At 43.6% G+C, this 252,576-nt stretch overlaps 1 protein-coding gene across 2 annotated transcripts; it reads right to left on the bottom strand.

The window, feature by feature from the left end:
- Window positions 1–10,790: 10,790 nt before the first annotated feature.
- SRRM4 (serine/arginine repetitive matrix 4) lies at window positions 10,791–193,048 on the bottom strand. Of its 2 annotated transcripts, none has more exons than XM_055235618.2 (13): window positions 192,491–193,048; window positions 70,619–70,765; window positions 58,680–58,766; window positions 56,046–56,117; window positions 52,774–52,800; window positions 50,937–50,987; window positions 47,599–47,697; window positions 42,662–42,818; window positions 27,836–28,140; window positions 22,568–22,771; window positions 20,138–20,248; window positions 19,395–19,535; window positions 10,791–17,301 (listed from the first exon to the last, which is right to left on the bottom strand). In XM_055235618.2, the coding sequence occupies exons 1-13, from the start codon at window positions 192,619–192,621 to the stop codon at window positions 16,998–17,000; spliced, it is 1,836 nt and encodes a 611-aa protein (XP_055091593.1). In that variant the 5' UTR covers window positions 192,622–193,048; the 3' UTR covers window positions 10,791–16,997. The 2 variants fall into 2 exon arrangements, with proteins under 2 accessions (XP_055091593.1, XP_055091594.2); XM_055235619.2 differs by lacking the exons at window positions 10,791–17,301; window positions 192,491–193,048 and adding exons at window positions 17,308–18,811; window positions 132,063–132,818.
- Window positions 193,049–252,576: the final 59,528 nt, after the last annotated feature.

Raw genomic sequence — 252,576 nt, 5'->3', positions numbered from 1 at the left:
AATTTTCATCACAGCCCCCTGGAGGTTTTATACTATTATTATTCCCTTTTTACTGATGAGGAAACTGAGGCAAAAGACATGAGGTGACCTGCCTGAGGCCACCAGCTTATGGATTCTGAACCCAGGTCTGTCTGAACTTTAAGCCCAGGCCTCTTTTCTCTGCCACACACCCCAGCAAGAATGAATAAATAAACAAAATAAAACAAACAGCCTGCATTGGGTCCCTCCCTAAATGAGCCTATGCCCTCACAATCCTGGGAAAGTAACACTTATTTATTGGATCTCTAGCTTTCTGCTATATTTTCTCCAAAATTCTTTCCAGGAATTGCCTTCCCTGACCACCTCTGCAAATAATAATGATAGCGGTAGTAATAATAATAATAATAAGTGCATATTTAACATTTAGCACCAATCGTAAGTGCTTTTGCATATATCAAATTATTTAATTCTCACCTGAATTGCTCTAAGGTAGGTATTATATTATCCCCATTCACAGATGACAACATCAAGGCACAGAATGGTTAAATAACTTGCCCAAGGTCACACAGCTACTAAGTGGCAAAGCTCGGATTCACGTCTAGGCAATCCGGCTCCAGAATCTGTTCTTAACCGCTATGTGATTCTGTGAATAACAACAACAAGATGACAGTAATGATACCCATCATTATTTGAGAACTATCACGTCCCAAGATCTGCTAAATGCCCTATATGTTGTTCCTCTTTTAATCCTCATAACAACCCTTGGAGATAGAAGTCCTGTTGTTAACCACATTTTACGGTTGAGCAATCTAAGGCACAGGATCAGATCTGGGATGAATGGCTGCAAAGCCTGTACCTTCAGCAGCCCAGGGAGCCTGTGCCACCTGACCCCTAGTGTATGCCCAGCCAGAGCACTGGCCTTCCAAACCCAGATCTACCGGCAGAACACAGCTGAACTTCAGGTCACTGGACCACCTCTTCCGCCACCTTCTTTTTTATTTTTTATTTTTTATTTTTTTTGAGACGGAGTCTTGCTCTGTCACCCAGGCTGGAGTGCAGTGGCGCGATCTCGGCTCACTGCAAGCTCCGCCTCCCGGCTTCACGCCATTTTCCTGCCCCAGCCTCTCTGAGTAGCTGGGACTACAGGTGCCCGCCACCACGCGTGGCTAATTTTCTTTTTTTTGTATTTTTAGTAGAGACTGGGTTTCACCTTGGTCTCGATCTCCTGACCTCGTGATCCGCCCACCTCGGCCTCCCAAAGTGCTGGGATTACAAGCGTGAGCCACCGCGCCCGGCCAGCAGGAGCATTTTGACTGCCGATTGCGATGAGAGGGGAAGAGAAGTTTGCATCAAATGCACGTCTCGGTTTTCAGACCTTTCAACGGGGTGAATGGTGGTGCCACTCAGTGAACACGTGAGGAGGAGCAGATGCGGGGAGTGGGAGACACAGTCTGTTCATTTACTCACGGAGTCATTCATTCCATAATTGTTACGTTCTCACTTGGAAAGCACTAGCCGAGGGGCTAGAGATGAAGCAGTAAATGAGGCAAAAGTCCCTGCTTTCATGTGTATCAATAAACGGATTGTGAAAGGAAAATAAATCTTGGGGCCCCCAAATCACTAAGCTAAAGGGAAAAGTCAAGCTGTGAACAGCTGAGGGCAAACTTGCCTTCCATTCTATTCAAAGTCACCCCTCTGCTCACTGAGATAAATGCATATCTGATTGCCTCCTTTGGAGAGGCTAATCAGAAACTGGAAAGAATGCAACCATTTGTCTCTTATCTACCTATGACCTGGAAGCCCTTGCCCCACTTCGAGTTGTCCCGCCTTCTCCTCTGGTTGTCCCACCTTTTTGGACTGAACCAGTGTACATCTTACAAATATTGATTGATGTCTGCTGTCTCCCTAAAATGTATAAAACCAAGCTGTGCCCCAACCACCTTGGGCACATGTCCACCTGAAGCTGTATCACAGGCGTGTCCTCAACCTTGGTAAAATAAACTTTCTAAATTAACTGAGACATGTCTCAGATTTTTAGGATTCACAAAATAAATAAACAATAGAAAGAATTTCAGATACTGTCAGTGGCATGTGAACCAGAGCAACTCAATGGTGAATGGGGGCTGGGGAAAATGAGGCTGAGACCTGCTGGGCTGCATTCCCAGTAAGTTAGGCATTCTGTCACAGGATGAGGTAGGAGTTTGGCACAAGGTACAGGTCACAAAGACCTTGGGTCACAAGGTCTTTGAGATGAGATGGGAGATCGGCACAAGATACAGGTCACAAAGTTCCAGGTTCCCTAAAGAAGCCGGCTAAAACCCACCAGAATCAAGATGGCAGTGAGAGTGACCTCTGGTCATCACAGCTCATTATCCACTAAGTATAATGCATTAGCATGCTAAAAGACACTCCCATGAGTGCCGTCACACTTTACAGACGCCATGGCAACGTAAGGAAGTTATATTTACACCTACATGGTCTAAAAAGGGGAGGAAACCTAGGTTCCAGAAATTGCCCTTCCCCCCGACTTCTGGGAAAACTCATGAATAATTTACCCCTTGTTTGGCATATAATTAAGAAATAACCATAAAAATGAGCAACCAGCAGCCCTCCGGGCTGCTCTGCCTATGGAGTAGCCATTCTTTTATTCCTTTTTTTTTTTTTTTTGAGGTGGAGTCTCGCTCTGTAGCCCAGGCTGGAGTGCAGTGGCGCAATCTCGGCTCACTGCAAGCTCTGCCTCCCGGGTTCACACCATTCTGCTGCCTCAGCCTCCCGAGTAGCTGGGAGTACAGGCACCTGCCACCACGCCCAGCTAATTTTTTGTATTTTTAGTAGAGATGGGGTTTCACCGTGTTAGCCAGAATGGTCTCGATCTCCTGACCTCGTGATCTGCCCACCTGGGCCTCCCAAAGTGCTGGGATTAGAGGCGTGAGCCACTATGCCCAGCACCTTTACTGTCTTAATAAACTTGTTTTTGCTTCACTGTATGGACTCTCCTGGAATTCTTTCTTGTGTGAGATCCAAGAACCCTCTCTTGGGATCTGGATCAGGACCCATTTCTGGTGACAATACTACAAAATTTTATGAAGAAAAAAGGAAGGCTCCTGGTTAACCTTCTCGTCGGATTTCCTGCTAATACTCACTCCTTGGTCATGGGCTTCAATCATAGGGTCCCCATTTCTGACCCTCAGATGGAAGAGTCAAGCATGTTCCTGCCTAAAGGTCTTCCTGCCTGCTGTTCCCACAGACTGGAACACTCTTCCCCCTCCATAAGGCAGGTCTCTTCATTCATTTGTGTCTCTAGTTAAATTTCAACTGCTCAGAGAAATCTTCTCTAATCACTTAATAAGTCACACTCTCACATTAGCTGGTTTACTTTTCTTCACAGCACTTGCCATTAACTGATAGTTACATTTTACATCTCTAGTTATTTGTTTCTCTGCTTCCTCCATTAAAAGGTAAGCTCCATGCAGGCAGAGGGCAGGGACTTGTGTCTGATTGTTCATGGCCGTATCATTGCCACCTAGAGCAGTACCTGACCCATAGGCAGGATTCAATGAAATGGGTGGTTTGAGGTTGTAACTAGTGCTGTTTGCCAAACATCTCTGGTTTCTCTTCCTCCTCCTGCTTTCTGGGCACCTGTGAGGTAGCAATGCACTTCCTGATGCCACTGTGGTTGGAAGGAGCCATATAACTAGTTGTGGCTGATGAGTTGTGAGCAGAAGTGATGTCTGTCACTGCCAGTTCAAAGCACCTTGGGAGCCCATGGGAGCCTCTTGGCTCGTGTAGGCAGGACCCTTGGGTGAGTTCTTTTTCCCTCTGCCCTATGATCATCAGCATCACAGTCGTCAACATCAGTAACAAGCAGACTGACCCTGCTGGCCCACAATGGACACAGTTGAGAAAGAAGTCTTTGCTCTTTCAAGGCATTGAAATTTTGGACTTATTTGTTATTGCAGCATAACCTGGCTTATTCTGATGGAGAGTCTCCCTAATTCTGTAATTTTGTGGTTGTTGGTATTGCTTTAAAAGAACTTGCCCAGTACTAAAATTATATTAAGGGGTAAATCATTCTGCCTCCTCTGTTTAGAGCCTGGCTGGGAAAGTGGTACATGTTCCTCTCCGTTTGGAGCATTTATGAAGTATTCCAACATGAGCCCTTTATACAGAGGGTGGCTCTGAGATCTTTGGAAAAGGGAGAGATGGAAGGTCTGTAATCTTGAGGCCCCTTTCCCAGATACCTCTGCAGTCAGAGCACAATCTGGTTTGACCAGTTGGTGACTTTGCTGCCAGACAACTGCTTTGAAAACAGCTTCTTCTAGGTCTGAGAGTGACAGATCTTAGGAGCGTTCAGCTGAGAGCATTCTCAAGCTTTGTTCTAGGAGCAGGAGGAAGACTGGTGGAGCTGGGGAGGATGTATAGAGAAGGAGAGATTAACAAGATATTCCTTCTGGGGACTGTCTTAGCTTCACCCTGAATTTGAGTTGTGAGTAGCTTTAGCTGTGAACAACAGACAGTCAAAATAACAGTGGCTGAAACAAGAGAATAAATTTATTTCTTCTTAACGTTGAAGTCCAGAGAAATTCTGTCTGAGGCTAATATGTGTCCCTGCTCCACCACGTCCTCAAGCTGGAGACCCCTTCTATCTTAGTGCTTTATCCATATGGACTCTATTCCCAAAGCCACCTCATGAACCAGGGAGTCACATGCATTCCAGCAATAATGTCCACATTCCAGCCAGCAAGAAAAAGAGAGGGATGAAGAAGGAAAAAGCACATGACAAATCTCTTTCATAAAAATTTCTGGACACTACCACCAAGAATTCTGTCTATAGCTCAGACATCTTGCAGCTATGGCCACCACTAGCTGCAAAGGAGGCTGGGAGATGCAGTCTTTATTCTGGGTGGCTATAATCCCAGTTGCAAATTGGGGATTTTTATTACTATGAATGAAGGGGGAATGGCTATTAGGAGGCAACTAGAAACGCCACCACATCTGGAGAGATTGAAGATGGGTTTTGCAGAAGCATCCTGAAGGTTTCATTGAGTTCAATCCCTTGGAAAACTAGTGGAAATATATATCTCTTCTGCACTGAAATGCTGGTATTTTAATACAGAAAACTTGGCTTGGAATTTCAAATGATTCACAGACTCTATGAAGCCCAAACGCAGGAGGGCACGGTTTTCTTTTTTTTTTTTTTTTTTTTTAGATTGAAGCAGTGATTTTTAAAACAAAGAGAGCAGAACTAGAACATCTTAAATTTTTAATCCTTTCTTTACAGGTTACCTAGACCACTTTTGATTAAGAAAACTGTAGAAAGTTAGTAACTGCCACAAGCGAATGCCAGGCGGTGGCACGTGTCAATTTCCACAGAGTCCTGCTTTGCAGGGTGTCTGAATGCACTGCACGGGGTCTCTGCTCACACTTGCTGGAACCAATCATGGCGGGCACGGTTTTCTTTAGATTAAGATACCTTGATCTAGAAATAGGTTTTGAGGTGAGAGAGACTGAAAGGAAAAAACAAATCCTGTCTCTCTCTCTCTCTCTCTCGGTGTGTGTGTGTGTGTGTGTGTGTGTGTGTGTACATCTATTCCAACCCCTTTCCATTTGGCAATATGACTCTATTTGATGTGATTTGTGTTATTTTGGTTTTCAATTTGAGAGTGTATTAAGGGACACAGTATTATACCTTCAGAAAACATTTGACAAGTTTCCATGGCAAAGGGGGAAAAAAAAGACCAAAAGAAAAATTTCCATGAGTCATCTGGCTATAGGTTGGCCATAGCCACACAATGGTGGAGTGACAGCGTTCCAAGGGAGTGGTAAACCTGTTTTGTAAACCCACTATGGGTGGAAAGGTCTGAACAGTGCCCCAGTGTCTTCCCACTGATGGATTCGTGCTACAGTAACTTGGGTGGAAGATGTTGATGAAAGATCAGGGTGGGGATCTACATAGGGAGATTGCCAAGTTCTCAGGAGGCTTTAGATCCTTCTGAGAGGAAGAGATCCTTATGGAGGGTGGCAGGTGGGAGTGCCTCTCTTGAGAATCTGGTGGTGTCGGTGATGAAAGGTAGGAAGAGATACTGTTCTATCTTTTGCCAAGGTGACCTGAAATCCTCCCAGAAATTATCATGAGCTTACATAGGCAACTGAGCACCTACCCCCAACCCCCACCCTTTTTTTTTTTTTTTTTTTGAGATGGAGTTTCGCTGTTGTTGCCCAGGCTGGAGTGCAATGGCATGATCTTGGCTCACGGCAACCTCCGCCTCCCGGGTTCAAGTGATTCTCGTGCGTCAGCCTCCCGAGTAGCTGGGATTACAGGCATGTGCCACCACGCCCGGCTAATTTTGTAATTTTAGTAGAGATGGGGTTTTTCCATATTGGTCAGGCTGGTCTCGAACTCCCGACCTCAGGTGATCCACCCGCCTCGACCTCCCAAAGTGCTGGGATTACAGGCGTGAGCCGCTGCACACCCCGCCTCCCACTTTTTAAAAATGATCAGCAACAATGGAACTAACACTCAGTCAGACACTTTGCTAAGTCGTTTCCAGGCATCACCTCTACCAATCTTCACAGCCATCTTATAAGATTGATCCTTTTACTGTTCCCATTGGAAAGATAAGGAACCTGAGGCTCAGAGAGGTTAGGTCACTACACATAGACACACAGTAAGGAAGTAGCAGAGTCAGGCTCCAATCCAGGTCTGTCTGATTCACAAGTCCTTGCTTTCAGCCACTGCCTTTTAAAAATTGTGCCATTTTCTCATCTAAGGGTATATATCCAGTGCTTCCAACAATGCTGGACAAACAGTATGTGCTCATGTCTACCCTACCATGCATGCTGCCTTCTCTCACTCCCAGGGTGGGAAGAGAGTGTGCATGAGAGATCCTTAGAGTCCCTGTGTGGGACATGCCACAGCCTTGCCGCAGTCCTCCTAGTACCATTCCCCATCCCCGACATAAGCTAAAAATTAACCAGCTCAGGAATGAATGGGTATTGGATGGGAGCGAGGCTGGCACTCCAGGCAAATTCAATCACTTGACAGCTGGCGACGTGCTGCTGGGTGTACAGAGATGAATGAGGTGGACAAGACTCCTGTCCTCATGGAGATGGGCAGTAAACAAGTAAACAAGTAAGCAAAACTGGTTATAGGTGGTAATAAGCCTCATGGAAGGAATACGCTGGGGAGGTGGGGGAGGCAAGTGGGTGTCGTTGACTCTGGCCCTGTACACACTCAATTTCGCCTGTCTGAGATGACTCCCTTCCCTCCTCTTTCTTTCTCTTTCTCTCTTTCTCTCTTTCTTTCTCTCTTCTTTCTTTCTTTCTTTTCTTTCTTTCTTCTTTCTTTTTCTCCTTCCTTCCTTCCTTTTTTTATTCTTTTTTTGGACATAGTCTTGTTCTGTCACCCAGGGTGGAGTGCAGCAGCGCTATCTCAGCTCATTGCAATCTCTTCCTTCCAGGTTCAAGCAGTTCTCCTGCCTCATCCTCTGGAGTAGCTAGGATTACAGGTATGCACCATCACGCCCAGCTAATTTTTGTATTTTTAGTAGAGATGGGGTTTCACCATGTTGGCCAGGCTAATCCTGAACTCCTGACCTCAAGTGATCCGTCTGCCTTGGCCTCCCAAAGAGGTGGCATTACAGGCGTGACCCATTGTGCCTGGCCGTTTCCCTCCTCTTTTTTAACTCTTCCTTTGCTTGACCAACACCTGCTCATCTCCCAGGATCAACCTAGAGGTCAGTTTTTTTCTGCGATGGCTTCTTCGACCCCACAAGGCTGTTTCACGTGCCTCTTTGGACTCACTTTTACCCTAGCATTCAGCTGTTACCACTTACTATCTATGTGACCTGGGGAAAACTGTCTGTGCCTCAGTTTCTGCATCTGCAAAATAGGCATCAAAAATTGTATCTATCTACCTTATAAGGATGTCGTGGCAGTGAATATATAATTTATGTTCATATATGTGAAGCACTTAGAAGCATGCCTAGCACATAGCAGGCTCTATATGTGTTGGGTGCTTTTTGTGCTGGTTTTATTGTCCCCATTATGACATCTAGTAGCACACCTAAGACACCAGAACTGGACGGCATTTCAGGTGCCATCTAATTCAGTGACTCTCAATCCTGGCTTCATATCAGAATGCTCTAGGGAGCCTTTAAGAAACTTCAGTGTCACCCTCAGAGATTCTTATTATTTGGGGTGGGGTGGAACTCCATCATATGTGGTTTTGTAAAGCTCACAGATGATTTTAATGTCTGGCCAGGGTTGTGGACCACTGGTCTAGTGCATTACCTTTTAACAGGTAGAGTAACTAGGTCCTAGAGAGGGGCTTGATTTACTTAGGGCCATGCAGCAAGTCTTGGTCCCTGCTTCTCGGGAGGATTTTTCTCATATTCCTCCCACCCCTCTGCTTATTCCTTTGCTTTCACCCCATGGAAGGGCTGTGTGTGTCCCCAGGGCTGCCCAGGTGGGGGTGTTGAATGCCTGCCACCTCCGCTCCATCGCTGGGCAGCTGTTAATCTGGCCTGAGAGAGAGACCTCTCCAGAAGGATGTCTGTCTCCTCTGCAGCCCAGACACCTGGGCTGGGAGAAGGGCCTGTTGAGAGCAATTGCTCGAGAAACAAACATGGATTCCGGTAACTGGGGGCTGGAGCAGGAGAGAGAAAGGTGAAGGCATCCTCCAGTCTTCTGGCAGCCACAATTTATGGGAAGAAGTTACAGGGGCCCTTAAGGCTGGCAAGCTCTGAGTTGATGGAGATCCCCCCTCAGGGGGTAAAGGGGTGTAGCAGAAATGGCCCTGCAGCCCACAGACCTAAGTTTAAATACCTACTAGCTATGCGGTCTTCCCTCCATAAGCCTCAATTTTGTTCTCTGTCAAATGGGGCTAAATGATGTTGTTATGAGAATGAAATAAGTTTATGTACCCCCAAAAAATTAAAAGTAAAAAAATTAGGTAACCCTCCACAAAGGAGGTAAGTCAATGCATGCAAAGGGCATGGCAGGTGATAACTGATCTATAAATGTTTATTATTATTAATTACCATTATTTATTGTTGGAACCTCAGAGGAGGACACTGGTTGTTGCTTTATCCAAGCCTATTTGGGAAGAAAGAAATCAGTGTGTTTGGGGGAACTTGGGGAGGGTGGTATATAGTCACGGATTTACTCAAAGGAGGTTATCCCATCCAATGACTCCTAAGGGAAATTTCTGCTGGGCAGGATACAAGGGAAGCAGTGGCAGTCACCTGTTTTCTTTGATCTTTCTCCCCAGTTGATAATCAACTCAATTGTGGACTGTGTGTGTGTGTGTGTGTGTGTGTGTGCGCGTAATTTTTTGGACCCAAATAGTGTTTGAAAAAACAATAAGTTATAAATATTTTAAAATCAGATTTTAAAATGGAAGAATTCAGGCTCTCTTGAAAGATGGGAAGATTTGACAACTCTGAGATGAGATTTCTATTTGGCATTGGTCTACTGAGTTCTCCAGTTCCCCACAGTTCTAACCTTGTCTGCTTCCCTCACCTGCCAGTCCCCGGGAGTGTTTTCAGCCCCTGCTCTGGAGGGAAAGAAACAATTTAATTCCACACTGAGAACATTTCCACAGGGCCTTGCAGAGCTCCTGCAGATCCAAGTTGGCTACTTTGGGCTATTAATCGTCACCACCATAGCTCAGTCCCAGTTTAGGAAATAGTCATGTTGCTCATTAACAGTCACTGACTACTTTTGGTGCCTCATTGTTTTTTAAAGCCACCATCTCATTTAGTTCTCACAGCAGCCCAGGGAGGTGGCTGTTGCTATCCCATTTTACAGATGAGCAAACAAACCAAGCACCAACAAGGTATAGAGTGCTTTCCCAATACCACCTAGCTGGTAATGGCAGGGTCTAGATTTGAATCTAGGTCTTTGGACTCCAAAATCTGTGTCCTTCCTCCCAACCATGAAGGAGATCTCAGGGAAAAAGAGTTCCACCAAAGAACTCTGGTTACTCATTACACATACTGGAGTGCTACAGAGCAAAGAAGTTGACAACCTGGGCTTTGGAGTTAGCCTGCCTGGATATTATCATCAATTCTGGATTCTGTGGTCCCTGGGCAAGTGACTTTGCTTTTCTTGTTTTCTTTTTATTTTTTTGAGATGGGTTTTCTCTCCGTGGCCCAGGCTGGAGTGCAGTGGCATGAACTCAGGTCACTGCAACCTCTGCCTCCCGGGTTTAAGTGATTCTTGTATCTCAGCCGCCCGAGTAGCTGGGACTACAGGTGCCCACCACCATGCCCAGCTAATCTTTGTATTTTTAGTAGGGGTTTAGATGGGGTTTCACCAAGTTGGCCAGGCTGGTCTCAAACTCCTGATCTCAGGTAATCTGCCCACCTCAGCCTCCCAAAGTGCTGGGACTACAGGTGTGAGCCATTGTGCCTGGGTGACTTTACTTTTCTAAGCCTCAGTTTCCTTATTTGTAAGAAGTTCCTAATACCTACTTCATAGGGTTGGTTGTTGCTGAAGACTAATACATATAAAATGCTTCCAAAAAGGTTGCCTAAGGCATTCCATAGCTGCTACTAACACACACACACACACACACACACACACACACACACATATATATAACATATATATTTGGTATATATGCTGTATATATAACCAAAAACCCAAAATACATACAGGTTTGTTTGGACGATTAAAGATGTGAGCTGAGCAGTGTGAACATGTGTGACACGCAGCAGGTGCTACTTAAGTCTTCTCTAGCTCCTTGTCTCCCTCCCCACTTTTTAATTATGAGTACCCCATATAAACAGAGAACACTGAGCCATATATGTGAACACCATACCATGGGACCTTTAATTAGAACAGAGACATGTTTCGTACAGGCTGAAAAACCAGAAACCCCGGGAAGGTTATGCTTAGCTTTGGAGACCAGAAATCAAGCAAGCCATGGCTGCTGTGTCACTGGGCAGAGGACAGGGTCCCAGGATGCTGGAGGACATAGCAGCTTCTTTCCATCTGATGTGGATGCTCCAGGCAGAGGCTGTCTGGTCAGGCTGAGCTGGGCTCATGGTGGGTCCTTGGGTTGGGAATTTTCCAGAGGAGAGTCGCAGCCTCCAATGTAGAGAAATGGCCTTGGGGTGCACCACGTCCCCTTGGCCAATGTGGTGGATTATGCTAGGTCCTTGGCCAATCATTGCTTGAGGAAATAGCTAAGAATTGAGAGAAAAAAAACACAGTGCAGAGAGAAGTTCTTATAGCACAGGACCCCGGAGAAAAAGCTACCAAGGGAACGTTGGACATTGAGTCAAGCCAATCTGAGCTCAAGGGAGCTTGGGCATGTCAACTCCCCCCCGGGCCTCAGTTTTCTCCTCTGAAAAGTGGCAATATGACCTATGTCACTGGATTATTTGAATGATTGTACAAAAATATAGCCTGACAATGAACAGTGGTTAAATCCAGAGCAGGGCAAGGTAAGCGCATCTTGGTCTCTCCCGTGATGACTTTGGACCACGGGGCTTGGAGAGAAGTTCAAACTAAATACAGAGGGCTTTAACCCAGGATACAAGAGTTATCAAGGTGACAGCAACTTGAGGTCTCCCATATATGACTGTGGGACTCAGCAACTGTGACCTCACTCTGCAAATGAAGTCCAGGCCCTACTTTTTTTGTTTCCTTCCTTGGTTGACACCCTTTAATCTACAGTCAGCAGAAGACACAAGGGACAATATATCCAACAGTATGGAGTCCATAGCATCAGGGATTGAGCCCCCATTTCCCACATCTTGCAGATAGTATATAGGACAAGCCCCATTTTACAGATGACAAGACTGAGGCTAGAGACCCATTCTGTTTCATTCAGACTGATACACAGGCCAAAGAAACACATAGGAATATCATTGCAGTCTTTTTGGCTTGGCTCATTAGAAGATGAGGCATAGCTTTCCTTGGCCAGAAAAAAAAAGAGTTTACAATTTTTCTTTCTTTCTTTTTTTTTTTCAAGGAGTTGTGACTTTTTAATAGAAGTTGGTTCGTGCGTAGGCATTTTATTCTTCAATTAATTTCCATCTAAATGAGGTTTTCCCGGAGATAACTAGTGTTTTAGTTCCATTTGAGTCTAATTTGTATGACTGAAGCCTCCATTTCTGCCAATTTCAATTTGCTTGGTGATTCTAGCACTCATTACCTGGGCGGTAATGCCCCTGCTGCAGACAGCAGCACCCAGAGCTGGGAGATGGACCAATTCTCAACAGCAATTCAGGGAAAGAGGTGGTCCTTCTCTTTTCCCAATATTACTCAATAAATAGGAAATAAATTATTAAATAAGCCATGTTCTGATGGGGGTCCCCCATCATGGTATTTACAATGCAAAACAACACCCATCAAAAGAACTAAAAAAACACACACAAAAACTTTAACTCCAAAAACAACAACCACAGATAGAGGAGAGATGACATTTGTGTCAGTATCGTTGGCTCATTGGTGCAGAAGTGAGAAGAAAGAGATTTCAATAAAGCATTGCTCAGTGACATTGAATCTAGCATAAGTTTCTCAGCTGGACTCGGTTGGTCAGTGCGGGAGGAGGCATGTTTGGAGGAATCCTGTTTTTTGACTTTGTTTTACTACGAGACAAAATTTTCTGTTCAGCTAAAGGGGAAAGCGGGGCAAGACACATGCGCACGAGACCATTCTGAACGTTTGTGGAAAAAGAAGAGGGGAAAGAAAACAGCAGAAGAAAAGATGAAAGTCGGACTGGAGAAGGAAAACAATGTGCTTTCTTTGCCTTTGAGAGCACCCTGAATTTTGGCCTCTCCAAGCAAACCCTTTTGCAAAAGAGGATGGGTTTGAGCAAATGAAGTGATGGGGTTCTCTGAGACTGAGACCTTTGTTCTAACATCTTAATTTTATTCTGCTTCTGAAATATCAGCTGTCTTTCAAAGAAGGGAAGGAATGCAGATAGGAATATGGTCAAACCTCAATGAACCAGAATGTTACTAACTGGGGGCTTTGAGTTACTTAGCCTTGCCTAATTAACTGAAGGGAGATCAAATCTTGCTTTTCGTTTTTACTTTCATGATGGAGAACCCCCTAAAAATGTTTGAGGCTCTTTTCCTTTTCCCTCTGAGTCTCAGTGAAGCTCCCTCTGTCTTTGGTGACACTCTCAGGCCTCAGGCCAACATTTTGAGTTTTTATCTCACAAATCCCTCCACTTAACAGAGGTGGGAACTTGGCCCTAGGGAAAGGGAGCAATGTATTCGGTTTCTGTCATCCAGTGCACTTCCATAGCGGGAAGGTCAAAGGCCTGGGATGCATGGTGCTTGACCTCAAGCCACATCCCCCTCCCATTTTGGATGTTGGTTTTTGAGATAAATCCTCACGATGAGCAGCATCCTGGTGATCTGTCATATTCCTTGGAAGCAGAAGGTAATGAGGGTGAAACGGGCGTAGGAACAGCAATACCAGGAATGGGAGGTTCTGGTTAATCAAGGTTACCAGTGCCTCAATAAGCACGTTGTTTTTGGATAGGAAAAAAGGAAATATAAAAGAAAGAAAGTAGAGAAATACTCAGAGAGAGAGAGAGAGAGAGGCAGAGATTTCCCTGAAGCAGGCATTTAAGCAGCCTTCTTGTAAACTTCCCCCAGGAAAGGGGCACTCCCTTGCTTTGGGTTAGGGCTGGATAGTCACATTGCCAGGGAAACAACCAGGGATGTTGCAAAAGTCTCACCAAACCCAAAGCTGGACCAGACAAGCTGGCAATTGCAAGGCAGTGGACAGTGACTTTGGAAAGGGCAAGAGCTGTCTCCGGCCAGCAGCCAGAAGACACTGCCAGCTGGTCAGATAAGCAGGACTGATGACCTTTGGATCCTGGGCCCTTCCAGGATGGGTTTGGAAATGACCTTCTTGGCGGGGTCCCATGGAACATCTGGCTGCTCCTTCCACCTTTTTTTTTTCTTTTTTCCTAATTTCAGAAATAGCTTTGTGCTTTCCCCTGACGGAACAGCAAGAGATCATAGATAAAAGCTTTTGCTTTTGGCTTGGTGGTTCTCAAGCAAGATGGCTGATGCCTCTTCCCAAGGTAGCCTTCAGATCTCAGGGGACAGATAGAAATTAGGTACTGTGGAGTGGAAGCATGTGTAACACACATGAAACCAACTAGGTGTGCTCAGAGAAGCTAGGGAGTGATCCTGCTATGTGCCTTGGAGTGAGGGTGAGATCAAGGTGCACCTTCCCTCAGTCAGCTCAATTCCTGCCTCCATTCTCATGGTGTGAGCATCTTGTCAACCCCAAGTGCAATTCCAGTACTAAACCGGACATCATTTTCATCCACCATGGCCCTCAAAATACAAGGCAACTACTTCAGTTAAGTACTCAACTGAAGCCTCATCACTCTGCTAGGAGATAGCACATCTGTCTCCAATCTCGTGCCTCCCTAAGGGACGTTCACAAGGGATTTCGACTTTGTGCAGCCTTGGCCCCATTTGCCAACTTTTGACTCCAACCCCCACCTAAGTTGCAACTCCACTGTGTCAATTCATCACCATAGCTCATAAGCCTCCAGGCTGTTTACATCTTTTTGATACCGCTGTGAGGTTCCTGGGGGACAGGAGGCTGGGGCACAGGACACTGGGTTAAGTGATGAATTTTGGGACTGATGTGCCTCCTTCTGGGCCAACTCCCGGGTGTTCCAGGCTTAGAGCCTTCAGGGAGAAGGCCAATAGCCCACTCACCTTTGGCCTCTCAAATCCCATCCATTAAAACAGCAGAAAAAAAAAGGAGATGCACAAAAATAATTTAGGAGATCCCCCCAACACACACGCACACACACACACACACACACATATGCACACACACACAAAAACCTCTGTATAAATAAATAATTCAATACTGCTAATGGTGAGAAAGAGAGACAGTCATCACATAAATAAATAAATAAACAGATAAATAAATAAAATAAATAAAAAGGTTTGCTAGGAGCCCCAGGCAAAATGGTCCCCTAGAGTTATCTTGATGAAGGCAGTCCAAACATGAGGCTCTGATGCCTCTCACAGCTGTCTTGCTAAGAAGGTTTTTGGTGGCTCTGGGAAGCCATTGTCTCCATGGAGGGAGACTGAAGTCCAGTTTGGGTTCCTGGGCGGGGATTAGGGTTATTTACAGTGGCTGTACTTGCCCTCCCTGGGGTACCTGCCCCTGTCCCAGGCACCTGCCATCTGGCCTTCTGCAGTGACAGCACTGGCAGCCATTAGTCTTTGTGGACAGGGCTTAGGTCTGGGCTAGAGGCCCGGTATGGGGAGGCCGGGTCGTCCACTGCTGCCCAGGGCCCTCGCTCCTCTCTTCTGATGGAGGAAGGGCTGTCGTGGTGGTGGTTGCATGGCAGTCTCTAGCCCCATGGGTTGATAGGATGGGAAAGATTGGGTAGGGAGACGTCACTGCTTCCAAGAAAAAGGACTATTTTCCAAATGTTTTTCCTGGGGTGGGAGGGATAAAGAATGTTTGGCCCCAGCTTCCCCATAACCCAAAATATCCAAAAGCTGGGACCGGTCCTCTCTCCCTCGCTCCTTCCGTGCCCTGTCCTGCTGCTGTTGCCACCACAAACTTGAAACTCACCCACAGGCCTCCGGAAAGCCAGTCAGCTGGTGAGGGGGATGCCCAAGAGTTTATTTTGAGGATCTTATTCCTCACCTCCCTGTTCTTAGCGCCTTCTGTGGATGAAGCAGCTGGTGGTATTTGTGTATCGGAGATCAGCTTACCCTCTCTGCCCAGCCCCAGCCGGGCGGGGGACTTGGGGTGAGGGCAAAAATAAAGGTGGGTCTTTCCCAAGCTGACAAGAAACCTCAGAAGCCAGCAGGAGCCCAAGACATGGCACATCCAAGCCCCTCTCCCCTGCACTCTGGATTCGGGTCTTTTCCCCCAAACCTGAGCCGCTGTGCCCCATCCTGGCAAAATTCCTGAGAGGCAAGGGGAGTGGCTTAAGCTGAAGGGTGGATGGGTAGGTGCCAGGCTGCACTGGGTGGCATCCAGGGCGTGGCAGCCTGGGCAGAGGGGAGGGGGCTGGCAGGCGCCAACCGGAGGGTAAGGCCAGACTGGCTGGCGCTGGGGCCTGGCAACTGGCCATGGCACTGGGGAATGTTCAGCAGATGGTCCCATGGAACTAATTTGGTGCCAGCTAGTGGGGCTGAGGCATATTTGGGAAGTGGGGCTGGAGACCAACCTGTCCTGACTCTTCCACTATCTCCTTTCTCGTGGCGTTGCAGGGCCCCTGTGAATGGCCAAGAGGTGTTTTGTGTCAGCCATGCAGTGGCCTCTCCGCAGCTGGGATCTGCTGGGCTCTGTCCCCTTACCATGCTGAGATATTGGAAGCAGCAGCTGACCCCTTCCTTTTTTCTATCTATCATCTTAACCAACTCCTATCTCCTGACACCTCCCACCAAGTCAAATGTCCATGTCTGGTATTCAAGGATATCCCTTCTTCTAGGACCCAAGTGTTTTCCAGCCTTTGCTCTGGCCTGTTTGAGGAAGTTAAAGGCCTCACCCCCTTATCTTGAACCTGAACTGCCACTGGTCTCCTCTTTCACCTCTCTCCGACATGGGGGTCCATCCACGTGCAGCCATGAAGTTGGACTAGGGGAGCATCCGGGGAGGTGGGGAGAATTACCACTGGCCTCCTGCGAGCAGAGGAGGAGAAGAACTGTCTCCACATTTTCCTGGCCAGGGCTCAATTTTTGAGTCACAGACCCATTGCTTCTCACAAAACCTTGAGGTTTTCTTTTCTTTTTTCTTTTTTTGTGCCACAAGATGATGGTTCTTTCCATATGCCCAGGCCTGAGCTGGGCCCCAGGATGGTGCTGGTAGAGGCTCCTAGCAGGTTGATCTAGAGAGTGAAGCCCCCTTACCCTCTTCTCCTCTTCCCCTAGGGAAGCAGGAAGGACAAGGTATAGGAGCCCTCACTATCTGTCACCAAGGAGAAGGCGGGGAGGGCAGGTGGTTGGGGGAGGCTGGCAGCGCGAAGGGGCCCCCACGGGCAGCTGGCTCAGGGGCACTTAGCGCCTCGTGCTGGCGTAGCTGTCTGCTGAGCTGTAGCTCCGGCTCTGGCTCCGGCTCCGGCTCCGGCTCCGGCTCCGGCTCCGGCTGCGGGAGCCCAGGCTAGGGCTGCGGGAGCTACAGCTGCTGCTCGTGCGGGTCCGGGTCCGGCTCCGGCTCCGGCTCCGGCTCCGACTCCGGCTCCGGGAGTAGCTGCGGCTCGCCGAGCGGCTACTGCTGCTGCTGTACCAGGAGGAGGTGCTGCTGAGGCTGCCGGATGAGGAGGGGCTGGGCCGATAGTAGGGGATGGGGCGTTTCCGGGCACTGTAGAGACCAGAGAGAGGAGAGATGAGGGCCGGTCTCTCTGTGCCTCCCCGCAGCGAGCCCCAGTCTTGTCCCAAGGGAAACCAATATCCTCCCTTTTCCCAGTCCCTTAGGAAAAAATACGCCCTTTCCACTTCTCTTGCAGTCTTGAGAGCACATCAAAGTAAAAGTCTCAGCTTAGTGCTAATGTATCTTGAAAAATGATTATCTCACTTTTTTCTTCCCCTCATGAAGCAAGCCTGGAGCTCAGAGCCTCCAGCTTGCAACAGAATCTACATCTAAACTTTAATCATAGTTTTGTTTTTCTGTTTTTACTTTTACTGGAACCATCTATTTATGGCAAAAGAGGCTAATTTTCCATTTACTGTACTGTATCAAGTTTCCTTTAGAAATAAATGTATGAACCTTTGAAAAGGGTCATGTCTATTTAAAGAAACTTAAGAATAGTACAGTTGATAAACAGACAAGGCATATGTGGTCAAGACACTGGTGAATGACTAAAGATTGGGAAACACTGAATGGGTTAATCAAGATGAATTATTTGAGATTGACTAAAGAAACTAGACAGCCATTTGGAAATGCCACTCTCTATCTTAGCTTTCCTCTAAGTTGACCCCAAAGATAATAATAATACCAACAACTTCTATTTTGTGCTTATTATCCTGGCCACTTAATAGCTGTGTGACGTTGGATCAAGGGAGTGAGTTTAGAAATTATGCTAGGAATTATGTTGTATTATATTATATTATATTAATTACATTTTTCAGACAGGGTCTCGCTCTGTCACCCAGGTTGGAGTGCAGTGGTGTGATCTCAGCTCACTGCAACCTCCACCCCGCTCAAATGATTCTCCCACCTCAGCCTCCTGAGTAGATGGGACCACAGGTGCACACCACCATGCCTGGCTAGTGTTTTGTATTTTTGGTAGAGACAGGGTCTTGCCATATTGCCTAGGCGGGTCTCAGACTCCTGAGATCCAGCAATCCGCCCTCCTTGGCCTCCCAAGGGTTTAGGAAATCTTTACAAGCTGAGGCAGGGTGCCTTGTGGGATATTTGAGAAGGGGACTCCATCACCCCAGTCTTGCTATCTGGGACACACATTCTTTTTCCTCCTCCAGGTCATCTCCAGGGAGAATCCCTGATTCCTCAGTCCAGTGTCTGGACTGAGTGGCAGATGCCTGGAAGGCCAGCAGGAAGATCCCAAGCCAATCTTAGGGCAGCATTCAATCATTCTCCCAGCTTTCAAGGCCTGAGAAATTTGCTTGCACTCAGACCTCTCTGCTAGAGCTTTTCTCTTCTGAGGACTTACCTGTTCCAGGAAAGGTATCCGCCTATTCTGACCATTCAGTCAACAATGGCACATTGTGTGGTCTGCATTTAAGTTTACAAAGCACGTTCACATCTTTTTGCCCCTTTTCATTTCATCCTCTACTTCTGGGAGTTATTTCTTCCAATATCTCATGAGTGAGAAAACTGAGGCTCAGGAAGGTAAGAGCCTTTCCTAGGTCACCTGCAAAGTGGCACATCCAGGATTCCAATCCACATCCAGTGCTCTCCGGCTTATCCACCGTGGCTCTCTCTAGGTCCCTTTGGGAACTAAGCAATCCTGTTTGTCCTCTCCACATGTGGTTCAAGGTATAATTACATATAGGTTTGAGTGTACAGGTCTGAGGGTAGAGGTCTGTCTCCACTGCCCGGGATCCACCACCAGGCCAAGGTCCTGCCCCATTGCTTTGGCCTCCGTTCCCTGGCCTGACGCCACTCTCTCCCCCAGCTCCGCCTCCCCGGCCCCAGCTCCACCTCCCCGGCCCCAGCTCCACCCTCACGCTTTGGCCACACCCCCAGGCCACACCCGATTCTTCAGGCTGGCCCCGCCCCGTTCTTGCAGGCCCTGCTGGTTGAGCTGGGAGACTCAGTCCCAAGGCTTTGAACAGACACGTAATTTCAATGATGTTGGGGTTGGGGGGACCATAAGCTCGCACAATCCTGAATCCCAGCCCCAAGGAGGCCTAGGGAGAGCCCGAGGCTCGAATGAGTAAGAATGGGAGTGGGAACGAGGGTGAAGGTGGGTCCCCCTTTCCCCCTGGCCTCACCTGGTTATCCTCCGGGCCTCCAGGTGGCTCGGGGAGTCTCTCCGGCGCTTTCTCATGGGCGAGTAGGACCGACGTCTCCGACGCGCTCGCTCGCGCTCCCGCTGCTGCGAGTCCTTCTCACTGTATTTGGGATCCCGCTCCCTGAAGGGGCGCGGGGGGTTACTGCGGAGCTGGGGCTGGGCTGGATTTTCTGCGTGAGCGCGTGGGAGAGGGACACTCCCTTTCTTTCCCACCCCACTGGGTCAGGGGATGGGGTCTGCACGTTGCCGCAAAGGAGACCGGAGGGAGGATGACGGGGCTGCGGGAAGAGTCTGCGAGGGTTGTTAGTACCGTAGGGGTGGGGGCTGGGCTTGTGCAGGGGTGTAGCATTTGCAGGTGGGCATCACAGCACGGCAGGTGCTGCAGGGGTGAGGACGTGAATGTTACGCAGGCCCTGGTGCGTGGGTAAGAACTGGGGGCTCTGAATATAGGGATGGTCGGTAGAGGCTGAGGGCTGGGGATGTGAATTCTGGGGTATGTCTGTGGGAGTGTTTGGGCTGGAGACATTAGGAAACAAGGGTATATTTGGTGCCTCGCTGCCACTCCTGATTGGACAAAGGGAACTGAGTCATGGTCAGACCTGACAGGAAGAAGGCCCGAGAACGGGGAGGCGGGGCCAGAGAGGAGGATCAGAGCAAAGGGGTGGGGCCTAGGACGGGCGTAGTTTGAGGGGCGGGGCCAGAGCCTCCGGGCGGGGCCGGTACCTGCTGGGGCTGTAGCGGGAGTAGCTAGGGCTGCGGCGGGACCGAGAGCTTCTGCTGGGCGGGCTCCTCTTGCCAGACTTGGAGGAATAGCTGGGAGAGCGAGAGTAGGACCTGGGGGAGAGGTAACAGCCTCTGAGGAGCCTGCTGAGTGTCCGCCTGGGTTATCCAAGACGGCTTGCGCTTTATTCAGCGGGTCTCTGGGCAGTGACCTTTTTCTTTCTGGAAGCCAGGCAGAGGAACTGGGCCCCAATCAAAGAGTGAAAGCCCCTCCCCACCCGGTGGTTAATAATAATACCAACAACTTCTATTTTGTGCCTACTATCCTGGCCACTTACTAGCTGTGTGACCTTGGCAGATGATTTCGTTTTTCTGGGCCGTTTTCTTGTCTATAAAATGCAGGTAATAATAGTCCTTACCCTAGACAATTGTACATTGAATGAGTGAATTCGGGTAAATCACATAGCAGATTGGCACCTATGCTAAGTACCAATTAGACAGGACATAGGAAATGTTAGCTATGACTATGACATATTTTATTATGTGCCAGACATTGAACCAGTGCTTTGTGTGTATTAGTTAATCCTCAACACATCTTAGGGTTAGGTACTATTATCAATTTCATTTTATAGATGGGGAAACAGAGGCACAGAGGATGATGCACTTTGCTAAACACAGCTGGTAAGAGATGTGAACCCAGGTCTGTTTGCCTCTAAGCCAAATTTAATTCACGTCTGTTTGGTTTCAAAGTGCTCTTGATTTTTGTAGACTATATTGTTGTGCATCTAAATGGCTAATCCTTATGCTCCTCCCAGTCTTCTTTGCTTTCTGTTAATGCCTCCCACTTTTAGAGAAGAGGGGCAGGAATAGCTGTTCCATTCTCAGTGGCCTCGGCAGTGTCCAGCTATGGTCCCTGGAAAAATGTCCTTTTGTCAACTTGTGCTTTGGCTATGCATTGAGAGATACAAGAAAGAGTCAAGATGAAACCTGTTTTTGGACACTTTGAAAGGATATTATCAGAATTTCCATTCACTGCACCATATAGAGTCCCTTTTCTGTGGAGCCATCTGAGTCATTTTTCATAGAATTAAAAACCTGAAATAGCTGCTCTTCTGAGCAACTGGTTCAATTCTTATCCTTTTTTTTTTGTTAATAATATAGTAAATGATGGAGTAATTTTCCTCTTTGCTTTGTCTGCCAGGGAGCTCAGACGTCATATTTGCAGCTTACCTCCATAGCAACTGTACAGAGTAGTAGGACGTGCTTTTGGGACTGTCTCCTGACTTAATTTTATATTTCTTTCCTTAATTTTTCTTTTAGCCTGATTTGCTCTTCTATTTATGTCACTCTATCATGTTGAATATTTTTGTCAGTTGCCTTGTCTCATTTTTTGGAATGGACCAGTCTTGAGATGACCAGCTAAATAAGCAACTGTTTTTTGATTGTATAGTTGCAAAAGAGGAACAGTCAGGCTCCTATTGGGAATTTCTTTTTGCAGAGGAAAGCTGGACTCCCTGAATTTATGGGTTGATTTGTTTGGATAGAATCTTCCGATTTCTGAGATTTCATGTCTCATTCTGCTACACTATTATTCTACATGAGGCAATCAAGAAATTACCAACAGCTATTGAAACTGGGTAGCAGAATGCAAAAATGGCCATAATTTTTCTTCTCCCAGTGTCCACATCCCCTGCAATTTGACTTTGCAGCTCCTTTCACTGAGAGGAATACCCTTGAATCTGTACTAGTCTTGTGACTTGCTATGGCTAATAGAATAGCAGAAGGGATGCTAATCACTTCCAAGCGTAGAAGCCTTGCAGAATACTGTGCTCTCTCTTGGAATTCTGCCATCACCATGTGAACAAACCAAGACAGGCCTGCTGGAGGAGGAAAGACCTCATGGAGTAGAGATGAGTCAGCTGGGGTCTTTCAAACTCTCCAGCCCCCAGCCAACCCACCAGTCAATCAAAGGCATATAAGTGAGCCCAGTAAGATCAAAAGAACCACCCAGCTGAACCCAGCCCAATTGCTGATCCACAGGATCAGGAACTAAGTCGCACTTGTTTTAAAGATGCTAAGTTTGGGGATAATTTTCTATGCAGAAGTTAATTGATACACATTAGCTTATTCTCATGCCAATAGCAGCAATAGTAACTGATATTCATTATGTTCCGTGTACTGTTCTAAGTGCCTTATAGTCCTCAGAACAATCCTTTCTGGTAAGAATTGCTATTTTTTCATATTGCAGATGGGAAAACTGAGGTTCAGAGAAATTAACTGACTTTCCCAAGGCCACCAGCTAGAAATGGGCAAAACGAGTATTCAAACCTAAGTCCGTCTGACTTCTTTCCCCCCTGGGTCAAAGGACATCTGCAATTAACTAATTTCCTAAGGAGAAAGGTGCTGCAAAGCAAAGGTCAAAACCACACTCACCTTTTTTCAGAAGAGGTGGATCGGCTTTGGGTGTACCTGGGGGAAGCCCTGGGATTTGGGGATCGGGATGAGTGACTGGAGGATCTGGTGCTGGCATAGGAGGAGCTGCGGGAGCACCCTTTCATGGGTGAGCTCTGGGCTGTGGATGGGACCAAACTGGACTTCTTCACTTCGGCACAGTCCAGACACGGTGACTGAAATCCCCTGCAGGTGGGAAAATGTCCATGAGCACCGACTGCCCACTACTCTGGGAGCATCTTGTGTGAATACCTCCCCACATTGGCCTAGGCTGTGGTGCTCTCATGGAACCCTCTTTGCCCCTTTTCCCATCCTATTCTCTCTGGAAAGACTTCCCAGGCCACATATGTTAGAGGAGTAGAGACAGAAGATACCTTAAAAGTAGACAATTCAGGTTAGCATTTCCTCAAGTGTGAAACACATACTGCTGGGGCCACAGTGGAGTATTTTAGGATGTCATCAGGCATGGGCATGATGGTAAGTAACATCAAATTACATGGTGAGAAATTTATTCCCTGTCTAGTCTTTTTCTGTCCTTCTGATTACATTAATGAGAAAGTCCCCACTGGGTGCTAGCTGGTTTGTAACACCAAGTGTTAGCACTTTGTAATCTCTCTAAAGAGAGGAGCACACCTCAGACTCAGCCTTGGGTAGGCAACTGCAGCTAGTAGGATTAAATCCATTGTTTTAATCATATGTATTTTTATAGGTACCTTTTATTTAGGACATGTGATTCTTTTTTTGAGACAGAGTCTCACTCTGTCACCCAGGCTGTAGTGCAGTGGCGTGATCTCAGCTGACTGCAACCTCCGCCTTCTGGGGTCAAGAAATTTTCCTGCCTCAGCCTCCCGAGTAGCTGAGATTACAGGTGCGTGCTGCCACACCTAGCCAATTTTTGTATTTTTAGTAGAGATGGGGTTTCACCATGTTGGCCAGACTGGTCTCAAACTCCTGACCTCAAATGATCCATCCCCCTTGGCCTCCCAAAGTGCTGGGATTATAGATGTGAGCCCCTGTGCCCGGCCAAGAACATTTGATTCTAATTTTCTATTTCAGATAGTACTGTAATTTTCCTTTCACTTACATATTAAAAAATGAGTTTATTAAAGTAAACAGGAATATCAGTAGTACATGGATATGGTAAAAATCAAGATGTCCTGTTGTTGGCTTAGGTTTGGGAAATTTTGATGTAACCCATTTTGCAGATGGAGGAATTGAGACCTCCCAAAAGACAGAGGCTTCAGGATTATCAGAAGGCTAGGGTGCTGTCTTCTGTACTCCCACCCTGCCTAGGGCCAGGCTGACCTCCGTTAGGTGCTCAGTGAAGGCATATTTATTTGGATTGGGCCAAGAATCAAGTTCAAATCATATTAATATGGTTTTCAAGGCTCACGATGTCCTGGCCCCTGCTCACCCCTCCGATCTCAGGTCTTGACTCTTTCCTCTTCTGACTGCAGCTATCATAGACTACTTATTCCTCCTGAAATATCCCTATTCTCTTCCTTATCTCCAGGCCTCAGAACATTCTGGCTATCTGCAAACCCTCTCCATTCCCTCTTCATCTGGCAACTCCTACTTATGATTCTGGCTTTAGCTTGACCTCACCCTTTCTGGAAAACCTTCCTTGACACCATGTGTCCCCTGTCTGGGTTGGGTGACCTCCATTGTGTTACCACAGACCTTAGTTCCTATGTTTTGCCTATCCCCATACAGCTTACTTAGTCTCATACTTGTATAAGACTGTCTCTTCTTATAGGCTGTCTCTTCTGTCCCAGATATTGAGCTCCCTGGAGACAGCTCCCTGGGGACCTTTTCAATGTTCTGAGAATTTCACAATCATTTCATTCCCAACAACCTTCTGAAGCCGACATCATTATTTATTTATTTTTTGAGACAGTCTCACTCCGTTGCCAGGCTGGAGTGCAGTGACGTGATCTTGGCTGACTACAACTTCCACCTCCCAGGTTCAAGCGATTCTCCTGCCTCAGCCTCCTGAGTGGCTGGGACTGCAGGTGCACAGCACCACACTGAGCTAGGTTTTGTATTTTTAGTAGAAATGGGGTTTCACTATGTTGGCCAGGATGGCTTTGATCTCTTGACCTCATGACCCGCCCGCCTCGGCCTCCCAAAGTGCTGGGATTGCAGGCGTGAGCCACTGCGCCCAGCTGCCAATGCTGTTATTACTGCCAAATTTACAGAGAAGTCTCAGAAGGGTTTGTTATTTGCTCAAAACCGCCCAGAGCCCCAGACCCTGATCTGTGCAGCTCCAGAGCCCCCACCCCTCCCACCTCACCAGCTCCCTACCTTATTGTCTATGGTTCCTTTGATTTAGAGCTGATGTCTCTTCCACTCAGCCCATATTTACTGAGCCCTCTCTGCTCATAAGTGGCATGACATAAATAGCCATGGGCTCAACCATCATTTATATTTCAAAGTGAAAGGCTGGGTCTAAATTACTTAATTTGGCTGTCCATGGAGATCAAGTTAAACAGGTAACTGCTAGATGTCTCTCAGGCTTTAGTTCCTGTTTGGGGAACATATTTGTATTTGAATTCTGGTGCTGCCACTTATTAACTGAGTTTCTCAACCACTCTGAGCCTCAGTTTCCCCATCAGGTAAAAAAGGGTTACAAATAGTACTATCCTATAAAGGTTTTGAGGAGCCCCAGGAAGATTATTTCTGGAAAGCATTTGGCAGCGTACCTAGCATGTGATTTGGGCTCAAAGAATATGAACTGCCGTTATTATTGTTGTTGTTATTGCTATTTCAATTTTTCCTGCATAATAGCACTACAGTATATCAGTAAACATGTGTCCTCCTCCTCCCTTCTGGGAACTTCACTGCCTGTTCTCGGAGACACTGACATTTGCTCTGGCCCAGCTCAGGTTCTCAGCCAAGCTTGGGTGTGAGCTGAGGCCAGGGATAACCTGGGGCAGGCAAACAGGAAGGCAGTTCTGCATGTGGATGTCAAGCTGTTTTTCCAGGACTGAAGTGGGGTATGTGTTAGGGACAAAGAGTGCTCTGTCTTTGAAGAAGCTGTTAGCTGCTTCAGTGCTAAGGCGTTAGTCATCTTTTGAAAATTTTGGCTACATGGAACAAAGGCAAACTCCCACCCTCAGAAGTAGAAAAACCTCACTGTTAGCATGACAGAGGGCACCAGCAAAGCTTTTCCACCCATCCTGCACCTGTGCATCTGCCTCATTAATTATAATCTGAGAAAAAGGACCGTTCCATTTTTAAATCCCCAGCGCCAGGCTGTGTGTCTGGCAGAGAGGACTTGCCTGTTAAACAAGTTGAGGAATAAACAACAGAATGAATGGTATAGACTTAGTGATCAGTAAATTTTAGTAGCTATTATGATGACAGTACCCTCAGTGATTAGCATTTTGTTGTGATTTCTTGAGTGAGAGAGTAAGCGGATGACGAAGTAGAATTACAACTGGCTCATATGCAACTGTATGGAAGAGTTTTCTGCAGGAAAACTGCATCTAGTGAGTGTGTTAAGATGGGTAAAAAAATGGAGAAGTCTCAATGTTCTCTGATATGTTGATAAATTATACTATGGTATATCTGTATCTATAATTAATAAACTTTATTTTTTAGAGCAGTTTTAGTTTCATAGCACAATTGAATGGAAAGCGCAGGGAGCTCCCACATACTTCTTCCTGCTACACAGGCACAGCCTTATTCCCCACTATCAGCATCCTCCACCAACGTGGTCCATTTGCTACAATCGATGAACCTCCGTTGACATATCATTATCACCCAGAGTCTATAGTTTACATCAGAGTACCCTCTTGGTGTTACACATTCTATGGATTTGGACAAATGTATAATGACAGTCATCCACCATTGTAGTATCACACAGAGTAATTCCATTGCCCTAAAAATCCTCTGTGCTCTGCCTATTCATCCCTCTGTCCCCTCACCCTCTGGCAACCACTTATCTTTTTACTTTCTCCATAGTTTTGCCTTTTGCAGAATGTCATACAGTTGGAGTCATGCAGTGTGTGACCTTTTCACATTGGATTCTTTCACTTAGTAATATGCATGTACGTTTCCTCCATGTCTTTTCATAGCGTGGTACTTCATATCTTCCGAGCACGGAATAGCATTCCATTGTCTGGACGTATCACGATTTATGTATTCACTCACCTACTGAAGGATATTCTGGTTGCTTCCAAGTTTTAGCAATTACAAATAAAGCTGTTGTAACATCCCAGTGCAGGTTTTTATGTAGAGATAAGTTTTCAATTCATTTGGGTAAATACTGTGATATGTTCTTAAATGACAGTGACTTACAATGAATTTAATGTTAGACTTTCTTTCATTTTTTTTTTCTTTTGAGATGGAGTTTCACTCTTGTTGCCCAGGCTGGAGTGCAATGGTACAATCTCAGCTCACTGCCACCTCTGCCTCGAGGGTTCAAGCAATTCTCCTGCCTCAGCCTCCTGAGTAGCTGGGATTACAGGCATGTGCCAACACACCCGGCTAATTCTGTATTTTTAGTAGAGACAGGATTTCTCCATGTTGGTCATGCTGGTCTCGAACTCCCGACCTCAGGTGATCCGCCTGCCTCGCCCTTCCAAAGTGCTGGGATTACAGGTGTGAGCCACCACGCCTAGCCAATGTTAGACTTCCTTCTAAGATTATTGGTAAAATTGTCATCTGTTTTTTTGCCTGCCTAGCCTCCATCTCTCCTGATACCAATAACCTGGCTTTTCCTGCAGAGGAATGTGGGAAGGTTCGACTCATTAGCCCTAGCGATGGCATGTGACACATTCTGGCCAAGAGCATAGCATCCCCTGGGACAGTGATGGGCAGATGACCTAAGCTGGGCCAAACAGAACCAATGAGCACCTGCCTTGGTGTTTCGCTGAAATGTTTGAGAAAGAAGCATTGTTCTCCTGTTGGCTGGCTAAACCGATAGAATGTTAGCTGCTTGGCATATTTGACAATGCTTTGGGAGGCTCTGCTTGAGAATAAGGCCAGTAGAACGAGGAAGCAGAATAAGAGATGTAATCAGAAAGACAGATTTCCAGCAACATATTTTTGAACCCCTGAATCCAGCTGTACCTGAAGCTAGTGCCACTAGTGTTTTTAAACAATTAAGCCAGTCTGAGTTGAGTTTTATCTCTCTTACAAATAAAATAATCTTGGGGGTGGAGTAGGGGAGGCTGGGATGAGAGCATGAGAAGGTGGAGCCAAGGTGGGAGACCCTCTACCCCTGACCCCGTGCGGTGCACTGACCTTGACTCTCTGCCCCTGCTGGTGGGGGAGAGATTCTCCAACATGGCTCCCTTGTTCTGGGGTGAGGAGGTGGTGAAGGAGTTCCCTGAATCAGAGGTGTTGCCACTGTTGAGCTCCCGGCTCTTGCTCAAGCCCCCGCTGGGGCTCCCCTTCTCCTGGCCCCGAGACCTGGCTGAGCTGGTTTGCGTGGAGGGTGGCGAGGACGTGTCATTTCCTGAGTCGTACTCCTGGGAACGTCCTCGCGAGGTGGTGAGCAGGCTGGCTGTTTTGGTAAAGAGGTCAGCAGCAGACCCCGACCCAGTGATCTGAAAGCAAAAAGACCCGTTGGACACTGCTGAGCGCTGGGCCCATGGGCTGTTTCTAAATAACCAAGAAATGTTTACCGTCATGATGCACTGTAACGAAAGGAAAGAGAGAGAGAGGAGAAGAAAGAAGAGACGCCAAAAAACAAAAGCACAAATTCCTGAAGGAATACCACAGAAAGGAGATTTTTTTTTACCCCCTGCTAGGATAACTGGAAAATTTAGGTATCATGCAGAGAAAAAGCATGCGATTCAGATTAAACAAAAGAAAAAGGAAATTATACAAAATTTAATTTCTAATGAATTAAACAGAAGAGTCAACTCAATAGAAAGGGGGTGTAAACACCCTTAACTCAACCTAAAACAATAATAAAAAATAAAGGAAGGGAAAGGGGAAAAAGAAATGGAACTATGGGCCTGAAAAAATATATCTTGGAAATTAAAAACAAAAGCAGATAAAGCCAAAATTTTAAACTTCAACCAAATCCTCAATTAATTTAACAATTTTTTTTTTGAAAAGAAAAAGTTGCCTGAATAGAACCCTAAACAAATATCACATGGGGAAAAGAAATGAAATAAAGATGAGAGTTTGTTTTTGTTTTTTTAAATATAAAGTCAAGGTCGCAAACTGACATTTTAGCAGTTTTCAACTAAAGGGGAAAAGAAAGGAGGGGACAAAAAAAAGGAAGTTAAATAGTCTGACCAAAAATAAACGAAAAAAAGGGTCTCTATAGATATTTGTGTGTGTCCTTTTCCCCTTGTAGAAGGTAGCTAAGGCTCTTGAGTGGCTTCTAATAAATTCTCTCATGTCTTTGCGGATTATATCCACTTACCAAGCAAGAACTCCTCCTTTAGTAGGTAGGTAAGGTGTAAGAGAAAGGGAAGAGCGGGCAACGTGAGTCCATCATTAGAGTCGCAATTGACAAGAAAAAACACACACCTTTCTGCACATCCTCAAACTTGGCCCTGAACTTTGAGTTTTGGTTTTTTAAGTGCCCTTGACAGGTGGGGGCATCAATTCTGTTTTGGTTTTGTCATAAAGGGGACCTAACCTAGCCAAACTAATCAATCCCTTAGGGCCCAAGTTGGAGCAGAAAACCCTTGTGGAATATGCCAGTGGCAGCTAGAGTATTGCATCTACTACCTAGGTGTGAATATCGAGGGGGCACGAGGGAGGGAGGATGTGCTTGCAGCAGAGGGCTTTGGAAGGGGCTTGGAGATTGGGCTTTGGGGTGACTGGGAATAAAGAGGGGCCCCCAGAACCCTGTCTAGGGCTGATCTAGGACCAATGAAGGAGTAAAGGAGGCGATGGAAAGCCAGCACTTGGAAAGGCGGGCACGCGTTTAGAAGCAGGATGGCGGGGGGTTTCTTTAAATATTCAGACCTGTTGTGGCTGGGATGACACAGTAAGTTTGATGCTGGCCTCTGCCAGCAGTACCATGCTTTGCTGCGGATGGGAGGGACCCCTGCCCTGGGCCTTCTCCAGAGATAATCATCCCTATGGGATGAGAAATCTGGGGGACCAAGAAGGCACCTCCTTAAGACTACTGCCTGCCTCAACCACTCTCTGGGTACCTGAGATCCCAGAATTCTCTGTTTAAATGACTCCTATGCCCCTTTCCAGGTCTCTGTAGACCTCATCCATGGATCCACTCTCCTGCAGGTAGACCATGCTTCAAGTGTCCACACTCCTAGGTCCAAGGGTAGCAATTTGGACAGAACTTGGATGTTCAGGCTGAGGGGTCTATATGCATGTGTGTAAGCCCCATCATGGTGTTGGATGTGCCAGATGCAGGGAGAGAAAGGGATGGTTCCAGGGCCAGATTCTCCCCCCACTGCCATGTCATATAGTGGCACTCTGAAATGATCCAAGATTCTAAATTCATAACTAACTTTCAGATCATTTTGAAGGTATGTTGACCAAGATAAGAGAACATATTAAGTTTGGTGACTTATTTATAAACATTTGGACATCTAATTTATGGGCCTTCTTCTATACCTTTGCTCTGACCCCATAAATGTTAGGGCAGCTTTCACCATAAAGGCCCTACTCTTTCCCCCAACTTTATCCTGTGCATCTTGGCCCTAAAGGAGGGGGGACTTCTACTTCTGGAATTTCTTAAGAACCATTTCTGCCTTCTCAGCAATTGGTCATGAGGGTGAAACACAGACACATTGGAACTGTGAGAATAGCATAACTCCAGCGCTCAGGATGTCAGCTCCTGGGGCCGGGGAGGCAGGAATTCCTTTGTAGATTCTCCCAGGAGGCTTTGCACACAGGCAAGGTGATAGTCTAGCTTTAGCAAGTTCTGTCCAGCACAGCTGCCACTTTACCTGCATGGCACCCTGGATAGCTTTGCTTTGGGAGAAGGGACCTCAAAATAAGGTTGCTCTGGTGGAGTTTTCTAGAGTGAGACTTTTAAAATAATAATGTAGAGGCCCTGTTCCCATTCAGTCCTCCTATTTATTTGTCTTCTTGTTTTGCATTTTAGATGCCACATCTTTCTCAACTCTGGAGTTCAATGGTAACACGTGTATCTCCACCACCTCTGTCAGGAAGGTATCATGCCAGGCAACTAGACCCTGAGATCTGCGATCTCTGCCTTAGGCTTGGTACAAGGTTGGGATTATGGAAACTTTGCCCCAGAGATGGTGAATGGTTGGTAGCCAGTGTATTACAAGTGAATCCAGCAAGCCCGTCTTGGAGGGAGCTAGGCTGGAAGAACTCAAGGACAGGGGCCTGTGAGTACAATAATTTTCATTATCTTGTGGTTTGCTACCTGGAGGCTGCCAGGCTGGGCCTTTCTCTCCCAAGTACTTGTTCCTAGTCTTGACTACGAATTTCATTTTTCCTGGTGCACCATGGATCCCCGTAGGCAAGGATTTCTTGAATGTGAGGCCCCTCTGGGCTAGTGGATATAGAAGGGGATCTGGCCTTGTTCATCTTCTCAACCCAACACTCTGAGCTCACAGGGATACTTTCAGAGTATCACCACCTGTCTATGACTTATCCACATGTAACTTGTGTGGTCAGAACTGAGAAATCTACAAGGCATTATGCTTTTCCATCATCACCAGAAAACAGGGATAAAGGCACTAGTGAAATGTTCTCATTGGGTTAAATTTGGTGCCTGAAAATACCAACCTCTCCCGCATGTTTAAAAGTCCCATTTCTTTGAATGGATCTAAACTCTTTGACATGGATGACAGTGTTTTTTACACCCCAGTCCTGCCTACCTCACAAATAGCATCTCTTCCACACCATCCCACCCCGGCCCCCATAACCTAAGCTGACTGATTCAGATTCGAGTTTTCTTGGTTCTGCCATCCCATCTTGTTCTAATCCCAGGCCATTTGCACATGCCATTTCCTCTGCCTAGAATACTCCTCTCTTCCCCACTTCACATGGCTAAATTTATTCATCCTCCAGGTGTCCTATCACCTCTTCTAGAAAGCCTTCTCATCCTCCAGACCAGGATAGCACAATACAATGATAGTACTTCATTCATTCACTGAATCTTGAATTCACTCACTCATTCAAAAATGAGTGTCATTTGTTTGCCACAGCCCTGTTCCCCAGTAGAGTAGTTGCTTATCTTATTGGCCGTCTCTCTGACTGGGTTTGGAGTTTGCTGAGGGCAGGGCCATGACAGGTTCAATGTTGCACCCCAGCATTCACCAATGCCTGGCACAGAGTAGGCACTCAGTAAGTTTTGCCTAATGAACAAGTTTGCTCTCTGGTCCTTTGGAAGCCTCTGTGGGCCTGCCTGACTTAATTTATTGTAGATACAACTGGGTGATCAGGCCCAGATGGGATCCAGCTGGGTGTCTGCCAGCTTTGGGAATTTGAGAAGAAACCAGCCTCCATCACACTGAGAATCGTTCTAGGAAACTTGGGGACCCCTGGCTGAAGCTTGGGGTCTCAAGACCAGCTCGGCTGGGTGTGTGAGCTCAAGAGAACCTCTAGAATCAAATATTTATTTTTATTGATATATAATAGATGTACATATTTTTGGAATATATGTGATATTTGGATATATTCACATAATGTGTAATGATCAGATCAGAGTAATAGAGATAGATATCCATCACTTTAAACATTTATCTTTTCTTTATGCTGGGACCATTCAAATTATTCTCTTCTAAGACCGAGCATGGTGGCTTATGCCTGTAATCCCAACAGTCTAGGAGGCCGAAGTGGGTGGATTACTTGAGGTCAGGAGTTCGAGACCAGGCTGGCCAACATGGCGAAACCCTGTCTCTACCAAAAACTACAAAAATTACCCGGGTGTGGTGGCATGTGCCTGTAGTCCTAGCTACTTGGGAGGCTGAGGTGGGAGAGTTGCTTGAACCTGGGAGGTGGAGGCTACAGTGAACCAGGATCACACCACTGCACTCCAGCCTAGCCAAAAAAAAATTATTCTCTTCTAGTTACTTTGAAATATACAATAGATTATTGTTTACTAGAGCCACTCTACTGTGCTGTTGAACAGAAGGTTTTAGAAGAAAGTTTGAGGTCCAGACCCCTGGCAGAGAAAGAAATCCCTCTGTTCTTTCTCTCATTCCCCCTGATACCCCTCAGACCCAGGACCCTGGGAGAAAGCACCCAGAAGCTCTGTACAGATTCTCAACAGCATAAGCTCCAGGCTTCAGGTGAGAAATTTCAGACCTGCAAAACCTTTCAGATGAAACAAGCTGTGCTGGGTCTTCTTACTTCTTATTCCACTCTCTGCTACTATGGGAGCTCAAGTTCAAAGACGGACTGAGTCCGGTCATTTGCACGCAGCAAGGCTGCCGGCCTGCATAGTGACTTTGTTCCTATTAGGAAAAGGTACTCCTATAGAGAATGGTATGATGGTTATTAGAGACTGGGAAGGGTAGTGGGAAGTGGAGTATAAAGTAGGCATGGTTACTGGTTACAAAAATGCAATTAGAGAGAATAAATGAGATCTAGTATTTGGTAGCACATCAGGACGACTGTAGTTAACAATAATTTTTTTTTTTTTTTTTTTTTTTTTTAGACAGAGTCTTGCTCTGTCACCCAGGCTGGAGTGCAATGGCGTGATCTGGGCTCACTGCAGCCTTCACCTCCTGGGTTCAAGCGATTCTCCTGCTTCAGCCTCCCAGGTAGCTGGGATTATAGGTGCCTGCCACCACGCCCAGGTAATTTTTTTTGTATTTTTAGTAGAGACGGGGTTTTGCCATGTTGGCCAGGCTGGTCTCAAACTCCTGACCTCAGGTGATCTGTTCCGCCTCAGCCTCCCAAAGTGCTGGGATTACAGGCGTGAGCCACCACACCCGGCAGAATTAGCAATAATTTATCTTATATTTTAAAATAACTAAAAGAGTGTAATTGGAATGTTTCTAACACAAAGAAATGATACATGCTTGAGTTGATGGATGCGCAATTACCCTGATTTGATCCTTACACAGTGTATGCCTGTATCGAAACATCACATATACCCTGTAAATATATACAAACATTATGTAGCCATAATAATTAAATTTTTTAAAGGAAAAAAAAAAAGGTGCTCCTTATGGGTCAAGAATTAGAAAAAGGTGCCCTTTCTGGCCAGACAGGTTAGAAAAGAGATAGTACACCTTTTTCTGGGCTGAAGCAGTCCTGCATCCATATTCAGAGCTTAGTAAATGGAGGGCAGGGGGGTTTTGATCTGCCAGTTGCTCTCCATGCTCGTCACCCTCTCAAAGGGCACAACCGGCATGACATCATGTCCCTAGCAGGTATATCTGGAGTGAGTAAGTTGTCTCACTCCATCTGGCCTACTTAGAAGATTCCTCTGGTAGAGAGGAGGTGGTAACCTGAAGACATTCATTCCTGCTTCTTTTCAGCCGAACTCTACTTGGTATTGTCTTTACAAGTCTTGATGGGCTCTGTTTATCCTTCCAGGTGGTAGGAGCATTTTCACAAAGTCATCATCAGAGATGTTCAGATCGTTTAATGGTCTCCTAAACCCCAGACTCCACCTTCTCCAGAGCTCTCCATTCACTCCACATGAAGAGGAGGAAGGAAGACACAATTGAGGGAAGCCCAAGACAGGATGGGAGAGGTCTGACCGTGAAAGTGCAGGGGAGACCTTAGAGTTGTGAGCATCTGATGGGCTGACAAAGGGACCTCCCATGGTCTTGCCTCTGCCCTTCCATCCCTGGGTATTGCCTTCCTAGTTAGCTACTCTCTCTGGCACATAAGGTGCAAACAGTCACCCCCCTCCGACATTGATACAACAGGATGGTTCTCCTTTGCTTCTCTTTGCCTTCTTATTTATACAATAGGCCTCTCATAATTCGTCTTTGAAGAGCTCCTCTTCATGCATTGGGAGTTTCTCTCTGTGCATGCAACTGCTCTTTGTCCCCAAGAAACTTGTTAGCAAGAGCCACTCCAGGTCCTCTGTCATCTGGTAATAATGCCCTCCAGGTACCCAGCACCCCCTTTTAAGAGCTAGAACCCTCACACCAGGGTTCTCTTCTTTGGTCCAATTTTACCTCTTCTTCCATCTCAGCCCTCACCCTCCATGATGTCTACATAAAAGCCTACTTTCGGGGTATGGCATGAAAATCCAGCTTCCACAAGATCTACTTAGTGACCAAGTGAAATAATGCCTGTTTAATCTGGATTCTTGGAAATCGAGATGGAAAATGAATGCTAATAATTTGAGAGGGGAAGGAACCTCTGTCGTGGAGTGTGGAAATGATGTCGAGGAGAGAGGGAGACAATAAAAGATGCATTATCAAACCAGCTATTACAGTGGGCAGCGGATGCTTAATCTCGGTGAGGACACCCTGGGAACCAGTGTAGAACATGCACCCCAGAGTTAACCTCAACCAAGGAGTGAGGGAGCTGGGATATTTATACACCAGTTCCCCATTACTCACAGGCTGGAGGCTGAACACTGGAGCATCAATTCTCTAGTATGTCCAGACTTCCAAACAGGCAGAGAAAATAGGTTTTGGCAGCAGAGACTACCATCTGGAAGCTGGAAGTCAGCCATGCGCCCCAAAGTGCAGAGGGTGAGGATCTATATGTGGACACTATCTGCTTCAATACCCCAGGTCAACACTGGAAAACCGGTGAGCCGAGTTATGCTTTGTTTCAGACATGCTTTCGTTAGCTCCCTTAGTATGTCAGGAAGTAAATTGGAATTAACTGCCAACATTGGTAGAATGGGGAGGTTTCACATAACAACCCCATTTCCAGTTTCTGTTGAAAAATAAGATCTGGCAACACTGGGCCCAAATCCCTGCCTGGCAAGAATCAGCTGAGAGCAATTACAGCTGCCCCTTTTAGATGGGGCATGAGCTCTCCTGACCCCAAACCCCACGAGATCATTGTTACTCATATCTATTAGCTGGACACCAAGACATCTAAGTTGAAGACCTTCTGTTCTAAAAGTTTGTTGCTACTCTGATCCCTCTGTAAGTAACATAAACCTGGTACATCTTCTATGTTTCATCTCTTCCTTCCAGATCTGTGAAGTGGATTGCTCCATCTCTCCCATCTCAACCTGTTCAATCCCCCTTGGACTTTTGTCAATGAAAGGAACCAGGAGACAAGATCCATTAAACCATATCCAGACCTCAGAGTTATTATAAACTCTTTCTTTCTGGGTCAGGGTAGTCAATCTCAGACTTTTTTTAATTTAATTAAAAAAATTTTAAATACAAAATGCTTTTCATGAACTCAAGGCCATTGGGGGGAAGTGAGCAACTATTTCCCTTTTTACTCCCTCAACCCCCTCCAATGTGAAGCTCCAGTATCTCTCTCTCTCTCTCTCTCTCCACTCCAAAGCTCGCCTCATCTCCTTGTTCCTTAATATACTCAGTGTTCACATTCAGGTTTTTCTAATAAGTAATTAAATCCCCCCACCACGAACTCCAGCTCCCTGGCGTTTCACTGGGAGTCTCTCTCAGCCCTCCAGGGAAGCCGGCACTGTTATTTATTGTTTTTGTTTCAAATCATTATTTAATCAAGAACAGGGAAAAAAGGCAACCTCTCACTTACACTTCAAAATTTAATTTCAGCTGAATTCTGAGATCAAGAGGCAGCACGGCCTAATCGGTTACAAAAATACAATCAAGAAGAGAATTCCAATTAAACCGAACAAGTCTATTTACTGAGCTTCAAATGGCCCCATAGAGAGAGACAGCTATAAATTTGTTTTTCTTCCCTGCCATATGGGGGACTGGAAATTCTCATGTGAGTATGGAGCTGTATGGCAGAGCTTTTAGCTAGAGGGTTCTGGTTATTCCTTAAAAAAAAAAAAAGCTTTTGTTTCACAAAGACATTAAGTTTATTTTCCTTTCTGTTGTTCATCTTCCTTAGTGCACTAATTAGGAAGACAGCAAAAGAATGGATTCATTGACCTGGTGGGAGTTCATTTGGGAGGAGGAGGAGATGGAGAAAGAGAAGAGAGATGTGCCGGGCATTGTGGGAAGATGACAAAGTCCTTTAGGGCTGGGGCTATCCCGTGGGGCTGTGCACTGCATTGAACCTTTGGTAGGCAGAGGTGGTCTGGCCTCCTTATTCTTTTCCTTAAGCAGGAGCCAGAGGAAACGACAGCTTTAGGCTCACCCTTTCTTTGAAGCCTCTCCTGAGGACCCTCTGCCCACCTGTTCTCAGAAATCCCCACCAGGACCCAGTTAGACACATTTTCACCAGCCCAAATTGAAACAAGAAAAAATAAATTCAATGTAATTAGTTTTTCATCCTGCTAAATACTTTCGATTTAAAGACTCATTTTTTCTTCCAAGGTCATGTCTTTCTTACTTCTTCTGGTGGTAAAATCTCCCTTTAGTGATAGAAAATGGTGGTTTTCTTTTTTCTGTTCTTCCTTAGCAAAAGTAAAAGTTGACAATGCTATGTCACCTCCCATTAAACAAAACAAAACAAAACAAAACAAACAAACAAAAACCAATGGCCCAGAAAATCCCCAAATCTCATTTCATCCACCTTCTATACTTTGGTTCCTCTCTTCTCTCAACTATGATGATGGTATTGAATGTTGGATGTTGAGTCTCCCAGTTGAGCAAGAGCTCAAAGGCTTTGCAGAATGTGCAAGTGCCTGGACTAGGGGTCAGAAGGCCTGAGCCATCCAGATTCTCCCTCAGCCCTATTTTCCCTATCTACAAAGTGGGAAGCATATTCCCATCTCGCCTTTCTCCTGGGGTTATTGTGAAGTTCACCTGCGATCTTGGATGGCTTCAGCTTTTTGAGGCTAGAGATACTCTGAGAACATCATCTCTGGGTTTATTTGGGATAAGTTTAGTAAAGCTGCTATGATGACAAAAAATACTATGGCAACTAGGATACATTGAGGGTTATGTCCCAAGCATTGGGATAAATTTTTTCACACAGAGCATAAGCTACATGAGGGCAGAAGAGTAGATGCTTAATGCTTATTTTTGAAATGAATGGATACCTTATCTTACTCCATCCTCATAACAATCCTAGAAGTAGGTATGATTATTATTAGCCCAAGGCACAGATAAGGATATGAGGCCCAAAGACGTGAAATGGCACAGAGGAGGTCATGTAATTAAACATGTGGACTCTGAGGTCAGACTCCCTGGATTTAAACCCTAGCTTCTCTGTTGAATAGCTGCCTTTTACTTATTTTTTCTTGGCTGGGGTTTCCTTATTATAAAGTGGAGATATTCATGGAAGCTCCATTGAAAAGCTATTATAAAAATAAATGCAATGATGATGATACAGGTAAAGAACTGGCCTAGCACCTGGTGCATAGTAGGTGCTCAGTAAACACCTGGTGCATGGCAGGTGCTCAACAGGCATTAGTTATTACTGTCACCCAGGGTCTCACAGGGAGTGATCAAGAACTCCAGGGTGCCCAGATCTACTCCAAAGCTCATGTCTTAATCATATTGCCTCTTCCAGTTTACAAATTTAATGAGATCCTCTTTTATAGACTACGAGTTCTGCTTTTATTATTATTGTTTTTGGTTTCGACATTTGTACAGGTTTTTGTTGTCAGGGATTAGCAACTATTGGCCCAGGCCAGAGGCAAGAAAAGGAAACAAGAAACCTGCCATTATCTTTGGCCCAGCTCCAGTCTTGATCAGCCTCCTTCTAGATTTCCTCTCTGGTTATGATAGACTTGATAGAGAGCCCCATATCATAGGGAAAGGGCTTGGCTAATCCTTGGAGCCATGAGCCTCTCCATCATCCAATCCACCTTCCTATCATCCAGCCCACCCTCCATGCCAGCTATCAGGGCAAGCTTTCAAGGCACAAACCACAACTCATAACAGCTCCCCTTTCTCCCAATTTGGTTACAATCCTAGATACCAACACCTCACAGGGCCTATTTTCCCATCTTCGAAATGGTGATAATAATTGCATCTACTTCAAATAACTGTTTTAGGTACCAAATGAGGCAAAAATTATGTAAAGTATGTGACAGTGCCTGACACATAGTGGTGTTTTCCCCTCCTTCTGTCCATCAACCATTGCAACCCAATGAACTCCTATGCATCCTTCAAAGCCCAGCTCAAATATTGGTAAAGCCTTCTCAGACATCAAGACAACATTGTCTGGCCCTTACTCTGTGCTTCCATAACACATTGTAGTTGCTTTCATCACTGCCAGGAGTGACATTCACAATATTTCAATAACTAGTTGTTTGTGGGTACTGCCCCACCACAAAGGAAGCTGGCTTTGACGCTGAAGGGAAGTGTCACTTTTCTGTTTCAGGATTTTGAGAAGATCCAGAAAGTGCCAAGGAAGAGAAGGGATGGCTAGGTTGACTGGGGTTGGGTGAGGTAATGACAGGGCCTATTTACCAACTGGCGTGAAAGTATTTGAATATTTTAACAACCGGAGAAGGTACTGGTGCTCTTGACTCAATCCCAGCCCTAATTACAAAATGATCACACTATATTGCAGCATTCTTCTGACTAGTAGACTGTGAGCCCCTGGAGTTCAGGAAGAGTGTTTTTTTTGTGTGTGTGTGTGTTGTTTTTTTTTTTTCAATCTCTCTGCCTCCCCGGTGCCTTGAACAGAGATGGTGGAGTGAAGATAAGGACCATGTGTGAGGTAAACTGTCTTGGGATCCTCTATTTGGATTTGGGTGCTGACCAAGCAAGAGAGCCTCAGGTTACCTTTAGCTCACCAACTAAGATTTCCATTAAGAACCAACCCCAAAATTTGCATATTCATATTTGTAAATAAGTCCCTTGATATTATGCAACTGTCCTTGAGTTTTTAAAAGAGCTGTGCATGTGAAATATCTGTAATAAAATATGGCATAGAAAATCCTTCATGCTTGGGCTCCTCTTTACCTCCAGAGCCCATATCTTGCCATGGAATTTTATCTCAACCCTCAACTCTAGTCTTTATTTTCCCCCTTCATTGGCTCACCCTTAGCTTTTCAGGTAATTGTTACCTTCTCTGCCCAACCCTAACCCTAATCCCAGTCCCCTCCCCTGTCTGCTAACCTTGTACCCCAACTAAGCATCTGAACACCAATTGTTGTGCATTGCCTTTAACTGTTTTTAACTTGTCTGTCTCCCTTCGTTAGAAGGCACAGGCTATTTCTTTCTTAGTAATTGGATCCTGAGATAAGTCAGAGCCTGACCCTTTGTAGATGCTCCATAGGTGTTTGTAGACTTAAATGAATGATCGGACAGGTGATTCAATGAAAATGACTCTGCTGTTAGCTTTAACAGAGAGAAAAACTTGGGGCCAGGACTCTTGGAAAACCTTTGATCCAATCTGGAAACTTCTTCCGTCTCTGCTTTTGTAATAGAGAAGATGAGAAAGGGCCATGCATGAGGAGCACTCAAAAAACCAGATCTGGGGCCATGTGATTCTTCCAGGAGCCAGGCAACCTTAAGTGGGGCAGAGTAGTCATGTGGGCTGCAGATACCATTTAGGATGGAAAGAAATTGGTCTGGGAAGCAGGGGCCTTGGCTCTAGTCCCAGCCTAGCCTATACCTGGAACAATACTACTATTATTACTACCACTGCTATTACCACTGCTACTACTATTGTGGCTACTACTATCACCACTACTATTACCACCACTACTATCACCACTATTATTTCTACTGCTGTTACTATCACAAGCAGTAAGCATTATGCAGCATTTACTTCTTGCCTGTTACACTCTAAAACTTTTACTTACATTTTGTCATTGAATTCTCATAACAATCTTATGAGGTAGGTCTTATTGCTATCCTTGTTTTGCAGTTTTTGAGGAAACTGAGACACAGAAACTTGCTCAAGGAGTCAAAGCTGGTAAGTGCAGAGCCAGGATCTGTAATGTTGTCATCATATTATTTGTCAAGTTTTGCACCTGTATCAAGTACTGGGCTCAACAGCTGCCTTTTGAAGAAGAGACTGTTATTATCTATATTGTTATTATTATTTTTTTTTACAGATGAGGAAACTACAGCTCAGAAACATTTAAGTAATTACTACTATCTCAGGGACGTGATGGGACCACAAATTAATAATTCCATGTTTTTAAACAACTCTGTCTTGCCATGGCCCATGTAAATCATTTCCCTTCTGTGTATCTCAGTTTCCTTTCTTAGTAATCAGAGCATTAGGCTAGCTGAGCTCTTAAGGCCTCTCTTATAGGTACAGGTGAACCCTGGCTTTTAGCTCTTCTGATAGGGCCAAGCTCATGAAGAACAGTGAGGCACTGTACCTCAAAGCCATTAAGAAACCATGTGTTTTAGGAAAGCAAACTACCAATAGTCAATCTGGTAACCTCCCCAGCTTGTGTGGGAGGACAGACCCAGCTTTTTGTAACATCTTGACAGACATGTCTTGTTGGAAAACCATCCCAGACATGTAAGAAAGTATAAGCCAGTTGCTTCTAATGGCACTTTTTAGCTAGGGTCAATTGGGACCTCCAGATGGACCACCACAAATACCATGACCAGAGCAATTAGGCATCCTTTACAAACTTAAAAACATTCCTCTACCTCTTGATGCTCATATTTCAAATTTATCGTTACCTTTGCCACAATCCTCCTGGGAGACAAGTGGGATAATCATGCCCATTTCTCAGGTGAGAAAGCTGAGGCTGAGAGGGGTAAAATGACAAGTCCAGCCAAAACAAGACTCAAACCTAGGCCTCTAGACTTTCTATCTTGCTGGGAAGACCCCTTTTTAGGATATTTGTGAGAGAGAGAGTACGCAGGTGGGCATTTGCCATCTGCAAGGACTCAGTAACCACAGACATGTCTACCAAGAAGGAGTCTGGGGACAGTTGCAGATGGTTCCAGGTAGGCAGAGGATTTGGGTAAAATTAGACCTTGGTTATGCTGGGTGCCTTGACTGGTAAAGAAGATTCCTGGAATGCACTGCAGATAATTATTGTGTCAACCAGGCCCAACTGTTGTCATTGCTTTCCCTTTCTTGACATCCCCACAAGCACCCTTGAACTTTTCCTTGCTTCCACCTCATCCTTCCTTAGGGACCATCTACCTGAAATTTTCAAGTTCACATGTAGCTAGAGAAGACAATCCCTTTCACAGCTGTCTGCTGCAATTGTAGACCCTATCAATGTTGACTCTCTTCCTGTTCATCTGTCTGTCTCTTTAGAGTCTACAAAAGGCCTTCACATACTTTATCTTATTGGATATTCCCAACAATTCCATACGGAAGTGGTATTTACTTCAAGTTTACCAATGAGAAAATGGAGATTAAGTAATTTGCCCAAAGCCACACAGCTAGGAAGTGGCCAAGCTAGGACTGAATTCAGATCCATTTCTAAGTCTCTTGCTCATGGTGTCAAACTATCTGAAGTCAAATTCCAGCTTGCCCTTGTTGACTTGGGGCAGCACTGCTTAATTCTATTCAATGCTGGGTTGCTAAATTGGATTAACTCTTGCCTTGCTCTGGGGCTTTACTCCAGCCCTTAACCTCTCTGAGCCTTGATTCTTCTTTCCCATCTGTAGAAGGGACTAGTGAGAACAGCTGTGCCCTCAACTCCCAAGACCTTGTGTGGCTACATGAGAGGATGCAGGTCAAGAGCTATGACCTCCTTGGAAGAAAATTCTCATACAAATTCAAGGTCATGTTTATAGGTGAAATGAAATCCCAGCTACCAACCAATGCTGCCAGCCAGCTGGCATAAAAGATGCAGACTTCATGTAAAAGCTGGAGTGCCCTGTTATGTCAAAGAGCCTTTCTTTTCCTTTCTCTCAAAAACAAACAAACAAACAAAAAATCCTCCTATGGTATCTTAAACACATCTTCCTGCAGATATCACTCTGGAGACAAGTATTTATTTGTCAACATTCCCCTGATAAAAAGACTGGGTATTTAGTTTTTCTCCCCCTGCCCCCCAAAATCCCCAAGCCAGTGTTGCCAAAGTCTGGTGAATGATCATTTGGTTCATCATTAATGAGGTCTGGAGCCAGTGGGATATTTTGTCAGAAATTGAATTAGAGTGTATCATACACTGCCCTGAACTTGTGCCTCCACATCCCCCAAGTGTCGTGGCCAAGGCTGGCAGAGGAGGCTGTGAAGAATACTTACTACACCCCTGGCTGACAGGTAGCCAAGCATCTGGAGGGGTTGACTGGGTGGGCGACTGGACTGGGCCTCAGGGCTGTCCTTGCAGAGGGTCTTGGAGCAGCGGCGGGAGTGCCTTCGGCGGGACTTCTGCCCTTCCTCAGGGGACCGGCCGCGGTGCCTGGGGATGGGGGAGAGAGACCTGAGGGTCTTTTGAAGGGGAGCATGGTAGGGAGATGGATGCAGGACCAACAGGATCTGAGGATGATAAAGTGTGTTTGGGGGTGTTTGTATATGTTCAGATGTGATTTTGTTCCTAGGTATGTCTGCATGTGTGTGTATGAAAGCTGGACTGTGTGTATATCCATTTATTCATTCATTCATCCATTTAACCATCCATTCATCCATTTAACCATCCATCCATCCATCCATCCATCCATCCATCCAACCATCCATCCATCCAGCCATCCAACCAACCATTTAGCCATCCCTTTGTCTAAGCAACCATCTATTCATCCATCTAACTAATCATCTCTCAATCATCCATCCATCAATCCAACCAATCATGTATCCATCCATCCCTCCATCTAACCATCCATCCATCCTTTCATTTGTCTAAGAAACCATCTATCTATCCATCTAACCATCCATCTGTCCATCCATCCGTCTGTCTAAGCAACCATCTATCCATCCATCTAACCATCCACCCAACCATCCATTCATCTATCCATCCATCCATCCATCCATCCATCCATCCATCTAAGCAACCATCTATCCATCATCCACCCATCCATCCATCTATCCATCCATCCATCCATTCATCCATCCATCCATTCATCCACTCATCCATCCATCCATCTGTCATCTATTCATCCATCCATCCAATCATCCAACCATCCATCTATCCATCCATCCATCCATCCATCCATCCATCCATCCATCCATTCATCCATCCATTTATCCATCCAACTAACCAACCAACCACTCAGCCAACCATCCATCCATCCATCCATCTGTCCTTCCTTCCATTTGTTCATCCATCCAACTAACCATCTAACCATCCATCCATCCATTTGTCCATCTAACCATTCATCCATTCATCCGTCTAACCATTCAGCCATTCATCCATCCATCTACCTAACCAACAATCTATTCATCCATTCATCCACCTTTCCGTCCGTCTATTCATTCCTTTATTTATTCATTCTCTTACTTGTTCATTTGACAAATACTACTTCATGTACCTAGAACTGCTTTGGGGTCTGAGGATGCAGCTTTAAAAACAGAAAAGGTCCCCATCCAGATTCAGTTACTCAGTTTAACGTCACTTGTGTGCCTCTCTGATTGTCTGTCATGTGACTATGTGTATGTCTGGGTGTGTCCATCTGTGTTTCCATGTGTTTGTCTATAAATGTAACTGTGTATAACTGTGTGTCTTTGTGTATGTGACTTCGCCATCTGTGAAATAAAGACATCCTGTTGACTGTCACCCAAAACCTTAGTGAAAAAAATGGCTGACAAAAATGACAGAGATGCCTTCTGCAAGTTTGTCACGTCTAGATCTGGCTGCTTGGTCTGCAGTAAAAACCAAAGGCATGTCTGACTTCTTAGAAAGGGCATGCTCAGACTCTGCTTATCTCATTAGTTCTCTGAGCCACGGAAGTAATAAAAATAGCACATTATGGATTTGCAGGTATGTATAAACCTCTCTTGAAGCACTTTCACAGTTTTCCCTACAACTTGAAGACATAGACAGGGCAAGATATTACTTTCCTGTTTTACAGATGAGGGAGCTGAAGCTCAGAGATATTAGGGATCTGCCTGAGGTCAAACAGCCTGAAAGTGGCAGAGCAAGGGCCAGGGCAGTTTTTTGCCCCTCTAGGAACTAGCGCCTGGGATTCGTGCCCTGGAGTGCCCCTGACTGCTCTGTGGCTTGGAAATCACATTTCTACTGAATGTGCAACCTGTGTGCCAGCTCTCAGTTTGCTTCCATTTCTGCTAGGAAGCTCCTCAGCTCAGTAGGCACTGGGAGCTCAGAGGCCAACACCATCAGGAGGAGATGGGACAGCAGAGGAGGCCTGGGGTAGTGTTTGTGATGTTAACCATTTATTTAACAGGTAAGTTGCTAGAGCCTTGTATGATTCTCTGGCCCAGGCCAGTAGGGCTTAGCTGCCGAGAGATAATTCAACCTGGGGTGTAGGTGAAGGGCTCAGGCCGAGTCACACCAACCTGTTGCCTATTCCAGCTCTGCCAGACATTTCCTAGCTATGTGACCTCGCTCAGATCCCTTTGCCCACCAAAAGGCAGTTGTCTCTGATGTAACAGATCAGAGATGTGGTTTAGCTCATTTGGCCAACGTCCTCCAGAAAAAGGCCACCAGGAGTCCACCTGGGGTTGAACAAACATTGTTGTCACTCCTTGATACCATAGGGAAGTTTCAGGCGTCTCTGTTAGAGGGTGTTAGAAAGAACCTATTATAGGCTTTGATCTGGTGATAGGTGGTTTGGGGAGCATTTACAGATCTGGAGCTTTGCTCTGAATTGGATGCTGCCAGGAAGTGCGGGTAATTCTGACTGGGTGTCTTCATCAATCTTATCTAGAAAGAGGGAGGACTAGACCGAGGCTAAGGCTGACTGCCGAGGAAGCAGCTGTCACTCATATTAGGCAGGGTAGAGAGATGCTTGGTCACTTTTGTGTTTTGCAGCGTTCTCATCTGGGCTCAGACTTGATTACAGAGGGAGCTTAGTTTTGTCCTGAGCAATCAGGGCTGCAGAGTGGCCTTGTTGGATGGTGATATTCTTGGAAATTATTGATGTTCAGCAGAAACACCAAGGCCTAATTGTGATAGTAGGTACCAGGGGCCTCTTCCTCAAATGCTTCCCACACATCACCTGGGGAGATTTAAAAATCTCACTGTTCTGGTCTCATCTCATCTGGATTAAATCAGAACATTTAGAGGGCGGGATCCAGGCACTGGCATCTTTTAAAACTTCCCAAGTGATTGAAAAAGGGCAGCAGAAGTAGAGAAGCACCAGCATAGCACATGGTGTTATCGGAATGATGAGAGAGAAAATGTACTGAAAATCTTAGCACAGTGTCTGACACAGAGCAGGATTTGGGTAAATATTCCTCTCCTGCCTCCTCTTTCTCCTTCTCCCCCTTCTACCTTCTTCTTCTCCCTTTTTCTTTCTTCCTTTCCTTTTCTTTTTCTTTTTTTTTTTTGAGACAGACTTTCACTTTTGTCACCCAGGCTGGAGTGCAATGGTGCAATCTCGGCTCACTGCAACCTCCGTCTCCTGGGTTCAAGTGATTCTCCTGCCTCAGCCTCCCGAGTAGCTGGGATTACAGGCGCCCATCACCATACCTGGCTAATTTTTGTATTTTTAATAGAGACGAGGTTTCACTATGTTGGCCAGGGTGATCACTAACTCCTGACCTCAGGTGATCTGCCCACCTCGGCCCCCCAAAGTGCTGGGATTACAGGCGTGAGCCATTGCACCCGGCCCCTCCTCCCTTTTCCTATAGACATTCTGCTTTATTTGGGAAAAGTGGGGCCAAGGCAATGAAATTTTAAAATCTACCCTGGTGATGTGAACAGAGAGTCAAGTGTGAGATGCATTTGAGAAAGAAAAAAGCAGCCCCTCACATCTGGAAGCTGGAGGTCTCAGTGTCCCCATTGAACATCAACAATTCCAAACACCAACAAAGCCCCAGTTCTTATTCTTGCTCTTCTCCTTCCCTTCCTCCTTCTTCTCATCAACAAGATGCCTTCTCAGGTTGGGACAACCAATGTATTAGCATAGAGAGAGTCCAGGTTAGGAGAAAACTGACTTGAAAAGGCATTAGAGTGAACTTTCTACTTTGCACTGTTTGGTTTTACATAGTTTGCTTAGCTTCTCTGTGCTTAGAGTGGTCCCTTAGTGAGAGTGTGAAGTCTAGAGCCACGTTCCCTGATTTCAATCCTAACTGTCACTTAGTTGCTAAGAGACTAGCAAATTCCTTAACCCCCCCCCCATGCCCCAGTTTTCTCATATTTAAAATGGGGATAACAATAATGCCCACTTCTTATGGTTGTAGAGAGGATCCTGCAAATGGATGTACAAAGAGCAGCTAGGGCTGGGCGCGGTGGCTCACGCCTGTAATTCTAACACTTTGGGAGGCCGAGACGGTTAGATCACTTGAGGTCAGGAGTTTGAGACTAGCCTGGCCAACATGGTGAAACCTTTTCTCTGCTACAAATACAGAAATTAGCCAGGTGTGGTGGCGGGCGCCTGTAGTCCCAGCTACTCCGGAGGCTGAGGCAGGAGAATCGCTTGAACCCAGGAGGTGGAGGTTGCAGTGAGCCAAGATCGCCCCACTGCACTCCGGACTGGGCTATAGGGTGAGACTCTGTCTCAAAAAAAAAACAACAACAAAAAAGAAAAAGCAGCTAGTATGGTGTTGTTATTCCTATAAGTGATGGCAGCAAGACCTTTTGGTCTCCAGTCCTTTCTCTTGTTTTTGTTTTTGTTTTTGTTTTGAGATGGAGTCTTGTTCTGTTGCCCAGGCTGGAGTGCAATGGCGTGATCTCGGCTCACTGCAACCACCATCTCCCCGGGTTCAAGCGATTCTCCTGCCTCAGCCTCCAGAGTAGCTGGAATTAAAGGCGTCCACCACCACGCCCAGCTAATTTTTTGTACTTTTAGTAGAGACAGGGTTTCACCATATTGGCCAGGCTGTTCTTGAACTCCTGATCTTGTAATTTGCCCACCTCGGCCTCCCAAAGTGCTAGGATTACTGGCGTGAGTCACCGCACCCGGCCTCTCCAGCCCTTTCTCTGTAGGGAAGTGGTGCCAGCTGCTGAGTGTGAGGAAGGGGGCCAAACCCTGTGCTGGAAGTGTGGAGGCGAAGCTAGTGTTAACAGTGTCTTAGCCTGGGCTCGGCTGTGGCTGACAGAGGAGGATCCTGGGGTGAGGGGTTACCTGCTCTCACAGCTTGAGGGGCGGGACTCCGAGCTCTGGGACCGCGAGGGGCAGCGGTGATGGCGGTGGCGGTGAGACTTTCGGGGCCGGCTTCGAGATCTTGGGGGGATGAGAAGGAACGAGTCAGAGGAGAGGAGAGAGAGAGTAAAAAAGGGAGAGAGATTTGATCTTGTGACACCCGTTTTTCCTTTGCACTCGTCACCATCCCTCCCAAAGTTCTCCATCTCCCTCAACTCCATGCGTTAGTTCAGCTTCCTGCCTGGGTATTGGGTGGAGTGTTCCATAACCAATGGTACTGAACACGGGTGAGCAGAAAGGGGTCCTCTGGAGGGAGTGTGGATGACTCAGGGCCCTCTCCGCTCCCCAGATGACACCCTAGGCAAAGTCACTTCCCCATGTCTCCTCTGCATCACTCAAGGCAGGCGCCTCAATGTCACAGAGCTTCAGGGGCCATTCAGGGGGCATAAATATGTGAATCAGCCAAGCACTAACACAATATCAACCGGAGGCCCGAGTTAAAACAGAAGGAGTTGCTTTGCCTGCAGAATATTTGTGTGGTGATCCTCTAATTTTTCAAGTGAGTGTGGAAATACAGATTTTTAGGTAAAATATTCTTATTTTAAATGGAAGCTCATTTTTTTTAAAGGCACCTTTTTGGGCAAATGAAACACATTTGCAGAGTAAATTAGGCCTGCGGGCTGCCAATTTACAACCTCAGACCTGGAAAATTAAGTCCAGGTTCTTAGCATGGAGTCAAAAGCCTTTCAGGATGGGCTACAAACCTCATTAAAAACAAAAATTAGAACAACACCAAATACTACCACTACCACTAACAATGGTGTTACTACAGGTTACTTCAGCAACTTCTAAGTAGTAATAATTCAGAAATAGTAGTGGCAGCGGCAGTGGTAATTGAGGATATGTAAACGATGTCAATGGTTTGGGCCAAACGAGAAAGTCAGTGGGAGTTAGAGATGATTCTGTTGGGAGGTAACTTGGTTATCTCAACAAAGGACTCAGGGATTCTTCTAATGTAATCATCAGACCATATCCCTTCCCTGCTTAAAACTTTCCCATTGCTGTCTTATCAAGTCCAAACTCTGATCCTGAACCTCAGGCAGCTTCAGGAGCTAGCCCTTGCCTAGTTCTCTGGCCTCACTGCTTGTCTTCTTCTGCCCTGGCCTGGTGGGCTAAAGCAGCTCTGAACTGTATGTATGCTGGCTCACACATTTCCCAGTTCATGATGTCTTAGGGATGATGATGATAACAATGGTGATGATGACAGGTAACCCATGTCTAACACATACTTCATGCCAGGCACTGTATTCTATGCATTTTTCTTAAAGGGATTCATCTATTCTTCATAACAACCTATGAAGCAGGTTCCCTTATTATTCCCATCTTACAGATGAAGAAACTGAAGCACAGAGAGTTTAAACCACCTGCTTAACTTGCAGCCTAGAATGGTTACTTCCCATCCTCACCTGCGGCTTAGACGCTGCCTCCAGCGGGAGACCACCAAGCCGTTTTCCCAGTGCCTGTGTTCCCACAATGCCCAGGGTTTCGTCTGCTGTGCTGTGACCAGCCCTACGTCTGGCTCCTGTGAGCTCTTCAAGGCCAGGACAGTGTCTGGCTCATCTCTGTCCATGGGCCCAGCACAAGGCCAGTCACGTATTAGGGCCTTATTAAGGGATGTTGAAAGAAAGGAGGCTAACTCACTCCAGCAGCCACTTGCCTGGAAGCAGCCCTGACCGTGGACTTGGTAAGAAGCCATCGTTTCTCTTGAATCCTCAAGATTCCTAGCCTTATTCTTCTTGCTTTTTTCTCTTTTGCCTCTTGTCTTTTGGCTTGCACAAGCTTTCTGATGCCCTGCTAGTAACTTCTGGGGCTCATCCAGCTCTTGCTACCGGGGAGGGTGGCCACCTTGCTGCCCTTACGCAGGCAGTCCTTATCTCAGTGATGGCCCTTCCTAGCACTGTTGATGTCTGGGCCTACCCCCTGACTCTGTGGCTGCCTACCCTGGGGCCCCACTGGTCAAGTGACACCGAGATTGCTGAGAACGTGTACTCTATCTGTGCTTGGTGCGAAAGCACATTCAATACATGTGGCTAATAATTGTCTCTTGACTTGAGCTGAACAAATTCGATGATAAGGAGGTTCTTCCCCCAGCTAACTCAAGGCTCTACTGTTTTCTTCTGGAGCATTCCCCAGGCCTCTGTGGTGGTGGCTGAAATGCCCTCCTTCGTCCTGACCTTGGGTGAAAAGACCGTTTGGGGCAGCAAAGCTGGGCACCCTCCCTCTGCATCCCTGCCTCCTCTTTTTCCTCCCTGGCAGTCAACTACCTTTCATCTTATTGTCTTTGATCCTCTCTTTAGAAGCTTCTTGGCAGGAGATAAAATATTAGTTGATTGGAAAACACAGGCACTAACATTTGCAGGATATGAAGTAGGTAGGTTGTAACCAAATTTACTTTTAATTTGGCTGGGAACTGAACTCCACAGGCAGCAGTGGCTGATTTGAATTTCTACTGCCAGCTATAAACTGTGAAACAGCTGGGGCCCCAAGACTGGAGCTAGGAGCTTCACTGACATCTCCACACTGTAAATCCAACAGTCAGAACATGAATTCATACACATGCTCACACACGTGCACCCATGTGATCACACCCCCATGACCACCCATGCACAGGTAAGAACCACCATACAACCCCTGTGCACAAAATATACGCAGGTACTTACACAGTGCACACACAGAGTGCATAGAATTTAGTGTGCCCTATGTATACCATTCACGTTCATGCTCACATAAGCACAGACACACAAATGCATTGGTGTAGCACAAATATAGACCACACAATGTTCCCATATTGTATACATTTGTACACACAGTGTACAAAAATGTAAAAATGTACAGACATCTACACTGTGCAGACTAGATATATACATACTACGTATAAATATACACACAATGTACACACAAGGTATACTCACAAAGGACACGCCAGGCACACACATGCACACTTTCATGCAACATAAACAAGCGTGCATACACATCCACATCACATGCACACGACCCAGTGCACTCATACATACCTAAACCTACAACGCACGCAGTTATGCCTTTCTGTCCCTCCCTCTCCCCTTCCTTCCTTCCTTCCTTCCTTCCTTCCTTCCTGCCTTCCTGCCTTCCTGCCTTCCTGCCTTCCTTCCTTCCTCTCACCCGCTCACCTTCTCCTCCCTTTCCCTCTTTATTTGGCAACTCTAAGACTCTGGCTTTTAAGAAGCCAGATGCCCCAACTCCTCAAACTGATGAGTACATTCCAGGTAGTATCTACTTACTGTTTCTTGTGCCTCTTCTCATCTCTTCTTTTGCTTTTTGGGCTAGAGGAGCTAAACAAGAAATGGTCAATTAATTGAAAGACGCAAAATTCTAGTTAAAGATAAACAAGTAGTTAAAATGCTTAACACACAGTGTGAGATCCAGGCAGTTTTGGAATGGACACCGATCATTGCCTCAGACTGGAAAATTCACTGCCAACATTTTCATGCAGCAAGTTCAGCTAGGGATACCAACGCACACACATATGTTGAGAATGGAGTGTGGAGGATGCCAAGTTCAGCTTTGCTAAGTTAATAATAATGGCAGCAGTAAAGGTAGTAATAACAATGTCTGCCATTTTTTGAGGCTTTAATTACAGGCTATGCATTCTGTTGAATACTTTCTGTCAACAACTTCATTTTATTCTCTCCACAACCTATGGGTAGAGGCACAATTTAACAAGTGCTCATTCTAAGCTGAACCTCAGATGGGCAAAGAAACTTGGTTAGGATTGCACAGGTGAGCTAGGATGTGGCCATGGATCCAAGACCGTGGATCCCCAGAGTCCATGCTCTTGACTGCTGTTCAATCAATTTATAAGAGAAGTGAATGGAATATCCAGGAAGATATTTGAACTCTCATGAAACTTAGTAGATTCTGAAATGGTCTGCCCATTCATATTCAAGTATCCGGGTTTAAATTATTTTTTGAGTCATAGGGCTGGGGTCTGAGTACAATGGATAAGAATGACTTGGGGTCTCAGTGTAATCAAATAGAGATCAGGGAGGATAAACACACTATTTGGTAGTTTAAGCTAGACTGGTTGCAGAGGGTCACCAAGAACCTGTTACTGGCCTAGGACCTGGGAAGGGGAAATTTTATTTCATCTAACTATCTTATACCTTGAAGCTAGCCACAGGATCTATCTTCATGTTGAGACTCACCCCAGGCAGTGGGAGAGCCAAGCATCTTACTGACAGATCCAAATTCAACTGGACCCAAGATCCGCCTCTGCTTCTTAGCTGCTGTGTGACATCAGGGTAGTTACCCGTCCCTCTAAAATCTGGTTTCTTCAACCGTGAAATGGGGCCATTACTCAAGCTGTAGAGCTGAGTGGAAAGATGATATTGGCAACCAATATCTATTTATTAAGTGAATAAATGACAGGGCTTTGTATTTTGCAAATTGCTCTAGATGTGGTTATTGTTATTTAAGAAGCCATCATCACTCTCCTTATCCTCTGTCTACAGATTTGGGTTTGAATTTCGGCTCTGATACCTTCTGGTTCTATCTGTGGGCATTCCTGTTACATTCTACCTTAGTCTCAGTTTCCTCATCGTAAAATGGGAACAATAAACATATCCACTGTGCAAGGTTGTGGTAGGGATTAATGAGAATTAAATACATCTACACATGGAAGAGACTTAGCTCAGGATCCAGTTTGGAGTGAGGACCCCATAAGTAAAAACTATTTGTGTTCACCCGATGTGTCCAGTATACGAGGACTTGGCCCTGTTCCTTGGCCAGATCTGGGAAGGTTTTGGGGGCATGACAGGACTGATGTTTCCCTATGTGCCCCAGTTCAAGATTCCAACCAGTGGCAGGGGTAACGAGGCATTCTGGGGTTGAGACATCGATAGGGCTGGTCCAAGAGCAACCACCTGGCCTGATGGAAGCTGGCTTGGAACGCTCAGAAAAAACAGCCCAGACCTTCATTTTGGAGGAAACTGAGACCCAGAAAGACGAAGGGGTCATGCCTAAGAGCACAGATGGAAACTGAGGGCTGACCTAGAAGCTGCTCAAAGCTGGCTGAGAAAGCAGAAAGTTGAACAGGCAGTCAGAGAACAAGAGTCTTACCTGTGTCTTCTCTTCTTGGAGAATGACCTGAAAAGAAAGAAAGAAAAAAAATGAAAAAAAGAATGAAAGAAAAAAAGGCAGAGAGAGAGAGAGGGAGAGAGAGAGATGGGGAGAGGGAGAGAAGGAGAGAAAGGAGGAAGGAAGAAAGGGAGGGAGGGAGAAGGAAGGGAGGGAGGGGAGAAAGTAAGTATAGGTGAGTTTGAAAGTTTTTTTTTTTTCCTGGTATGAAGGTATCAGTGTGTTTGTGATCACACTACAGGGGGTCAGGACACCTAACTAATCCTCTTCCTCGCTTAGATTTCAAAGACTATGAAAATTGTATGGGAGATACTGGTTTGATTCGGAATTTCCAGATCAAAGCCTACCAGTGCTTCAATGCTCCCCCAAAACTGTCAGTAAATCTGTCCTGGATGAGGCTGGATAAGGAAAATGTAAGAGAGAGTCTTCTGCCTTTCCTGCCTTTCCCCTCCTCCATTCTCCAGCTCATCTTCTGTCTCCCTTGCTGTGCATTCCCTCTCCTCCTCATCCTCATTATCGCCGCCATCATTAGGAGACAGCCAGCTTCCACATGTGGAACTCTTACTGTGTGCCAGCTTCTGTACTTAGCACCTGTCACACACAGTCTCATTCAATCTTTCCCAAGCCCTGTGGAGTACTATTAACAACCATTTTACAAAGACACTGAAGATCAGAGAAGTTGATTAAGTTGCTCAGAGTCAAACAGCATCACCCATGTAGCTTCTTCTCATTCTTCAGTGCTCCGGTTGGAGGCCATCTTCTCCTTGTAACATTTTCTGAGTCCCTCAGGCTGGTTGGGTGCCTCCCGTCTACTCCCCCAAGCTCTGGGTGAGCCTCTGAGCTTATCATCATCAGGGTACAGACTTCTCCATATTAGAATGACCCATTTTCCCCACTAGAATATGAGAAATTGGAGGGCAGGGACTGGGTTTTGGTTTCTTTTCTGGGACTCAGAATCCTCATTCATGATACATAATGGGTGTTCAATAAATAGATGTGAAAAGTAATTTTTTTAAAATTTTAGTTTTTATTCTAAATTCTGGGGTACATATGCAGGATGTGCTGGTTTGTTACATGTAAATGTGTGCCATGGTGGTTTGCTGCACCTATCAACCCATCACCTAGGTATTAAGCGCAGCATGCATTAGCTAGAAAAATGAACATTTTTTAAAAACTCAGAATCCTCTAACTGAGGAGAGACAAGAAAAAATCTCAGTGCTTTCGCCACCCCTAGGTCCCATCTCCAAGAGTGTCAGCTATCATTAACCAAACATTTCAAGAGCCCGGAGAGGCTGGACCAGGAGTAGGATGGTGCTCAGGAGGTCAGGGTTTGGGAAGGAACAGCGACAGAATTTCCCCTCCTAATCATCTCCTTCATATGAACCCCTTACTCTGTAAAGCTCTAAGACCTGGGCTGACCAGGTAGGAAAAGCCTGTTTCTGACTGTCAGTGTCTTTCTCATGAGAAGGAACCTGTGAGTGAGAAGCCACCTGGCTTCCAGAGCCCAAATATGGGAAAGTTGTTCCTCCTTCCCCCAGCGAACCCCCAAATTGGAAGGAGCTGCTCAGCAAAGGAAGGTGATAAGGTGGCCGTCTAGAATCATAAGCGTGGGCCATTGCCTCTACAAAGGACTCCATGTTGGGAAAGATTTCTGACACCAAATTAACAACGTTTCCCTAATTAGTCTGCCCATCCCTTGTAGTAACACAAACTCAGAAAACATCAGTCAGGAAGTCTGGGCAGGTGGTTGACATAACCAGTGAGAGCAAACTGAGTTTGAGGCCATTCTAGCAACCAGCACTGAGATGTGGTCATATCCCTGGATTAGGAAAAGCCACACTGGTGCAACTTTGAACTGGACTTGAGATGCAAGGGGAAACCCCAAACAATCTCTTACCTCTCATTCATTCTGTTGTTAATTGCACAAGTAATCTACAATTGATGTAGGAAAATTGGATGATACGGATAAGCAAAAATAAAATATAAATCACTCTTTTCCCATTATCCGCAGCTCACTACAGCAAATAACTTGTATAGGGAGCTTCAAACTTCCTGCCTCCAGGGGCCAAGCAGGCTTTGTAAGTGGGTAGAGCAGGCTGGACAGGTCCTAAGGCCAACTGGAGCACAAGTACCCACTCTGTCTAAATGCACGGCAACTCCTCAGCTCCAGGGGATGGCTGCTCATGGGAAAATAGGCCCAGAGAAGACAGACCTTCTGACTCTACAAAGGAACTAGAAAACTGAATTTCTGTATTGCAGAATCTTCCAATAATAAAATGTTGGTTTGGGCCATAAACCACAAACCTGAGCCCTCTGTTGTATATCCTTTGTTTGTTTGTTTCTTTGTTTGTTTTTTAGACAGAGTCTCACTCTGCCGCCAGGCTGGAGTGCGGTGGAGCGATCTCGGCTCACTGCAAACTCTGACTCCCCGGTTCAAGTGATTCTCCTGCCTCAGCCTCCCGAATAGCTGGGATTACAGGCACGTGCCACCACACCTGGCTAATTTTTGTATTTTTAGTAGAGACTGGGTTTCACCATGTTGGCCAGGATGGTCTCGACCTCCTGACCTCGTGATCTGCCCGCCTCGGTCTCCCAAAGTGCCGGGACTACAGTATCCTTTAGTCTTTTCCTTCCCCTGTAAACATACACGTGTGTGCGTGTGTGTGTGCGCACAGTGAACACCAGGAACATGGGCCCAGTTCATAATGTGCTGTAACTACCATCCCTGCATCCCCACGCACCAGCATGGGCAATCTCAGCACAGCCATGTTTTTCAACATGATGCCATTCTCTAGCATGCAATGGACTGACAAGAGGGGCCTTTCCTTGGGAATTTGGAATAAAGAACAAGACAGAGAGATTCAGTGTCTCCTTGTAACTTGGCCTGCAACATGGAGAGATGGGACAGGGTGCAGCCATGTCCCTCATGGGGACCAGGAGACGGCGGGCACTTCAGGTCCCAAGTGGGTCCTATCAGCTTTCCACTCCTTGTTCTAGCCCTTTGCTCAGGCCTGGCTGATCCCTGAGTCACTGCTGCTTCTTTATAATCAAGTCCTCCTCTGGCCTCAGTTAGCATGTGTGGACCTCTAGTCTTCGCAGCCACAGTCTCAGCTTATACAAGACACAAATACGTAAAAAGACATAATTATTTTACATAAATAACATGATATGCTTCCAGATGACCTTTTGGTGCCATCAACTGTCCTCCCCACTCCACCTGGGGAGGTCTCGTTTGCAGAGAAAAAGGACAATACCTGCGTCGCTTATGTTTCTTGGAACTTTTCTTCTTCTTTTTCTTGACAGGCGATGGGCTATAGGATGAGGACCTGCCAGGGCCGAGAAGACACACTTCAGAAGAAGGCTCTTAAAGGCCGGGGCTGGTTTCAAAAAGAACCTTCCTCAGTCCCTATGTAGGGTTTTAGCTCTTTCAGGAACACACATCAAGGATAATATCCATGCTGATATTAGCTTGCATTTGTAAGCAATTTTTAATTGCTCACAAATTTAATTTTCCTTTTTATTTGATTTGAATTTTTAACAAGTTAATGCAAACCATTACCTTGTGTTTTGTAAACATTATCTTATTCAATCCTTCCACACACTTCTTAGGTAGGTACAATTGCTACCCTCCCTTTTCAAACAAAGAAAATGAAGTTCAGAGGGGTGAAGTGACTGGCCCAAAGACACACAGCTAGGAAATAGATGAGCTGGGATCCCAGTGGTTTTTGCTCTCAATCACCATAGCACCTCATAGCTGCCTGCCCGGTCAAGCTGGAAAGGCTTCCTTCTGTCTGCTGTTCTCCCTTCAAGCTGTAACCCTCCTCTCAAAGTCTCAGGGTTTCTCCTTTGCCCCATCCTTTTTCTCCCTGGTAAGACTGAGCCCCTGAAGGATATCTTGCCAGGCTGCGGCTGCATGGATAGTGCCATCAAAGTGTTACCTGAGAAACAGAGCTACTCTAAGTCCATGGTGATGACCCAAGACTGAGACTCAGGTGACCTAAGTTCCAATCTTGGCTCTAATACCAACTCACAGAGCCACCTTGGGCATGTCAAGGCTCATCTCTCTAAGTCTCTTATTTCCCCGCTGACAAAAGACCAGGGTTGAAACAGATGAGAGGTTACAAATTCTATGCCAACAGGGCCCTCTCAGGTAACACGAATGGATGAAGCAGGCTGGGTGGAAGACAGTAGGGAGTAGTGGGGACTGTGGGGAACCAGAGAGGTTCTGGCTGGAGGGGGGGGTCTTCTTCTCAGATTAGCCAAAGATCCTGTGTAGGAATGCAGGTCTGGGCTTCTACAGCATCTGCCTTTTCTAAAGGAGCCTCCAAAACTGCATATTTTCATATGAAATCTCCTGATTTGGAAATGTTGACCACCAATTAAAAAAAAAAATCAAATCACTTTGCAGGTCAAACAAAACATGTCTGCAGAAGGGAATGGCTGAGAAACAATTCAGCCTTCAAGGAATCATAACGTTTGTCCCCAGACACATGCTCAGTGAACATTCATTGGATGAACGAGTCAATTAGTGAATCTTAATATCTGAGGTTTCCTTTTTTAGTGTATTCTCTGGCCCACCCCTCAAATTAGGAAATCCACAGCACTTGCCCCAATTTCATCTCCTATCCTACAATGGCTAGGACTCGGAGTCTTCATCTATATTTCCCCCTGGGTCCTCTTTGAGCCTGTCCTTTTAGAATGAGGCTAAGAGTTGTCTGTGAAACAAGGTTCCAGAAAACCTGGAGTTGAAGCTCAAGTCATCAGATGCTTCTCTCTGCTGCCCCCTACAGGTTTCTATAAATACTGCCTCAGAGGTTTGCTGTGATTCTCAGTTGGCAGCCCTAAGGGTTAAGCCTGCCCCTCTGGGGTTGGCACACTAGAGATGCTTTTAGTCTAGTTAGTGGCAACCTACAAGCAAATCTGGAAATCATTTTAAATGTAAAAAATTTTTAAAGGAATTGGACATAGAAAAAATGCATAGGACACCAGTCAATAGCTGGCAAACAAACAACCCCCCCCACCCCCAAAACCCACCTATTATCCTAGACATTTAACTAGGTAGGTGGGTGTAGTGGAACCAACTGAGGACCTAGGATCAAGCCCCTGTAGATCCTGTCACCGCCTCTGTAAGCCTTTATTTTCTCATCTCTAAAATGGGGATAATAATGCTTTCCTGGTAGACAATGGTCAGGGATAAAAGAGATAATGAAGATTACAGTGCCTAGCGTAGTCCTCTGCATCCAGTAAGCTCTCAAAAAATAATTCAATATTCATGCTAAAAACTATGCTTCTGGCCAGGCGCGGTGGCTCACGCCTGTAATCCCAGCACTTTGGGAGGCCGAGGCGGGCGGATCACGAGGTCAGGAGATCAAGACCACCCTGGCTAACACGGTGAAACCCCATCTCTACTAAAAATACAAAAAATTAGCCAGGCATGGTGGCGGGTGCCTGTAGTCGCAGCTACTCGGGAGGCTGAGGCAGGAGAATGGCGTGAACCTGGGAGGCGAGCTTGCAGTGAGCCGAGATCACGCCAGTGCACTCCAGCCTGGGTGTCACAGCATGACTCCATCTCAAAAAAAAAAAAAAAAAAAAGACTATGCTTCCTGTTAATTAGTCATTTACTACGTGCCAAGTACTGTGACAGCTGCTTCCACATGAATTTTTCATGTAATTTTCATGAAATCTCTAAAGGTAGATATTATCACCATTTTGGAGAAGTATAATAAAAACAGGAACAGAGAGGTAAAGTGACTTGCCCAAGGTCACACAGCTAGTTAAGCATCAGAGAGGGGATTTGAACCCAAGAGGGAGTCACTGTCTGACTTTGAAACCCATACTTTGCCCCTGCCTGCATCTTACAGGTTTTATCTCCCTCTTGGTGCTCTTACCTCCTTCTCTTCTTCCGAGTGGATTTCTTCTTTTTCTTCTTTCCCCTGGAGGAAGGTGGTGGTGTCAAGTCTTTGTCATGAGAGGCACTGTGAGGAGCAAAGAGAGGAGCATTAGAGAACTCATGGTTCCCCAACTCCCCAACCAGAGCTGGTGCAGCCAGGGAAGGACCCAGGTTCTTGGATGATCAAGGACCCATAGCCAGTGCCTCATTACCACCTCATGGCTGATTGGGTCACACTTCAGACTAAGTACCTAAATAAGGACTTAATGCCGAGTTAATGAGACAGACGTTGTACGTTACCCAAACACCGATTGATTATTAAAAACAGAGTTATAGAGGTTAACTACTCCTTAATAGATTTATTATTGAATTTGCTAATGGCTTGCCTTGGTAAATAAATCACTTTTTAAATAATTCATCAGCCGTTCAGCCCCCTCCCTCCCAAATATATCGTGTCCGTGATTCCTGCTGGAAATTCAATAGGAAGCGGAAGGTATGTTAAGTAGCAGCTGATTATTAAAAGTATATTTGCCAAGGTCTAATGTAACGAGATACGTATCTTATATTGCCTCGCAGAACCTCAAAAACCTCCGCTCTTCAAGAATAATTATTTCCTGTTCAATTAAATTCAAATGCTGAGGCTGCAGTTAAATGAAGTCAAGTTATCTTCTTTTATAATTGGGGCAGGCTCCAGGGATTTTTTTAAAAACACTATCCCATGGCAAAGGAAGATGGTTTTAGATGAAAAACTGCTTGGGAATTGGACCATGCCAACCTAGTGGAACCTCACGGGGAAAACATTATCTTACTACTAATATTATTGTCATTATTTTAGCAGTGACACAACTAGCATTTATGCGCTTGTTATGTGCCAAGTTTTTTATATATTAGGATACAAACACTGAGAATGGTATGACTTTTACTGTCTTGAGGCTCAGAAAGGTTAATTAACTTGCTGATGGCTAGACAATTAGAATGTGTCCAGGCTAGGATTTGAATCAAGGCCTGTGTGATTCCTACCCTGAGATTTTCCGCACAAAACCAGCTGCCTTCTCAAACTTGGTTGTGTGGCCAATCATCTGGAAATTACCCAACTTTTTATAGAATATCTTAAAGTACTGCTGTATTTAATTCCATTTTAAGAATCTGGATCATTATGATTAGTAGAAAGAATGATAAAATGGTTAGAATATATGTCAGGGTCTCTATCTCCAGCAAATAAGAATCATATAGCTATATTTATAATATTTCCAAGAGAGCCACTTTTTAAAAAATTATCAGATGTCATTTTGTTTAAACAGCTGGAGGACAGACTATTTATCTTATTGAGCTTTTCTACTAATTTGCTTTCCTGAATGTGGAACTTTTGATGTGCTATGTTTTTTTTTAATTTTAATTTTAATTTTGTACATTCCGGGCTACATTTGCAGGATGTGCAGTTTTATTACATAGATAAACGTGTGCCATGGTGGTTTTCTGCACCTGTCAACCCATCACCTAGGTATTAAGCCCAGCATGCATTAGCTCTTTTCCCTAATGCTCTTCCTCGGCCCCCACTCTCCCCCAACAGGCCCCAGTGTGTGATGTTCCCCTCCCTGTGTCCATGTGTTGTCAGTGTTCAGCTCCCACTTATAAGTGAGAACATGCAGTGTTTGGTTTTCTGTTCTTGCATTGGTTTGCAGAGCATAATAGCTTCCAGCTTCATCCTTGTGCCTGCAAAGGACATGATCTTGTTCATAGTATGGAGTACTGCATAGTATTCCATGGTATATATATACCACATTTTCTTTATCATTGATGGGCATTTGGGTTCATTTCCTGTCTTTGCTATTGTGAATAGTGCTGCAATGAACATATGCATGCATGTATCTTTATAACAGAATGACGTATATTCCTTTGGGTATATACCCAGTAATGGGATTGCTGGGTTAAATGGTATTTCTGGTTCTAGGTCTTTGAGGAACCACCATCTTCCACAATAGTTGAACTAATTTACATTCCCACTAATAGTGTAAAAGCATTCCTGTTTCTGTACAACCTTGCCAGCATCTGTTGTTTCTTGACTTTTTAATAATTGCCATTCTGACTGGCGTGAGATTGCATCTCATTGTGGTTTTGATTTGCATTTCTAAGAGGGTCCCTTTTAGCAGGTTAAAAATAAGTATCACAGGAATTAAGTAGCTAGCTGCTTAACTACGTTTATATGTTATAAAGCACAAGGCACAGTATGCATGTCCAGGAAGCAAACAGGATGCTTGAGTAAACAGGATGGGCTACTTCCAAATTCTTTTTTTTTTTTTTTTTGAGACAGAGTTTCACTCTCTTGCCTAGGCTGGAGTGCAGTGGCATGATCTCAGCTCACTGCAACCTCCATCTCCTGGGTTCAAGCGATTCTCATGCCTTAGCCTCCCTAGTAGCTGGGACTATAGGTGCCCGCCACCAAGCCAGGATAATTTTTGTATTTTTAAAGTAGAGACAGGATTTCACCATGTTGGCCAGGCTGGTCTCGAACTCCTGACCCCAGGTGATCCACCTGCTTTGACCTCCCGTAGTACTGGGATGAGACATGGTGCCCAGCCACCAAATTATTTCCTTAAAGAGTGCTTGTCACAGAGCAAAAGCCTAATCAATATTTGTTGAGTGACCAAAAGAGAGAATAAATGAATGAAATAATTGTGCTTCTTGTTAAATCATCTTGTTTCATAGAAACACTTCCCAGTGCAACAGCTACTGGGAATTTGAGTGGGGAAAAAATGAAAGGAGAAAAACTTGAGAGAAAAAAAAATCTTTTAGAGTGTGTCTTACAAAATGAAGAAAGAGCCTATTGTTTCAGTCAGCTATAACTTCTAGAATCCCAGGGTCCCAGGGGAGCATGATTTGAGAACATCATCCTTGATTTACATTTAAGTAATGGGGTAAAACTCAGAAAGCCCTTGAATTTGGAGACATTTGAGGTGTGTGAGATGGGGATCATCAACTCCCTCAATAAATCCCAAACGCCTTTACCCAGGTAGGTCTACATTTCTTCTACCTGCTATTTTTCCCTACACTAGCTCTACACGTACCATCATAGAGGGTCAGGAAGGGGCAGAATAGTTGTTAAGTATACCCTGGTTACGGGTGCAGGGGTTAAGTACATAATGCTTGTGTATGCTGTGGTTACATATGCATGGCTAAATACAGTGATGAAATATATAACAATTCAATAAGCATCAGTTGAGTATGCAGTGGTTACATGTGCAGCAGTTAAGTCTGTAGTGGTTAAACAAGTGGTAGTTAAGCACAGCTTGGGGAAGTAGCAGAGGTTAACTATTCAGTGGTTAAGTGCTCAGCGGTTATGTACACAGTAGTTAAACATGCATCAATTAAATATGCAGTGGTGAGGAGGTTCCAAGATGGCCGAATAGGAACAACTCCAGTTTACAGCTCCCAGCGTGAGTGACGCAGAAGACGGGTGATTTCTGCATTTCCAACTAAGGTACTGGGTTCATCTCACGGGGGCATCTCACGGGTGCAGACCACGGAGCATGAGCCGAAGCAGGGCGGGGCATCGCCTCACGTGGGAAGTGCAAGGGGTTGGGGAATTCCCTTTCCTAGCCAACGGAAGCCATGACAGAGGGTACCTGGAAAATCGGGACACTCCCACCCTAATATTGCACCTCTCCAACTGTCTTAGCAAACGGCACACCAGGAGATTATATCCCACACGTGGCTTGCCCACGGAGCCTCACTCACTGCTAGCACAGCAGTCTGAGATCGAACTGCAATGTGGCAGCGAGGCTGGGGGAGGGGCGGCCACCATTGCTGAGGCTTGAGTAGGTAAACAAAGTGGTCAGGAAGCTCAAACTAGGTGGAGCCCACTGCAGCTCAAGGAGGCCTGCCTGCCTCTGTAGACTCCACCTCTGGGGGCAGGGCATAGCTTAACAAAAAGCAGCAGAAACTTCTGCAGACTTAAACATCCCTGTCTGACAGCTTTGAAGAGAGCAGTGGCTCTCCCAGCACAGAGTTTGGGATCTGCGAACAGACAGACTGCCTCCTCAAGTGGGTCCCTGACCCCCAAGTAGCCTAACTGGGAGGCACCTCCCAGTAGGGGCTGACTGACACCTCATATGGCCAGGTGCCCCTCTGAGACGAAGCTTCCAGAGAAAGGATCAGGCAGCAACATTTGCCGTTGTGCAATATTTGCTGTTCTGCAGCCTCTGCTGGTGATACCCAGGGAAACAGGGTCTGGAGTGGACCTCCAGCAAACTCCAACAGACCTGCAGCTGAGGGTCCTGACTGTTAGAAGGAAAACTAACAAACAGAAAGGACATCCACACCAAAACCCCATCTGTACATCACCATTATCAAAGACCAAAGGTTGATAAAACCACAAAGATGGGGAGAAACCAGAGCAGAAAAGCTAAAATTCTAAAAATCAGAGTGCCTCTTCTCCTCCAAAGGAACACAGCTCCTCGCCAGCAGTAGAACAAAGCTGGACGGAGAATGACTTTGATGAGTTGAGGGAAGAAGCCTTCAGACGATCGGTAATTATAAACTTCTCTGCGCTAAAGGAGGATGTTTGAACCCATCACAAAGAAGCTAAAAACCTTGAAAAAAGATTAGATGAATGGCTAACTAGAATAAACAGTGTAGAGAAGACCTTAAATGACCTGATGGAGCTGAAAACCATGGCACGAGAACTACATGATGCACGCACAAGCTTCAGTAGCTGATTCAATCAAGTGGAATAAAGGGTATCAGTGACTGAAGATCAAATGAATGAAATGAAGTGAGAAGAGAAGTTTAGAGAAAAAAGAGTAAAAAGAAATGAACAAAGCCTCCAAGAAATATGAGACTATGTGAAAAGACCAAATCTATGTCTGATTGGTGTACCTGAAAGTGATGGGGAGAATGGAACCAAGTTGGAAAACACTTCAGGATATTATCCAGAACTTCCCCAACCTAGCAAGGCAGGCCAACCTTCAAATTCAGGAAATACAGAGAACGCCACAAAGATACTCCTTGAGAAGAGCAACTCCAAGACACATAATTGTCAGATTCACCAAAGTTGAAATGAAGGAAAAAATGTTCAGGGCAGCCAGAGAGAAAGGTCGGGTTACCCATAAAGGGAAGCCCATCAGACTAACAGCTGATCTCTCGGCAGAAACTCTACAAGCCAGAAGAGAGTGGGGGCCAATATTCAACATTCTTAAAGAAAAGAATTTTCAACCCAGAATTTCATATCCAGCCAAACTAGGCTTCATAAGTGAAGGAGAAATAAAATCCTTTACAGACAAGCAAATGCTGAGAGATTTTGTCACCACCAGGCCTGCCTTACAAGAGCTCCTGAAGGAAGCACTAAACATGGAAAGGAACAACTGGTACCAGCCACTGCAAAAACATGCCAAATTGTAAAGACCATCAATGCTAGGAAGAAACTGCATCAACTAATGAGCAAAATAACCAGCTAACATCATAATGACAGGATCAAATTCACACATAACAATATTAACCTTAAATGTAAATGGGCTAAATGCTCCAAATTAAAAGACACAGACTGGCAAATTGGATAAAGAGTCAAGATCCATCAATGTGCTGTATTCAAGAGACCCATCTCACCTGCAGAGACACACATAGGCTCAAAATAAAGGGATGGAGGAAGATCTACCAAGCAAATGGAAAACAAAAAAAAGCAGGGGTTGCAATCCTAGTCTCTGATAAAACAGACTCTAAACTAACAAAGATCAAAAGAGACAAAGAAGGCCATTACATAGTGGTAAAGGGATCAATTCAACAAGAAGAGCTAACTGTCCTAAGTATATATGCACCCAATACAGGATCACCCAGATTCAAAAAGCAAGTCCTTACAGACATACAATGAGACTTAGACTCCCACACAATAATAATGGGAGACTTTAACACCCCACTGTCAACATTAGACAGATCAATGAGACAGAAAGTTAACAAGGATATCCAGGAATTGAACTCAGCTCTGCACTAAGCAGACCTAATAGACATCTACAGAACTCTCCACCCCAAATCAAGAGAATATACATTCTTCTCAGCACCACATCGCACTTATTCCAAAATTGACCACATAGTTGGAAGTAAAGCACTCCTCAGCAAATGTAAAAGAACAGAAATCACAACAAACTGTCTCTCAGACCACAGTGCAATCAAATTAGAACTCAGGATTAAGAGACACACTCAAAACTGCACAACTACATGGAAACTGAACAACCTGCTCCTGAATGACTACTGGGTACATAACAAAATGAAGGCAGAAATAAAGATGTTCTTTGAAACCAATGAGAACAAAGACACAACATACCGGAATCTCTGGGACACATTTAAAGCAGTGTGTGAGGGAAATTTATAGCACTAAATGCCCACAATAGAAAGCAGGAAAGATCTAAAATTGACACCCTAACATCACAATTAAAAGAACTAGAGAAGCAAGAGCAAACACATTCAAAAGCTAGGAGAAGGCAAGAAATAACTAAGATCAGAGCAGAACTGAAGGAGATACACAAAAAACCCTTCAAACAATCAATGAATTCAGGAGCTGGTTTTTTGAAAAGATCAACAAAATGGGTAGACTGCTAGCAAGACTAATATAGAAGAAAAGAGAGAAGAATCAAATACACATAATAAAAAATGATAAAGGGGATATCACTACCGATCCCACAGAAATACAAACTACCGTCAGAGAATACTATAAACACTCCGCAAATAAACTAGAAAATCTAGAAGAAATGGATAAATTCCTGGACACATAGACTCTCCCAAGACTAAACCAGGAAGAAGTTGAATCCCAAAATAGACCAATAACAGGCTCTGAAATTGAGGCAATAATTAATAACCTACCAACCAAAAAAAGTCCAGGACCAGACAGATTCACAGCCGAATTCTACTAGAGGTACAAAGAGGAGTTGGTACCATTCCTTCTGAAACTATTCCAATCAATAGAAAAAGAGGGAGTCCTCCCTAACTCATTTTATGAAGCCAACATCATCCTGATACCAAAGCCTGGCAGAGACACAACAAAAAAAGAGAATTTTAGACCCAATATCCCTGATGAACATTGATGCGAAAATCCTCAATAAAATACTGGCAAACCATTATTTTAAATCCAGCAGCACATCATAAAGCTTATCCACCATGATCAAGTTGGCTTCATCCCTGGGATGCAAGGCTGGTTCAACATACGCAAATCAATAAACATAATCCATCATATAAACAGAACCAAAGACAAAAACCACATGATTATCTCAATAGATGCAGAAAAGGCCTTTGACAAAATTCAACCACACTTCATGCTAAAAACTCTCAATAAACTAGGTATGGATGGGACATGTCTCAAAATAATGAGAGCTATTTATGACAAACCCACAGCCAATATCATACTGAATGGGCAAAAACTGGAAGCATTCCCTTTGAACACTGGCACAAGACAGGGATGCCCTCTCTCACCACTCCTATTCAACATACTGTTGCAAGTTCTGGCCAGGGCAATCAGGCAGGAGAAAGAAATAAAGGGTATTCAATTAGGAAAAGAGGAAGTCAAAATGTCCCTGTTTGCAGATGACATGACTGTCTATTTAGAAAACCCCATTGTCTCAGCTCAAAATCTCCTCAAGCTGATAAGCAATTTCAGCAAAGTCTCGGGATACAAAATCAATGTGCAAAAATCACAAGCATTCCTATACACCAATAACAGACAGAGAGCCAAATCATGAGTGAACTCCCATTCACAATTGCTTCAAAGAGAATAAAATATCTAGGAATCCAACTTACAAGGGATGTGAAGGACCTCTTCAAGGAGAACTACAAACCACTGCTCAATGAAATAAGAGAGGACACAAACAAATGGAAGATCATTCCATGCTCGTGGATAGGAAGAATCAATATCATGAAAATGGCCATACTGCCGAAGGTAATTTATAGACTCAATGCCATCCCCATCAAGCTACCAATGACTTTCTTCACAGAATTGGAAAAAACTACTTTAAAGTTCATATGGAACCAAAAAAGAGCCCGCATTGCCACGACAATCCTAAGCCAAAAGAACAAAGCTGGAGGCATCACGGTACCTGACTTCAAACTATACTACAAGGCTACAGTAACCAAAACAGCATGGTACTGGTACCAAAAGAGAGATATAGACCAACGGAATAGAACAGAGCCCTCAGAAATAATACCACACATCTACAACCATCTGATCTTTGACAAACCTGACAAAAACAAGAAATGGGGAATGGATTCCCTATTTAATAAGTGGTGCTGGGAAAACTGGCTAGCCATATGTAGAAAGCTGAAACTGGATCCCTTCCTTACACCTTATACAAAAATTAATTCAAGATGGATTAAAGACTTAAATGTTAGACTTAAAACCATAAAAAACCTAGGCAGTACCATTCAGGACATAGGCATGGGCAAGGACTTCATGACTAAAACACCAAAAGCAATGGCAACAAAAGCCAAAATTGACAAATGGGATCTAATTAAACTAAAGAGCTTCTGCACGGCAAAAGAAACTACCATCAGAGTGAATAGGCAACCTACAGAATGGGAGAAAATTTTTACAGTCTACCCATCTGACAAAGGGCTGATATCGAGAATCTACAAAGAACTTAAACAAATTTACAAGAAAAAAATCAAACAACCCCATCAAAAAGCAGGCAAAGGATATGAACAGACACTTCTCAAAAGAAGACATTTATGCAGCCAACAGACACATGAAAAAATGCTCACCATCACTGGCCATCAGAGAAATGCAAATCCAAACTACAATGAGATACCATCTCACACCAGTTAGAATGGCGATCATTAAGAAGTCAGGAAACAACAGATGCTGGAGAGGATGTGGAGAAATAGGAACACTTTCACACTGTTGGTGGGACTGTAAACTAGTTCATCCATTGTGGAAGACAATGTGGTGATTCCTCAAGGATCTAAAACTAGAAATACCGTTTGACACAGCCATCCCATTACTGGGTATATAACCAAAGGATTATAAATCAGGCTGCTATAAAGACACATGCACATGTGTGTTTATTGTGGCACTATTCACAATAGCAAAGACTTGTAACCAACCCAAATTTCCATCAATGATAGACTGGATTAGGAAAATGTGGCACATATACACCATGGAATACTATGCAGCCATAAAAAGAATAAGTTCATGTCCTTTGTAAGGACATGGATGAAGCTGGAAACCATCATTCTGAACAAACTATCACAAGGACAGAAAACCAAACACCGCATGTTCTCACTCATAGGTGGGAATTGAACAATAAGAACGCTTTGACACAGGATGGGGAACATCACACACTGGGGCCTGTTGTGGGGTGTGGGGAGGGGGAAGGGATTGCATTAGGAGATATACCTAATGTAAATGATGAGTTAATGGGTGCAGCATACCAACATGGCACATGTATACATATGTAACAAACCTGCATGTTGTGCACATGTACCCTAGAACTTAAAGTATAATAAAAAAAATTTTTAAAAAAGAAGTGGTTAAGTATGCAGTGGTTCCAACACAGTGGTTACATATGCAGAGGTTACATATGCAGTAAAGTATGCAGCAGTAAGGAATGCTGGTCCAGAAGCTGACAAACCTAGATTTAAAGTCCAGCTCTCTTACTTCCAACAGGGCTCAGAGACCTCTCTGAGTCTCATCTTGACCATCAACAAGATGGGAAGAAACATAGTACCTGTGTCCTAAGTTTGCTTCCAGGAATAAAGGAGCTGACTTAGGTAATGTGCCCTGGTCTTGCATAGAGTAAGAGGACAGTATAAGGGGTTTCTGTTATTATAATTAATTATTAAATAATAAATTTATTATATAATTCTGATTACTTTTATTGTCACTGTTATTGTTATCATCATTATTGTGGTTTTGTCACATCAGAGGGTCGGTCACAGATAGAAGGGAGCGAGAGGCCCAGACGCTGTACACTAGAGCACAGCATCTCTACAATAGAGATGCTGTATGACATGGCATCATTTTTTTAGATTTGCATGACCAGAATCTTCTCTTCTGGCTTCATGAAACTCTCACTAACATATCTTAGGATTTCCTCTGCTCTAGTCTCACTGCCACAATCTGTACATGCCTGGTCTAACTTAATCTTCATCCTGACCTTGAGAATTACACCTCAACATTCCCATTTTATAGCTGTGAATGCTGAGGCCCATGGAGGAAAAGAAACTTGCCCAAGGTTGCTCGGTTCGTGAGTGACACGGTCGAGATTTGTACACTCAAATTCCATCTAGGAGACAATATTTTTTATTTTTTATTTTGAGACGGAGTCTCACTCTGTTGCCCAGGCTGGAGTGCAGTGGTGCGATCTTGGCTCACTGCAACCTCCTCCTCCTGGGTACAAGCAATTCTTCTACCTCAGCCTCCAGAGTAGCTGGGATTACAGGTGTGCACCACCACACCTGGCTAATTTTTGTGTTTTTAGCAGAGACAGGGGTTTCACCATGTTGGCCAGGCTGGTCTCCAACTCCTAACCTCAAGTGATCCTGCCACCTCAGCCTCCCAAAGTGTTGGGATTACAGACGTGAGCCAGCATGCCTGGCCCAGTGTTTTAAAAGTAGGGAAATTCCCTTCCTTCTCACTTCTCTCTTTATCTCCCTCTGCCTGTCACGGAAACAACTTTGTTCCTGTTTCCTGGGGAGAACTCTCCAGACATGAGGTTGAACTTCACTTCTCCAAGTTGATAGGGCTTAACTGTTTCTCTCTCTTTGAAATTGCAGCATAACTAAAGCCTGTAGCTGAGAGGGCAGCCTAGGTAGTGGGGGTAGACTTCATTTTTGAAAATTACTTCACTTAACTCCCACTTTACAAGAACTTATGAACACAAAGAAGTAAACAACAGACACTGGGGATCTGCTTGACAAGAGAGGGTGGATGGATGGAGAGGAGCAGAAAAGATAACTATTGGGTAATGGGCTTGATACTTGGGTGATAAAATAATATATACAACAAACCCCTATGACACGTGTTTACCTACGCAACAAACATTCACATGTAACCCCAAACCTAAAATAAAAGTTAAAAAATAATAATGAAATAAAAATTAAAAAGAAAAAAATGACTCCAGTTTCCCAAGCCACTTCTCCAAAATTCAGTAATCACATCTTCTAGAAATAGATTTTCCAGAGGCCAAAGATGGGCCAGACTTTATAAGTGTATGCTGAAAATAGCAGGCAGGGGATGATGTTTTTGTTGCTGTTGTTTTCAGTAGCATCCATAGAATAATGGAGTGGGTTTTAGTAAAGGATTTAAGATCAGAGAGTCTGGAGTTCAAAACTTCACTCTGCCACTTACTGGCTGTCATATTCTGGGGAACTCACTTTACTTCTCCCAGCCTCAGAAAAATGCTGAGCATACAGTATTTTTATGGAGTATGTGTATACAGTGCTCTCTGTATATGTGTGCTAGTACAGTGCCCATCACACAGTGGGTGCTCAAAAAGTACTGGTTAAATAACCAAGTAAAAGAAAAAATACAGAGACCTGGAACTCCTGAGACAGGTCTGGGCTGAAACTATGATTTGGGGAGTCAGTGGCTCATAGAGCCATTAAAATGGAAAGGAACTCGATCATTTAAGGTAGGGCTTGCTGAACCACAGCCAGTGGGCCAATTTAGCCTGCCTTCTGCTTTTATAAATACAATTTTATTGGAACACAGATATGCTTTTTTGTTTGCATAATGTCAATGGCTGTTTTTGCACTGCAATGGCAGAGTTGAGTAGTTGTGACAGAAACCACTGGGGTCTACAAACTTAAAACATTTATGATTTTTTCCTCTACGGTAAATATTTACTAGCCCTTGATTTAAGGGTTTGAAAGAGGAACTTGCATAAGAGGGAGGCAAGCCATGGCCAGAGAGGCAGACTTTATTTCTGTATCTTCAGCTTGGACGTCCCCATTGGATCTCACCTGTGTCCTCTGGCGGCACCCAGTTCCCGACAGGTCTTGTCTCTCTCCCAGCTGTTGGTGCCCAAGGGCTCGGTGGCCACATGCTGACCCAGCTTTTCTGAGGGTCCATCCTGAGCTGGGACAACAGGGCTATTCTGGGGCTCTGTCCTACAGAGGAAGAAATAAGGACACAAAAGTGTTAGAATGTACAGAGACACTTAATGTTCATTAAATATTCATAGAATTCCTAGTATTTTCCAGCCTCCCTTGCAGTTAGGTTGAGCCCATGAGATTATCTTTGGCCAGTGGTCTCTAAGCAGGAGGGAACACATGTAATTTCCAGTTCAAGGCAATCAAGATCCGTGCGGCTTCTCCAGCTCCCCCTTCCTCTGTCATAGTGACTTTAGAGTCCACACATTCTGAAAGGTGAAACTATTTGATGGAGGAAAGATGCCTTCACCACATCAGACTTTGCAAGAGAGAAATAAACTGAAATTAGGTTAAACCACTTCGACGTAGGTTTATTTGTCACAGCAGCATAGCTTATTCTATTTGGACTAGATCACAGAGAGATGCTGGAAACCAGCATTTCATTTCCTTTCTCAAGACATAATGGGAGGCCAAAGGATGATAGTATTAGTGTAAATCCCCCTTTGCCATTTCTATTCCATTTCTCTGCCTTATTTCTGCATGGACTACATATATGTAGATTCAAATAGTCTTAACTATTTAGTAGCTATAGTATTTGGGACCAGTCACAACATCTCTGAGTTGCAGTTTCTTCAGTTATAAAATAGTGAATAGTATCAATTCATGTATTTCTGAGCTATTTTGAAAATAAAATGAGATAAAATATACAAGCAGAAAGGCCTCAAAATCAGTTTTCTTTGGTTTTACTTCCTTGTAAACCAAATCTCCAATCTGATGTCCTTAATTGGTATGAGCCACCCACTTGGGACGGCAGTTCCCATGAAGGCCTACAGTCCAGCAGCCCCCAACTCTGCCAATGACACAGGCTGCAGAGAATACTGAGGATTCGCCTATGAGTCCCACCTCTTTATGGGAGTTCCTGAGAGGGCAAAGAACTTGCCTGGTTACTCAGCTTTTGAAGAGACTGTCACACAAGTTCCTGGCTCTTAACTAGGAAGAGTCAGAAGTTTGAGAGTCGCAGGCGTATTTGGTGACATGCAGAGAGCATCCCTCCCTGCTCACCCTGCCTTCAGACCCCATGTCAAGCATTGATCAAAGGCATTAGCATGTCTCATGCACCAGGCTCTGCATCAGTGCATCCAGACTGCTTTTATAACTCAAGATGAATGCATCTGATAAGCCCCCTGCTCTTTAGGGCTTCTAAGAGAGCAAGCCAAGCCCGGTCAATATTGAAGGAAGGGCAGCAAAACACATCCATCTCTGTCAGCCACTTATGAGTGCATCTTTAGAAGCAGAGCTGGTAGATACTGCAAGCCCTGGAGGGATGGAGATTCTAATTAGGGCTTCTCAGCCCTTCTCACTGCAAACTCTGTGCTTCCAGAACTCCCCTCCATCCTGCTCAGCCTCAGTTTTCCCTAAACCTCCCTGCTATGGGGGTTACCTTTCCATGCCTTTACTTCTCCCATTTATCTCTGAGAATGCTGCCCTGTCTGCTGTCTGACAACAAAGCTTCTATTTTCTTCCTAACACCCAGCAAGGCTTGCCTCTTCCCGTACTTGTCCTGGCCTAGGGTAACCTGCATTCATTAACTTCAATTTCCTGAGTGCCTACATTGTATCTAGGTCAGTTTCAGGTGTGGAGACATGGTGAACAAGACAGAGATGTCTCCTGTGATTACGGAATGTTTACATTCTAGATGGAGGAATAGATACATAAGCAAGTAAAAATAGGGCTTGTTGAATGGTAACACAGTTTTTTTTTGAGACAGAGTCTCACTGTGGTGTCCAGGATGGAGTGCAGTGGCACAATCAGAGCTCACTGCAGCCTTGAACTCCCTGGCTCAAGTGATCCTCTGACCTCAACCTCCCAAGTAGCTGGGACCACAGGTACACACCACCAAACCCAGATTTTTTTTTTTTTTTTTTTTGTAGAGACAGGGTCCCACTGTATTGTTCAAACTGGTCTTGAATTCCTGGGCTCAAGCAATCCTCCTGACTTGGCCTCCCAAAGTGCTGGGATTACAGGTGTGAGCCACCATTTTCAGCTGAATGGCAATACATTTTGGTGTGACTAAAGCAGCATAGAGAGCTAAGAAATGGGAAGAGTGGCTGCTACTTTGTGTATAATAATCAGAGAAGTCCTTCCTGAGAAGTAACAAGGGAGTGGAGACTTGAAGGATTCAGGACTAATCTTAAAGTTTGGGTGGTTTAGAATGTGTTCTTAGATTCTTTGACACTCTTGTCATCAAAAGATCAAAAGATGGAACTTAATTTATCTCCCTTTGAATAGCGGATGGGCTTAGTGACTCAAATTTAATGAAAAGAATGTAGTAGAAGTAATAATGTATGACCTTCAAGACTTGGTCACAAAAGGTAGCTTCTGCCTTCCTCTCTTGGGTTGATGAGTCTGGTGGAAGCCATGTTGTGAGGACACTCAAGCAGCCATATGGAGAGGCCTATGTGAAGAAGAACTGAGGCCTCCTGCCAACAGTCAGCACCAACTTGTTAGCCCTATGAGTGAGCCACCTTGGAAGTGGATTCTTCAGCTCCAGTCAAGCCTTATGATAAGCCTGCAAACCTGGTTGACATCTGACCAGAGCTTCATGAGAGATGATGAGTTAGAAGCACTCAGCCAAATTCCTGAGTCACAGAAACTATGAACCATAATAACTCTTTGTTGTTGTTTTCAGCCAAAAGATTTGGAATAATTTGTTAAACAGTTATATATAGCTTCTACACAGGTATCTGCTGGAAGTGAGAAGTGTGCCCTAGGCAGAAGGAATAGCAAGTTCAAATATTGTTAGCATATTTTAAGGAACAGCGGCCCGGCACAGTGGCTCATGCCTGTAATCCCAGCACTTTGGGAGGCCGAGGCAAGTGCATAACTTGAGGTCAGGAGTTTGAGACCAGCCTGGCCAATACGGCAGAACCCTGTCTCTACTAAAAATAAAAGAATTAGCTGGTGTGGTGGTGCACGTCTGTAATCCAAGCTACTCAGCAGGCTGAGGCGGGAGAATCGCTTGAACCCAGGAAGCAGAGGTTGCAGTGAGCTAAGATCATGCCACTGCACTCCAGCCTGGGTGACAGTATGAGACTCTGTCTATAATAATAGTAATAATAATAAGGAACAGCAAGCAAGGGCTAGAGTGGCAAGAGGTGAGATCAGGGATCAGGTCATGGGAAGACCTTTGGGGCTCCCTGTAGCTGAGATGGGAGAAGAGTCTTTGGAACAGGAGTGATAGGGTCTGGATTACATTTGAGAACGATCACTCTAGTGGTTGAGGGACACAAGGCTGAAGGGAGAAAAGGGCAGAGATGGGGAAATGGTTGCAATAGTCCAAGCTCCGATCAGTGTAGTAGCAATGGAGTGGGGGATGAGATGTGGTCTGATTCTAACAAATTTTGAAAGTAGTACTGACATGATTTACTGCTGGCTAAATGTGAGAAGTAAGAGAGTAAGACAGGAGGAGGAGTCAAGGATGACTCCAAGGTTTTGAGGCTGAGCAACTGGAAGGATGGCATCAACATTGAGGAGATGGAGAAGGTAGAGTAGGGAGCAAGCTTTTGGGAAGATCGATCCCCTTTTCTAGGATGTGGTATGCCTTTGCTCCCTTGCCAGCAACTCTTAATAATATGTTGTTGTCATTTAATTGTCTTCTATCAAATTGGACTATGAGCTCCCTGCGAGCAAGACTGTGTCTTACTGCCCTAGAGCCTGCTGCTTAGTGAACATCTGGCAATATTTTTTCAGTGAATCAATAAAAGTGGTAATGAATTGGCCAAAGAGAACGTTGTTTCAAAAAGTTAGAAAGTGCTTTTGAGATGCTTTGGACCAATTTCCTGATGTTATAGTTGGTGGGAATGGAATCTTAGAAAGGGTCAATTACTCAGCCAATGCCTCAGTCTACTCAGACTGCTCAATCCATGTCTTCTCTGTTCGACCTCATATTTCTTTTAGAAAAGATCAGTGAGCTTATTGATTTGTGTGTATTGTCCAGCAAAGCCTTGACACATAAGATAGTTCACTTCCAAGGTGGCTCGCTCATATGGCTGGCAAGCTGGTGCTGGCTGTTGGCAGAAGGCCTCAGTTCTTCACATGGGCCTCTCCATATGGCTGCTTGAGTATCCTCACAACATGGTGGCTGGCTTCCCCGACAATGATCAATCCAAGACAGCAAGGCAGAAGCTGCCCTTTGTAACCAATTCTTGCAAGTCACACATTATTACTATGTCAAGGTGGAGACACATAAGAATGTAATTCTGAACTCTCTGGGGCATTGTAGAAAATAAATCGATACCACAAGTAATCCCATGATAGGCAAAAGCTGAGAGCTGTGAGGAATTTGGCAGTGAATAAACACATGGTGAGTGTGCTGGCATTGGGTGGGAAGTCTCAGTGACTTGTCTAATGGAGAGAGTAGAGGCGTGAGTTATCTGAAGTACAGGGGACGCTGGTGGATGCTACTGCCAGAGCCCTGGGGTGTAAGGCTTTGGGTGAGGACAGTGCCTCATCCATCATTGTCAGCAACAGGGGTCAGGAATCAGATATGGGGAAATCTTGAAGATGATTTGGTGAGGAAAGACACAATGGAGTTGCAGGAATTTATGTAATTTTATACCGTCTGATGTGGTAGATTTTTCTTTTTCTCCAATAGTACTGATTTCACCTTCCTGGTGTTGGATACCCCACCTGGAATTTTGCAATAAAACCAACAGAAATAAAATGAATTCTGCCAGGCAGAGAGGAAGTGCTGAGGGGAGGAAGAAGGAAATCCTCTGTAATATACCATAACATTAAAAGTCTTTTTTCAAGGTGTTCCAACAGGCTGCTTCTCAGCTTTGTTAAAACTTAACGAGACTCAGACAGCATGTAGCTGAGGGTTTTCCATGACTGGCACAGTATCAGAGGACTTTAAGGAGCTTTTAAAAATACAGATTCCTAGGTCCCATCCTAGATGTGGTAAATCAGAGTCTCTAAGGGGTGAAATCCAGGAATCTGCATCTTAAAGACAGATCGCAGGCAATTCAGCCTCCTATTGGATCAGGAATGAAATCCAAACTGACTATCCAGACTAAAACACTTGGCACGATCTGGTCTGTGACCCTCCTTTCAATCCCTCTCCTACCCATCTCCTGCTCCGTTTTGTATCTCACTCTGTTCTAGCCAGATGACATCATTGCTTCTCCTCAAATGCTCAGGGCCTTTGCGCTTTCTGTTCCCTCCACCTGGTATGCTATTCCTCCAGCTCTTTGCATGACCATCTCCTTCTTTCCATTCAAAAGTCACCTTTTCAGAGAGGCCCTCCCTGACTCCCTTGCTCTCCGCTCCACCTGTGATGGGAATCACGGTAGCCTGTGGTGTCTTTCTACACCAAGTTTGTTACTGTTTGAAATGATCATTTTATGTGTCTATTTGCCAAATGATTGTCTTCTGGACTAGAATGTAAGCTTTATGAGAGGGAACTCCTCTCTTTCCTCACCCCTGAATCCCCAGAGATACAGTGCCTGACGTCGTGTAGCTTCCTGCTCAATGAACATTCATTGAATGAACAAATGAATAAATGGATGGGTGAACAAATGAATTGTGATTACCGATCTCATGTGGGAACCACAGATCGGATCCTAACTCTCCTTACAAATAAAGAAGCAGAGGTACAAATAAAGAGTCTGAGGTCACTCAGCGCTGCAGTGGAATCAGGCTTCAGCCACAGCCCCCAGCCCTCCACAGCCCCACCCATCTCCGTTCCTTGCCTCCAGCCTTGCATCTTTGCAGGTCCTTATGAAAAATTCTGTGTTCCATCTTTGCTGAGGAGTACTGGCAGTTGCCTCATTTTCCTTCTATATCGCATTTAAAAAATACTTAAAAGAAGCCGAAATCTTTGGGGACAGCTAAAACAGTGGAGTCAAGGGCCGGCACACTCCGCTTCACAGACGGAGGGAGGGAGCCACGAGTGCCGAATTCCTCAAGGCCTCCCGGCTCTGTTCCTGCTAATCAGAGACCTGGAGCTTAGATGCTGTCTCTGTAGTCATGGCAACCGGCAGATTCCAAGGCTCCGATAAGAGTCAGGGCTGAACTTTTCTGCAAAACTCCTCAAGAGGCCTGGCTCCCTAGCTGCTTCCCCGCTTCCCATCAAAGCTCTTGCTCACTGAGCCGATCAGCCAGCTGCTCCCAACAAAGTGCTCATTTGGCCCAGCATTGGGTGCAGATCCTCATGCCCCAAGCACTAGATTGAGTTAAACACTGTTTGGGGAATCAGAGACCAACAATGGTGGAGTGGGAAGAACCCCAGATCCAGCTCAGCCCTGTACAGAGTGGAGAAACGGAGGCCCAAGAGGCAAGGGGATTTGCCCAAGGCAAATAGTGACTCTTATCATAGCTCTGGCTAGTAGAGTTGCCACCTTTTGACTCCCAGCCCAGTGTTCTCTCCACATCACTTGATCATCACAGCAGCTGGTATTTATCAAGCACCTCCTGCATACCAGACACTGAGCTAACTAAGCACTTCTCACTCATCTTCTCATTGAAGTTTTCAAAGAAACCCATGAGCCAGCATTACTATCCTTACTGTGAAGAACAAACTGAGACCCTGAGATATTAACTGGCAAGAACATCAGCGGCTGCCCTGCCTGTTTATAAGAATCAGCTGAGAGGCCAGGTGTGGTGGCTCATGTCTGTAATCCCAGCACTTTGGGAGGCAGAGGCGGGCGGATCACAAGGTCAGGAAGATCGAGACCATCCTGGCTAACACGGTGAAACCCCGTCACTACTGAAAATACAAAAAAAAAAAAAAAAAAAAAAAAATAGCCGGGCGTGGTGGCGGGCACCTGTAGTCCCAGCTACTTGGGAGGCTGAGGCAGGAGAATGGCGTGAACCTGGGAGGCAGAGCTTGCAGTGAGCCGAGATCGTGCCACTGCACTCCAGCCTGGGCCACTGAGCAGACTCTGGAAAACATTTTCTTTTCTTTTTCTTTTTTTTTGGGACCGAGTCTCAATCTATTGCCCAGGCTGGAGTGCAGTGGCATGATCTCGGCTCACTGCAACATCCACCTCCCGGGTTCAAGTGATTCTCCTGCTTCAGCTTCCCGAGTAGCTGGGATTAGAGGCACCCGCCACCACACTTGGCTAATTTTTGTATTTTTAGTAGAAAACATTTTGAAAATATAGGAAAGGATAAGCGGAGGTACAGGGGGAGTCTTAGTAATTACATTGTAACATAGGACTGGTCTCATGTGTTTGGAGAGGCTCTGTATCTCAAAGTTTGGCCTGAATCTTATATTCCGCAAACAGAAATGGCAGTTGGCCAGGAGATTGGAGACATCTCTGATATTTATTGCCTCTATTCCACAAATAGCTCCTTCTGTGTATACAGGACTTACTAATCCAGTGTCTCAATTGATTCCTATAACCCTCTGTGGGGTGTGCAGCAGCAGCATGGTGAACCTCCTTCCCTTGCATAGCTGAAGGCACTGAAACCTGGAGAGGCAAAAGTACTTGCTTCCATCCAGGGCTCATAGCCCAGGTACTTGTTCCACCCAGACATCTAGGGCTGTGAATGGTCCATCCTTGTTCCCACATTTGCCAGACACCCACACTCTGCCTGTTTTGATAGAGAATATAAGCCTAGACTCCTGTGCTTAAATGCTCACCAGAAAGCCCAAGAGTTATCATGGGGCTGACCTAGCCCAGAGACAAGATGAAGTTGGCCAATTTGTGCCTTGGCTCCTGGGACCTCAGTCTGGGCTGTGTTAATAATGTCCTGGCCTGAGGTCTTGGCATTCCGAGTCGTTTTCAAGGTGAATCCAGTTCATTAAGCCTGGATGGGGGTAATCTTCAGGAGCTGTGACCCTTTGAGCTTTGCCATTGTGGCTGGAAAAAGCAATAGAGCTTAGAGGAAAACTGGGGATTGCACAGCACTGCTGTGGGAGACATCATTTGGATACAGGGGCAGTAATGTTCATTTTAGTAGAAATTGAATAAAAAATGAAAGGAAGTTTTATGAGGCTGTCATTTCTCTCATTATTTCATTCATTACTCAACAGTTGTTTACTGAACACCTACTTAGTATCAGATTTCAAGGACCCAAAAGTAACCAAGACGTTTCTGCCCTGCAGGACTTCTCACCCCAGAAGGGGAGACAGATCCCTAAACCGGGAATTCAGCTGGTATATAATGTGGTATATAATAATTTCTCTGATAAAGAGTGGCTTAGGGGGGCAGTGGACCCGCAGAGAGGGCACCTAACCCTGCCTGGGGAATGTGGGCAGGTGGTCATGGAATGTGTTTCTAGCAGATGAATAGAAATTGGTCAGGAAAGTGGAGCAAAAAAGAGGAAGAGCAAGTGCAAAGGTCCAGCACCAAGACACAGCAGTGGACCTTCGTGTGACTGCAGGGGATGCAGTAAGTTAGAACAGAGAGTGAATGTGGAGGGTGGGAGGCAAGACTTGAATCTAGGAAGGAAGAAAGGGGCTGGATTCTTCAGTGCCATGTAGACAGGTGCTTTTCAAGCCCTCATGTGCGTGGGTCACCTGGGGATCTTGTCAGGCTGCAGATGCTGGTTCTTCAGTAGGTCTGGGGGAGGGCCTGAGTTTCTGCATTTCTAACCAATTCCCAGGTGAGGCTGCTGCTCCAGGAACCACACTCTGAGTAGCCATGTGGTAGATTCTACCAGGAATTTGAACTTGATCCTGAGGGATGAGCAATATAGACAAGCACAGCTCCCCACCACTCCCTCTCCACAGGCAACGGATGAGAATGGCTTAGTCCAGTTCTCAGGGCTGAGAGCAAGTGTGTAAGAGTGTGGACGTGTGTGAGTGTGTGTGCTTATGAGTGTGTGGTAAACACTCTTATATATCAATAATTGCTTGGTTCTCAAGTTCAGATCAAAGGACAAAAGAACCATATGGAGAAAAATCAGCTCAGCATTTCTTGCCCAACTCAGCCAAGCAGGTCAGGCACCCAACCTGACCGGGTTTTGAACTCTCATCACAGAACACATCCATCCACTGCCCTCCAATCAACCCCACATCCACCCAGTCATTTCTCCCTCCACAGGCTGGCCTGTCGATTGCCTATTTGCTTCATGAGAGAGAAAACTGCTGAGAAGTGGATTGGATTCGATTGTTGAGACTGCCTAAAATGCAGGCTGCCTCCAACTAGGGAAGGGACTGAATTCCAAAATGTCATAGTTTTCCACTTGAGCAGGGTGTTCAAAAGGTAATTAGGTGATGCCGGGAAAGTGCATGGGACCTGGAGTCCTGCTGACCTGGGTTCAAGTCCTGATTCTGCTAAGTTGTGTCACCATGGGCAAGAATAACATCTCTTCTTCCAGCCCAGGGCCCCCTGGAGATCAGCTGGAATTGCAGAGTTAGGATTTCTCTGGGGAGGGCGAATTGCTAATTATGTTTTCTTGCCATGGGAGGGACAGGACAAGTGAGTCTCTTTTGGGGATCATCACAGCCACTATTAGAAGAAAGACTAAGCAAGCAAGAGGGAACTGGGAAGTGGAAAGAAGCCCTCAGCTTAAGAGTAAACCCCCAACCCAGGAAAGGAGGAGCCTTGGTACAAGATATAGGGGAGTGTAAACTGCTCCCAAGAGGTGCTTCCAAGGACTGTTCACTTATTCTTCATTCAACAAATATTTATTGAGCATCTATTACGTGCAGGCACTGGGAACAAGACAGAGAAAAAAAACCTTGCTTGGTGGAACTTGCATTATACTGCAGTGGGTGGTGGTAGGAAAAGAGCAGAAAATAAACATAATTAAGTGGTAACTATTAGAAGGTAATAAGTGCTAGGGGGGAGATGGAATACTACTGGGAGGGGCTTGCAATTTTAAACTGGGTAATCAGAGAAGCCCTCATTGAGAAGGTGAGATTTGAGCAAAGACTTGAAAGTGTTGAGGGAGTGAGCCTTGAGCATGCCCAGGAGAACATAACAGGCAGAGTGCAGCCAGTACAAAGGCCCTGAGGCAGGAACATACGGAATGCAGTGAAGAATTAGCAGTGTGGCTGGAGCTGAGGGAGCAAGGGGGAGATTAGTAGGAGGTAAAGTCAGAGAGGTAATGAGGGATCAGGTATAAGAATTTGGTGGGCTTTCACAGGGACTTGGCTCTTTCCTCTCGGTGAGATGAGATGCCATTGAAGGCTTCATTGGATAGATATGTTCTGACTTAGGTTTTAAAGGATCCCTCTGGCATCTTGCTGAGCATATATGGCCAGGGATCTGGAATAGATACGGAAGACCAGTGAAGAAATGACTACAATAATCCATATGAAGAAGACGGTGGCTGGGGTCAGTGTTTTTTCTCCAGTAGTGGTGAGAGGTGGTCAGATTATGGACTTTTATTGAAGGTGGAATCAACAGAGTTTTTGCATGGATTGGCTATGGAGTGTGAAAGAGAGGGGCCAAGGATGACTCCAAGGTTTTAGGTCTGAGCAACTGGGGGGATCTTGCTGCCAATCACTGAGCTGGAACAACTGCAGATGGGGAAGCATGTTTTGGAAGAGTCTTCTAAAGCTCAGTTTTTGAGATGCCAATTAGATTTTGAGATGCCAATTAGACATCTCTGTTGAGATGGCAGGTGGGCAAGTGGGTACATGAGCCTGGAATTCAGAGAAGAGATCAGAGCTAGGGAAATGCGTTTGAGAGGTGATAGCATTTGGACAGTGTTTAAAGCCAGGAGACTGGATCTTCTGGGAGTAAGATGGAACACCAGGCTAGTAACCAACTAGATGAAGGGTGAAAGTTGAGGAGGGAGGTAAGCTCCAGTGGCATTCTACCAGTGGGGTTTTAAATAACAAGATGGCTCAATAGAAGTGCCCCAGCCTGGTGGACTGGCTCTTAAAATATAAAGTGACTGACAGCTCCAAGTTATTTATTTAGACGCAGTGATTCATTTATTGTTTGTGCGTTTATTCATCCAGTCATTCCTCAGCTATTCATTCACTCACTCATCTGCTAAGCATCATTTTACTCCTGAGGAGGGTTGTTTCAAGATGATCCAAACATAAGCCTCTCCCTCAAGTGCACAGTCCAGAGGAAGGGATGCAGCAGGTACATTAGAAACTCTCATATAGGGGTATGGGGTGGAAGTGGCTGAGAAAGGAGACATCCTGACTGGGGAAAGGCATGTGTGCTCAGAGGATACAAGGCAAGCTGCACAGAGGAGACAGAGTTACTAACCCGGGAGAGTTGGGAATGCATAGTCAGTAGACCCATCGGATAGACTCTGCCTGACCACTCACCAGTTGGGTGACCTTGGGTAAGTCCCTTCACCTCCCTAGTGAAACCACAAGTTGCAATCACTTTACAAGGTTGCTGCAAGAATGAAATGAGATGATGCATGTCCAGCACTTAGACAGTATCTGGCACATGGTGGTACTTTGAATATCAGCCACATTTTCCAGGAACAGATGATACTGGTCTCCAGCCTCACTTGCAAAGCTTGCCTCTGGGGACCCACTCACTGTGACTCTGATTACCTTTCCTCAAACAGCCAAGGCAAGGGATTCTGGGAAGGAGAGGGATGGGAGGTTGAAGTGCCCTTGAGGGTCCCAGGAGATCCTCCTGCACTGAGGCTTGGCTCCCTACCACCAAGCTGAGTGGCTACTTCAGAACCTAGAAATGCTGCTGGAACCTAGACATGCTACAGGAACCCAATTCCTGCTGAGTTCAGGCTTCTCTCTCTACAGCCCAGGGATAAATTTGTCTCTCCCTCCACTGCAGGGTCACTCACAGGATCCTGTCATCAGCTAGAACTGCAGAGAGGGGGCTTCTGAGAGGATGGCTCAGTTAGGACTTTCCACTCTGCAGACACACACACACACACTCATGCCAGAGGCTAAGGCTTGGGAGAAAATTCCTAACAAGCAGAAAGTAAGCCACTGCTGAAATCTGCAGAGAGGACAGACCAGACAAGCCACAAATCTCCATGGCAGGCTGTGAGCTGCTGCGGTCTGGGATCGTTAGTTTTAAAATAACACAGTAAGAAGTGAGATAAAGGGCTTCAGTGGGAGAAGCTGTCAGACACCTTGCTTCATACTGTTGGGGCCACCAGAAGGGTCTCCTTGTCTCTCCTCCTGGGTTACAGAAACTGAGATTGCCAGCTTAGTCCATTGCATTGTTGCCAGATCAGAGTGAGAACTTGTCAGAGCTGGGCCAGCCCTTGGGGAGCATTGAGTCCAAGCCTGGAGAAACTGAGGTCCAGTAGGGGCGAGTGCTACACTCAAGGACACTTGGTGAGTTAGGGGCTGAGAAAGGACCATCAGCTCTGTTTGTCTGCAGCACAGTGGATGCTGCTGGTCAGATCCTAGATCTCTTTCCAGATAGGTGGGAATGTTGGCTGCAAATGCCTCGGGGATGCCCCTTCCAGAAGATTTTGCCCACTCCTGGTGGGATGTGGGGAGGGAGGCCCATAGCCAATGACTGGCTGACATAGGAGTATGAAAGACCTGCCCCCTTGCCTCAAGGTCAGACCAATTCTATGGTGGAATCCACATTCCAGAGCTCCCCTTAGGATCAGGCTGAGGCTTGAGTCCAGTTGAAACCACATCTTTTCTTAGCTTTCTTCCCCTGTCCTATCCCACTTCCTCACTCCCTTTCTCCTCTCTCAATAAGTCACATGCACCCAGACCCCTATCTAATGCTTTCTTTCTTGTGAATTCCATCAAGACATAGACCCAGACCATGTTTTCCTCTATCAAGCTATTAATACTAAATGCAAAATGATGGTTAAGCATTTAACCATCATTTGCAGAAGAGAGATGAAGTGACTTGCCCAAGATCACAGCTTGAAAACGGCAGAATCAGCATTTCAGCTCGAGTCTGCCTGATTCCTAAGCTTCTGGGGTCTCCTAGTTATTTGGTCCCTGCCCCTTGTCAACAGAGGAGCCAGATTGTATTGTCTGGAGTCAAATAGACTTGGGTTTGAATCTCTGCTCTGCTGCTTCCTGGCTGTGTGACCCACAGGAAGTTCTTTAATATTATCAAGACTTAGTTTTCCCATCTGAGAATGGGAAATGTTATCAGAGATGTTAATATTACCTGCTTCATAAGGCAGTTTTAAAATGCATATTTCCCAGTTGCCTAATAAATGCTCAATATATATTTGATGATGATGATGGTGATGGTGATGATGGTGATAATGTTACTGATGATGACAGTGATGGTGATAATGGTGATGATGATGATGATGATATTGAGGATGATGGCAGGATGAATAGAGAGGGTGGTCTATACCAACTCCACCAATCAGCACAAAGGTCTCAGAAGACTCCACCTCTGCAGCTCCAGCACCAATCATCAGCAAGCTCTCAAATCCACCCTTTCCATTCATCCTCCTTTAGGCTTATTCCGTAGGCTCCATCCTTTGTCATTATCATTCTTCTCTGACAAAGGTTTCTCCGTGGGAGAGAGGGAGCTCTGGAGAGAGGAGATGTCTGGCTTTATGCAAAAGTGGCCATTTCTCAATGCCAACCCAGGCATCCAGCTGTTCCCACCTGTAGGAAATGCCTCCTTCACAGTGATTCTCAATGAGGAGTTGACAGGAAATGTCTGTCCTTCCGTTGGGACTTTTATCTGCCTTTTAAAAGTCAAGCCCATTACCTCAGGATTGTGGGTTTATTACAGAGCTTTATCTTTATTAGGCAGTCAGCTTCATGATTATCTCATACCAATTGGTGGGTTCCCCGTGGCTCCAAGAGGACTTGGGGTCGTGCGGTGGGTTGCAGCAAAAACAGACTAGGTCATCTTAGCACAGCACCCTCCCGACCACATGGGCACAGGGTCTGTGCTAAGATGGGCTCTCACATGGGCTCTCTTTAAACTGCATGGCTTCTCTGTTGACGAGGGGCAGGGACTGAACAACTAGGAGACACCGGGGGCTTGGGAATCAGGCAGACTCGAGCTGAAAAGCTGATCCTGCTGCCATTTTCAAGGGGTGATCCCGGGCGAGTCACTTCATCTCTCTTCTGCAAAAACTGGGATAACGATAGTGTCCAGCTCATGGAGATGATGCACGCAAAGTGCTTAACAGCATTCCTTGTGCAGAGTAAGCACTTAATCAATGTTAGCTGTCACTGTAATTGTAATTATTCATTGTAAATAGCCTTTGGGACCTAGTCTTCCAACCTCTCTGTCTTTGTTCAAGCTGATCCCTCTGCCCAGAGTGCCTTCTCTACCCTTGTCTGTCAGAAGAAGCCTCACTCATCCTTCATATCTCAGCTCAACTATCCCAACCTCCTTTTGTGGCCCCCGACTTATTACCCACCCCTGCACCCTCCAACAGGAATCAATTCTTTACTGCACTGTGTTCCAGCATCTCTTTGTGAATCCCTCCAAGACATCACTGGTGACCTTGGGCAAAGTCCTTCATCGATTTAAGCCTGGGTTTTCTCATTTTAAAGATGGGGACGGTAATACCTTATGTATGGCAGTGGCTATGGGAAATACACATTAAACTAAGCACAATGTTTTATTGTTATAATTATCATTGCAATTATTATTGAAAGAGGCTCAGTCACTCCAATATAAGAAATAATTTCTGCTTCATGAGGAGCCCTGTGGATTATTCTTTCCCAGTCATCGTTGAGGGGGTGCATGACTTTTAATTTGCCTGGAATCCTTTGCGGAACTTGAAGTCAGGGGACTGGCCCCAGTGACCTCTGATGAAGCTGTCCAATTCCAGGACTTTTGTAAGTCAGATTCTTCTCTGGATGGAAGTCATCCCCATCATTTTATCTCCTTCTGAATCATTGTGGGGCAGCACAGTAGGGCCCAGAACCTACCAATGTGGCCCATAAGCCCCCAATTTAAGGATGAGAGCTGTCATCTCCAAACACAGCAATTATGTTCAAAGGCTGAGGCATGGGTCTACCAACTTCTCCAATTCATTGTGTCAGAGTAAAGGGACCTCACATTTATTGAGCACCTAGTATGTACTAAGCACCTCATCAGACAATTAAAACCCATTATTTCATTTAAGTCCCATAGTAAACTCTTGAGGTGGGTATTGTAAGGGTCATTTTTAGGTGAGAAAACAGGCTCAGAGCAGTGCAGTGGCTTGCCTGAGGACACACAGTGAGCAAGTAAGGGAGTCTAGGGTTCTCAAGGAATGGTGGCTGGATGTACCTGGTCTCCAGACTGAGCATGGCCCCCACTCCAGACAGACCTGTGTCTACACAGTTTTTGGTGTAATTATGTCTCTTTCCACTGCGGATCATGTCTCTGCATCCCCCATGCTGACTGCTGTTCCATCTTCTCCCTATTTCCTCTCCTACGCCCAGTTCCCTGGCTGCTGTCTGCACAGTCTATAGACTGAGACACTCAATCAATCAGCCAGCTTGCTCCGACAGCTAAAAAACACCCCGTCGACCAATATTCCCTCCAGCTCCTTTCCGGGGACCATGAAACCTCACTAATTTGGAATTTGCAATGATTTCTGACACAGAACTTTCATTTCTCATTCCGATAAAAAAAATGTCTGAATGAAATGTCATTACATGGACCTCTGGGAGCTTCTGAGCCAGGCCCTGGCAGGCAAAAGGCCCTGTTTCCACTCCTTTCCTCCTTATTCCTTCTCCTGGCTTCTTTCACCTGCATCTATCTCTATGGTTGGATTTTATGGCTGACAGCACCATTGTCAATGCTGATATTACCACTAGTTACAGTGGATATTCATGGAGCACCAGCTATGCGCTGGGTACTGTTCTAAGTGCTTTGCATATGTTTGATCTTGTCATTCTCATGACAATTATTAGAGGCTGGTATAATGATCAATCCTGTTTTACCAATGAAGAAACTGAAGTCATAGGAGATCCCATTAAAATGTGGTAGAGATGGAATTTGAACCCAGACAATCTGACTCCAGAGTCCATGGTTTTAACCCTTTCACCATAGTACACCTCTTGGGCTGGACACCATGGGAACCACGCGTAGATCCTCCAGCCCCAGCACTGCCTCCCACCTTGGGCATCTGAGAGCATCACATAATGGGGCAAGAAAGCTTCGTGTCCTTCTACAGCTGTGAGATTGGTGTTTAGAGTCGGGGTTTGGAACTCTACCTCCAGACTTCAGTCACAATGGACACTTCTGAGTGAGATTCTTCAAAAGAAACCAGTGGCAAGGACTTTGAGAAGGATCTTTTCTAGGCTCAAAACTCTGGGGGTATTGGTTGCCCTTAGGGATCAACCATCTAGCCAAAGCTCTGGCTTCTTCCTACAGCTATTTTGATCTATATGGCTGATACAGATAAGAAACACACAACCAGAAAGCTATGCACCAGCTCACTCCCCCTTTCCCATGAAGGGACCCTGCTGCATCCTTCTGCATAAGCCCAGAGTGCACTTGCCTCTGTGGATGTACACTACGGCATCCTCTTTTTCAGGGAGGGAAACATCAACCACTCTGGTTGCTTTAGAGTATATTTTGAGTAGAAAAGGCCAGAACATTCAGAAAAATTCATGGCTATGGCTTGATTCCAGCAATTACCTATTTGGCTGGTGGGGTGAAGACAGAGTCTTGTTTCCCTGTACAAATATTTCTCAGCCCCTGGTGGTGGGACCTGTGGCTGAGACAAGGGTTGGGAACAGGATGGAAGCAAAGCACTTTAGACGGATCAAACATCTCTCAGCCACAATGAAACTGCTTCTCTAGGAACTGCATATTCATAGCCATATTTTTACTTACATCCAGCTAAGAATATCCAAATAAGTATATAGGATGTATCCTTATGTGTGTGTTTATGAGGGAGGTGGAGCCTGGACCCACATGTTGTCAATACCCAGATGTGTCATACAGGCAGGTTAGCTACGTTAAGGGTGGCCATGTAATCCATTGTTCAAACTGGGGCGCTTTGGGGAACAAAAAGGGTGTCAACAGTAAGTGCCCAGGTGTTTGGCCCTCCTGGTCATCTCTTTTTCCTAAAGAGGCTTGAGTGTTCTTTCTACCTCTCCACGTGAAAGTCCCACAGGCATCTCAAACTTAATGTGACCAAACGTCAACCTGTCACCTCCCCTACAAAGTGTTCTCTAGCTCTACCCGCTTCCTACTCATCCAAGCAGCAGCCTGGCCACCACCCTCCATCCTCTTTCTCTCACTTTCTTGCCCATTCTGACTCCAAAGCATCTCAGCCTCCATCTCCATTGCCACCTCCTGGTCCAAGCCACCACCATCTCTCACCCAGACAACTGCAGCAGCCTCCAGAGCATCTTTTAGCTTTCACTCTGACCCTGGCCAGCCTGATGTCCATTCAGGAGGCAAAGCTGTCTTTCCAAAGTGCAGATAGGATCATGTTATTCTCTTGTGCAGAGCCCCCAAAAGCAGGTCCAAACTTCTCAACATGGCTCTCATGTGTCTTCAATTTCTGGCCCCAGCTATTTCTCCAGGTTTGTCATTCTCAGCTGCTTCTCACTCACCATGCTCAAACCATCTGAAGGCCTTGCAGTGCTCTGAAAAGCCCTAGCATCTTGGCTGTTTTTGTTCTTTCTGCTAGATGCAGTAGAGCATGAAACTCAAGGGCATGGCCTGCAGCCAGACTGTTGGGTTCAAACCCTGGTGTTGCCACTCTGTGACCTTGAGCAATTGACTACCTCTCTGGGCTTCAGGTCATCGTATGTAAGATGAGGGTAATAATAGTACCTACCTCACAGGGTTATTGCAAGGATTAATGGTGAAAATATGTAAAGCTGTTGGAATAGTGCCTGAAATAGTAAGTGCTCTGTGTTTGCTAATTAAAAAATGGCATTGGCCAGGCTCAGTGGCTCACGCCTGTAATCCCAGCACTTTGGGAGGCCAAGGCAGGTGGATCACCTGAGGTCAGGAGTTCGAGACCAGCCCGGCCAACATGGTGAAACCTCATCCCTACTAAAAATACAAAAATTAGCCCGGCGTGGTGGCGGGCAGCTGTAATCCCAGCTACTCGGGAGGCTGAGACAGGAGAATCGCTTGAACCCAGGAGGCAAAGGTTGCAGTGAGCCAAGATCACACCACTGCATTCCAGCCTGGGCAACAAAGGGCAAAACTCTGTCTCAAATAAATAAATAAATAAATATTTTTTAAAACTGGCATATTCACCTTGTCTCCTTCAACTTGATCATCTCCTGCCCATTTTTCAGATCTCAATTCAGATGTCACCTCTTTCAGGAAGCCTCCCCTGACTACTCAGCCGATTGTGTCCCTTCTTTGTGTGCCCAATTCCCCTCCATTGCAATTCTCTATTTTCCCCCACCGGACTACGAGAATTTTGAGGCATAGCCTGAGACTTCTGCTCCATCTTATCCTCAGCACCTAAGAAAATGATAGGCCCTCCATCCGTCTTCAGTAAACATTGGTTGAATGAGAGAACCAACTAGAGAAATAGCCCAATCAAGCCAGCAAGGGAGAGGTTAACTAAGGGGGCAGGCAGCAGATGGCAGTGTATCTCACTATCAATGTAGCTACACATAGTCCACTGGAGGCAATTCCTGAATCTCAGTGCACTGGGATCTGTAATACATATTTCTTCAAGATAGGCAGGTACTGAAGGGCAGATGGGTTTCCCCAGAGGATGCTGCACACAGAAATAGTGCATGACTCTAGTCCTCATATCCTGCTGTGATGTCCAGTTGTTTGCCTGCCTTCCCCTACCACCTTCCGGAAGAGGTAACTCCTCAGTTCCAGGGTGCAGAGGACAATAGAATCCCTCTGTTTGGTGTTCAGGAGTTCCCTTCCCCTGCTCTCTTCCCTCTCCTCTCCTCCAATATTCACCTTCTACAGCAGTCAGACTCTCTGAACTCAGAGGGCTGGGTTCAAATTCCAGCTGTGCCACAGACTTGCTATGTGACCTCAGGCAAATGAATTTCCCTCTCTTTGCCTCAGTTCCTGCACCTGTAAAATGGGAAGTGTAATAGTGCCTGCTTTGTAGGGCCGTGGTGAGGATTCAATGAGGTGATGCACTTTGTAATGTGCATGGCTTATGGCAATAGCTCAGTGATGCTTTGCAGGACATAAAAAATAATAATCCCAAATTCTATGTCTTGTCTGTGCTGTTCTGCCCACTTTGAATGCCTTCTCCCTATGTCTCTGCATGGCCAAGTCCTATTGATTGGATCTCCTCTATGTATTTAGATGCCCAGCTGCTGTTATCTCCTCTAGCACAAATCCAAGCTCACTGTAGGTACCTAGCAATGTTCTGGGCAGCTGCACTGTCCACTCAGTTCTGAGCACAATAGTTCTGAGTCCATTTTCCAAAGCACCAGCTGACCAGCAAATGTCCCTGGCCATCTTGGGAATGGGACCATTCCCTTACATGCAACATTAGACATAAGAATTCTGGGGCAAGTAATTTATTTGTGACATGATCCTAGGATGCTCTGGTAAGGACATTGGGAAGGGAAACAGGGAAGAAAGCCAGTTACCACTGCAGGTGACTGGAGCTTAATATCTCTGGGAAATCCTGGGAACCTGTGTAGGCTATAGACCTCAGAGTTGTTCCACCTAAGCACCAGGGAGCTGGGATATTTATCCACCAGCTCCCATCAGTCATTGGTTGAAGGCTGCTCCAAAGGGACATTAATTCCTGCCTTGTGTATGGCAGAAATCAGGGAAGGCTTCCTGGAAGAAGTGATGCCTATATTAAAATCTGAAAAATGGACAGGAGGTGATCAAGCTGAATGAGGCCAAATGAAAATGCTCCACGACCAGAGTACACTCAGGTAAGGAGTCCCAGGTCCCATGAGTTAGAAGTCAAGCCTGTGTGCTCAGAAATGGTGGGCGGTCGGGGGGAAATGGGCAGGTCAGTGACAACATTGGTTACTTTGGCTGTGCCTAGGAATTGAGTAGGGTCTGAAGGGCTGCAGCCCATGGCTGTGCTCCAGAAAAAAGATTAACTGCCCAACTGCCCTGGAGCTTTCACAAGGGGGTCCTAAATTCAGGGAAACACCAGACTTCACTCCCCTTATCAAATCCTCCTCTCCTTCCCCGCTTTCCTTCCTATGTTCTTTCTCTCCTTCCTCAGATCTTTCTTGAGCGTCTGCTCTGCTAAGCAGTCTTAGGGCATAAAGATCAGGCAGAATGCTAAAGTCCTCAAGTCCAAACCCTTCTCCATATAAGGCTCAGAGAAGGGACCTGACCTGCTATGGATTATATAGCCAGTGAGTGGCAAAGTAGCAAGCAGACCCCTGCTTTTCTGACATCTTGTGCTTCAGGCTACACTGGAGGACTCTTCTGGAAACTCTGTCACTGCTCACTCTGCCAGAACTGCTTCCCCTGGCTGGAGGCCCGGGGTGGGGCTGGCTCCAGGATGAGGAGGTCAAACGGGGCTGCTGGGTGTAGGGCTGGCAGCAAGTGAAGCCTTCATCCCATCACAGCGCCCGCGGGGCTGAATCACCAGCTAGGTTGGCTTGGGTCAGCATTCAAATGCATCCTTATGCGCTGCAACAGTCTGAGGAAGAAAATAGGATTTTGCCTTTTGTTGCAATTTAAAAGAAGGGGGGGAAATCACGAGCACATTCTCCTTCTCGCTAGAGAGCAGCCCATTTGAGAAGATCAATCAAATGTTTTCTGCCAAAGCCCCTACAGGTCCGCATTTTCCCAAATTACACTGGCTGAAAGGAAGATGGGAGATGCTAAGAAAGAAATGATGAGGCCAGCGTGGTGGAGGCGGGGATGGAGGGTGGCTTTACATCTAATGGAAGAGGAGGAGGGACAGAGGCTGGACAGGGTGTGGGACTTCTCTTTGTGGAGGGTCTTGGCTCATGTTCAAAGGAGCGGCTGAGCCCTTTAGAGGCCCCTGCTGGGAGTTCAGCCCACTCTCTATAACTCCTGCCGAATAATGAGGCTGATCCTGGGACTCACAAGTCCAAGCCAGGAATGCTACAAACTCGAGAAACAATCTCTCCCTGCAGATCAACCCAGTGGCTGTCAGCCACAGTGTGGCATGCTGATCCATCATGATCAACTGTAAGCTCTGTCATGGCTTTGCTACTAATGATTATTAAAGACTAAAATTTGAGAATGGTTTCCAATTAAAGTAAAGGTATAAATACATGAATCTTCATCATCTCCGTTAATGGCAGCTCCTGTTAGCTGTTCTGGTGGTAACCTTGGCGTCGTCCTTGACTTCTCTCTTTCAGACCCCAGTTCTGACCTATCAGCAAATCTAGATGCTAACTTCAAAGTACATTCAGAATCCAATCACTTCTCTCCTGTACATGGCTAGCATCCTTGTCCAAGCCCTCATCATCTTGCACCTGCATTATTGCAAAGGCCTTCTAATAGGTCTCCCTGCTTCTTGCCTTCCTGCATCCTGTTCCCCAGAAGGTGGCTGGCGGGATTCTACTAAAATTAAGCCACATCGTGTTGCTGCTCCAGTCAAAGCCCTCTGCTCACTTCCCTAAAGCCAAAGTAACTACACAGTCTGGCCCCTATTACCACTCTGACCTCACTTCCTGCTCCTTTCCCCTCGTTCTCTCCACTCTGGTCCCACAGGTCTCTTTGCTGTTCCCTGATGCACCAGTTACACTCCTGCCTCAGGAGCTTTGCACGGGCTACAACACTCTTTCTCCAAATAGCTACAACTTCCTTCCTTATTTTCTTCAAGTCTTTGCTCAAATATCACCCTCTCAGTGATATGTCTTCCCTGACAACCCTATAAAAACGTGATTTACAATGGCACTCCCTCCCCATTGTATGTTTCTCTCCTTCTGCTTTATTTCTCTCTATAGTATTTATTACCCTGTAATATAATATAATCATTTACATATTTATGTTGTTTATTGGATGAGCCCCTTACTCCCACTAGAATCTAAGTTTCATTAGGGTAGGGGTTTTTGGTCTGTTTCATTCACAGCTATTTCTTGGATCTTTGAATAGTGCCTGGTACACAGTAAAGGCTCAGTTAATATATGTTAAATGAACAAGCAAATGGATTCCAAATTCCTTCTATGATAAAGCTCCTTACCCTCAGTTATGTTCTGTTATGCTTTCTTAAACAGGAAAGAAAGGTGTGGATTGGGGCTTGTGTGCTCAGAATGTTAACATCATGTGATCTTGGGCTTATGCATGGGGCTATGTTATGTATGTAAATATCACCTGTTATACGTCTGGACTCTTGAAAAAAAAAAGATTGAGGACTAACGAATGAGTAGATTTAGGGCACTTCACAGCCTTCGTTGCTCTGTGGCTTTGAAGCTGTTGCCTGCTCTCTCTCTGAGAGATAGCTGAGGAATAATGCAATGGTAATTGCTCCCAGAATGACTTTGGTTCAGGTCCTGGCTCTGCCACCCCTAGCTGAGGATTTTGACTAAGGAACTTAACTTCAGAAACTTCTGTTTTTCCCACGTGCAACATGGGAAGAAGGAGTCACATGGTGGGAGAGATGACACACGAGTGTCAGCTTTGGAATTAACATCAGGACTTGAGTCAAGCTACTTACTATCTGTGAGTTTCTCTTTCATAACCTTAAATGTTTATAACCTAAGACCATTGTTGTGAGAATTAAATGAGTTATCACATAGTCAAGGGTGTGGAAATAATAACAGGTAATACCTTAGTACTTATATTCTAGTCGTTGTTCTAAGTGCAATATATATACGTTAATTATATAATTATATTATACATAATTTAGTGCTCACCACAATGCTATGAAGACAATATTTTTTCTCCTATTTTAAAGAAGAGGAAACTGAGGCACAGTGTGGTTAAGGAATTCACCTGAGGTCACGCAGCAAAGCCAGATTTCAAAGATGTAAAACCAACCCTTCCTCCTTCCTCCCTAAACAACTGAGGTCCCAGAGATCCCCACATCTCTCATACCAGCTAACAAAGGTTAGAGGTTAAGACTGGCTGACACCCCGCGTTTTCCAGGTATGGATGTACATCTTTAAGAATCAGAGTTCTCCTGAGCATTTGAGTGGAGGGGGCACCAGGTAGCTGAATTCGGGTTGATTAAATCAAGGAGAAAATCAATTAAATTTAAATAAAGAAAAAAGATTGGAAATCAGGCACAATGCCTTCTTAATTACAATGCCTAATCACTGGCTGAAAAAAAAATAACTTCAGAACATTTCATTTCATATACGGCCTTGTGTATCTGAAATGAGAGGCTTCTAATGAAATACACGTTACCCCACTTGACTAGTAATTGACTAGGCGATCCCAACAGTTTCATGGGTGGAAAGGATCGGGCATAATAGCCAGCACTTTTTAAGGTTGTGACAATACAGGATGCTTTGGGGGTTTACAGAGAGGTAGCTGACCCCCAAGGTCCTCTTTCCTTTGCAGTACAACTCATAACTCTCCTGACAAAGTGTGCGACCACCGGTCAAGGCTAAGTGTGCAATGCGGCAGGTGAACATGATTAAATGGCTTTTCTCTGCAGTTTAGAGTCATTGCAAACACACGAGGCTGGGGAAGATCACCGGCAATCAGAGACCAAATGCCTCAAAGAAATTGCTCTGACAAGTATCCCTACTATTCGGATCTTGGACTGTAGCCTTCTAATTGGTCTCTCTGTCTCCCATCTCTCCCCTGCCAATCTTTCTTGTCCACTGCAGCTAGGACTGTCTTTATAAAGCATACCTCATTGAGTCACTTTCATGATTAAAATCCTTTGGATTCCTCTTGAGATTAGAACAGTTCAGACTCCCGACTGTGGCTTAGGAGGCCAGACATGATCCGATCTCAGCCCATCATTTCTGAAGTTCTTGTTTCCTCCTTCTGTATCCTTGGTTCCAAGAATACCAACCTGATGGTGCCACCCCAAACCTTTCTTGCTGTCATGATTTAATGTCTTCACATATGAAGTTCCCTCCACCTGCAACACCTTTCCCTCCCATCCCTAACTCACTCACGCCTGCATCACATCCTCCTGTACCACCCCCTCACCTGGCTGGGTGTGCAGCCCCTCTCCTGTGATTTTGGTCTGTTTTGTCCACAGAATCTAACACAGCATCCAGCCCAGAGTGCATCCTTAAAGATGTGCTTTGTTTTTCACCTTTTTATTTTTTATTTTTTTGATACAAGTCTCGCTCTGTTGCCCTGGCTGGAGGGCAGTGGTGTGGTCATAACTCAATGCAGCCTCAAACTCCTGGGCTTGAGTGATCCTCCTGCCTCAGCCTCCTGAGTAGCTGGGACTACAGACACATGCCACCACACTTGGCTAATTTTTGAATTTTAAATTTTTTTGTAGAGACGGGGTCACACTACATTGCCCAGGCTTGCCTCAAACTTCTAGGCTCAAGCAATCCTCCTGCCTTGGCCTCCCAAAGTGCTTGGATTACAGGCATGAGCCATCATGCCCGGCTTAAAGGCTTTGTGGAATGAATGACTGTAGATTTGCCAGTGACACTGGATGACGTATAGCCTCCCCCTTGCAAGACGAGTCATCAGTAACACCATCTTTCTCTCAGGATGCTTTCTTGCCTTTTTGACTATGAATGAGTGTGATTAGGCTCACTGTCTCCTTATTCTTCTGGCCCTTTAAGGATATGTGCAGCAGTGACTAGGGCTCTTAGAAATGAACACCATTGATTCAGCTGTCCAGTCATTCAAACTTGCTGCCCCCATTAATTGTGCACCTATAATTGCCCAACATCAAACTGGGCACCTGAGCTTCAGGAAGCTGACTAAGGTGGTATCTCTGCCCCATGATAAGACATAGCTCAGTACACAACTAGTGGGCAAATGGATGCTTATAATACCAGGACATAAGGGATGAATAGAGTCTCTTAATGATTCCTTTTATAGAGGAGGGGGCTGAGGCTATATGCTATGGTTTTCCCAAAGTCACGAAAATGATATCCAGTAGACACGTGAATAATGTACATTCCACCTGCCACCCCTCAAGCTGCTTATGTTGTCTTTGGGTAGGGGAAGGTCTTCAGAACGACCAATAGGCAGACCCAGTGAAGAAGACCTCAGCTGGATATGCCTGGATGCATTTGAGCATGGTTGAGGCTAGGATTTGAGCTAGTGAGAGGCAAAGTGACTCCATGAAGTGAAGATTGAGAGATCAGGAACCCTACACATTGGGCATCTGGAAAGGGTCCACTTTATAGTGTTGGGGAGAGAGAAAGTTCCCCTAAAATCACTCTTATTGTCTGTAGTTTATGGAAGGTAATTGTTGGACCACTCATTCAATTCATTCCTTCATTTGTTCATTCATTGAACAAATATTTATGGGATAGCTACTGTGTGCCAGATAGGGTACTAAGAGCTTTGTAGACATTTTCTCACTTAATACATAACCCTTGAATTAAAGTTGATTTTAAGATATTATTATAATTGCTATCATGTTGCAGATGCGGAACCAGAAGTCAGAAAGGAAAATAACTTGCCCAGCGAGTTATAATTAATAATAATGATAATAGTTGACATTTGTGGGTCATTTATTACATGCCTGGCACTGTGCTAAGCTAATATGACAAATTTAATCCTCTCAGTGAAGTTAGGAGGTAGGTACCATTAATATCCCGCTTTACGGATGAGATGATTAATGTTCAAAAAGATAAAATAACTTGCCCAAGGTCAACAGCTGGTACGTGATGGAGCCAGAATCATAAGTGTGTTAATTCCAAGTCTAGTATTTCTCAGTGTGGCCCATGGATCACTTATATCAAAATCACCTAGGACAGTTTGTGAAACGAAAACTGCTGGGCCCACATCAGACCCCAGGATTTGAAGGCAAGGCACAGGAATCTGCATTTACACAATGTTCCCAGGTGATTCTTACATTTTCTGAAGTTTGAGAATTTTATTGCCATTCTGTAGGTAGGGACCCAGCAGCTTTCGACATAAAAGAAATATCCCATTTGACTTTATCACTCAGCTGATTTGGAAAAGCATACCGAAAGGAAGAAAATCAGTGAAACTCTCCCTCAGTCTCAGGAGAATTGCAAGAGATATACAACAAAGACACCAAAGGCATTTTGATGCCAGTACTCCAGCAGATGTGTTTACGCAAGTCAGTTTGATTACAGGTGCTAAAAATACCCCCTTTAAATTTAGGAGCCCAGAACATTTCCCAGTGCTTTACCAAAAAGCAGTTTTTAAAAATTCTTAATTCATTCCTAACCCCCACCTCCTACAAGTTATTAGTATTGATGCTGGAGCCCCAGAGTTTGCTATCGAGAATTATAATGGCAAATCATGGAGACATTTTCTCTGATTACAGAGATTCTGTGTATTTGGCTTCCACCTCCCTGAGAGCAGTTCCTCTGAATCAGCAAAGCGCCAGCTGTACTCTTGCACTTCCTTGGGGTAGTTGAATTTCAGATCTCGACAACTTCCCAAAATAAATTTTCTATTCAGTGTGACCAGCCCTTACTTCTTTCTCCTCAAACGCTTTTATTACATTTCTTACTTTACAACTTTGATATCATTTTAATATATGAGGAGTTCAAAGACTTAATTCGCAGATGAGGAAACTGAAGCAGAGAGAGGAGAGTAACTTGCCTGAAGTGACAAAGCCATGTGAACGGCAGGGAGGAGCCCAAGCATCCTGTGTCTGAATGCAGGGTTCTCCTGATACCACGCTTCCATCTCCTGGAATTCTATCCCCATCACCTATTAGCTTACAAGTTTAGGCAAATAACCCTCTCAAAGCCATTTTTTTTTTCATTTGTAAAGTGGGTATAACAATACTGTCCACTTCAAAGGGTGATTATGAGAATTAAGTAAGTTAATCCAGGCAAAATGCTAAGCACAGTGGCTGGTATATAGTAAACCCTCAATAAATGGCAGCTGTCATTGTCATCACTGTCATTATCATCATCATTGTCATCATCATCATCATTATTCCCATTGTCATCATCATCATTCATTGTCACTATCCTTATCACCACTGTTATTGTCACCATCATTATTATTATCACCATTGTTACCATCACCATCATCACTATCATCATCACCATCACCACCATCATCATCATCACCACCATCACCAGCATCATCAGCACCATCATCACCATCACCATCATCACCATCATTACCACCATCATCATCACCATCACCACCATCATCAACATCACCATCACCACCATCATCAACATCATCATCACCATCATCACCATTATCATCACCATCATCATCACCATCATCACTACCATCATCATCATCATTACCACCATCATCATCGCCATACCACCATCATCAACATCATCATCACCATCACCACCATCACCATCATCACCATTATCATCACCATCATCGCTACCATCATTGCCATCATCATTACCACCATCATCATCACCATCATCGCTACCATCATTGCCATCATCATTACCACCATCATCATCACCATCACCACCATCATCAACATCATCACCATCAGCACCATCATCATCATCACCATCATCACCATCATCGCTACCATCATCATCATCATTACCACCAACATCATCACCATCACCATCATCAACATCATCATCACCATCATCACCGTTATCATCAACATCATCATCACCATCATCATTACCATCATCATCACCATCACCACCAACATCATCATCACCATCATCACCATCATCATCACCATCATCATTACCATCATCATTATTATCATCACCCTCACCATCATTACCATCATAATCGTCATCATCATCATCCAGTCCAGATCCCATGCTGATGCAATAAGTAGTTATTAATATCAGAAAATTATTATTTTTTTACTTTGCTAATTTTTTTGCATGTAGAAATTATTATTATTATTATACTTTAAGTTTTAGGGCTCATATTTTTAAATAAGAAGAAACAATATCTGGTACATTGTGTCAGAATATTTGTTAGATGTTTTGTGAATGAATAAGAAAGATCCAAAATGATGAACCTCATTCAAAGTTTTGAACCAATTAACATTTATTTCAATTGGAGCTTAGGGATGGTGACCACTGGTTTTTTGACTTTCACCTGACCCATCAGACCTTACAGAAGGGACACTGGCCTCTATCACTGCTTATCCATCAGGGCTCACTCAAATCCCCGCTCCCTTGGAGTCCTCAATCCCACCTTCTGTGAGTGTCTTCCACATTGTTTGGCCTCATAGATTTTCTCTTCCATCTCATAGGAATTCATTTTTCTCACCAAGAAAGGTGAGGCACAAGAAAGTGTGTCTCTAATATATCATGAGGGCAAGGACTGCAACTTGCCTTGTAGCTAGTGTGTCATATGTATGTGATGGGATGAATTCACCAGCTTATTTGTAGGGTTGTGTAGGGCTTTTAAATAATCTCCTAAGCCCCTAGACCTGTGGCTTCTATAAGAATCACAGGGTCGGGGGTGTGGTGGTTTAAAAAATGTCATTGTGTAGGCTGTCTTTGATCGATGTCATCTCAGATTAACAAAACAGAATCTGTAGGGCAGGGGATAAGGTGCTGGTACTTTTTAAAAGCATCTCCTTTCTCCCAGCAATTTATTCCAATATAGAGCCAGAGGTGATACCTACTCTTTTACTCTTCATATGTATATGTGATTTTCAAGCCCACCTGACTGGAAGCCCATTGGGTACAGGTCATATATTTGTCTTTGCATCTGTAGCCTTACCACAAGGCTTATAGGCACTTAATAAACATTTATGAAGTTGGGCAATAATCTTTTATACTAAACACCATGACCTTCGTTGGCTCACAAAGATGGTGCTTCTGCCCTGTTTAACCTCTCAGAGTCTCAGTTGCTCTGTCTGTACACTGAAAAGAACATCTATTATTTGGAGCTATTTATGGTAAGCATTGAATGAGATAATGTGGGTAAAGGGGCCTGCATGGGGACAGGAACATCAGAAATACCCAGTAAATGTGATTTTTTTTCACTGTTTCCCTTTCCTAAGTCCATTGACAAGCATTCAGAGGAAGGGAAGATAAGAAAGAGTATTAAGCCTAAGCAGGAGATTTTCATAATATCTGAAACTGCCCTCCCCTTGCCATCACCACCACCACCACCATCGGCAACAGCATTATTAAGAATGAGCTCAAACTCAGTGCCAGGCTCTTTTAAAAACACTTTACATATATTATCTTATTTAAGTCGATGGCAACCCTATCAGGTAGGTATTATAATGCAGTTTTCAGATGAGAAGTAGAGGCTCTGGCTGGGTGCAGTGACTCTTGCCTATAATCCCAGCACTTTGGGAGGCCAAGGAAGGCAGTAGAGTTTCTTGAGCCCAAGAGTTAGAAACCAGCCTGGGCAACATAATGAGACCTATGTCTATTTATCTATTGAAAATTAAAAAAATTAGCAGGCACAGAGGGTATGCCTGTGGTCCCAGCTACTCTGGAGGCTGAGATGGGAAGGTCGCTTGAGTCCAGGAGTTCAAGGCTGCAGTAAGCTATGATGGTACCACTATACTCCAGCCTGAGCAACAGAGTGAGACTTTGTCTCAGAAAAGAGAGAGAGGCCGGGTGCCATGGCTCACTCCTGGAATCCTAGAACTTTGAGAAGCTGAGGTGGGTAGATCACTTGAAGTAAGGAGTTAGAGACCAGGCTGGCCAACATGGCTAAACCCCATCTCTACTAAAAATACAAAAATTAGCCGGGCATGGCAGGTGCCTGTAATCTCAGCTACTTGGGACGCTCAGACAGAAGAATCGCTTGAATCCAGGAGGCGGAGGTTGCAGTGAGCCATGATCTTGCCACTGCACTGCACTCCAGCCTGGGCAACAGAGTGAGACTCTGTCTCAAACAAACAAACAAACAAAAGAGGAGAGAGAGAGAGAAATAGAGACTCCGAGAAGTTATGTCACTTGTTCAAGGTCACACAGCAAGTAAGTAGTAGTGCCAAGATCAAACCCAATATTCTTAACCACTTGCCTCAAATACATCACTACAGTTCCCTCCTTTCCCCCAGACCAGGCAATTCATTTGGCAATCTAGTTCCCAGACTCAATTATTTCCTTGGAGTGTCGCATTTTTTTTCCTTTTCATGTGTTACACATGCCTCTTGTCTTGCCTGCTCACTCAGATCACCCAGTAGTGGACAACTTGGCTGTTAGCTGTTGGCCCTATCTCATTTCTCTGTTCTCTTTTGGAGGCAATGATGATTGTGAGCACTTTTGAATTCACCTGAGCTAAATTCAGATCTGAGCTTTGACAGACTGTGTGACCTTTGGACAGACATCTTAAAGTATTGAGACCCAGTTATTCCTTCTGTACAATGGGGGTAGGAATCATGGCCAACTCACAGGGCAATTGTGAGAATGCATGCATGTGAAGTGCCTGGAATCTCAGGGAGGCTCAAAAACAAGCTAGTTGGTAGTGGTAGCAACAGAAGTTGTTCCTATTTGGAGAAGATAGCCTATCTGCCCAGAGGCCAGCCACCTGCCTATAACCGGAGCAGACTGGCTGGCTGGCTAGGACCTGGTGGTGTCCGACGTCTCTGTTCAATTACCTCCATCTGCGGGTAAAACAGCCCCTGCGTAATGGACTGATTAATCTCCTTATCGCACGGAGCACACAGTGTAATTACATCAGAGAATTTAGATCCCCAAGCGCAACATCAATCAACTCAGAGAGAGCAGCTTCACCCTCCCTTCCCTAACAGCCTGGGGAAAAAAATAGATCTTCCCTCCCTGCTCCCTTTCCTCATCCTTCCCTCAAATGAGAGATCAGGACTAATTGCATGGGGAGCAGGTAGGGAAGGAAGGAGAGAGGAAGGGGCTATTTTTAGGTCAACTACCTCTGAGGTTCTATGACAGCTGCTACACCCTCTTCCCCTTATAAGTCTGGTTTCTACTAGAGTTTGGAGTGAATAAGTAGGGGGAAAGGAATCCCATTTATTAAAATAGGATGGCCGGACAGAACAGCAATTCACGGTCATCTTTCACTGAATTCTTACTATTGTGTCTGCAAGGCATTATCTCCTTTTGTCCTTATGACAACCCTATGAGGAAGGTAGTACTATTATTAGTACCTGTTATACAGATGAAGAAACTGAACCTTGGAGAAGCTGACAACTTCCCAGTTGGTAAGTGGCAGAGGCAATGATCAAATGCTGCAGAGCTTTACTCTGAAACATGAGCTCGTATTTCTCACCAAAGACTCAGCCATTCACTTATCAAATAATTCATGAGCATGGACTGTGCCAGACACTGGCTAGGTGCCAGGAAGGCAAAGTCCTAAACACATGCAGCCCACCCGCAGAGAGTTCAAAGTCTGATGGAGCGGATGTGTGCCAAGACCTTTGTTGAAAAGTAACAACAGTGACAACGGCATGCAGCATGATGAATCTCACAGCTGCCATGCTGTGCAAAAGAAGCCACACATAAGAGGTAGGATTCCATTTTTGTGAAGTTCTAAAACAGGCAACAGTCATTAGTTCTGGGGACTAGGGACTGATTAAGGAGAGGCCTGAAGGAAATTTTTTAGGTGACAAAGTGTCTTATGTCTTAATGGAGGGTAAGTTCCAGGGGCTTGCATTTGTGCAAACTCATGGTATTGGTATTGAATACTTATTTTATCGTATGTAAATTCCCCCTAAAATGTTGCAAAAAAAATTAGAAAGCAAACGGAAATTACAATGATGGCAGCTATTTATGTGTGCTTCATATGTGCTGAGTTGTTACAAGCATAGACAGATTTAATTCTCACAATCACATTATTGGGGCTCAGAGAGGGTAAGCAACTTGCCCAAGATCACACAGCTAGAAAAAGCCAAAGCTAAGATTCCAACACACATCTGTGTCTTACACGAAAATCTGTGCTCCCAACCACTGCTTATCCTGCCTCCCGTTTTTTATTGTTCTCATACTAAGATTCATTTATATTCATTTATTTATCTCTCAGGCATTCAATGTTTGGTTGTGATGGGTACTAGGGCTACATTTGGAATCATATGATTGAAACATACCCCAGACTTTGAGCTAAAGAAGCTACCAGGCTTGTGGGAGGACAAACATGTAAGTGATTGATCATATCACAGTGTAATATGGCCTGCCATGGAAAACCTGAGTCCTAGGGAGGACACACCTAAGCCCCCATGGGAGAGGTCATACCCAAGCATCCAGCTTCATCAGCTCATAGCCAGTCCTGGTACCTCCCTGCTCTGTTTAATCTCTGAGCCTCAGAGGCAGTGGAGTAAAGAGGGGGCAGATCTGGCATTTCTGAAATCAGGCCAGTGAGGACAAGTCCCAGGACCCTCACCACGAAGTCTGCTGTCAGCTGGTTTTCATTCCAGGTGTCAGGGAGGCATGGCCCAGTCAGACTCCAGGGGAATAGTGGAACGGTAGACTTTGGACCATAAAACGGGATGAACTGAATGGATATGAAAGCAGCAGTTTCTCAGTCCATTCTATCTTTTATGAAGCCAGGAAAATGGTTTCTCATGCTGGTTTGGTGACCAACCACTTGTATGTGACCTAGGACATATCATGCCACCTTCTTCGCCCTTAGTTTTCCTATTTATAAACTTGGTGGTCACCTAAAACCTCCCCATATTAGACCGATAAAAATAGAGCTCTTCTGTGTGCGGCAGGGGATGGTAATTTGGAGATCTGGGCACTCAACCTTCTCTTTGCTCCTCAAGGCAAAAGCTGAAATAGCTCCACAGAATATAGTTTGGAAACTGCAGACATGGGTGAACTCTAAGAGGCCCCTAGTCTAAAATCTGGGGATCTATAACTTAGAGGGCTGAGATCTGTGGTCTATCCTGTTCACAACTGAATCCCTCATGCTTAGAATAGTGCTTGGCCCAATAAATAGACATTGAGTGAACGTATGCTTGAAAGTCCTATTCATTTAGTGGACAGGTAGAAAGTGGTTAGATTTTTTTTTTCTCCCCTGTGTGAAGAAGCTTCTGGAAGGAAGGTGGCTGCAGACACATTTGCTTATACTGTAGAGTACTTTTCATAAACTCAAATTCATTGCCAACATTTCAAAATCAGGTACTTCATGCACAAATTTTAATTTTAAGAAGGATCAAGATTGGAAGCAAGGGACCTACATTCCTCTCCCAAGGCAATCATCAGCTGGATCTGGTTAGCAGTGTCCCCAGCCCCTAACACCTCCCCGCAATTCACAACTCACGTTAGTCCCCACCTGGCTCACTCTACCCATTTATGGTATCTATACAACCCTGGTAGGTATTTAATTTTGAGATTCCCTGGTTTAAAGGCTAGTTTCTTCTGTTATCCTCCAAAGTGCTGGAAATGCACAGAGCTAGCCATGCCTGGGTCTACGCTTGCCATCAGCCATAGCTTAAGTGATAGTGGGTAACCTGATGGTGGTTTTCTGATTCCAGGCGCCATCTAAGAAATAAGGTGGCCTCCATGAAACTGGCCCAGAAAACGGAAAAATTCATTCTTTTCTCTTACTCAGCCAAGAAGCAAGAGCTTGGATTTACATCTCATTGGCTCAGGGTGCTCCAGGAATTTCTCCCACAGGTCAGCACCCACATCCTCCAGTTGCTTGTAGGGAGGATGCACCCAGCCACCCATTTTCTCCTTTTGTACACAGGGGTCTTTTTTCCCAGGTTCAAAAATGTTGGCTCAGCTCCAGTCAGATTTAGAGTGCCATGCAGCTGACGCTGTGGCCTCCAGCTGCTAGGATTATATTTTAATCATCTAAATCCACGGCCTCCCAACGTGTGTCCACACCCCGTGCTGGTCGAGCTACTTCAGAATCACAGAAGGCACTTCCCATAAATATGAATTCCTTGGCCCCACCCTTGGGGATTCTGATCTAATCGGTCATGGTGAAGGAGGGGTGGACTCCAGCATCTGTATTTATAAAAAGGTCTCCCGGCGGTTCTCATGCCCAGCCAGGGGCAGGAACCGGCGATAACAGGCTAAACCGCTCACTTTGTTCCACCATTTGCTTTCCATTCCCTTAAATGTTGACTTTACTATTTGGGGCTCTCTCGTTTCTATTTTTGCCTTACCTTGAACTTCCTTCAAGGATATCTCCCTAAGCCTGATGGCTTTTTTCTTGATTTTCTCCCTCAGCCACCTTGAATTAGATCTGTGGGCTTAGTGCAGAATCCCAAATTACCTGTTCCCTGGAGCCACACAGGCAGGATAAAGGACACCCCAGAACAGTATCTTTGGAGAAAGGGTTTAAAATACCAATGAGATAAACCCCAAATCATCACTCGTCGCCCTCCCCTCCCCACGCCTCATGTAGGGATTCCTCCCAGACTCCAGACCTCTTGTTTCTTTCTGCTTGCCATCCCCCTTCTCTCTGTTTCTAAGCCTCACCTTCCTTTTAAGATCAATTAATGGGAACAAGTGTGGTTTTATCTCTTGGCTTTGGAAATCCATCACCTGTTTCTGACACCTTGATGGAAGGTGTTGCAAAGAATGAGTCCTGAGCAGGAGCGATAGAATCTCTGTGGCATGCCAGTGTGGATTCCCGTGCCCAGGGGTCTGTGGCATGGGAGATGAATATCTAAAACTCCCCAAGCTGTGGAAACAGCGGCTCTTCAAGGTGATTTTGCATATGCACAGAAGGAGAAGAAAGTGGAGTTTGGATGAGGCACCCCCACCCTCACTGAAGCTGCCCAGCCCTTCTCTTTGCTTGCTAAAGGGACCAAGTCAGAAAGAGAGAGAGAAGGAGAACGAAATTAGGCTGGTGGCGGAAGCAGTCTGCACAAAGACTGCCTTGGCTCCCTTTTTGTCCTGCAGCTCCCAGGCTGGGTCACAATAGTGATGATGATGGCTGTGACAGTGATGACAGCTAACAGGTGTTCAGTGACTGCCACGTGCCGGCTCCAGCTGAACATGGTTCTACGTGCTCTCCACGCATTTGAGTCTCACAACAGCTATGACACAGGCCCTAGGTTACCACTGCTATTACAGATGAGAAAAATGAGGCATAGGGAAGGTCAGAAACTTGTCCAAGCTCATAAAGCCAAGATGAGAAGGGGCCAGATAATTCTCAGTCTGAATCTGAAGCCCAGTATTTAAACACCAGGTTATGCTGCCATGGTCCTGGGCTCTGTCCCCACTTGGACATTCCTAGTGGACTTGCATTCTGTGAACATCTGCTAGGCAAGGTGTGTGCCACCAACCATTTGAAGAACTTGCAATATAGATGGGGGGGCCAGATTTAATAAAAAGAATCATTAGCCCTAACATGCCAGCCATGGTGCTAAGAGCTTTATGTGCATTATCTAATTTAATCTCTCCACCCACTGTATTACCTCCATTTTACAGATAAGGAAACTGAGATTCAGAAAGATTAAATCATATGCCCAAGGACACATAATGTGTAGGTGGAGGAGCTGAGATTCCAATCCAGGCTTGTTGACCTCTTTTTTTTTTTTTGAGACAAAATCTTGTTATGTCACCCAGGCTGGAGTGCAGTGGCATGATCTGGCCTCACTGCAACCTCCACCTCCCGGGTTCAAGTGGTTCTCCTGCCTCAGCCTCCCGAGTAGCTGGGATTACAGGCACGCACCACTGCACCTGGCTGATTTTTTGTACTTTTAGTAGAGACGGGGTTTCACCATGTTGGCCAGGCTGGTCTTGAACTCCTGACCTCAGGTAATCTGCCCGCCTTGGCCTCTCAAAGTGCTAGGATTACAGGCATGAGCCACTGCACCCTGCCAAGGCTTATTGACTTTTAGAGCCCAAGATCTGACCTGATAGACTCATGAAAAGATAACGAACCATACTGGGGTTGTTACAATAAGAAATATGATAAGAAGCAATGGGCTCCCAGGTCTTATTTTCAGAAATGCTTATTGACCACTTACTTTGTGTCAGACATGGTGCTAGGCACTGGGGATATGATGGTAAGAAAAACAAATATGGTTTCTGCCCTCGTGGAAGTTTTAATTTGATGGAGATATACAAGGTGCATGATTATACAAAAAAAAAATGAAGGAAAGTGGATAATTTGGGGTGGACACGCAAAAGCAGTGACTGAAGCAGAAAGAAGTGAGTGAGTGAGTGACAGAATTGTGAGATGAGACTAGAAGGGCAGAGCCTGGAGGCCATGCATAGGTGATTGGACTTTACCTGAGAGAAGCGGGGAGCCATTGATGGTTATTAGACAAGAGAGTGACATACTGAGGTCCACTCTGTGTGGCTTTGGTAAATGTATGGATAGAATGAATGGATGTGTGTGTGCACATAAGAATCATGTGGGGGAGGGGGAGCTAGAGCCAGTAGCAGCAAGACAGGTAGGAGGCTTTTGCAGGAATTCATCATCATGACAAGAGATGATGGTGGATTTACAAAAGAGGGAGGAACTATGTAACTCGTTCTCCAGCACAAGTTCCCTTCCTAACTCCAGGCATCTGGTAACAAGGAACATCAGGTGAAGGGCAGTAGATGATTTAGTATAAATGCATCTTTGCAACCTAACAAGCAGTAAGTTGTTATAACTTGTATAAATGCATCCTTACAACCTAAACAAGTTATAACTTGAATAAATGCAATATAAACATATATAAACAATATAAGCATATATAAGCAATATAAACAAGTTATATAATATATACTATAATTATTATATATTATAATATATATTATATTATATATAATATATATATAATAATTATAATTATAGTATATATTATATAATTATATATCTAATTATATATATAATTAGATATATAATTATATATCTAATTATATATATAATAGTATAATTATATATAATAGTATAATTATATATAATAGTTATTATATATATAATTATATATAATACTATATATTATATAGTATATAATATATAATTATAATAATATATAATATATATTATTATATATAATATATATTTATTATATATTATATATAATATAATTATATATAATATATAATAAATATATATTAATATATATTATATATAATTATATTATATATTATATAACTTGTTTATATTGCTTATATATGCTTATATTGTTATATTTATACAAGTTATATAAATATAACTTGTATAAATGCAATATAAACATGTTATGACTTGTATAAATGCATCCTTACAAACTAAACAAGCAGTAATTTGTTCCTTGTTACTGCTTCTGGTAACAAGGAATATCAGGTGAAGGGCTGTCGATGATTTAGTATAATTGCATCCTTGCAACCTAAGGAAGCAACATTTCTAGACTAGAGCAGTGGTTGTCAAACTGGAATGTGCATCAGAAACGCCTAGAGGGCTTGTTATATGGCACAGATTGCCCAGCCCCACTTCCGAAGTTTCTGATTTGGTATGTCTGGGCTGGGACCCAAGGATTCACATTTCTAACAAGCTCCCAAATGATGCTGATTCTGCTGACCTGGAGGCCAGATTTTCAGACCCAGCAGTGTAGAGTAAAACATACTCAATTTGCAACCACATTCACTGAGAGCTGAATCCAGTTTCTTTCCCTCTTTAAGCCGGGCAGAATTAGATGACCTCATTCAGGTTTTTTCTTTCCATCTATAAATGAGATTGGGAATGTCAACACTGTGAGTTTGTTGTGTATTTGCACTAAATCAAGTATAAGTTTTATTACGGTACTTGGCACATAGAAGAAGCTCAATAAATAATAGCCATTGTTATTATTACCCAAAGAAAAAGCTTAAACCAGCACTTGGCCAATGACACATTAGGACTGAGACTAAAAATGATATCTTCAATGAGCACACAAAGCCTGAAACCAGTAAAGTGACAAGTAGCTAATATTGGTGAATAATAATAAAAATTCTGTAAGACATATTGAGGGGTTACTCTTTGTCAGGTGAGACTTCAAAAGCAGACAGGAATTGGAGACTCTTTTTTTCACGGCTGCTAAATCAGCTTGTCTATTTATTTTTCTATTAAGTGGAAAATACCTTCATTAATTCACCCACTTACCATTTTTTCATCTATCCACTCACCCATCCATCCACCCATTTGTGCATCCATCCATCCACTCATCCATCTATCTATCCATCCATCCATCCATCCATGCGTCCATTCAACCACTCACCCATGGATTTTTTTATTTTATTTTATTTTGAGACAGAGTCTTGCTCTGTTGCCCAAGCTGGAGTGCAGTGGCACAATCTCGGCTCACTGCAACCTCTGCCTCCCTGCAAACTCCTCCTCCCAGGTTCAAGTGATTCTCCTGCTTCAGTCTCCTAAGTAGCTGGGACTACAGGCACATGCCACCACGTCTGGCTAATTTTTGTGTTTTTAGTAGAGACGGGGTTTCACTATGTTGGCCAGGCTGGTCTCAAATGCCTGACTTTGTGATCTTCCCGCCTCAGCCTCTCAATGTGCTGGGATTACAAGCATGAACCACCGTGCCTGGCCACCCATGGATTTTTTTAAACTCCTACTCTGGGCTGTCAACTGTGTTAGGTCCTATGTAGTTCAATGGAAACAACCCTTAGTCAAGTGGGCCTGGTATTCAAATTGGCTGATATTTCCCTGTTTCAGTTGGGGGATGTGACTCACTTGGAGCTGTCTACATTTTTGTTGGAGGGCAGGGGTCAACTCAGAACAGTGTGTTCCCAACCAATGTGAGAACCAAAGGAGACAGGAGATTTAGAATTGAGGCTCTGGAGCTGGACAGATCTGAGGTAGGTTCCTGATTGCTGGTCCTACCCCTTATTAGCTGGGTGGCCTTCGACAAGTAACCTACTTCTGTGAGCCTCAATTTTCTTCTCTAGAAAATGAGAATGTTAATAGTATCCACCTCATTGAAGTGGCTGTGAGATAATACATAATATATATAAAGAGGTTAACACGATTCCTAGTATATGTTAGTTAAATGCTAAGCAAATCATAACTAATATTGTTATCAATAAAGCAGGGGAATTAAGGATTGATAGGGGCAGTTTGCTCAGACCAACTAATTCAGTTGGTCTTCATTATCAACTGAAGCTGAACTTTGCTTGGGGTTTTTCCTGACAATACACATCCAAAAAAATGCTAGAGAAAACCTTTTATCTCCCCTTTTCACAAATTTATGCCAGGTAACTTGGTGTCTGGTTTGAGGAGCAAGGAAGAGAAGCACTTATCAATATAAGACATTTATAAAGCACTTTCTACATTCCAAAGTACGTTTATATCTTTTCTCTCAGTTTATCCTGACAAACCCCTAAGCTTTAAATAAGCAAGGTTTTTCTTAGCCTCATTTTGAAAAGAAGGAAATGAGGAGGTTAAGTGGCTTGCCTAAGGTCACGCAGCAGGTTACTAGCAGGGTTATAGCTAGTTTTCTGAAGTGTTCTTTCCACTACACCACATGCCAACCTAAGTTCAAGTTTTTGGTTTTCCTCTTTTAATAAATAGGAAACCAGAGGACTTTGGCTGACTCCTCTGGCTTTTCATACTCCCATGCCATCACTAAAAAAATTATATGTGTGCATTTTTTGGCTACTGTAAATTATTAAAGACAATCTCTTTAGTGTGTCAGTTTCATTCCTTTGTTTGAAACGTTCCTTTTGGCATTGGCAACAGCACTGAAATAAATAGTTTATTTGCCAATAACATAGCTTGTTAAATTTTAATCATATAGAGTATTGTAAGCACGTAGTTACCAGGATATACCCTTTGGGAATGAGAGAGATCACTTTAGAAATGAATTAATAATGGGGCTTTTGGAAGCCAAAATGAAATGGCCAATGAAGCCTGGATGCAGATTATTCCTATTTCAGTTGTAAATCAATGGAGTTGTTCTCACCCTGCTCCCATTAATATTTTCTTGTTAATTATTTTCAGAAGATAAGATCAACCAGATCTGGGGGTATTTTTTGCTTCTTGTTTTCTTTTTGAAAGTATGAGCTCTTCTTATGTTGTTAGTATATAGCCCAGGATCATGGTATGTTAAAGCCTGGGGCTCTTACATGGGTTTAGGAATGGAGATGAGAGGCTCCACTGATCTCAATTTCCCCATTTCTCTCTGTTTCTGTCTCTCCCATCTTCATTTGCAAGAGAATAGGATACTATATTTTGTGTTTGATGATATTCCTTACTCATTATCAGAGGATGAAACTACTGAATTGTTTCTATTAGTGGGAAGGGTTTTACTCTTACTCACAAGATTCACTCTTTCACTCTTACTCATAATATTTCCCAGAGACCAATGTCTAGCATTTGTAAAATTGTTGTGTGGTAGTTATTAAGGCTGTTAATTAATACCTTGGTTCTTCTTCCAGGCACGTAATAGGATTGCATTTACTCTTTCCCTTGAATTTAGGTACCATGGTGCCATGGCTTTCTTTGACAAGTGAAGTGTGGATGTAATTGATGTATGAAAATTCTGGCTAGAAGCTTTAAGGCAAGAGTGATTCGCCTTTTCCCCCTTTCCTCTGCCTTAGTAACTACAGACATTCTAGATGATTCATTCAGTTTTGGCTCTTGAGAGAGGAAAACATGGAGCAGGGCCTCTGGTCAGCCCATGACAAACATGTAGTATAAGCATGAAAAGGAACCTTTGTTGTTTTAAGTCCCTGACATTTGGGGGCTGGTTGTTACTATAGCACAACCAAGCCTATCCTTACTAATACATGCACGATAAAGTCTCATGCATACATGGCCATGGGAGTCATGTGCATTTATAACAATGACATTAAATCTGGAACTTATTAATTATTTGGGGAAAGAGACTGTGACACGTTCATCTTTGAACATGTATTGCCTAGCAGAGTGCCAAGTATTTAGCAGACACGAGTAATGTTTTCTAAATGAATTATTTAGAAATATGACAACCTAAACCACTGAAGTTAAATGGCTGAGACGATAATGATCATGAGGATGACAAAAACAATCTTATTCATGACACTGGCATCTATTGAAGGCTTACTATGTGCCTATCACTTTGCTAAATAAGTTGACAAACAATATCTTATTCAGTCTGCACAGTAACCCCATAAGGTAATGTTAATGTTGCCCTCATTTTGCATATGAAAAACTAAAGCCATGAATCAGGTAGGCCCAATTGCGTAGGGCCACTAATAAGTGGCAGAGCCAGGATTCAAATCCAGGTATGGCTGTGCACTGCATAACAATCTTTCGGTTAATGGCAAGCTGTACATAGATGGTGGTCCCATGCGATTATAATGTAGACGAAAAATTCTTATTGCCTAGTGATGTCTTGATATCCTGACCCTGTATAGGCTTAGGCTAAAGTTTGTGTTTGTGTCTTAGTTTTTAAGACAGTTTGAAAGTTTAAAACAGTTTAAAGTTTTAAATTGTTTAAACTGAAAGAAGTTTAAAAAGTAAAAAAAAATTTTTAATCAAAAAAAGCTAGTAGAATAAGGATATAAAGATAATTTTTTTGTACAGCTGCACAGTGTGTTTGCGTTTAAGTGCTACTGTAAAATAATCAAAAACTTAAATAAATGAAAAAGTTTATACAGTCCAAAAAGTACAAGTAAGCTAAGGTTAATCTATTATTGAAGAAAGAAACTTATGTAAAAAATAAATTGAGTGTAGCTTAAGTTTACAGTGTTTATCAAGTTTACAGTAGTGTACAATAATGTCCTAGTTCTTCACATTCACTCACCATTCTCTCCCTGGCTCACCAGGAGCAACTTCCAGCCCTGAAAGGTCCAGTAAGTGCCCTATACAGATAAACCATTTTTAAAATTTTTTATACTGTATTTTAATGTACCTTTTCTGCATTTAGATATGCTTATATACAAAAACACTTACCATTGTGTTACAGTTGCCTACAGAATTCAATATAGTAACATGCTGTGCAGGTTGGTAGCCTAAGTGCAGCAAGCTGTACCATACAGCCTAGGTGTGAAGTAGGCTGTGCCATCTAGATTGGTGTAAGTACACTCTATGATGTTTGCATAACAATGCATACTTCAGAATGTATTCCCATTTATAAGTGACGCATGACTGCACATCTATCCATAGATTTTCAATGGAGGTGGGACATTTTTTCCCTCTGGGGACATTTAAAAATGTCTGGAGACACTTTTGGTTGTCACAACTGGGGAAATACAATAAGAATCTAGTGTGAAGAGGCCGGGGAAGCTGCAAGTGTCTTATCATGCACAGAGCAGTCACCCAAATAATTATCCAGCCCCAAATGTCAATAATGCCAAGAAATTCTGGTATATCCTATCACACTTTTAACTACTAAGTTATAGGACACATCTATCTTTTCAGAAATGAGGGGGACAAAAGCTCCTAGCTTCCTGCCTCAACCCCTTGGAAGATTGGAAATAAGTAAATGTGTTTCAAGATTGATCACATTATAAAATATAGATTTACACAAAACTTTTCAATAGCACACATTCCATAAAAGTGAGAGACACCTGAAAAGTAATGTAACTAGTAGGTTCAATAGGCAAGGACGGCTGCAACAGCCAGGTAGTGCTTTCATGGTTGGATTCACTGCAGCCTGTTATTTAATCAGCGGTCGCTGTCCCTGGTGCTGAACCACCGTCAGGCTCTAGGAAACATGAATCAGCAAAGCCCCTGGATTTGAGCCTAAGTTCTGCCAACACACCCAAGTGCACACGCAGGGCTACACCTTTTTTTCTTTTCTAACCACATTTCAAGGACACTCTGCCCCCACCGTCGGAACAAGATAATTAATATGCGGGAAACATTGCTATTTTTGAGTTCATCTTGAAGAATTTTCGGTCTGGGGCTTGACAGTGTGGCGATTGTTTTCCTTCCATTATTCATTCCTTCAACCTTCAAGGACTTTTCTGCTGCTGAGTACACAGCCTTGTCACACACGCTGTTGCATGTGCACATGCGCACGCATGCACACACACACACACACATTCCACACTAAGAGGTGCACGGAGGGAGTAGGCATGCTCGGATGAGAACAGAAAGTAACACTCCAGTGTCCTACAGGAGGTGGTGGGGAAGGGACGTGGTAGCGTATAGGGCTCCATTCTTAAAGCAAACTAGCCAGTGACCAGGATTTAATTGGCAAGTAGGGATTGTGTTCCTCCTTTCATCTCACACTATGAGTTAGGTTGATAAGATGTTTGATAAGAGTGGGCATGAGCTGATCTCATCCCAGAAGCTGTCTTCAGAGGTCATTATGTCCTTTGCGAACTGGAAAACCTGGAATGTAAAATGCAGAGGATCCAGCATATGAGAGAAATTCTCCAGGGCTAAAGATAGAATGAGAAGCTGAGTGTTACACAGTTGAAGTCCTGGGCCTCATTTTGTTCTTTTGGGCCATACTTGGGAGGGGGTCTTGTGAAAGAAATTACAGATAATACACAAACTCTACTAATTCCTACAGAACACTCAGAGACCTGACTCCCATAAGGAACACTTAAGATACTGAAAGCCCTCAGTGCATTTGGGTAAATGGATGAGGGTGTAAGTGAGTGTGAACGTGTACATGCATGTGTGTTAATGTACACACAGGTAGTTATCCATGTCACATAAATGTGTGGGAATGCTCAAATGGATACATGTGAAAATGCCCATCCATGTTCAACAGTGTGAGATAGGAGTGGTATATCAATAGACATTTCCACTTTCGATCCATGGCTCTCCTGGACACTTTATTTTATTTTCTCCTATTTTGTTCATCTGTCCACCAAAGTGAGTAATTCCAAGGAGAAGAGTTTGTGCATCGTATATTAATATGCAGGTATTTTCAGGTAATTGCTTTCTCAGATATCAGTTTGCTCTTCCTGGATACCCATTAGTTCATGAAATATCAAAGCTGAAAGAGCCTCTAATCATTTCATTTTATAGATAGAGAGACTGAGATCTGGAAAAGTGGGTTAAATCTACACAAAGTCAGGGCAGTGCCTAGTCCAGACTTTCAACTTCCACCCTAGGGCTTCCATTCTACTAATCGTGGTTCCTCAGCATACAGAAGATTGGATTGACATGAAGCAGAGAACTGGCTGATGAACCAGTCAACACAAATCTTCCACTGACCCCCAACATGAAGGGACTCTGCACCCTCTCTTCTTTCCCCAGAGATTCTGGACATTTCAGTCTTGAAATCTGGTTTGCTTGAGGGATAGATAGTCCTGGGCTAACAGGATATGACTTGGTAATGGATAAAAATTTCTTGTTAGAAAGATATAGAAGAGTAGTCAAGAGCCAGGGTAGCAGTGACATGAGATGTGGAGAAGATATAACGGCCTAAAACCTTTTGTGGTTCCCACTGCCTGTAAGATAAGATCATGTCCTTTATGTTGCACAGCAAAATCCGATCCCTTTCCACCTCCCCAGCTTCCACTCTTTCAATTCTCAACTTTCACCCTACACTGTAGCCAGGGAGACATTTCCCTAGTTGGGCCAGGCCCTCTTTCACATCACTCTTGGCACATAGTGGGGACACATGCACTGCTCCTCTCTTCTTTCCTGGCCATGGCCAGTGATTGCATATGCCTTAAGTTTTATCCTAATCAGTACTTCCTCTGTAAGCTTCCTCTGGCTCCCCAAGTCCTTGATAAATGTGCCTCTTCTGTAACCCCACTACATAGAGAGAAACAAACAGGTATGTTATTAACTGGTATCTGTATCTGGTTGGCACAGCACCTGTCACACATACAAAATGAACAAATGAACAAATGAATGAATGAATGAATAAAAACAGCATTCTGAGTCTTTTCAACATAGTTGTCAAGGGGTTGAATGTAAAGTAGAAAGGGACAGGGCGGGTAGGGAAAGGGATATTTAATTGGTAGAATCAATATTTCTTAAGCCAAGACCCAAATATAAGTGGTTACAGGGCTGAGGACTGCTCTGGAGGCCCTGAATTGCTGCCCTGTTGTTCACAGACCTTCAGCTTGCTGGGCAGAGAGGAGGGCTGGGTGGAGGTGTCTCCAGCTAAGTAGCAATCTAAGGAGAGGTAATTGCAGGATTTGAAGGCAACTTTTTCTGTCTGGCTCTGCTGCGGGTGGGATGGTGATCACAGACCTCTTCACTGCAGGACTCATACACACCATTGCAAGATGGTGTGGATGGCACCAAATATAGCTGCTATCGGCAGGGGAAGCCTTAGAAGGCAAAACATGTTAAGAGAACAATGGCTCTGAAAGAAAAAGGGAGGAAAAAGAGGAAGAGAGGCAGGGGAATGGAGCTGGAGTGTGTCCTCTAGGGAGACCAGACAGTAACTGGCTTGTCTCCCCTCCAGGAAGCATCAAAAGAAGTGGGGAGGGGGGAAAGATTTCTGATAGTAGCTGACACTTCTAAGGAATGCTCGTGCCATTTTCATTAGAAATATTTTATAATATGCTAGACCCTGTACCACAGAAGGGCTATAGGAAGAGCAAGGTGACCAACAGATTGTGAACTTGCACTTTTGACTCAAAGTGCCTGAATTCCATTTCCAGCTTTGCCACCTTTGGGCTGAGTAATATGAGAAAGCTATTTAACCTCTTCAAGCCTCAGTCTACCTTTCTGTAAAATGGGGACAACTGCCATACCAGTCTCAGGGAATATCTATCTCATTGTTATAAGGCACTGAATACAGTGTCTGGGGCACAATATGGACTCAGTAAAGATTGAGTAATTGTTAATCTTTACTATTTGTTAACAACATGTTAATCCTTTTTATTTATTAATGACTTCATTAATACTTAGTATTATTAGTGTTAAATGTTATTATTTGTTTATGTATTTTAGTACATCCCAAAATGTATAATACCTAATAGATATAGAATAAATTTCATACAAATAAATGAATGAACAAATGAGTAAATCAAGAAAAGATTTCTTATACGCCCAGTGCTTACAATGAGGCAGTTACATGCTTTGCACCTACTGTTCCCTCTTCTGGGAACTCCCTTCCCCATCTTCTTTCTCATGATTTTTTAAATCTGTAGGTCAAGAATCAGCCCAAAGAGTCTATTTTCCTGGAGATGTCCTTCCTGGCATCCCTTGGGGAAGATCATGGTTTTGTGCCTTTGTTCTGAAAGCAGCTATGAGGGATAGAAAAAACCCTGGACCAATGGCAATTACTAAAAAGTCCAGAAACAACAGATGTTGACAAGGTTGCAGACAAAAAGGAACACTTTTACACTGTTGATGAGGGTGTAAATTAGTTCAGCCATTGTGGAAGACAGTATGGTGATTCCTCAAAGATCTAGAAACAGAAGTACCATTTGGGCTGGCAATCGTATTACTGGGTATATAGCCAAAGGAGTATAAATCATTCTGTTATAAAGATGCATGCACACGTATGTTCACCACAGCACTGTTCACAATAGCAAAGACATGGAACGAACCCAAATGCCCATCAATGATTGATAGACTGGATAAAGAAAATGTGGTATATATACACCCTGGAATACTATGTAGCCATAAAATGGAACAAGATAATTTCCTTTGCAGGGACACGGTTGGAGCTGGAAGCTGTTATTCTCAGCAAACTAATGCAGGAACAGAAAACCAAACACTGCGTGTTCTCACTTCTAAGTGGGAGCTGAATGATGACAACACATGGACACGGGGAGGGGAACAACACATGGTGGGGCCTGTCAGGGGGCTGAGAGAGGGAGAGCATCAGGAAGAATAGCTAGTGGATGCTGGCCACTGGGGTTAATACCTAGGTGATGAGTTGATCTTTGTAGCAAACCACCACGGCACACATTTACCTATATAACAAACCTGCGCATCCTGCACATGTATTCCAAAACTTAAAATAAAAATTGAAGAAAAAAACCCAACTATTTCTTTCTTCACCTAATAAAAAAAAGAAAGAATAAAAACCATGGACCAAGTGTCTGAGGATGTGGGTTTCATTTCTTTTATGTTCTTAGCCTTGAGGTGATCTAGGAAAATCCCTGGATATTCTGTGCCTATATCTTATCATCTGTTGAATGGGAGTGATGTTGCTTACCAAATAACATTGCTGCAAACCCATCTCTCCTTCCTTCAAAAATATTTACTGCCAGAAAGATTCCAAGATTTAGGTACTGTAGTGGGCTCTGCAGAAACTTAATGAACAAGACAGGTAGGTCTCTGCTATAATGGAGCTCACAATTTAGCATGGGAGACAGACATTAAATAAATAAGTGTTCTGGGAAAAAATATGTGTAATTATATTTGTGATTTGTGCAACAAAGGAAGAAGGGTTGAGCAACTTGGAGGGAATTGCTTGAAATCTGAATGACAAGAAAAAAATAGCCATGCATGCAAAAGAAGGCTAAGTGAGAACAAGTGAGGCCGAGAGAACAGCATGTGCAAAGGCCCTGAGGTGGAACAGATAGCTTAGTGGGTTTGAAAAACTGAAAAGAGGTGAGAAAGACTTGAGAAAAACAGGAAAGGAAAAGAGAGGCAGAAGATAAGATCAGAGAGGTGGGCAGGCACCAGGTTTTGAATGCCTTGCAGGTCATAGCAAAGAGATTCTAAGTGAGACAGAAATGTGAGCTCTCTTAATCAATGGTAAAGCTTCACCGGAATGTTACATGAGACCATCACGATGGACCTGTCACTAATCTTTTGGTTTCTCCATCAGCAAAGTGAGATAACATCATCTTTCCTGCCTCCCCAACCACCCAGGTAAAATGATGAGGTGACATCTCCTTGTAGCTGACATCAAATGACATCTCTACATGATAGCATAGCATACTTAAGCCTCATTGTGGCTGCACGAGGCACTGTGGTCCTGGAGATGCCAGAACTTAGACAAAGCTGAGCTATTATCAAAGGGGAGGGAGCATCATGCAGGCTGTTTTGGAGCCAGGATGTACATGGCTATTCTGGGCCTTGTGGGAGGGAGGCTGAGAGGGGGGCTGGCCGGAAGAGCAGAGTTATTTCAAGACATTGCAGCAGGCAATTGTAGCCAGGGTGTACAGAGCAAATCTGGAGAGACTGGAGGGGCCCAGAGACCCTGCAATTGCTGGAAGCTAAAGGACGTCCCTACATGGCCCCAGAAGAGATTTGGTTCTATCGTTAGGCAGTACAGCATGGGTTCTGGAAGCAGAAAGGGCAGGCACCTACGCCTGCTCTGTGACCTTGGGCAAATGCCCACTATATGTATTAGCTCCTTGTATCCTCCCAACAACTTTATGACATAACTTCTGTGTTGCTCCCATTTCACAGGTAAGGAAACTGAAGTTCAGAGAGGTTAAGTGACTTGCCATGGTCCTGCTGCTATTCGAGGCAGAATCAGGATTTGAACTCAGCTCTCCAGAACTAATTGTCCTGTGTTATTCTCTCTCCCTCTTATTACTCATGACAGAACAGGGTCATCTGACAACTAAATGAGGTGGCATATAAAAATATCCGGCACAGTGCTTGGCACATAGCATGCCCTCTTTGAAACTGCTATTGAGTCGATACCAAATGTGTGGCATTTCAGTCTTGCGGGGAGGAATAAAGGCAGGTCTTCAAAATCCAGCAGAGGCTGACTAAACTGAGATTTTGAGAGTGGTACTTGCCACTTGGAAAAAAACCCTGAACTAAAATATGTGTCTTATGGAAACCCTGGAGGGGAAAAAAGCCACAATGTTAATTACATTTATAAATAACATCATTGCATGTGCTTTTTAGAATAGTCTTGTGAGGCATGTGTGGAAGGAGTTACTGGCCCCATGTAGCAACTGAAGACACTGAGACCCACTAGAGTTTATTGGGTTGTCTGTCACAGAGCAAACCAGTAGGAGAGAAGTGACGAAACTCCAGTCTGTTCCCTCCTGTGTAGCCCATGAATCTTCTCAATGAAGATTAAAAATAAGATTTCACAGAGGGCATAAATTTCCCTGCTGAGCATCCATTCTCTCTTGTTATGACGAGCAGCAGATTCTTCTCTGAGGGACCAGCCCCTTCTCTACTTTCAGTCTATCTGATGCAAGCAGAGGTGGCTTCACCCCAGCTCCAGAGAGGGGACATGACCCCATCCTGGTCATTTTAAGCATCACATGCCCCTGGCCACAGTGGTTGGTTCAGAGATGAGCACCTATCAAAGCCAGGACAACCAGAGCCAGGGAGACTCAATTCTGGAACTTGTGTTGAAACCGTTAGGAAGAAACTGTCCTTTGCTAGAGGTTGCTAAAAAAGGATAAAAGTGTGGTGCTCTGGTAGCACTCTTGCCACCCCAAGGGACAGCTGCATAAGAATGGAATCAACACCATGGAGAATAGTGTCAAGAAATGAATACAGGGATGACATTGCTCAAGCTCCTGGATCTATCTGGAACTGAAGCCATTCAACTTCTCATGTATGAGAGACAATACATCCCCTTTATTATTGGATCCAGCTTTGTGTGGCTTATATCCCTTGTATACAAAGGACTCCTAACTAATACAATCACCCTCATCATCAACAACAAAGCTTTGCTGTAGGTCCACAAAACGTAGGAAAGTCTGGTTTCTGAGAATGGTTAAGTGCATGCACACTGGAATTAGGCTGACTGAATTTGAGGTCTGTCTTTCCCACTTTCTAGTTGTTTGATTTTGGTAAGTTACCCTACTTCCCTATGCCTCATCTGTGAAGTGGGATAATAATATTCCCCGCCTCACTGAATCAATGAGGATGTTAAATGAGATAATATGCATATCTAAAGATTATAACAGCATCTGGCACAGTGAGTGCTCAAAAAGTGTTACTGTTACGTGGATGGATAAATAAAATGTGGTACATACACACAAAGGAATACTATTAAGCCATAAAAAGAATGAGATCCCATCATTTGCAACAACATAAATGGAACTGGAGATCATTATGTTAAGTGAAATAAGCCAGGCACACAAAGACAAACTGCATGTTCTCACTTGTTGGTGGGATCTAAAAATAAACACAATTGAACCCATGGACATAGAGAGTAGAAGGATGGTTACCAGCAGATGGGAAAAGTAGTGGGGAGGTTGGCAGGGGGGAGGTGGGGATGGTTTATGGGTAAAAAAAATAGAAAGAATGAATAAGATCTACTATTTGACAGTGCAATGGGGTGACTATAGCCAATATTAACCTAATGGTACATTTTAAAATAAAAGAGTATAATTGGATTGTTTGTAGCACAAAGCATAAATGCTCACGGGGATGGATACTGCATTCTCCATGATGTGATAATTATGCTTTGCATGCCTGTATCAAAATATCTCATAAACATATACTCCTACTACATACCCACAAAACTAAAAAAAAAAAAAAATTACTGTTGGGATTTTGATCACAAGGAAGGTTGTTTTACCCCAAACGTGGGACCCTTAGAGATGCCACGTGTACAAATTGATATGTTAGTCACAAAATATGCACAGCGGGTGTTTCCACTTGTTGAGTCCCTACTATGTGCTTTATATAATTATTTCACATTGACTATGTGATAAGATAGGAAATTTATTATCTGCATTTAATTGACATCAAAACAGACTCAGAGAGTCACAAGCCTTTCTCAAGGCAGCGCAGTGCATGATGGAGCTGGCTCTTAATGCAGGTTTCCTTCCTCCTAAGCCACGTCTCCCACAGAATGTTTCTTAAGCCTCAGCTGCCCACACAAGACCAATAATGATTGCTGTCCATTTATGCATGTGTTTCCTATACTATTATTTGCTTATTAGTATTTTTGCAGTTGGCTTACTTTTTAACTTAATACATGTAATTAAAAAGGAAACTTCATATTACAATTGTAAATGGAAAATAAGTGTCCTGTTTATAAATAGAAGGAGGTCTTAAAATAGATACAAATGAAAACAAGAGAACATTATTAAATTCCAGCTATACACTGCTACTTGCCCCAGACTCTGAGCCTGACACTTGCTCCTTCTTTTGTTAAAAAAAAGGGAAGATTAGCAAGTGTTGAGAGGTGTTAAAAACATTGTAGCCCCAAACTGAGACAACTCTCTGACAATTGGAAGGAGAGAAAGTGAATTGAAAGCACAATCACTTTCTCACCATGAGATTCCGTGAAATTTCATTCTGTTTCTATGCAGCCACATCAAATCTCTCAGGCAAATAATAATTTGGGTACAGAAATTTGAAAAACATAGCACTCCAATCTCCAATTTATTTATTACCGAAGGACCTTCCTTTCCTGTGCCACACCACGTCCTCTCTGTCTCTCAACAGTTAAACATCTTAGGCTGGGTGTGGTGGCTCACGCCTGTAATCCCAGCACTTTGGGAGGCTGAGGCGGGTGGATCATGAGGTCAGGAGATCGAGACCATTCTGGCTAAGACGGTGAAACCCTGTCTCTACTAAAAATACAAAAAATTAGTCCAGCGTGGTGGCGGGTGCCTGTAGTCCCAGCTACTCGGGAGGCTGAGGCAGGAGAATGGTGTGAACCTTCGAGGAGGAGCTTGCCGTGAGATCGTGCTACTGCACTCCAGCCTGGGTGGCAGAGTGAGACTCTGTCTCAATAAAAAAAAATAAACAAAACAACAACAACAACAAGAACAACAACAACAAAAAAGCAGTTAAACATCCTAGGTAATCTCTATGCCAGTACTTGGTTGGAATTAAACTAAGCTATAAAAGAAAGTTTACAGTTTATACATGTCTTTCCCAGGTGAGTCTTGGAAACACCAAATTGCATGTTGACATATCCACCCACCCAGTTATCACCAGACAGACATACATGAAAACTAAGGGTCCTTAGCAGTGGAAACTCACTACCTGTCCCTCTCTTTCATATGAGCCAGCACCCATCACTGCTACATGGGAACAGTCCACATACACGAGAGCAGCCACAGTTGCCACGGTGATTATTCTAAACACAGCAGGTGATGTAATTCCCCTTGGGAGTGTGGCATCAAGCAGATGAATTGGGCGCATTGCTTCTGATTCAGCCTCTTGAGGAGAAAGACTTCACACTGATCAAATAGATTCCCGAGAGGCAGAAAGAGGAAAATGATAAATAAATGCCAGCCAAGCTCTAAAATGGTACACTCTAGCTGTGTGGCCACGGGTAAGTCATTTAGCTCAAATCCAGACACTCTAAATGTTCCTCACCAAATACCAAAACTTGCCCATGGTTACCTAGATAGTAATAGAAGTGCAGGTGGGCCCAGAAGACAGAAAGATTGTTTGTTATTACCTACCGTGTCTGACGATGCTGTAAAGCAGCATTTACCAAAAATGTGCTCTACCAAACATCGGCTCTATCATACTTTAATTGTTGCTTGCTCCTCTATAATGGAGTGGGGATGGGATTGTGTACTCAAATGAGATTAAGAAACAAGAGATTAAACAAAAGAACCAGACTTTGTTGCTGCAGGACTTATCAGTGACTTTAATATGTTCAGTGCAACACGAAGGCCAAGGAAGGGAAAGTATTGTGTAGTCTTTCTTAGAAATTTGGGGTCATGGAATTTTCTTTTGTAGTCTAATGGGTACTTTGAGAAATACAGCCCCATGGAGTAATCTTAGAGTACTTTCAACACGAGAAGATTCATTCCCTCCACTTTCAGAAACCTCTAATATTTGGAAAAATTCTTTCTTAACTAAGAAAAAAAGCAGCTTCCCTGTAACTTGCACACTTGAGTTCCATTTCAGCACCCTCTAAGACACATGTCTGAGCCTTGCTTTTTTTCCCCAGTAGAGTAGGAGTTTACTTTTCTCCCAGTGTTGGGAGGATTACATTGGATGGCTCAACTTTGTGAACTGTTGAGTGTTGTAAATATGTGAGCTGTCACCCACACAATAGCATCACAATCTTATGTAAATACAAATTGCTTCAGGTAGAAATCTTTGGGCTGTCCTGGAAGCTGATAATCTACAACATGGTTTTCCAACCATGACACTATTGGGGGTCTGTCCTCTGCACTGTAGATGTTTAGTAGCATCCCTAGCTTCTATCCAGCAGCCACCTGTAGCAATCCCTCAGTTGTGACAACCAAAAACACCTCCAACCACTACCAAATTCTCTTGGAGGAAAAAATTGCTTCTGGTTGAGAACCACTGTTCCGGCTCTGCAACCTTTCTATGATGACAGAGATGGTCTACATCTTGTATCTGTCTGTCCCATTTGGGAGCCACCAGTGGCTACTGAGCACTTGGGATGTGGCTAGGGTGACTCAGAAAATTGATTTTTAATTTTAATAATAAATTAATATTAAATAAATAATACATTTAATAATAAACATTTAATTTATAAATACCCACAGATGGCTAGTGGCTACCATATTGGACAGCACAGTTCTAGATAACACAGTTTGAGGTCCATGCATTCATTCAACAAATATTTGTCGAATGCCTATTAGGTGCCAACCAAGAGGCCACACAGTGGATATACAGTGGAAAATGGCAGACATGGCTCTTATTCTCACCGAACTGTTGGACACTAACAAGTAAGCTAGGATACAAGGCAATGTGTGCTTTGAGCTCTCATGACAAAAGATACCTACCCCTAAAGGCCTGTCACTCTGCTGCAAGTTCCACCATATACACCCCATTGAACTGCAAGGTCTCTAAAAGGCAGACGTATTACCTCAAGAGGAAAATTTATGAACACCCACTGATGCATCAGGATGAATTTGTTCACGCAATTAGCTATGCTGAGCAAAATCCTCAAGAGCCCCTTAAAAGCAGAGCCCTGTCTTCTTCATCATCATCATCACTAGAACCTGGCACATGTAGGTGATCACAACTACTTCTTGAAAGGAGATCAAACAAATCCAGAACAGATCCAGAACTCTGTTAAAGATGGTGAAGGTGCTGAAAACCATGTCATGCCAAGGACAAGTGAGCGTCCTTGCTGTCCTTTCTCAGTACCTGGCACAGAGATTACTACTTGTTTGAGGCTGAATTATGTCTCTCCAAAATTCATATAATGAAGTCCTAAGCCTCAGTACCTCAGAATGTGACTGCATTTGAAAATAGGACCTTTTAAAATGTGATTGCATTTGAAAATAGGACCTTTTAAAAGGTAATTAAGGTATCATGAAGTCCTATGGGTGGGCCCTAATCCAGTAGGAGATTAGGACACAGATATGTATAAAAAGAAGATGATGTAAAGACCCAGAGTGAGGCAGCCATCTCTAAGACAAAGAGAGAGACCTCAGAAGAAACCAAACCTGCTGCCACCTTGATCTTGAACTTCCAGCCTTCAAAACAATGAGAAAATAAATTATTACTGTTTAAGACACTCAGTCTGTGGCATTTTGTCATGGTAGTTCTAGAAAACGAATACACTACTGATCAGACTCCATATTAAGAGCTCCACATGCATTATCTCATTAAATTCATACTCTAGTTCCCTTAAAGCTACTCTCTGCCCCATAGCCAGAGCGATCCTTTCAAATGGAAGTCAGATCGTGCCAGCCCTCTTCTCAAACCAAGGCTTCCTATCTCACTCAAATTATAAAGCCAAGTCCTGCTAATAACGAAAAAATTGCTATACAAATTGGCTCCCTGTTATTTCTCTAATTTCATTTTATCACTTTCCTCTTCTCTCAAATTGCTCCAATGACACTGGCCAAGTATACACCCACCACCAGCTTTTGTATGTGCCTGGGATATGCTTCCCCCAGATGTCCCTGGATTGTTTCCACACTTCTTTTGACTCTTTGCTCAAGTGTGACTTCATCAGTCACAAGAATCTTCATCAGTGAGATTCTTAAACACCAGATGTAAAAAACAACCTGGGACCCCGCCCAATGCCAGGCTTTCCCTATCCCCCTTACCATGTGTCATTTTTCTCCTTCACACTGTGTATTTGCTTGTGTATCTGTCTATAGCCTGTCTTCTTCCACAAAAATTTAAGCTTCATAAGGGCAAAGGCTTTCCTGTATTTATTGCTACGTCTCTAGCACCTAGAACAGTGTCTGGCACACAGTAGGTATCCAATAAAGATGTCTTGAATGAATGAATCTGTCCTCACAACTTCTTGATGCAATTGCTGTTATTATTATTATTATTATTGTTATTATTGAGACAGAGTCTCACTCTGTTGCCCAGGCTGCAGCACAGTGGTGTGATCTCAGCTCACTGCAGCCTCTGCCTCCTGGATTCAAGTGATTCTCCTGCCTCAGCCTCCTGAGTACTTGCACTATAGGCAAGCGCTACCATGCCAGACTAATTTTTGCATTTTTAGTAGAGAAAAGGTTTCTCCATGTTGGCCAGGCTGGTCTCGAACTCCTGACCTCAAGTGATCAGCCCGCCTTGGCCTCCCAAAGTGCTGGGATTACAGGCCACTGTACCCAGCCTGCAATTGCTATTATTATTATCCTTATTTTACAGGTAAGGAGACCAAGGCTCAGAGAATTCAAATGTCCAGGTATAAATAATGAATGGGAGCTGGTGGCAGGATTTGAACCCGGTTTTCCCTGCCTCAGGTTCCCCATGCTCTTAAACACTAGGAGGGACTTGGAAAACTCTATCCCAGGCAAGTGATGAGAATATTTTCCAGAGCTCACAATTCATGTTTATTCTTAGTGTGTTATCTAGCTCCTTCACCTCCATCACATGGGCTCGCTAAATATGTCTTGATGATTTGATTTTAGGAAGAAGAAGAAAGGTAAAGGCCACTGGGAATTATTTCCCTTCATTTGCACTCATTGGCTCACCCCTGATTTGGGACTGGGTTAGGGAGACCCAGAGCTGGGTCTTGGCTTTACCACCCTCTCCAGCTGTGGTCTGGGGCAAGCTGCATTATCACCCTGAGATCCAGTGTCCTCACTGTAAAACAGGGGTTCTAATTCTTGTTTCACAGGGTTGCAGTGGGGGCAACATAAAAGAATATTTGAGACAGGGAAACTCTGAAAACTGCAAAGTAACATGCACACAGAATGCAGAATTATATCTCAAGATCTAGAGTTGCAACATTTGTCTCTTATAAGACCTGCTAGCATCAATTGTGTATTGTAGCAGGTTGCATTATGGTTCTCTGTTCTGCTTCCTTGTCGTGTGTCTTCCATGCCCTTTGTCATATGACTTTGCAGTTCTTCCTACTGGGGTGGGCTTATTTGTCCACCTATCAGTGTTGGCATTGATCATGTGACCTGCTCTAGCGAATGGAGTAGGGAAAGAATGACAGTGTACCAGCTCCAGGCTTAGGCCTTAAGAAAGATTGTGCTTTCCCACTTGCCTCCCTTGCACTTCTACCATCACGTTGGAACTTGTCCAGGTGACCACTGGTCCAAGGAAATGAGTGCATGTGAAACAGATCTAAACCCAAGCCCAGCTGGGCTCAGCCTAGATAAACTAACTGTACTTGCAAAGTGAGAATAAATGATTAATGTTTTAACTCATAAATGCGAGCTAAACTATGAGGACGCAAAGGCATAAGAATGATACAATGGACTTTGGGGACTTGGGGAAAAAGGGTGGGAGGACGGTGAGGGATAAAAGACTACACATTGGGTACAGTGTACACTGCTCTGGTGATGGATGCACCAAAATCTCGGAAATCACTGCTAAAGAACTTATCCATGTAACCAAACACCACCTGCTCCCCAAAAACCTATTGAAATTAAAAAAAATAAAAAGTTAATAATAAAAGAAATGATTAATCTTTTAAAACATTGAGTTTGGATGTGGTTTGTTACACAGCATTATTGTGGCATTAGCTGACAAATGTACATGCTTGTTAAATGTCACTTTATGCTTATTATCTTGTAAAATTTGTGGTAAATTTCATTATTGTTTCTATTCTAAAGATAAGGAAACTGAGCACAGTTTCAGAGATTTTCCCAAGATTATCCAGCAAGGAAATGGTGTAGCTAAGCCATAAAACATTGAACTGTGTGAAGACAGAGTCCACACATTTTTTTGTTTTGTTTTGTTTTTTGAGACAGAGTCTCGCTCTGTCACCCACGCTAGAGTGCAGTGGCGCAATCTCGGCTCACTGCAAGCTCCGCCTCCCGGGTTTATGCCATTCTCCTGTCTCAGCCTCCCAAGTAGCTGGGACTACAGGCGTCTGCCACAACGCTTGGCTAATTTTTTTGTATTTTTAGTAGAGGCAGGGTTTTACCGGAGTCCACACATTTTTATGATCCAGACTGTGCTGCTTCCTTACACCTGTGAAATAGAAGACCAAATTGTATCCAGATAATTCAGACTAAATAAGGGCCATATCATCAGTGTTCAAGATGTTTCAGAGAGATTGGATAATGGAGAGTTTACCATGGTGAAATTAAAAGCAAACATACAAACACAAAACAGCAACGCAGAGGCCTGGAAAGACCTGGGTTCTGATTCTGGTTTTGCTGCCAACTGTGTGTCCTTAGTTAAACGCTCTCCCTTCTCTGGGCATTTTTGATGATGTTGAACTGTGAATCATGTATAAAAGTTATTTACAAGATGTCTCCATTAAGCTCTAGATGTTTCTTTCACAGATTGTCTCATTTAATCCTTACAAAATCCTTCCAGGGCCCGCTAACAACCCAAAATGCAGAGATGTTAAGGTTAGATAGTTGGAATCCAAACCCAGACTGCCAGATTTATTTCAGAGCTCCAGGGTCCCTTCTAGCTCCCCGATTCTCTGGGTGAGTTTCATGTGGATAGAGGCCAAAAGATCTCTTTTTCTTGGCTGAGGTCAGACTTGGACTTTCCTCCTCCTGCTCCCAGGGCCCCATTGCAAAAGCTCTTTGATGAGGGTGAAGACAGGACCACTGCTCCCCTTCACTTTGCTCAGTCCCAGGCTGAGAAGAGATCAACAGGTTCTGAAAACCAGCCCTGGGATATAATGGTGCCCAAAGCAGGCCTCCTTTCCCCATCGGTGGGTCGCTGGGATTGTTAATAATAATAATAATAATTTTTTATTTTATTATTATTATTTTGAGATGGAGTCTCGCTCTGTCGCCAGGCTGGAGTGCAGTGGAGCAATCTCGGCTCACTGCAACCTCCGCCTTCCAGGTTCAAGCGATTCCCCTGCCTCAGCCTCCTGAGTAGCTGGGATTACAAGCGCCTGCCACCATGCCTGGCTAATTTTTTGTATTTTAATAGAGACGAGGTTTTACCATATTGGCCAGGCTGGTCTCAAACTCCTGACCTCAGGTGATCCGCCCACCTTGGCCTCCCAAAGTGCTGGGATTACAGGCTTGAGCCACCATGCCTGGCCTAATTATTTCCTTTATAAAAATAATTAGTCCCAATCAAGGCAGAAGCTCTTCAGAATTACAGCTCATTAGCTGTGCCATGCATCTTATGGTTCCATAAAAAGTCACACGGTGCTGATGAAAATTACAGGTCCCTAGAATCGGTATTAGAGACAAATCTAGCCAGGGTTCCCAACCGATTACCATCAGCCACATGGAGTTGGTTTCTGTAATCACAGATGGAGAAGCAGGGTGTGTCTGTGTGTGTGGGGTGGGGGGCAGGGGGGAAGGGGAATGTGGGGCGTAGGGGGCAGAGTTCCTAAGGAACTGGGAGTTCTTAAGTCTTGATTATAACACACTCTGCCCTTTCTCCTTATGGAAGGGAGGGGTTTTCATCAAAGATACAGTTAAAATTTAAGTCAGAAAGAACAAGGCATGTGGTGCTGGCTGTGGGGAAGGGGCGGGGGTGGGTCTTCCTCTTTGGAAAGTGTGGCAATGTGGAAAGATTTCTGAACAGGGATTCTGGAGTCTTGGGAAGTCTTGAGCCTGCAAGCAGATCTGAGTTCAAATCCCAGCTTTGCACTAACTGCATGTGACCTTGGGTGTGTCCACCTTTTGGATCTCAGTCCCCACATCCATATAGCTGAGCCCAGCGATGATACTAACAATGAGAGCTACCATGCATCTAACACCTACTATGGGTCAGACCCTGTTCTAAGTACTTGTATTAATTGATTCTCGTGAACAATCCAATGAGATAGGAATTAGCTTCATTCCCATTTCACAGTTGAAGAAACTGAGACACAGCAAGGTAATTAACTTGTTCAAGGTCTCTCAGCGGCAGAGCTGGAAACCAAACCCACGCATTCTGATGCATAGAGTTCACATTCATACCCACTATGCCCCCATTGCCCTTCTCAAATTTTAGCTGAGGAGAACCCCCCTCCAACTCTGCTGCGGGTCTCAGGTGCCTTCTTTTATTAATAGTAAAAATCATAATATATCAAGCACTTTGTATGTGCCAGGCTTTTTTTTTCTAGATATTTTCCATATATTTTTATCTCCCTGGTTCCTCCCAGCAGCCCTATGACCTAGGAATTGTCTCAATCCACATTTTGCAGAAAGTGAGGCTCAGGGGGGCTAAAGGACTTGGCCAAGTCTACACAGCTGGGTCTGTTTGGGTCTAAAGCTTGTGCCCATAACCACGGCATGGCACTGTACCAAGAACTTGCTGCAGGGGCTCTGGGAGGCAGGACATGTGGCTGAGGAAGCTCTGCCTCTGACTCCATTCTCCTCCCTGGAGTCCTGTCTCCCCATCCGTGAAAGGAAGAGGATTAGCTTTAATAAAAACTCTGGGCCTGTGCAGCTCTGAAATGCTACTGTCTGTACCTGCCCAAGCCCGCCCTCCTTATCTCCCAAGGTACCCACCAGGAGCTGCATCTAAGGGCAGGAGCTGCACCTAAGGGCCACCGCTGTCACCAGAAGGTTTGGGGAGGGACTGGCACCACTGACATAGAAAGTCTTCCTGGGTTGGAAAATAGCCTGGAGGGTGGCTGGGTCCTGGTGCTACCCTAGTGTTAGAAGTATAGGGAATAGGCCGGGCGCAGTGGCTCACACCTGTAATCCCAGCACTTCGGGAGGCCGAGGCGGGTGGATCACCTAAGGTCAGGAGTTCAAGACCAGCCTGACCAACATGGAGAAACCCCGTCGCTTCTAAAAAATAGAAAATTAGCTGGGTATGGTGGTGGGCAGCTGTAATCCAAGCTACTTGGGAGGTTGAGGCAGGAGAAGCACTTGAAAACCAGAAGGCAGAGGTTGTGGTGAGCTGAGATCGTGCCATTGCACTCCAGCCTGGGCAACAAGAGCGAAACTCCGTCTCAAAAAACAAAAAACAAAAGTCCAGGGATTGTCCAGCCAATGGGTCCTCAAGGGCATCAGGAGATGCCCAAGACTTGTGTGTGTGTGTGTGTATGTATGTGTGTATGCGTGTACATGTGCATGTGTATGTGTTTGTAACTCACTGTTCCCCTATGCCCTTTTCTTCTCTCCCCATGCCCTTTCTTTTTTCTTTGTCCTTTCTTTGTTTTTGTCTCTCATTGTCTCTCCACATCTATTGCTCTGTGCCCCGCTGACTTCCTTGGTCTCCCAGGACTTCCTAAACTTCTTTTTGTTGTATGTATGTATTTATTTATTTTTCAATTTCATTTTATTTTATTAAGTTCTGGGATACATGTGCAGGATGTGCAGGTTACATAGGTAAATGTGTGCCATGGTGGTTTGCTGCAAAGATCAACTCATCACCTAGGTATTAAGCCTCACATGCATTAGCTATTTATCCTGATGCTCTCCCTCCCCCACCCCAACAGGCCCCAGGTGTATGTTGTTCCCCTCCCTGCGTCCAGGTGTTCTAATTGTTCGGCTCCCACTTAGAAGTGAGAACATGAGGTGTTTAGTTTTCCGTTCTTGCGTGAGTTTGCTGAGGATAATGGATTCCAGCTCCATCCATGCCCCTGCAAAAGACATGATCTCATTCCTTTTTATGGCTGCATAGTGTTCTATGGTGTATATGTACCACATTTGCTTTATCCAGTCTATGATTGATGGGCATTTGGGTTCATTCCATGTCTTTGCTATTGTGAATAATGCTGCAATGAACAAACACATGCATGTATCTTTATAATAGAATGATTTACATTCCTTTGGATATATACCCAGTAATGAGATTGCTGGGTCAAATGGTATTTCTGTCTCTAGATCTTCGAGGAATCGCCACACTGTCTCCCACAATGGTGGAACTAATTTACACTCCCACCAACAGTGTAAAAGCGTTTCTATTTCTCCGCAGCCTTGCCAGCCTCTTTGCTGTATTTATACTTTCCCTCATCTCTCTTGATCTCTCCTGGCCCTTGCTTTCCCTTTCATGCCTCTCATAGTCACTCTATCACATGCCCCCATCTCTGGCTGTCTTTCTTGTTTCTCATCTTCTTTCTCTCCTCATTTCTTTCTCTTCTCTTCTCTGCCTCCATCTCCAATCTCCCCTCCACCACTCAGTTCCTTCCTCCCTCTTCCTGCCCTTCTTTCCTCTTCTCTTTTCTTTTCTCTTCCTTTCCCTCTCCTCTCCTCCCCTCATCTCTCCTCTTTTCACCTTCTCTTTCATCTTCCATTGTCTACCACCCCTTCTTCCTCTCAGATCTGCCTTTTGCTGCTGCTTGTGTAAGGCTGGCAGTGTCCTTGGTGGATGGTGGATCACACACATCAGAAGTCTGAATCAAATCAAACTGCAACTGAATTACACTAATAAACCAATTAAATACCATTCAAAAAGTAATTTCCATAGCATCTCTCCTATTTATTGCAAGTCTTGTTTCTTTGTCGCTGCCTCTCCGTTCCTTCCACATGTCTCCTCTTTCTCCTCTTTTTCTTTCTTGCCCACCCTTTGACCCCTTCTCCTTTCCTCTCCCACCAGGCCTGCTTACAGCTCTCTCTAGCCCACCCACCTCACTGTACAACCTGCTTCCTCAATCTGGGATTCAAACTGCATTATAGGGCAGTTAGTCAGATGAAAAGACCACTGACCTGGGAGTCAGGAGACTTGAGTTCTTGTTCTTAGCTCTGCCACTGACTGCGCGTTCTTGGGAAAGTCTTGGAGTCTTTCTGAGACTCTTGTCATCTGCCAAATGAAGGCATTGGACTGAGTGATTTCCAAGGTCATTCTTAGCTCGTGACATTGGTTCCATGACCACAAATGACATTAAAGTTTCCAAGAGATACAGGGTCCTGGAGAGATTTGTTACCACCCTCTCCCCACCACCTTAAAGCAAGGACCCTGGTAGGACCAAGCTATGCTGAGAAGATTGAGCTCAGATTGCAATTTGTAGACAGTAGGCATTCTCCTGCTTTCACTGAGAATGCTCATCACCCTCTGACCACTATCCAGAGCATCTAATCTCCTCTGTCCCACTGTTCCCTCTCTAAAAATAGGAGTCTCAACACTACCTGATCTCCAATCAAGAATCAAGTGGGGCACTGGTTGTTCTCCATTTGTACCCATTCCACAGCAGGTCTCTCTAAAAATACAAAGGCATTCTACAAAAGCTAAAGAAATCAGAGATCTTGGTCTGGAAACAGGCCTCACCTTATCATCTGACTCTGCTTTTCAACACAGAGTGCAACTTTGAAATGTCCATGGGATCCAGATTGTAGGGCTGTCATTTAAACCTGTAGGGTTCATCGTGTTATTCTTGAAATTGAAATGCCATTGATATTATGTAAGTTATGTAAAAAATAATTTATATGGGTAAGTTGTGAAAAGTACTTTCCTACTCACCATTTCACTGGATCTTCAGAATATCTCTGTAAGATTAATCAAGGCATATTATCCTCATTGGACAAATGAGGAAACTGAGGCATCCACAAGTTAAGCGGCCCAATCAAAATCATATTAATTTTAGAGGTGTGACTCCAACCTACCATCTAATTAGACTCACGTGGAACTGGATTTTAATCATAGCTCTGCACTTATTAGCTGGGTGTCTTAGGCAAATGGCTTGACCTCTCTGTGCCTCGATTTCCTCATTTGAAGGATGGGGTAATATAAGTACCTTTCACAGAATTATTAACGATCAAATAAACTTATATATGTAAGAAACTTAACATAATGCCTGGATATAAAGAGTAGTCAATAGTCAACCACCAGGCATGGTGACTCATGCCTGTAATCCTAGCACTTTGGGAGGCTGAGGCGAGGGGATCACTTGAGGTCAGGAGTTCAAGACCAGCCTGGTCAACATGGTGAAACCCCGCCTTTATTTAAAAAAAAAAAAAAAAAAAAATTAGCTGAGCATTGTGGCACTTGCCTGTAATCCCAGCTTCTCAGGAGGCTGAGGCAGTAGAATTGCTTGAACCCGGGGGGGAAGAAGTTGCAGTGAGCTGAGATCATGCCATGCACTCCAGCCTGGGCAACAGAGTGAGTGAGACTCCATCACCCCAAAATAAAAATAAAAATAAAGGGTAGCTCATTTGATCCAACAATCCCACAACTGGGTATCTACCCTGCGGAAAAGAAGTCATTATTTGAAAAAGATACTTGCACACGCATGTTTATAGCAGCACAATTCACAATTGCAAAATCATGGAACCAACCCAAATGCCCATCAATCAAGTCAACGAATGGATAAAGAAACTGTGGTATATATATACGATGGAATACTACTCAGCCATAAAAAGGAATGAATTAACAGCATTTGCAATGACCTGGATGAGACTGGAGACTATTATTCTAAGTGAAGTAACTCAGGAATGGAAAATCAAACATCATATGTTCTCACTGATATGTGGGAACTAAGCTATGAGGAAGCAAAGGCATAAGAATGATACAATGGACTTTGGGGACTTGGGGGGAAGAGTAGAAGGGAGACGAGGGATAACAGACAACAAATATGGTGCAGTGTATACTGCTCAGGTAATGGGTGCACCAGGATCTCACAAATCCCCACTAAAGAACTTACTCATGTAACCAAATACCACCTGAACCCCAATAAATTATGGAAAAATAAATAAAATAAAATAAAATAAAATAAAATAACGTAACATAAAAGGTAGCTGCTATTATTATTGTTGTTCTTATTGTTGTTAATGTTGGGACAGGTGCCTTTTTTTCTCCTTTCTCATATACATGTCTTGTCCCTTAGGGGAGGTGACTTCTATCCACTCTTTCTCCATATTGGGAAAATTGCATATAACTAACATTTCTGATCTTCTGCCCTCCCCATATTCACTCCCCTCTATGTGAAAGTTGGCATCCAAATGGTCAGAGAATGGAAATAATTGGGACAGGCTTTATTGGTGTGTGGGGCAATGCGTGTGCTTCACCTGCTGTTTCCTGCCCTGGTGTATGGGTGGCTGAGAAAAGCTCTCTCTCTCTCCAGCCACATCTGCAAATGTGGGTCTCAGTTTCAGGATTTAGCCCAGGTATCAAAGGCAAATATCCTCATTCAGCCTCAGAACCAGGTCACATTTTCTACTGCAGCCTTCTCAAGTTCAGCGCTGCATATTTATGATAGCACTTTGTGTTTTTTGTTTGGTTATTAATCTGCCGTGTGGTTTATATACCACCTCAGCAAGGTGCCCAACAATCTTAGTTTATCTAAGACTGAGGGGCATCCTGAGATGTGGAACTTTCAGTGCCAAAACTGGGGAAGTCCTACACCAACAGGGATCAGGTGGTCACCCTGCATATTTGTTCAAACTTTGAAGTGATGAGTGATTTACTAAACTCCTTAAACAAACAAATAATAATAGTATAGAAATAGTAATACTAGTGGAAAAATGTGAAAATAATAGGACATTTGAAATACCCAGGAATAAAATAGAGAAGAAAACAGTTGATGTCACCCATAATTCCGTCACTCAGGGACCACCCCAGCCAGGCCCTCCAGGAGAAACCCTTGTGTGTACTCAAGAGCACGCCATTTACACAGGCTATCACATACATGGTGCTTTCTTGGTGTGCTGCACAGTGTGTCCACCCTGACTGCAACATCACTGAGCTTGGCTTGTGATCTTTTCCTCTATGAAAGCAGGGGTAAGCCCTATGGCAGGATATGGAGTGTTGGTGCCCCAGTTTGGTGATGAGAGCTGATTTGATCCAACTCTTAGCATGTTCCTAAGAGCTGAGATGATGCTTGTTGTGTTTCAACCCAATCCCATCCCAGATTTTCTTTATTTCTTCAGCTCCCTGTTCAGTACCCTTGCATTTTGAGCGTTGAAATGTGGAGCTGAAGTAGACAAGATCTGCTCTTGGTAGGTGGTGTTCCACCTCAAGGGATCAGCTGGACCTCTTCAGGCCAGTTCAGCTCCTCAGTTGCACCCCTCTGGCTCCCATAATAACAGTACGTTTTTTGGAGGATGAGGGACAGTGAGGGAGGATCATAACGGCTTTCTACAAATAGCTGATAATACATCAGATCTCACTGGGCAGCAGGAATACCACCAGCAAATTCCTGAGGACAGAACCCCCTTGTAGCATCCCATGAAGACATGAAAATGGAGAGGAAACATGACAAAACGTGGAGCATGAATCCAGAACACTTGATACTGTCTGATAAGAAGGAGACAAAACAGCACACAGAAATGATAAAGCAAACTTTGCTGAGTTGAGAACAACTGTCTGCAAGTCAAACAGACGTAGCAAGTTCCAGGAACAAATAATGAGAAAAGACAAACACCTAAAAATCTTGGTAAAAGTTTTTAATTTCAAGGATAAAGAATCAAGTGTATTAGCAAAGCACAGGAGGATTACTTATCTGTTCTGCCACTGGACTGTCAACACAAAGAAGGCAGAGGCAGTGCCTACTTGATCTTTGCTGTGTCCCCAGCACCTAGCAAAGTGCATGGCCCATAGTAGTTGCTCAATAAGTGTTTGTTGAATGACTAAATAAATAGATATAATAGCATTATTAATCCCTACCCAAGTTAGTCATTCCTATAGTATTTCAGCCACTGTCATACTTCATTGACCTGCTGGCTCAGCAGAGAATATTACTATCCTCATTTTACAGTTGAGGAAACTGAAATTCAGCAAGGTGATGTTATTATTCAAATTTACGTATTCAGCAATCAATGGAATTAGAATGAGAACCCAGATATCTCAAGTCCTAGATCTGGGCTCTGGCCTTGACTGCTTAGAAGCAGCTCAAATACATTTCCATGCCTTCCTTCCCCTTCTCTTTGGTGAATGTTCAGCTTCAGTTCCACCACATGCCCAGCAACACATATATATAAGCCAGCTGTCCCCATGGTGATCACAGCATGGGAGGCCTAATAGACACCCACAGGGTACACATATAAATAAATCAGCCATTTTGACCCACAAAGAAATTCCATGTGATAACTTGGCCCTTGGCAATGAAATCTTGATTCACCCAGATCTATTTTCCTTGGTGGATAATTTTTCATCCAGACTATAATGTGATGGGGAGGCTTACAGGCATCCATAAAAAATTCAACAGAAATCCAATCCTCATTCTGAAGGGCACCCTGTCTCTCCGCCTGCCTCCCAGTCTCCCCAGCAGCTCCACCTACAAGACCCCGCAATCTGTTTGCATTCTGGACTGGAAAATCCATTTTCTGATGACGATCCTTAACTCCTGGGGCATTTTCCCCCTCACATGGTATGGTATTTTGCAGTCTGGGTGTCATTTATTCTGGTAGATCTCTCTCTCTTTCTCCCATGGACTCCCTATCCCCCAAACCCCCATCACCATCTGAGCAAAACAGACCAAACCAAGCCCCACCCACCCAAGAACTGGGGGGAACCCACGCCCAGGAAAAATGGTGGAGCTATTTATTGTTTTCACCAGCAGGGGGCGTGGACCTCTCTTGGTCTGGTGTTTGATATCGCTTCTTGTTTCCACCACAATCCATTTCTAAGACCTTTCGGGAATGGGACAGAAATTTCTTTGTGTGTCCTCTTTCCCCAGAAGGGTGAGTGGCTGCAACGAAGAGAGTGGACAAGGAGCCCTCCCGGAAGAGCACCCTTAACATCATCATATCCCTGAAGCACGAGTTGGGGTGGTGGGACTGCCCTAGAAACCCTGCACATAGCTGGCTTGAGCAGTGGGTACTTTCATAAGGCACCTATGGGCATCACAGAACACTTGGCCGTACCGTTTTCCTTTCTGTCCAGGGTCTTCTTTCTTTCCTTGTCTTTTCTGCACTCACTGCATCTTTTCCCCTTTCCTTCTCCCTTAAACCTGGACCATTATTCCCTGGGACATTATTTGAAATCTAACTGGCAAGCAAGAACTCTTCAGGGATGTCATCTATCTTCCTCCACTGGCGGTCCTCAAACTGCCACTGAGATGATGAGCGAAATAAACACATTGAGGGAAACCTGTCTTATTCCTTTATTCAACCTCAAGACACTCTGTTTCTGCTGGAAGCTGAGGAAGGGAAACTCTCACAGCCAAAGAAAGACACATTGGAAAATAGCAGCAGGATATGGGGTTGTCAGAGTGAGTGTGGAAGGAGGCCCAAGCTCAGCTGCAAGCCACCGTATGCTCAGAACGATGGGCCTGGAAGCAAATGGAAGAGACCCTGGCTGAGCCTTACAAACACCTGCCTGGAAGCCAGGGTGGGCTATCAAAGACATTGAGATCAAATTTTGGAATCCACCGGTATTGTCTTTGGAAAGCAAAGCGGAGACAACGGCCACACCAAGTGGAGACTGTGGCACTGGTTCACAGAGTACTTGAAGTGTGAAGACGTGGGACACTGCTGAGATTTTGCTGACTGAAGTCTGATACCACTTCTAGCTTCCCTACAAACAAGAAAAAGAAATTTTTCCATGCAGGCAAAACTCCTTGTCAAAGATATCGTTGGCTCCGTCTCTCTCTCTTATCTCTCCAAGCACCTGACTCTTTGAAAAGGAAAAGGAAAATGACAATAAGAATTTTCCCTTTTCCCTTCATGTGGCCTGAAATATCCAATCAGAGATCGACTAAGCCCCTCTTAGAACATATGTAGGCCTCCAATTTATTAGAATCAAGGACTTCACTCTGTAAGTCAGGGGCCAGCAGATAAAGACATTTAGCCATATGAAAAGACTCAAAGTACAGAAGAAGGGGATAAAGAAGGATATTCAACAATATAGAGTTACTACAAGCAGAAAGGTTTAGAAATGTTCCTGATAAGATGGAAACAGGGCATCACATCTCTGTAACCAGAGGGGATAATCAGAGAGGGGCACCTATGAAATCTGGAAAATGCCAAGGAAATGAAAAACAACTTGACTCAATTAAAAATAAAATTGCCATTGAAGCATTAAACAGTAGATTGAAAATGATAAAGGATCAATTTTTAAAAAATAAAGATAAGGTTAAGAAAACTTAGAAACATGGAAATGAAAAAGGAAAAATAAAAGATACAGAGCATGGATTCACAACACCCAAAATTGTAGAATGGGAAGGAGAGGCAACAGTACCAAGAAGTAGTGAAGAAAACTTTGCTTGGCTGAATAATTACTTCTATCTGCAAACTAAATGCACCTACTAAGTTCAAGGAAAAAATGGTGAGAAGCAATAAACACTTAAACACATTGGTCAAACTTTTTCAGTTTCAATAACAAAGAAGCAATTCTACCAGCAAAGCAGGGGAGAATTACTACTGCTAAGAAACAGCAAGCTAGGCAGGCCCCAAATTTCTTCTCTACAATACAAACAGTGCAGTTTTCAGGGGAAAAAAATTGTGACCCAAGAATTATACAGTTAATGAAGGTAATATTCCAATTGAAGAGGAGAAAAGCCACATTTTTTTAAATGCAAGGATTAATTTTTTAATTTATACACTCTGAAAAAAAGTATTCAAGAATATACTGTGGCCAAGTAAGAAATTAGTCAAAATAAAGGATTATATAGTTCACACAGTGAGAGACAGGGAATGAAGTAAAATTTAAAGAAGCCTGGAAATTTTGCCTCATAAAGCAAGATGTTATATTGGTTATGACTGTAATTGTAAAGGGGCTAAATTTCAGTGCTAACCACCCAAATTCTCAGTTGTGAGTAAAAAATAAAAATCCAAGTCTATTATATGATTTTTATAAGGGATGCACCTTAAAAATGACAAAAAAAATTATTAGGAATAAAAGTATGGCTAAAGATTCCTCAGACACACCAAAAGAACCAGGGACGAAAGTGTCCACAAACAAATAATTCAAGGCAAGAGAAAACAATATTCAGAGAGGGTGTTTTGCAGGGGCAGCAGATTTAAGCCATAAGGAAGATGCAATACTGTAGACATTTCTGTGTTGAATGGCACAGCTTCAAAAGGTATAAAGGAAAAACTACGAAAAATAAAAATACAAGGAGAAACAGCCAAATCATAATTTTATTAGACTACTTTAACATTCTTCTTTAAACCAAGTAGGTAAAATTAGTGAGTTTGAGTAATATGCATGCATTAGGTTTTAGATTGCTGAAGAATGAGCATGATTCTTGAACACTAAACAAACAAATCCCCAAACTTAGAAATTCTGCAACTGTGATAGCGACTGCGATGCCCCACCAAGATTCATTTTCAACAAGGAAGAGTGAATCCTCCCAGCCACTGAGGGTCCTTCCAGCAGACAGCACTCAGCTGTCGGCCCTCTCCAGAGTCTGTTCTCACTGAAGAGCCCAAAGCCATGTTCCCTTCCTGGGGCAGCCTGTTTTCAATGATTGGTGTGGGGAATAAAGCCCTGTCCTCTTGTTCTCAGCTCCAGACAACTTGAAAAGATCCTTCAGAGCTCTCTGTGGGGTGGGCTGAAGCCTCCACTGAGACCTCCTTGCAGCTCAACTTCTCCCTCTGCCCAGTCCTACTCTCTTTCCTTTCTTTCCACAAGTGTCGCTTGACCCCAAGGCCCCTTGCTCCTAAGTCCCCTGAATGCTAATTTCCGTCTCAGACCCTACTGTCCAGACAACCCAACCTGTGAAACAAACTAATGTTAGAGTTGTTTCCAAAATACTTAAGCAAAAACACCAGAAGGATATATATGAATGTATGTGTTTCTTCTGTATAGTTACTAGAACAAGACTGAAAAATTTAACTGTAGCCAACTTTGAACATACTGACATTGGGAAAATTACATATCAAGTTTATTAATATGTGCTGCTAATTCTATACTCAGTAGAAAATTCAATAGTGTTAAACACTTTTTTATTATAAAAGAAAGAATGAAAAATCAATAAACCAAGAAAAATCAATCCAGTAAGGTGGAGAAAGAAACACGAAACATGTCTAAGAAGGTGAGAAAAGTTTTTTTTTTTTTTTTTGAGATGGAGTCTCATTCTATCACCTGGCTGGAGTGCAGTGGAATATTCTCTGCTCGCTGCAACCTCCGCCTCTTGGGTTCAAGCGATTCACCTGGCTCAGTCCCCAGAGTAGCTGGGACTATAGGCGCGCACCACTACGCCCAGCTAATTTTTGTATTTTTAGTAGAGACGGGATTTCACCATGTGGGCCAGTATGGCCTTGATCTCTTGACCTCGTGATCTGCCCGCCTCAGTCTCCCTAAGTGCTGGGATTACAGGTGTGAGCCACCACACCCGGCCGAGAAAAATATTTTTTCGAGATGTACTCTGAGGTGTGTAGGGGTGACATAACATAATCTCTGGGGTTTTATTTAAAACATTTCAGCAAATAATACAAAGAAAAGAAGAAAAGATGAAGCAAATGTGGCAAAATTTCGGTATTTGTTGTATATTGCTCATGAATTTGTAAGGAAGCATACATTATATTATTTGCCCTAATTTTTAGTGTGAACATTTTCGTAAAAAAATTAAAACAAAGGAGGAAGGAATAATAAAAATAAGTGAAGATATTAATGAAGTTTTTAAAAATTGAAAGCTAATGGGATGGATATATACATATAATGGATCTTGAAAAAAATCAACAATAAAATAGGTGATTCATCATATCTAACCGAGGATAAAGCAGGAACAAAGAACACATATCATTAGGAATATAATTATAGATCAAAAGTTAGATTTAAATATTATGGGACTATTATAACTTTTAGCTGATAAATTTTAAATTCTCAACAAAATGGACAATTTGCAGGGGAAACATAAATCACCATATTAACATAAGAGACAGAAAATTGGTGAGACTATTAATGATAAAGAATCTGAAGGATTGTTTCATGGTTAACTCTGTTACAAGTCTTGGGCCTTGGCCACTCTAGAGTAAGATCTTTCCCACCTCCAAGAACCAGCAATATCATACTTCATAAATTATATCAAGACATAGAGAAAGGAGAAAGCTTCCCAAAGTATTTGAGATTAGCATAACCCTAATCTTGATAAATAAGCAATCAATCTCACTTTAAATACAAATGTCAAAATTATTAATAAACTATTACCAAATGGAAAACAGAAGTTTTTAAAGAGAGAAATGAGCCACAACCAATGAGATTTATTCCAAAAAGTCAAATAAGAAAAAATATTGGGATCATTTAAATTAATACTCTCCTCTCCAAATTCCATACTCATTACAGATATATTTGAAGTGTCTGTGCACAAAAAATAAATTTGATCAAGAATATATATTACATAGAACACCATGCTTAGTGGTGAAACACTGGGGACATTCTTGAAAAAGACACTCACTACTGTCTTTTTTATCTTACAATTTCCCTCAGAAGTTCTAATTAGTGCAGAAAACTGAAATAACAGGATTGGTATTTCCACACACCATCCTTCCCTTCCATACCAACAAGAGAGATTCTAATACCCCTTCTTGGGAGGGGACCCCTCATTCCCAGTCAGGATACACACTATGAGATATTATTATACCATCACTCATTGCTCAGGTGAGAAGAGTGAGGAAAAGATGAACTGTGGATTAAAGAGTTAAAGATAAATAATGAAACAACAAAATTACTAATTACTATCAAAAATGAACTTTAGATAGTAATCTATCTAATCTGGGGGTGATGGGCTTTTTAGGAAAAAAAGCAAAAGAAGAAATTATAAAGAAAAATATTGCTGGGTTTGACCATTAAAAAATTAAATATTTTTATAAATTTTGCAACCAAGACTTTAAAACAAATGGTAAAATCAGAAAAAATATCTAAGATATGCATTAAAGACAAATGGTTAATAAAATCTTTATTAAAATTTTGAACAGCTTTTTCTAATGGGCAAAAATTATGAATTAGCAATTTGCAAAGGAAGAAATAAATGAGCTCTCAAAGGAATGCAAGTAAAAACAGGATATCATGGTTTTCCTATCAAATTGAAAAGACTTAAAATGATGACACTTTAGGCAGCTAGGTTTTTTCATTTACTCCTAGAGGGCAGACTAACTTTTGTGGCTATCCCAGGGGTCAATTTGTCAGTAAATCTCAAAACCCTAAAAATGTTCACATCATTTTGCCTAGCAATTCCACTTCTAGAATGTAGTAGGCATACTCCAAGATGATCCCTAATAATCCCTTCTTTCTGATGTTCACATTCTTGTACAATCCCCTCCTCTTGAGTGTGGGCAAGACCTAGAGCTTCCTTCTAACCTACAGAATACGGCAAGGATGATGGGCTATCATGTCTTAGTTAAGTTACATAAGATTGCAACATTCATCTTACTATCTGACTCTTTCCATTGCTAGCTTTAATGAAGACAGCTGCCATTCTGTGAGCTGTTCTTTGAAGGAGCCCACTTGACAAGGAATTGGGGGAGGTCTCAGATTAGCAGCCAGCAAGAAACTGAATCCTGCTAACAACCACCTGAATGAACTTGAAAGCACACCTTTCCCCAGTTGAGTCTTCAGATGAGACCCAGTGCTCACCTGCACCTAGGTTGCAGCCCTAAGAGAAACCTTGAAGCAGAGGAACCAGCTTAACCTGATCCATGGAAACTGTAAAATAAAATGTGTGTTGTTTAATGTGTTGTTTAATTTAGCAGTTTCATGCTAAATTTATGGAAACTTATTACCCAGCAGTACGTATCTAGTGTATAAGGATTTACCAGAAGAAAATAATCATGGATGTGTGCAAGGATCTAAACACAAAGACGTTCACTGCAAAATTTTTAATAATTTTTAATAATTGAGAACATTTGGAAACAGTGTAAATGTCAATGAATATAAGGCTGGAGAAATCAATTATAATATAAGTGAACCATATGAAATCATTTTTGCAGGTTAAAAAAGGTCGAATAGCACTAATTTTATGTGTTTCAACCTAATGCATTCACATGATATGGACATTAAAATAGTATTTATGAAAAATACAATATGGGGGAGCATCATAAAATTTCATGATATATTGTTAAGTGAGAAAAGTGGTTTATAAAACAATGAAAATATGAATGTAATTTTGCAAGAGAGATATACAGATATGCATAGAGAAAAAGACTGCAGATATACCAATAAAAAGTGAATAATGTTTACCTTCAAATGATAGAATTTGGGGTGATTTTTATATTCTTTTTTTCTGTACTTCCCACAACAGACATTTTTTTTGTAATCAAAAATCAAGATTAATTAATACAAGTCAACAATGGAATAAATTCCTAAGCCAGAACTAAACTCTCTGTTTAGAACGCTGTCCCTTGTTGCTCACAAATCACTCTGCCTGATTTCCTGGGCTTGCAGAATCCCTGAGAGCGTGTTTAGAGGTGCCCTGTGATATCATCAACAGCTCTACTGGATTACTTCTCTGCCTTATGGAAATCTGTTATCCTCCCTTGTGGGGAGGTTCTTCCCATCCTCTGTCATACCCTTGGTTCTTTGAGTTGCCCTCTCCAAATCCCTTGGTTCCCGACATTTCATAATGCTGGGCAGTAGAGGGAATTTTGAGGAAAATATGTGTGCTGAAAGAACGTGGAAAATCACTATGCATTTTTCTCTTGCATTTCAGTTACCTCTGTCCTTCTGTTGCTGTTCCATTTCATCTGTTACCCAGCTAATAACCCTATTAGAAAGCTGAAATGTTCCCCAGCTTAGTCAAGAATGGCTGATGGATTTTCTCTCTCAGATGCCAGAAATGCCTTGGGACAGCTGCATGGGTCCCCAGGGATGGGCCATTAGCTGGAAGGTCATCCTCACCGAGAAACCTATTCCCCTACATTAGAATTCGCTCGTACCAGATTTACCTGGTGCTGTCTGCGTATTGTGTGTCTGACCCTGCCATGTCTGCATTTAATCCAAGGCTCCCATTACCTGGAGGGAGGAGAAGGGGATCTGTGTGATGTGATTTTGGCATATTCGGCAAGTTCCATCACCATCAAAACATGTTTTATCACTGCAGGAAGAAACAAATGTGTAGAACAGTGAGTTGGTGACTCTCTACATTTTCTTCCACTGAGAAAGGTCTTAAAATACTTCAGCTTCGAAGCTAAGTCTAGGTTGTAACAAGATGGATTTAGGCCAACCAGAAAGACAAGGATCACTTCTGCTTGACTCACCAGGTATCTATGACAGTCCCTGGCACACAGAGGGCTCCTAATGACTGGTTGTTGAATGCCTCAGTGGTTGTTGAATGACTCAATGGTTGTTGAATGGATGACATGAAGAATTTCTAGCACATTATTAGCTTGGAATTTTCACCTATTGGTCCAACTTCTTATCTTGGCAATCACACAGCACAAACCTTCTCTCCTCTGTTTGCTCACATGCTTGCATCTTCATGTCTTCATCAGCTTAGCATACCCAGCACCTTCAATCACTCTTAGAATAGTATCATTTTCCACTCAGTGACAAAGGAGAAATCACTGTCCTTGTCCTTTGCTTTGATTAAGGAAATTAGAATGGGAATAAGGGAGCAGGTTCTGGTGGGAGTATATGTAAGCCATGCTCCTCCTTCTTCCTTGAGGGAATGGGGATGGTGTAATGCCTACCCATCCCTCTCATGAAAAAAGATATTGTAAGTTATTTCTCACCTTTGCATATGGGGCACAGTATTTTCCCACCTGTGTGCTTTTTGCAGTGGTGGCCTTCTGCATTGTCCCTTTCTGTCTCTAAGATCCCTGCTATTTTCCTGCTCCCTTTTATGGAGCAATCCTGCCTGTGTGTCCTCACCATAATCCCTCCTGCTACGTAGAAACCCCAGGCAAAGTGTCGATCAGCTATAATTTGGCAAGTCCAGTGTTTCTCTCATCTTGCCTATAGCCAGGGATCACCGATTCAAATTTATTTTCCTTCAAGGCCTTTTCTTCGAAAAAGTCTCTCCTGCATGTGCAGCCCACTGTTGTCTCTCCTCCCGAATCTGTGGTGCATTTATATCTGGGGACATCATGGTACAATAAACACAGCATGGACTTTGGAGCCAGGGTGACCCAGGTTCAAATCCTGGCTCTGGAATTTGTCCATTATAGGTATGTACAGATGAGTTGCTGTATTAGTCCATTTTCATGCTGCTGATAAAGATATACCTGAGCCTGAGGAATTTACAAAAGAAAGAGGTTTAATGCACTCAAGTTCTGTGTGGCTGGGGAGGCCTCACAATCATGGCAGAAGGCGAAAGGCATGTCTCATATGGCGGCAGACAAGAGAAGAGAACTTGTGCAGGGGAACTGCCCTTTATAAAACCATCAGATCTCATGAGGCTCATTCACTATCATGAGACTAGCACAGAAAGACCTGCCCCCATGATTCAATTACCTGCCACAGGGTCCTTCCCACAATACATGGGAATTGTGGGAGCTGCAATTCAAGATGAGATTTGGGTGGGGACACAGCCAAACCATATCAGCTTCCTATGCTAAGCCACTTTTCACATCTTTTTAATGGGGGTAGTCACCCTTCCTTCACAGAGTTATTTTAAGGCAGTGGCTCTCAAAATGTGATCTCCAGAACAAATATCAAGTGAGAACTTGTTAGAAATGCAAATCCTAAGACCACCACCCCAAAACTGCTGGAAAGTCTAGGGGTGGTGCCCAGCATTCGGTGCTTTAACAAGCCCTCCAGGTGATTCCGATTCATGTTGAAGTTTGAGACCCACTGAGGATTTGCAACAACACGTGCAAAGCACCTGCATGCATATGTTTAAGAATCTTTGCTATTATTATCCTGTGCATACTCCACTTGGGTTGATGCTGTCTTGCATTAATTAATCTCTATATGGGAATGCAAAAGAACATAGTGCTTATAAAAGTACAGGCTCCGAAGTCAGACTCAGACTGCTCTAAATTCCATTTATACAAGCTTTGTGATCTTGGGAGAGTTCATATCCTTTCAGTGTCTACATACCTGTAATATGGAGACAGGGATCGTAATAATAAATACTCTGTTGTTTGTTGTGGGGAGTAAAGCCTAACAAGACATGTAGAATACTTGCCCACTCTCTAGTGTACAATGAGTGCCCCCCAAGTTATCTATTATTATAGTCTCCAATTGTGTTCATCTCACCTCAGTTATATCATAAACTCTTCATGAGCAGGGCTGATATGTAGCTCATTTGCATCATGCAGGGTACACAGCAAGGGCACAATGAATGCTTGTAGATCTGACTCTTATTGTGCCATATATTAATATCTTATAAGATAAGATTACTAGCATTCTCATGGTCAGGTGACTTGAGTTGACATCACGAAGGAAAATTGCCATTGAAAAAGGGACGTGATCTTTCAGGAAGACCTAGGATTTTGTCCCTCCTCTGCCATCTACCCATTCTGTGACTTTAAGATTCCATTTCTTTGTCTATAAAACAGGGGTGATACTTTACATGAGTTTAGAAACAGAAAGCCCTAACTCACATTGGTGCAAACCATAGAGAAATACAGGATCTCAATTCCCAGGAGTCTGGTTGGGTGGGTGGGTGGTCCTGTGTTGGTTTAGTTGGTGCTCCATGATGTCATTTGGGGCCCATCTTTTTTTCCCTCCTGTTCTTGATGGAGAGCTAGCTCTCAGCTCCTCCCCTTGGGATTCCAAGATGCCAGGCAGTCCCAGACATCACACCCAGACATCAGCGTCCAGAGGAATAAAGGAAGCGTCTAAATATGACTCCTTCTTGAGAAGGAGAAATCTTTCCCCAAAGCCTCTTGAGCAGACTTCTCCCATTCCTAAAACATTTGCAGGTGTGAGAATGGGATTAACATGATTAGTTTACACTGATCACCCGAGGTGTTGTGGATAAACTGGGGGTTCTCCAATGCTATGCCTAGAACCAGATTTAAAGAATCATTGTGGGCACGGCAAAGTGGCTCATGCCTGTAATCCCAGCACTTTGGGAGGCTGAGGTGGGTGGATCACTTGAGGTCAGCCTGGCTAACCTCTGTCTAACCTCTGTTGAAACCCTGTCTCTATGAAAAATATAAAAATTAGCCAGGTGAGGTGGTGCACGCTGGTAATCCCAGCTACTCGAGAGGTTGAGGCATGAGAATCACTTGAACCTGGGAGGCGGAGGTTGTCGTGAGCCAAGGTCGCGCCATTGCGCTCTATCTTGGGTGACAGAGTGAGACTCCATCTCAAAAATAAATAAATAAATAAATAGATAAATAAATAAATAAAAATTAAAATTAAAAACATTAATTAATTTAGAAAAAGGATCATTGTGGTGATAAAATGAGATCATTGTACATACACTATGTCTAGCACACAAGTGACACTTATAGATGTGGCCCTCATCCTCTGTTACTTCCTCTTTGAGTCCTTTTTCTTACCACTCACATAGAGGAACCAAGTTCTGTGCATTTTGCCTCCTTAATATAACTTCAAATTGTCCATTTCTCTATGTGATCCTGTCACCTTCCAAGTCTAGGTCAACATTATCTCTTTCCCGAACCTCTCCAGCAGCTCCACCTCACAATTTCTTTTTTAATTTCATTATTGAACTCTTCCTATGTTATCTCCTCCATAGCCACAGAGTGATTTTTTTCATGACATAAATTGCTTAAAATCTTCTGTGGCTTCCTATTCTCCCTAGAATAAAACCAAACCCAGATGTGGCGGCCATGAGAATCTACCACCCGGATCTTCAACCACAGAGGGCACCAGGACCCCCAATGTGGAGCCCTGACCTTGTGGAAGATCAAACCTCCCACAGATTGCTTCCAGCCAATGGCTTGGTGGCCGTGACTCTAAGGCAGGAACACATAGGACTCCGCTGATAGCCAACTTTGGTTTAAGGGCTTCCAAAGTGCCTTGCCAAACCTTTCTCAAACTGCACAGCAGGCTAGGATGCTTTTGCCCAATCTTTCTTCCTCCCCTTTGTCCTTGGCCCAAGGTCTGATCATTTGCATGGAGGTCTGATGCTTTCTCAGCCTCCCTCCCCATTTCTCCTTTGGGCAGCTCCCCTAGTAAAATCCGTATATGAAACGGGGCACAGTGGCTCACGCCTGTGATCCCAGGACTTTGGGAGACCAAGGCAGGTGGATCACCTGAGGTCGGGAGTTTGAGACCAGCCTGACCAACATGGAGAAACCCTGTCTCTACTAAAAATACAAAATTAGCTGGGCGTGGTGGAACATGCCTGTAATCCCAGCTACTCGGGAGGCTGAGGCAGGAGAATCGTTTGAACCCGGGAGGCAGAGGTTGCAGTGAGCCGAGATCATGCCATTGCCCTCCAGCCTGGGCAGCAAGAGTAAAATTCAGTCTCAAAAAAAAAAAAAAAAAAAAAAAAAATCCATATATGAGCAATCTTGTCTTGACACCCACATCTAAGCAGGCCTGGATTAACAAACCTCCATGATCTGGACTCTGCCTGACTGTCCAGCCTCATGTCCCATGCACACTCCTTGCACCATATACTCCAACTGCCCTGAAATGCAGACAGCCTCCCCTTACATACTGGTGTTTGCACTGCCCGATCCTCTGCCCCAATACCATTGCCTCCTACACTCCATGTTTGGCTAACATCTCAATGTAAATGTTCCTTCTCCTGGAATTGTTTATTCTCCCTTTCCCTACACACAAGTACACACACACACCCTAACACACACCCACCAGGGTTATGTGTCTCTGCACTGAATGCCCAGAACATTCTTCCAACCTCCATCAAAGCACCCATCCATCTATGCTGCAATTTCTGACTTGAGTGCTTCCCCACATAGAATGAGGCTCTATGTAGGGCAGCACCGTATCCTCTCACTCCCCATTTGTCCAATCCCCAGAACAGGCCCTGGCACACAGTGAGTGCTTATGGCCCGATGATCTCCTTCTCCTCCTATTGTCGCCGTACATGGCTAGGGAGACACAGAGAATCCTTGTTTTTCAGGATAGAGTGTCCTAAAAAACCCTCATGTTACACTCACTCCCAGCATCAGCCTGGGTTGGACATAAAGGGATTGGAAAAGATCCTAAGGCACTAAGATCAAGCTTAGAGGCCTGGCCAGCCTGGCCATCCTTGGATTTAGACAGGAGCAGTTCTCAGCCCCAGGGAAGCTCAGTTTAAATGCACGTCAATCATGCTCTGGAGAAACCTAGATTAAAAGATCAAAGCTGACAAGCTCCCTGTTAGGGGAGGGGGCACCCAGGACATACAGGAGATGCGCTGAGTAGAATAGACACAGAAAATGGGCTTGTGAAGAGCAGGGCTTCTATGTGTGTGTGTTGATGAGTTACACAAAGACGCCCAGCCTAGGGGGCTTGCAGGGGCTGAAACCCAGCCCACATTCCCTCTGCCACCCTGCGTGCCCTGCAGTGAGACTGCATCGGCTAGAATTCAACAACACAGAGAGGGCACCTTTGGTAACTACACGGAGATATGCTGCAAGCTAGCAGTGAGCTTGGGTGAGGACAGGCTGGACTCGGGAAAAACTTGGAGCTGGGGGTCAGCAGAGTTTGAGTTCTGGCCCTTGTCAGCCTCAACATGTTGGATGACTTTGGGCAGAGCACCTCCTTCTTGGGGCTTCAGGTACAATTTTTGAGCCCCCAGGATGGGCCAGGAGCTGGGTATAGACACTGCGTATATAGCTGAGGACAAGAGAGAAAGTCAAACAGTCCACTTGAAATACATGAATAGATGGGGAAAGTAGGCATTCAACAAATAATCACATAAACAAATAAAAATAAATGTGATAGGTAACATGCAGAAAAGCCAAGAGTACCATGAGAGAGAATTACAGGAAGGGTCTCATCTGCAAGAAGAGAAAGTCTTGTTAAGGTCAAAGCATTAGAAGGAGTTAATTAAAATGTGGGGTGTAGGGGAAGGGGTAAGTAAAATATTTGGCTGAGGAATAGTATTTACCTGTTGGAATATGTATTGAGCAACTAGTATGTGTTGGGTCTGAAACAATGAAGACAAAGAAAGGGCTCATTGAGGCAGGAACAAAGAAATGGGAGGGAAAATGGGATGAGTTTATGTAGAAGGTGGAGGCAGTGACCAGATCATTCAAGACCTAGGATAGCAAGATAAGAATTTGGAGTTTTCTCCTGAAAGTAATGAAAAGATGTTGGAAGGTTTTAAGCAGCTGTGTGACATAATCTGGTTTGCATGTCGGGAAGGTCACACTGGCTGCTTTCGGGAGACCAGAGCCTGATGGTAAGGACTGCTCAAGCTCTGCTAGCCTAGGACACAACTAAAATCCCTTAGCCATGTGACTGGATACCTGCAACCTCTTTCTTTATCATTTGGCTCTTGATAGGGATCAAAGGAATTGCTGTGTCTTTTGGGAGCTTGGCTTCCATAGTCACCCTCACCTAAGGGAAACTAGGTTGAGGAGGAAGAAAGGATAAACAGAACTAACTGTCCCACTCAGGTACTAAGCTGTTCCGAGTGCTCACCTCTACGCAAAATCACCCAGTTTCATCTCCATTTTGTGACCTAGGGATTCGTTCATGGTTTATAATTTGTCACTGAGACACACCATTATCCACCTAGCAGATACTTTCTTCTAAAAGGGGAGCAAGGAATTGCTAACCACTATCCTGCTCCTGTTCAAGCATTTGGATTGAGGGAAAGACAGTACCTCATCAGAGGAGACTGAGCTCTCCCTCAACCCTAGATAATGAATTGATGGAAGCCAACCATGGAAAGTACATTCTTCTTACCATGACGGGTGTAGGTAAAAGTATGGAGTATAATTCTGGGGGGCTTCAAGAGAGGGCTTTGTTTGTTCTCAAAAAGACACAAAAGGAGATGCTCTGCTCATCGTTTCTGCATGCAATGGCTGGAGACACTGCAGCCCTCTTGCAGTGGTGAGGGGAAACATCATTAATACCCTGAAAATGGCAGCGCCAAACCTGAAGTCTATTTGAGTTGCTGAATTAACCAATCCTGCCTCTGGACTTTTATGAAGTAGGAGAATGCATTTCCCTGATTATTATGTCTTCTGGAAACTGTAGCTGAAAACACTTTAATTGATAAAGGTTCTCTGGGCCTCAGTTTGAGACGTATGTGACCATGCTCAGTTTGAGATATATGTGATAATGCTGAGATATATGTGACCACGTGACAAAACTTTACAATCCTTCTGCAAATGTTAGATAAGATATGGCTAGAAACTCATGTTTCCAGGGTACATGAAATCTATGTCTAGTAAAGCTTCCTTCCTTCACATCAGGTAGACAGTCAACTAATGTTGCAGTCAGGAAGTTCTTCCTGGCATCTGGCTTACATTTCTATTGCTGCTTTGGGGATGATCTCCTTGTGAAGGAAGGCTGGTGGAGATCATCTCTTTGCCTTAAATCACTACCTAGAATTTTGGCCCCACTGGGTAATAACCATGGTTGTGACTGAATCCTTAGCATCTAGACAAGTGCTCAGCAGAGAGTGGGTCTTGACAAAGGGTTTTTGTTTGTTTGAAGTAACCAAAAAATGTGAAATCATCAGAGTCAAGTGTAGGCTTGTCTATCAGAGAAAGAAAATAAGCATTCTCCTCTTTCTTTTTTTTAAATTTTATTTTAAGTTCCAGGATACGTGCAGAACGTGCAGGTTTGTTACATGGGTAAACATGCACCATGGTGGTTTGCTGCACCTATCAACCCATCACCTAGGTATTAAGCCCCATGTGCATTAACTATTTATCCTGATGCTTTGCCCTCCCCCCGCCCCCAACAGGCCCCAGTGTGTGTTGTTCCCCTCCCTGTGTCAAGGATCTAGAACAAGAAATACCATTTGACCCAGCAATCCCATTACTGGGTATATACCCAAAGGAATATAAATCTTTCTATTATAAAGTTACATGCACATGTATGTTTATTGCAGCACTATTCACAATAGTAAAGACATGGAATCAACCCAAATGCCCATCGATGAAAGACTAGATAAAGAAAATGTAATACATATACACCATGGAATACTATGCAGCCACAAAAAGGAATGAGATCATGTCCTTGGCAGAGACATGGATGAAGCTGGAAGCCTCATCCTCAGCAAGCATTCTTCTCTTTTGATCAAGTCGCAAGCACATCTATTTCTGCTAACTTTAGTTCAGGGGTGGGGTCCCCAGTGGGAGGGGACAAAAGCTGGAATTTTCAGCCATCTATGAGAAGGCACCTCCTCAAAATGCACATCTGGCTATAAAGACCACTGGCGGTAGTTGGTGCACACTCGTGTGCACACAGACATCTTGGGTCCTTGGAAAGTTCTAGTCTGCTCAAGTTCCTGCCTGCCTGTCTGACTCAAGGAGTCCTATGTGTTCTTATTCTCTGAACCTGTACCCTGATGAAAGCACAGCCTTCCATAGCTTCAAGTCAGCCAATCTCTTCTGTTAGTCATTCTGCCTCTTTTCCACATGGTTTTATCTTCTGCCTTGAAGTACAGGTTCCATCTCTTCTGAGACACTATGACCATAGGATCACTTGTTTTTTTTTTTCTTAAGTAAACTTTTAAATAAACTAGAATATACTTACAGAAGAGTGTCCAAATGATCACGGTAGAACTCCATCAATGTCTACCAGATTGCAAAACAAAATATTCCCAATGTCCAGAAGCACCCCCTCACCCTTCTCACACTCACTTGCAGTGATTCTCTCACCTCCTTTCCCTGACTTACCTGACGTCTAGATGTGTTTTGTCTGGGTTTTGAGGAAACTAAGGCTCAGAAAGAGGAATCGCAGGTAAAGTCACCCCGACAACCGGCAGAATACAGCGCCTCATCCCCACCGTCTCTAGGAATCACTTTCCCGCTGCCTCTACAGCGCCCTCTACGGGCGAGAAGGCATCTCCTTTTCCTGTCTACCCATTAGGGCTATTCTCTCGTTGGAAGAGAACACCCTCTCCCAGCTTTCTTTGTAAAAGTCCTTCCTCATTCTGGATTCCAAAATAAAATCCTCTTTATTTCCCTAGCGCTTTCCTTTCTGTGATTTTGATATAAAACCTCTCACCAGCTCCTCTTGCAATTACCACGGAGAGAAATCTCATCTATTTCGAGCAATTCATTTGTGCTTTCACACCGGGCCTGTCTTTAACACACCTGAATGATACTCTTCAGGCCAGTCTGCTGGCTCTGGGCTACACCTTTTCAATGCCACCAGCTCCGACTCACTCCCCCTCCATCAGGACTCTTATCCTTTTCATGATTTCATTCACTGGGCTGTTTGAAATGGATCATTCTACCCAGACAGTTACTGATAAAACGAATAGCTCCTCCCTGCCCGGGGCCACTGGGTTTACCAACACTTAGATGTGAGCATCTTCTACAAGGATTTAATTTAGAAATTTAGGCAACAGATTTTTATCTACCATACTGGTCATATTGCCTTTTAGTACGGTGAGCATAATCAATGGGCTATTTAATGAGGAGGCAGGTGAGAGGGTCTGTGTATGTTGGGTATGGGGAAATAAAATAGCAAGGACAAATAACACACGTTGCAACCTTGACAGTGTCACTTCCTCACTCTGGGCTTCAGGGTCCCATCAGTATGATAAAGGGATGTGAACTAAGTCAGAGAGCAGGGAACTTGTGGGGGACCCATGCAGCACCACCACTCTGGTGGTGCAATTTTTGATATGTACGAGGATGCCCTGTTGAGAAGGAAAGTGAGGGCTGGAGTTTGCCCGAATCCATTGACCACACAGTGCCACCCAGAGAAAGCAACTCCCTTCCCTAATTCATACAAAGGTGCTGTATGGTTAAGCAGCAGCCTGGGTGCTGTTGCATGTGTGTGATTTTTTTTTTTTGGAAGGCCAGGGGGAACTGTCCAGAGCTTTCCAGCTTCTCAAAGCACGTGAGTCCCCATGAAGGCTTCAAAGCCATTAGTTTATGAGATCTCTCAGGCTTCCTTGCCACTCTGTAAGTTTTCTTGGTGTTTCCTTTCCCTTCAAACATCCTCCTTTTACCTCTCAAATGATCAATAACCACAGAACCCTACTCCTCAAATAAAATAGCAGGAAAGGGGATGTTGGGCTGGGCAATGGTTTCATTTCTCAGAGAAGCAGTTTAATCCCAGGAAGCCTGTGGCGGGATGTTCATGAGCAGAGAAGGGAGTTCTTATGAAGGGTGGTGTAGGTTAGGGTAACAAGTTAATAAACTGTGTAATTTTGGAAGGTAACACGGTGCATGAGCAGTTGCCAACAGAGAAGGCAAGGAACTGCTGTTGTCTGAGGTCTCAGGCTGAGAGCAAAAAATTAAAACAAACACAGCTGGAGTGACTGGGTGGAGGGGAAATGCTGAGGGGGGGAATTCAAGCCCTGGGAAGCTTCAGGGAGTTACTAAAATCCCCTTTCTACCCATGTTGACTAGAGGAAATGAGGCAGCAGGCTCAGATTTGTAGGCAGCCCCCATCTGCCGAACACCCATTATTTCAACCCAGGGATGGTTGATGTGTCTTTGATTAGGATTTGATTGTTCACATTGCACAAAGGATTTGGGGCTCAACTTTTTAAAGCCTCCATTAAATATTTAAGTAGCTGGCCCACAGAGCATTTGAATTAGAATTTGATTTATGTCACATTGATTTACACATCACCTTTACCGATCAGATCCTCTCGGCAGGGAAGGTGGCATTGTGGCAAGGAGATTCAGTCCGTCAGCTTTAGGGAGCGGACCAGGAAGGTTATGAAGGGTTGGGGACCATACCTGTCATTCTGGAGCAGTTCAGTTCTGGGAAAGTTCCCTGTGATAAATCTCTTTCTTTCCATGTGAGCTTCATTAAGTTTGAGATTTTTGCAACCAAATCATTCTGAAGGAGACTCACAAATTTCAGCCACTCCTGGGGGTGAGTGATTGCAGATTTGATTCCCTAGAATTTCCAGTGGGGTCTTTATGATTCCTAGAGTACTTGACAGTAGGGATACCCTACTTTTTAAAAAACTGAGGATACAAAATTTCTAACTTACAACAAAACAAATTAGGTAGAGTAATTCTTTCCATTACTCTAGAGTACCAGCCATTGGATTCTTTCTCAATACGAGTGGCCACCCAGCATTCTCAGTTAAACCCATTTCTTCCTGTTCTTTTTCTTCAGGTATCTGAACAAATGCTTTTCTCTCTACCTCTCTCTCTTCTCTTTTTCTCGTAATAATTGCAATAGCTGTAATGTTTTGAACTCATACTACATCCTAACACTGAAACTGTGACCCAAAGAGTTAAAGAAACCAATGACTAACAAAAAAATTCTTGAGTTTGCAAGATGACAGTTAAGAAAAGGAACAACTTGGTGAAAGACTGAAACTTCCTTCGTTAATGAGATTAAAAAAAATGGCTGAAGTCAGTTGGAACCAAGATGGCCGACTGGAGTCCATGCTGAATTTCCTCAGCATGTTTCATACTAACTCTCCTCAAGTTTGCACACGGAACCCATGAAGTAGCACACAGAGATAACTGTGCATGCCCAAGGACTTTCCAAAACTCCCCTTTTCTTCCACCAATCACCTACTAGTTGCAGAATCTATCCTCATAGCCTTTCTAATGCAAATATTGCCTTAAAGCCAGCACAGAGAGACAGATTTGAGTTTGACTCCTGTCTCCTTGGGAGTTGACTTTCAATGTAAAGCTTTTCTTTTCTCAAAAATCCATGTCATAGTACTGGCTCATAGCACATGGGGGCAGTGAGCCCCTTTTGCTTGACAACAACTCTGTGTTGAGCCTTTTATTGACATTGTTTTATTTAATATTCACAATGATCCTGCTAAATTATTCTGCCCCACGTTAGTGATGAGGAAGTTGGGGTTCAGATGGGTTAACTAACCTGCCCAAGTCAACATATCCCATACGTGGCAGAGTCAGGATTGAACTCAGGTCAGCCTGAATTTAGAAGATGGGCAGTGTGGAGCTACCAGCATGCAGGTGGGTGGGAGCAGATAAGCTGAGAGGAGTGAGGCAGAATGAGTTCACTGTGGTGTAACGAGCCTATAGAATGTTCAAAGTGAGTGAGGGAGGGTCTCTGCTAGAGCAAAGACGAGATGGACCCCTCCCCAAAGGATGCCAGAAATGTTCACTCTCGACTGCTCCCGAAATGGACTCCACTCTTTGTTATTCCTCTTCTAGTCCCCAAGATACCAGTCTTCCACTTTCATCTGCATAGCCACACCCACCCATGTCTCCTCCCCTGCTCCCACTCCTGCCACCCCCTTACACTCTTCCCCAGCCTCCTTCTGCTTCCCATCTTCCTCAGCCCAGGGAACGCAGCAGCCATCTGCCCACTTAGTATATGCTGAGTCCTCAGCCCAGACACACAAGCCCACAGTCTTGAGGGGGCTTAGTCAAAGCTCCAGAGGTAAATATCCAGAAAGAAGGAAATGCCTAGCCCAAGGAAACGGGATGCTGATGTGCCTTTCCAGGCATAGCATCGGGGAATTTTAGAACTGGAAGAAATTATAAGGGTGTGTCAGTTTCAAGATGGGAACAGTAAAGTCCAAAAAGGGAGAATGACTTTTCTACCACCATGCACTTGATGGGTTTCATTCATTCACTCATTCAAGGAAGACTTATCAGTCATCTACCCTGTGCCAATCATAGAAGCTGGAGATTAAAAATGGAATAAAACAACCTCAAGGGATTTATAGACTAGGTTGTGGTGATTTGAACTCCATCTTAAAAAGTCTTATAATCCATGCAGATATTAAAGTTTGCTTTATATTTAACAAGCATGATAGTACTTTTCATATTCCAGACACCATAGTATTTACAAATATCATCTCATTTAATTATCACAACAATCCTGTGAAGTAAGTAGTATTTAATCCCCATTCTACAGATGAGAAAACTGAGGTGCAGAAACATGAAGTAACTTGACTAAGGTTGCACAACCAGGAACTGGCAGAGCTGGGGTTCAGAGTCAGCCTGCCTTGTCTGCAGTATGCTACCCTGCCTTTCCCAAGCACTTCCATAGCATGATATTGTAAAGGAAAAATGAAAACTACCAATAAGCCCCTCAAAACATAGTAAAAGAGGTAAAAATACAAACAAACAATGCAATGTCAGAATTAAGAAAAAATAAATGGCACTCAGTAGCCAAGGTGATGGAGGAGAACATGGAACAGGGATCCGCAAGGTCTAACCTTTCCCAGAGTGACAAGTGTTGAACCATAAATTTGTATTTGAGTCTCCCGGTAGACAAAAGGAAAATACAAAGTCTGCGTTATATGGTTTTCATAATTCTTGATTAGAAGTTGGGCTGGGGAAGTGCAGCAGTCTACTTTTTCTTTTTCTTTTTTTTTTTTAAATTACATCCTATTGAATTCTGAACTCCGGAGGACAAAAACCACACCTTGTTCATTTCCAGGAAGAGTCCCCCTCATAGAGCGTGATGTGAAAGGTCGTTACTGAATAGGGCTGGGGGGAGTGTGCTCATTTCCTAGGACTGCCATAATAAAGTACCACATGCTGAGCGGCTTAAAACAACTGACTTATATTCTCTCACAGTTATGGAGGCTAGAAATCCAAAATCAAGGTGTTGTTAGGACCATGCGTCCCCCAAAGACTCTAGAAAAAGATTCTGCTTTGCTTCTTCCAGCTTCTGGTGGCTCTGGCATTCCTAGGTTTGTGGCAGCATCATTCCAACTTCTGCATTCACCTTCGTCTTCTCTCTGCATCTGTGTCTTCTCCTCTCATCATAAGGCCACCATTGTATTGGATTAAGTGCTCATCCTATTCTAGTGTGACCATCTTAACTAATGACATCCGCAGTGATGCTGTTTCCAAATAAGATCGCATTCAAAGGTTCTTGGTGGGCGTGAATTTGCAGGGCGTGTATTTACATGGTCTGATGACCACCACTACAGGTCATCAGAGATGGCCTTTTCAAGAATGCAATAATTGTGCTGAAATATGAAGAACGAGGAGGACTTGACCATGCACAAATCAGGGGGAAGGACAGTCCAGGGTGAAGTGCGAGGACTCTAAGCCTGGGATGAGGATGGCGTGTCTGAGGAATTTGCGTATTTTTTGTTATAGCAAAAATCCTGAAAACAACCTGATTACAAATCAATAGGATATTGATTAAATAAATGATGCATCTATACAATCAAATACGATGCAGCCATTAAAAAATAACAGGGTAGTTCTAAATGCAGTCATATATTTAAAAAAATTCAAAATACAAAGTTAAGAAGAAAAGGCAACAGCATGTAGAAGGGTGAGTGAGGGCCAAAGGAGGAAGGAAAGTGGGGGCTGAGGCTTTGACAGGAGCTTGGGGTTTTATTCAGAGCACAGAAGTACAGGTTTTGAGCAGAGGAGTGATGTGGAACTGGTTTGGTTTATAATTGATCACTGTAGCCATTGCATGCAGCGCAGCTTGGAGGGGAGTAAACAATGTCAGTAGCAGGGGGGTTTATGGAAGATGGTCCGTGTAAGTCTGGTTGAAGAGGTGATGGCTGCTCTGACTAGTTCAGTAGCACTGGAGATGGAGAAAAAGGGATTCTGCCTTTATTTATAAGTGATAGACCTGCTGGTGGATTGATTATATGCTGGGGAGGCAGAGGATGATCCTGGACTCCTCAGGGTTATACTGTTTCCATATCTACCTGCGGCTGCCATTTTTCACTCAACAAACACCTTGGTAAACTTCTCATATCCACACCTATAGTTCAGCCTCATTCATTTTGACTGCTTCATTTCATTCCATCTTATTGGCAGATCACAATCTAGTATTTATTAATTCCCCTTTTGTTGGATACTTAAGTTGTTTCTAAGTTCTCACAGTTACAGCAATGCTGCCATAAACATCAATCCAATCACTCAATTTTTCAACAAATTTCTTGAACAACATTTGGGCACATGTGAGGGTTTCTCCAAGCTAGAAGGGGTGTAGTTGGGTTGCAGGGTACTTTTGCTTTAACAGAATTGTATGTAATCATAAGATATTCCCATGGTTTCAGTGGCCAGGGATGAGCTGGTCTCTTATGAAGCAGAAAAAGCCATCCCTTCCCAACCCTCTGAAGCTAAACAACCCCAGAGGAGCCTGCTGTACCTCCCTTCTCACCTCCTCACTTCCTGTGCCTTCCTAAATTTAAAAATTGCAAGGTTCCTGTAAGCCATATGCTACCTTGTGTCTAGTCTTTAAAAACATGGAGTGGCATTTTGGGAATGGGGATCAGGTTGCCAACTGCAGCTTGGATCTGGGAAATAGCCCAAGCCCCCTTGCAGACAGTTTTTCTTTCCTCTAATACCTGCCTTCCTTTGAACCCAGGTCCAGCAGGAGGAGAGAGTAGAGCCTCATACCTGTTCTGACTCATCGCTCTCCATCTGTTACAGCAAGTCATTCTTGTGAGAGAGGTGGGGGGTGGGGATTGGGGAAGGAGATAAAATCCCTTTTTAATTCCTATCCCTTCTCCAAAAGCTACCTATAATTTTTTTTGTCTGTTCTAAATCTCTGTACTCATCGGAAACAAACAGAAAGTTTGAGGCAACACATATGACAGAAGAATAATTCCTTTCATATGCAAAGAGCTCTTACAAATTAAAAAAAAGAATAATCAAATTCTATTAAATGGATGAAAGACATGAAAAGGTAATCCTAGCAAAATATAAAATTGTCAACAAACATGCAAAGATATGTGCCCTCACTCATTAAAGAAAGAGAAATAAAAACAAGTATATACTACTTTCTAACTCACAGAATGAGATAGATGAAAGAGCTTGATAATTCCCCAGCTTATCAAGTAATGATCAAGTAATGGTCAAATGATTCTTATACCCTGGGTTGGGAAGAAAGGGAGGGTAGCATGCACACTTTGGGGTGGGCAATGAGCCAGTATCATTTTCTGGAAATTTCTAACAATTCCGTTTCTAGGAATTTATAGTATAGATATACGCTCCAAGGTGGGCCAAAATAAATGTACCAAAATGTTTACTGTAGTATTGTTTGTTATAGCAAAAATCCTGAAAACAACCTGATTATAAATCAATAGGATATTGATTAAATAAATGATGCATCTATACAATCAAATACAATGCAGCCATTAAAAAAATAACAGGGTAGTTCTAAATGCAGTCATATATTTTAAAAATCCAAAATACAAAGTTAAGAAGAAAAGGCAAGTTTCCCAGCATAATACATTGTATTTTCATATAAAATATTTCTGGGAGAATACATTAGAAGGCACAATAGCAGTTGTGTCTAAAAGAAAGGAGTACAAAGTTGAGATGAAGGAAATTTTGGGGTTTTTTTGTACTTCTGCAGTACTTTTTATAAACCATTGTCATGTGTAACTTTTATGATTAAAACTCATTTACAAAATATTTAGAAGAAAGCAGATCATTCAGTACTGAACTTAAAATCTGAAAATCAGATCATTTGAATCTTAACCCTGGTTCATGTTCTGTTTTGTCTGTGTTACACTGGGTTAATTTCTCAGCCTCTCTGGGCCTTATTTTCTCATCACTAAACTGGAAATGCTACAGATTTGTTGTTGTTGTTGATGTTCTTTATGCTACAGGAGGGGCAAAATGGTACAGAAAGGAAACAGCCTAATTGACTCCAAAATTTTGTTTGTTACTCATGTGCAAACATTGATCTAGTATTCTTGACGATCATGTCACTTAACTTAGTTAAGGAAACAATAATGATGTTTCCCCACTGTGAAGGCATATCTGGAGATGCTAGAGGGTGATCCAGCATTCACCTTTCCTTCTGTTAATTCCACCTGTGGCCTAGTGCATGCTGAGAGTAAATAGCATTACCTCCCAGGTTGATGTAAAACACCTGGTGAGATTTTTCTTTGGCGCCTTCCCTAAGGTTTAGGAGGTGATTGGGTCGTCTATGTCTTAGGTAGGAGTCAATGGAGATGTAAATATCAACAGAGAAAATCACCAAACAGAGGAAGTATCAATAGGGACAAGAAAAGCAGAAATGCACAAGTGAGAAGTATCTGACTGCATAAAAATAAAGGAACATTGTAGGGTCTTTGTAGAGAAATATCAGAGAATCATGGGTTAAAGAACAAGGACAGAGTCCACACGTGGCTGAAGAAGGTGGCTCAGTGATCAGGAGTGCCCTTGAAGAAAGAGAGCGGGACTCAGTGGCAGACAAAGATCATCTTGGGGGAGTCTGTTAGTTGAGAAAGAAAAGGACAGGTAGAAGAATGAGAACAACATGAGAAAACTGTGTTCTTATAATTGTTATAAATTTGCCCTACAATTCCAAAGTGGGGAAAGGATGAGTTTGGGGTCAGGGAATGTGGCTGGGAGAGAAGAATTCACAGAGTTCACAGAAAGCTTTGTCTCTGAGGAACGTTGCTAAGTCAGGGGATATCCTCTCGGGAGATATATCATGGGAACCTTGATGAAAAAGACACCCAGGTGAGTCCAGTTCAGATGCCAGGTCATGATGCAGCGTTTCCATCCCCCCATGGGCAGGACTCATTCATCTCTATCTTAAGGAAGTGGCCCTTGGTCAGCAAATTATAAACCCTTGCTGCACGAATGAATGACTGGTGCCCTTTCACTTCAGGGCAGACATCCGAATTCCCAGACGATGATCCCAGGGAGGTGAAAAAGAAAAACTCTGGTCCTCTTTTTCCATGTAAAAACTATTGATTTATATCAGGACACTGTCTAATATACAATTTACAAACATTGTCACCAAGAGCATTATAGCAACCATTTACTGAGCACTTAACCAGATATCAGGACAGTGCTAAATGCTTGCAGATGTTACCTTACTTAATCCTCAAATTCAACCTATGAGGTGGACACTACCATCATCCCTATTTTACAGGTGAGCTTAGAGCTTAGGAAGGCAAAGTGGCCTGCCCAATGTTGCCCAGCTGGGATTGGCAGCCAGGTCTTCCAATTCCAAGGCTCAAGCTATGTGCAGTAAGATGCCCACAGCTGACATTCGGCAATGGCACTAGTCTCCCTATTTTATAGGAGGGACAGACTCAGGGAGCTTAGCACTGTCAGACTCCAAACACATGCTCCTCCTTTCACTGTGCAGCTCTGGCACTCCCCAAACCCATGGGAAGGCAGGAGACACAAATCAATGTGGCTTTTATTTTTTAATTTCCAAAGTCTTAGACATCTCTTGATGTGCAAACGTTGGCTTAATGGTCCTGAGGTTTTCAGCATTTCAGATTTTTCTGACTAGATCATCTAGGGGTAGATTGAAATGTATCTCTAGATCAGTGATTCTCAACTAGTGGCAACTTTGCTCCCCAGGGGACATTTGGCAAGGTCTAGAGACACGTTTGATTGTCACAGCCCAAAGGGAGGGAGGTGCTAAAGACATCTAGTGGGTAGAGGCCAGAGATGCTGCTAAACATCCTGCAGTGCACAGGGCAGCTCCCCACAAGGAAGTATTATCTGGCTGGCCCTAAATGTCAGTAATGCCAAGGTTGAAAAACCTGACTATGGAAATCTAATCTTCATAGGACTTTATTTGTTTTTTGCCATTTATGTGTCTTCCACCTACTCTTCCTTTTTTTTTTTCAAATTCATGTTTATATACATAACTAATACAGGAGGAAAGCTAGTGAATGATGAAAACATTTTTTATGAAATATGTAGTCACAGAGATAAAGCTAAAATATCCCCGTTCTTCATACACGATGCTGTCATTGACAGTTTGGTGTATATCCTTTGAAGCATTTTTTAGACATATATATTTATATACAGTACGTAGTGTTCTTTTGTATATATATATATATAGATAGCAAGAATGCTTTTTTCTACACATATTATATAAAATAACATTACAACTTGTGTGTCATCCCACAGTTTGCTTTTTCCTGTCACAATCTCTTAGAGATCTCTGTCAATACACATGAATTTACCACATTTTTCAACTGTTGTATTGTATTCCATAATTATCAGTATTTCATAATTTATTTAGCCATTTTCCTAATTAAGAGCATCTGGGCTATTTGCAGATTCTTCTTGATAATAAACATGGCTGCAATAAACACTCTTGAACTCACCTCCTTTTTCCTTCAGTATTGACATCCAGAGCTGCCCATGGAGTAGGCGAATTTTAAAAATGTTTGGTAAATGCCGAAATATCATATTCCCAAAAGGCTGCAACAGTTTACACTCCCAACAGCAATGTATGAGTGTATCTGTTCCCCGACATCGTTGCCAAAATGTGATATTACCACACTGTTTTTAGTTTTAATCAATCTGGAGGGTACAAAATGTGTAGTTTAAACCCTGATTGAACAAAGAGAACTCTCAAAGTGGACAAACCCCTTGTTGGCCTCCCATGTAAGGGCTGGCACTTCTCATCTTCAACCACTTAATATATGTGGGGTTTGCAATGATTCATCTCAGAAAATATTTTCTGAGGCTGGGCACAGTAGCTCATGCCTGTACTCCCAGCACTCTGAGAGGCTGAGGCGGGCGGATTACTTGAGGCCAGGAGTTCACAACCAGCCTGGCCAACATGGGGAAACCCCGTCTCTACTAAAGATACAAAAATTAGCCGGGCGTGGTGGTGGGCGCCTGTAGTCCTGGCAACTCGGGAGGCTGAGGCTGGAGAATTGCTTGAACCTGGGAGGCGGAGGTTGCAGAGAGCCAAGATCGCACCACTGCACTCCAGCCTGGGGGACAGAGCGAGACTCCGTCTCAGGAAAAGAAAATATTTTCTCAGAGCCTCCTATGCGCCAAGCACTGAGCTTCCCATACAAAGAAAATACACTCCTGTTGGTAAACACTCATGGAATATTATGGGATCCAGTTACAGCAGTAATGAACATCAGCTAGGGAATTAAGGAAGAAAGGAGAAAAATTGTTCTGACAGGAGTCGAAGGGGGAACATCTGAAAAAGTTGCTTGAAGCAATTGGTATTTGGGCCCTAAGCACAATACCCTTTTTGTAGTTAGTTGGTTCCCTCGTTTATTGTCTGCACTCCCACCCCCCTATCATATGTTCTCTTGTATCCCTGACTCCTAGCACAGTGCCTGTATACAGCAGGCACTCAGTGGACATTTGCTGTTTGAATGAATGATATTAACTGATTTGGCAACCCAGTGAGTAGGTACTGCTGTGATCTCCATTTTGCACAGAAGAACTCCAAGCCTCAGAGAGGTGAAATAGTTGGCTCAAGGTCACACAGCTGGCAAGGAGCAAAACTAAATTAGACCCAGGTGTGCAGAGTTCAAAGCCTTGCTCTTCATGCCAAGCTTTTGGAAGGCAGCTCTGATGGCTGAGGCAGAGAAAGTCATGTGGAGTAACCCCAGTCAGAAGAGGAGAAGAAAGTGGTCATTTTCCCAAGTCTTGTCTTCAGCCCCTGGGTGGGAGAGATCTGGCCCTCTGAGACAGAGAGCAGAGGTGAACCTCTACCATCTCTTCCCCATCAGCTTGTGCATCCCATCCCTTTCTTGCCCCGGATTCTCTACTTTAATTGTCTTTCTCTTCCCTACTCTCCTCCCTCTTCCCCATCTCGTCCAGTCCCCGGGGTCTGCCAAAGATGCCATTCGGTGGGATAATTAAAGTTCCCCTCCTGTTAGCATCTCGCTCTGGAGCTCTCCCAGCAGCTGTTCAGCTGGAGCGGGCCTGGGAGGGCCGCACAAAAGCTTTGCTAATGATTGTGTCTACAAGCTGCGTGTGCGAGTGAGTGTGTGTATGTGAGTATGTGTGTGCGCGTGTGTGTAGACCGCCAGCGTGTGACCGGTCTTACCCCACCCCTTTGGGCGGGGGGCCACGGATTCATTACAGATTTCCCTCGGTGGCAATGAGAGGAGGGAGGGGAAGGGGACCAGATGGCAGACAGGCGGGTGGCGGTCGGCCCTGCCTCCTCCTCCTCTCACTAAGCAGATGCCCTAGGAACAAGGGCCCCAGGCAGAGGCAGGATTAGAGGGGGAAACTCCGTATCAATTAGTGTCAAAGGCCGGAGAGCTGGTGGGGGAAGGGGCGGCCCGTTGGCTCTGGCTGGTGGGGGAGGGGAAAGACAGTGCTGATGAGGGAGGGGTTTCAAGACCAGGCCTGTGCCTATCAGGAGATAAACATGCGTTCTCACCGGGAGCTGGAGGTGAGGAAAAGAATCACCTTCAGAAATAATCAAAGGCAGTAGCCTACTTTCACAGGTGGGTAAACTGAGGCATGGTGAGGAGACTTGCTAAGGACTGGGGCTACTACGTAGAACTGTAACATGATTAGATGTTACATAACGTGATAAGAGTGGAGAGCAGAAAATATGAATAGACATTAGATAACATTAATCTTTTTGTTCATTTTTTTTTTTTTTGAGACAGGATCTCACTGTGGCTGGAGTGCAGTGGTGCGATCTCAGTTCACTGTAGCCTCGATTTCCTGGATTCAGCCTCCCAAGTAGCTGGGACTACAGGCATGCACCACCACATCTAGCTAATTTTTGTATTTTTTGTAGAGATGAGGCTTTTGTCATGTCTTGAACTCCTGGGCTCAAGCAATCTGCCCACCTCAGCCTCCCAAAGTGCTGGGATTACAGGCATGAGCCACTGTTCCAGGCCTATTCATATTCTTATAATACCAAAACTTCTGGCAGCAATGGAAGAGTATTAGTCTCACCGCTGAGCACCCACTATGTGCCAAATACCTGGACAATTTCTTCTCTAACAAATCCCCTTAATGGCCTGACGAGTTAGATCTTAATAGCCTCATTTTATGGAAGAAGAAATTGAGGCTCCAGAGAGGCCTCCCCACTAGAGAGGGGAGTCAGGCTACCCAGAAGCACACAGCCAATCAAGATGGGGCTCATATTCAAACCCAGAACTGAGCCAAACGACCACCAAAAAGCAACACTCGTCTGAGCCCCTCTTGGAGTGGGATTGGTCCATATTGGTTTACAGGAGGAGTGCTGCTAAACCCTCACTCCCTCTGATCGAAAAAGAGAACCATATTTCAAGACCCAAGACCAAAATTCAAGTTCCGGTTGTTATTTCTAAGCTGTGTGACCTTGGGCAAGTCACTGAACCTCTCTGAGTTTGTTTCTTCATTCTCTAATGGTGTCATCCAACAACAGCAGATGGGTGAATTTCTTTTGATAGATGCCTATAATAGAACATTATAAAGGCATTAAAAATGATGAGATGGATGGATATTTACATGGCAAGGTACTCAGACTGTATTGCTAAATTTGTTAAAAAGTCTGGAATAAAAAAAACATGTCCAACATTACCTCATATTGGTAAAGGGGGAGAGAGAGGGAGAGATGAGAAAACAGAGAGATAAAATAAGAGTAAGTTAGTGAGTCTAGAAGGATAAACTCCAAAATATTTATGTTGGTTATCCTGCACAGTAATATTTTATTTTTTGTACATCAGTATTTACAAAACTTGGTATTAATACAAGTGATGAATATTAAAAGGATATTCTCTCCTCAATTTTGCCCAGCTCTGAGTGTCATGAGGTTTCAGAATTTGACTCTGCACACTTTTAAATTGCACTCCCTGTGCAATGGATGGTTCGTGTCTTCAGAGAGGGCTGGGAAGTGATAAGATGTGGGCCAGGGTCTAGTCTACAGCTCAGTTAGGCCAAAGTCAAAAAGAACCAGCAGCTAAGGGGCTGCTGGGGAGGGAAGGGTTAATGTGCAAATCCGTAAAGCTGACCCTGAGGTGGCCCACTTAGGAGACCATCTGCCAGCAGGCCCGCAGCTGCCAATCCCAAGCAGGCCCTGCCTTCTCACAGGCTCCTCCCAGCCCACACAGCTTGGAGCAGCCCAGATGCCTCTGCCTTGGCCTCGGTCTCCAGCCAGGGGAGACCAGCCTGGCAGATTCAACCCACCTCCATGCCCATCTCCAGCAGGAGCACTGGCATTTCAGGCAATAGAAGTTGCAAACTCTTTCTTGCTTATGGTCGCATTTGACCAATAGAATCAGTGGTGGTATTTCCCATTGCATAGCAGAGGAAACTGAGTCTTGCAGAAGCTCTATGACCTGGCCAAGACGCAAATTCTCCTTGGGAGACAGCCCAGGCTCCTGAAGGAAGCAGCAAATCCCCATGTCCTGATATTCTCCCACAGGCAGTAACTTCTCCAAGAGCAACCGAGGAGCCAGGAGGGATCCCATATTGCAGAGCCCATCCCCAAGAGCTCAGGGCAATGGGGTGGAGTGGGGAGTGGGGAGTGGGGAGCAGAAGGGCTCTATCTGGGAGTCCAGGAAGCTGGGTTCAAATCCTGGCTCTACCTCCCACTCTACCTCATCTCCTGGTCTACCTAAAAGGTTTCATAGGGACTTTTCAACTTTTCCATGGTGAGAAATCCAAGATCACTGACCACTTCCTGACCCCAGGAAAAGAAGGAGTAGTCACTCCCTAGTGTCTCTTCTCACACACCATCGCCTCACACCCTAGCATCAGATCCTGGTAGACCAAAAGAGGGGAGAGAAAGAGTTAAGTTGAGAGCAGATGGAAAAGGGACAGAATCCTCTCTGGAAACTGCCCAAATGTCAGAGAGAGCAGCTCAGGACTGGCGGCCAAAGGAGGCAGAGAGAGAACGGAAAGCTCCCAGAACAGATGGGCCAGCCAGGGCACAAGGGGATGCAATGGGCGTTATAATCATAATATCTCAAATTCCTCTGGTGCATTCCTGTTTTCAAATCTCATTCAAATCCATTATCTTATTGGAATCTCACAGCTTTCTGGACAATAGATGGCCAGGGGCTGTGAGACCCATCTGGCAAGATGTGGTAACTAAACTCAGAGAGGTTAAGAGCTTTGCCCAAGGTCACACAGCTTGTTTGTTGTCAGAACAGTCAAAAAGGAAATCAGATCTCCCGAATCCTAATTCAACCATCAATGGATGTGGGGATTGTATTCCCCCATTTCCCATCCCGAGACCTTGAAACAATGACATTAGTGATAAGTAACAACAGTAACATCAGTAACAACAATGCAAACATGTATTGATCAATTACTCTGTGATAGGCACTGCTTTAAGCAATTAATGCATATAATTTCATTTAATTCCCACTTGGACCCTGGATGAGGTAGGTTTCACAGTTAGCTCTAATTTACAGAAGAAGGAGACTGAAGCCCACGTGACTGCTGAAGGACACAGTTATAAAACAGTGGACAGAGGTGTAAATACATACCTCCCTGTCCCTTCTCCACCACACCAGTGGTTTCCAGCAGTGGTGCACAATAGGATCACCTAGGGAGCAGTTAAGAAAATCCCAATGTCCAGGTCTCTTCCCAAATTAATTAAATAAGAATGTCTAGAGGTGGGGCCCAGGTGTCAGTACTTTTTAAAGATTCCCAGTTGATTCCAATGAGCCTCCAAGTTTGAGAACCACTGCACCACACGCTCCTCAAAGACTGTTCCATTTATCGTCTCAGAGGAGCTGTGAGACAGCTGAGTTTCCCTCAGTTTCCCTGTCTATAAAATGGGGCCCCTTCCGTTTTGACAGACTAGAATCCATCCTCTCCAGGGTTGGGACAGGAAAGTGTTAATCCCTGAATGCTTTGAGCTGAGAGCTCCAGAAGCAGTCTGTTCCTGACTGTCCCTTCTCCTCCTTTCCCCCAGAGTCAGCCAGAGTTTAGGGGCCTACAGTGAGCCTGTTGTAAAAGTTTTATTATGTTTATTTCAAATAGGTTTTTGTGCTATCAGAAACACCGAAATCTGAAGCCACAGGAACTGTGATGCTGCTAGCAGCCTGTTTTAATCTTCTCTGGATGAACCAGTTGGGTGCCCCTGAAATACAGTGAAATAATAGTGGAGCGGGGAGCCTCGGGTTCCGCCAAGGAACAAAGGAAAATGGATCCTGTAAGAAGGGTCTGTGGTTTGGTGGCAATGGGGAGATTTTTATTTTTCAGACACTGGACATCGTCTTCACTTCTGCCTTTAAAATCATTCCCCGCTTCTTCCTCGGCAGGAAGTAAAGTGCCTCGTCAGTGCTTGTCCTCTTTTCTGAGTCTGGGGGAGCTGAGAGGAGAGAAAAGGAGTCTTAGCTATCAGCTGGGCTGACTTGTTGAATGGGCTGCCATACTCTGGTCAATTTCCTTGCCTGTAAAAGAAGGGGGTTGGAGCCCTGATTCTGACCCACCCTTTGCTAGCAGGAGGCTAGTTCTCTCAATCCATCTGTGAGCTGCAGGATGGAAAATGGAGGAATCCAAATGAATGGAGAAATCTGAACAAAACTAGGCCTCCTCAGAAACTCTCTGCTGTAGGCTCCCCTCCCCCTCTCAGGAGCAGCTGCCTTCAGAAGCCACTGTACTTTCCGAAACCCCTTGGACCTTGCAGTCCTAGTCTTCAAATGTTTGGAAGACAGACAGAAAACTTCCAGGATTGTGATGTCTAGGAATCAGATGTTCTAATGAACAATATCCCACAGGACGCAAGAAGCAGAATGGTTGTGACCCTAAAGGGATCAGGAGATGACAAACCTTGGATCTGGGGAATATATGAACCATGAATCTTATGATCTAAGAATCTTAGAACCAGGGGCATAACCAGGTGTGTGGGACCTGCAGCTTACACGATTTTGGAGGCCACTTTAAGAAGAAGAAGATCAAATTTTCAAAGAGTTTGGTACCAAGGTGGATATTTAGAATAAGATGATAATAACACGACTCATTTTTAAAAGCTGAGAAAAACCGCAAACATCCAAAATCCAGACTAGAACATAATTTTTATTAATTAAATAACTGATCAATTAATTCATTAATAATTAACAGCCTGAAACATCTCTATCATACTCTATTCCCTGTGCTTTTTGCCTGCATATTCTGATCATCTCTTCATATGACAATTTAGTAATATCATCTATAGAGAGAAGAAAAGAATAATTCAGCATTTTCTCTATGATGGTTTGCTTAAGAGAACTTTGGGGGAAAAAGAGGCCATGAAGATAAGAGGTCTAAGGTTTTCACTGAGATATGAAGGTGGAGGAGATACATGGAAAGGACTGACCTCAAGCCACTGCAGCAAGCCCTTGGGGAATTGGGGGTGACAAGACCTTCCAGTGTCCCTCTGATCTTTCTGCTACCCATTAGGAGGGCTTCCTTCTGAAGCTGATCTGGGTGTGGTATCTTAGCCCTGTGTAGTTATCTCTATCTGGCAGGTGCCTCATTTCCAGTTGGTGACCTCCCCTTGAAACCTCTACCAGCTCTCCTGCTTAACAACCTCAAATCCTTGGAGGAAAGCAAGGAGGGGAAATAGGAACTGAAAACATGTATAAAATTGCCCTCATTTTTGACAGCAATCTACGCAGTTGCTGACTTCAATCTTTTATAGCATGTCCCTGACAGAATCAAAAATCAAGGATGCTACAGAGCCCTGAGGGCTGGGGCTCAGGATATGCCGGAAACTGTGAAGGCTCACAGCTATTCAGTTTGGGTCTTAGATTGGATGACACTGGTGGTGGGGGATGGCGGGGGGGTGGTGAGAGCACAGTCCAAATGGCTGGGTTAAATCTACTTGCCCCGGTCTTTGAACATAGGTTGCAGCCCAAGCCTAGCCATCTTCCCATATGCCCTTCCTTGCTGGGACGCAGAGGTAGCTCCATAGAGATAACTGGTAGCGGTGTAGTATGGTGACTGTGAGCACATGGTGTGGGATTCAAATCCCTGCTTGACCCCTTACTAGCTGTGGGACCTTGAATGAGTGTTGTCACCCCTCTGAGCTCCCAGTTTCTCAACTGTAAAATAAGGATAATGAAAATGGGCCCGCCTTAAAGGGTGGTTGCGAGGTTGAAGCAATTTCATTCAAATGCAGTGTTCAGCAGCATGGTGTAAACACTGGCCTTGGTGTAGATGCCTAATAGATGCTGGGTGTTACTGTGATCCTTCCTGTCCAGCATGGCCTTTGTCACCACCAGAGCCCAGTGAGAGTCACTCTTCTCCGTACTTAGCCCCAGGGAAGGGCTGATATTGGCTCTCCTAGTATCATATGCTAGTCCTGCACCAAACACGGTACCTAGGGTAACCGAGAACTGTAATGGTGTCTATTGTGGCCCTCAGTTGGATAGAGATAAGGCTGTATCAGACAGGAAAAACTTTCTGGAGAGAACTAAATAAAAATATTATAGTTCCTTATATCTACCTTCTTACTTGTTTGCCCCACAAATGGGAAATAAACACTTCAAATCAATTAGATTTTCATCCTGTCCCAAATGTCCAACCAGACCCCAGGTTTCTGACAACCCCAGTGCCATTTCTCAGAATCCCCAAGAATTTGGAGAGAATGAATCCATCCCACACCCTCACTCTGTTCCTTGAGCAGAGGGACCGTATCTGGCTCATCTAGCACTATGATAAGCCCATAGAACGCGTTCAGTAGATACATTAACTCAATGTGCAAATGAATAAATGGGATGCCAGTTTGCAAGGGGAAAAAACCATCAGAGCAGATAACTCCTCAAAGATCAAAGAGAAACTTGAAAATTTTTTTTTTTTTTTGCTTCTTTTCTTTTCATAATCAGCATCTAATGAGGACTAATGGCATGGCAGGCAACTGGGCTAAGCACTTCGTCTATCGTCATGTTTAATCCCTCAGGGCCACATCGAAAGCTGTATTTCACATAGGCAGTGTGGTCTAATGCGTAAGAACACAGTCTACAGAATCAGACCTGGAATCAGAATCAGAATAGATCATGGCTCCAGCATTTTCTAGCTGCGTGATTTTTTTTTTTTTTTTTTTTTTTTTGAGACATGTTCTCACTCTGTCACCCAGGCTGGAGTGGAGTGGTGTGGTGTGATCACAGCTCTCTGCAACCTCCACCTCCCAGGATCGAGGGATCCTCCTATCTTAGCCTCCCAAGTAGCTGGGACTACAGACATGAGCCATCACAACTGGTTAATTTTTGTTTATTTTATAGAGGTGGGGTTTTTTCATGTTGCCCAGGCTGGTTTCAAACTCCTGGGCTCAAGCGATCTGCCTGCCTCGCCCTGCCAAAGTGCTGGGATTATAGGCATAAGTCACCTCTCCCACCTAGCTGTGTGATGTTGATCAAGTTACTTTCTCTCATGGGGGTTTTCCTCATCTATAATATAGAAATAACAATACATACATGACAGGGTTCATATATGAAACATAGTAAGGCTTGGGAAAATTTAACATAGTGCCTGGTCCATAGTAATTGTTCAATAAATAGTAACTGTTATTTTTCCTGCCCTCTTCCACTCATACAGAGAAAGAACTTATCAGAGAAGCCTGAGATGCTCACCTTAATATGTGATTCCTGGCCTGAAAGGCAATTCGCACCTTGAGAGAGGTTGGTACTTAGCTTCCTTCACTTCCCACTCAGACATGCTACGAGACTGCCCTTCCCAGTTATCTTAGCACCCAGGGGACCTTGTGACAAGCTTTCACCAATGAAATTTAAAGAGGAGTGCTGAGTCACTTCCAGCAGAGACAGTCAAGAGTAGGTGGGGCCTCTCCAACGTTGTTCACTTTCCTCATCTTCCAGCTGCACCACCACGTCACATAACTTTGAAGTCATGCCATAAGGGTGGGTCCCTGTATGCCACGAGAAGCAAAGCTCTCCTTCAACCAACATAGGAAGGACTAAGAGCAAGAAATGAATGTATGTGTGAAGCCACTGAGATCCCAGAGCTCATCTGTTTTAGCTGATAATCTTGCCTACCGTAACTATGCCACCCTCATTTAATGGCCTTTTTGTAACAATCCAAGATGGCGCTATTCTGCTTATTCTTTGAGCCCAAATGGTGTGTGCAGCCAAGAGACACTTCCTTATGGCCAGAGACCACTTTTCTTGGCAGAAAAATGGTGCTGGTCTGAGACATTCATAGGAAAGAGGATAGGAAATGAAAGAAAATTCTCACCTGCCTCCCAGGTTCCCCCATTGGCCAAATGATCCCATGACTATGAACAGTGATAAGCTTCCATCTAGGTTAGGCTCTGGCAAAATGCCTCCCTTTCTAGCTGTTTCTTGAGAAAACTCAGAAAGAATATAATTATAACCCAAGGACAGGGCCGTGCGTGGCTAGATGACTTGTACTCACAAAATCTATGTTCCAATGGTAAATATATTTTCTCTGTCCTTTGGCCTCTCTTTTCCCAGAGATGGCTCTTGCACCTGGAAATAGTTTAAACCAATTCTGACTAAAGCTCTGGTCTGACCTTGCCTAAATAGAGACCAAGAACACTGAGGTCTTAGTACAGGGCCAGTCACAAGAAACACAGGGTTCACTGGGGTCAAATATATTGGAAAGTTCACCGCTCATTGGTCTGAATCCTTTCTTTTCCAGTGACTGGGAGTGCAAAGGGGATGCTAAGAATAAACTTGTGTTATGCTTCAGTTACAGAGGACTAGACTTATTTTAGCCAGTTACCTTGTTCACTTTAGCAAGAGAAATATTTGTTCACGCCTGTAAAATGACTCTGAGATGTGTGGCTGGGCAGCTACAGCATATTGCACTTCTTTGATGTGTGAGGTGTGCCAGGCTCTTTTCCCATTTATCATCTCCAGTGGTCACAGGCCTTAGGAAAAAGTTATTTCCCCCATTTTATAGATGACAAAATTGAGGCTTGGGGAAGTCAAATATAGTGTAGTACAGGGGTTACTTTGCTGTACTGTACAAAGTATCATATTGTGTAGTGTGTTCTGTACAAAATACAAAATATCATGTGTCATAATACTGTACAAAGTACAGTGCAGAGCAGTAAGTACCTTCCCAGCTCCTGGCATTAGCTTTGATGTGTCAAAGGATGTGAACAAAACATAGTACTTCTTCTACTTAGTGCCTAGTATTAGAGCACCACTCTAAGGCACAAATATACATAAAGCATTTGGGAAATTTAAAACACCATATACATGCAAATTATTAACAAGTTAATTAGTTGATTGACACAGAGGTAGCATAGGATAGAGGTTAAGACTATGGGCTCTGGCATCAGATGGGACTGGGTTTGAAAAAGTTTTGACCTCTCTGAGCTTCAATTTCCTCAGCTGCAAAATAGCTATAAGAATATTCCTTGTCTTACAGGGCATTATAAGGCTTTAATAAGTTACAGTATATGAAATGCTTAGTATAATGCCTAACATACACTGTTGTTACTGTTGTCATTATAAATAACTCTGTTAGTTTTAGTTGTTTCATCTATGAAATGGAAAAAAATAATTCTTCCAATCTCACAGTGATTTCATAATTTGAGACTCTTTAAAATGCAATATGCCAATGCTGCAGATAAGATAAATCACCCTCAAACTTAACACAGGCGGGACACAGCTGGGAAAAGATGTGGCGGAATAAGATTGGGCTCCCTGAGGCTGCCCCTCCCTGCTGCCTTCCCCTCCTGCCATGACATTCAGGTGCCCCTGGCAAGACAAAGCTGGCGTTGTCCTGACTCTGAGTTCCAGAGCCTAGCGGCAGATCCGGCTCCTGCAGCCTCCCAGCACACTGCTGGCAGAACACACGGCCAGAAATAGCTCCCCAGGTGCAGGACTCTCCCTCCTGGACTTGCCTGATGGTATCATGAAATGTGCCTGCATAGCCTGGTATCCTAGGAATCAGCCGTGTGGGGGCTGGGTCCTTGGACCCCTCACATCCTTCCAGATAGGATAAAGAATACCTTTGTACTGTCTTCACTAAGATTGTCTTCATTTTGTCTTCCTGATCCCACCCAGTAGCCAACTCCTCTATCACTCTTGGATTATACAAATATTTATTGTGTACTTAGTCATGCCCAACCTTAAACTCGACACTTTCCCATTATATGCATAATAAAATCTCTTTACACCCTGAAACACTGTCTTGTGCAGTGCCTATTCACAGTTCTACATAAATATGAATTGGGCATCACCTGTGTCCAGAGCCCTGTGCTAGTCACTGGGAATAGAGAGATAAATAAGACAAAGCCCTCTGGCCAAATATATACATTCAAACACCAATTAACAGGTTCTGGGATTGTTTCTCTATTGACATTTCTATTGATCAACCTAATCGTTTATGTATTTCACAGTAATTATCATAGCTGGTTAGCCATGGACCAGCTTCTTTGGCCTTGAGCAAGTAACTGCACCTTTCTGACATTCTGTTTTCTCCTTTGCAAAATGTGTTAGGAGAGGGAATCCAGTGACAACATTAAATGAAATAGTGAATGCGATGAGCATGGCACCAACAGCGTAGTAAATGTTCAATAGTTAGCACTTGATCTGATTCTTCCAAAAGCTGTAGCATCCCCTTCCAGGTGGGGGAAAGATAAATACATAGTATGCACGCTACAACCTCCGTTTCCTGCAAGGATGACAGACATTACTAATTGATCCAAGCACTCTTTGCTACTGATCTCAGATATAGCCCTAGAGTCCATCTCAACACAGTGCTCCAGACCACCACTACCAATTGGTTAGAGATGTTGACACTTGCTGTGATTTTTTTTTTTTTTTTTTTTTTTTTTTGCCGTATTGCTCTTATCCACTCAGTTGCACAGTTCTGGAGCTTGGCTGGCACTCTAAGAAATATCTCTTTCCTTTCTGAACATTTTTCTTGGGTGTTGAATGTAGCCTCCTCAGAGACCAAGCTACGTGACCCTTAGACCCAGATGTATGCAAATAGTGTCCATTAAATATAGATCCTGATTGATGTGCCTCTGACCAGCAAACTTGGCTCCCATTCTACTGACTTGCTGAACAATCTTGGGCAAGTCAATTTTCCTTAGGGAACAATTTTGATACATATTTTTTCCACACAGGTAGTGTGTCAGTAGGATGTGGTAGTTAAAAACTTGACAATCAGTGCCTTACTAGCTTGGGTTTGAATCCTGGATCCACTTCCTAGCTGTGTCACCTTGAAGAAGGCACATAGTGTCCCCACACTTCAGCTTCCTCCTCTGTAAACTGGAGATCATGACAGTATCCACCTCAAAAGCTTAAGTAGCTTAAAGGAGATGTTGCGTGTGCAATGGGACAATATTTTGAGATATTGATCTACGTGGATTTTTTTCCCTCTCCCTATATTTTCCCCTGTTCTTTTTTACCATTTTAGCAGGCCATGGGTTCTACTCTTATTGCCTCAGGGAGGCATGTGTCAGGCTGAAAACAGAAAGAATATGAGAGTGTTTTCGCGTTTGCTTTTTGAAAAAGTCAAAGCCCTTAGGGAAAGGGATTTATGGACTCAGAAGAGAATCATGAAGAAATGCAAAAGAAGAAAGATTTCTCCAGAACAGAAAGAGATTGCCTCCAGGCTGGGAAGAAGGGAGAGATAGAAAGAGATCCCTAAGACCAGACAGGTGCCACATGGCAGGGATGATGGATGCGTCCACAGTAACGTGTGTGGACTGATGGCCAATAGCCAGAGCTCTGCCAAGTTGGGCAGCCCTGGGTAAATAAAACAACCTCACTGGGCTTATGTTCTCCTTTATGTTACAAGGCTCTTTTCAATCACTCCACAAGTGAGTATAAGGAAGTGGAAATCCCTACCAAATTTGGTGCTTAGAGAATATTTACCCCACTCCAGGCCGGGCGCGGTGGCTCACGCTTGTAATCCCAGCACTTTGGGAGGCCGAGGCGGGCGGATCACGAGGTCAGGAGATCGAGACCACGGTGAAACCCCGTCTCTACTAAAAATACAAAAAAAAGTTAGCCGGGCGTGGTGGCGGGCGCCTGTAGTCCCAGCTACTCGGAGAGGCTGAGGCAGGAGAATGGCGTGAACCCAGGAGGCGGAGCTTGCAGTGAGCCGAGATTGCGCCACTGCACTCCAGCCTGGGCGACAGAGCGAGACTCCGTCTCAAAAAAAAAAAAAAAAAAAAAAAAAGAGAATATTTACCCCACTCCTCCCAACACCTTCCTCATTACCAGCGACTCAGTTCATGCCCCTCTGGGGTGCCGTCTTTGAGTTGAGCTGTAGTCAAGAGCACATATGGTTAACTAATATCTCTTGTTTCCTTGTCTTGAAGGGTTTTTCCTCTTCATGGATAAACTTCTTGCTGAGAAGACACTTCCTGGCTGGTTGATTCTTCTGAGTGATTGCCCAGTGCAGGCTGGGACCATTGCTATTCCACCACTGCCTCATTCAGCCCCATGAGGTCCACCTCATCCCTGTGCAGAACCCTCCTCCTCTATCTGAACCCAGTCTTGGAATGGACTTCCACTGAAGTAATCACCTAGAAACTCAGAAGCAGGAAAACAGTTGGGCCTCACAAGTGACATTTTTTGCTCCATACCTTGACTCTGGGAAAAGTTTTATGAAAGAGAAAACTGTGGAAGCAAGCATGCCTGGGCTAACTCTGACCCTTACCAAGTGATAACCTTGACTAAGTTCCTTAGACTCTCTGAGTCTCACATCTACCATCCATAAAATGGAGACAATGATACCTATTACACAGAGTTGAGGTGAGGATTCAGTGAAATCTGTCTATAAATTGCCTAACACAGAGCTTAGTTTAGGAATCGAAGTAATTACACAGCATTTGTATTAACTTGTATGACCTTGGGCAAGTCACTTTACCTGCCTTGGCCTTAATTTTCTTTTTGATACTATTAACTCCTGCCCTGCTTTCTAGTCACTAGTTATTCATAAACATGTCTCCCATACTAAAATGTAAGCAACTTGAGAATAGAGAAAATTTTATTTTTTGTTTTTTGCATATGTGAAATCTTTTTGCACAAGTGAAAAAGGGTCATAGCATTTGTTGTGATCCTTTGTTTCTGATATAAATGAATATGCATGATTATTTAAATATGCACAGCAAAAGACCTCAGAGAAGAAAAACAAACCCAAGATGCCTGTGGTTCTTTGGACCCACAATGTTGTTTTTTGTTTTTTTTTTTTTTTTTGAGACGGAGTCTCTCTCTGTCGCACAGGCTGGAGTGCAGTGGCGCGATCTCGGCTCACTGCAAGCTCCGCCTCCCGGGTTCACGCTATTCTCCTGCCTCAACCTCTCCGAGTAGCTGGGACTACAGGCGCCCGCCACCACGCCCGGCTAATTTTTTGTATTTTTAGTAGAGACGGGGTTTCACCGTGGTCTCGATCTCCTGAACTCATGATCCGCCCGCCTTGGCCTCCCAAAGTGCTGGGATTACAAGCATGAGCCACCGCGCCTGGCCGGGCCCCACAGTGTTTTATAGGTGTTTTGGACAGAACTAGGACTGGAAGATCAGGTTTAACTTTATCCCTGTGTGGTCTTGAAAAAAACAATTTGAGCTGGTAATTAGTTCCCACTGTCAGTTGAATGAAATAAATAAATCTCACTTTACCATAAATGTGGGGAAATGGTGAAGAAAGGCACAAATTAGATGCTCCATAAATGCTGGTTAGATGCAGAGGTGGATGGATGGGTAGATCAATGGGAAAAGAAAAAAGAAAATAGTTGTAGAATGGATGAATAGAGAAACTGTTGGAAAATGGATGTATGGGTGAATGAAATAATAAATGCAGCAATTGTTACTTGACTGACAGATGGATAAAGGGTGGACGGATGGATGAATAGGTGGTGGTGGATAAATAAATGGATGCAGGAATAGATGATGAGCAAATGCATGATAAGTGGATGGGTGGATGGGTAGATGCATGAATCAAGTTCTCAGCAAGCATAAAGTACTGTGCATCTGAAGAATAACCATTATTGCATAATGGCTGCACCTAACTGGGTCAGCTTGGGGTAAGCATTGCAATTAGAAGTCCCAAATTTCTCACTCAAGAAAGACTTATTCTCCTTGTCTTTTTCTCATTCCTAGGGAAACTTGTTTCTGGAAAGGGCTCTACATTAATGTAGCATCAAACTGGCAAGTCCCAAAATAGAACTATGGGGCAGTACAGGTGGACAGATATCCTGAGCCACATTCTCTCTGATGCTCCACTCTGGCACTGGGATGGAGCAGAATGGAGCCACATATTGGAAGATATAAACAGCTTGTCAAGCACTTCCTAGTTTCCATATGGCGCTCCTAAGTTTTCTCATCTCTCCTTATCTCAGGAGATTGGCAGAACAGGTGTTTCCCATTAGAGTTAGTGAGCGTCAGCAGCACAGGATTCAAATTCTGGCTCTGACATTACCTAGCTGTGTAAGTTAGACAAATCACTTACCTCTCTGATCCTTAATTTTCTCATCTACAAAATGGAAATTGTCACAGTATCTACCTCAAAAAGTAGTTGAGCAGATTAAGTGACATATTGCAGATAAAGCACTTTTCTCAGTGCTGGGTGTATAGTAAGTAGTCAGAAACTATTATTAGTAACTATTATTAAACCTTTTGACAGATGAAGAAGTTTTAAAATGGACATTTATGAGGTCACTGAGGCAGAGAAGTGAACTCTAGGGGTAAGGAGACCTGGATTCCCATTCACTGTGTGACTTTGGGCAAATGCCTTTCCCTCTCTGAGGCTTATTTTCTCCATCTGCATAATAGAGAATGGAACCCATGAACTGTGAGGTTTAGCGTTCTTGATCAGGGGTATAATCCCAGTGTCTTTTCTCACTCCACCACCACCATCAAACTGACTCGCTTTTGAACATGAGCCTGAATGGCCAAAGGCAACCATTGCAAATACTCAGTCATACCAGGAATCAGCAACCACTCGAGTTAAGGATTTTTGTCCCCATATTACAGATGAGGGCACTGAGGCTCAGGGTAGTGAAGGGATTTGCCGAAGGTCGCACAGCTGCTAGGTGGTGGAGTAGAATTCAAGCCCAAACGCATTAACTGCAAAGCCAGAACTCTTCTAACTATACAACACCCCTCCCTTGGCGTGTGTCAGAACTAACATTTGCTTAGTGACTGGGAGTTGATGCTTTCCTTAGGTTGGAGGATTGGAGGGGTGGGAATGCAGAGCACACTATTTTCCAGGGAGAGGAAAGGCAAAAGGCTTTTAAGAACTAGAGTAGGGATAGTAAACATCAGGGTGGCTGAAATGGCATCTTGCCCAAGTTGCAAGCTGGGAGTCTCTGTGGTGGAAGCCTGAGCCTGAGCTTCCCTGGAAAACATTAAAAGCGTCTAGGAGCACTTCGACCATAGCCTCTAGCTCCTGCATTCAAACCACCACGTGGGGACAGTTTGAGAGTTGATTTGTTAAAAGGACATAAATGCTATACAGCCAAGGTGGAGCAACCAGTGTTCTGGGGTGTGGATAGGAGTGGTGAGTGGAAAGCAATCGTTTTTATTTTTTATTTATTTTTACTATTTTTTTTTTTAGAGTTGGGGTCTTGCTATGTTGCCCAGGCTGGAATGCAGTAGCTATTCACAGGTGCGATCCCACTACTGATCAGCATGGGAGTTTAGATCTGCTCTGTTTCTGACCTAGGCTGGTTTACCCTCCCTTAGGCAATCTGGTGGTTCCCAGCTCCTGGGAGGTCACCATATTGATGCCAAACTTAGTGCAGACACCCCACTGGCATAGCGCACTTCAGCCCAGAACTCCTGGGCTCAAGGGATGGATCCTCCTGCATCAACCCGTCGAGTAGCTGGGGCTGCAGGCATGTGTAACAGCACCCAGCAGAAAGCAATCATAATAGTTTCTCTCTTTCCAAAAACCCACAAGTGCCCTACAATGAACCCATTGCCAACGGCATTGATTGTTTGTGAGACTTTAGGCAAGTGACTTGACTACTCTGTGCCAGATTCCTTCTGTAAAATGAAGAGTTAGGGAGGGTTGGGCTACAGCAATCTTAAGGCCACCCCTACTTCTTCTAGTTGTCAAGGTGTTGTTCTTTGGGGGCCATATATAACCAGGACCTACCATGGAAAGAAGGTTTCCTGACCCGCATGCACTCTTCCCACTGCAGTTTGGGGCCTGTTCCCCTTCAATCCGGTCCCTGCCATAATGGGGTACATGATGTTTCTTCCTAAGGCTACTACTGATCTCTGGGTTCCCCTTTCAATTTTGGGGGCCCACTCCAATCCCTCCATGCCCCCAAGGCCATTAAAAGGAAAGTCATTCTAAGGGACTCTCCATGCAGGAAAAAGATACAGTGTATACACAGCAGTTGAAGAAGACATGATGCTGGCGCACTCTGTGGGTGAATAGAAATGAGAGGGATTGAATGGGATTGCTTAGGCAGTGCATCCTGGGTCAGTGATTAAAGATGGTCACACCGTTCCCACCCTTGCCTGGTGATCCCTGCTCAGTGAACAACCTCTTTGGGGTCAGAAATCTTTCCCCACAGTGGCATGAGGGCATTGAACTTGGAGTCAAGAGATCTGGAGCTTATTCCAGGTCTTTATAAGACCTTGAGCCTCAGTTTCTTCATCTTTAAAATGGACATAACACTGGTACTTACTGTGGTGAAGATCAAACAAGATCAATAGTAACTGTTTAACAGTGACGATAATAATGATATATCATTATTTCATGGTGTGACTTTAGGAAAATCATTTCACATCTCTGAGCCTCATTAGTCCGTTTGTAAAATGTGAGTAAATTGATTTTTCTGTCTTCTTCCCCCAAGGAATTCTGAGCAGCGTGGTGTCTTGGGACTGGGTGCCAAGCAGCCCGTATTTTAGCTACAGCTTTGGCACTAATTTTCTGATGCAATGTGGAATGCCCTGTGCTCTTTCTGTGCCTCAGTCTCCCCATCTATCAAATGAAGAGGCTATATTTGAGTTTTGAAGGTCCCCCCGGCTGCCCTCTCATCCTGATGGTAGACTAAATGCCACAGTGAGGCAATGAGGATTTATAAAGAATAGACCATTGAAAGGTGCTATAATGATGATGGCCTCTCGATCCTGCAGCAAACAACCATCCATATGATAAATCCTGCACCGCTGCTCAGATACCTGCCCCTTCCGGGTGTGGGCTGGGTCCCAGAATCACCTGCCACCTGGCTGTGGACAGGAGGCTGGGGCAAAACACTGGCCAAACAAAACCCCTTATCAGCTGGAAGCTCTGAAATCTGATTCCAGAAACACCCAGAGCTGCTCACCTGCTCTGCCAGGCACAAGCTAGGTGCAGATGGGCATCTTGTCAGGATCCCCAGACCAGTGGGTGGGCAGCAGGTGCCACAGGAGACCCTGAGGGGGCGGGATGTCATGTCTCACAGCATGGGTGCGGTCACCAGAGAGAACCGGTGTCTGCTCACCTGGTTGCAGCAGAGAAGTTCAAACAAGAGCCCTGACGTTGGGCAAACAACACTTCTCTGAACCCAGAGCTCACCTACAAGCTACAGACCTTAGGCAAATCTCTCTCTTTTTGCAGCCTTCAGTGTCTCTTTCTGCTAAAAGAGGAGCTGAATTAGATCAACGGACCCCAAAGTTTCTTTTATCTCATACCTCTCTCAGTGAGAAATGCTGAGAACAAAACCCCAATATATGTGTATTTATTTACAAATTACACATGCTCACCATGGTTCCAATATGTTAAGCACGTTATCAAACCTATCCCTCAGCCCTCCACGTGTAAAATGAGATCGGGCGATCCCTAAGGTCCTGTTAGCTCTACGATTCTCATACTACACCTCCGTAGGTCTCTGAGTTTTCTCATCTGTACACTGTGCTTATGGCTGTATTGTCCTCATTAACAATTTATTCAACAAATATTTAAAGAGGACCAACCTTGAACCACTGTACTAGGTGCTGGGATACCGCAAAGAATGAGTCAGGCATGGTCCCCATCCCCAGTGGTTCAAACAATTCTCCTATGAATCAGAGGAAATAACATTACTGGTTTTGAATATTGGCAATTCCATATGGTTGAGACTATTGGGTGTGAAAGTGATTCGATGAGGGGCAAGTGCTACAGTTCATGCATTCTACCAACATGTGTTTGGTCCCTGCCGTGTATCTGGGGAAAGAGATTCATTCAACAAGGAGCTCATAGTCACAGTCCCTCTCCTCATGAGGCCTCAACCATTAGGAGAGGTATGCTTTAGCCAATGATCACCCAAATCCACATACAATTACAAACGTGTTGAAAACAGTGATAAGAAAGTAATGTCTGTAATGAGGGGTATGACTCAGTCTGCAACATTGTGGAAGGATCCCTGAGGAAACAGCATTTGCTCTGAGCTCTGGAAAGTGGAGTAGGTATAAATCAGGCACCAGGGGAAAGCAAGAGCTTTCCTAGCAGCATGTGCAAAGGTTCCATGGCAGGAAAGAGCCTGGGAAATGTGAGTAACTAAAAGGAATAAGATGCAACTAAACAGAGGAAGTGAGAGGTGGTATTTTAGAAATGGTCTCAGGGAGGTGGGCAGGAACTGGATCATGAAGAGGCTAGAGGCCATGGCAGGGAGCTGGCTCTGTATACTTAAAAAAACATGGGGCCAGGCATGGTGGCTCATGCCTGTAATCCCAGTACTTTAGGAGGCTGAGGAGGTTGGATCACCTGAGGTCAGGAGTTCGAGACCAGCCTGGCCAACATGGTGAAACTCTGTCTCTACTAAAAAAATACAAAAATTAGCTGGGTGCAGTGGTGGGCACCTGTAATCCCAGCTACTTGGGAGGCTGAGGCAGGAGAATTCCTTGAGCCTGGGACGCAGAGGTTGCAGTGAGCTGAGTTCGCACCACTGCACTCCAGCCTGGACGACAGAGCGAGACTCCGTCTCAAAACAAAAACAAAAACAAAAACAAACGAAAAAAACACAAACAAGGGAAAGTGATAGAGGGCTTTAGATGGAGGGAGAGAGGGCTTACATGGTCGGATGTGATTTTCAAAGAGGTTCTTCTGGGTCTATGTGGATAATGGATAAGAGGGGCAAAGAGAGAGCAAAGCAGTATTGCTGCAAGTGGTATGAGATGGGATTATAACAATGGCAATCACCTAAACTGATTGAACATAAAACAAGTTGAGCAAAACAAAACAAGAACACCCCCAACCTTAGAACCCAAACCACAGTGACAGGAAGTCCAGCCAGGAGAGAAGAATATACTAGCAATCAGACAGTCCCGAATTCAGCTCCTGCTTTCATCACTTACACACCATGTGATCGTGAGCACACACTGAATTAAGATGATGCAGAGACAAAGCTGAACCAAATAGGACAATGCCGAACCCTGAAACAGTCATTAAGCAATTCACATCTACATGTGTCTGTTCAAAACAAATAGTAAGATCCTCTGGATGCAAAGGTTTCTCATCTAGAGACTCCCCTGGTTGCTGGATTCCCAGGGCTTACCTCCCCTCTCTGATATCATTTTTTCCTCCTCTGCAAAGTGTCTTATCCTATAAACATGTTGGTTAAGAGCTCTGGATTCTCATTCCAATTCTGACTCTTACCAGCCACGTGTCTGTGAGCAGATCATTTCTACTCTCAGAGCCTCCGTTTTCTCATCTGTAAAATAGGGTCTTGAAGACACCTCTCTTCTGGAATTATTATAAGGATAGAACTGGAAAAGAGATGAAATGTGTTCAGCACAGGGCAAGGCACATAGTAACACAAGGCTCTTAGCACACACATTCCCACAAGCGAGCGCGCACACACACCATGAAGATGCACGCTTCAGGCCCAAATGGCACCTCTCTTTCTGCAGAAGTGGCAACTGTCTTCTAAATTCCTGCTCAGTTGCCTAAGCTTAACTTTTAATGAAGCCAGAGAACAGTGATCTGTTGGTGTTTGTACTCAGCAAAGCTGTCCGACAGCGGCATCTAAGCTCTGGGAATCCAGCAACCAGGGGATTCTCCGGATGAGAAATATTTGCGCCCAGAGGATCTTAATATTTGTTTTGAACAGACACATGTAGACATGAATTACTTAATGACTGTTTTAGGGTTCGGCACTGTTCCTGTGTTTGGTTTGGCTTTGTCTCTATGACATCTTAATTCAGTGTTTTATTTCACAGAGCTCCGCACACAGGCTGTAGCACATGGGAGCTCCCTCAGCAAAATATTAAATGGAGTGGAGGGCTGGAAGGTGTGGGGGGACAGGTGCCGGGAGAGATACACAGAGGGAGAGAGAGAGAAAGAGCAGACTGTAGCTTCAAGAGTGTGCAGTGGAGGGGGCTACTGGGTGCAAGGGATAGTCTAGGTTTGCATATATGAATATGAGAGACCAAACCCTTGCACTGTGGGAACAAAATCTATCATTGCTATTTGGAAGTCTAAACAGCATCTTTAAAGTTTCCTTTACTGATTGTTCATAATCAAAGAGACTGTAAATTTCATGCTTGTCCGTAACACACGGAGGGGCCCAGCCAACCTTCTGATACTGCTGTTCAAAGTCATCACTGGCTGCATCAGAGTCAGGAAAGAGGAGTCAAGAGAAGCAGATCAGATCTGGAACTCTGCCTGAGAAGGCAAGAACCCCGCTGGGACCACCTCCTGCCCCCAGCCTAGGACCTAGGAATTTCCTGAACTGGCTTACAAGGCCCCACTTGATCTGTTTTCTGCCTGCATCCTGGGAATCATCTTCTGTCACTGTTCCATTCATTCACTGTGCTCTAGCCACACTGACCTCCTTGCTATTTCTCAAATACACCAAGCATCCTTCTACCTCAGGGCCTTTGCACTTGCTGTTCCCTCTGCCTCAAACACTTTTCTCTCACTTATCCTCACAGCTCACCTCTCCCTTCATCCAGGGATCATGCTGTCCAACAAAGCAGCTCATTCCCTCACCCTCTGTTTCTTTCTTTGGCTTTATTCTTCATTACAGAACGCATTACCACCAGCTCTCATTTATTTATTTGGTTCTCCATTCATTGTCTTTCTCCTCCATGGGAACAGGGAGTTCCCGTGTTCATTTACTGTTACGTTGAGTAGTGGTTCAATAAAAATGTTGAATGACTGAATAAATGAATGAAAGTACAACTTAATTTTTTTTTTAGCCAACATGCAGCTTCTTCCACTTTGTGTATTCATTCCCCTGTGATTGATTTTATCTTCAACATTTGCAGGCTTGCTATAATCCCCCCATCACTGGCGGTTGTTCATGAAATGCAGACTGGATTTCCTATTAGCCAGAGCTGGTCCATGAAGGACAAGAAGCCTAACAGCCCATGCCAGAGACTGCATCCTTGAGCTGGAAAATGTACTTATATGAGCAGCTCCCTTCCACGGCTCCCCTCCACTAGCATTGACTATTCCCCAGCAGTTAATGCTCCCCCTCAGAGAGTTTAGACTGTTTTTTCTCCTAGGAAAAGAAATGGTCTTGGGGACCCTGCTGGGGGCAAAGTTCTCATTTTCTCTGATCATTCCTTGTATTTGTAGATAACGTTGATGAAATAGAAGAATCATCCCCATTTTGCAGATCAGGTAACTAAAAATAACTGTGTGACTATAAGCAAGGGACTGCATGCTTCATTAAGGGTCTCTCCTTTTGCTGCTTTTTTTTTTTTTTTAACATTCCTCTGTCTTTATTTCTCCCTATATTATTGTACTTAAGACAATAATATGTTTAACAGTTTCAAAAAGCTAGAAGAAAAATACTGAATGTTTCTAATAAAAGAAATTATAAATGTTTGAGATGACGGATATGTTAATTACACTGATCTGATCACTGTACATTATATGTATCACAACATCACTATGTACCCCCAAATATGTACAGTTATTATGTGAAAACAAATTTTGAAAATTAAAAAGACTATCTCCCTTATGAAATATGTACTTATGTTGTGTCTACCTTTGCTACTAAACTCTGAGGCCCTCACAAGAGGACATTCAACTTTTTTCTCCCCAGTGGGCCTGGCAAATAGTAATGAAAAAACCTATCATTTATTATTAATAGCAAGAGCCAACACTGATGGAGCCCTGACTGGGTGCCAAGTAGCACTTTCCATAAATTAGCTCATCCAGTCCTCACAGCAGCTCTTGGAGGGAGCTGCTATTATTAGCCCCATTTTATGGATGAGAAAACTGAGATTGAGAAAGTCAAGCTGCTTGCCAAGTCTCATAGCCTGTAAGCATTTGCAACCAATGAAATAAAACACTTCCTTTGATTAGTGTGCCCTTGGGGTCTGTCAAATATTTTAAACAGCTCTACCGATCTCCAGTGGCTCTTTAGGGAGCACCAAAGCCACATTTAAAAGTGAATACAGAGCATTGGAGTGGCTCAGGAGTCCAGTCCACAGAACCCAAGCAACACTGCTGAACAAGCGCAGCCCAGGTAGTAAGGGGGCTTTAGCATCCCCCCTCTCTGCATCTCGTTGGGTAGCCCCTGGCATAGTACACAAGAGCATCTGCTTTATGGAGTTCTGGGTTTGTACCAGGCACAGTGCCATGCTCTTTATATAAATTATCCCATTCACTCCTCACTACAACCCCAGCAGAGGAGTATTTCACAGATGGGGAGGCTGAGGCACAAAGAGGTGAAGTGGCTAGCAGGTCCTGCAGCTTGCACGTAGCAAAGAAAGATTTGAGCCTGGATAGATTTGACTTCAGAGCTCAAACTCTTCATCATTCTACTTCCTCCACCTCAGAAATATTCTCTCACACTTCAGTGAAAGTCTTAGAAACAAGCAATTAAAGAGCTCTAGTTTTGCTAAGCCTCTGTGAATTCTTCCACTTCACAGGAAGGTAAATCCAGCCACTCTGAAAAAAAAAAAAAAAAAAAAGAGTTTTTTTTTTTTTTTTTTTTTTTTAAATGTATTGCGCTTCTGCAGCACGTCTGAAGTGTTCACGGAGAAGAAGGCATGTGACCCAGGCTTCCTTCCCTATTAAAAGAATTAGGGTTTTAGGGATATTCCCTTTTTTTGGTGGCCTGGAGCACGGGTGGAGGTAATGGAGACTCACAGGCCTGGAAAGCACATCCAAGTGGCATTTAGTCCAACCTCCTGCCTCTCCATACTGGCTAACATGTCTACTTGCCCAGCCAGACAGATGTCTCTATCTAGGGAACCTCATTCTGACACCAGGGAGAGTCAAATCTATTTGCAGCATGTGTGTCTTTCAAGTTGCATTGATCAGAAGACTCAGTGTCTCAGAATTGGAGGTGGGGTGAGGAGAGAGCTAATCTGTTGCTGGGTTTGAACCATGCACATTCATCTAATTAATGCATCCAACATTCACTGAACGTCTACCACATCCTGGTTCTCTAAGATAGCACGTTTGCCAGGTGAACACAGCAAAATGTCAGAAATGACCCCTGTAACCAACCCCTGTATCCCATTCAACAAATTTCGCCTTTCAAAAGGAGAAAGGTTTGACCCAAACAATAACGCTCCCTTCCTAGAGAAAAATGCTCATTCACCGCCAGGGCAAGCATTTTCTGTGACCCTCAGTACATTGGCTCTTAACCACAGGCTGCTGCCAGAAAATCGCCTCTCAACAGCCCCTCACCCTGCTCCTGGTGATCAAGTCAGCACAAACATGCTAACTGATCTCTTGGCACCGCGGGGAGTCTTGAATTAAATGGTTCAAAGGCGTTTTTTTTCTGCCTTACAATTTCCCTTTATGCAGTAAAATCTCCAATAGTTTGGAATTTATGGCCTTTTGGACAGGGCCTGGGCTGAAGTCTGCTTCTGGTCTATTCTGCATAGAAAGGATTTTTGAAGAAGATTAATAGCTGCTAAAAGAATTGTAAGGAAAATGTGTATTCTATTTAAGGGGATATCTTTTCTAGCCCTTTACTAACACTCATGCATCCACAAACAATTGATATGCAAATTTCAAATGATTTTTACATGTTCATTAAGCCTTTAGCTGCTACTATTGGTCGATACGGTGATATGAAATCATATTGTGGCTTGATCTAGCCTTAAGCACTAGGTTTTCACCGAGCTGAAACTTCTTAGGTACAAACTTTTCTAGGCTAAGCAATTAAAAAAGGGAATTAAGTTAATGCCAGGCAAAATGACTGCCCTTCTTGGGTGGGGATAAAAGGGAGGTGGCTCTCTACACCTTAGAGATTCACATATCTTATTGATTCTTGCTGGTTCCCTTCCTGCTGGTAGATAAAGTTTGACAAGGACCACTCTACATCCTGGTTTGCCTGGGATTATCTCTGTTAGATCTTCCATCCTAGAATAATTACTAACGACACCCTCTTTCATTCTTAAAGACATTTTGATATAAACTATAAATCACATAGTCACTGTAGATTTGATGAAACCGTGGGATTAAAATTGTGATTTTTCAAGGAGTTTGAGCTTTCTTTAGATTGACAGTACCTGGTCTTCTCTATACAACCCAACAGAATGCTCTATGGAAATGTTATACCAATCAATTCTGAATCCAGATAATTATTTATTATCCCCAACCCCCTAACTGAAACAGTCAGATCAGAAAGCAGCTAACCTCTTCTCAGAGACGAGGATTATGGGACCACTCTCTACCTTGCCTCATGTGTGTTAACTTCATCTGAATGTAGTTGTCCGTCAGGAGTTGAAATCCCAATAAAAATGGTCAGCATTACTTGGGGGAGAAATGGGTAGGCAGGGAGAACACAATGATGAGGAGTTGTCGCTTTCCTTTTGGCCACTATAAGCTTTGTTCCAGAGTCAATGTCTTCTAAACAACACCATGCACCACACACAGAGGTAGAACTTTACCTAACTCAATCCTTACAACCTGCTGTCTGAGGGGCTACTGTTATCATTTCTATTTTGAAGCTCAATGTGGTAAAACTACTTGTTCAGAATACACAGCTAGTAAATGATAGAACCAGGACAGGAATCCAGGTTGTCTCATTCTCAAGTCTGAGCTCTCAACCACTATGATATACTGCTTCCCACTCTGCTATACTGTTCTGACATTTGAGGCAGACATCTGGTTGCAATTTGATACATTATAAAGCTATTGCCTCATCAAGTATGCCTCACAGAGGGGGACAGGGGAAAGAGAGACTAAGCAGGGGGTTGCTTAGATCGCAGTTGCATGATGTACGCATATTGCTATGAAGTCAATGAATTGAATACATGTTTCTATCCTGGTACTAAATTACCTTCAGGGATAGACTTAAAATATCCTGAGGAAGTTTATTCAGGGGGGTGGCCTTCATCTATAAACAAATATTAAGTGTGACACCAACAGGACTGACTAGTGGTTCCTCCACTCACTCCCTACCATCCCCCCGCAGACTGCTATATGTGCTGGTCTGCCGACTGTGATCTGGGCTTGACTCATGGAACTAAACAACATTTCTGATGAGACCAAGTCCCCAGATTGCCTCTAGAGGAAGCCACCCAAACCCAGCTGATATTGTGCCAATGCCTCTGTCTTCTTTCCTCTTGAGAACTCAGCTTTGGAAACATGGCACTTTCACTCTTAAGTAAGTGTAGACTGTTGAAAAGGAAGTGGAAATTGAATGTCACTGGATGTGGCTGGCTTGGGTGAGAATGGGGATGATTTAGGTTTTATCTGGTCTGTTAAAAGACAACTCCAATCCAACCTTTCCTGAGGACTTGGAAACAAATGTTCTCTTCTCACTCTCTACCCCAAACCAGGAGTAACAGCTATAAAACTGGAATCTGTTCTACAGAGAGGCCACGCCTATTACAGAAGTATTACACAGGATTCTCCTAGCGTGACATAAATCCAGGGCTTATGGTTCAGGCTTTCACCCCAGGGGTGGTTTCTAGGGCAAAGGAGACCCACGACATTAAAAGGCACTAAGACTGAAATGATACTGGTTGCAGAGGGGGAGTGGAGTATTATAAAAGTCTCAGAAGGATTACATTAGAATTAGCAAAAAGCTGCAGAAAGCATGAGGGTTGAAAGACCTTGTGGGCCATTCATGTGATTGCAAATATGACCAAGAAAAGGGCAGGACAGTAACAGACAGACAGACAAAAGTGGAAAGTACCAAGCAAGGTGGACATTGGGTGTGCTTTCCTGAATCAAAACACCACCAAGAATCCGCTTTCCTCTCCCTGCCACCCGTAAAATAGATGGAAGACTCTGGACTAAATGCCATACTTCCAGTTTCCTGTGAAATTTCCTCTAGTTCCTTCTACAAGGGCATTTTCTTTGGCCAGTGCAGCACCTGATCAGCCAACAGTAGGTACGTTCCAAAGGTGGAATAGATAGCAGAAACCCAAGAAGATAAAAACCACTGACGTCAAAATTCTATACAAAGAACCTCCTTCGAAGCAGAGAAGCATCAGCTTTTAATGGCATTTGGTATTATTGTTCCCCTTCTCCAGCCTGTGTCAGTGGGTGGGTGAGTGTCCCCTCCTTCCCGTCTGCAAACACTGGCTGGTGCTGCTCCAGCTTGAAGCCTGCTACACCTTACTGGCCTGTTGTGTTGCTTGTCCACCCATTCCTAAAATGGGACGCCCATTTCTCTAAAGACCTGTATGATCCTCAATAAGACGGTGAAGACGAAAACTTCTCCAGTCTGGCTTTGATTCTTCAGACACAATTCCCCATACGTCTTCCACCTCACACTCACTGGAAAGTTCAGAATCAGTTGTGCCAGAACAGACGTTCAGTCTGTCCGAAGCACTTCTGCAGACATGTTTTCAATCTGCTCCCTGATGCAGACTGCCAGGATTAATAAATCCTCCAAGTGGTCCTCCTGGTCCACTTCTTTCTTTTCTCCTACTAAACCACTCATCCAACACCAGCAAAAGATGAGTTTTCATACTACCTTGATTTTCCCTGACAGAGGGCACAGCCTTCTTCCCTTCATTCTTAAACTCCACTAAATTGAATGATTGATGAAAAGAATTGGATTTTTCTCTGTCTTGGAATGCTTCCGTTTTCCCCCAACCTCCTCTCCCTGTCACCCCACCTCCTGTTCCCCTCTTTCTTTCATTTCTTCCCTTATTCTTCCTTCCATCAGCTCCATGTCTACCACCATCCAAGGATCTGTTCTCATCCCTGAGTTCAAAACAATCAGATTCTTTTTAAAAAAACAAACAAACAAACAAAATAAAACTCTTCCAAGATCATCTTCACGATCTTGGAATGCTCCTCCCTGACTCCTGAGCTCAGAGTCTTGGTTTTGGATGCTGGAGAGGAGAGAATTCAGCAGCAGCGGCAGCAGCCGTCAGAAAGGCGTGGAGGAGGGTGCTGTTTTGGGTGTATTTGAGGGAACAGCATATGGGCTTTTGTCAAAAATGTTCAAAGCTCGCTAGTTTCCGAGCCGAGGATGGAAATGTGTGCTATCTCTGAACGCTGCTTGAGCTGGCTCAATTCTCCTTTTCTGGTACAACACCCCCCAAACATCTCAAATCCACCATTCCTTGGCCCACCTGCCCTTTGGACTCTGTGACACCAAGAAAAGTTTTTCAGTCAAGTCGTACCCTACCTGCACCACCCACCCTCAGGTAGCAAAACCTCTTGAATAGGAGCTACGGGGGTCCAATGAGCGTTGCTTTCCCCAAAGAATTCCTGTCCCTTCTCACCATCTTCCACCTCACACAAGCACACAAGTAATGAGTTCCCATGTTTCAGCGGGAGCCGCCGAGTAGTGACGGGAAAAGACAGGCGCCCTGGCCCGGCTGCCTGCATCCACCCCTCCGGGCTCTGGGGCACAGGCCAGAAAGGAGGACCTTCAGGATCCCCCCTTCTAAGAAGGAGATCATTACCTTGGCAGCGGCTTGCGGGCCGTGATACTGGCGACAATGATGCTCTCGGGACGGGGGGTGGCCACCGCTTTGAAGGTTCCTCGCCAGAACTTCTCAAAAAGCTGCTTCTCGCCTTGCTGAACGCTCGCCATCGCCAACCCAAAGGGGCCGGGGCGCCCGGGGCGCTGTCCAAAGTGCTGAAACGTGGATTCCAAACGGGGGCGACACCCAGCTCCGGGTTCTGTCCGGGTGAAACCCAGAGGGGGGTGGGATGGGAGAGATCGGAGTTCAGGGCGGGGGATGGGACGCCCCAGCCCGGGCAGGCAGCAGTGAAAGGAGGCTGGTCCGCCGGGCTTTCTTGGCCCTTCTGGGTCGGCTCCAGGCTGCGCTCTGAGCTGGCTGAGCCTCTGCGTCCCAAGAAGGGAAGGGAGGGCCGGCTTTCTGGGCAGCACCAGGAGAGAAGAGGCGACGGGGTCGGATGTGTGTGCGTGCGCGTGTGAGCTCCGGCGCGCCCGGGTTTTGTCTCTCGCACAATGTGACGTTGGAAGAGGAGGCTGGTCGCGCGAGCTGCACTTTCCTCCCCCCTCTCCGTCTCTCCTCCTACCCACCACCCCCCTCCTCCTCAGGCTCAGCCTCCTGCCGCCATCTGCATAACAAAAGCCCGCAGGTCTTGGGAGGAGAAAGGGCGGGGCGTGCGCCTGTCACCAGGGCCCCGCGGCGACCGAGTTGCAGCGCTGACCCCTCTGAGAAGCCATCCTGGCACCCCAATCTGCGCCAGGCAGGAGATCCTGCTTCCCAGGCCCGTCTCCTCTCCCATCATCGCTGGCCTTCCTCAGCCCTTTCTTGGGTGCCCCCTTGGGGCCAGGCCACCTTTCTTTCCAGCCCCTTCACAAGTCTTGTAGCTGATCTTCTGCGGGGGGGTGGGGGTGGGGGGCGTAAAAAAACTTAATCTATCCACCCCAGCCGGCCTCCCCCAGACCCTCACTTTTGGGAGAGACGGCCTAGGCCCGTACAGAGGGTCCCCTGCGCCGGGGGTTAGCGAGGTCTCCACCATCCAAAAAGTACCATTTGATCGACAATCCCTCACCAATTCGGCTTCTCGCCATCTGCCGAGCCGGGCCCCCGCCCGCCAAGGGGCGCAGCGTTACATCTGTGCATGCGGAGCTGTCAAGGGTATCTCTTTTGTGTCTCACAGCCGGCCTGCCCAGCGTCCCCGCCGCCAACCCCGTCCAAAGGAAAGAGTTCCCCTCCCACCCCACCCTACCCCCATCCACTCCTGGGGAATCCGCCTGCAGCCACTTTTCCTAATGCCGCTAGTCTCGGGAAAGGAGTACGTTTTGGAAAAGAAAGCGCTTAGTAGGAGGATTGGAGAGGAAAATCTCGAGGATTAGCAGGGAGATAGTTACTTTTCGGTCTCTCCTCCCCATCTTCTTACCGCCTCGCAGTTCAATCGTAATCCCAAGCAAGTGGAGGTTTAGAATCCCAAATCAACCCCAGACACAGGGGACCTGGTTAGAATGACTCTTGTTTTCCCCCAGGGTTTTCATTATTAAAAAAAGATATCGTGGCGGGACCCCTCAGCCCTTGCCTTCCTGGAAGTCTTTTAATCTTAGCAGAGTTGCTACTCCCCCATCTCCCACCTAACGCCCCCCCTCCCCCCAACCCCGCTTCCACTTTCCAGGTGTAAATTCCTGGAAGGAGGCCTCACTCAGTCTTAAAGGCCTCCAAGCACCTGGTGCGGAGTCCCAGTCACAGCGAGAATAAACTCCAGCTCTTTGCTAATGCAGATAACAATGGGGACCCAATGAGGGCGGGGTAGGGCGGGGGTGTCGGGAGAACAATGGGAACTCCAGAAATTCTCTGAAGAGGAACAGGAAGTAACTAGGAGGTGAAGAGGAAGAGGCCAACAGAGAGGATAAGATGGGGCAGGAGAAGAAAGAACCTTGGAGTAAATGAGTACCCGTCCCAAAGGGTATCTACGTTTGAAGCGTGTGTATTCCACAGGCCTGCGTCCGCTTATTTGAGTGCCTGAGAGCGCTACTCGCTCTGCAGTGACCCCTTCTGGTCAACAACGAGAGGTGCATTTGCTGGCTTCTTATGTGGGTTGCGGGGGGAGAGGGCCCAGAGGTGGGGTCAGGCCTGGGAAGGTTGAAGGTGAAGCAAAGTGGAGACTAGGCTAACCCCTTCCCTTCCTCTCCCTCTTACCTTGTGCCCCAAATCCCCCATTCCCCGATTGGGCTAGACCCCCATTTCCCAATCAGAAGTTGGTATCATTGTAAACGCAATCTAGAGCTGACTTCTTAAGTAGCCTGGCATCTTTAAAACTAACCTTAGTCATGACATTTAGGGTATGAACTGAGTCACTTGCAGGAGAGAGGTAGGTGGGATCCTACTCCCACAAGATCAATCAACATCTTCCAGTTGTGTGCCTGCTCCTAATGCCTAAAATGTTGATAGAGCTCCCATGTGCAAGACATTACCTTTTTAAAATCCCATAGTAGCCAGGTGAGGTGGGAGAGAAAGCTGATCTTATTCTATTTTATTTACTTATCTTATTTCAATAGCTTTAAGGGTGCAAGTGTTTTTTGGTTACATGGATGAATTGTATAGTGATGAAGGCTGGGCTTTTACATACCTGTCACCCGAATAGTACCTTACCCCCAAAAGGCCATTATTAAAAAGTAAAAAAAAATAGGTGGTGTAGATGCAGTGAAAAGGGAACACACTGTTGATGTGGATGTAAATTGGCACAACAACCATGGAAAACAGTATGAAGATTTCTCCAAGAACTAAAAGTAGACCTGCTCATTCTTTTATAAAGACACATGCATGTGTATGTTCACTGCAGCACTATTCACAATAACAAGGACATGCAATCAACCTAAATGCCCATCAGTGATAGGCTGGATAAAGAAGTTGTGGTACATATATACCATGGAATACTATGCAGCCATAAAAATAATATCATGTCCTTTGCAGGGACATGGGTGGAGCTGGAGGTCATTATCCTCAGCAAACTAACACAGGAACAGAAAACCTGATACTACATGTTCTCACTTATAAATGGGAGCTAAATGATGAGAACACACGGACACGTAGATGGAAACAACACACACTGGGGCCTTTTGGAGGGTGGAAGTTGGGAGGAGGGAGAGGATCAGGAGAAATAACTAATGGGTACTAGGCTAAATACCTGCATGATGAAATAATCTGTTCAACAAACTCCCATGACACAAGTCTACCTATGTAACAAACCTGCGCTTGTACCCCTGAACTTAAAAGTTAAAAAACGTAGACCTGCTATTTGATCTTACTCTGTTTTAAAGATGAAGAAGTTGAGGATGACCAAGAGACTTCCCCAGGGTGATCCGGTAGGAAGCAAAGGAAATCTGTGAAAAATACAGTTTCTGTTTTTGCTTGGTGGGTGGAGGACAGAGTGGGATACTATGCATATCAGGATGGACCTCCATTTAAAAATAAATCAGATAACAATGAGTAACATATTTAGAAGCACCTGGTATTAAGGCTCCTAAATTGGGAGTCTGCAGTAATCAGTTCAGGACTTGGAATCCAGAATGCCTGGCTTCAAATTCCAGCTCTGCCATTTCCTAGCTGTGTAACGTTGGAGGAGTGACTTCACTTGCCTATGTCACAGTTTCTTTTTTTTTTTTTTTTTGAGACGGAGTCTCGCTCTGTCGCCCAGGCTGGAGTGCAGTGGCGCAATCTCGGCTCACTGCAAGCTCCGCCTCCCGGGTTCACGCCATTCTCTTGCCTCAGCCTCTCCAAGTAGCTGGGACTACAGGCGCCCATCACCACACCCAGCTAATTTTTTTTTTTTTTTTTTGTATTTTTAGTAGAGACGGGGTTTCACCGTGGTCTCGATCTCCTGACCTCGTGATCCGCCTGCCTCGGCCTCCCAAAGTGCTGGGATTACAAGCGTGAGCCACCGTGCCCGGCCACCTATGTCACAGTTTTTTATCAATACTATGAAGAATTTTTTTTTTTTTTTTGAGACGGAGTCTCACTCTGTCGCCCAGGCTGAAGTGCAGTGGCATGATCTCGGCTCACTGCAACCTCCGCCTCCTGGGTTCAAGCCATTCTCCTGTCTCTGCCTCCCTAGCAGCTGGGATTGCAGGCACCTGCCACGACGGCCCAGCTAATTTTTTTGTATTTTCAGTAGAGATGGGGTTTCATGAAGATTCTATAAAGATTATAAATAATATGTTTAGATGAACTAGCTGTGAGGATTGAAAGAATTAACACACATACAGGTTATAGAATGGTGTCTGAAACACAGTTTACTCAAAAATATCAATTACTCAAGTGGTTAAAAGCCCAGTCTGTGGATTTAGAGAGAACCAGGATATGAAGCCCAGCTCTGCCACTTTGTAGCTGTGTGAGCTTCTGCTAATAACTAACCTCTGCCTTTGTTTCCCCATTTGCAAAAATGGAGATATCACATGGTGGTTGGGAAGATTAAATGAAATATTACCTGTAAAGGACTTAACAAATTGTCCAGTTTATAGCAAGTGACCATTCAATGGTAGCTCTTCTTGCTGATGATCTTGGAATAATCACCTGTTAGTATGTTAAGTCAGGCCATATTCAGTTCAATAATCATTAACTGATGCCCAATCTTGCATTTGGCCAGGCACAGTCCTGGGCATGGAGGACTCAAAGACAAACCAGACATATTCCCCTCCCTGAAGCAGTTCACAGCCTAATTCACCTTCTGGGTCCCCACTGACTAACACTTGTCCCCTTTCCATCTTATCACAGTGACTTCTACTTTAGGTCTGGCTTCTCCAATATAACGTGAACTTCAGTTCCTCCATCACCTTATTAAAATAGAACCATCTTGTGTCTCGTTCCTTCAGGGTATTGCTTTCTGTTTCCCCAGATGCAGGCCAGCCCACCCCATAAACAAGGACCTATTAATATGCTGGTTAATGAATATAAACATATGGCACAATTATTCCTTACCCTTTGTGCTATACTGATGGTAGACATCACTGATCCTTCACAATACTCTTTCTCAGACCGACCCTCAGAATCCTTCCCAACACACAGTTTCTAGATAGCCACTACTAATAGGTTGGTCTTGGCATTCCAGATAAAATCAATTTGCCATCCATGTCTAGAGAATGTTTCTTTACCTGATTGATATTGTTCTTTCATTTGAAAAAGGGGACAGCAGGGAGAAATGATTCTAAAATTTGCAAACCCAGGCACTGTAGAGCAGGAGCCAAGAAGATCCTTATGCATCCTTCTCCTTAGTGATCCAAAGATACGCACCTCCAGCTCAGAGAAATAGCTACCCCTTCTCCTGAGGCAGTTCAAATCCCACCTCACTAACATTACCATGTTACCTTGGGTAAATCTCTTAATCTTTCTGTGTCCACGATTTATCTGAGTACAATGGAGCCAACCATTATCTACCAGCATCAGAGAACTCGACAGTCTGTACCCATTTCTAAAAGTCCAGGGAACAGTGAAAGATTCAAATAATTACTGAGATGATGGAAAATATGATAATGAGACCAATTCATCTGTCTTTAAGTCTTTAAACAAGATCACGCTAAAACATTCAAATTACAAGATTATTTATTTGGGGAGAAAAACATGATTGCACTACTCAAGGTTTATCAATCCTCACTTCTTGACTTCTTCGTTCCCAATTTGACTTCTTCCTTTAATCCTCACTTCTTGAAAGTTCTACCTTGTGTCTAACCTGAATCCCACCTCTGTTGTTTATTGTCCATTCCTCTTCTGGAACATACATGTGTACTACTTCAGATACTCCTGGACTAGCATGGATAAACCAGAAAGACTCCTTCCAACTGCATAGATCCCAAAATTCTACAAGACAGATGGATTCATTGCCATCTCAGACAATAAAAATTGCTACACTTATCAGATATATGTTACTATGTTCTAGTCACAACATGTGCTTAAACCCTTGATAAACATTATCACACTTAATTCTCACAACAGCTCTATGATAAAGGAACCGTCATCATCTAAATTTTGAGGATTTGGAAACTGAGTCTCTGAGTGGGAGAATCACTTGCCCAGAGTTGCATAGCTAGCAAGTAGAGGAGTCTGCTTTCAAATCCAGATATATCTTAATCTAAAGTCTAGGCTATGCTGACCTCCAGCAACGGGATAAGAAAAGTGTAACATTAGGTGAGTGTAAAATGTATCCATCCTGTCTATATATTGTGTCCATGTCTAGAGCTGCCCATTAGTCTGCATATCTATTTATGCTACCAAGGATGTTATTTTCAGAGCCTCCACCTTCTTTCTGCACGACAGCAAAGAGTACTTGCCTGGTACTACCCTAATATGTGCAACTTGGTATTTTATAGGTAGTTGGCAGGAAAAGACATGAGTCTCCAAGGCTACCATATTGATTTTGTTGAAGAAAACCAAACTGAAGAATCTCAGTGGGAGGAGAAGGAGAGAGATGCTCAAAATCAAGACTGGAATAAAGGGACCATTCCTCCCCAGAGCAATTGTACCAGCCACCTAATCTGTCTTCCTGCTGCAAGAATTCACCTTCTGCTAACCTATCATTTGTACTTATTCTCTCTAGGGACTTTTTTTCCTTCAAACTGGGGGCCTGCTCATAACTTCCTTCCTTGAAAACCTTGCACTGACTCCCCCAAATTAGTAGGGTGAGTGCTAACCCCTCTGCATTACGGCTGTCATGATCTGGTGCTTGCCTTCTATCTGTCCTTGAACTTCACTCTCCAGTTATTTCACATTGCTCATCGTATCTCTATATACCCCGTTCTACTCCATAACTCTCCAAACCATGCAAAACAAACCCCTCTGACATCTCTGTCCTTTTGAAAATGTCCTATTCATTCTTTGATACTTCATAATCACATTATCTCAGAAGTCTTAACATATGCATTGCTAGCCTTCCATACCCATAATAAAATCTTCCTCTCTTGGACCTCCTTTGAGCCATGGGTATACTTTACAATTTATTTAGAGTTACTTGTCATAGTATTGACTGGGTGATCCTTGAAAGAACAGACTATGTCTATTTCTTATTTGAGTCACAAATGCCTAGTATAGAATTGGCACATAGTAAAAGTTCAATAAATGCTGGTGTAATGAGTAGATTCCATATACAGTATGAAACTATACGAATGTTCAAGTTACCCAGTCCCACAGGTAACGAGGCATGACTTTATACTCATATTACACATGACAATATAGTATTCACACTGTGCTTACTGGTATTGTATATATTCACTTAACTGTGAATTGATGAGAGAAAAACACTGTATTTTATGTATACTCTATGTAGTATGTATAACAGTAATAATATGCAATTATAACAATATATGTGTATATAGTAACACAGTACCCAGTGCCAGGCATTTTTCTAAGTACTTTACAAATATTAACTCATTGAATGCTCACCAAAACCCTGTGGATTAGGCCCTGCTATTAACCACATTTTATAAGCTGAAACACAGAGAGTTTAAGTAACTTACCAGGGACACACAGTTAGTAAAAGGTGGAGCCAACATATGAATTCAGTTAGTCTGACTTGCAGAGCCCTTAATCATTCTTATGTACTGCCTCTAATATGATTTTTATATCCTGAAGTGACATTCATTCAATGTGCAAGTATGTATTGGGCACAGCGATCGGACAGGGACAAAAATGGGTCCTCCTCTCCTGAACTCTTCAGTCCAGTTATGTTAAACATCATAAAAAAATAACCATGCCTCAAAGGAGAAAACAATGTAAAACTGGGTAAGTGGAGAATTTACTAAGTGTAAAGAGAATTTACTGAGTGTATAGAGGTAAAGTCTGTCTAAGACAGTTGCTTTTAAGTTTCAACTAAGAGTAAGAGGCATTTGCCAAGTGAAGAAGGGAGATAGCATTTCAGGAAAAGAGTTCAGTATGCACAAAGACCACACGTTGGGAAAGAGTTGGGTACACTTAAGAGAGAGGCTGAAGCCCAGAGAACATAGTGATGAAAAAATGGAGGCAGAATGTTGGAATTAGTGAAAAAATGTGCTGCGTGCAGTGAAATTATACTCTCTGAGTCTCATTTTCCTTTTAAATGAGTCTCATTTTTCTTTCAAATGCAAAATGAGGGAATCACCATTACTACACCCAGTTTTAAAAGCCAATTATTTTATATCATTATTTCTCAAAGTGAGGAGGCTTGGAACCCTAGTGGTATCCCCCTGCCCCAAGCATGTTTTAGGTGATATCCAGGCAGATCAAGCACACCAAATAACATTGGAATACATGGTCATAATGTGAGAAAGTTATTTCTTTTTCAATTCTCTTTTCTAGCCATTGGGTTACCTCCAGAAGTAAGTCTACACACCTTGATTTTCTTGAAATGTCTCGAACCTGTCTTAGCATTTGCTTTTCAACAAGAAAGTGACTTCAGATTCAGAGGTTCGGACAATTACAATTTAATAACCTTGATGTGCTTTCACTGAATTTATTTTTATAGTTATTTCCCATCATTGGCATGTGATACTGGTTTTTCATTTCTAAAATGTCCTCTTTAGGTAAATTTGTTAAGTAATGAATAAATCAGTTTTAAAAAACTTTTTTATTATGAAAAATTTAAAACATACACAAAAATAGACTAGCTTAATGAGCCCCAATATCCCCATTGTCTAATTTCAACACTGATCAATAAAGAGTCAATTGTTTCATTGGTACCCTCACCCACTTTCCACACTACTAAATTATTTTGAAGCAAATCTAGGACATTGCATTATTCCCAGTTGTAAATACAAGGTGCATCTCTAAAATACAGAAACTCCTTTTTAAAAGCATGACTGCAATATCATCACACAAAACAAAATTAACAATAATTTCTGAATGTCATCAAGTATCCAGTCAATATCCCCCATTCCCAATTGCCTTTTAAGTGTTTGTTTGTTGTTCATTGGCTTGTGTGAACTGGAATTCAAATAAGGCCCATTCCTCATGGTTGGGTGATATATCTCCTTAAATATCTTTTAATTTCTAGGTTCTCTGCCATTGCCAACATGCACACAAACATTCTACCTCCGTCTTCTTTGTTTTTCATAAGAAACTTGATTATTTGCCTATTAGAGTTTTCCATAATCTGTATTTTGCTGATTTTGCAAGTCTGTGGCATCAATAACATGTTTCTCTGCATTCTTTATTTTTTGTTAAGTGGTGGTATGCTAGAGGCTTAATCAGATTTAGGTTCAAAAGAAAATCTACCAGGAGGTTAATAATGTATGGTTTTCTCTTTTCTTGTGATGCTAGCTGACACTGAAGATCATTGCTTAATTTATTAACTTATAATTTATATAATTTATAATTTAGTGGTTGCAAAATAGTGATATTCTAATCTATCATTTATCTTTCAGGTATTAGCTGGAATACTTCTATAAAGAAATATCCCTCATCAACTATTTGGTTAATTTAGAGCACCATTAGTATAGAAATGGCAGAATGATATTTGATTATTTGCCTTTTATTTTCCAGCTTATAAAAATAATGGGTTGGGCTACTAGTATCCTTATAAGGTACTACTGAGTTGATTGGTTATTTGCTGTTGCCATTTTTTAATCCTTATAATGGACTCAGATTTGAATAAATTTTATGTGCTTCAATTAATTCCTATTATTATTCTTATTGAGGCTTTAATTGTTCCACCTTTAGCCAGGAGAGCCTATTCAATTGGTTCCTGAGTCCTTTGATATGACCTAGAAGGCTTTCAGTGGCTTTCTCACTTTCTGATATGTCAAGATGTTCCAAGCTCAACTTATAAATATCCTGACCCAGACCAGGAATCAGCCATTTCTCCAAAATGCAAAGGTTCCTTTCAACAGGTGTCAGAGTTTCTCATCATTACTGGATTAGTTGGTCAGTGTTTCTAGGATTTTTTAGCATACAGACCTAGGAAATTTTATTTTAAGGCCAAAAATGTATCATGAGTTTTAACTTGTATTTCTAGTTAAAATAAGGGCTACAGGTTTTTTTTTTAACCTCATAAATTGTACCTCTGTGTCTCTTTTCTGATATGCCCACAATCTACATGTAGTGACACTCACATAATTACTCATGTATTTATCCCATAGCACGCACATGCGTGCACGCACACACACACACACATACATGCACATTTTAGGACAACTATACTTATCCTACCTCCATAATATGATTACTAAATTCAGTTAAAGGTTTTTTTTTTTTTTTTTTTTTTGCCTCTCATTTGGATGTATAGTCAAAGGACTGTATATTAAAGTCAACTGGAATGGGATTGCATTGAGGTTTATTTGTTTACTTTTTATTTTTAAGGATTGCTTTTCAATATAACTTTATTTCTTTAAATGTAAAATATTTACATGGCTCTGAAGTGAAAACTACCAAGAAGATATATTTAGACAAGCCTACACACCCTTTCCTGTCCACCCTATTCCCTCCCTCTCCTTAGGTAATTTTAAACATTTTTTATGGTTTATCTTTTCACTTAAAAATATTCCTCATTCAGAATTATTCCGTTTTTTAAAAGCACAAGTAGTACACAAGAGCATCAGTGAGAGATAGATACTATGGAAACCCTGAAGTATTCAAGCCATTAACATTTGTGTGCACCCTGTTACCTATCTGTGAGTAATGCTGGCATTTGACTCGACAGCCTTTTTGTGTAGAGGTGTGTAGCTTAGTTCCTTTACTTACGAACAACATGTATTTGACATATACACACTGCAAGCATCTCACCTGTTGTATGAAGCTGGTGTAATATTTAAATATGGATGTGCAAACCTCTGTTCCTATAAACAGGAAGGTGGGAAAAAAACTTGCCTAAAAGAATCCACTTTTGCATCTAAAAGCATCTCTCTGTCATGGCTCGTCTTATTTGTGTGTGTGTGTGTGTGTGTGTGTGTGTGTGTCTATACTATATATATAGCCTCAAGTGCCTTCTGCCTTTAAAGATAGGCTGCAACTTTTGAATGTGCTTGCTTTGTCTTGTCTGTTACTCTTTTCTACTGAAAGGAGTACAGAATTCTCTCCTGGAATGCTTTGAAGCAGAAGACAAAGGCAACTGACCTTTGGTTTAGGAGGAAAAAAAAAAAAAAGGACAAGGAAGAGAACATCAAGGCTGTTCATATGCCCTTGTACACAGAAGATTTGGAGGCAGAACTGAAAACGAGTGTCTTCTGCATCCAGGGGCTTTGGGAGAAAGCTCTCTGCAGCAGCACCCTCCCTTTCACCCTGCCCCCTGATTGGATGTTGCAGAAGTAATTAGTGAACAAATCGATAGTCAGTGTTGTGATGTGACCACAACTGTTAATGCATCATTTTCCTCCTGGAAACTTAGTTTGCCTTACAGGCAAGCCAGATTCTGTGTAAGCTCCTGATAACCCAAAAACCCAGAATAACTTCTGGAGCATTAAATCTTTCCTCTTTGGTATGAGCGCTTTATGTACATATTCACATTTAATTCTCAGTGACCCTTTGAAGCAGTCTCTGTAAGAAGTGAAGGGACTTGTCTGAGGTCAGACAGCCAGAACATCTAGAGTGGATTTCTCTTTTAGTTTTCCATGGCGGGGGATGAGGGGGATGTATTCGTGATTATAATAAATGTGCCATAGAATTTTGTCTTTAGAAAGGTGATAAATGCTGTTTTTTAAAAATCTCTTTCAATTAGACATTATGAAGGATTCCCTAGATCTATTATTCAGGAATATGAGCAACAAGCCATAACTCCCAATCTGATCTCCTTCAAGGAGGACTTTAGATGAGGTTGGGCAATGCATTGAAGGCTTGAAGGGCCAGCATTCTGGTCCTCATTGAACTTAGGCAACTCTTACTCCTAAGTCCGGGTCTCAGTTTTGCCATCTGTAAAATTACAGGGTTAGGCTCTCAGAGGTCTCAGACTGGCAGCCCAGAGTATGAATCTGGCTTACAGATATGGTTTTGTTTGATGGCCACAATATATTTAAGAAAAGAGAATGTGAGTGACTGTAGGTAAGGAAAATGTTCTCCTTTTGCCACAGACCCCACCACTCTTAATGGAATTTCATCCAGGCTTTTTCATGCATATACATTTCCGCTCTTGAACATTGCAACTCCTGGGCTTGAGGATCCTCTTAGGAATGACATTCTGTAGCTTCTTTGTATTTTTCTTTCGTGAGAATACTCATAACAATAATTTTAATAACAGCAGAAATTAGCATTTGTTGAATGATTCTTATGTGCCGTGCATTGGAACTAAGTATAAATGTCATCTCGTTCCCTTCTTATAGCAACGCAATGAGGGAGCTGTTATTGGAATCCATCCTTTGTGTATGATGAAGCTGAGACTCAGCGAGATAAAATGTCTTGTCTAAGGTCACGCAGTGGTGGTAGATGGAAAAGCTGGAATTTAAGTCTTGGTCTTTCTGAGCCCAAAGCCCATGCTCTTACCCAGGAGTAATATTCAAAGCACTTAGCAACTCATATGGGCTGGGTACAGTGGCTCATGCCTGTAATCCCAGCACATTGGGAGGCAGAGGCGGGCGGATCACTTGAGGTCAGGAGTTCAAGACCAGCCCAACCAACATGGTGAAACCCTGTCTCTACTAAAAATACAAAAATTAGCTGGGCACAGTGGTGTGTGCCTATAATCCTAGCTACTCGGGAGGCTGAGGAAGAAGAATTGCTTAAACCCAGGAGGTGGAGGTTGCAGTGAGCCGAGATCACGCCACTGCACTCCAGCCTGGGTGACAGAATGAGACTCTGTCTCAACAAAACGAAACAAAACAAACAAAACAAAACAAATAAATGAACTCACATGGCATGGCTCTGACCCATCAGATGGATATTGGGTATAGGACAGCTGCGTGCCAGGGAAATGGTTGCAGTGGCCAAGTCAGTGAAGAGGGCGTGGGCACTGGAGTGAGATCATAGGAGAAGCTATTTCCCAAGTTAAATGGGAGTATTTCTATATTCATCATCCAGTGTGACTGAACTGAGCTCTCTGGCTAAGTGTCCAGCTCCTAACCACCCCACTTGCTTTTTGTCATGCTGAGTAGAAGGCATCTGTGGTGTCTTAAGGACCTACGTCTGACACAACATACCAGAATCTCTGGGACACAGCTAAAGCAGTGTTAAGAGGGAAATTTATAGCACTAAATGCCCACAGGAGAAAGCAGGAAAGACCTAAAATTGCCACTCTAACATCACAATCAGAAGAACTAGACAAGCAAGAGCAAACAAATTCAAAAGCTAGCAGAAGACGAGAAATAATTAAGATTAGAGCAGGACTGAAGGAGATAGAGATGTGAAAAATCCTTCAAAAAATCGATGAATACAGGAGGTGGTGTTTTGAAAAGATGAAGAAAATAGATAGACTGCTAGCCAGACTAATAAAGAAGAAAAGAGAGAAGAATCCAATAGACACAATAAAAAATGATAAAGGGAACATCACCACTGATCCCACAGAGATACAAACTGCCATCAGATAATACTATAAACACCTCCACGCAAATAAACTAGCAAATCTACAAGAGATGGATAAATTCCTGGACATGTACACCCTCCCAAGACTAAACCAGGAAGAAGTTGAGTCCCAAAATAGACCAATAACAAGTTCTGAAATTGAGGCAGTAATTAATAGCCTACCAACCAAAACAAGCTCAGGACCAGACAGACTCACAGCTGAATTTTACCAGAGGTACAAAGAGGAGTTGCTACCATTCCTTTTGAAACTATTCTAAACAATATAAAAAGAGAGACTCCTCCCTAACTCATTTAATGAGGCCAGCATCATCTTGATACCAAAACCTGGCAGAAACACAACAAAAAAAGAAAATTTCAGGCCGATATCCCTGATGAACATCAAAGCAAAAATCCTTAATAAAATACTGGCAAACTGAATCCAGCAGCACATCAAAAAGCTTATCCACCACGATCAACTCAGCTTCATCCCTGGGATGCAAGGCTAGTTCAACATATACAAATCAATAAACATAATCCATCACATAAACAGAACCAATAACAAAAACCACATGATTATTTCAATAGATTCAGAAAAGGCCTACAATAAAATTCAACACCCCTTCATGATAAAAACTCTCAATAAACTAGGTACTGACGGGACATATCTCAAAATAATAAGAGCCATTTATGACAGACCCATAGTTAATATCTTACTGAATGGGGAAAAGCTGAAAGCATTTCCTTTGAAAACTGGCACAGGACAAGGATGCCCTCTCTCACCACTCCTATTCAACATAGTATTTGAAGTTCTGGCCAGAGCAATCAGGCAAGAGAAAGAAATAAAGTGTATTCAAATAAGGGAGGAAGTCAAATTGTCTCTGTCTGCAGATGACATGATTATATATTTAGAAAATCCCATTGTCTCAGCCCCAAAACTCCTTAAGCTGATGAGCAACTTCAGCAAAGTCTCAGGATACAAAATCAATATGCAAAACTCACAAGCATTCCTACACACCAGTAATAGATAAACAGAGCCAAATCATGAGTGAACACCCATTCACAATTGCTACAAAGAGAATAAAATATCTAGGAATAAAACTTACAAGGACCTCTTCAAGGAGAACTACAAACCACTGCTCAAGGAAATAAGAGAGGACACAAACAAATGGAAAAACATTCCATGCTCATGGATAGGAAGAATCAATATCATGAAAATGGCCATACTGCCCAAAGTAATTTATAGATTCCATGCTATCCCCATCAAGCTGCCACTGACTTCCTTCACAGAATTAGAAAAAACTACTTTAAATTTCATATGGAACCAAAAAAAGAGCCCATATAGCCAAGAAAATCCTAAGCAAAAAGAACAAAGCTGGAGGCATCATGCTACCTGAATTCAAACTATACTACAAGGCTACAGTAACCAAAAGAGCATGGTACTGGTACCAAAACAGATATATAGACCAATGGAACAGAACAGAGGCCTCAGAAATAACACCACACATCTACAACCATCTGATCTTTGACAAACCTGACAAAAACAAGAAATGGGGAAAGGATTTCCTATTTAATAAATGGTGATGGGAAAACTGGCTAGCCATATGCAGAAAACTGAAATTGGACCCTTTCCTTACACCTTATATAAAAATTAACTCAAGATGGATTAAAGACTTAAATGTAAGACCTAAAACCATAAAAACCCTAGAAGAAAACCTAGGCAATACCTTTCAGGACATAGGCATGGGCAAAGACTTCATGACTAAAACACCAAAAGCAATGGCAATATAAACCAAAATTGACAAATGGGATCTAATTAAACTAAAGAGCTTCTGCACATCAAAAGAAGCTCTAATCAGAGTGAACAGGCAACCTACAGAATGGGAGAAAGCTTTTGCAATCCATCTATCTGACAAAGGGCTAATATCCAGAATCTATAAGGAACTTAAACAAATGTACAAGAAAAAAAAAACCCATCAAAAAGTGGGCAATGTATAGAAACAGACAGTTCTCAGAAAAAGACATTTATGCAGCCAACAAACATACGAAAAAATGCTCATCATCATTGGTCATTAGAGAAATGCAAATCAAAACCACAATGAGATACCATCTCACGCCAGTTAGAATGGTGATCATTAAAAAGTCAGGAAACAGCAGATGCTGGAGAGGATGTGGAGAAATAGGAACACTTTTACACTGTTGGTGGGAATGTAAATTAGTTCAACCACTACGGAAGACAGTGTGGTGATTCCTCAAGGATCTAGAACCAGAAATACCATTTGACCCAGCAATCCCATTACTGGGTATACACCCAAAGGATTATAAATCATGCTACTATAAAGACACATGCACACATATGTTTATTGCAGCACTATTCACAATAGCGAAGACTTGGAACAAACCCAAATGTCCATCAATGATAGATTGGATAAAGAAAATGTGACACATATGCACCATTGAATATTATGCAGCCATAAAAAAGGAAGAGTTCATGTCCTTTGCATGGACATAGATGAAGCTGGAAACCATCATTCTCAGCAAACTAACACAGGAACAGAAAACCAAACACTGCATGTTCTCACTCATAGTGGGAGTTGAACACTGAGAACACACATGGACACAGGGAGGGGAACACCACACACTGGGGCCTATTGTGGGGTAGGGGGCTAGGGGAGGGATAGCATTAGGAGAAATACTTAATGTAGATGACGGGTTGATGAGTGCAGCAAACCACCATGGCTACACGTATACCTATGTAACAAATCTGCATGTTCTGCACATGTATCCCAGAACTTAAAGTATAATTAAAAAAAAAAGAAACCTTAAAAAAAAAAAAACCTATGTCTGAGAAACATGAAGAATGTGACAGTGACCAGAGAGCAGCAAGACCAGGTGATTTTGGGGCTGAATGGGGTCTCCTGGGAGATGAAGAGGTTGGGAAATTCAGAAATGATGGCTAGACTCCCTGCTTACAGAAACTTATAAATAAGAAAGGAAGATGGCATTGACCTGGAAAGATAGATCAGTGGGTTTCCACGTGAGTTGAATGAAGCCAGAGTTAATATTAAGTGGACCACTTAACAGGGCTCTGGCCCCAAACCACGGAGAGAGTGTGGCTGACTGCTAAAAAAGTAACTCAAGTCACATGCCCTTTCTAATTATTGTAACACATTAACAAAATTTATTGGGCACAGACTAAGTGCCAGGCATTATACCAAGTGTTGAGGTTTCAACAAAGCAGTAGGAAAATATCTCTGCCTCCAATCCAGGGTGTGGGTGGAGTAATCTGTGATATTAAGGGCTAAACTTAGAAGGCTGAGGAGATGCATGAAAAAAGAATTCTTCTCTGTGTTGGAGGCAATCAGGGAAAATTAAGACCCAAAGTATTAGTGATCCAAGCCAAAGAAGCAGGGAAAGGGTAGAGGCACCTCAAGGAGAGAGCTCTCCATGTACAAAGACCCAGAGGTAAGACAGAACTCACTTTGCTTACAGTAATGCTGTGTTTCTTGAAGTGGAGTCGGGGCTGACAGCATCAGCGTCTCCTGGGAACTTGATAAAAATGCAAATTCCGAGGCGCTACCATAGCCTTATTGACTTAAGAGCTTCTACGCAGCAAAAGAAACTATAGAAGATGGAACCCAGCAATCTGTGTTTTGACAGGCTCTCCAGGTGGCTCTAATTCAAGTTTAAGCTTGAAAAACACTCAGTACAGAATTTCATGGTTGAGTGATCAGAAGTGTGGTTGGAGAGAAGAGGAGAAACCAGATCATGAGAAGCCTGATATGACTGAAATTTTATCTTTAGGGTAATGTGCTTTGGAGGAACTTTAATAAGAGCAGTGACATGACACTTGGATTTTCGCTTCATAAGTGTTCCTCAAAATTGCTGAGCTTGTTACTACTTCTAAGCCTTTGTGTTTGCTGTTGCATTTGCCTGAAACATTCTACCTCCAGATTTTTAAAATATGAACTCTTCTTTACTGAGATCTCAGTTCAAATGGTACTTCCTCTGATCATCCCACAATAAGTGGTCCTTCTGCTTCCCTCTCCCATCAGCTTGGTTTATTCTTACAACTCTTATCCACACCTGCAATCATCTTGTTTAGTATGTGTTTGTTGTCTGTCTCCCTCTACTAAAATGTAACTCGATAAAGGAGGAAAACAGTCTGCCTTGCTCACTCTAGTGTATCACCACTCCCCCAGCTCAGTACTCTGCACATAGTAGGTGCTTTCCATCAGCAAACTCAGTGAATAAAGGAAGCACAAAGCCCATGGCAATTCTCACCATGGAATTCCCACAATGGTCATCAAAATAGATAGACTCTGAGGCGGCTCAGAGGAGAGGAGCTCTGGACCAGGTGGGTTACCTGGGATGTCTTTCAGAAAGAGGCAGGCATTGAATTTTTTTTTTTTTTTTTCAGGACAATAAGGTGAAGTAAAAAGGAGAAGGGAGGAAGTAATTCAGAAAGTAGACTCAAAATGAGCTCAGAGGTCAAAACCAGCAAGTAGAAGGCAGGGAGCCCAAGTAGATTAAGTGTGTAAAGACAAACCACAGAAGGAGAATGATGAAGAAGGTGGGTGGGGAGCAGAAAGGCAGGTATGATTTGGGGGGAGCCTCATAAACTTGGAGTCCATTAATGAGCTCTTTCTCCTTGGTCATTGCTCAAAGTATCATTGAGCTTTCTGTCCTTCGGTCCATCCATCCTTCTCAGGATATTGACTCCTTCCAAGTTAGAACAAATGTCCCTGGATATTGGGTTTACACAAACAAGCATAACTTTTTAAATGTAAATAAATGAAATAAATAGAGGCTGTCACTTTTTCTGTCAAGCATAGACAATTTTTTAAAAGAATCAACTACCATAAATTATCATGATCATTTCACAAAAGGAAATACATTTTAAACCCAAAATGTAGGGAAGTGAAAGACATTATCTCAGAATTAAAGACTTTGCTCCTAAATGGACTAAATCTCACTTGCTGACAAGCTCCCAGCATTGTCCATACTGTGTTTTTCTCCTGTTGCCACAGATTGGTGAGAAAGACCCACATTAGAACAGAGGTAAGCATTTGGAACACTGCCTTGGATGTGATACAGCCAGCCCCAGAAGGAGGCTGGGTGAGGACTAAGTAAGTATATTTAAAATAAAGCAGGGCATGATGGCTCATGCCTGTAATCCCAGCAATTTGGGAGGCTGAGGCTGGAGGATTGCTTGAGCCCAGGAGCTGGAGGCTGCAGTGAGTTGTGTTCATGCCACTGCACTCCAGCCTGAGTGACAGAGTGAGACCATATCTCAAAAATAATTAATAAATTAAAATAAAATAAAAATAGAAATGAATAGCAAAATCAGTGGCTTCTTACCGAGGCCTAGAAAGTTGAAGTTACCTTTACGGGATCACTAACCTTATAGACTCACCTATTCAATCTTCATACTTGCATTTTTTTTGTTGTGGTAAAATATATGTGACATAAAATTTACCATTTTAATTATTTTTAAGTGTATAGCTCAAGGGCATTAAGTATGTTCACAACATTGTGCAATCATTACCAGTTCCATTTCCAGAACCTTTTCATTATCCAAAACAAGCTATCATTATATAATAACTCCCCTCTCTTCCAACCACCCACTGCCCCAGATTTTGGTAACCTGTATTCTATATTCCCTTTCTATAATTTTTTTTTTAATTCTAGGTGCTTCATGTAACTGGAATCATACAATATTTGTCCTTTTGTGTCTGGCTTACTTCACCAAAATTAATGTTTTTGAGATTCATCCACACTGTAGTATGTCTCAGCACTTAATTACTTTCTGTGGCTAAATAATATTCCATCATATAGATATACCACATTCTGCCTATGTAGATTTTTGTTGATGAACACTCGAGTTGCTTCCACCTTTTAGCTATTATAAGTAATGCTATTCTGAACATTGGTGTACAAATATCTGTTTGAGTCCCTGCTTCCAATTCTTTTAGGAGTGAGATTGCTGGATCATGTGGTAATTCTATGGTTCACATTTTGAAGAACCGAACCCTCTTTTTAACTGTCAAGAAATTTAAGCCTGGAGTGGGTGCAGGATCTTTCTGAGGTCACACGGCATTGAGGAGGCAGTAGAGTTGTAACTGGACTCCTGGACTTTCTGTGAATCCCAGTGGATAATAACAGATAGAGGGGAGAAACCAGAGAGCCATGATCAAGGCCAGTGATGAGCGCTGGGTATCCCCTGGGGAGGAGAGTCTCATTTTCTGCAGTCAGCTTTTCCAATATTGGGCCAAGCACAAAAATGTTCATGTCTCTACAACTGTCAACCTAAGAGACTGGGTGGGCAGAATAGTGTGGAAGAAACAAGTCCAGAAATGGATAGGAATAAAATTAGAACACTTTTGCTCAAGTGCTTGAGGGAAGGCACCTACATCTTGGGAGAAGTTAGGAAGCAATGAAAATTGATGAGAATGTTCTGACTTCAGAACTCTGGGCTAGTCCTGTGAAAGAAAGCTTGCTAAATAACTGAAAAGCAAAATTTGGAGGAATAAGATGCCCACCCATGACATAAGCTCAAGCCTTAGTACAGCAAGAGGTAGAAAAACTTGCTTGTGAAGAGTGTGGATTTGGGATAGAGGCTGCAAACCTGGGTACAAATTCCTGACTCTTCCACTTATCAATTTTGTCACTTACGGTAACAGATAACCCCTCTCTGAGCCTCAGTTTACACATCTGTCAAATGGGGCAATAATAGTACCTATCTCATAGGGATTGATATGATAATGGTGCTGATGCTGCTGATGCTGATAGATCATCTCATCCCAAGGCTTCTGGACCCTGGTGGCGCATTAGATCACCTAGACAGTTTTAAAGTTACTGATGCATGAGCTCCACATCCAGAGTCTGATTGACTTGATCTGAGATCGTGCCTGTCCCCCTCGTTTTTTAAGCTCCCCAGATGATTCCAAGGTGCATCAAATTTAAGAAACAGTGTGTTCTAGTGCTTTCCAAGAATCACCTGAGAATCTTATTAAAATGTAAATTCTGATTCAGCAGGCCGGAGGCGGGGCCAGAGATTCCATATTTCTAGCCAGCTCCCAGGGAGTGCTGGTGCCCAAACCACACTTTCAGGAGCAAAGTTTTTTAAAAAGACTACTCCAGGACAGGTCGGATCTGGATTAAGTGTGTGGTAGATGTCAGTAAGAAGTAATAGTGTCCCTAGATGTTAATGTTTAAGATGTCCACTGGGTGCTGGAGTAAGGGGAGTGATCCAATAACAGAAGTAAACCTACAAAGTTTCTTACAAGAGGCAAAGGGCCTGTTGCTGTAGCATGGGCTTTAGTTGATGTGAATAACTTCACAGTAGCTCCTGTTGCTCAGAGAGATGGGAATAGAAGGCCTAAGAATAACGATCACCGTGAACTAGAGACCCTTGCCGGGGAGTTAGCTGGAGGCTGAATTCTCACATTGCAGGGGGGTTTGGGTCACGTAGGAATCCAAGCTTTGGGGCTAGGAAGTGAATGTCTGGGGACAAGAATTAGCACACTCCATTCGTTTGTTCGGGAAATATTTGCTGAGCATCTCCTAGAGCACAGTGTTATACTAGGCACTGAGGGTCTAGCTATAACCACAGCTCCTGCCCTCAAGGAGCTCACAGTCCAGTAGGAGGGGGACAAACCATAAAACAAGTGAAACGCAGAATTCAGAGGGATCACTTTAGTAGGGGATGCCTTTGAGGGGGATCCTTGGCCCAGTCTGAGGGAGTTATGAAATAATTCTTGGAGGAAGCGATGGCTGAGCTGAGCCTTTAAAGGTAAATATGAGCCCCAGAAGAGTGGGTGGAAGCAGAGGGGGTCTCAGGCAGAGGAGAGAGAATAGGTGGCTAACACAAGAGGCAGAGAGAACAGAGCCTCTTCCCAGAAGTAGCTCAGTTCCTGGGTGTTGGAAATGGGGATGCAGCCAGAGAAGAGTCTGGAGAAGTACAAGGGGCTTGAATGTCCCACTAATGCATTTGTACTTCGTTTTGAAGCCAGAGGTCTATGGGGGTCAATAAACTCCCTGAAAAGGTTGTGCTTATATGTCTATGTGCATTATCCTGGGATAAAACTATTGCAATTTCATCAGACTCTCCAAGGGACTTTAGATCCCCAAATAGGTAAGAATCCCTGGGAGTCTCCATGAGTTAGGCTCATTCTGTGCAGGCAACAGAATAGCACAACACTGGGGTAGAAGAAGGTGCAGTGATAGAAGAGCTTACCACGCTTTTGTTTTCTTCCCCCTTGAATCTTTGCACAGCAGTTGTCTCTGCCTGGGACACTCATTCTCACCCCCGCTGCCACCCACATCTCACCTAGCTAATTCTTACTCATCCTTCAGATCTCAATTCAAAATCTGCCCCCTTAGAAAAAGACTAGCTTTACTTCCCCCGTGACATCAGCCCCCCTCCCATTACACACACCCAGAGCTTCTTTGAAACAACTGTCACATGTTATAATTATATAATACATAATGTAATTCATCACTCAAAGCTATCTGCACTCCCCTTTCTACTAGTAAACACTCCTTGTGGGCAGATAACATCTGTCTTGTTCATAGCTATAATCTCAACACACTAAACAGGTTCAGGCACATGGTGGGGCCTCAATAAATATTACTGAGTGATTACAGGAATATTTGAATAAAAGAGTGGATTCACACAGCTGATCACTACCACCTGAATTGTCCCCACCTCAACCTTGATCCTACTCCCGATCCAACTCGTCATTTTGTATTTGAGGATATGACCCTTGTAGACCAGTAGGTCATTGCCCATAGTACGGTGGAAAAGAATTGCAGGAGGGAATTGACCGTACTGGGCAGGTTTCCGAAACCTGCCTTGGTGGCTTTATATGGATGTTTTTAATCACTTAGTGAGCAGGTGCTGTCCATGTGCTAGAACAGTGGGACTTTTCCAAAGCGGTCAGTGAACCCCAGCATTCACCAGCACCAGTGCGTGATTCACTCCTTTTTTTTTTTTCTTAGAGAACCTGGTATCTATTTTTCAACGAGCGTGTTGCTGCTCTACTTTGCTTGTTCCTTCTGAGCTGTCAGGAAGGTGGGAAGACTTTCATTTGTTCTACATCATCCCATGTGAAGAGAAGAGAAAAAAAAACTACCCACATTACAATAGCAGCTTGGGGTTTAATATTGTTAGAGTAAGGATGAGTAATTCTGAAGGCAAAGAGTGCAACTAGGGTGAGTCAACGAAGTATTTCAGTGGATGTCAAATTAGCAGAATCAGCCTCCTTGTTCTGACTCTCACCCGAAGGCCAAGACTCCCCAAAATCTTCACGTTACCTCATCTAGCCTGAACTTTCATGAGCCTCAGTCTCCTTATCTATAAAGTGCTGAGAACAATATTTATCTGTTAGTATTTTTGCATGGGTTACATGAGATAACATATGCAAAGTTTCTGCCTCTATATTTCCTTCTCCCTGTACACTAGCCTACGCTTCCAAGAAATCTTTAGATTAACCTAGCTGTTGAACCCCCTCATTCTAGGCAGTCCCAGTAAGACAGATGGCAAAAAATGTGAAGCCCTCCATCAGAGGGCTTGCAAAAACATAGTAGAACAAAAAAGAAAAAAAAATATTGAACAGCTTCTTAGATAGCATTAGCCCAAAGGTTTCATTGTGCATCTTTAAACAATAGGGAACTTTCTATGTCCGTAAGCATTTTTTCTTCAAATAATTACTGGCTTTTTTTTTTTTTCGAAGGTGATGGAACAGGAAAGAAGAAGGGAAAGAAGCCACTCTTTTTCATTTCTTCAAAGGCAACACAAATTTGATCCTGTTAGTGAATGGCTCAAGATAAAAAAAACTCCCCTTCGGTCTGCTTTCTGTGATTAAACAACTCTTTTGTTTGTCAAATAGCAGGGAGAAGAGAATAAAGGGAAGCTCTTGTCACTGTTAAATGCTCTAAAAGTGCACTCCCTCCCAGCTCTCAATGGGTTAGGTGTGCCAGTGCCTATAAAGCGATTCTCAAGCTGGGAGGCAATGCTGGACTTCAGCTTCTTAGACTAGGAAAGAAAATGGGATAGGGATGGCAGACCCTGAGAAGCCCCCATAGGACTGTGAAATTCTCAAGTTGGGAAGGTTGAAAACTCATGTGCTTTCCCACCTTTTTCTTCCACGGATATTGTGACATTAGAAACCAGTCTGTTCCATGACATTCTACATACAGCAAGTCATATTCCTGAACAAAACAAATACACTGCTCAGAAAGACTTTTGAGAGTCTGGAGGAGGGGTCTAACCTAAATCCATCTTGCTTCACTGAAATTCAACTTCAGCTTGGCAATGTGAGAACTTGAGTTTTCATGGGAGGCAGCAACTTTTTATGTAAATTACTCTTAGGTTTTGAAAGTTCTGGTTGGAGTATAAAGGCAAAGGTGTCCTGTTGAAAAGGTGGACAGATGTAGCAAATAAAAATATAGGACACCCAGTTAAATTTAGGTTTCAGGTGAACTAGGATTATTTTTAAAAGTGTTAGTATATCCCATGTAACATTTGGAATATCCTTATACTAAAAAAACAAAAAGTACTCAGCTGGGCACGGTAGCTCACATCTGTAATCCCAGCACCTTGGGAGGCCTAGGTGGGAGGATCGCTTGAGGTTAGGAATTCCAGACCAGCCTGGCCAACATAGTGAAACCTTGTCTCTACTAAAAATACAAAAATTAGCTGGGCATCGTGGTGCACGCCTGTAATCCCAGCTGCTCAAGAGGCTGAGGCAGGAGAATCACTTGCACCAGGCAGGCGGAGCTTGCGGTGAGCTGTGATCATGCTACTGCCCTCCAGCCTAGGCAACAGAGTAAGACTCTGTCTCAAAAAAAAAAAAAAAAAAAAAAAGTACTCATTGTTTGTCTGAAATTCAAATTTAAATAAGCATCTTATATTTTGTTTGGCAACCTTACCTACTAAAAATTTAACTCCATCTTTCATTTCCTGTTTCATTTTCTTATAAGCAGTATGGGGGGTGCAGCAGTGCGGGTGGGTATGGATGAGATCAGAGAGCCATTTAAAGCTTTTGGAGGACATCACTGGGGTGGTTTGATACATAGGTTTTAACGTCAGGAAGGGCTAGATTCAAACCCCATGGCTGTCTCTTACTACGTGATCTTCAGCAAGCGACTTCCCCCTCCTAAACCTTCTTTATGATAAAATGAGAGTCTTAATATCCAACTTATACAGTTGTTGCTGAGTTGAAATGAGGTGACATTAAAGCATCCAGCACATTGTAGCTCCTGGATAAATGACAGCTCTTAATATACACCCTCTAGCAGGCAGTTCCTTCTGCCTGCAATGCCCTCCCTCGACTCCTACTTACTCATGAGGCTTTCTGCATCTTTCCCTCCTGAAAACGTAAAGATTTTGTCTAAACTGCTAGAAAAAGCTCACATCACTCTGAGGTAGTGCATTGGTATCAGCATCACGGCTTATAAATGTTTTCCCAACCAGACTAATCTTTTGACATCAAGATACCCAGTTTTTTCCATCTCCACAGGTCCAGCATTTAACACAGGGCTTGACACATAGGAGGAGCTGGATATTTCCTAAATAAACATGTTATCAAGCCATTAACACCTTGGCATAAATTATCTATGATGGCAGTTTCTAAATGATAGTCCGTGGTGCAAAAAAATAAAGTCGATGTAAGGGAGTTTCTTACAAAGCTAAAATTATTATATTTAAAGGATTGCCTTTTATTTGAGACTATTCTTATTTGTTTAGAGTTTTTAAAAAAACTATGTCATTTATGGAACAATTTTTAAAGGTATTTCAAAGAATAAAGAGTTGGCAATCTCTACAATGAGCTACATCTGCATCTCTGTTATCTGTCCCTATATCACTGTCTCTGTATATTTCAACGTGGAAGTTTCAACATGAAAAATGCACTAGTACTTGAAATTCACAAGTCTGAGAGACACTGCTTTATGAAATGAGTAAAAAGCAGAATTGCAGGGAATGTAATCCAGGGTTGGTAAATTTTCACTGGAAGAAGAAGACAGGAAAGAATTACAGTATGAGACATAGCTGGAAAGATACTTTATCTGAATAAAAAGGAGTTTTGGGGTGCAAAATGAGAAATTTAAAAAAGAAAACAAACTTTTTCTACTTCCCAACTCACCTAGGACTGAACCCCACCATCACAGAGCTCAGGAACTTAATTTACTTGAGTCCGAGGCCCTCCCAACTGTCCCTAATCCAGTTGCTCAGGTCAGCAACTTCCTTCAAAGAATAACAATACAGTACAAGGAGCGATGTCCATCCCGTTGACCTCCAAGGACCCTCCTGTCTTTAGAATCCATATCAGGCCACTCCCTCTAAATAAGAACTGCGGGGCCAGTGCCCCAAGCAAATTCTGGGAACTCTGCCCTTGGCTTGGCCTCAGAATTACATTTCTGTAAAGACAGTTCCTTCAACCTCTGCAGCTCCATTGACCATGATTCCAGGCATTGTGAGGTCATTCCTCAACTCTACCTCCCTCTGGCCCTCCCCTCTTTGTCCTATCCTAGATGGACACATCTGTCACTTTTAAGTCCTTATTGCTCATCTGTCACGGTCCACAACCAAGAAGAGACAAGGGAAGGGGCCAGATGAATGTTCTGCCACCAAGAGGAAGACTTTGACATTTAAAAAATTCTCCATCTCTCTCCATGTGTCCCATCCCCAACTCAGAAATAATAATAATGGTAATAATAATAACTTTATTATTGTCATTGAGAGCTCATCGCGTGACAGGCGCTACGCTAAGCACTTTACATATATTATTTATTAAATCCTCAGAAAAACCCGTGAAGGGGACATTAGTATGTTGCAGATGAAGACACTGAGGCTTGGAGAACTTAAATTGCCCAAAGAGCTTCTCACACCTGGTAAGTGGCAGAGGGATTGGAAAGCCAGTGTTCCTGATTCCAAATTTCTACGCTTAACCCTGCTTCACGCTGCCTCCACTCAACCACCTTTAAGGGACAGCATTAGGAGATATACCTAATGCTAAATGACGAGTTAATGGGTGCAGCAAACCAACAGGGCACATGGATACATATGTAACAAACCTGCACATTGTGCACATGTACCCTAAAACCTAAAGTATAATAATAAAATAAAAAAAAAAAGTATCCATTTACTCAAACATTTGTTGAGCATTTAACATGTTGTCCAAGTGAAATAAGGGAAAACTTGGGTGAACCAGGCATGGTTCTTTAGTTTTGAAAAGCTCTAACTAGCCTAGTTGGAAATTGGGGAAAGAGACAAGTTGTGATATTATTGTAAAATCATATTTTAAGAACTCTAGGCCGGGCACAGTAGTTCACGCCTGTAATCCCAACACTCTGGGAGGCCAAGGTGGGTGGATCACCCGAAGTCAGGAGTTCAAGACTAGCCTGGCCAACATGGTGAAACCCTGTCTCTACTAAAAATACAAAAATTAGCCAGGTGTGGTGGTGCATGCCTGTAATCCTAGCTACTTGGGAGGCTGCAGCAGGAGAATTGCTCCAACCCAGGAGGCAGAGGTTGCAGTAAGCCAAGATCGTGCCACTGCCCTCCAGCCTGGGCAACAGAATAAGACTCCATCTCAAAAAAAAAAAAAAAAAAAAAAACCAAAACCAAAACCAAAACAAAACAAAACTCTAATAGGAAAAAGAAGAAAGACCTAGTAGAGTTTTTAAAAGCTCTAGCCTAGTTGGGAGTTGGGAAGAGAGGCAAGTTACCAGCTCATCATAATATCTAATAGGAAAAAGAAGAAGGACCTAGCAGAGATGTGTACAAGCAGCACCTTACTCTGCTTGGGAGAGTCTAAGGAGGCTCCAAAAAGGTGAGCGTTAAACAAGGTCTTAAAGGACAAATGGGAGGTCATTAAACTGGGGGAGTTGGCAGGGCTAGGGAAGAACAATGTAGGTAAGAGAAACACCATAGGCGAAAACACAGCAGCACAAAGAGGCTTGTCATAATTGCGCAAACAATGGAAAGTTTAACCTTCCTTATTCTGACTCCTCTGCAACAACAACAACAAAATGCATTCATTCCACGTTTGCTCTGCTAAGTGTTAACACTCAGTAGCTCACTGAATTCTTATAAATGGGAAAAATGCCCATGTATAGGCAAAGAAATTGAGGCCCAAAGAGTAGAAGTGATTTGCTCAAGGTCACATAGCAAGTCACTGGCTAAGCTTGAATTTGAATGTTGGTATGTCTGACTTTAGAGCTGCCCTCTCAACCATCCAATACCTGTATTATGTCTGTATTGTACATCCAATGCCTGTGTTATATCTGTATTATGCATCCAATGCCTGTATTATGTCTGTAACAGTTGCTCAGGTCAGCAACCTCCTTCAAAGAATAACAATACAGTACAAGGGGCTGAAAGGGAGGGGCTTCTAGTTGCCACTGAATAGGACAAGTCTCCAAATGCCTATGGACCCACACATTTCTCTCATGGTCTGATATGAAAACAAACAAACAAAAAAGAGGCTGAGCCAGTCAGGTTCTCTGTCTGTCCTGAGGCAGCAGTGGAGTGGAGCGGACAAGGGCACAAGCCCAGGTTCAAATCCTGGCTCTTCCGCCTACTAGCTGAGTGACCTTAGACAAGATATTTAATATCTCTGAGCCTCAGTTTTCCCATCAGTAAAATGGAGAGATAATAGCACCTAACTCATACAGTCAATGTGATAATCCATGAAAAGCAGATGCAGTAAGAAGGTGATTGAGTCAGGACCTCAGTATAAAGTCCACTCACGTAAAAATCTAGTAATGAGGAACTAAAAGAGTAAGAGGGAGACAGCAACAGAGAGAGGGAGAGACTGACTACTCCAGGCAGCCAGGCAGCCCTGTATATTTTCCTCAAATTCTGATGACTTCACAATTTCTATTTTCTCATATTCAATATACCATTTTCTTGAAACAATCTGATGTTGTTGGGGGAGGGGATGGAACAGAAGGGGGAACATTTATTCCCTATTCCTCATGTTTCCCTATAGAGGGACCTCCAATAGAGTGACATTCCTGACCTCTTGCCCCACTTGATTGGCGCGTCTGTAAGAAGGAACTGAAAGCACTCATCTAAGTCGTCACTCTCTTGGGATCCACTTGCCTGCAGAAAATGTGCATTCTGAGGTTAGAGGAGCAGGCATTGTCCTACTGGTTTGGGTGAAGTTGGAGTGAGGGATAAATTCAATTCAGGAGAGTATTCACAAGCTGTGTCCTCCAGTGGAGCTTTTTTTTTTTTATCAGTAATAAAGGTGACACTTTGATATCCATCTGACTGAGTCTTTCATGTCTCTTATAATTAGTTTTGTACCACCCTGAAAAGGTTTACTTCTCTCTTTATGTTGCTCACTTCAATTCTTCATTAAGTCTTCTTGTTACAATTCCAGATGGCTATCCTAAGGAAACTTTCTGCAAAGATAGCTCTTCCTCTGGCTTTCTTTTCCCCTAATATTCTGGCTCCCCACCCACCCAGGTCCTGAATCATAGGGCAATTTGGCAGATTTGCTTTATATCCGTGCCTTACCCTCTGCCAACCTTGCAGATGCCCCAGCTCATCCAAGTCTTTTCTAATGACTTCTTGGCTGATAACTATTCTTGCAATTTCTTCATGTCTGGTAAATGTTCCAATTTCTGCACTTTGTCTTTCTCGTTGACTACTTAAAAAAATCTTGGTAACTCTGGCATTTTTGAATCATCATTAATTTCAAGCTTGTCTTCTTTTATTAGCTGTTCTACATTCCCACCAAGAACTCTTTCTTCTTTGATGCATTTGAGAGCCTTCATTTAATCTTCTTTCCCATCACTGAGCTAGGACTAACATGGACTAACTTACTACAATGATGTCCTTGCAGAAGCAGCAGTAGACAGAGCATGAGGGTGGGAGTTCCCAAGGGTAGACAGCTGGCACTGTGCACCCTCAAAAATCATTTCCAAGGGCTTGCTGCTCATCTGTCTGTTCTGAAATGCTTTCCAAGAACTACTCTTCCGAACTAATGAGAAACAGGCAAAAGTCTCCAGAAGGACACTAATGATGTCCATATTTACTATGAGAGGAAGGTGGATTGATCAACTAGCTTTCTCGCATTAATATATATGAGATTATTTCCTTTTCTCATTCCAGGTGAGCTATCTTGTCACTAGCAGATATTTCCGTGGGAGGGTAGGGCATGCAGAGGTGTTTTTGTTTGTTTTTTGGTTTGTTTGTTTTTTAGACAGAGTCTCACTTTGTCACCCAGGCTGGAGTGCACTGGTGTGATCTCACCTCACTGCAACCTCCGCCTCCCGGGTTCAAGCAATTCTGCTGCCTCAGCCTCCTGAGTAGCTGGGATTATAGGTGCATGCCACCATGCCCAGCTAATTTTTGTATTTTTAGTAGAGATGGGGTTTCACCATATTGGCCAGGCTGGTCTTGAACTCCTGACCTCGTGATCCACCTGCCTCAGCATCCTACAGTGCTGGAATTACAGGCATGAGCCATGATGCCCAGCCTGCAGAGGTATTTTATGGGAGATAAAAGGCAGAGAAAAGGGATGGGTCCAGAGTTTGATTCTCAATGGGGCTGTCCGTCCAGCAAGGCATTCTGTGATGATGAAAATGTGTTAGATTTGTGCTGCCTGACATAGTAGCCACAAACCACATGAAATGTGGCTAGTGACATTAGCAAATGGGATGTTATCTTTTATTTAATCTCAATTAATTTAAATATAAATAGCCACATGTCACTGATGGCTACTATACTGGACAATGCAGCTCTACAAGACATTATTTTGAGAGTATCTGGGTCTTCTCCTTTTACAGAAGCCACAGCTCTTTGTGAGTCAGCAGATAACACACAAGAAGACAAAGATTAATCTGACTCTCAGAATCTGGGGCCAATGGCTGAGTGTCATGGGTTGTAGCTCCATGCCCATGGGAGCTGCACTCTAGTGGTTGTTTCAAGCAGCAGTCACAGATTGGTAGTTTTCAAGCTAAATTCCATCTGTAGGCATGTTTGACTTACACAATTAAAAAATTAATTAGTTGCTGACATTTAAAAGAGAAAAAAATCTTTATGCAAGAGATTTTGCATAAAGATTTGGATTTCCAGCTAAACTTGAAAAATCAGAAGACTGCTCCCCACCCTCCGCACTTGGCAATATTCAGATGGAGATGGGTAGCAGAAGCCTCCTTTACCCAGGGTAGGAATTCTTCAGTTGACCACAGTCCCCACCACTGCTTGTCATCTAAGCATCTCATGTAGGCATTTGGATTTATTTGTCTTTGTGTCACAGTTATAGGCATAAGCTTTGCTCAGCATCAGACAACCTGAGTTTAAATCCCATTTCTGCCTTGTAACAAGCTGTATGACCTTGAGCAAGTGACTTCGCCTTTCAGAATCTCAGCCTCCTTAAAAGTAAAGTGGGGGCAGGCGCAGTGTCTCATGCCTGTAATCCCACCAGTTTGGGAGGCTGAGGCAGGTGGATCACTTGAGGCCAGGAGTTCAAGACCAGCCTGGCCAACATGGTGAAACCCCATCTCTACTGAGAATACAAAACATTAGCTGGTCCATTTTGGTAGAAACATGTTTCAAATTTGAATGTAAGATAGTGCTATACAAGTATGGGCCCTGTCCATTGGTGAGATCTTGAAGGGAGGCCTCCAACTACGGTGAACCATCACACTCCAGATTTATCCATACATACTCTCACCCATCCACCCATCTGTCTACCTGTCATCTATCCATCATCGATCCACCTGTCTATCCCCTCATCCACCCATCTATTCATCCATGCAAACGACACCTGTCCATCCCCTCATCCATTCTTCTGTCTTCTATTCTTTCCTTCATTCATTAATTAAACCTACTTATCCAACTGTGTGCACTTGGCCCTCTGTGAAGTTCTGGGAATACGAAAGTGAACAAAACAGATATTGTTACGGGTTGAATTATATACTCTATTCCCCTAATTCCAATTTAAAAGCCCTAACCCACAGTACCTCAGAATGTGGCTGTGTTTGGAGACAGGGTCTTTAAAGAGAAATTAAGTTAAAGTTGGGGTCATTAGGATGGGCCTTAATTCAAAATGACTGGTGTCCTTATAAGAAGAGAAGATTAGGACACAGACAGAGACATCAGATACATTCAAGTGCAGAGAGACAACCATGTGAGCACACAGTGAGAAGATGGCCGTCTCCAGCCAAGGAGTAAAATACTTGGATGGAGGAATAGATGGGTGGATGAGGGGATAGATGGATGGATTGATGATGGATAGATGATAGGTAGACAGATGAGTGGATGAGTGGGCGTATGTATGGGTAGATCAAGGCGGGAGATGGTCCCGCCTTGGCTCCCAGTCAAGAGTCAGAAAGTCAAAGGAATATTGAAGTTAGGTGGAGCATTGAAAATGATGTACCCTTACCTCACAAGTGGCTCAGCTTTAAAGAAAGAAATAGTTGGATAAGAATCATCAACTCTGAGGGTCTTGGAAAAAAATTAGTTGGAGGCCTCCCTCCAAGATCTCATCACTGGACAGGGACCCATGCTTGGATAACATCATCTTACATTCAAATTTGAAACATGTTTCTACCAAAGATATCTGCTTTTTTTTCTCTCTCTCTTTAGCACTTACCACCATCTTACAAGGTAAGTATTTTACTTCTGAGAAAGGTCTCAGAAGAAATGAAACTGCTGTTACCTTGATCTCAGACTTCCAGCCTCCAAAACTGTGAGAAAATAGATTTGTGTTGTTTAAGCCACCCAATCTGTGATATTCTGTTATGGCAGCCCTAACAAATGAATTCAGACACCATCACAGAAACAGGTGTTCACAATTAAGAGGCAGAGAAAGACCATTAAACAGACAATTACAATACAAACACATCTCTTTACCCTGCCTGAAAGCCCACCGATAAAAATACATCTATTTAAATTAATAATTGCTCTTTCATTAATCCCATGAATATTTATTTAGCACCTACTATGTTTCTGGTGCTACACTAGGCATGGGAGATAAAATGACAGATAAGGTAGATATATCCACTGACTTTAGAAGTTCACAGACTCTTCTATACTTCCCTACAGACTTAACACTGATTCTACTCAGACTATAATAAGGACATACAGTGTAATGTGGTAGATAGGAGCGTGGACTTTGGAATTAGATAGACTGGAGTTTGGGACCAAATTCTGCTGCTAATGGGCTGTATGACTTCAGCAAGCTTGACCAGTCTGAGCCTCAGTTTATCTCTGAGATGGCCATAACAATGCCCAGGTAAGACTGTTGTGAGAATTAAAAATGATCATGAACATAAATTAAGAACTCAGTAGAAGTTTGCCACGGTTATCACTGCAGCCTCTGAGATACAGCCAATCAGAGGATAATAAATACCACAAATATGGAGTGCTTTCTTGATATCAGAGCCTCTAAGTAATTTGCATGTGTTATCTTTTTTAAATGAAGGAAGCCTCTTCCCTGCCTCCCCAGCCTTTCCTAGTTTCATTTTCTGTTTTCTCTTTTGTCTACTTAGTTTTTTAATAATTCTCAGGAAAGTACTTAAGCCCCAAGATCATGTGAAGGAGAGGCTATAATCCTGCTGGGAAAGAACTTGAGTCTTTCTTCCAGTCACAGCTCCCCCATCTCTCCATGTTGGACGTTGGCCCAGGCAAACCCAAAAGACATGTCTGGAGGGAAGAGTGCTGCAAGACTCTCCATTATAGCTGCCGTCATGGACAGCACATTTGATTACAGGTCCCCATCAAGGTGATGCTGTTGTTTCTGCATATGTCATCTCTGCCAGCTTTTGTAGTTAAATTTCCTCTAGCACCACAGGGAGGTAAGATCTGCTTCCCTTCCAAGAGGCCGGAGACGGGAGACAGCAGAGTTTGTTATCATGGAAACCACGTCTCCCCCTGGGCCCCAAGGGGCACTTCTGGAAACGGTTCGGAATTTGATCACAGTCTTCAAGCGTGGTTAAAAGCTGTTATTTCCTTGCGTCTGATAAATGGTTGTTGAGAAGCTGACAATTCTGTTTCGCTGGGGAAGATTGGATTGGGGGAGGACGTGGGTCAGGCAAATGGGAACAGATAACAAAATGGGGGTGGCAGATCCTCGGACCCCTGCACAGCACCCCAGACTGACAGGATGGTTTGGAGATGGTCCCGCCTTGGCTCACTGTCAAGAGTCAGAGAGTCAAAGGAACATTGAGGTTAGATGGAGCATCGAAAATAACGTACCATTACCTCACCAGTGGCTCAGCTTTAAAGAAAGAAATAGGAAAACTTGGATAAGAATCACCAACTCTGAGGGCCTTGGAAGAAAATTCTCCAAAAACATTTTGAGGGATGGCCAACTCAAATACCTGTAGGAATCAAAAGGAAAATGCCATAGAGTGAAGTTGAAATGAGCTTGGCGAGGCTTTGGGGAAACGAGAGCACACACCTCATCTAAAGGGGATGGCAGGTACCAGCTCCAGCCCTGGCCAATTCCCCACTTCTCTAGGAAAAGCCCCAAATCTGGAATTCTAGATAAAAATCTCCCAACATTTAAATGTAAGCTAAGAATTGAAACATTTTTTAATCACATCGAAGGCCAAATAAAACATGTGTGAAGGTCAAATCCAGTTTATTCATTTCAGTTTGCAAACTGTGCTATGAATGCTGAAATGAAATCTGAAATTCAAGAAGCAGAGGGGAACTTTATCATACCTCAATAACCATAACAAAAGACACAATAAAAATAGTTATGATTTATTCAGTCTTCACTGTGGTTATCCTCCTCCATTGGGTCCTCACCACAACCCCTGGGGTGTGGGAATTTTTACCCCAAGGTACAGATGAGGAAACTGAGGCTTGCAGAGGTTAAGACACTTGTCTGAGGTTAAGACACTTGTCTGCGGCCACCCTTTGCTACACTGAAGTCTCTGCAGATGGAGTAATCATTTCTCCATGTATCTCTGCAGAACAGAAGGCCCCAGACACCTCTTCCTCCTTCCAAATTTTGCCTTGCTATATGCATTAGGCTTGTTCTAAGGTAATGGCTTTTAACCAGAGCAGAGGGCATTTCTGACCTCCCTCCAGGGGTATTTGGCAATGTCTGAGGACAGTTCTGGTTGTCATAACTGGTGGAGGCAGAGGGTGCTTCTGGCATTGAGTGCCATAAAGGTCAGGGGTGCTGCTTGGCATCCTATGGTGCGCAGGACAGCCCTACACACCAGAGAAATCTCCAGCCCAAAATGTCAATACACCAAGGTAGATAAACTGTTGTCAAAAAGAATTAGGGGAGGGAGAGCTGACGGCTGGGGGTTACTAAGGAGATCAGAAGGAGACAGAGGATACTGCAGACAATACCTGTAAACGTAGCTGTGTCATCAGAGAGCCTGAATGATTTGCTAAGTGTTCTCAACCATACCATCTCACTAGATCTTCACGCCAGTCCCACAGCACATCTTCTTTTCACCAGTCCACAGATGAGGATACTGAGGCCCAGAGAAAGAAAGAGACTTTCCCCCAGGCTTCATAAACGGCATTGCACAAATACTTATTGAGTATCTGGGGTATCTTGGTTCTGGTTCAGGGATCTGTCCCTTCTGCTAACACTTATTAAGTATTTACTTACTTGCCAGGCACATCACTAAGAATCTTACATTCATCATCTCAATCTTTCCAACAACCCAGCAGAATAGGTACTCTGTGCGTCTCCGTTATTATAGTCGGAGAACTGAGATTCAGAGAAGTGAGGTCATTTGACCAAAGTCACTGAAATTTGAACCTAGGCATTTATGACTTTGACTCCCGTGATCTTAACCACTTCACTGTCGTGAAGCCTCCCACAGTGGTAATCCAATGAGGAAACATGTATTGAGTTCCTTATTTAGAGAAAATTAGAGACACACAAAACCAATTATGGGCCAGGTTCAGAGCCTCATGCCTCCAATCCCAGCACTTTGGGAGGCTGAGGTGGGAGGACTGCTTGAGCAAAGAAGTTAAGACCAGCCTGGGCAACATAACAAGACCCTGTCTCTACAAAAAAAAAATTAAAAAACAAATTAGCTGGGTATGGTGACACGTGCTTGTAGTCCTAGCTACTTGGGAGGTTAAAGTGGGAGGATCACTTGAGCCCCGGGGGTGGAGGCTGCAGTGAGCTATGATCATAACACTGCACTCCAGCCTGGGTAACAGAGCAAGACCCTGACTCTTAAAAAAAAAAAAAAAAAGAGAGAGAGAGAGAGAGAAAGAGCCATTCTGGAATGCATGCTGACTTCAAGGAGCTTATGTTCAAATGAAATATTAAGCACATTTACCACTAGCTGTAAAACAAAATGAAAAATGATCAGGTATTAAGAGTCCAATAAATCACTGTAGGACTGGAGTCTGCAAACTGTGACCTGCAGGCCAAACCCAGCAGGCTGCCTGGTGTTTTTTTGTTTTTGGGTTTTTTTTTTGAGATGGAGTCTCACTCTGTCACCCAGGCTGGAGTGCAGTAGTGTGATCTCGGCTTGCTGCCACCTCTGCCTCCCGGGTTCAAGCAATTCTCCTGCCTCAGCCTCCAGAGTAGCTGGGATTACAGGCATGCAGCACCATGCCCAGCTAATTTTTGTATTTTTAGTAGACAGGGTTTCACCATGGTGGCCAGGCTGGTCTCGAATTCCTAACCTCAGGTGATCTACCCACCTCGGCCTCCCAAAGTGCTAGGATTACAGGCGTGAGCCAATGCACCCAGCCTGTGGCTGCTTTTGAGCCAAATAGTTGCTACAGAGACCATCTGGCACATAAAGCCAAAAATGTTTAGTATATGACCCTTTACAGAAAAAGTTTGCTGGCTCTTGCTGTAGGAGAAAAAAAGAGGTGATCAATATTGAAAATTACCCACCTTCCATGCATCTCTCTAGATCTACTGGTGACTGGTTATTCCCCATAAACATTGGAATGATGACCCCAGGAGATGACAATATAAACAATGGAAATAAGAAATTCCATGCACTGGGTGTTGACCATGTGTGAGGCATAGGGCTAATCCTCTCGAATTCCCCCAACAAACTCATCAGGTAGATGTTATTAACCCCCTTTTATACATGATGAATGTGAGGCTCAGAGAGGTTAAGTGGTAAACCGAAGTTCAGTTACCTAGCAAGACACAGAAGCAGGGTTCAAAGGTGGGCATGTGCAGCTCTGAAGCTCTTAGCCACCTCTGTGTGAGAGCACACAGCACAAGTCCTGGCTCCTGATAGGTCTTCCCCAAATAAAATTTTCTTCTTCTCTTTCTTGTTCAGGGTTCCTACTCCTGTAAATCAGTAAGCAGCCCCTGCAGGACCCAGAAAGGCTAGAAAACTCTTTTCAGAACGAGCCTGCCTTTTTCAGACAACACCTAGCAAGTCTCAAACTTGAGCAGGTTGCAAAGCTGCTAACTCAGCCTCACATCGGGAAGCTGGTGCCTCTTCCAGATGGACTCAAATGCCTTCCCACCCCCAGTGGTCCAGCAGTTGATATTTACACATCACTTTACAATCTCCCTTGGTTAATCCAACGTGTTCCCTGGTCACTTCCCATTAAGCCAAGTGGAGCCTCCTTTTCACTTGTTCTGAATTAAAGCGTCACTTTTCCCAGAAAGAGACTGCAGGTAGAAAGTACAAGCACCAAGCTTGGAAGGCAAGGGAGGGAGACTGGGACAGCCCCGAGTCAGTTCCCAGCCCCTTGCCTGGAGCCATAATGATACTGCCACATGCAACCCCTTCCCACACACAAGTTACATAAAAATAATCCCAGAATCTCAGGGAGTTTTAAAAGCTGAGAATATCTGGCCTAGCTGGTGCAGGAAAATATTTGAGAACAGCAGTTGGACCTGTAAATATCTTTTGTGGTGTTCCCAGTCTAGCTGATTATACCAGCTGTGCAGCCAAGGCCCACCTGGGATGTTTTTGAGAGAACTAGCTCGTTGCAGACTGCTGCTCTTATGTCAGCTGTCCCTGGTCAAGGAGCCCAGAGCCCCAGCTCTTTCTCCCCAGCTTGATCACAGACCATAAAGGCCAATTGCCTCCCAAGGCATTCAGTGACTGATAAATTGCTGCCCTAGCAATGGTGAAATGGTTACCTGGCCTCCCTTTGGCTGCAAAACCAGGAGCAAGAGAAAAGGGCACTGTGTATTTTAGTAGAAAGGATTTGGGTTTCAATTCTCCAGCTCTGGTTCTCAGCTATTTGATACTGAGCAAGTGACTTAGCATCTCTGAGCCTTGATTTCTTCTTCCAAAAGACATGTTGTCATCTGGGGCTGTCTTCAAGATGTAATTAGATAATACAACAATATGTTTTTTAAATTGTAGTAAAATATACATAACATAAAGTTATCATCTTAACCATTTTTAAGTGGACAGTTTAGCATATTAAGTACATTCACATCGTTGTGCAACCATCACTACTGTCTGTCTCCAGGACGCTTTTCAGCTTGCAAAACTGAAACTCTATACCCATTAAACACTAACAATAATATTTTTGCTTAGTGCCTGGAACATTGTGTTAGTCCATTTTGCATCGCTATATAGAAGTACCTAAGACTAGGTAAATTATAAAAGAAAGAGGTTTATTTGGCCCACAGTTCTGCAGACTGTACAAGAAGCTTGGCACCAGAAGCCACTCCTGGTGAGGGCCTCAGGAAACTTCCAATCATGGTGGAAGGCGAAGGGGGAGTAGGTGTGTCACATGGGGAGAGAGGGAGCAAAAGAGAGAAGAGGGAGGTGCCACACTTTTAAATAACCACATCTTGCTTGAACTCAGAGAAAGAACTCACTCATTACCACAAGGAGGGTACCAAGTCATTCATGAGGGATCCACCCCCATGACTCAAACACCTCCCACCAGACCTCACCTCTAACATTGGAGGTCACATTTCAACACGAGATTTGGAGGGGACAAAACATCCAAACCATATGACATATGTTGAGATTCAGACCTAATTCCCATTACCACAAACACTGTAAGATCCGAATCATGACAACAGCTGAGTTTTTCTTGCAGGTCTGAATGTTTCTCTGCTCTAGGGCATAGAACTCTTTTGAGGGAGAAATCTGGTATTTGCTAAAGTCTATTCTCTTAGACTGTGAGAAGTCACTTCACTTCTCTGGACTTCACCAAGATGCTCTGAAGGCATATAAAATAAGTTCAAAGCAACCATCTAGGTGGTGAAAGAGCACAGTACTAGGGGTCATACAGACCTGGGTTTGTGACCCACTCTGCCATTTGTCAGCTATGTGATTTTAGCCAAGTCATTTATCTCAGATCCTAGCATAGGTGAAACATTCCATGGATATTTGTTAAATGGATAAATGAATGAATAAGTAGGTGAATGAATTATCTCTCACTTACCAGTAAAATCATAGCTGTTCCTGGAATGTTCTATCAAATAACAGAATTATTTGCACAGTGCTTTACAGTTTTGAAAATATCTGGGATGCAGTAGAGCTGAGTGGTTCAGGGCTTCCATTTGCATATTTTCAAATAGACAAATCTGGATTTGAATCCCAGCTCTGCCAATACTATGATCTTGGACAAGTTACATAATCCTTCTAAACCTTAGTTACTCCATTTTTAAAATATGAGAATAATAGACTGTGCTAGCCAGCCTCAAAGATAGCCTCCATTAATTCCTGCTTCTGATAGTTCAGTTCTTATGTAGTCTTCTTTGAAAATGAATAGGGCTGAACTACACAGCCAATAGGATGTTGCTGCCATGATGGAGTGTGACTTCTGAGATTTCCATAAGGGACACTGCAGCCTTTGCCTTACTCTCTCTTGGATCACTTAGTCTGGGGGAAGCCAGCCACTATGTCATGAGCATATTCAAGAAGGCCTATGGAGAGGTCCACATGGCAAGGAACCGAGGCCTCCTGACAACAGCCAGCGTCAACTTGCCAGCAATGAAACACCTTGGAAGTGGATCCTCCAGCCCCAGTCAAACCTTCAGATAATGGCAACCTAATAAGACAGCCTGAGCTAGAATCACTCAGTGAAATCACTCCCGAATTCCTGACCAACAGAAACTATATGTGAGGCACTGCATATTTATTGCAATTTTTAAGTTGCTAAGTTTTGGTTACTTAGTTACTCGGCAATAAATACTTGGTAGACACACCTCATACGGCCACTGTGAAGTTCGAATGCATGTGAAGGGTCTGTCTTGTATGATGCCTGGCCCATAGTAACAGCTCAGGAACTATCACCTATTATTCTTATTTTGAGCCACAAAAATAAGATCATTTGCTTTTTCCTCTGATTCAAGAGCTCAGGAAATATCTACAAAAATATTCCCTGGAAGAGGCATCAAAAACATCCATGTATATAAATAATAACACAGATGATGCAGGTCCAAGAATAAAACTTTTCTATTACCCACATTAGATGGAGGGGAGATGAAGCAAATAAAAGTCTAAAAGACTAAATGTTCTTTTCAGAATTGCAAGGATTTAGGTAAACCAATGGCAGGAGCTGTGGGACCCAAATTAAACACAAACTATAAAAACTAGAACATTCAGAGCACTGATAGGCACACTATTCTTGTTCCTTACACTTTTATAGCCTGTAAAGTACTTATAGAATTACATCTTTCAATCATCAGAATAACCCCATAGAATGGTTATTCTTTTCTTCTAATATATCTTGTTATAGCAGGATGGTTATTCTTGAGTCCATTTTATGGATGGACCAACTGAGGCTCAGAGAGAATGTAAGCCTACAAACTTCCCAGGCATGTATAGTCATCAGATGCTTACTGATGGGTTTTAGACCAAGGCTTCCAGTCCTCTTGACTTGAACTGAGCTCAGAGCTCATTCCACGATGCCAAACTTCAGTCTCTTCCTCTCTCTCAACCTCATTTTCTTCAAATACAGGATTTGGGAGAAACCAGGGACCACACATTCAGGAGCTTAACGCACAAGGAAGTTTATTTAAGCAAGAGAAACAAGCTAAGTGCAATCCTCTTGATACACTTGAGGCTGTTCTCTCTTGGGTAGGAAATGAGTATACAGAGTGATTTTTTTAAAACTATAAGGAAAACAATAGGACACATGCAACAACACATAACAGATGACACTGAGCCTCAGAACTGGGGAGGCAGTATGCACTGGTGAGGACTCTGGCAAATTGTAGAGTATATTCTTTCTTGAGAGGGCATTTTCTGCTTAGCTCTAGCCAGATGTGACCATGCAGGAACGTAAGCCTGCAAAGCTGTCAGATCACCTAATTTTAAAGAGAAGCTCAAGTCTGTATTTTATATAAATTCTCTCCAAGTTTAAAAGCCGTTTAAAGAATAGTAAAATTGAAAAAAGAGAAAAGAAAAAAAAAACATGGTATAACTCAAACACACACACATCTACAGGTCAAATTCAGCCCATGAGCCACCGTTCAGAGACCCTGGACTAGCAAATTTATAGGATTTCTTCCTGCTCTAAGACTTGAGTGTCTTTATCAGTACTCAGCAGGCACTGTTTGATTACACAGCATACTGGGCAGCCTTATAAATATTCCAAATTGGTTTTCATGTGCAGATGTGAACTGTGTCCTCAAATAGATCCTAGACTTGCTGAGGGCAGGGACCAGGTCCCTGGTTTGCTGGGGTCTCTGCTTCTGACTCCTGGAATGAGGGTTCGTCTGTGACTGGAGCGGAGTGTCAGGCTGAGTGATTCTCCCTGAGCAGTGGCCCTGGATGGCTGTGAGACTCACATCGTTTGGGGGTATGAGCTCTGGATCTTGGGAGGGCAGCTTCCATCACTCCCGATGTTCCAGGGAAGTGAGGCAAGGGAATCAAGGTTAAGTACTTCCACTAACATCTTGTCTGCCAGATGTATAAATTAGGTCTCTGTTTCCTTGGGGAATCCTGCCTGCTGCTGGGAAGATGTAGCTGCTTTTGCAGAGGAAAGCGACTTCCCTCAAATCATCCCAAATCAACCGGCAGGTTTCTCTGGGTGTTCTCTCCTTGGGGTCCCCAGTCCATCACATCTGTGGCTTTGGATGACGTAGTACAAATTCACACGAGCTCTGAGGACCTCCCTTCTTGGGTTCAAATCCCATTCACGAATTGGCGCAACTGAGATTAGAACCGAAGCCCTTGTGTCTTATTCAAAATGCTCTTGATCACTCCTGTGCTTATAATGATGAAGAATCTGTTTTATTTTTTATTTTAATTAATTAATTAATTTTTGAGACAGAGTCTTGCTCTGTTGCCCAGGCTGGAGTGCAGTGGTGAGACCTTGGCTCACTACAACCTCCGCCTCTCAGGTTCAAGCAATTCTCCTGCATCAGCCTCCCAAGTAACTGGGACTACAGGTGTGTGCACCACACCCAGCTAATTTTTGTAGTTGTAGTAGAGATGGGGTTTTGCCTTGACGGCCCAGGCTTGTCTGGAACTCCTGGCCTCAAGTGATCTGCTCACCTTGGCCTCTCAAAGTGCTGGGATTACAGGTGTGAGCCACTTTGCCCAGACAAAAATCTGTTTTTAAAGATACAATTCATGTTCTTCGCCCTCAGGAAGTAATAATTTAATGGAGGAGACAAAATAAAAAAGTTTAAACAAAGGTTTAGTATAGATGTGAGAAATTATGGTCCACTGCAGTAAATGACTATTAGCAAAACAGTTGTAAAAAAAAGTATTATAAGAGTGAAAAGGAGGAGGAAAAGAGTGCAATAGATTCACGCAGGAGGGTTTAGACCTTAAACATCACTGAAGCTGTTTGCAGGGCATGGGGCTTTTTGCAGGGAATAGAGGGACATCTATGAAATTTGTTATGTTTGTCCCCATGGAAGAGTACAAGGTAGGACAATGGTTAGAAGCGCAGACTTTGGAGTCAGACTCAGATATAATCCTGATTTTGCCACAGAATCCTTAGTTGCAAGTGAAAGACACCAAACTTAGCTGATGTAAGCAGAAAGAGGCTTTACTGGTTCACAGAACAGTGAGTAACTCAGAGAACAGACCATAGGAATTAGGGAAGTTCTCACGACATGAGAAACTGAAGGTTCCTAGGATTGTCTGACTCTATCCATCTTATTTCAGCTTTTCTCTGCCCAGCCTCACACTTCCCTGCTGCAGAAAGGCTTTCTCCACATGGCAGGGCATATGCCACCTGAAAGCTCTGGATAACACCCCTTGAGTTCCATGACCTTAGCCAATAGGCTATTTCTCCTGCAGCTCCAAGTAAAAAGTCCTAGAGAAAAGCTCTGATTGACTTTTCTTGGTCACATGACTCTCATGGGTACTTTTCAGTGACCAGAGGAGTGTGGTCCTATGTTTGGACAGGTTTGGATCATCAATAGAGTTCTGTGACTGACAGTTTCTTCAGAACCACAGTAGCAGAGAGGATAGCAAGAGAGACTTCCACTACCCCGAGATAGACAGGATATTTATCAATGCTTTGTTTTGGAAAAAGCTCTTAGAAATAATCTAGTCTAGTGTTACCCACACCTGGATGAGTTTGTTAAAGTTCAGATTCCCAGTCATCATCCAAAGTCAGGGACTAGAGCCCAGAAAAAAATATATTTTTAACCAGCTTTCCAGATGATGCCAGTGATCAGCTAGGTATGGGAATCACTGGCCTATCCCAATCCTGTCATTTTACTGAGGAAAAAACCGAGGCCCACAGAGGAAAGCAATTCACCCCAAGTCACATATCCTGGAAGAGGCAGAAGAGTAAGACTAGAGTCCACATACTTTGCAGTCCCTGCTGTATTAGTCTGTTCTCACTCTGTGAATAAAGTCATACCCAAGATTTGGTAACTTACAAAGAAAAGAGGTTTAATTGACTCACAGTTCCACATGGCGGGGGAAGCCTCACAATCATGGCGGAAGGCAAACGAAGAGCAAAGTCACGTCTTACATGGTGACAGGCAAGAGAACTTGTGCAGGGGAACTTCCACGCATAAAACCATCAGCTCTCATGAGACGTATTCACTACCATGAGAACAGTATGAGGGAAATTGTCCCCATGATTCAATTATCTCCACTTCTCCCCCGACCTTGACACGTGGGGATTATTACAATTCAAGGTGAGATTTGGGTGGGGACACAGCAAAACCATATCACCTATCCATTCCTCTTATAGCTCATTGCTTCCCCAGGCTGTTTCAGTGTCTCTCCAGCCAGAGAAAGGGGTGTGGGAGAGGAAGGAGAACCCTATGAGTCATTCTCTTCCTGACCTTTCTGCAACTGGATTTGGCTCCCAAGCATGAACCATCCCAACACATATACATACCGTTAGACACTTCTCCAGTAGCTGTGCCCCCTGCCCCCACAACTATAATCTGGCATACAGGAGCCAAGGTGGAGGAGAGAGGAGTGGATTGTAGACAATTTGGTGTGATATAATGGACTGGAGATAAAGGCAATTCAGGCTGGGGAAACTGAGGAACAAAGGCCTGGAGGCAAGAACAGGTAGGAAAAAGGCACAGAATGGAAGTATCAGTGTCTTGGGATGGGAAGGACGATGAAGAGGAGATTGGAACTTAATAAGGCTGGGGTATGATTGAAGAGGATTTAATGACACATTCCCAGATAAGGAATCTGGCAAGAAGGGATTTTCCACCTTTTGAGGTTATGTTTATGCCCATATAAACCCAATGAAATTTCTTTTAAAATAGAGGTATTGTTTAATAGCTGTGCCTATGTACGTTCAATGGTCTGCCACATAAAAAATATAAATCATTTTAGTTTTTAACAGTTCTATATAATGATCAAATTCCATCATTAGAATTTTGAAAATGTTTTAAAAATGGTATTATAGAGCCAACCCAAAATGTTTTCTTCATAACACATGCCCTGTGATATGCACTTTCTAGAAAGGGTTCAGTGCTGGAAAAAAATAATAATAAAGTCAGGAAATTCTGCCATCTCTAGTGTCCCTCCTAGAAAATCTCAATGATGATTAGCATATTAAAGGATCTGATAAGCCCTAAAGATGCCTACTGAACTTTGTTGAATTCAGTGTCTCAAACTTTGATCATGCAAATCCTCTCTTGATTAATCTTATAAATATTGTGCTATAATGGAGTCACTTATCCTGTCCCTTCCTGGGCTGAGGGGAGGGCTTTGCATGTGCCCAATGTATTCCTACTAGGTAAATCAGACAGGAAAAAAAGGGCATGGTGTCACTATAGAATCGCCACTTTATTTTAAAAGAAATTTCACTTAATACCTTACCTACTTCCCCAAGGCACAGGAATATATGGCTTTATATACAGATATGCATTTGATAATTTGGAGGTAAACACAAAAATGTAATAGAACACTGTACAAGAAAAGGAGGGGGAAAACTGTTGGACTAATTTTGCAAAAAGAAGATTCACTCCCTGTTTATCTGGCTTCCAGCAGCTGGTGTTTGCCTGCAGCATTTGCCTCAATGGGTCCTACCTGTCTTTTCTTTGCTGGTATCCCCAGTGTGGAATCCTAACATGTACCACGGACATCTGTTGTTTGGCCTGACCTATATTCATTCCCCTTCTTCTGATGAGAACATTGGTAATCCACCCCCTTTCCTATCCTCAGGCTGTGATTCTGTTAGGGTTGACAGCCATTTGCTTTCCAAGGATGAATGCAAGACCCAGGTGTGGCCAGTCATCATATTCTCACTGGCCATCATGATTGATTCAGAGATGGGTATGTGACCCAGGCTGGTCCAATGAGATTCGACTCTGGAATTCTACTGGGACCATCAATAAAGATGATATGGTTAGGTTTTGTGTCCCCACCCAAATCTCATCTTGGATTGTAATCCCCATAATCCCCATGTGTCTAGGGAGAGACTTGGAGGGAGGTGATTGGATCATGCGGTGGTTTCTCCCAATGTTGTTCTCATGATAGGGAGTGAGTTCTCACAAGATCTGATGGTTTTTATAAGTGTCTGGCATTTCCTCTGCTTGCACTTCTCCTTCCTGCCACCTTGTGAAGAAGGCACCTTGCTTCCCCTTTGCCTTCTGCCATGCTTATAAGTTTCCTGAGGCCTCCTCAGCTATGCCAAACTGTGAGTCAATTAAATCTCTTTTCTTTATAAATCACCCAGTCTCAGACAATTCTTTATAGTAGTGTGAAAGTGGATAATACACAATATTTATTCTCTTTCTCTTATAACTGGTTGGCTGGAGGGACATATACTTAGGGCAGCATATGTCCTTGGAGAGCCCACCTGAGAATGAAAACAACAGAGAGCAAAACAGGGCTGAAAGATGGAGAGAAAGACTGAGTGCAGATGTTTCATTTGTATGAGTATATTCAGCTGTTTCTGAAGTTATTTTCATCTAAATTTTGTATTTATATCAGCGAATACAGTTCTATCTCCTCAAGCTAGGTTTCACCCATTAAAAAAACTCCAAGCTTCTGCTAAGGCATGTATATGGTTTGTTGTTGTTAGAGACAGGATTGTGCTCTGTCACCCAGGCTGGAGAGTAGTGGCATGATTATGGCTCACTGCAACTTTGACCTCCTCAGCTCAAGTGATCCTCCTGCCTCAGCCTCCCAAGTAGCTGAGGCTATGGGTGCACAGCGCCAGGCCTGGCTAATAATTTATTTATTTATTTTTTGTAAAGATGGGGTCTCTCTATGTTGCCAAGGCTGCTCTTGAAGTTGTGGCCTCAAACGATCCTCCTGCCTTGGCCTCCCAAAGTGCTAGGATTACAGACGTGAGCCACCACACCCAGCGCATATATATAACTTATGAGGTCAGAATCATCCAGCAAAATTTTACTGTGCAATTATTATGTGCCACACTCTGAGCTATAAATGAGGGCTGGCAGTACAAATACAAATAAAACATGTTCTTACCCTTAAGTCATTGACCATCTGGAGAAATAGAGCAAACACAAAAAGCAGATAATCTAATACAATGTGATGCATGCTCTAATTGAGTTACATACTAAGTCTCAAGGGAGTAAAAAGGAAAAAGAAATCAGTGGAACACAAGGAAACTTTTGGAGGTATTGCCTATTACCTTGATGGTGCTGATGGTTTCATGGGCATATGCATATGTCCAAATTCATCAAGTTGTATATTAAATATGTGCATGTTTTTGTATATTAATTATATCTCAACAAAGCTGTTTTTTTTTTTTTTTTAAGATGAGTCTACCTTGAATGGAAATAGCTGGGATCTATTATCCTTCTCATGTTTAGTCATTGGCTTGAGCTGCCCCTCAAAGGGCAGAACCTTGATTCAAATGCTGAAGGAGTTAACAGTGGAAGGCTGTTAGCTAACTACACTTCTTACAACTGGGCAGCCAGTGCTTTCTCTGAAGGAGATCTGAGCAATGTATCTCTGTGTCTGCCACAACTCCCAAATGAAAAGAGGTGTTTTACTTTCTTTTTTTGTTCCTGACCATATAAATAATCCATGTCCATTGTAAAAATGAGAACATAGAAAAGTAAATGGAAAAAGGTAAACACCACCTAAAACTGCTAGTATTTTGGAAAATATTCTCCCGTATATTTTTCTACACATATCTATATTTTATGTAAATGGCATCATATTATGATGTATTTTTTACAACTGACTTTAAAAATCTTATCTTTTTTACTCTTTTTAAAGATTCTTAACACCTCAGCACTCCTCCCTGCCCTTCCCCCAGATAACTGTTATCAATAATGTAGCGTGTGACCACCTTATATCTTATAGACACTTAAGAGTTTTAAAAGTGTTTTCATACGCCAGATGCAGTATCTCATGCCTGCAGTCCTAGCACTTTGAGAGGCTGAGGAAGGCGGATTGCTTGAGGTCAGGAGTTCAAGACCACCCTGGTCAACATGGTGAAACCTCATCTCTACTAAAAAACAAAAAACAAAAAACAAAAAATACAGTGATTAGCCAGGTGTGGTGGCATGTGCCTGTAATCCCAGCTAGCCAGGAAGCTGAGGCAGGAGGATCACTTGAGGCTGGGAGGCAGAGGTTTCAATGAGCCAAGATTGTGTCACTGCACTCCAGCCTGGGTGACAGAGCGAAACTCTGTCTCAAAAAAAAAAAAAAAAAAAAAAAGTGCTTTCACATAACACATTTTTTATCACTCTGACAAGTGCCTTCTCAGATGGCAAATGCAAACTCTATTTCTCCATTTCCAGAGGAGAAATCTACAGCCCAGAGACATTAGGTGATTACTCAGTAAAGTCACTCAACTTGCAAGTGACAGAGCCAGGATTCCAAGTCCTAGACTTCTCATCCAGGGTCCTTCCCTTTAAACGCTGTATCCCTAATACACACATGGCCTCCCTTTCTGCTTGTCTAGGTGCACCTGGCTCCTCACTGTGGCTGATAGTGACTGGTAGTATCAGGTAGCGACCTTTCCACACCAGGAAGCAGTCAAACTAAGCTCTGATGGTCATTCATCAGAGTCAGGGTTGAGTAGATTCTTGTGCTGCAAGTGGGGGCTTTTGCTGCAATGCCATAGTGCAATGTTAGCAAATCAGCATCTATCGACAGATAAGAAATCTAGCCATGTCAGTTCCTGTGTTCATACCACAACCTCACCCTCCAAATAGCAGTGTTCAGACAGTGGCCAGGTTTGTTGTTGTTTCAAAATTTCTATTTTGTTCTGCATCTCTATAGAACTGCAAACACTGGGTCTATTAAAAGAGTATGTAGACCAATCATAATATACTGTTAATAGCCCCTATTTATAATCCACATGAGCTTCTTTGGCCAGTGAGTAGTGGAAAATGTTCATGTTAAAATGTGAGGAGTTTCTTTGACTAGGTTCCTCGGTCAATTAAGCAACAGTTATCAGAGATGACCAATGCATCTAGTTAGATGACTTATTTTCAAGCTCGTGGGCATGAACATGCAATGACAAAGATCATGGGTTTCAATATCAGCCAGACCTGAGTTCGAATACTGGTCCCTTCATGTCCTGATTTTATGACATTGGGCAAGTCATTTAACTTTTCTGACCTGTTTGCTCCATGGGTAAAATATAATAATGCCAGCCTTACAGGTAAGGACTAAATGAGATAATTTGTATAAATTTCTTAGCACTGTGTCTGGCACATAGTAAGTGCTTGACAAATATTAGTTGTTTTAATTACTAGAGTAGCCATTAATTAGCAGTAGTAATTACTAATACTACTATTACTTCATTACTAGCATTATAAACTCAAGCATTACAAATAATTCTGGGGACAGAGGATTTCCCCTAACTCAGGATATCAGCTCTCCCAATTAAGCTGATCTAAGTTATGAATCTACACCTTGTGAACACTAGTTAACTTCATTTTACCTTATTAAGTGTATGATGTCTTAATCTAAAATATACAATGTTTTAGCTGATATTTCATAAAATGTAAAAATAGTAGGCCTGCATATATTAATACTTGTTATTGGAAAAAAGGAATTAGTGATCAAACAAATCTGGGAGATACTTGGTTAAATAAAAACAAGGTGACATCAGTTTCCTTCCTGCAGGATTGACAGAGCCTTTTATATTCCCAAAGGACTTGTGCCTCTCTAAGAAGCAGATGTAATACTGTATTAATCATGACATTTTCAGTTGCAAATGGTAGAAACCCAGATGAATTCAGCTTAAGCAAAAAGAGCATTTATTTGTTCATGTAACTCTAAGTCCTAGGATTGCATATACTTTAGGTTAGCTGGATCCAGCTAACTCTTTCCCTCAACTTCCCTTCAATGTCTTCCTGTTCTCTCTATTCTCTCTCCTCTTCTATTGAAACAGCTTTTCTCTGTCTGGCTTCATTCTTGGCTTTTGCAGTTGACAGCAATATTGCTCCATAGAAATCTCAAGCTTGCAATATATGATACAGAGAAAGAAAATATTTTCCCCAATTTACTCATCTTGAGTCATGGACTCATGCCTGATTCAATCTCTCTGGCCAGGGGTATGCAGTGGTATGATTGGTCAGGTGAAAATAAATTAAGCAGAGAAGAGGAGAGAAGAGGAGGGAAGACACCATGTATTCACTCTGAATATTTAGCATTCCATCTTACATGCCCAGTAAGTAATGCTGACTTTTGTACAAACCCAGTCCCAACACACGAAAAGAAAATCACCATTTTGAGCTATCTTTTCTGAGTGTCTACTATGTGCCTGTTACTGTTCGTGGAACTCAGATACAAGGATGAATGAGGCACAGTCATCATCTTGCAGGAGTTCACAGTCTAGAAGGCAAAGCTTGTAGACAGACAGTAAGCAGCCAAGTACAACGCAACATCCCAGATGTTATAGCAGAGGTATAATGAACTGCCACAGGAACACAGAGGAGACACAGAATCAATCGGCCTTGATTATGACAGAAACATTTCATAGAGGAGAAGACATTTATGTTGAGGATGAGGCCAAGTTTGAGAAGGGCAGGTTATTCTGGCATAGAGAATTACCTAAGAAAGCCTATGCAGTTTGAGAGCTCATTGCTTAATTTGGAAATGAATGGTAGTCGCGTGATTTTAATGCAGCCTACATGGTCAGCCAAGAGATAGGGAACCGTGGAGCTGTGTTGACTCCTCAATCACAAGTTATCTCTTCTCCCTCAACATCCTTCCTGAGAGTTTTCTTCAAACCCTATGGATGCTGCTGTTTTGTGTCTACCCAGTAAGCTTCCTTATCTCTCTTTCTCTTTGAAAAGACACCTTTTTCCAGGTCCACAGGGGTTATCATAAGATGCAGTCTAAGCCAATCACATTCTATGTTTTCCTAATTACTATGATTGGTCTAGGGGTAGGCATGTGACCCAAACACAACCAACCATGTCTTATCTTTGCTTTTTTTTTTTTTTTTTTTTTGAGACGGAGTCTTGCTCTGTCGCCCAGGCTGGAGTGCAGTGGCACAATCTCGGCTCACTGCAAGCTCCGCCTCCTGGGTTCACACCATTCTCCTGCCTCAGCCTCTCCGAGTAGCTGGGACTACAGGCGCCCGCCACCACGCCCGGCTAATTTTTTTGTATTTTTAGTAGAGACGGGGTTTCACCGTGGTCTCGATCTCCTGACCTCGTGATCCGCCCGCCTCGGCCTCCCAAAGTGCTGGGATTACAAGCGTGAGCCACCGCGCCCGGCATCTTTGCTTTTTATGGAGAGATATTTGGAGAAAGTTAAAACTTTTCTTACTGTGGGTAAGCAGCTGAAAGAAATGGACATGAGACTGCTCCATTGTTCTTTCATGCTGCATGCTATTATAGCTTAAGTTGGGTTTCTGTCCTTTGCCCTCCAAAATGGTCACTTTCTCCAACATTCACCTGAATGCTGTGAAACCTCACTGCAAGTTCTTGAAAAGGGCAGGAAGCCTCTACCACATGGCAGGAAGTGGTGCAGCCAGTAAGCACAATCGTTGGAGCCCTGCCTCAAAACTCTATCCTGCTCCTTCTCAGGGCTGTGACCCCTTTGAGAACTGGATGTCAGTCTTTCAACACAATTCTTCTTCCTTGAGTCAAGCCTCACTCCCTCTTCTAACTTGCATCCCTGCCTCCCCTTTTGCCTCCACCTCAAATCTACTATTCACATGGCAGCAGAAGACCCTTTGAGAACTCAAATCTGACCAGGCCACTTGTTGCTGAGACCAAAGTGTAACATCTGCAACCAGGGGTCCTAGTTCTTCAAGTTAGCCTATAGAATCCTCCAAAGTTTGGATTCTGACCACTGTTCTAGCCTCATGTCTTAGCACCCTCTAAACCACAGTTTTCCCTTCACCAACATTGGGTGGCTTCTACTTCTCTGTACATACCATTTGTCTTAGTCTATTTGTGTTGCTATGTCAAAATACCATGGACTCGGTAATTTATAAAGAACAGAAATTTATTTCCCCGCAGTTCTGGAGGCTGGGAACTCCAAGATCAAGGTGTTGGCATCTGGTGAAGGCCTTCTTGCTGTGTCCTCACATGGCAGAAGGCAAAAAGGCAAGAGAGAGTAAACTCCCTCTGTCAAGCCCTTTTTATGAGGACACCTAGACCCATTCATGAGTGAGGGGAAAGAGCCCTCATGACCTAAGCACTTCTTAAAGGTCCCACCTATTAATCTGATCATGTTGGCCATTAAGTTTCAACACACGAGTTTTGGAGGGGGCACATTCAAACCACACACCATTTTTAAAGGCTCTTCTCTTGGGAACATCCCACTCATCCATTAAAATCCAGCTGAGATACCTTCTTCAGTTCTATGTTAGGTACCTCAGAAGGAACTGTATGTACCTCTATCCCTACTTCTATCTGCTTTATGATTGTATGCTTGGGTGCCTATTACCCCGTGAAGAGAAGGGCTCTGTCTTATTTGTCTTTCTCTCACACCTCACATCTAATTCGTGTGCAAATAGTGGCAGCTCTACCTTTAAAACTTTTAGAACATACTCCAAATCTAACCACCCAATATCACCACCATCTACTAACATGGTCTAAGCCACCATCATCTCCCACTTATATTGTTGCATCAGCCTTGTAACAAGACCTCCTTGATTCTGTCCTGGCCACCCTTGGCAAAATGGCAGCCAGCAACCTTTTAAAATGTAATTCAGTTCATGTTAATCCTCTTCTCAAAACCTTACATTTGACTGCTCATTTACTTGGAAAAAGATTGAAGTTTCTAAAATGGCCTACAAGGCTTTATAGGATATGGCCACCTGTTTCTTCCTCAAATCATCGTCTACTACTCTATTCCCAGCTTATGCCATACCAGTCCCAGTGGCCTCCCTATGAGGCATGCTCCTGCTTCATAGAGTACACATTCACTATTCCCTCTGCCTGCATTGTTCTTTCACAAGGCTTCTTTCTTCATCTCCTCCTCCAGGTGTTTTTTCAAATGGCACTCTTTCAGCCAGCCCTTTTTGGGTACTGTATTTAAAGTTTCAGCCCCCTTTTCAACATTTCCTATCCTCTTTTCTTATTTTCTTAATTGCATGGCATTATACCACATATTTTTCTTGTTTATTTGTTTTATTCATTGTGTGTATTGTGAATCCTTTATCCCAGAAGATCAGCTCCCTAATGGCAAGAGTTTTGAGTGTTCCATTCATTGATATAGTCCCAGTGCCTACAACAGTGCCTGGCACACAGCAGATGTTCATCAAATATTTGTCAAATAAATAAATGAGCAAATGAATAAACAAATTATTTGAATACCAACTGCCTAGCAGATAGCAGGCAGGCAATATAACTTATTGAGTAAATTCATCAACTAATGAAGTCTTCTGGTATGTCAAAATGAGGTTTTTCCTAGTGTTATCATGTTTCTCAATCCTCTTCTTAAATTTCCAGGTCTCAAAAAAAAAAATTTCCAGGTCTCCAGTTTCCTAATCAATTGTCCACGGGGATTTGTGCCAGTCTCTGACGTGATTCTGTAAATGTCTTCTCCAGTAGTAAGAACAAAGAGTCAATCAATGAGTAGCTGGCAATGAAGGGTCAAATTCCAACTCACAAAGCCTGGTTCCCTTTAGGAGAGTCTGTCATTCTTAGTGACACAAAGCCAGGCAATGCCACAATTCTCTATCACAAATTTCTGAAATATTGGGCTCAACATTCATCTTCACACAAAACTAAACTCTTTGGATTCTGGGCTCTTATAAGGAGGGCTGTGTGGAGTGAAATTGATACTGAGATAATCACCTCAAAATAAATGGGAAGTATATTTGAAAACAAATAGATTTCCACACAAATAGAGATATGCACACAATATGTCTCCATTCAGCCTTTATGAGAACCATGGATAACTTGGCATTAAAGAGAATAAGTGGTGTGAACAGTGAACTTTATAGTTTGTAATAAACTTTCATATGCATGATTTCATTTGGGTTTCATAAGTACCCTGTGAAGAAGAAGTATTATTATTTCCACTGGGGTAGGCTATATTATTGTTCTAAATTATTTGCTGCCTTCTCTGTAAGAGAGTTGATATAGGACCCTCTAACTTCCATGTAACTTACACTGCCTTTCTGTGGGAGAAGTGTAACATTCCTACCCCCAGGGCAAATAGAACATGAGTGCTGGTGATTACAGAGTATATCCGAGCAAAAGCTTAAGAGATCTTGCATGACTCTGCCATCACCCTTTATCCCCTTGTCTCAAAGCCAAGATAGCAAGCAGGTGCTTCTGCATCCTGGACCCCAGAATGAAAATCTACATGGAAAGGAGCCACAGAACCATAGCTGAGCTCTGCTTTACAGCCAGAATCTGATATGAGTGAGAAATAAATGTTTGTTGCTGTAAGCCACCAAGATATGGGGGCGGGGGTGCTGTTTGTTACCATAGCATAACTACCTTATGCTAACTAACATACCCGTTTTACAGATGAGGAATCTAAGGCTTAAAGAGATGAGTGACTTGCCCAAGACACTCACCTAATAAATGACAGAGCCAGGACTCAAACTCAAGATGTCTCAGCCCTAAATCCATGGTCATCTTTTTAGATCATTCTGGTTTGAGAAAATGTCTTTTTCTGCACATCTCCTGTTAATAAACTGGAAAACTGAGTGGTATCAGACCCCAAGATGGTTTGTTTTTCACCAAGGAAAGCCCTTTCCTCTCTCAGCCCCTGCCAACTCAGAAGAGAGCTCTGAATTTCAGTTATTTAGGAAAACAGAGTTGGCTCAATATAGCTGTTTTCACAAACTGATCTCTGGAAACCATCCCAGCCCAGGGTAAAATATAAAATTTAATCACAGTGGGAATTTAGCCAACACCTCCAAGCTTCATTGACTGCTCCTCTTGTTTCTTATTAGGGCTCACTTGTTTATCAGAAGCCGTTGGATGGGCCTGAAAGTGCTCTAGGAGACAGGATCAGAATATTGGCTTTATTCTGTCCTTTTATTCCTTTAGACCTTTGCTAATGTTCTCCTAAGGACAGAGACAGCTGGAGACATCTGAGGTCCCAGTCAGGCTTGCCACCAGACTAATATTCCTGAACATGTACAAGGTACATACATATAACTTCTTCATTTATGGCATGGTTTAGGGCGTAAACATTTAATTCCCAGAAGGTAAAATCTGGGCCAAGGGTATCAAGCATACGAGGAAATGATCCATGTCACCCAGGCAACCTGACTGTCCAGTAATGTTTCCAAGAATTCTGAAAAACAAATGTCCTTGGGCGCTACTGGTACAGAGTAAGGCTGGTGGTGGCTGGAGCCTGCTCATAAGGGGTCAGGGAAGAAAAGCAGAAGTTAGCTTGAAAGCCCCACTTCCTTCCTATTTTTAGATCCCCCAGCATATAAGAAAGCCCAAAAGGAATTCAGCTAAGTGTAGGCTTGGCTATTAATCCAGAATCTATGTAGGATATGCAAAAGAAATGTTACCTAGTTAGCAGACATTGGCCTAGCATTTATGACGTGCCAGACACTTTTCTAAGCACTTTGTAAATATCAACTTATTTCATGCCAAAACAACCTTCAGTGGTAGAAACTATTATTATCTCTATTTTACAGACAAAGAAACTGAGGCACAGAGCGGTTAAGTAACTTACCCAAAGTCCAGGAGCTTGAAGGAAAGAGGGCAGACAGGGTTGGGCCCCTGTAATCTGCCGCCAGAGTCCATACTCTTTACCTCTGTGCTGTGATGCTCCTAAGATGTCATGGAAGAATCAGATCTTGGAAAAGCTGTGAAATTGATGACATCTCTCTGGCAATGATATACTTTCTCTTTCAGTTGTGACTCACTCAGGATGAGAGGGCGAAGACCCTGTTGCCCAGGCTGGAGTACAGTGGCACAATCTCAGCTCACTGTAGCCTCTGCCTCCTGGGTTCAAGCAATTCTCCCACCTCAGCCTCCCGAGGAGCTGGGATTACAGGCAGGCACCACCATGCCCAGCTCATTTTTTGTATTTTTTGGTAGAGATGGGGTTTCACCACATTGGCCAAGCTGGTTTGAACTCCTGACCTCAAGTGATTCACCTGCCTCAGCCTCCCAAAGTGCTGGGATTACAGGCATGAGCCACGATGCCTCGTCTTGTTCTTGAGTAACTTCTAAACTGTAAATTCCCAATATGCAGGAATAGGGTTACCCTTTGCACCACTGTATCCACAGCATCGAATGCAGTGCCTAAATTAAAGAATGCCCAGTGTTTGTTAGAAAAAGGAAGCATGAAAGAAAAAAGGGAGGAAAATGGGAGGGAAGAGGAAAGAAAGAGAGAAAGAGAGAGAGAGAGAGAGAGAAAAGCTATTTATTTAGTTTTCAGCTAGCCATCATCTAATTCCCAGTTGTGGGTTAGCTTGAATTGTTGCCCTTCCTAGGGATGTTTAGAGGTACTCTCAAAGGGTTACCTGAGAGATGCTCTCAAAAGAAGTAATAGTTTCAGAAGCTGATGTAGGTTTTGCCCACTCTTCCTCTTTCCTCTGCAATGTTTTTTCTCTGGCTTTCCATATCCCTTATTTATTGTTGAACTTCAACACACAAACACACACACATGCACACACAAACACATACACACACACAGCACTACACAACACTGTCTGTGCAACTAGCTAGGCAATGGGACCTCATCTTCCACCATTCTTCTCTGTCCTACAAAGAAGCAGAGAAAGGACCCAAGAGGGGGCATCACTTTGGCTTCTCTGGCTTTGACAGCAGTGATGCCCCCAGCTCCAACCTCTTCTCTGGCCACGAGAACTTCAGCTAGTAATAGCACTTAGCTACAGGTGAAATGTCACAGAATTTGAGAATGCAATAGCCCAAATAGGCTTATTAGATTATCTTGTCTAGAATTTTTTTTTTTGACAGTGCCTTGCTCTGTCACTCAGGCTGAAGTACAGCAACACAATCACAGATTGCTTCAGTCTCAAACTCTGGGTTCAGGTGATCCTCACACCTCAGCCTCCCAAGTAACTGGGACTACAGACAGGCGCCACCACACCTGGCTATTATGTATTTGGTTTTTGTAGAGACAGGGTCTCACTACCTCTCCCAGGCTGATCTCAAACTCCTGGGCTCAAGAAATCCTCCTGCCTTGGCCTCCCAAAGTGCTGGGATTACAGGTTTGAGCCACTGAGCTTGGCTGGAATTCTTAATCTGAGACCCAGAGAGTTGGTTTTGGGGAGTCCATGAGTATCCCTCCGAGGTCTCACTCTCCCAATTATTCTATGCTATCTTCCCACCCTCATATCTTCTCCCATCTTTTCCTCAGTGCAACATCTTCAAACAAGGTAGTATAGCATTCTAGTTCAAAGTACTAGAATCAGAGTAAGAGAGACTGGATCAGTTCCTTGCTCAACCAGTTACTAGCTGTGAATCTTAAGTTCATGTCTTCCCCTCTCTGAGCCTCAGTTCTCCCATATATATAATGACAGTAAGAATAAAAGCTACATCATATAATTTATTAAGGAATCAATGAGGTAATACGTCTAAAGCACTTAGCACAGAGTTTGGCACATAGTAAGTATTCAATAAATACTTAGGATTATCTTAATTCCTCATGCTTTGTCCACACTCTGCCTTGTTCCCCAGAAAATAACAGTATCATGTTTATGACTTCAGATGATTTCACTTGTTTTGAGAGTCAGGAATAGCCTTCTCTTGTAACCCTCATTTGGAAAGCAATTTAATTCCCTGACATTAAAAATTAAAATATAAACAGCTCAGAGCCTGATTTAATGGACAATTAAAAATTAAATTAACAGTTAGTAAGTGATGAGCTAATTTTGTTATTGTAACCACATTAGCCTCATGCTTTGAGGAACAGGAAAAGGGGGAAATGGGTTCCTTTAAAAAATACAGGCAATAAATGATTTAAACTCATATATCACAGCCTTGACAGATTCATTCTTTGAAGCCACTTGCTCTAAAACCCAGTTGTCTGGTGCTCATGAAAAAATGTTTAGATGCCAAAATAATGAGAATTAATGATCTGGTAGAAGGGAAAAGATACTAAAGTAGTATCTGATTGCAAGATATAGAGAAAACAGCTGGGTAAAACAGCCTGGGTCATCGTACCCCATGCTGGTTGGCAGCCTCTGGAATAAGCAAGGGTTTTCTTACTTGTCTTTAAACACATGGATCTGCCAAAAGTGCTAATTGCAGGTCTCAGGTCTGAGATTGTACTGAGATTCTTACACTGAGCTCCAATAGGAGGGGAAGATGAAAAACAGCCCAGCTGAGGTGTTTCAGCACCCTGGAGAGTGCTTAGCAGAACGTAAGGCAGTGAACTTTTTTGGAGAGAGATTCATCTCACTCCAAAAAAGTCACAAAACTCCCCTTTTCTTCTCCTGCCTCTTCTGTTCTGACTCCCCTCCTTTTTTTCCCAGAAAACTATGCTCTCAAAGTTCTTATCACTTTATTATTATTGCATTTTGATGTGTCTGTCCTTTCTGCTAGTTCATAAGGTCAGTGAGCTCAGGGACTCCTATCTTGTTTGCCATTAAATGCCACACACATCATAGTGTCTGGTATACAGTAGACGATCAATATGTGTTCTCTTGAATTGATTTAATGCTATTGAGCTAAAAATGTGCTCAATCTCAGATGTTAGGGACTCATAATCTTGCTCTTCCTAGAGGCATCTACCATTTGAATAGAGGGAATGGAGATTGCACTACTGAATCCAAAGAGATGGCTCGAGTGTGGTGTGATTCCAGGCATCAAGAAGTCACCAGAGGCAAAAAATGGGGGGTGCTTCTAAGAACTCATCAAACCACAGCTTGTAGATGTCTATCTGCTCCGATTACATGCTGGACTGGCTTCAGTGAACAGAAACTGTCTTAGGAGCAAAGAACACCACTCAATTCTTAAAATGTGTGAAGTGTCTGACAAAATGCGATCTGATGCTGATAGGATGTGATCTGAATGGGGCGGCCTTCTGCCATCCTCCTGTCATCACCTCTGTTGTTTGAGATCCCTACTGTTACAGTCTCTGGTTTAGAGAAGAGAACATTTGTTGGCTTTTGGTATGCCCCTCCCCCACCTCCACCTCACATCCATTGCCTCTGGCTTTCATAATAGCTTTAAATTTTCTTTTGGGAGAATTTCCTCTCCTTTGATGTGTGTAGTCTTAATGATACCAAAAGTCAAGGCAATTTTCCTCCCCCACCCAAGAGTCTATAGCCCAAGGGTGACCAATCAGCCTTTTCCTGATGTAGCTGTTGTGGATCTTGAATGTAGTGTCATAAGGAGGAAAAGGCAGTTGACACCACTTCTTCCAGAGTGACACCCTTTTAAGAAAGTGGTCCACTTTACACTACCAATATCAGAGCATTCCTTTCTTCTTCTGCACTGGGTTTTCCAGCCTTCTCATTGATTCTATGATCCAATATCATTCTAATAAGTTCACTTTCTGCTTAAATTAGCCTGAATCTGTTTCTCAATTAGCTTATAGGATCTCTAATTGATGCTATTGAGTTGAGGAGCAAGAGGTAAGGCAAGAGGTGAACATCACCTGGGCTTTCAAACTGTTTTCCAGTGACAGGTAATTTATCACGTTTATTACTTAGACTCTTCCAAGGAAAAGAACCCAGATAAATGTAATGTCTAGTGAGAAAAAGGAGGGGGGGAAATTTCAGTGTAGAATCATGAAGATGGCAAGCCCTAGAGGTGGTGAAAAGCCAACCGGAGAGAGCTGCCAAAGGAAACAAATTCTTTGCCTCTTTTGCTTAGCTTCAGCCTCAAGTACAATATATATATTTTAATTTTAATTTCAATAGTTTTGGGGGAGTTCAGGTGGTTTTTGGTCATATGGATAAGTTTTTAGTGGTAATTTCTAAGATTTTAGTGCATCTGTCACTTGAGTAGGGTACACTGTACCTAATATGTAGTCTTTTATCCCTCACTCTCTTCCCACCCTTCCCCTGAGTCCGCAAAGTTCATTATATTATTCTTATGCCTTCGCATCCGCATAGCTTAGCTCCCACTTATAAGTGAGAACATATGATCTTTGGCTTTCCATTCCTAAATTGTTTCACTTAGAAAAATGACCTCCAGCTCCATCTGAGTTGCTGTAAAATACATTATTTTGCTTCTTTTTAGGGCTGAATAGTGGTATATCTACACCACTATTCCAGGGTGTAGATATACCACATTTTCTTTATCCACTCATTGGTTGATGGTCACTTAGGTTGTTTCCATATCTTTGCAACTGTGAATTGTGCTACAATAAACATGGGTGTGCATGTGTCTTTTTTATATAATGATTTTTCCCCTTCAGCCTCCAGTAAATTAAAAGGTTCCAATAAATTTAGCCTCCAATAGGGAGGTAGAGATCCTGCATGACTAACAGGGCTCAAAAGGCCTTCCTGATACAAGTCCTCCTGGAACCCAGTTTCTCTGTCTGATTTCCCAGGGGGTCTGGGTGCTCAGTCACATGTTCCTCCTCCCTTATCTCTATAGACTGGCCCAACGTCACAAGCGACGTGGAGAGGAAACCTCATAGATATTGCAGGGATACTGTGTCTGAAAATCCCATGGCTTTCCAATGGCCCATAAGTCAGGAAACAAATTGGTGGCTTGTAAAATTTGTCTTCTACCTTTAATTGACAACACTCACATGCCACAAAGGTAAGAAGTTCTGTTTCTGAATCCATTATTAGACAGAACCTATAAAAAGGAACAAGAAGGAGCAAAGAGAGGAATAGGGATGTCAGTCAGTGCTTATTCCCACACACCCATTTAAGGAAACTGTCTCACATCCCCTATTGTTTCAGCAACCTCCTCCCACCTTGCCAGCTAATTGGGGCATTGTATGGACTCTGTGACCCAAGTATGATGGATCCAACCTGTAGCCAATGACTTGGGACCTGTATTATCTGG

The sequence above is a fragment of the Symphalangus syndactylus genome, chromosome 13 (genome assembly GCF_028878055.3).
Source record: "Symphalangus syndactylus isolate Jambi chromosome 13, NHGRI_mSymSyn1-v2.1_pri, whole genome shotgun sequence".
In the NCBI taxonomy this organism is placed as follows: domain Eukaryota; kingdom Metazoa; phylum Chordata; class Mammalia; order Primates; family Hylobatidae; genus Symphalangus; species Symphalangus syndactylus.
Note: the sequence above shows the minus strand (reverse complement) of the source record. Positions and strands in the feature narration are given on the sequence as shown.

Excerpts from the sequence above, each read along its gene's own strand:
- SRRM4 (XM_055235618.2), bottom strand. The coding sequence starts at position 192,621 with ATGGCGAGCGTTCAGCAAGGCGAGAAGCAGCTTTTTGAGAAGTTCTGG. Across the intron at positions 50,988-52,773 it reads TCCAAGAAGAGAAGACACAG|CTCCTCTAGCCCAAAAAGCA; the intron begins GTAAGACTCTTG and ends TTTCTTGTTTAG. Across the intron at positions 28,141-42,661 it reads ACCTGTCAGCCAGGGGTGTA|ATCACTGGGTCGGGGTCTGC; the intron begins GTAAGTATTCTT and ends TTTTGCTTTCAG.